This window comes from Hypanus sabinus, chromosome 10, assembly GCF_030144855.1.
Source record: "Hypanus sabinus isolate sHypSab1 chromosome 10, sHypSab1.hap1, whole genome shotgun sequence".
In the NCBI taxonomy this organism is placed as follows: Eukaryota; Metazoa; Chordata; class Chondrichthyes; order Myliobatiformes; family Dasyatidae; genus Hypanus; species Hypanus sabinus.
The window spans coordinates 145,302,650-145,546,442 of record NC_082715.1 but is presented as its reverse complement, the minus strand read 5'-3'; the positions used below and the strand labels follow the sequence as shown (position 1 = coordinate 145,546,442).

Genomic DNA, 243,793 nt, shown 5'->3' with positions numbered 1-243,793 from the left:
GCTCCATTGTTAGTTGATACCGAAATCACTGAGAAGGAAAATCGGGCGATGTGTGTAACCCGCGCTTGATCTGCACCGAACAATTTCCGCCGTCTCCGGAGCCAATCTATTTCTTCGTTCATTTCCAGTTTACCTCACACTTTCCTTTCATAAATCCTTACATTTCCAAAGGGCTGATTCTTGCAATAATCGTCTCACTGCTCGCGGTATCTCTTGATCTGTTTGTTTTTCCTTGTTGTTTATCCGTTTTTAATTCCTTGCAAGTACGTTCACCTGATTGGCTCGGTATGCCTGCTCGGTCTCTCTGATTGGACTACCCCGAGGCCGCCTTTGCACCTGATTGATTATGCATCTAGCCATTTACAGTCCCGTTGATTGGCTTACAGGTCGAAATTCACGCTACGATTGGCTGAACAAGGCTATGTCATACGCCTGATTGGTTCCTTGCGCACTGAATTGTGCACTCTGTCTAAATCATGTACGTGATTGGTTCCGTGCCTTCCCGTGCTGCATGCAATTGGCTCTCTGACTGCGCTGGGTACCAGTTTTCACTCTGTCAGTAATCCTGGCTGTCTCGGTGAATCAAGCTCCGTGTTCTCCGGTCTTGGAGGGATTTAAATCTGCCACAATGGTCAGCAACGTCAGATTTAAAAGCCGAATGCTGAAATCGGGTAAGTTCCGTTTATTTCCGCAAAAGTAACCCGATTAGCACTTGGCAGAGGTCTCCTCTGTTGCTGAATGAACCTTTCCATTCACTGCCTCTCCTTTCTCTGCCCGCTGCCGATGGGCGTCGCTGGGATACTGAACCTGCCGTATTTCAACGACCGGCGCCGCTTCCCCCGATGCGCTCGCTGCTCCTGCGGTATCCAGAGGAGAAGGAGGTAGGTCTCATACTGCCCAGTTCTCTTTCCTCAATGCCATCGAGCCGGCTTCGAGCTCCGGCGCTTTTACTGTGCGTCTTCTTTCCGGGTACAGTGGCAATTTTCACATTGTATTGGCGTCCCGGTCAATGAATCTAAATGCTCTCAGGATCCCTGTTCCGGGTTCAACCCCAGCAACACCCGGCACGGTTGCGCGCTGTGGACCACCTTCACTCCCCTTGTTATTTTTTCCCCAAGCTCATCCAATTAAAAAAAAAATCTTTGTGCAGAGACTTGCAAAGCAAATGAGGCCAGACAAGCGCCTGGAACCGGCCCGACAAGCATCAGATTGCGGTCAAGAATGAGGGCTGGGAATGGAGCCGGGATGAGTTGAATATGCGGGATCTAGTGGGAGCCACCTCACGCCAATTCCACCTCTGTTATTCCGCTTGTTCAACGCCTGTCTGAGAGATACCATAATTTGGCTGCCGTTTGAGGCAATTCCTTCTGAATTATCTTGTACTGTATTCCCCAGTGAGAGGCAGGTTGGTGTGCGAATGAGGCTTACTATAACAGACATAAAGGGATTTGGCTTGAAATCATTCGCCCAAGCACCAAGGAGGGTTTGTCCTTCAGGGTTCAGGCGTCTTCATTCTCTCCTACTCTGCCCCCATTTGTTAGTCTATTGGTACAGAATTATGTTGTTATTCCAATCTCCAGCACGTTTGAGGTTAAGATTTAATTGTTTCTATTTGGAACCCTACCTTTGAACCAAGACACGGGAAGGTGGTTATAGTGACGTGGGGGTGGGTGCCGGGTTTGGAATCGTGATACCTGAAGGATACTTCTTCCTATTTATTTAGCTATGGAAAGACTGATAAGCAAACCTCATTACTGAGTGGGAAGGCCTGTGCTGAGTATCCTACCTCCTTTTCATTGTAATTGGAGAAGGCAGATTGAGAGGATGTTTGGGTCAATCATACAGCCCAGGGTAGTGGACTGAATGGCTGAGGTGTGTTTGTTCCTGCCTCATTGTTACCAGCAGGTCATAGTCAGTGATATTTGTGTCGAAAATTAAAGAGCGTAGTTTAGGATAAGGAGTAAGAGGAGATTTGAATAAAGATCAGGTTTATTATTACTGACATGTTGTGAAATTTGTTGTTTTACAGCAGCAGTATAGTGCAATGCATCAAATACAATGAGAAATGTACAGTGTAGTGACCTTATTGAGTACCTCCTATGTCTAATAAAGTGGCCACAGAGTGTATGTTCCTGGTCTTTTGCTGCTGTAGGCCATCCCCTTCACGTGTGTTCAGAGATGCTCTTCATACCACTGTTGTAACACGTGGTCACCTTCCTCTCAGCTTTAACCAGTCCCTCCATTCTCCTCTCATTAACGAGGCATTTTCACCCACAAAACTGCCACCCACTGGATATTTTTTTTGAAGTTTTAACACCATTTTCTGTAAACTCTGGAGACTGTTAAGTGTGAAAATTCCAGATCAGCAGATTCTAAGATACTCAAGCCACCCTGTCTGACACCAACAATCATTCCATTGTTGACATCACTTGGATCACATTTCGTCCCTATTCTGATGTTGGGTCTGAATTACAACTGAACCTCTTGAGCATGTCTGTATGATTTTATGCACTGAGTTGCTGCCACATGATTGACTAATTAGGTACTCACATTAACAAACAGGTGTACAGCTGTACCTAATAAAATGGCCACTGAGTGTATATATAACAAATAAAAAAGTAGTGCAAAAACAGAGCAGGAATAGTGAGGTAGAGTGCAGGGGTTCAATATCCATTCAGAAAATTGATGGTGGAGGGGAAGAAGCTGTTTCTAAAACATTAAGTGTGTGTCTTCATGTTCCTAGACCTCCTCTCTGGTGGCAGTAATGAGAAGGGATCATGACCTGGGAGGTGGGGTTCTTAATGATGATCTTTTGAAGATTTCTTTGATATTTGGGAGGTCCATGATAGAGCTGGCCGAATTTCCAGCCATCTGCAGCTTTTTCCGATCCTGTGCAGTGGCCCCTCCTTACCAGATGGTGATAGGACGAGTTAGAAATTTTACATCCTATGGCATTGCCTGAGTTGGCTGTGGAGGCAGATGCTCTCACGGGATTTTAAATGACCTGAAAAGCACTTGAGTTGCCACAACCCTGAAGGCTCTGGACCAATTGCCAGTAAAATGGTATTACTGTGGATAGCTGATGATTGGCATGGATTTGATGGGCCAAAGGGCCTATTTCTGTCCTGAATGGTACTGACTTTTTAATTTCACATTAATATTAAACTAATAAAAGGAATCACGTAAAAAGGTTGGATGATTAGATTAGAAATTATAGAACCGTATTTAAAATACAAGGGAATATGTATAAATGAATTCAAAGACAATAAAACTCCTACTCCAGAAGGATTTGATAATGTACATTTTAAAAGGATCTAGGAAGGAGACAGGAAAAACAGTGTAACATATTATAATCTAAATATTGTTAGGAAATGGTGTCAACAGGCAGATATACAGTAATAATAGTGGAATTAATTGGTCATCATAATGTCTGTTTTCAAGAAGAGGGATGGAATTCTCTGATGAACCACAGACCAACCAGATTAATGTTTTATTTATTTAATTGTAGGATGTAGTTATTGCTGACCAGGCTAATTTTGATGTGCATGCTAAATTACCCTTGAACTGAGTGGTATAATTGCCATTCTGAATCTGGAATCACAATAGGTTGGACTAGGGAAGGATGGCAGATCGCCCCTTCCTGAAGGCCTTCTGCAAGCCAAGTGTGTTTTATGTGGAATCTGATTAATTATGAGAAAATAATGGAACACTAATAAAAACTCTAGAAACCAGAAGTATAATGATATATATTCAACATGGATTTCAATAGCATTACTAGATAACAGAGAGAATAATGCAATAGATTTAATATACCTGAATTTCCAAAGGGTCTCTGAAAAGAAAAGGCTTTGTAGATTAATAAGAAAAGAGCATATGGACATTAAAAACATAGTAAAATGAATATTTATTTACCTTTAAAACAGAAAGGAGAAATTAAGGATAATAGGTTACTCTTCAACTTGATGAAAGATGGCTTCCCATAAAGATCGTTGCAGAAATGGCATTTATTCACAATTTTTTTTTTAACCTTGGTAAGATGGTAAATTGGCAAATTGAACAGAATGGCAAATCTATTTTTTTAAAAGAAGTGGTGGGTACAGCCCAGTTCATTACTGGAAAAGCCCTCTCCACTATTGAACACGTCTAAAAGGAGAGCTGCCACAAGAAAGCTGCATCCATCATCAAGGGCCCCACCATCCAGGCCACCATCTCTTCTCACTATTGCCATCAGGGAGGAGATGCAGGAGCCTTCGGTTTCACACAACCAGGTTCTGGAACAGTTATTCCCTTTGATCATCAGGCTGCTAAACCAGTGTGCATAACTTCACTCACTTCAACACTAAATTGATTTCACAACCTGTGGACACTTCCAAGGATGCTACAACTCATGTTCTCAGTATTAGCAGGGTGGCATGATAGTGTAGCAGTTAGCACAATGCTTTACAGCACCAACACCGTATGAGATTCCTTCGGGTGCTCTGGTTTTCTCTCAAATCCTAAAGATTAACAATATGTTAATTGGTCACATGAGTGTAATTAGGCAGAGTGGGCTCACTGGGCCAGAAGGGTCTTTTATCGTGCTGTATCTCTAAATAAAAATTTTAAAAATTGTTTATTTACTTATATATCTAGTTATTATTTGCTATTTAAATTTTTGCACCGTTTGTTTTCTTTTGCATATTTGTCAGTCTTTATACGTGTGTTTTTCATTGATTCTGTTGTATTACTTTTTTCTACTGTGAATGCCTGCAAGAAAATGAATCTCAAGGAATGTGGTATTTACATACTTTAATAATAAATTTATTCTGAACTTCCATTTAATATTGACACATGTACCAAGACACAGTGAAAAATGTGCATTCCATTCATATAGATGAATTCATTATGCCGGTTCATTGAGGTAGTACAAGATAAAACAATACCACAGTGCCAGAGTTACAACTACAGAGGAAGTGCAAGCTTCAATAGTCTATCTTGTCATTCAAGGGAACAATTCAATAATCTTCTGTTAGTGAGGTGGAAGATGTCCTTGATATCTGGTACACATTTCTAGGTATTTTTATCTTCTGCCTAATGCGAGGGGGTAGAACAGAGAATGTCTGGAGTGGGATGGGTCTTTGATTATGTTGGCTGACTTGCCAAGCCAGCAAGAAGTATAGACAGAGTCCTTGGAGTGGAGGCTAGTTTCTGTGATGTGCTGAATTATGTATGTTCTTCAACTCTAGATTAAAACCACTATTTGGGAATGACACACAATCTGGTTAGATTTCTATCAGTAAGGACAGAATTTTTCGACTGTGGGATGAATCCGGAGCACCTATGCAGTAAAGGGCAGAATGTACAAACTATTTATAGATGGCGTCGGATTTGAACTCCAAACCGTGGAACGCCACGAGCTGTAACAGTGTCACACTAATTGTTACTCCATCAAGATTCTCAGGATCAATTTCCTAGGAAGTCATCATGGAACAGGTCTCAAATGGAAGAGGTCACACATTTCTATGTGGATCAATCAAGGTCAAAATCTGAGTCTTCTGTAATGTATCACACACAAAATGCTGGAGTAACTCGGTGGGTGAGGCAGCATCAATGGAGAGGAATTAACAGCTGACATTTTGGATTGAGACTTTTCATCGGGGCTGGAAAGAAAGGGGGAAGAAACCAGGATAAGGAAGTGGGGGAGAAGCGAAGGAGTAGAAGCTGGAAGGTGATAGGTGAAGCCAAATGAGGGGAGAGGTAGGTGGCTGGGGAGGGTGGATGAAGTTAGAAGCTGGGAGGTGATGAGTGGAAAAGGGCTGAAGAGGGAGGAATCTGATAGCAGAGGAGAGTGGACCATGGCGATAAAGGGAACGAGGAGGGGCACTAAGGGGAGATGCTAGTCCGGTGAGTAGAAGAGAGAGTTAAGAAGAGAACCAGAATGGTGAATGGAAAAACGGGGGGGGGGGGGGGGGAAGAAGGAGGGCAAATGATTGGAATTTGAAAAATTCCATCCACACTGTCCATTTGGAAGGTGCCCAGATGGAATATAAGGTACTCCTCCTCCCACCTGAGAGTGGCCTCATTGTGGTAGTAAAGGAGGCCGTGGACCAACGTGTCCGATGGGGAACGGACAGTGGAATTAAAATGGTCAGCCACCAGGAAATCCTGATTGCTGCAGATTGAGTGAAGGTGCTCGACAAACCAGACTCCAGTCTATGTCAGGTCTCACCAAACTAGAGGAAGCTGCACCGGACTGGATATAGTAGATGAACTTTATGTTACTTCTGTAATGAATGGCTTAACACATGATCCATCAAAGTCTTTCCACCAGTGGCAAGATATGTTTGGCAAGCCAAATAGAGGACAAAATTAGCAACATTGAGTTTTCCTTTCTAGAATCTATAAATGCTAGTCCATGTGCTGGGACAAGAAGTATTAAACATAAGGAGACAATATAGGAGCTAAGTGGAATCTGGGTGGATCCTGGTTGTGTTGGAATTTATTTATTTATTTGTAGGATGTTGACATCAGGAGCAGTTAGCTTTAAACGTCCATCCTTAATTTCACTGTCCTTATAAAATTTCTAATTGCATATTCTCAACCCACTGCTCCTACTGTGGTGAAGGCACTGCTACTATTCTGTTGCAAAGGTCTCTGGATATTGATCTAAAGGAGATTAGTAGAATGGTGATACATTTCCAAGTCACCACGATTTAGGCCTTGCAGGAGAAAATGCAAGTAGCTTTGCTCCTTTGCACTCGGTGCTAAACATAATGGAGGTTGCAGAGTTGGTAAGTGCCTTCAAAAAAGTTCTGGAAATTGAATACGGAGGTTGCGAATACTGTGGTCATGCTGTAGAGGTAATGGAGGAGGGGAACATTTAGTGTTTTTGATCAAGTACCTGTTTTGGAGGATGTTGAATTTCATTATTAATCACCGATACAAGGATTTCTTTTTTGACAATGGGTGGTGGTATTAGAAGGTCGGGAGGCGAAATGTTCACAGAACATTATTGAGTTTCTAAACCATTCCTGCTGCCAACATATTTACGTGGTTGTCTCATTTAAGCTTTTCAGATTCAGATGTAGATTTATTTATCACATGTAAATCGATTTATACAGTAAAATGCATCATTTGTGTCACCATAGCTTGGCTGGGGGCAACCCGCAAGTTTCACTGCACATTCTGGCACCAATGCAGCATGCCTGCAATATCCCACAGAACAACACAGGCAGCAGCAGCAGCAAACAAACACTTTCCCATTCCTCCCAAACACCTAAGCAGTACTCCAGTCCCAGAGAGTCTGCCTCTGGGCTTCTAGTTTCTTATCACAGACATCGGGCCTCCAACTTCAGACTTGACCTCAGCACACCGGTTATCTCTGGTCAATGGTTATTTCCGTGATGCTTTTGGTTGGAAACTCAGTAATAGTAATACTGCTGGATGTCACTGTATGGCAGTTGGACCTTCTATTGCCAGAGACGGTTACTGTCTGTCACTAGTGTAATCCGAGCTCCTTACTTACCCATGAATGAATGCTACACATTTGCTCCATGGACACCTCCGTACACTGGTTGTTGTGAATGAAGCTGGACTTCGTCAGATCATCGGGAAGATGCCACTGATGAAGTAACTGAAGATGTTGGACTGTTGATATCCGGGGTGCAGTTGTGGGCCCATCAGAGAGCTTCATCACCAATCACTACAACCATCTGCCTTTGTACTCAGTTTAACAATGGAGAGTTTTCCCTTGATCTCCATTCACTGTAATTTTACAGAAATTCCCCATTGCTGTATCAATTAAAAGCAGCTGCCCTTTAATTCACATTCAGCCCAAAGCTGTAATGAGGTCTGGAGCTGAACAATCAAGGTGAAATTAATTGCACCATTGCTGACTCCTTCTGTCACTTTGCTAATGACGTGCAGTTAATTGACCATCGGTAATTAGCAAGACTGGACTTTGTGGGCAAACAAGCCTGGGAAATATTCTGTATGATTGGGTGGATGCCAGCATTGTAATTGTAGTGGTATAACTTGGCTGGAGATATATCTATCCCTGAAATATATCAGCAGCCAGAATCTCATTGACTTGCAAAGGCTTTGATCTGTCCAGTGCTTCCAGCTGTTCCTTGAGTGAATTGGAATCAGCTGAGTTCAACAGATTTCATTGGTGTGAACCTTAAAAAGAGTCTTGGATAGATCATATACTGACCTGGGAAAGATCATTTGCTACAGTTTGAAATGAATTAGTCCCTGCCTGCTGGGCAGTGCCATTGCTGAGGAGGGATCTCTCCATCACCAATCGTCAATGTGGCAGGACAAGGTGATCCTGGAGGTGTCCAGCCCTATTCATAGCATGCAACTCTGATTGGTGAGCAAACTGTGCATATTTTCACCAGGTTGACGTCTCACTGGAATGTTCTTCTATTAGGTTTGTTTGCCTGCCTTCGTACTGACAGTAGAATAAAGAGTGGGCCAGCCCATGGCATCCAGATTCTGGTAGAATACACTTCTTCGGCAGCTGATGTCCTTGAGAGAACAAAGAACATTACAGCACTATACAGACCTTTGGACCATGATCTTGTGTTGACCTATTAACATACCATAAGATCAATCTATCCCTTTTGTCCTACATAACTTTCCATTTTTCTTCCATCCTATCATTATATTTCTATCATTGTATGTAAATGTTGTCTGTATACTGGTCTGGTCATCTTTGCCCTAATGATCATACTTCACAGTACAGCCAACAAAAGATAAATTGAGCTGAGTGGGAAATTGAGCAAAGTGAGTGGTGCCAATCACAGTGAGCACATAGTAAATGGAAATTAATGAACTGCAGATGCTGAAAGTCTGAAACAAATTTTGGAAATACACAGTGGGTTAGACAGCATCCCACTCTCACAGAGGGTGCTGTACCTGAAGCATTGACTCAGTTTCCCTTCCCATCAGTATCATTGCCTGAACAGCATTTTCTACTTTGCTGTAGTGAGAATGCAGCATCGATAACTTCCAAACCAGCAGAGGAGAGCCACTAAACCCACCCTGGCCCAAGGCGTGCTCCTTTCTGTAACTTCCTCGGGGATTGTGCTTTTTCCCTGTCTAAGAAGATTTAGCAGAGAAGAATTAGCATGAAACTCTGTGGAATATCAATGCCACAAATGCTGTGATTTGGATGTCACCCAGGAACAGGCTAGTGCTTTAAATTAGTCAGAGTCTGAACATATGAACAGATCAGTAGGGCTGAATAACCTGTTTTACTGCTGCGAGTTTCACAAAATCTACCATGACAAAGAGAAGCAGCTGGAATATTGGCCAAACAGCCTGCAAGATCCGGATTCTCTAAATGCCATTCAGCAAATTCACCCAAAGTGACTTCAACAAAACAAACTGAAATGATTGAAATAAAATTGGTAAACCAGAAATGAAGAAAACAAAAGGTTAGATCCAATGTCAAACCAATTTCCTCTGAGCTGTGGACCTTAGACAATAAGAAATAGGTAATTCGATTCATTGAGTTTACTCTGCTATTCAATCAATATAATTTTCCTTTCAAGCTTCTTCTCCTATCCAATTGATCCATGCCGACCAGTATTTCCATGGAAGTGAATCCCATTTTCCTGTGTTTGGCCCACATTTCCTATTGAGTACCTTCTAAATCAGGGGCTCCCAACCTTTTTAACACCATTGACCGATATCATTAAGCAAGGGGTCTGTGGACCCCAGGTTGGGAACCCCTGCTTTAAATGTTATCAGATCACCTGACACAACCACTTCCTCCGAACTGGATGGATACAAATGGAACCTATTACAGTCCTAGTCCATTGGCTGGCATGGACAGACAATGGAGCAAGCTTGTGTGTTCTGCCTCATCGAAGAAATCAGACAGGTCAAGAAAATCAAAAAGGAATACTTTAACTTTAGCCGCAGCCACTTAGCATTTCTTTTGTGATTTTGATAAGTGTAGGAGTGAAAACCTGACTGTAAGTTTTAAAAAGGGAGTTCCAGGAAAGACTAAATGAATTTTGGGGGCTGTAGCTCATTCAGAATCTTAAAGACGAAAGGATGTTTTTGTGCAATGGAGTAATGATGGCAGATTTGAAAAAAATTGCTTCAGACAGGAGATTTGCCAATGCTATGGCAAACAAGATTGCCATGAAGGGAGGTTTGATGGACAGCAGTTGAGTAGGAACAAAGCTGAGGGAATACAGAATGGCTCTCAGGGACAGATTGAACTTGGAAGAGTGAGTTGAGCAGAGGGAACCAACAGAATATATATGGGACAGTGTAATTAAAACAGAACATGTGAAGTGTTCCCTGAAAAGAGGCAAGACAGACAAAATGCTGGGGGAACTCAGGCAGCATCCATGGAAATAAATAAACAGTCCACATTTCGGGCTGAGACCCTTCTTCAGGACTGGAAAGGAAGGGAGAAAATGCCAGAATAAAAAGGTGGGGTGAGGGGAAGGAGGCTAGGTGCAGCTGGGTGGGTGGGGAAGGTAAAGGGCTGGAGAAGAAGGAATCTGATTGGAGAGGAGAGTGGACTATAGAAGAACGGGAAGTAGGAGGGGAGCTGGGGGAAAGTGATAGGCAAGTGAGAAGAGGTAAAAGGCCAGAGTGGGGAATAGAGGAAGAAGAGAGGGGGAGGGGAAAATTGCTGGAAGGAGAAATCGATATTCATACCTTCAGGTTGGAGGCTACCCAGACAGAATATCAAGTATTGCTCCTCTACCCTGAAAGTGGCCTCATCTTGGCACAAGTGGAGGCCATGGACTGACATGTTGGAACAGGAATGGGAATGGAAATTTACAATGTTCACTGGGATGTTCAGCATTTTGCAGATGGAGTGGAGGTGCTTGATCTGCCATTAAAATTTCAAAATGGTTTGAAATAAAAAAACCCTCAAAATTAAACTATCGGGCAAAATCAGGGGATGTCAAGATCATAGATGGCCTATTGGATATGAAAAGACAAAAAGACATCACATTCTGTGATTCAAAAGTCACCAAATGTATGTCACAAACATGAGGCACAGTTAAATGTGACCCGCATTACTAATCCTAAAGATTAGCTTTATTTGTCACATGTACATTGAAACGTTGGAACTCACAGTGAAATATGTTTTTTGCATCAATGACCAACACAGTCTGAGGATTGTCCTGCGGGCAGCCTACAAGTGTCTCACACTTCAGATGTTCACAACTCACTGGCTCTAACTGTAACTCTTTGTAACATGGTAGGAAACTAGAACTCCCAGAGGAATCCTATGTGGTCACGGGAAAAGCATTCAAACTCCTTACAGAGAGCGGCAAGAGTCAAACTCTGATTGGTAATCACTGGTGCTGTAAAGTGATTGCGCTAATCGCAGGACATTTCAAATATTTTCTATTAAAGCGTAGAGAGTGTTTAAGTGAGAGTGACCAACCCAATCTGGATTTTAGACAAATGAAATGAAAACAGCTAACATAGAAAGGCAAATCAGGCAGAAATGCCAAAGGGTGCACACCCAATACTGAGGTTTGCCAGTGTCACAATACTGGGACTGAGCTTTTACTCAATAGATAGCGGAGAGGCCAGAGTTTCTTTCAGTATCATTGCTAACCATTTCCCAATGTGATTTTAATGTGAATCTATCTACAACAGCAAAAACTAATGAGTTGTAGGAGTCTGGATATTAATAGAATCAAAGGTTATGGGGTTAGTACAGGAAAGTGGAGCTGAGGTAATAGACCAGCTTTGATCTTTACTGAATTACAGATCGAGTAAAAGGGGTCCAATGCTTCTGATTTTTATTATCTTACTTAATTCCAGATCACTTTAACATTTTGAAATTTATAGCATGTGTGTGTAAGTGTGTATGGTCTACACATTATTCTCTGACCATGAGGATTTCCTTTGGGTGCTTCAGTTTCCTCCCATGTCTCTTGGACATGAGGGCATGTGGATTGGTAGGCTAACTGATTGATTTAACTTGCCCCTAGTGTGTAGGCAATTGGGAGAATCTACAGGGAGCTGATGGCAATGTGGGGAAATAAAGTGGGACTGGTATAAATAGGTACTTGATGATCAATTTGGACTCAGTTGGGAAGATGGGCCTGTTTACATGAAAATTTGAAATTTCTGTGTGTGACTTTAAAGGTACATGGTTGATTACAGATAGTATGGAAATGAAAAGCAAATGGTGATAAACTGCATCTTAATACAGTAGGAATATCAAATTTCAAAGAAAATTTATTAACAAAGTATGTATGTCACCATGTACTACCTTGAGATTCAATTTCTTGCAGGCATTTGCAATAGATACACAATAGAATCAATGAAAAACTACATACAACCATGAATGGACAAACAACCAATATGTAAAAGAAGACAAACTGTGGAAATACGAAATAATAATAATAAATACATCAGTATTACATAATATTGAGAGCTTAGGATGCAGAGTCCTTGAAGTGAGGACTATGGAGTGAGTCCATTGGTTGTGCAATCAGGTCAGTGTTCATGGTTTAGCAGGGAAGAGTTGGAGGCATTTGGTTTGTAATAGTGTAACTAGAGATTATAAATTGCCCATATAAGTCTCAGTGCTTGCTTGGCACCTCTGCATTATGCTGAGGAGCCCACCGAAGAGCAATATTATCAAACCAAATATGGAAAAGAAAACGTAATAAATAGTTCCTTAATAAAAAGATTAAAGATTAATTTAAGCAAAGATAGTAAATCCTTTATTGAAATGTTATGGTACCAATTAAAGTGAGACAAAAGCTGGTACAACCCACACTAATGTCCCATTGGTTCAATGCCAATGTGCAGGCCAGCCAATAACAGGACTCCAAGGTACAGAAACAGCCAATGGTAGGACCGTCCATGGGGAGGTGCTGTTCAACAGTGATGCAGGAATAGTACAATGTGGTGTTGGGCAGCATGGTAGCATAGCAGTTAGCCCAAAGCTTTACAGTACCCGCTGTAAAACTGATGGGATTTCAACTCCCACCACCTTTGTACTAAGATCAAAGATGAATTTAAGCAAAGATAGTAAATCCTTTATTGAAATGTTATGGTGCCAATCAAAGTGAGACAAAAGCTGGTACAACCCACACTAATGTCCCATTGGTTCAATGCCAATGTGCATTGAACTGTAATACTACTCCTTAGTACACATTACGGAGTTTCTATATTCTCCCCATGACCACATGTGTTTCTTCTGGATGCTCTGGTTTCCTCCTGGATTCCAAAGGGTTAAGGTTGGTGAGCTGTTGGCACACTCTGTTGGGGCCAGAAGCATGGCAACACTTGCAGGCTGCCCCCAGCACATACCCCGACTGAGCTCGTCATTGACACAAAATGATGCATTTCTCTCTGTGTTGTGATATACACACAACAATTAAACTAATCGTAAAATCTTATCTAGCAATACCATGGTTAGCACTGGTCAGCTCATGCAGGGTACTAATGGAACAATGGGACCGAAGTTAGTGGAAAATGCATTAACAACATCAAACGTTACAGCACCCTACTTGCCTTTGCCCCACCATGTTATGACAACCTAACTTACTCTAAGATCAATTTAACTCTGCTTTCCCATAGAGTCTTCCATTTCCTATCATCCATATCATTTCCATCATCAGAGTGTTTTTTAAATGCTCCTAATGTATCTGCTTCTACCCCCACCCTGACAGGGTGTTCCATGCACCTACCATTCTCTCTGTAAAAAACTTGCCTCTGATATCCCTCTGTACTTTTCTCCAATTGCCTTAAAATTATGCTTCCTTGTATTAGCCATCTCTGCTCTGGGGAAAAAATTCTCTGTCTATCCACTCAATCTGTGCCTCTAATCATCTTGTACACCTCTACCAAGTCTCCTCTCAGCCTCCTTCACTGCAAAGGATTGTTCATTGTACACTGTTGGCTTTTTACACGGGCCAATTAACCCACCGGCCTGTGTGCATGCCTTTCGGATGAAGGAAGAAAGTGAAGCACCTGCTCAGAGGGAGAATGTACAGACACCAGCAGGCATAAGGATTTACTGACGCTACAAGGTGCCAACTCTATTAGTTGCTCCACTGTGCCTTCCTGGGCTGCATCTACATAAGCAGTGACTGGTACAGTGCTTTGCCTTTCATCTTGTTAGTGAGTGCTAAACATCTGAGATTAGCATATGCCTGTAATATTTCTGATGAACTACCCATAATTATTAGTATTAATTATACGCTTTGTCATCAACCATGGCATCACAGTGAGGCAGATGATGGAGAGTCTGCCTCAGAACAGAGGTTCAAGTCTAACGTCTCCTGCTGTATGTGTGGAGTTCACACATTCTCCCTGCAACCACTTGTGTTTCTTCCAGATATTTCACATCCTGAAGACGTGTGGATTAATTGCCTTTGGTATTCAGAGGAATAATAGACTAGGGAGAACTGAATGGGATTAATGGGAATAGGTCCTTGGTGGTTAGCATGGACTAAATGGGCCAAAGGACCTTTATCTGTGTAACTCCATTACTAGTTAAGCTGGTGCTCAGTCCAACTTGAATTAATATCAGTTACAGCTATTTTGCCCTGTTGTCATTAGCCTTTGCTACACTAATGTATTCACGACAATAAAGCTCGACTTTTGATGTAGTATTAACTTCATCTGTTTTGATGTCGGTCAGTATCTGAACACTGCATTCCTTGGTGTTATTGTTGCTTGGTAACATGACATTAATGCCTGGCCACCCATTTCCTCCAGGCTACCCACTTTGATTTGTGGTATTTTCCCCTCCCAGACTTTAATCAGATATGAGATATATGGCTGAAGCGAAGGATGATTAATTATGTTTGGTTGAAAGGGATTGGGACTGAGTTCAATTTACTGTTTAAATGAGAGAGAAGATTATTTATCGGAAGAGGAAAATATAAATCGAGTTATTTCAGTTCATTCTAAAGAGATGTTGTTTAAAAATCAAGAAGATCAGAGACAGAAGAAAACAGTTAAATGCCAGAATTCTGTGACATTAGCATGCTGCTCCAAAAATAGTATGTTTGATGCCTATTTACAATTTATTACTGAAGAGAAAAGAACCTTCAGTGTTAAATTACATCCCTGGCCAAAATGTGGAGCCGCCCATTAATTTTCTATTATCTATCCCATAAGGAATAGTGGATGGTATCTCAATGAACAGTGGAAACTGTTCCCAAACTTACAATGATTTAATTTAGGATTTGTATTTGTCTCATTAAAACTATAGTGTCGGTTCCCATTCATTTGAGGGTACCAGTTTAGGACTGCAAGTACTAAGTCAGTTTCAGACCCAGTTTATAAAAAGATAAGAAGAAAGTGGTATATTCTCCAGACAATCATTAACCTTCTGGACAGTAATAAGGAACAAATAATCTTCTCAGCCAACCATTTGTATCTTTAAGCAGCATTCTCTCATGTTGATCTGTAATACTAGTGGGAGTACTGACTGACTTCTTAATTTTTTAAATTGAGGAATGTAAGTGTTATCACCCCTCTGGCTGCCCCAGCTGATGTTAACACAAACCAAGAAAAATTCTTCAAATCTGCACTCCTTCAAATCAGTACAGGACACAAGACCTGAATCATTGACTGTTTATTACGCTGCATAAATGCTACCTGACCCACTGGGTTCCTCCAGCATTTTGTGTGTTCCTTTAAATTAGTATGTTACATGCTGGATAAACTGGTTGATTTATACTAATCTTCAAAGTGTTATAGAGTCATAGAGAAGTACAGTACAGAAACAGGCCCAGCTAGTCCATGCTGAAACCATTTAAACTTCTTACTGCCATTGATCTGCACCAGGACCATAGCCCTCCACATCCCTGCCATCCACGTATCTATCTAACTTCTCTTAAATGTTGAAATCGAACTCGCACGAACCACTTGTGCTGGCAGCTCATTCTACACTCATACTACCCTCTGAGTGAAGAAGTTTCCCCTCATGTTCCCCTTAAGCTTCTCACCTTTCAACCTTAACCCATGACCTCTGGCTGTAGTCCCACCCAACCTCAGTGGAAAAAATCTGCTTGCATTTACCCTATCTATACCCCTCATAATTTTGTATACCTCTATCAAATCTCCTCACAATCTTCTATGTTCTAAAGAATACGGTTCTAACCTATTCAATCTTTCCTTTTAATTCAGATCCTGCAGACCCGGCAGCATCCTTGTAAATCTTATCTGCACTCTTTCACAAGTTTACATTTTCCCTTTGTTCTACCACACTCCTCCTATCCTGGTTGGTCCTACCGAAATGCAAAACCTTGCACTTGCCGACATTAAATTCCACCTGCAATTTTTCAGCCCATTTTTCCAGCTGGTCCAGATCCATCTGCAAGGCATGATATCCTTCCTCGCTGTCCCCTACACCCCCAATCTTGGTATCATCTGCAAATTTGCTAATTCAGTTAACCACATTATCATCCAGATCAGTGATATAAATGACAAACAACAATGGACCCAGTACTGATACCCAGCAGCACACTACTAGTCACAGGCTTCCAGTCAGAGAGGCAAACCTCTTCTCCCACTCTCTGGCTTCTCCCACAAAGCTAAAGTCTAATCCAATTTATTACTTCATCTTGAATGCTGAGCAACTGAACCTTCTTGGCCAACCTTCCATGCGGGACCTTGTCAAATGCCTTACTAAAGTCCATTTAGACAACATCCACTGCCTTGCCTTCATCCACTTTCCTGGTAACTTCCTTGAAAAACTCTATAAATTGGTTAGACATGACCCACCACACTCAAAACCATGTTGACTATCCTTAATCAGTCCATGTCCATCTAAGTACTTATACACTACACACAGTCCCTTAGAATAGCTTTCCCACACTGAAGTCAGACTCACTGGCTTATAATCTCCTGGTTTCTGTTTAGAGCCTTTTAAAAGAATGGAACAATATTCGCTATCCACCAATCCTCTGGTACCTTTCCTGTTGCTTAGGGTCTGCGGGAACATCTTGTCCGATTTATCTACACTGATTTGCCTCAGTGTAGCAAATACTTCTCTGTAATCTGTACAGGGTCCATGAAGTTGATGCCACTTTCCCTCACTTCTATAGACTCTGTGTACATCTCTCGAGTAAATACAGATGCAAAGAATGAATGCATTTTAGATCTACTTTGGCTCCACACATGGATTACCATTCTGGTCTTTCAGAGGATTAATTTTGTCCTTTGCAATACTTTTGCTCTTCATATCCCTGTAGAATCCCTTAAGATTCTCTTTCACACTGTCTGATAGAGCAATTCATGCCTTCTTTTTGCCTTCCTGATTTGTTTCTAAGTGTTCTTTTATAGACAATAGACACCATTTTGAGATCATGGCTGATCAATTGCTTTTCTTGTACTCAATAAGCACCTCATTTGTTCCTTCTTGCCTATATCTGCTATGCACCTCCTTTTTTCTCTTAACCAGGGCCTCAAAATCTCTTGAAAACCAAGATTCCCTACACTCATTATCTTTACCTTTTATTCTGACAGTCACATACCAACTTTGTACTCTCAAAATTTAGTTTTTGAAGGCCTCCCACTTTCCAAGTACACCTTTGCCAGAAAACAGCCTGTCCCAATCCACACTTGTCAGATCATTTCTAATACCATCAAAATTGGCCTTTCTCCAATTTAGAATCTCAATCCATGGACCAGACCTATCTCTTTGCATCTTTACTTTGAAACTATTGGCATTGTGGTCACTGGATGCAAAGTTTTCCCCTACTTCTGTCACCTAATAGTAAATTCAGTATTGCACGCTCTCTTATTGGGACTCCTACATACTAATGAAGGAAAATTTCCTGAACACATTTGACAAAATCTATCCCATTAAGTCCTTTTGACTTGATGGGATAGATGTAACTATGAAAATGGACAAGTGACAGCCAGTGGATGTAGTGTACCTGGACTTCCAGAAAGCTTTTGTTAAAGTCCCACATAGGAGATTAGTGGGCAAAATTAGGGCACATGGTATTGGGGGCAGAGTACTGACATGGATTGAAAATTGGTTGGCTGACAGGAAACAAAGAGTAGTGATTAACAGGTCCCTTTTGGAATGGCAGGCTGTGACCAGTGGGGTACCGCAAGGTTTGGTGCTGGGACTGCAGCTGTTTACAATATACATTAATGATTTAGATGAAGGGATTAAAAGTAACATTAGCAAATTTGCTGATGATAAAGCTGGGTGGCAGTGTGAAATGTTAGGAGGATGTTATGAGAATGCAGGGTGACTTGGACAGGTTGACCGAGTGGGCAAATGTATGGCAGATGCAGTTTAATGTGGATAAATGTGAGTTTATCCACTTTGGTGGCAAGAACAGGAAGGCAGATTACTATCTAAATGGAGTCAAGTTAGGAAAAGGGGAAGTACAATGAGAACTAGATGTTCTTGTACATCAGTCAATGAAAGCAAGCATGCAGGTACAGCAGGCAGTGAAGAAAGCTAATGGCATGCTGGCTTTTATAACAAGAGGAACTGAGTATAGGAGTAAAGAGGTCCTTCTGCAGCTGTACAGGGCCCTGGTGAGACCCCACCTGGAGTATTGTGTGCAGTTTTGGTCTCCAAATTTGAGGAAGGACATTCTTGCTATTAAGGGAGTGCAGCGTAGGTTCACAAGGTTAATTCCTGGGATGGTGGGACTGTCATATGTTGAAAGATTGCAGCGACTGGGCTTGTATACACTGGAATTTAGAAGGATGAGAGGGGATCTGATTGAAACATATAAGATTATTAAGGAATTGGACACGCTGGAGGCAGGAAGCATGTTCCCGCTGATGGGTGAGTCCAGAACTAGAGGCCACAGTTTAAGAATAAGGGGTAGGCCATTTAGAACAGAGATGCGGAAAAACTTTTTCACCCAGAGAGTGGTGGATATGTGGAATGCTCTGCCCCAGAAGGCAGTGGAGGCCAAGTCTCTGGATGCATTCAAGAGAGAGTTAGATAGAGCTCTTATAGATAGCGGGGTCAAGGGATATGGGGAGAGGGCAGGAACAGGGTACTGATTGTGTATGATCAGCCATGATCACAGTGAATGGCAGTGCTGGCTAGAAGGGCCGAAAGGCCTACTCCTGCACCTACTGTCTATTGTCTATTTACTGTATAGGATTCCCAGTCAATACATGGAAAATTAAAATCACCTACTATAACTTCTTGCAATAGTCTGTAATCTCTTTACAAACTTGTTCCTCTAAATACCGAGGAGTATTGGGTGGTCTGCAATATAGCCCTATTAATATGGTGATACCTTTCTTATTTCTCAGTGCCACCCATAAAGCCTCACTAGTCGAGTTCTGCAGTGTGTCCTGACGGAGCACTGCCATAACATTTTCCCTGACTAGTAATGTCACCCTTCCTCCTTTAATTCCTCCTGCTTTGTCATGTCTAAAACAATGGAACCCCATAATATTGAGCTGCCAGTTCTGCCCCTCCTGCAATCAAGTCTCACTAAGGGTTATGATGTCATAATTCCAGGTGTTGATCCATGTCCTGAACTCATCTGCCTTTCCTACAATACTTATTGCATTGAAACATACACAACTCAGGACTCAGTCCCACCATGCTCAGCCTATAGATTTCTGACTTTGTCTGAGATCTTACCAACATCTGCCTCCACTCGCTGTTCTTGCACTCTGGTTCCCACCCCTGCTACTCTAGTTTAACACCCACCATGCAGTAAGAGCAAACCTTCCTGCCAGGATATTAGTCCCCCTCCAGTTCAGTGCAAACAGTCCCTTCTGTACAGGTCCCACTTTCCCTGGAAGAGAGCCCAATGATCCAAAAACTTATGCCCACCCTCCTACACCAACTCCTTAGCCATGTGTTAAACTGTATAATCTTCCTAGTTCTGGCCTCACTATCACATGGTACGGGTAGCATTCCTGATATCACAACCCTGGAGATCCTGCCCTTTAACTTAGACTCCCTGAACTCCCTATGTAGAACCTTGTCACTCGTCCTACCCTTGTCGTCAGTACCTGTGTGGACCATGAATTCTGGCTGTTCACCCTCCCACTTAAGAATACTAAGGGCTTGATCTGAGATGTCCTGGCACCTGGGAGGCATCATATCATCCAGGAATCTCATTCTCACCCACAGAACCCCCTGTTCATTCCCCTAATGAATCCCCCAACACCACAGTGCGTCTCTTTTCCTCCCACCTTCCTTTCTGAGTCAACAAACCAGACTCAGTACCAGATACCTGACTAGGGTCTCTTTCCTGTATGAGTTCAACAACACCCCCCCCCCCAGAAAAAAGCATCTAAAGTGATATACCTGTTATTGAAGGGGATGGCCGCATGGTACTCTGCACTGGCTCCTTGACCCCTTTTCCATTCCTGTCACCCAGTTTCCTGTGTCCTGCATCTTGGGTCTAACCACCTCACTATATATATTTATCTATCACCCCTTCAGCCTCCCAAATGATCCAGAATGCATTCAGTTCCAGCTCCAACTCCGTAACGTGGATTGTTAGAAGCTGCGGCTGGATGCACTTCTTGCAAGTGTAGTCGTTAGGGACACTGGAGGTCTCCTTGTTTTCCCATTGTCCCGCAAGAGGAGCATTCCACTAACCTGCCTGGCATCTCTACTGTCCTAGCTGAGCAGATATAAAGGAGGGAAGAATAAAAAACCTAGAGCTTTTCTTTGCTTTCTCTGACTGAAGCCTCAAAGAGCTAAAACCTCAAGATCCCCACTCTGACTCTGCCCATTCAGATGATGTCTGCTGCGCTTGTCCCGCCTTCCTTTAATATTCTCTTGCTAATCAATCTCAAACGCAGATTGGTCACTGGTCAAAGCTCTATTCCTCTGCCATGACCTGCTGCTCCCATCTCATGGCTCTGAGTATTCATATTGTGAAACTCACATGGATATTGTCCCCACCATTCTATTAACAATTCCCAGAATTTGCCAGTATAATGCATGAGCATTTGATTTTTCACAATATGTAGAGTCAAACTGAAATTAAGAAACAAACATTAAGACTAATTGACCCCTCAATTGATCTGGCAAATACAGTATGTCACTATATAACTTAATACTCTGTCTCAACAAAACTCTGTTGGAGTCAGCCTTCAATGCCTTGTGACTCAGCATAGCAATCCTTTTGAAGAAAGACCACTGAGTTTCTACTACTGTATGAAAATGTTTCATATAATTTTTCTTGTGGCTCTGGAGGTACTTGGATTTTGATCAAATAAATGCAGTAAAACTCCAATAACTTGGCATCCTCTGAACTTTGGTAGCTCTGGACTAGCAGGTTTTCTAGGGCTTTGCATGGCATTCCTATTAATACTCAAATATCCTCTCATTTCACACTTTAGCGTACAGTATTGCATAGCAGCATTATACATTTTATCAGTGAATCTGGTCTAGGGTAAAGCAGGTGGGAAATATGGAAACACCTCTGACCTCAATTCCAGCCATAATCTGATCTCCATTTGTGACCCCTGTTGTCGGATCCTAACACCAGCTTCATATACACTTGGTCCACTATGCTGTATTTGGACACCAGATCTGGCCATTGAACCCACTTGCACACTGAAACACTGCCACTCACTTCCCAAACTAAGGAGCCAGATGCTGAACCATTATGATTTCCAAACAGCTGGAGCCTTATTATCAAAGTCTTACTGAAATTAATCTGATGAAGACAAAGTTGCTTTTATTCTGCTGGTTTCTTCTCCTGCTGGAACCTTTAGGTCTGCTGGAAATGCCAGAGGACTGGTGAGGAGTCCAGATGACTTGAGCATTTTGTGCTGATTAGAAAAACAGATGCCACAATTTGCAAATGAGCAGAAATGATTATACATGAAAACGAAACAGTAGAAGGTCTTATTGAAACTTAAAAATGACATCCATCATGTGACCCCATTATTGAATATAGACTGTCAATAATCTGCAGGTCTGACTGCAAAGGGGAACGGAAAGACAGAGGTAGGTGTATCACTTGAAGTCATGTTGCATGGAAGCATTAATGTGAGGTCAGTGGAAATGCACTTTGCATTGAGATGCCACCTGCAATGCATCTGATGCATCAGGGTGGGCAGGGCTGAATGCAGTCACAAAACCGCAAATGCTGAGATGAGAGTCTCCCGTTCAGCTAGGTTGCTTAGCAACACCACTTCATCAGGAGGTTACCTGCTTATTGTGATTTGGCAACAAATCCGCAACAGAATATTACAGAGACTTCTAGATGCCTTACAGCATCACGTTTTCCTCTCCTAATTTTCAGTACCTCCAAGCTGACATTCAAGGCCGCAGATTGCAGCTATTTTTTGTTGTTTTTTTACAATGCTCCTCTTGTGAATGTGGGTCTATTACTGTGCTGGGAGGGGCATGCGGTGGAGTTTTATCCCATTCTCGGACTCGTGGTCATATGAAGGAACAGACACAGCACATCAGCGTTGGCCATCATACGCCCTCGAATCCTACACAGATTCCACATCCCCCACAGACTTTTCCATTCATCACTCACACATCTTTTGATGGGTGGGGGGTGGGGGAGGGAGGGGCCACCTGATTGCAGAAAAGAACATCTGGAAACTCCTCAGAGGCAGCACCTGTGAGGGAGTGAACCCAAGTCAACAGAGCTGTACCACCGACCCAGCATTGTGCCTCCCGTTCTCACTTCATGCCTACTTAGTGATCAAGCCCATAACCCCAGGCTTAATGGTTTGGAGGGCACTGAAGGGAACCAAAGCCACTCATGAGAGCATCCGCCTGTCAATTGGAAAGACAACAGTCTGGGTGATGTTGTTGTACACCGGATGAGTGATAATAAAACCCATGGTAATCTTTATCAGAGTAATCAAGGCTCACAATTAATTAGAAAGTCAGTATTTTATGCAGCTCGGGCAACACTACGTGGATGGGAGGGATACGGAGGTCTATCGTTCAATTAGGGGTCGAAGGGACTAGGTAGAATGATGGTTCAGCACAGACTCGATGGGCCAAACGGCCTGTTGTAATGCCGCAGCGCTCTATAACTCTACTATATAACCTTCTGAATCTTGTCAACTTTACTTGGCATAGGAGGCTTTGCTTACGTCTTGGCTGCCGTACTGGCCATGAAATAATGGCACAGGCATGATCGACAAAAAAAAACACAACATTCGTGGATGCCGAAAAACGTAACAAAAATCCCTATTGTACCGAGGGGGAGAGAGAGAAAAAGGAATTTCGGATATGGTTACCAGAGGAAGGTGGAAACAAAAAGAAACAACGGGGTTAGCTGCAAAGACAGGGAGGACTTGACAAAGATCACAGCTATCGAGTGTGTGTAGGGGGAGGTGCAGCGGGAGCTGATAGTCTCAAGCCGTTTTACCCCCTCTCGGCTTTGTTTGTTCCGTGCCTGGGTAAATACAGCGGAGCGCTTTCCCTTCGCATTGTCTCCGGCAGCGCTGGCTGCTGTAAATGTCGCAGTTTCAAGCTGAAGCTCCCCCCGGCCGGAATCCGAAATTACTGAATGGGCGGACCCTTTGGAAGTCCCGCAGCTGGCAGGCTTCAATCTGTGGAAACATTCAGTGCACCATTGCACGTCGGTTTGCCTTTGCGGCACGCTGCCATGGGACCACTGACTTTCAGAACCGAGGCATAACCTCATCTCCAAGACACCCCGTCGCGGCAGGGCAAGGATTTTCCGTACCAGCTGGGAAATACCCCCTTCTGACTAACGGACCAATCGAATAACCCGCGTTGTATGATTGCTTTGACTGACAGCCACTAAGTAAATTAGCTGATGAAACTGAGCCAGACTTTCGCAGCTGGAAGTTCCCGGACTCGGCGCCGTATTCTTGACTACTGCAACCCTGGTCACTGGGAGAGGTGGGACGGCTTGTGGTTACCATACCTGCTTTATGACTCTTAAGACCCTTTCGGAGCCATAAAGCAGGGAATGGCCCTTGAGGACATGCTAGCCATCAAGCACCCACTTACACGATTCAAAGTTTAAAGTAAGATTTGTTATCAGTGTACATATATGGCTTTATCTGTGATAGACTGGACCGTAAATATTACTTTCTGTAGGATTTTCCGTTCGAGGGCGTTGGTGTTTCCATATCAAGCAGTGAAGCAAGCCGCCAATATATTCCACCTCACATTTATAGAAGTTCGTCAAAGTTTTAGCCGTCGTGCCGAATCTTTGCAAAATAAGTAGGGCTCTGTCGTCGTTTCCCTTGTAATTGCACTTAAGTGCTGGGCCCAGGACAGATCCTCTGAAATGATAACACCTAGGAATTTCGAAGTAAATTTATTAAAGTACATTATATAACCATTTACAACCTCGAGATTAATTTTCTTGTGGGCATACTCAATAAATATATAGAATAATAACTAACAGAGTCAATGAAAGACTGCATAGACTTGGACTTTCTACCAATGTGCAAAAGACAACAAACTGTGCAAATACAAAAAGAAAAAAAATAATAAAGAAATAAGGAATAAAACTGAGAAGAAGAGAAGAAGAATCATTGGAAGTGAGCCCATTAGATTGAGTTCCTAAACGTGCTGGTGTGAGTCCTGAGGCTTCTTCCTGATGGCAGCAGTGAGAAGAGTGTTGGGGGTGCCTCACGATAGAAGCTGGTTCCCTGTGTCAACGCTTTGTGTAGATGTGCTCAATGGTGGTGAGCACTTCACCCATGACGGACTAAGGCCCTTCTCACCATTGAGCACATCTACATGAAACATTACTTAAAGTTTAATGTTGCTGACCCTCTCCACCTCTGATCCCCCGATGAGGATTGGCTCATGGACCTCTGGTGTCCTCCTCCTGGAGTCAATAGTCAACTGCTTGGTCTTGCTGACATTGAGTGAGAGGCTGTTGTTGTGGGACCTCTCATCCAGATTTTTAATCTCCCTTATGATTTGTCACCACCTTTGATTTATACTGCTACACCGATTTTCTTTTATTCTCCTGCACATTTCTAACAAGCCCACCCCTACAGCTTTCTTGCTCACGTGCAGAATCTGCGAGGATTTACACAAATCGCAGATTAGTTTTAATGTTTACTCCCATTTACTCTCCCCAAATTTAACTACTCACTTGCACATTAGGGATAATTTACAGGACCCAATTGATTTACCAAACTGCAAAGCCTTGGGACCAACCACAGCACCTGAGCTCAGGATTGCACCTGGCTTTGTGAGGCAGCAGCTGCACAGTTGTGCTGCCCTGCGTGTCTGACTGGTTCATCTCCCTAATCATGCAGAGAAAGCAGAACCCTGAAAGGAGAAGGAAACTTTCCTTTAATACCCCAATTCTCATCCTCTTTGAATCCCTCCGAGATGTGCCTGTCTCTCCTTCCACCAGATGGAAGAGTGCTGGCATCTTGAGTAGCCTCAACCCTTTCCCCCACATGGCTGTCCAAACATCCGAATGAAATAGAAATGTGATCTAAGTGACTTTGAGCGTTGTTGGTGCCAGACGGGTATCTTAGAAATGGTGTTCTGGATTTTCATGCACAACTGTCTCTGGAGTTTACAGAGAGTGGTGTGAAAGGCAAAAACAAAAACCCAGTGAGTGGCATTTCTTTGAGTGAAAGCCAATTGTTAATGAGAGAGGTCAGGGGGGAATGGCCAGATTGTTCAGTTTGTTTCAAGCTGACAGTAAAGTGACAGTCACTCAAATATCCACACGTTACAACAGTGGGGGTGAAGAAGAGCATCTCTGAATTCACAACGTGTTGAAGTGGATGGGCTACAGCCCTAGAAGACCATGAACATACACTCAGTTTATTAGGTAGAGAAGGTCCCCAATAAAGTGACCACTGAGTGAGTGTATGTCATGAAATTTGTTGTCTTTTGGCAGTATAGCTCAAGTCAAGAGCATTTGTTAGTCGTTTCTGTCAGAGGGTAGGCAGCATCTTGGCTTTAACAGCTCACCTGAAAGGCAGTCTTGGGCTTTTGGACTCAAGAGTCTGGAAGGGGACTTGATCTCACTGTCTTCTGTCTCTGAGACAAAAATGGATTCACAAAGCTTAGTGATAAGGTCATGGAGCACAGAAGCAGGCCCCACAGCCACTGACCATTAAGTATTTTACCTTCCCCCCCCCCCCCCCCCACCGCTTCATTTCAGATTCTACCACTCATCAGGGGCAATTTACAGCAGCCAGTTGCCCTAACAGTCTGCACATCTTTGCAATGTGTGAGGAAACAGGCATTTCAGAAAGATAACCGTGCAATCATAGGTAGACTCCACATGGACAACACTCAATGTCAGCATTGCTGGAGCTATAGATCAGCTTTCGATCAATACTTGGATTTGCAACTTCATGGCTATTACAGAGGCTGTCGCAATAGGAGGAGCGGCTGCCGGATTTTCCAAGGTTTAGGTATTTCATAAGGGACAGGGAGAGAGGTAAAAGGCGGGAGAACAGCATTGCTAATCAGGGATAACGTCAGCTGCAAAATGGGCGGATGTCATGGAGGGATTGTCTGTTGAGTCAATGTGGGTGGAAGTCAAAACTAGGAAGGCAGCAGTCACTCTACTGGGAATATTATCTACATCCCCCAATAGCAACAGAGTGGGTAGGGAGCAGACCTGGAGGCGGTGTTTGGAAAGGTGCATCGGTGACTTCAACTTCCCTAATATTGACTGGCACTGCCTTACTGCAAAAGATTTAGATTGGACAGAATCTGTTAGGTGTGAATCCTTCACACCTATGAAAACACCTATGTTTCCATATCTGAAACAATATGTGGACAGGCCAACTAGGGAGAGGCCATATGCATCTAGTACTAGGCAATGGACCTGGTCCAGTGGCAGATATGTTGGTGGGAGAGCATTTTAGAGACAGTGACCATAACTCCCTGATCTTTACCATACCCTTGGACAGGGATAGAAGCTGATGGTATGGGAAAGTAGACCATAAGACATTGGAGCAGATCTAGGACATTCAGCCCATTGAGTCCATTTTGCCATTCAATCATGACTGATCCTCTTTTTCCTCCTCAGCCTCACTCCCATCTTCTCCCCATAGCCCTTGATGCCATGTCCATTCAAAAACCTTTTGAGCTCTGTTTTAAATACACCCAGTGACCTGGCCTCCACAGCTGCCTGTGGTAATAAATTCCTTGAATTCACCACTTTCTGGCTAAAGAACTTTCTCCGCATCTCAGCCTCCATCCTGAGGCTGTGCCCTCTTGTCCTAGACTCCCCCAGCATGAGAAACATCCTTTCCACATCTGCTCTGTCTAGGCCTTTTAACATTTGAAAGGTTTCAATAAGATCTCCCCTCATCCTTCTAAATTCCAGTGAGTACAAACCCAAAGCCTCTGCATCACATCTCTGCTCTTGTACTGTAGATATCTTGAAATGAATGCTAACATTGCATTTGCCTTCCTCGCCAGTGACTCTATCTGCAAGTTAACCTTTACAGTGTTCTGCACAAGGACTCACAAGTCCCTTTGCATCTCAGATTTTTGGATTTTCTCCAATTTTAGAAACTGGTTTGTACATTTATCTCTACTACCAAAGTGCATGACCATGCATTTTCCAACATTGTATTTATTTGCCACTCTCTTGATAGATAGATAGATACTTTATTCATCCCCAAGGGGAAATTCAACATTTTTCTAGTGTCCCATACACTTATTGTAGCAAAACTAATTACATACAGTATTTAACTCAGTATAAATATGATATGCATCTAAAATCACCCTCCTAAAAAGCATTAATAAATAGTTTTTAAAAAGTTCTTAAATAGTTTACTAAAGTGCATTGAGTGGTAACTTAAGCTCAGTCCTAACCCCGGCACTTAACATCTCTTGCCCATTCTCCTAAATCCTTCTGCCCATTCTCTGTCTAAGTCCTTCTGCAGCTCACCTGTTTTCTCAACACTACCTGCCCCTCCACCAATCCTTGTAACATCTGCAACCTTGGCAACAAAACCATCTATTCCATCATCTAAATAATTGATGTACAGCATAAAAAGAAGTGGTCCCAACACCAAACCCTGCGGAACACCACTAGTCCCTGGCAGCCAACCAGAAAAGAATCCTTTTATTCCCACTTGCTGCCTATTATCAATCATCTAATGCTGTAACCATGCCAGTAACTTTCCTGTAATACCATGGGTTTTTAACTTGGTAAGCAGCCTCATGCATGGCACCTTGTCAAAGGCCTTCTGAAAGTCTAAATATGCGACATCCACTGCATCTATCATATGTGTAATCTCCTCAAAGAATTCCAACAGGTTTGTCAGGCAAGATTTTCCATTAAGGAAACCATGCTGACTTTGTCTTACCTTGTCCTGTGTACCAATGACTTCATCCTTAACTACTAAATTCAATATCTTCCCAACCACTGAGGTCAGGCTAACTGGTCTGTAATTTCCTTTTGGCTGTCTTTCTCCTTTCTTAAAGAATGGAATGATATTTGCAATTTTCCAGCCCTCTGGCACCATGCCAGAGTCCAATGATTTTTGAAGGGTCATTACTACTGCCGCCACAATCTCTACCGCTATTTCTTTCAGAACCTAAACATGCAGTTCATCTAGTCTGGGTGACTTATGTGTCCTTAGGTCTTTCAGCTTTTTGAGCACCTTCTCCCTTATAATAGTAACTGCACTCACTTCTCTTCCCTCGCACCCTTCAACATCTGGCACATTGCTAGTGTCTTCCACAGTGAAGACTGATGCAAAGTACTCATTTAGTTCATCTGCCATCTCCTTGGCCAATGTTATCATTTCTCCAGCCTCATTTTCTAGCGGTCCTATATCCACTCTCATCTCTCTTTTATTTTTTACATTCTTGATAAAGCTTTTGCTAGCCACTTTGATATTGTTTGTGAGTTTGCTTTCATGTTTCATCTTCTCCCTCCTGATGATTCTTTTTGTTGCTCTCTGTAGGGTTTTTTAAAATTCTCTATCTTCCCACTAACTTTTGCTTTGTTGTATGCCCTCTCTTTTGCTTTTACGTTGTCAGCCACAGTTGCACTGTTTTGCCATTTGAGTATTTCTTCATTTTTGGAACACATTTATCCTGCACCATCCTCATTTTCCCCCAAAACTCACACCATTGCTGCTCTGCTGTCATCCCTGTCAGCATTTTCTTCCAATTTTCTGTGGTCGACTCCTCTCTCATACCACTGTAATTTCTTTTACTCCACTAAAATACTGCTATGTCAGACTTTACTTTCTCCCTGTCAAATTTCAAGTTGAACTAAATGATATTGTGATCACTGTCTCCTAATGGTTCTTCTACCTTAAGCTCCCTAATCACCTCCACTTCATTGCATAACACCCAATCCAGTAAACCTCATAGACTCAGTGATAAACTGCTCTAAAAAGCCATCTCGTAGGCATTTAACAAATTCACTCCCTTTGGATCCATTTCCAATCTGATCTTCCTAATTGACATGCCTGTTGAAATCTGCCATAACTTTCATAACATTGCGCTTTTGACATGTCTTTTGTATTTCCTGTTGTAATCTGTGGTCCACATCCCAGCTACTATTGGGAGGCCTGTATATATTTGCTTTCATGGTCCTTTTACCCTTGCAGTTGCTTAACTCAACCCACAAATATTCAACATCTTCGATCCTATGTCTCCCCCTATTTAATTGGGGAAGGGTGAGTTATGATGGAACTTGCAGGAACTTGGGAGCAGAAATTGGGAACTGATGTGCTTGAGGAAATGTATAACATATATGTGGAAGTTGTTTTGGGAGCATTTGCATGGGGTTCTGGATAGGTTTGCCCCATTGAGGCTGGAAAAGGTTGATAAGGTTGACAAGAGAACTGGAACATCTAGTCAAGATGGCGGCACGACGAAGCTTGCAGCGACCACTCCGGAACTGATTATCTGTTATTTGTGAAGTGGGGTGCCGTGTGCAATTATAATCGATTGAAAATGGACGTGGAAGCACGGAGAAACATCGGGGAATTCCAGGAAGACTTCCTTCGTTGCTGCTGCTGCTGTGAGATCCGGGACTCTGCTGGGAAGAACAGGCCCCCAGTCCTCGGGATTGCATTGCCGATGGCCGTTGGCGGGGCCGTCTTAATACACTCGGCAGAGGGTGGAGCTTGGAGAAACTGTGCCGGAGGGGATGGTCGTCGGCTCAGAGGTTCGACGGACTCAGGTCGCTTTCGGTGTGTGCTGCGTCTGTGAGGCTGGTTTCGACGGAGCTTCCATTGTGTGCTGCGTCTGCGAGGCTGAGTCGGGTGGCGTCTTGGAACTCCATAGTGGGGGTATTCCCTTCTGCTGCCGGCGTGGGATGGCGAGTCTGTCAGGACCCTGGGGACTTGTGGAAACTGTGGTGATTTCTTTTGAACTTACAGTCCTTTAACATCTTTGGACTATTTTTACTGTGCCCATAGTCTGTTTTTTTAAATCAATTATGCTATTGTTTGCACTATTGTTACTATATGTTATAATTATGTGGTTTTGTGCAGATCTTGTAGCTTTAGTTTTTGGTCTTGTTTTTGTCTAGTGGATTTGGAGCTCTTTTCCAGGGAACGCGCTAGACGGTAGCGCGATATTAATACGCAACAGCCTCTCCAGACTCTGGATTGGGGATTGCCAAACATTATGTGGATTTTCTAGTGTAGTCTGTTTTGTCATATGTTTTTGTGATATCATTCTGCGGTTTCTAAATGACAATAAACTGAATCTGAAGAGGAATAAAGGAGCATATTCAAGGTTTAGCAAGCGCAGGTCAGGCAGGGTTCGAGAGCTAGAAGGGGACATGAGAAGGCCTTGTGGAGTAGGATTAAGAATAACACCAAGGCCTGGACATGTACAGGAAGACCAGGAAGATGACTAGATTCAGATAAAATAGGATATGTCTTGAGTTGAAGAAGATGGGGAATGTCCTTAATGAATGCTTTGCTTCAGTATACACCAGGGAGAGAACCTTGATGAAAATGCGAAGTCAGCGTAGAACAGGCGGATATGCTGGAAAGTGCTGACATTAAGAAAGAAGATGTGCTGGATCTTTTGAAAAACATCAGGATTTAACCCAGTTTACCATGGAAGAGAGGGAAGAGATTGCTGTGCCTTCAGTGATGGTCTTTGTGTCCTCACTGGTCACAGGAGTAGTACCAGTAAATTGGAAGTTGACAATGTTTTGATTTACAAACAAGAGAAAATCTCCAGATGCTGGAAATCCAAGCAACACACACAAAGTGCTGGAGGAACTCAGCAGGCCAGGCAGCATCTACGGGAGAAAGTACCGTCGACATTTTGGGTTGATTGTACTTTCTTCCGTAGATGCTACCTGGCCTGCAGTGTTCCTCCAACATTTTGTGTGTGAGTCTCTTTATTGTTTTGTTTTGAGATACAGCATGGAACAGGCCCTTCCGGCCCAATGAGCTGCATCACCCAGCAACCCAACTATTTAACCCTAGGCTAATCACAGGACAATTTACAATGACCAATTAACCCGCTAACTGGTAAGTTTTTAAAATGCAGGAGGAAATAGCAACACCCAGAGTAAACCCATGCACTCACTTCTTACAATGGTGTCTGAATTGAACTTCAAACTCCAATGCCCTGAGGTGTAGTAGCATCGCGCTAACCACTACACTATCCTACTCCTTTGTTCAAGAAATTTATTGGGGATAATCCTGGGAATTATAAACTTGTGTTTTGCAACAGTGCTGGACAAGCTATTCGAGTGGATTCTTAGAGACAGGGTTTACAAGTATTTGGAGAAGTGTAGTCTGATTAGGGATCATTAGTATGGCTTTGTAAGGGACAGGTCATGATTCACGAGCCTGATTGAATTCTTTGAGAAAGTAACAAAACAAATTGATGAAGGTAGGGCGGTGGATGTGACGTATATAAAGTGCTAAACAAGGTCCCCATGGTGGGCTCATTTAGAAAGTCAGGAGACATGGGATCCAGAGAATCTTGGCCATGTGTATTCAGAATTGGCTTGCCAACAGAAGGCAGAGGGTAGTTGTTGATAGAGCATATTCTGCCTAGAGGTCTATTATTAGTGATGTACCACAGGAATCTGTTCTGAGACTTGCTCTTTGTGATTTTTACAAATGACTTGGATGAAGAAGTGGAAAGGTGCACTAGTTAGTTTGCAGATGACACAAAGGTCAGTGGTGTTGTGGATAACGTAGAAGGTTGTCCTAGGTTACAGTGGGACATTGGCAAGACTCAGAGCTGGGCTGAGACATGACAGATGGAGTTCAATCTGGAGAACTGTGAGATGATACACTTCAGAAGTTTGTACTTGAAGGCAGAGTATAAGATTATTGACAGTTTTTAGTAGTGTGGAGGAATAGAGGGACCTAAGGGTCCACTTCCATAGATCCCTCAAAGTTACCGTGCAAGTTGGTAGGGTGATTAAAATGGTATGTTAGCCTCCATTAGTCAGGAGATTGAGTTTAAGAGCCATGAGGTGATGTTGCAGATCTATAAAACCCTAGTTCTAGTTCTAGTTCTAGTTCAGTTCTGGTTGCCTCCTTAGAGGAAGGATGTGGAAACTTTAGAGGGAGTTCAGAGGAGATTTATCAGGATGCTGTCTGGATTAGAGATAATATCTTATGAGGAAAGGTTGAGGGAGCTAGTGTTTTTCTCTTTGAAGTGAAGGAGGATGAGACGTGACTTGATAGAGGTCTATAAGATGATAAGAGGCATGGATTGAGTGGATAACCAGTACCTTTTTTCCAGGGTGACATGGCTAATATGAGAGGCATAATTTTAAGTTGATTGGAGTATATGGGGGAAGTCACAGGGAGGACTTTTACAGAGGGCAGTAAGTATGTGGAACATGCTACCAGTGTGGTGATAGAGACAGGCACATCAGAGACAATTAAAAGACTCCTAGATAGACATCAATTTATCTTTCAGCTAGGTGCCTATGTGGGAGGGAAGAATTAGATTGATCTTGGAGTAGTTTGAAAGGTCGCACAATATGGTGGGTTGGAGTATCTGTGATGTACTGTTCTGTGTTCTCTGTTATAATGTGCACATCTCGATAACTATTTCTGGCAGCTGATTGAAGTACACCACACCCTTTGCATGAAGAAGCATCCCTTGATGCCTCTCTTAAATCTCTCACTTTTGACCATGAATCTATGCACTCTTGTTTTTAGCTCTCTTTCCTGGGAAAGAGACTTGAAAAAAAGATAACTTCTATATTGTAAGGAATTTAAAAAATAATTATGTTTGCTGATTACAAATCACCCAGGAGCAATATCTTGCTTTTAGGCACTGTATAAAGGAAATGGATGTTGTAATATGTGTGGTTGGTTTAATGGGTCCATCTCTCCATGGTTATCAGAAACTTTCCTCTAACTACAACCACCCCCAAACTCAAACCATCCCTGCTGACCGATCCCAACCCCTCAGCTGCTTCTTTGTAATATAATCAACGTGATAAAGAGATCCAAACAAATTCTGCCTGAGCTCAGTGGGTTATATTTTTAGCTCTGACTCAGAAGGCAGAGAGATCATCCCCTCTCTGGAAGTTTAAGCACCAAAGTTCAGGCTGACATTTCAGTATTCATGGAGTTCTGTGGTTGAGAGCGATGCTGCCTTTTAGAGGTCTTATTAAACTAGGCAGGTACAAGTGGTTAAACCTTGCATAAGTCATCACAAGTGCCTTGGACAATGTTTGTTCCCCACTCAACACAGCAAAAAAGGATTATCTGAATTTTTTACTTTGACAATAGACAATAGACAGTAGCTGCAGGAGTAGACCCTTCGGCCCTTCTAGCTAGCACCGCCATTCACTGTGATCGTGGCTGATCATACACAATCAGTACCCTGTTCCTGCCCTCTCCCCATATCCCTTGACCCCGCTATCTATAAGAGCTCTACCTAACTATCTCTATCTATTGCAGTTAGTGGAAGCTGTAGTCTCCTTCCATGTGTTTGTGCACTCAGAAATTCCTTGTTCGTTACAAATTCTTAGCCTTATAATAGCCACTTCAGGGTAGAAAAGGTGCATACGTTTAAGGTAATTGGAGGAAAGCATAGAGGGACTGTCAGAGTTAAGTTTTTTACACAGAGAGTGGTAGGTGTGTGTATTTAGAGCATTACAATACAATGCTGGCCTTTTAATCCATTCTAAGACCAACCTAATCCTCTCTCCTACAGTGCCCTCCAGTTTTCTAACATCCATGTGCCCATCTAAGAGTTTCTTAAATTCCCTGAATGACTCTGCTTCTACCTCCACACTGGCAGGGCGTTCCATGTACCCACCACTCTCTGTGTTAAGTGCTTGCTGTGTGCTGAGCAGGAGATTCATCTCTGCCCCATGTTATTTTGTCGTATGCTGCCTTGCCAGTGCTTTGCTCTATGCATAGGCATTGAAGGTGCATGGAAATATTTTGCTATGTTAAAGGCAGTATATGAATAGAAATTGTGCACATATTTAATACTCAGGCTCTGTGCAATCTCATAAGAAGGTGAAAACGGAAGGAGAAATCAGCCATTCAGCCTTCAAGAGGCACAGGAGACTGCAGATGCTGGAACCTGGATACTGTTTAATTAGATACAAACAAAAGCAAGCCATCCAGGATTGGCTTCAGTGGAAGAGTATTGCTAAGCTTAAAGTTTGGTTGGACCACATGGAATATTATGTGCAGTTCTGGTCATGATGTTTATAAGGGACCAAGGAAGATTTAAAAGAAATGTGAATTTGTACCCGTAGGTCTTTTTTCTCTTGAAAAGCAAGAAGAGGAAGGTGATATAATTGGGATCCTTGAATTACGAAGGACTTTGGCTATATAAGCACAGAGATACATTTTCCACTTATGGAGAAACCAACAGTAGATACCATCAATATGAGATTAAAATAGGAAATTCAGGAGAAATATCTTGAGTGTGAGAGATGGGTTTGAATGCAGATCCACAGCTGCTGATTTAGATCAGTGGACACCAGAATACAGTATTCACTGGTTGGGCTGGATTGCATATTCCTCAGATGGTAATTTTAATTGGGGCAGCTGCAAATTTGGGACAACACTTAAAGAACAAAAACTAATCGAGAAGCTAACTGGGATTCTTTTTTTTAAATTTGGGATGCTATGCTGCTTAATTGGGACAGGAGACCATTGCCAGACTATTTCTTACTAGTGTTGCATGCACTTGTATGGCTGTTAGGCACTATACTGTACTTGGAGAGAACTGTCTTTAAATAGCATCAGTTGTATGGATTTGCATTCAAAAAGCAATGATTTTTGTCACTGATAGTTTGTGTGACACTATGCAGTAAGACAATTCTGAACTGCTTTGCTCACTGTGGTTTCAAGCATTCAGGTTTTGAGATGCTGGAAATGTCTGGGAGTGAAAATGAAATGATTTCACTACTTCAGCTAGTTATGAACTATGAAGCATTTGAAGGTATCAACAATTATCTTGAATGTTACAATGAAAATGAAGATCTGGAAGATGCAATTTATTGAAAGCATTGAATGAAGGACATCCATTATTTGCACTAAGTGTCTGTGCTGATTTTATTCACTTACAGTCAATCAAAACAGCATGGCAGTGTGCACTGGATCAATTCCTCTGTTGTTAACTATTATGAACTAAAACAGTTTAATAGTACTGTTGGTGTTCTACTTTGTTCTGTATTTCATTTAAACACATGATTCGTTACTCAGTTGAATGGTACTTTGTTTTCTTCTATATGCTCCATAAAACTTTGGCTAGTTGGGGCAGTTGCTTAATTGGACCAAAATGTACTGGTCCTGATGCAAATCAATTAACCAGAATCCACTATATTTATAATATTAACAGATGTTAAAGTCAAGTTTTAGTTTTCCCTCAGATTTCCACTTCCAGTTTTTCACTTTTTCACAGTTGTCTGTGGGACAGTACAGTGAGGTAGCTCTGTATGTTAACAGTAGACGAAGGGTAATCTGCTAGGAGGGAGATGGAGACCAAGTGTTTGTGACAACTTCACCTGGATGACTGTTTGACTCAAGAATTATATACACACAGGTAAAGGCAGACAATTTCTTGACTTCCGAACGGACGGAGTCACCCACCAGCGAAACGAGGAGGAATCTGGCCTGCAGCAGTACAGCATGGGTGAGGCTGGGCTGCCCAAAGGGCAAAGCATGGCACAGGGCTAAATGTCTAAAGATAGAATGTTTTATGCAAGCAGCATGGTGAAAGCAGGAGATTACTTTTCACAATGGCTGATAAACCTGTTTGACTTGATGGGAGGGTGTGGAGAAGGTTTCATCAGAGATACTTGCTTTGGAAATTGTGTAACAATGTTCTGTGTCTGAGACAATTAGTTCAAATTGCGCATGTTTTACCTGTTACTATTTAAAATGTTCTCTGATTTGGAACATCTCATTTAAAAGGGATCTGTTCAATGATCAGTAAATGAAACGCCTGGAACAGTTAGTTGAAGTCACTGAAACTCTACCTTGAGCTCATTGCCATCACTAATACCAGTGTCGGAAAAGGGCCTGTGACATCATGAAGGATCCCACCCACCCTGCTCCTGGACTGTTTGTCCCACTTCCATCAGCTAGGAGACTACATAGCTCCCACACCAAGACCAACAAACTCAAAAATAGTTACTTTCCTCAAGCAGTAAGGCTGATCAACACCTCCACCCACAAGCCCAGCCCACCACTATTTTATCACTTTCTGTCAAAGTCACCTTGTGTAGAGACACCCCTGTACCTAGTGTTACTTTATGGACTTTTAATCAAGCTATGTATATAAACTGTCTTATGTATTTATATTTATTGTGCTTTTTAATTATTGCATTCCTTATTGTGTTTTTTTCTGTGCTGCATCGGATCAGGAGTAACAATAATTCCGTTCTCCTTTACACATGTGCACTGGAAATGACATAATACGATCTTGATATCTTAAACTTAGTGATATGCTTAATCTTGGAGGAATCCATTCTGTTCAGGATTGAGAGCTTTCTCCAGGATTTATTGTCATCCTTTTCCCAATGCCAAACTTGACCTGGCCCATCCCTTCCCGGATTGCAGTACACTCACAATTTAATTTGTGACCTACCTTGGGTGGGTGCCACTGGAATGTCAGGGATTGGGTGGGGCTAAGGAAATTTAAGGGAAAGCTTAGATTGACCCCTTTGCATTAAAGTTCTGAATCAGGTTTATTATCACTGACACATGTGAAATTTGCTGTTTTGTAGTTGTACAATACATAAAATATACTATAAATTACAATAAGGAATATGCCGTATAATTGAAGATGTATTGAAGTTGTGTTCATGGGATCATTGATCATTCAGAAATCTGATGGCAGAGGGAAAGAGCTGTTCCTAAAATGTGAAGTGTGTGTACCCAGCACCCCCCCCCCCCCACATGTAGTAATGAGAAGAGGGCATGTTGAAGGTGATGAGGGTCCTTAATGGTGGATGTTGCATTTTTGAAGCATCACCTTTTGAAGATTTCCTCAGTTATGGGGAGGCTAGTGTCCATGGGGTGTTACATTGTGTGTTGGCAGTGAGGTTTGAAGCTAGGTGCTTTCACTTTCTGAAATGAAGCCCGGTGGTGATAACTAGGACAATAAATTGGTAGATTGAGAAACATGCCACCCATAGAGATCTTTTCATTGAGGTCGTAGATGGGAAAACAATAACAGGTTGTAGAATAAAGTGCTACAGTATGGAGAAAGTGCAGTAAAGGTAGACAATAAGATGCAGGATCATGATGAGGTTGATTGCGAGGTCTTATCATACTAGGGCACCATTCAATAGCTTTACAACAGTGGGGTAGAAGCTGTCCTTGAGCCTGGTGATACAGCTTTCATGTTTCTGCATCTTCTGCTCACTAAGTGGGGTGGGGAGTGTGGGGAGGAGTAAATGTTGGCTGCTTTACGGAGGCACTGAGAAGAGCCCATGGTAGGGAGGCTGTTACGTCCACACCTCTGTAGTTTGTTTGTGGTTGCAGACTCATAACAGTGCCATAACAAGGTTTAATGCATCAGGATAGGATGATTTCTATGGTGCCCCTGTAAAAATGATTAAGAGTTGATGGGGACACACTAGAAGTAGAGGCTGTGGTGTACTTTCCTGTCATTGGAGGGTTGGAGTACACGGTCACAGTTGAAGTGAAGGATAGAAAGTGGGTGGTCTGTGTTGCATGTGGTGTGGAAGAATATGAGAAAAAATTGAGTTGATAATACCAAATAATCTTGCTAAGAAAGAAAACAGTGACCAGTTTTCTTGAAACATTTGTAAAGAAGATCAAAGTAACGGATATGCAAAGTTCTTCAGGCACTGTAAAACTGACACGAAACCAGAGAATACTGCAGGAACCCTAGAGATCAGGCAGCATCGTGGGGTAGTAAAAAGTGTAAACATTTGTCAGAACCAGGAAAAGTTAGAAATCAAACCTTTGGGTGAGACGAGAACTCGAGATTATAATTTCTGGATGAAACGTGAAATATTTAAGAGGGTCCAGAGGAGAGCTTCTTTACTCTAAGGGTGGTGAGAGTGTGCAATGAGTTGTCAGCGGGAGTAGTGGACATGGGATCGATTTGAACATTTAAGAACAAATTGGATGAGTACATAGATAAGAGAGATAGGGAGTGCTATGTTCCATGTTGTGGGTCAATGAGACTATGCAGAATAACAGTTCTGCAAGGACCGGATAAGCTGATGGGGTTGTGTCTGGCTGGCAGTGCTCAGAAATGCTTTGCATTGCAGGGAAGGCGGTTAGATGGAGACTACAAAGTCTCTGATAATATGGAGACCAAGAGAATCTGAATGGTACGGGTGGTGTTGATGCTGACTGTTGGGGGGTTGACTGAAGGTTAGTTTATTACAGCTGGTGGTCTGGTGGGCATATAGGGAGAGATGACAAAAACAGGAAAAGGAGTGGAAAAGAGTGTTGGGATTGTGAGATAACAAATTCTGGAAGTTTGAAATAGAGAAGAGTACTAGAAATATTCAGCAAGCTGAGTCAGCATCTGAGAGCACGGGAACAGAATAACTGTTGCGTGTTGATGACCGTTTAGCAGTTCTGAAAACAAATGGAAGGTTTAAGTAGCGAAGATTGTGATAATGGATATTTAGCTCCAGAATTCAAAGGTCTACAGGATGTTTGTGTGTTAGTTGTAACAATCATAGCCTTAAACACCTCCACGGAAGCCTGTATCACCAAGCACTCAGAACACCTGGGCTGGACACAGAAATGTGCAATGGCTGCACTGGTGACTTCTGTGCAAGGCATGAAGGAGCAGTTCTCATCTCAGAATGTACCCTCTTTCCCCAATAGCCCCCTCACACTGGGTTAGACTTCTGAAACAGGTTATGAATCTGGTGTCATCAATCAAGATCAGCAATGGGCATTGGCTAGAAATTCAATTGGTCAGAACCCTTTACTTTGGCATTATGTAATTCTAAAATCAATTCTTGTTTCTATGAGTGACATGCAATAACCCATTTGAAAACTGCAAGGAATCAGCTGCACACCATTGCTGGATACTCCTTTGGAAACCTTGTCATCCTGGACCCTCACACTGTTAGAGTGAGGACTATTCACAATAAAGTTTCTCATTCACTAGCATATTTATAGCCGGTCTAATCAAACGGTCTAATCATCTTCTCTTCCCATAGGTCTTCATCTTTCTCCTCCTATCAGTAGCCTCACTGTGAGCTTTGATCACCTACATCGTCACCACTCATTTCTTCCCTGTGCATCCACTCCCCCCAACTTAAGGCACAGGCCCCAGTACCTTTTGACCAACTGTAGTACAGCACTCCCAATCATTCTCTGAGGTGAGAATGCATCTTGAGGCTCCATTGCAACCACAACCACCCCCACCCCACAATAACTGCACACTAGAGCAATGTGGTTTCTTAACCACATGTGGTGAGCTTAAAAGCAACAGTTTAGGTTGGAATCATAGATGTAATGTTGGAAACAGGCACTTGGGCCTACTGTGTTTGTGATTACCTTTAGTATCTCATTCACCCTAATCCAGCATCAATCTTACCTGATTCTCCCCACACTCCTGTTAAAGTTCAAAGTAAATTTATTATCAAAGTTAGTATATGTCAACATATACAGCCCTGAGATTCATTTTCTTGTGGGCATATTCAATAGATTTATAGAATAATAACCATAACGGAATCAATGAAAGATTGCCCAACTTGGGAATTTAACCAGCGTGCAGAAGGCAACAAACTACGTAAATGCAAAAAGACAGAAATAATAGTAATAAATAAATAAGCAATAAATATTGAGAACATGAGATGAAGAGCCCATGAAAGTGAAGCCATTGGTTGTGGGAACATTTTAATGATTTGGGGCAAGTGAAGTTATTCCCTTTGATTCAAGAGCCAGATGGTTGAGGGGTAGTAACTGTTGCTGAACCTGGTGGTGTGAGTCCTGAGGCTCCTGTTCCTCCTTCATGATGGTAGTAGTGAGAAGAGTGCATATCATGGATGGTGGATGCTGCTTTCTTAAGAAAGCATTTTATGTCGATGTGCTAAATGATGGGGAGGGCTTTACCCATGATGGACTGGGCTGTATCCCCTACATCTTTTAGGGATTCCTGTGCAGGGGCCTTGGTGTTTCCATACCAGGCTGTGAGGCAGCTAGACAATATGCTTTATACATCTATAAAAGTTTGTCAAAGTTTTATATGTGATGCTGAATCTTTGCAAACTCCTAAGGAAGTAGAGGCCCTGCCGTGCTTTCTATGTAGTTGCACTTATGTGCTGGGACCAGGGCAGGTGCTCTGAAATGCTAACACAGAGGAATTTAAAATTGCTGACCCTTTCCACCTCTGATCCTCCAAGGAGGACTCATGGACCTCAGGTTTCCTTCTCTTGAAGATAATAATCAACTCTTTGATCTTGCTGATATTGAATAAGAGGTTGTTGTTGTGGCACTGCTCTGCCAGATTTTCAATCTTCCCCCTAGATTTTGATTCATCACCACCTTTGATTTGGCCTATGACAGTGGTGTCATCAACAAACTTAAATATAACATTGGAGCTGTGCTTAGCCACAGTCATAAGTGTTAAGTGAGTAGAGCAGGGGGCTAAGCACACAGCCTTCAAGTGCACCTCCACTGATGAAGATCATGGAGATGTTGTTGCAAATCCAAACTGACTGGGGTCTGCAGTTGAGGATCTAATTGCATAAAGAGGAATTGAGGCCAAGGTCTTGGAGCTTATTGATCAGTTTTGAGTAAGGATGATGGTACTGAATGCCAAGCTGTAGACAATAAAGAGCATCCTGATGTATGCCTCTTTGCTGTCCAGATGTCCCAGGGTTGAGCGAAGAGCCAATGAGGTGGCATCTGCTGTGGACCTATTGCTCCGGTAGGGAAATTTGAGAGGATCCAAGTCACTTCTCAGGCAGGAGTTGATATGTTTCATCCCCAACCTCTCAAAACGCACCGTCACTGTTGTGTTAGTGGTCTTGGCTGATGGTCACTGAGACAGGTCATTATGCTTTTTTTGGGTACTGGTAAAATTGAAGCCTGCATGAAGCAGGTGGGTAGCTCAGACTGCTGAAGCGAGAGGTTCGAGAGAGCACTCGAGCCAGTTGATCAGCACAGATCTTTAGTACTTGGCCAGGTACCCCATCTGTGCCGGATGTTTGTCATGGGTTCATCCTCCTGAAGGCTGCTTACACATTGGCCTCTGAGACTGAAATCATAGAATCATTGGGGGATTTGCGAGTTTGTGACAGCTCCTCCATGCTTTGATGGTCAAAGCAAGCACAGAGGCATTGAGCTCATCTGGAAGTGAAGCCCTGCTGTCGCCTATGTCACTCGATTAAACTTTATAAGAGGTGATAGTATTCAAAGTCCTACCACAACTGTCGAGCAATCTTCGTTGATTTAAGTTTAGTTTGAAATTGCCAATTCATGCATGAGATGGCTTTCCGGAGGTCGTACTTGGACCTCTTGTAACTTTCTTGGTCACCAGACCTGAATGTCTCTTTGGCTCTCAGCAGGTTTTGGATTTCATAGCTCATTCAGGGATGCTGATTGGGGAAGCCAGAATGATGTTGTGAGGACACACTCATCTACAACTGTTCTAATAAAACTTATTACAACCACGGTGTATTTATTCAGATCCACAGATGAGTCATTGAACATGGCCCAGTCCACTGATTGGAAGGAATCCCTGAGTCGCTCCTCTGCCTCCTGCAACCAACGCTTTGTTGTCCTAATCTCTGGAGTATTGTTCTTTAATCTCTACCTGTATGTAGGTAGAAGACAGCCCAGTCTCGAGATGCAGTCTGGGCATGGAATGGTAGGCATTCCTTATCCTAGTATAACAGTGGTCTAGTGTGTTGGGACCTCTGCTGCTACAAGTTATATGCTGATGGTAACTGGGCAGGGTTTTCTTCAAACAAGCCTGGTTAAAGTCCCCGACTATGATTTGAAATGCGTTAGAGATAGACTGGTTCTTGTTTGGAGACACCTTCATGCAGTATCTCAAGCTCATGATTATGGTTGGCCATTGAGGGTATATAAGCTGTGGTCAGGATTATGGAGAACTCTGCAGGTAAATAGAACGGACAGCATTTGACGGTTAGGTGTTCAAGGTCAGGAGAACATGAATTCAACAAAACCACCACATCACAGCACCATTGGGAGCTTATGATGAAACACACACCTCCACCTTTTGCCTTTTCCAAATCAGCATTTCAGTCCGTTTGGTAAATTGAGAAGCATTCCAGTGTGACCGTTGTATCTAGCATCCTGGAAGACATCCAAGTTTCACTTGAGTGTACTTTCGCTAACAAGATGATTGGGCAGTTTTCCAGGGAAGGTGGGACCTGTTCTGGCAGGACGGTTTACATCTGAACTGGAGGGAGACAAATATTCTTGCAGGTAGGTTTGCTAGAGAGGCTCCAGTGGATTTAAACTAGATATGAGGGGGGAGGCGAACCAAAATGTAGGAACAGATGGATGGGAGAAGGAAGAAAAAGAAGACTTTTTACTGTTCTTTGTACTGTTAGAGATAAACAAAGAGGAAGAGGTGGAGAATTTCTTAAATTCTTTTATTTTAATGCCAGGAGCAATGTAAGAAAGGTGGATGAGCTTAGAGCATGGATTGATACCTGGAAATATGATGTTGTAGCTATTAGTGAAACATGGTTGCAGGAGGAGTGTGATTGGCAACTAAATATTCCTGGATTTCATTGCTTCAGGTGTGATAGAATCGGAGGGACAAGAAGGGGAGGTATTGCGTTGCTTGTCAGAGAAAATATTACAGTCGTATTCTGGCAGGGTAGATTAGAGGGCTTGTCTAGGGAGGCTATTTGGATGGAACTGAGGAATGGGAAAGGTGTAGTAACACTTATAGGGGTGTATTATAGACCAACTAATGGGGAGTGAGAATTGGAGGAGCAAATTTGCAAGGAGATAGCAGATATTTGTAGTAAGCATAGGGTTGCGATTGTGGGAGATTTTAATTTTCCACACATAGACTGGGAAGCCCATACTGTAAAAGGGATGGATGGTTTGGAGTTTGTAAAATGTGTGCAGGATAGTTTTTTGCAGCAATACATAGAGGTACCGGCTAGAGAAGGGGCAGTGTTGGATCTTCTGTTAGGGAATGAAATAGGTAAGAAATGGAGGTATGTGTTGGGGAGCACTTCGGGTCCAGTGATCACAATGCCATTAGTTTCAATATAATTATGGAGAAGGATAGGATCGGACCCAGGGTTGAGAGTTTTGATTGGAGAAATGCTAACTTTGAGGAGATGCGAAAGGATTTAGAAGGAGTGGATTGGGACAATTTGTTTTATGGGAAGGATGTAATAGAGAAATGGAGGCCATTTAAAGGTGGAATTTTGAGGGTACAGAATCTTTATGTTCCTGTTAGGTTGAAAGGAAAGGTTAAAAGTTTGAGAGAGCCATGGTTTTCAAGGGATATTGGAAACTTGGTTAGGAAAAAGAAAGATATCTACAACAAATATAGGCAGCATGGAGTAAATGAGGTGCTCGAGGAATATAAAGAATGTAAGAAGAATCTTAAGAAAGAAATTAGAAAAGCTAAAAGAAGATACGAGGTTGCTTTGGCCAGTAAAGTGAAAATAGATCCAAAAGGTTTCTACAGTTATATTAATAGCAAAAGGATAGTGAGGGATAAAATTGGTGTCTTAGAGAATCAGACTGGACAGCTACGTGTGGAGCCGAAAGAGATGGGGGAGATTTTGAAAAATTTATTTTCTTCAGTATTCACTAAGGAGAAGGATATTCAATTGTGTAAGGAAAGGGAAACAAATAGGGAAGTTATGGAAACTATGGCGATTAAAGACGAGGAAGTACTGGCACTTTTAAGGAATATAAAAGTGGATAAATCTCTGGATCCTGACAGGATATTTCCTAGGACCTTGAGGGAATTTAGTGTAGAAATAGCAGGGGCTCTGACAGAAATATTTCAAATGTCATTAGAAATGGGGATGGTGCCGGAGGATTGGCGTATTGCTCATGTGGTTCCATTGTTTAAAAAGGGTTCTAAGAGTAAACCTGTCAGTTTGACGTCAGTGGTGGGTAAACTAATGGAAAGTATTCTTAGAGATGGTATATATAATTATCTGGATAGACAGGGTCTGATTAGGAACAGTTAGCATGGATTTGTGCGTGGAAGGTCATGTTTGACAAATCTTATTGAATTTTTTGAGGAGGTTACGAGGAAAGTTGACGAGGGTAAAGCAGTGGATGTTGTCTATATGGATTTCAGTAGGGCCTTTGACAAGGTTCCGCACGGAAGGTTAGTTAGGAAGGTTCAATCATTAAGTATTAATATTGAAGTAGTAAAATGGATTCAACAGTGGCTGGATAGGAGATGCCAGAGAGTAGTGGTGGATAACTGTTTGTCAGGTTGGAGGCCGGTGACTAGTGGTGTGCCTCAGGGATCTGTACTGGGTCCAATGTTGTTTGTCATATACATTAATGATCTGGATGATGGGGTGGTAAATTAGATTAGTAAGTATGCAGATGATACTAAGGTAGGTGGTGTTGTGGATAATGAAGTTGGTTTTCAAAGCTTGCAGAGAGATTTAGACCAGTTAGAAGAATGGGCTGAATGATGGCGGATGGAGTTTAATGCTGATAAGTGTGAGGTACTACATGTTGGTAGGAATAATTCAAATAGGACATACATGGTAAATGGTAGGGCATTGAAGAATGCAGTAGAACAGAGTGATCTAGGAATAATGGTGCATAGTGCCCTGAAGGTGGAATCTCATGTGGATAGGGTGGTGAAGAAAGCTTTTCATATGCTGGCCTTTATAAATCAGAGCATTGAGTATAGGAGTTGGGATGTAATGTTAAAATTGTACAAGGCATTGGTAAGGCCAAATTTGGAGTATTGTGTACAGTTCTGGTCACCAAATTATAGGAAAGATGTCAACAAAATAGAGAGAATGGAGAAGATTTACTAGAATGTTACCTGGGTTTCAGCACCCAAGGTACAGGGAAAGGTTGAACAAGTTAGGTCTTTATTCTTTGGAGCGTAGAAGGTTGCGGGGGACTTGATAGAGGTATTTAAAATTATGAGGGGGATAGATAGTGTTGACATAGATAGGCTTTTTGCATTGAGAGTAGGGGAGATTCAAACAAGAGGACAAGAGTTGAGAGTTAGGGGGCAAAAGTTTAGGGGTAACATGAGGGGGAACTTCTTTAATCAGTGAGTGGTAGCTGCGTGGAATGAACTTCCAGTAGAAGTGGTAGAGGCAGGTTCGGTATTGTCATTTAAAGTAAAATTGGATAGGTATATGGACAGGAAAGGAATGGAGGGTTATGGGCTGAATGCAGATCGGTGGGACTAGGTGAGAGAAGCATTCGGCACGGACTAGAAGGGCCGAGTTGGCCTGTTACCATGCTGTAATTGTTATATGGTTATATGGTTATAAGATGCTGGGTAGAGGGGACCTCATCCCTCTGCATTTCAGCCAGGCTCGGAGTCCCCCCTCCCCCCTCCTGCCTCACTTCCGGCCATGGCGGTGAACCTTTCTCCACTTCATGGTGCTGTACCTGCCTGGTCCGCCGAGACCTTCAGATGATTGTGAAATCTGCAAATCATTAAGTTGATTTAAAACTATGTTGCTTAGAGGGAAATTACATGCTACAGATTGCCATGAGAGTAATTTGAAAGAGGTATATTTAAAAGTATATTTAGAAGTATTGTCCGCAGCCCACACAATGTCACTGTGGTTCCCTGGCACCATCTTTAATGACAAACTCTCTGCAGATTCCACCACTCACCTACAGACTGGCGGACAACTTACAGTGGCCAATTAACCAACCACTCTCCACGTCTTTGGGATGTTGGAGGGAACAGGAGCAGCGGGAGGAAACTTGTGTAGTCATAAGCAAACTCTACATATATTAGCACCATCTGTCTGTATCGAATCCAGCTTGATGTGGCTGAGAGACGGCAGGTCTGCCAGTGGCAACATGTGTTTGTCGGTGAAGATGTTACAAGGCTGCCAGGCAAATGGCCCCGTGTCTGAGAGCTCTGTGACTAGGCCCTTGGAGCTTCCTTGCAGTTGTCCTGCTCCTGGGATCACTAACACAGTACCATAACAGTTCGTGCCACTCTTTGCAGTGCCAGCAATTAGGGTTTAATTCCTGCTACCATGTGCAAGGAGTTTGTATGCTCTCCCCATGACCATGCGGGTGCCCTGGTTTCCTCCCAGATTCCAAAGTTGTTCAGGTCAGTAAGCTGTGGGCATGCTATGTTGGCACTGGAAGTGTGGTGACACTTGCGGGCTGCCCCCAGCACATCCTTAGACTGTGTTGGTTATTGACACAAACAACATATTTGACTGTATGTTTTGATGTACATGTGACAAATAAAGCTAATCTTTAGTCATAGAATTATAGAAATCTACGGCCCTTCAGCTCACAATGTTGTGCTGTCCATGTAACCTATTCTAGAAACTGCCTAGAATTTCCCCACCGCATAGCCCTCTATTTTTCTACGCTCCAATTACCTATCCAGGATTCTCTTAAAAGACCCTATTGTATCCACCTCCACTACTGTCAATGGCAGTGCATTCCACGCACCCACCACTCTCTGTGTAAAAAAAAACACCTCTGACATCCCCCTTGAACCTACTTCCTAGCATCTTAAAACCGTGCCCCCTCATGTTAGCCATTTCAGCCCTGGGAAAAAGCCTCTGACTATTCACACGATCAATGCCTCTCGTCATCTTGTACACCTCTATCAGGTCACCTCTCATCCTCCATCGCTCCAAGGAGAAAAGGCCGAGTTCACTCAGTAACCAGCAGGGAGGAAATTAAATAGAACAGAGTAGTGAACTGAAAATGATGGAGGGGAATTGAAGAAATGTTTTTGTTTCTGTTCAGAAAGTATCTGTTACAGGAGGCAGTGTAAGGGATTTGCTTGATTCATTAAATCTAAAAAGATACTTAAATAATCAGGCATCATTAGTAGGTCAACACTTCCCCAACATCCACCATTTCTGTTAAGAATTTCAGTTATTGTGTGTCATAGTGCTGGCTCTTTGACTCCTAAGCATTTTGGACATCAGATTAGCCAACAGTTAACTGGTTCTATCTTTAATGAGCTGAAGAGCAGGGTAGAATAGAATTGAACGAGTAGACAGTATTCATTAGATGACACATCCTGTGGTTTCCGACAGTGTGATCATTCACTGCGCTGGATTATTCTGTTTCATTCTGCCATGCATTCAAGGACTTGCATTGCATGCCTGATCATGTCATCAGAAATATGCATCGACAACAATCTGTCTGGAGCAGATGGGTTGATGTGGGAATTAATTCTGCAGTTGTCTGATGCTTGGTTACACACGTTTAATTAATGGGGCTTGTCATGTGCTAATTCAATTAGTCCACTAATTTAATTTGTCTGCTGGTTTGATGGGTGTGGACACTCATGTTCAGGTTTTGCGGGAGTGCATGCATGAGGGCTTTACTTGTGCAGACGTGTGCATTTTAGTGGGTTTGGATGGTTGCGAATGTATCTTTTTTTTAGTTTTAAGTGACCTCAAGCAGGAGTTGAAGACATCTGTGTTCTCAGAGTGGGCTGAGTCATCGCATCTGACCTGGACCACAGTTATGAGCAGGTTTTCAGCACAGTGCTGGGACTGTACGTGGGAGCACTTGGGCTCTGCCTTTCTGCCTGGATGCTTGTGACCACAGCAGAAGTCTGCAGCGTCCACCTTTGCAGCTCGTTGCTGGATCAGTGAGGCTTCCCAGGCGCAAACGTCGACCCAGGGTTCCAGTAGCTAAAGGGGGATGAGTGAGCAGATGGCCGTGGGCTTGACGGAGGTGAACACACAGGGTATGGAGTGGCACTGGGTACAGTGGAGGCTGTCTGGAGATAGCAGTGGGTGCAGTGAAGGTGGCAGATAGAGCAGAGGTTACAGGGTGGGAGATGGAGGGCCAGATGCAGCAGAGATGGGTACAGTTGGAAGGGTAGAGATGAATTAGGCAATATCTATCATTAAGGACCCCCACCATCCAAGAAATGTCCCCTTCTCATTACTACCATCAGGGAGGAGGTACAGGAGCCTGGGGACACACACTCAACAGTTTAGTAATTGTTTCTTCCCCTCTGCTATCAGATTTCTGAATGTTTCATGAACACTACCTCACTCTCTTTTTGCACTATTTATTTATTTTTTTAATATACAGTGGATTCTGGTTAATTGGGCCATTGGTTAATTGGGGCAGCCACTTATATGGGACAACCTTTAAAGAACAATAACTAATTGAGAAAATGGCTGGGATTCCCTTTGCTTTTCTGGGACACTATAGCACTTGAATTAGGACAGGAGACAGTTGCCGAATGGTTTCCAACTAGCGTCAGTCGTGTGCCTTTGTGTGACTGTTGCATACTGCACTGTGCTCAGAGTGAGCAGTTTGTAAATAGTGTGAGCTGTGCGTTTTTAATCAAAATGTGATGAGTTTTGTCACTGATAGTTGGGGAGAAATAAGCAGCAAGACAATTCCAAACTCTTTTGCTCACTGCGGTTTCAAGCATTGTCTCAGAGGTGCCAGAAATGGCAGGGAGTGTAAATGAAATGATTTCACTACTTCAAGAAGTTAGGAATTAGGAAGTATTTGAAGGTATCAACAATCATCTTGAATTTTACAATGAAAATGAAGATTCGGAGGATGCCAAACATGAGAAAATCTGCAGAAGCTGGAATTCCAAGCAACACAGACAAAATGCTAGAGGAACTCATCAGGGAAGGCAGCATCTCTGGAAAAAAGTACAGTTGACGTTTCAGGTCAAGACCCTTCATTTGGAAGATGCAATTGTCGAAAGCATTGAATGATGGCTGTCCATTATCTGCACTGGTTTTGTTCATTTATGGTTAATCAAGGAACATGGCAGCATACACTGGGTCAATTGCTCCATCTAGGAACTAATACACAGTTTATGGTACTGTAGAGGTATTAGTAGTGGTCTCAGTTGTTCTGCGCTTCATTGTAAATATGAACGTCTTACTTAGTTAGATGGTAGATTCACAACATACGTCTGTGATAATAAACCTGGCTCAGGTTCTGGAGGGAGCAGTGGAGTGGAGCTGGGAGTTAGAGCTGCAGTTCATCGAGAAGAGGACTGGAGATAGAAGAACGCCAGCTAACTGTTCTCCTACTGTCTGTCGGGATGGCTGTTTCCACTCCACATCTGGGTGGCGGCTGATGAATCCGATGTGGGACCTGCAGGTCAGTGGAGGGGGAAGAGGTTGGTGGGGAGGTTGGGTAGTTGGTGTTGTGGTGTGGTCTGCTCTCCATTTAAGCTGTGCCTGTGGGATGCTGCTAACAGCTGCCCTGCATGGGATTCGTAACTCATTATCAGGGATCTTGGTCCAGGACAGGACATGGACGATGATGGAATTAAAGCAGTTAGCAGAAAGTGATGAGAGCATGAGAAGGGTTTTAAAACTTCAAGAAGTTTTTAGAGCTGGCATGCATGTTCTGAAGTGGTGAGAAAGCAGGCTCAATCCTGCCCTCACCAGCATCTCCTCCATTTCCTGCACAACTGCCCTCACTCCCACTGTCAAAACAGGGATAGGGTTCCTCTTATCTATCATCCCATGAGCCTCCATACCAGCACATCATTCTCCATAACGACCGTCATCTCCAACGTGACCTTACCACTAGGCACATCTTTCTCCTTCCACCCAGTTTTCTGCAGGGATCACTCTCTACATGACTCCCTTGTCTACTTGCCCCTCCCCACTGATTTCTCTCCTTTAAGTAGGATAAGTATGATACCTGCCCCTTCTCCTCCCTTACCACCGTTCAGGGCTCCAAACAGATCTTCCAGGTGAGGCAACCCTTCCCCTGTGAAACTGTCAGGGTCATCGGTTGTAGCCGGTGCTCCCAGTGCAATCTCCTTTACATCAGTGAGATCCGACAGGGATTGGTGGACCGCTTTGTTGATCCCCATCACTCCATCTGCTGCAAGAGGCAGGATCTCCTGGTGGCCACCCGTTTCAATTCTGCTTTCCATTCATTCCAACATGTCTATCTAAGGCCTCTTTTCCTGCCATGATTAGGCCTACCTCGGGTTGAAAGAGCAACAATTCATGTTCTGTCTGTGTAGCCCCCAACCTGATGGTGTCAACATCCATTTCTCCAAGTTGCTGTAATTTCTCCCCACTCCCTCCTTCTCTCTTTCCTTCCCCATTGTGATAACCTCTCACCCATTCTTTTCTCCTCAGCTGCCTGATACCTTTTTCTGGTTCCCCTCCTGTTCCTTCGTGGTCCATTGCCCTTTCCTATTAGATCCTTCCATCTTCAGCCCTTTAACTCTTCCACTAATCACTATCACAGCACTCTACCCTACGCAACTGGATTCCCCCCACCTGACCTCTCCTATCACCAGCCAGTTTGCACTCGTCCCACTCTCCCCACCTTCTTAATCTGACTTCTGCCCCCTTCCTTTCAACTCTTGATGAAGGGTCCCAGCTCCAAACGTCGACTGTTTGTTCCCTTTTATAGGTGCTGCTTGACTTGCCGAGTTCCTCCGGCATTTAGTGTGTGTTGCTAAAGGACATCTTCTATTCTGTGTTATTAGACTCTTGAACAGACGTATTGTGTGATAAGATAGACTCCTGACCTCACAGTCTACCTCGTTATGAATTTGTACTTTGCTGTTTACCTGCACTGTACTTTCTCTGTAGCCTTTGTACTTTTTATTTTTATTTTTACTTCTTATTTTTTGCTCAATGCACTCTGCAGTGATTTCAGATTCAGTTTATTGTCATTTATAAACCACAAATACAATGCAGTTAAAAATGAGACAACGTTCTCCGGAATGATATCACGAAAAAGCACAAAACAGACCACACAAGAAAAAACACATAACGTTTGATAATCCCCAATCCAGAGTCCGGAGAGGCTGCTGCATATCGATACCGCGCTACTGTCTTAGCACATTCCCCGGAAAGGAACTACAAACCCATCAGACAAAACTAAAGCTACTAGACCTACACAAAACCAGATAGTTACATATAGTTATAGTTAACATATAGTTTCAACAGTGCAGACAATACCATAATTGATAAAAGACTAACGGACAGAGACCACATAATTATAACACATAGTTTCAACAGTGCAAAGCAATACTGTAATCTGATAAAGAGCAGTCCATGTCACGGTTTAAAAGAAAGTCTCAAAGTCCCGACAACCCATCATCTCACGCAGACAGTAGAAGGAAGAAAAACTCTTCCTGCCATGAAACTCCAGCGCCGCAGCTTGCCGATACAGCACTCTGGGAGCCCCGACCACAGCCAACTCCGAGTCCGTCCGAAAACTTCGAGCCTCCAACCAGCCCTTCTACACCGAGCAACATCTCTGCTGAACGCTTCGACCCCGGCACCAGCTGCCAAGCAACAGGCAAAGCCGAGGATTCGGGGCCTTCCTCCTGGAGATTTTCCCGATTGCTCAGTAGCAGCGGCAGCGAAACAGGCATTTCAAAAGTTTCACCAGATGCTCCTCTGTGCTTCACACGTCCATCTCCATCCAATCAGGATTGTACACGGCATCCTACGTGACAGATTACAGATATTCATTACGGATATTGTTTTAAAAAGGAAAAGGAAATTCAGGCCTTGGAACTGTCTGTGTAGTGTTTTCATAGAGCTGGCAGGATCATGATGGGATGAATGGCCTGCCGGCTTCAGTGTGATGCTGTACCAACATCAGGCACGTGACAGCTGATAACTTGGCATCCCGAAGAATGAGCCAGTGTCTGCCTGACTGCAATTGACACAATTCTCTAAATGTTATTGCAGTCCATGGTTATCCCAGTCCACATTCTCAGCTGATCAGCAGAGGGGGTGGGGAAGGGGACGGCTGCTAGGTGGCCTGGCTACTGCCAAGCTCAGACAGTGGTGTCCTCTGTCATTGGGGAGAAGTGCCCGCAGGGGCCAGCAGCCTTGGCTGCAGTTGCAAGGGGTCATACCCACACTGAATCGCTGCCAGGCTGCTGGACAAATTGGTTTACAGGACCTTTCAGTCCAGCTTTCAACAGGAAGGGAGCAGAGAGCTTAGTTTACAGCAGGGGACAACTAAGGAGAAAGAAGCTATCGCCAAACAGTCAGAAACACATTTAAACTCCACAGGTCGGAGTTTTTAAACTCGGCCTCCTGAGAAGCAATGGTGTTACCGTCTCATCAGGCGAAAGCAGCAGAGGGGATTCGACTCCTCCAGTTCTCCGCTGTCACAGTGAGGCTCCTGGCAGAGGAGGCGGCCTGGGATGTGGCTGGTCCGTCCTGTGTTTCTGAAACTCTCGTACCACGTGCAGATGCCGTAACTGTGGTGTGCTGCTGGGGTAGCGGACTGGAGGGTGTACGATGCAGGGGATTAATGGAGGGCTGAGCATGCTCTTGACATTGGGTGATACGTATGATCTGCGTGGTAGTCCTGATGATGTATATGTTTTGGAAAGTTCCGTGTGGCAGGTACTAATATGTCATGAGAGGTGATATAGAATGGGGTCTATACAGATTGGGAGTATGTGGTGCATGGAAGATTGCAGGGAATGTAGGAGCTGTGGTCTAGTATGTGTGAGAGTGATGTGGAATGGGTTAGTAATGCAGTGTATGGTGGTTTGTGCCTAGTATACGAAGATGGGTGATATTGTGCATGAGAGATATGGAGCATGAACAGTGAGTGTGGGGTGTGACGGTGTGGGTGAGCAGGACAATGCAAAGTGTGGTACTGCTTTGGGTCCGGGACATGACAGGGTGGGGTTTGCAGTAAGTGAGACAGAGTAGGTAAGGTGGAATTATACCCTGTGTAAGTGTCTGTAGGATTCAATGTATGTGTGAGGGGCTGGTATGGTGTGTTTACAGGAGTGAGGGATTGGTAATGGGGTGTGTGGGACCTGAGGGTGGGGAATGGACTTAGGAGTGGGGTCTTTGATGCTGTATGTGTGAGTGTGAAATACAAGGGCTGGTTGTACAATATGTAACCATATCACCTCTCCCATATCTTCTTTGCCAAGAACCACAGAGGAGTGATAAACCCAGGATATTGTAGATAACTCAGCACAAAGACTCCAGAGCCCAGGAAAAAGGCCACAGTCACAGAGTTGTACCATATGGAAAAAGGACCTTCGAACCAACTTGAGCATGCCTGCAAAGTTACCTATCTCAGCTGGCCCCATTTGCCTGCATTTGGCCCATATCCCTCTAATCAAGGGTGCCCAACCTCTTTAGTGGCATAGGCTCTGACCATTAACCAAAGGATCTGTGGACCCTAGGTTGGGAACCCCAACTCTAAACTTACTGTCCATACACCTGTCCAAATGTCTTTTAAATATTACAGTTGTTCCTGCCTCTGCCACTTCAAGAAGCCCATTCCACACACTGACCATGCTACGTACTTGTGGAAAAACTTGTGTCTCATGTCCCCTTTAAATATTTTCCCTTTAACCTTAAATCAATTCCTCTAGTTTTAGACTCCTCTCCCTGGAAAAGAGACTGAATATTCACTCTGCTGATGCCTGTCATGATTTGTATGTACCTCTTAGGTCAGGGAGGAGACTGCTCAAATACACTGCTCTTGTGTTCAGTGCTTAGTCTGGAGGGGGTGCAAAACTGGGACTGGAGACTGTGGTGTGTGTAATTCTTACCCATTGAGAAAATGTATAACCCCTCTGCCCCATTCACTCCTCAACACCATGCCCACCAAAAGGTTTTATAGTAACAAATTTGAAGTCAACAAACACCTACACATACACACACACTGATACAGACAGACAGACAGACACATACATATAGATAATCGAAAAGAATTTCACAGCAAACAGAGCTCTGCTGAAATATAGTCTTTGTCACAATGTTTGTTATGAGCTAGCCATGTTCTACAGTGTAAGGTCCCCAATCAGCAAAGAAATAAAAGGGTATTTATTGAAAGATAGTTGTCAGCCAAGATAAAATGAATGTATTCTGTATTCTAAAGGACAACAGAAACATTTAAGGATGTGGATGAGAGAATTTTTGTGCATTTGTTGTTAAGGATGCCAATGTTTGTTTAAGTGGCACGGTGGAGATCTGATACAGATTCAGATTTGTTTATCAGGTGTACATGGAAATATACAGTGAAAAGTGAAATTTGAGTGAACAACCAAGGATGTGCTGGGGGCAGCGCACCACACATTCTGGTGCCAACATAGCATGCCCACAATGCTTGGCAGATGGGTGGGAAGCAGGTGTGATGAGTAGGAGTGTGGGAGGATGTTAGGAGCAGGATGGTGAGATAAAAATAATTCAGAAATTTGCTGTAGATGGAAAGTCCTAGGAAAACAGCACATGAGACATTAGTAGGGCAGTCTCTGATTGTAATATGCTTAAAATCACCTTAGAAAATGTAAAAAGGCAATCAAGGAGATGATTCCAGATATCAGGAAATAAAGTTGTGAGGGAAGATTGTTATCCTTGAAAAGGAAAAGACTTGGAAGTGACTTATTGATTTCTTGAAAAGGGATCAGAAAATTGGTCCAGATAAATTTTCAGGGCGATTCACTTAAATACCAAGGGTGACAAGTTTAAATATTAAAGGTTGTTACGTACCCCGTAACTGGGTCACTTACCAGCAAAGATAGAGAGGTCCGTTGAAGTCTGATGGTACTATTTTTAACAGTGTTTATTGATAAAAAAACACAAAAATAACATCGATGCAAACATACAGATAATATACGTCATCAATACTAAATCTAAAAGCGTGGGTATAATAATAATCAATAAGAAATAGCTCTATCGTTGTCTAGGGGATAACGTATTGTCCGATGGAAATATAAAAGTCACTCAAGTTCATTCAAGCTGCAGCTTTTAGTTGGAAAGACTGAGGTTTAACTTGCCCATTCCTTTTATGATGTCAATCCTTCGAGAGTCGTTGGGGACCGATTTCCCCTTTGTTGTTAGCTAAAGCCGGGCTTCCGTGGTAAAGGCCCACCGATTCCGAGGCAAATGGAAAAGGACGCACGTGGGCTTTTCCACTGGCTTTCGCTATTACGCTGTTACAGGAGTTCTAGCATTTCTTCTGGTGCGTCTGAAGGGGCTGTTCCCCAGACCCTCTTTTATCCCCACTCACGGGGTCTCAGATGTCAATCAGGTTGGGATGATGCAATCCCTCCACCAAGCCCCCTCGGTTCATTGCCTGGGGGCTTCGATGAATAGTACAGTACTCAATCCACAATTCCGTCTCCAAGAGATAATGGCTGTTAACCATGGCTTTGTCTCTCGGAGGCCCAGGACACATTCCAAACATTGAGGAATCTGCGTGTCTCTCTCTCATTTCCTCGGTCTCCTGACCCGAATCAATAGCGATCCTGCGATTCTCAAAAAGGAGGGGGCCACGGGTGTAACAAGGTCAAGGCATCCAATAGGTGTTTTTACTCAAAAGAATTTTGGAACATTTAAAGAGGAAAGTATGATAAAAAGTTTAAATGCCTATTACACATCAATTGGGACATGTCTGGCCACTCAGGGTAAGTTAGGATTCTGGTCAGAAGGGAAGGATGTGCCAGCAGTGTATCTCTGCCCCTCTCCTTCAGTCCCTCTCTCTCCAGTAAGAAAAACAATAAGAACACACATAGATGTTGGAAATCTGAAACTAAAACAAAAAAAAAGGCTAAAATGTTCAGCAGTCAGTTCGCATCTGTGGAAGAGAAACAGCATTGACATTTTCAGACAGACTATTGGAACTGGGAAGGAGAGAAAAGTTTAAAGTTTTCCATCCTCTCTGCAACTTTAAATTGATTATCCCTCTGGATCCCAGGCACTGATCCGTACAGAGTACCCCGCTGCTCACTGCCTGACAACTGGAGCAAGGCCTGTTTATTTCTACTTTCTCTTTCCTACTTGTCAACTACAGTATCTCACAGTCCAAGCCAGTATTATCACCCTCAGTCCCACATGCTTTAATATTGCACACTAACCTCTTAAATGGGACTTTAGCAAAGGCCTACTGCAAATCCAAATACAATATGTCTACTGGTTCCTCAGTATTTATTGATCTAACTGCATGTTCAGAAAACTCCAGTTGCTTTGTTAAATCTGTTTTACGTTTCATAAACTCACATTGAGTGTGGGTTTATGAATGTGGACCTGTTAATCCCATCCATATCTTCTGTTGTTGCATCTGAACCTTGGCTATTATATTTTTTTTCACACTGTATAACTGCAAGAAGCTTCAGTTTAATCAATAGTGCAAGAATTACAAATATAACCTTTTCTTCCCTCGTTCCAGTACATGTTTCCCTGCATGTGCAGCACCACCTCAGTTAAAGAAAATTCTCAAACTAATTTTCCAATGATCTATGGAGTCATCTTCCTTACCTGTGGGCCTTCCTCACTTCACTTTTGGTGGCCCAGTTCTTAGCTACCGAGGCCCCAGTCTCTGGAATTATCTCCCTTGACCCCTCTGTCAACCTTTGGTAAAGCTCACCTTTTAACCAAGCTTTTGGTCACTTCATATCTCCCTATCTGACAGTATCAGGCTCTGTTTGATTGTTCCCCTGTGAATTCTTCAGGGCATTTTAACCTGTTGCACATAAATTATATGTGGTTGGTGTTCTGTGCAATTGTGAACACTGATATTATAGATGGTACTCTCATGATTTATGGTGCAGGTTGAAAGAGCTAATTGTCATGAGCCCAAATTCCAACCTGGAACATTGCAAACATAAAGTTAATAAATCTGGTAATGTCTGTGGGCAGGAATGGTTGGAAATTTTGCTGGAACATCAGCAAAATTAAGTGACTTCCCCTGTGGGTGTTCTGTTCTGTTCGAGGTGCCTTACATGTGGAACGTACTGTTTTATATAGTAGAATGCTGATGAACCACCTAGTACACTGGAAACTGAATCTGATGCCTGGTTGTCGCTCTGTTGCAGTTTCACTGCAGCTAATTCATTAATTGCTGTGGCAGTGGGCTCCTTGATCTGTGTTGGGGGGACATAGGACCTGATCAGCGGCGGGGGGAGGGGTGGAGTGAGATGGTGTGGGTGTATGAACATACTACATTACAGCCCAGTACGGGCCCTTCAGTCCACAAAGTTGTGCCAACCTTTTAACCTACTCTGAGATCAATCTAACCCCTCCTACATATTCCTCCATATTCCTATCATCTATGTGCCTATCTAAGAGTTTCATAAATGCCCCTAATCTATGTCTCAACTGTCTCTCCTGACAGGACTTTCCACATATGCACCACTCTCTGTGTAAATGACTTAACTCTGACATTCCCCCCCACCATACTTTACTCTAATCATCTTAACATTATGCCCCCTTCGTATTATTGTGGTTGGAATTCAGCCTGACCCTTTTCACTGGCTGGTTAGAGGCCACGGGGAAGGCAGGTTGACAGTGCCAATGTGCTTTGGGCATGGGACGTTTGTTTGTTTGGGCGTGGGAAGTGTTCGTTGTAGCGGATCAGAGAGGCAGGGGTTTCATTTTCAAATCCTATGCTGCCAGGTGTTGAAATTGAATTCAATAAATCATGTTACTTATGTGACCAGAGAGTCAGAGAGTCCTGGCGGACTGCTGTAAGAATGACATGGTTTACCCAATATCTGGTGAATTTCAACTGCAAATATTGTCAAACTGCTACCGAATTTTCAGTTTTCAACAAGGTCACAGTGATAGACCTGTAACAGAGATGAATATTTATTCAACACACATCACAGAGCACATCTATTCTGTGTTATTATTTTAACATGTTATTTCATTCACTTGCCTGGATCTGTTGATTTTTGCCAGCTATAGTTTAAAGACTCTTAGCTTACTTCCTGTCTGCAAATTCTGCCATTACTCATCAGTTATCAAGATTCTGTTCTAATCATAACCAAAGGGAATTCTCTGCTAATTTTGATACTGCACACATGACAGCATATGGAACATTGAACTGCATTCTCCTCCAACAATATCCCGATCCTCATTGGAGCATTTCCCCCTCATTGACAATCCACCTCACAAAAATATGGTTGCAGTTATTAAAAGTCAATTATCCCATTGCTGGTGGAGCTTCAGGGCCACCTATCTTCAGCAGCATCAGTGAACTTCCTTCACAAGGTCAAAAGTGGGAATGTGCAACCTCAGCAAACAGTGTTTGATTCTATTCACAGCCCCTCAGTGAATAACGTGGTCTGAGCCTGGCTACAGCAGTGCCAGGAGTTAGATTCAAAGGGTTACACAGCATGGAAACAGCCCTCCCAATGCCATTGCAGGCAAAGGGCACTAGCTCAGGGAGACATCTTGGTTGATAATGGAAACTTGCCCATGTCAACAAAGATATCCCCTTGAACTTGTCTCATTTGCTTGCCTTGGTCCTGTTTTCCATTCATGAACCTGTACAAATGTCTTTTAAACATTATAATTGTACCTGCCTAAACCACTTCCTCTGGCATCACCTTTTCACCCTGTGAGAAAACAAATTCTCAGTTCCCCTTTGAATCTTTCCCCTCTCACTTAAGCTGTCAGGTCTCCACCCAGCTAACAGGAGTCACCTGCCACTTGTTTCAAAGGCATCACCTCCAGCCAATTTAAACCCAGCTCCCATCCACAGTCCTTTGTTTGCTCGTTACAGATTACAGCTCGTTACTGATTACAGCCTTAATCAGTTGTTCCTAGTGTTCAGTTATCCTTGTTACCTGTGAGTTTGATCTGTTCTCTCTTGTTTTTTTGCCCCTTGTGGCTTGTTATTTTGCAGTTGATTATTAAAGTTAATGCTCGCCGCTAAATTGTATCCACTGCTATGTTTTTGGATCAATCCTCCTCTACATTCCCTGACATCAACCAATGCCCTCTAGTTTTAGATTTCCCTACCTTTGGGGGGAAAAAGACTGTGACCTTCCATTTCATCTATGCTACTTTCAATTTTTTAAGCCTCTATAAGATAACCCTTCAATATCCCAGCCTATCCAGTATCTCCTCATAACTCCAGTCCCAGCAACATCCTTGTGAATCTCTGTTCTGAACCCTCTCCAGCCCAAGTACATATCTCCAAAGTATGGTGACCAAAGCTACACACAAGATTCCAGGTGTGATCTGCACATCCTGTGACATGATGTCCCAGCTTTTGTACTTGATTCCCTGCCTAATGAAGGCAAGCATGCCATTAACCTTCTTTGCCACTCTGTCTACCCGTGACTCTGCTTAGAGTGAACTATATACTTGTATCCATGTTCGACAGCAAGCCCAAGGGCTCTGTTTGTCACTGTGTATGTCCTGTCCTGACTAAACTTCCCAAAACATAGCGCTTTGCACATTAATTAAAAGATATTTATCATTCCTTTGCCAATTTTTACTGTTCATTTAGATGCCTTTGTTATCTTAGGCAACTTTCCTCAACTGTCCACTACACATCACCCTATCTTTCTTCTCATCCAAAATGTTAATAGAAATGACAAAGCAACAGGAGGTCTAACTCCAATCCCTATGGCACACCACTAGGCATGGTCCACCAGTCTTAAAAAAAACACTTAATTCTTCCATTCAGGCAGTTTTGTGTCCAATTGGCTGGATCACCCTAAATCCCATATAATCTCATCTTCCAAACCAAGCTACCATACCGACCCTGTAAGAGACCTAGATAAAATCCATGTCAACAATGTCTGCAGACCCATCCTCATTAATAATCTTGGTCATCTCTTCTAAAAATGCAGTCAAATTCCCGAGACATCATTTCCCATGCACAAAGCTATGCAGATTATCCCTTATCAATTCTTGCCTTTCCACATGCAGATTAATCCTGTCTCTCGGAATCTACTGACGTTAGGCCTGCAGTTCTGTGCCTTGTCCTTCTTAAACAGACCTGGAGCATAATCATTCATGCAGTAATAAGTGGCAAGAAAAATTCCCATAATGGAAGTGACAGGCTTCTACCATCTTGTACAAGACAGGGTCTGACTACCTACCAATTTACTGGCTTTATGATCACTCAATCTCCTTTCATCATCACCCTTGAGGTCATCGTTAACCAGGAAGTCATCTAAATTGGTCACAGAAATACTGTGGGTGAATGATCTTTTCAGAAGCTCCGTAGCCTGACTCGGTTCCTGACATACCTAAGCCATTCCAGCATCAAGAAGGCATGGCAGGAGAATGATGAAATAGCCCCATTTTCTGGATAAGTACAGCTCCAACAACGAGTGGGACCCTCAATTGGCATACCATTCACCATTTGGGCTAATGTCAGCAATTGGATTATTGTCAACAGTTTTAGGGCCCATGTCTCAGAAAGGATGTATTGTCATTGGAGAGAGTCCCGAGGAGGCTCACGAGGATGATTCTGGGAAAGAAGGGATTAACATATGAGGAGCATTTGGCAGCTTTGGGCCTGTACTCACTGGAACTTAGAAGAATGGGGAAGGGGTGGTTCTCATTGAAACCTACTGAATGTTGAAGCGACTAGATAAGGTGGGTGTGGAGAAGATGTTTTCTGTGATGGGGGTGTCTGGAACTAAAGGACACAGCCTTAAAATTTAGAACAGAAGTAAGGAGGAATTTTTTTTGGCTAGAGAGTAGTGAATCTGTGGAATGCTCTGCCACAGACTGCGGTGGAGGTGAAGTCCAGGGGTATATTTAAAGTGGAAGTTGGTAGTTTTCTGATTGGTTGGGGCATCAAAGGCTATGGTGAGAAGACAGGTGTATGGGGTTGAGTGGGATCTGGGATCAGATGTGATGGAATGGCAGGGCATACTTGATGGGCTGATTGGCCTAATTCTGCTCCTATGTCTTACGGTCTTATGGGGCATCCATTCCCTTCATGGCACCAGGAGAACACAAAGCCAGAGGAAGCAGTGGAATGCATGCACCACCTCACAAACTACCCCATATGTACCACCCACCCAATCTGTTGAAAAATTGGCCTCGTCAGTCACCTCAGAACGTATAAAATAGGAATGGAAGCAGGTCATCCTCGATCCATAGGGACTGCTTAAGATAAACTAGTTACATTAAAAGTGAATACCCAAATTCTAGAGTCAGTTTTGTTAAATTGGTAATTAGTGAAAATAATCTTAATAAATTAACAGATTACTCTGTTGGAGTAGGCAGTTGTAGGTGGGTTATGAATCTTTCAATAATAAGCCCACCTGGGAGTTGGCAACTGGTGTCAGAAAGGCTCTGGTTCACAATATCCAAAGTGGGTAACTGGAGATGATGAGTAAGCGAGGACGCAAGGTTATAAGAATCCAGGAGCAGAAGTATATCGGCAGTCCCTCAGTTCTGATCTGATATTCAGTGTGATCACAATTAACCCACCTCAGGCCTCATTTCCTCTTTTGTCCTTACTCCATAGCCCTCATTTCCTGAATCATTTATTTATCTCCATTTTAAAGACTTCCAATGAGTTGGCCTCCATAACACTCTAGAGTAGTGAATTCCAGAGATTCACCCCACACCGCAGGAAGAAATTTCCATGGACATTGGTTGTAAATGGCTACCTCCATATCTCAGAACTATCTCCCCTAGTTCACCACTCTCACACTAGGGAAAATATCTTGATATTTACACTGGCATACCTTTTAAAAACATTTCAATAAGTTCACCATTCATTCTTCAAAGAGTACAGACACAACCTACTTAGCTTCTCTTGAGCAGCACACATAAAATGCTGGAGGTCAGGCAGCATCTATGGAGAGTAATAAATAGTCAATGTTTCAGGATGAGACCCTTCATCAGGATGAGGGAATGTCCCAGGTATTTGGGACAAGGAGTCAGGTTGTACGTAGGATGCTAGGAGCCAAAATGGATTGGAATGAAAAGGTGCATTGAGGTGTAGGTGACATTGTACACAGTCACTGACATCAAGCGTTCAGTAGCAGCCAGCAGATGGGAAGCTAAATCTTATATTGATGTTTATTGCAAGAGCATCTGAAAGCAGGAGCGAGGATGTCTTCCTGCACCTTTCTGGTCTATTGGTGAGACTCCATTGTCAATTTTGTGTGCTTTTTGGCCTTCTGTTCTGAGGAAGGATTTTCTTATGATGAAAGTGGTGTGACAATGGTATACTGAACTACTGTGATTCCAGGAAGAGCAGGACTGAGAGGGTGGGTTGGTCACTGGAGTTTAGACAAATGAGAAAGGATGATATAGAATCCTATAAAATTCTAACCAGACGAGATGGAGATGGCTGGGAGTCCCAAAGCAGCAGGCTGAAGATATGTGTTTAACTATCTAGAACTGAGCTCCAGAGAGATTTTACCCAGAGTTGCTGAACCTGTGAAATTATCTACAAATTATTAAATATGTTCATGAAGGATTTAGCATTTTTTTCATGTCAAGGAGTTCAAAAATCGGGAGAACGGGAGGAAACAAGACAAATATGTGAATGATCAGCCACGATTGTGTTGAATGGAGAAGTAGATCTGAAACAACAAATGATCTACAATGGTCTCCACTTACTATAGTTCCACGTTTGTTTCTGTTTTACAAGAGACATTTTGCCTTTAGTTATAGAAAAATAATCTGATGAATTTATCTTTAAACAAACCTTCCCAAAAGTTGCAGATACATTTTGGAAAACTGAAAGAAGGTGCCTTCTTTGATGGAAGAAATTTATTTGTTATTTTTCCCAGGAAAGAGCTCGTCTTCTCTAACATGATACATTACAGAAAGGAATGAGAAAAAGTGAATCTCTCTGTGAATATGGCAGCAAACAATTCAAGTGTAGGATTATTTAGACGATGCCCATCCTTTCATTGTATCCCAGCCCTGCATGCTGAATCCAGATATCCAGGTGCCCTTCCCCATACCATTCTCAAATGAATGTTTCTTGGCCAATGGTGACAGGTACAACATTATGGCCAGAGACACCCAGTGAAGCTGCTGAACCCATTCATGAGGTATCAGATGCAACACAGTAATTGTGCTACACTGTCACAGAAATTCACTTGTTTTGACACTCAAGAAGTTATTATATTTTCATCTATAATGGATGGAATGATTTTCTTTTTCCTTGGACTCACAGCTCCACTGAGTAAGGATTTGTATTTTCCATACAGTTGAAAAGAATTTGGCTTATCCTTACTCTGATAGCAATTATCTATTACTTAAGTCCCTTGTAATTTTGTTAAAACTAAGTCAAGTGCTCTCTCAGGCTCCTTCACTGCAGCGAAAAGAATCTCAGTCTATCCAGTCAGTACTCACGATAGAAGTTGTGGTGAACTACATATACCTGTGTGGACACGCCCCCCCCCCCCCCCCCCCCCCGTTGACTGCTCCTGTGGCTCCTCCCACAGACCCCGGTATAAAGGCGATTGGAGCCACAGACCCTTCCTCAGTCTCTGGGATGTTGTGTGGTGATCACTTGCTGCTTGTGCTTTCTTCCAGCCAATAAAAGCCTACCTTAACCCATGTCTCAGAGTTATTGATGGTGCATCAGAAGTGTATCCCATTGTCACGAGTACAGGCGGTATTGAATGCAACTGAAGGAGAAAAGCAATAAAGGCAGGGTGGCCATATTATAATAAGTTTGTCTTGAGCAAATTACCACAGGAGAAGGAGTAGTAGTCTTTCCCTGTGGAAGTACGTTAGCTCCGTTGTCATATATTCTTGTAACAACTGCTTTACTAATGTTGTAATTCTTATAAAAGTTGATGTAGTCCTGTAACAACTACACTCCACAGCCACTTTATTAGGTACCTTCCGTACCAAATGAAGTAGCCACTAAGTGGCTGTTTCAGTTTATGGTCTCTTGCTACTGTAGCCCATCCATTTCAAGGTTTGACATGTTGGGCATTCAGAGGTACGTTTCTGCACACCACTGTTGTAACACGTGGTTATCTGAGTAACTGTTACTTTCCTGTCAGCTTGGATCAGCCTGGCCATTCTCCTCTGATCTCTTTCATTAACAAGCTGTTTTTACTCACAGAGCTGTTGCACGCTAGAAGTTCTTTTGTTTGTTTTTCACTCCATCCTCTCTGTCATCTCTAGAGTCCATTTTGTGTGAAAATCCCAGGAGATCGGCAATTTCTGAGAGACTCAAACCAACTTGTCTAGCACCGGCAATCATTCTACAGTCATAGATCACATTTCTTTGTCATTCTGATGTTTGGTCTGAACAACAACTGAACCTCTTGACCATGTCTACATACTTACATGCATTGAGTTGCTGCCACATGATTGGCTGATTAGATATTTGCATGGGTGTACCTAATAAAGTGACCACTAACTGTCTATCTCCAGCTTTGGTCAGGAAAATGGAAGTAGATACCTTCCTTGGCTTTGATGCTGTTTTATAACTTATTTAACCATCTCGCTCAGGAATGGCACACTCACATCTCAATGGGGAGACCAGAGATTCAGGCTGCATTTTAGAGGCCTGAACACATAATCCAGCTGGAGACCAAGTATAGTACTGTCATGCTGCAGCTGCCAGGATCAGATTCAATGATGAACCATCTCCTTACCTTCCCATTCTGATCAATGCTCAGGACGCAATAGAGTATTTCGACAAGCAGACCAATACCAGTACTGGAACCAACATTGTTCAATCTTCAGTACTGTGCAAAAGTCTTAGGTACATATATATTGCTAGGGTCCCTAAGACGATCGCACAGAACTTTATTTGTCAATGTGGAGCAGAGAGCCAGTTTGTAAATCTGCCAGGGGCAAAAGATGTTTGGAATGGCAAGGGTGGAGAACCAAGGGAGGGGTGTGGGACATGTGGCAGAGAAAATGTGCCAGGGGAGAGGGGGTGTGGAGAGGGTGCAGACACACCCAGCTCTGAGACACCAGGCAAGCTAATTTGATTTCAAACGGTTTGTTTATTGATCATTACAGAATGTCTCTCTGATGCTTCCTGCTTCCTGCTCCCTCCCCTCTTCTTTACTTTTTTCCCAACCATGAATCCACCCCCCCCACCTCTTCTCACTCTCAGTCCACAGTAGATCCCCATATAAGAATCAGGTTCATCATCACTCACGTGTCATGAATTTTTTTTTCTGCGTGGCAGCTGTACAGTTCAATATATAAAATTACTACAGTACTGTGCAAAAGTCTCAGTCACCCTAGCTAAATATTTACATCCATACCTAAGACTTTTACACAGTACTACAGGTTGTTCACTGCTTGAGGGAACTTGCTGTCTCCAAAACCTCTGTCATGATTCCGACATCACAACATTATCCATTGGTTGTGAAGCACCTAAGGTTATGAAAAACCCCAGGACAAATGTGTTTCTTCATTCACCACACTGCTGTGCAATTACTAGAGTTGGGTATGACGTTCTCTTCAGGGGTTGTATTTTAGTGGGTCCTCAGGAGGCTGTAGGATCCATGGGTTCTGGTGCAGTGTGGGCAAGAGTAGGTGCTGGCTGTTGATAGTAGTTGGGTCCTGTGGTTGTTCAATCTCCCCTTTTGCAGCTGCCACAGCCACAGTGTTCTCATTACCATGCTGTATCCCCGTGCCAGACAACAGGATTTGAATTATTCAGTGACTGAAACACTGGACTGGATGGAGAGTGACACAGGGGGAGTGTTCATCAGCACAAGCATCCCTTGGGAAGATTGGGATGGGGGAGAAAGCGTTTTCGCCATTGTCAGAAGTATTTCTATATTATGTTCCAACATAAAGAACCTTTGCTGCTCTGCCTCAGAGTTTGAAACTGAAACGATATTCTGCTAATTAATTATTCCTGAAAGTTTAAAATAATTACTTAGTTTTCCTTTCCTTTTTGTTGTTTAGTTCTGTTTCAATAATGCAATCTGATTTCCTTGCCCACTATACTTGTTTTTAAATCCCATTGACAGGGATAGACTATTGCTTGGTTGGATGTATTATCCACAAAAACTGCTGAACATGTGGTACTCAGACAGCAGTCTGCTGTCCAAAATATCTAAGCAGGAGTGTGAAGAAAATTAATCTAGCAGATGTAATCACCCTGTGGCAACACATTCTGCGCCACGAGTTTGGAGACCTGGTGTTACAGAAGATGCAAAGGCTTGTGTAACAGAAGTGGATGTGGCAAGGCGGTCTCTCAGGAGCTACACTATCCTGTGGCTTCCTCTTGTGGAAGTGACTGGACACTGCAACCTAATGCAATCCTTTTTTTCTGGGATGAATGGGAATACTAACACTTTATTACTTTATAATGCATTTCTGTTGACACTTGGGAGTTGAAATTGGTATCTAAAAGTTCAAAGTAAATTTATTATCAAAGTATATTTCACCATATACAACTCTTGACATTAATTTTCGTGTGCGCATTCACAGTAAATCCTTGGAATACAACAGAATTAATGAAAGACAGCATCCAACAAGACAGACAAACCACAATGTGCAAAGGACAGCAAACTACAAATATGAAATAGAAAAAAATCAATAAATAAGCAATCAATATTAAGAAAATGAGATGAGTCCATGAAAGTGAGTCTGTAGTTTGTGAGAACAATTCAGTGATGGGGTGAGTGAAGTTGAATGAAGTTATCCCCACTGATTGTTGAATGGTTATACTTGTGGTGCTGGTCATGAGGCTCCTGTACCACCTCAGCAGCAGTGAGAAGAGAGCATGGCCTGGATGGTGGGGTTCCTTAATGATGGATGCTGCTTTCCTGTGACAACATTCTGTGTAGATGTGCTCAACGGTAGGGCGGGCTTTGCCTAGTGGCAGGCTGGGTGTATCCTCTGCTTTTTGTAGGATTTTCAGTTGAAGGGCATTGGTGCTTCTATACCAGGTTATGATGCAATCAGTCAACAAACTGTCCATGACACATCCATAGAAGTTTGTCAAAGTTTTAGATGTCATCCCAAATCTTCACAAACTTCTAAGGAAGTGGAGGTGCTGTTGTGCTTCCTTCCTAATTGCACTTATGTGTTTGGTCCATGGCAGATTCTCAGAAATTACAACACTGAGGAATTTAAAATTGCTGACCCTCTCCACCTCTGAACCCCTGATGAGGACTGGTTCATGGACCTCTGGTGTCCTCCGCCTAAAGTCAATAAACAGCTCCTTGGTCTTGCTGACAATGTGTGAGAGATTGTTGTCATGGCACCACTCAGCCAGGTTGTCACCCTCCCTCCTATATGAATCACCACCACTGATTCGGCCATTGACAGTGGTGTCATCAACAGTTACACGTGGCATTGAAGCTGTGCTTAGCCTCACAATCCGAAGTATAAAATGAGTAGTAGAGAGGGCAAAGCCCACAGCTTTGTGGTGCACCTGTGCTGACTGAGATTGTGGGGGAGATATTGTTGCCGATCTGAACTGACTGGGGTCTGCAAGTGAGGAAATCAAGGATCCAGTTGTACAAGTGGGGTATTGAGGCCAAGGTCTTGAAGCTTGTAGATTAGTTTTGAGGGAATGATATTATGAATGCAGAGCTGTGGTTGATGAAGAGCATTCTGTGTCTGCTATCCAGGTTTCCCAGGGTATGAAATGGCATCTGCTGTGGACCTGTTCTGCTGGTAGGCAAATTGGAATTGGATCCAAATTGCTTTTCAGACAGGAGTTGATGTTTCATCACCATCTTCCGAAAGCACTTCATCACAATGGATCTAAATGCTACTGGATGATAGCCATTAAGGCAGGTTACCACGTTCTTTTTAGGCGTTGGTATAAATGAAGCTATTGTGAAGCATCTGGGTACCTCAGACTGCCAAAGAGAGAGGTTAAAGACTTCAGTGAACACTCTAGACAACTGATCAGCTATCTGGGTTGGATGCTTTTTGTGGGTTCATCCTCCTGAAGGCTGCTCTCACTTTGACCTCAGAGTCTGATGTCACAGGTTCATTGGGTACTGTGGGAGTTCAAAAGATTCCTCCTTGTTTTGACTGTCAAAGCAAGAATAGAAGGCATTGAACTCATCTTGGAGTGAAGCCTTGTTGTCATCTATGTTGCCTCACTTTGTAAGAGGTGATAGCATTCAAGCCCTGCCACAGCTGTTGAGCAGCCTCCAGTGTCTCATGTTTGGTCAGGAGTTGCCACTTTTCATGAGTGAAGGCTGTCTGGGGATCATACCTGGACCTCATTTATCTCACTTGGTTGCCTGACCTGAGTGTCACTGATCTGGCCCTCAGCAGACTGCGAATCTCATGGTTCATCCAGGGTTCCTGGTTAAGGAATGATTCTGGAGGGGGTCTCACAGCTTCACAACTACTTTATGAAGTCTGTGCCAACTGTGGTGAATTCATTCAGATCCTCTGATGAGTCCTTGAACGGGGCCCAGTCCACTGACTCGAAGCAATCTTGTAGCCGCTTCTCTGACACCTCTTTGTTGTCCAAGTGATCAGATTTCCTGAAATACAGTCGAGGCATGGAATGGTAGGCATTCCTGATCGTACTATAGCAGTGGTCTAGTGTGTTGGGAACCTTGTTGCTGTATATAATATACTGATGATAATTGGTATTTTATACGTAGCTCAGCTGATTTCCTGCAGTGTTGACTTCAAAGGAAGACCTGAATGGCTACTACTTGAAACGTATTGAGGATTTGACAGATTGTTCAGAAAGACTGGGTAAATTCTTGATTGATACATCGTTATTGGGTGAACGGTACTAAATCAGCAGGACACTACAAATTGTAGCATTGGTGGAATATGTATCCCCTGAAGCAATAACAATAGGCTTTCATTTCCTTCTAATCCAGACTGCCTTGATTTAAAGCTCTCATCAAACTCTGCATGGTCTCATGGCCTTGGTACTTCCTACCTCCCTAAACCACAACTTCTCTAATCCACTTCTCCAAGAATGCCTTATTACAATTATGTCCACCTGACCATCATCAACTTTTTTTCCCTTCTGATATCAGCAACCTCCTGCTATCTGAGACCGAAGACCTCGAACTACCCCCCCCCCATCACTAACAGGGCAGCATGTGAATGTTAGGGTGGCATAGTAGCATTAAAGGTGCCATTGTAGTGTTAAGGGCTGTACGGTAGTGTTAAAGGTGACACTGTAGTGTTAAGGGTCATATGGTGTCTTTAAGGGCCGTTCAGTAATGTTAAGGGTGACATCGTAGTGTTAAGGGCCATACGGTAGCATTAAAATCAAGTAAGGAGGGGGCATGGAGGGATGAGGATGTCCTTGTCAACTTGCTCCTGGGGCTGGTGAAAACAGCCATCCTTGGGTCTTGGAAATGAGTGGCGGGAATATCTGCTCGGGTAGACTGCCTGTCTATGGGGTATGTTTGTGCCTGGGTAAATATTGAGAAGGAACATGCGACCTTAGAGGTGTTCCGGGACCGTTCGGCTCTGCAGGGGGTAATTGCCATCACTGACAGAGATGGAAACATTTTAGTTTAATGCGTTTTGTCTATTTGTAGTGAAGTAATTGTGTTAGTCACTGTTTTGTATATACAGTATAATACTGAATTTGTAATAAAGATATTTTGTATATAAAAAAAATGGTATTGTTAAGAATAACACAGTGGTGTTAAGGGTGGCACGGTAATGGTAAGGATGACACGATAACTTTAAGGGTGACACCATAAGACCATAAGATACAGGAGCAGAATTAGGCCATTTGGCCCATCAAGTCTGCTCCGCCATTTCATCATTGCTGATCCAATTTTCATTTTTGCCCCTATCCCCTGCCTTCTCCCCATATGCCTTCATACCCTGACCAATCAAGAATCTATTAACCTGCCTTAAATATACATAAAGACTTGGCCTCCACAGCTGCCTGTGGCAAAGAATTCCACAGATTCACCACTCTCTGGCTAAAGAAATTCCTCCTCATTTCCATTCTAAAAGGATGCATCTGTATTCTGAGGCTATGTCTTCTGGTCTTAGACTTTCCCAGCATAGGAAGCATCCTCTCCACATTCTCTCTATCAAGGCCTTTCACCATTCAATAGGTTTCAATGAGGTCACCCCTCATTCTTCTGAATTCTACTGAATACAGGCCCTGAGATATCAAATGCTCCTCACATGACCAGCCATTCCATTCTGGATTCATTTTCGTGAAACTCCTTTGAACCCTCTCCAGTTTCAGCACATCCTTTCTAAGATAAGAGGCCCAAAACTGTTCACAATACTCCAAGTGAGGCCTCACCAGTGCTTTATAGTCTCAACATTACATCCTTGCTTTTATATTCTAATCCTCTTGAAATTAATGCTAACATCACATTTGCCTTCCTCACCACAAACCCAACCTGCAAATTAACTTTTAGGGAATCCTGTATAAATGACTGTCAAGTTCCTTTGCACCTCATTTGTTTTTGTATTTTCTCTCCATTTAGAAAATAGTCTACCCTTTCATTTCTTCTACCAAAGTGCATGACCATACACTTCCTTGCACTGTATTCTATTTGCCAATTCTTTTCCCTTTCTCTTAATCTGTTTAAGTCCTTCTGTAGCCTCTCTACTTCCTCAGAACTACCTGCCCCTATCTGCAAACTTTTCAATAAAGACATCAATTCCATCGTCTAAATCATTGACAGATAATGTAAAATTAATCAGTCCCAGCACAGACTCCTATGGAACACCACGAGGCACTGGCAGCCAACCTGGCTCCCTTTATTCCCATACTTTGCCTCCTGCCAATCAGACACTGCTTTATCCATGCTAGGATTTTTCCTGTAGTTTGTTAAACAGCCTCGTGTGTGGCACCTTGTCAAAGGCCCTCCAAGTACACTGGCTCTCCGTTGTCTATCCTGCTTGTTATTTCTTCAAAGAATTTTAACAGATTTATCAGGCAAGATTTTCCCTAGAGGAAACCAAGCTGACTACGGTCTATTTTATCATGTACCATTATCACATTAGTGTTATTTGAGGCACAGTGGTGTCAAGGGTGGGATGGTAGTGTCAAGGGTGGGACGGTAGTGTTAAGGGTAACACTGTAGTGTTAAGGGTGGGATGATAGTGTCAAAGGTGGGACGGTAGTGTCAAGGGTGGGATGGTAGTGTCAAGGGTGGGATGGTAGTGTCAAGGGTGGGACGGTAGTGTTAAGGGTAACACTGTAGTGTTAAGGGTGGGATGATAGTGTCAAAGGTGGGACGGTAGTGTTAAGGGTGGGATGGTAGTGTCAAGGGTGGGACGGTAGTGTTAAGGGTGACACTGTAGTGTTAAGGGTGGGATGGTAGTGTCAAAGGTGGGACGGTAGTGCTAAGGGTGACACTGTAGTGTTAAGGGTGGGACGATAGTGTCAAGGGTGGGACAGTTGTATTAAGGGTGACACTGTAGTGTTAAGGATGGGACAGTAGTGTCAAGGGTGACACGGTAGTGTCAAGGGTAGGATGGTAGTGTTAAGGGTGACACTCTAGTGTTAAGGGTGGCTTAGTGGTTACTGCATCACTTTACAGTGCCAGCTGTTAGATCGGGGTTTGTCTGTAAAGAGTTCGTACGTCCTTGCTGTGATTATACATGCTTCCATATTGTCAAGACATATGGTTAGGGTTTCTGAGTTGTGTCCATTCTTTCCTTGCAGCAGAAGCATGGTAACAGATACAGGAAACCCAACACGATTCGACTTGATGCGAATGATGCTTTTCACTATGTGATTCTATGTTTCGATGTACACGTGACACATGTAACCCCCTGGGTCGCCTCAGGCTCGCTCAGCTCGTTCCGTCTAGGGGGAGCAGCCTTCGGCCCCGCCAAACTGGGTAATCAGCTGGTGTGGATGCTGTGTGATGTCCCCGCCTCGCCCACAAACAGACAGTACACCATATGCAATTAAATGAGTACGATTTATAAAGGTTACTATAACTAAGTGATTAATAACGATACAGTATATATGAAGAGAAAATTAAAGAAAAGGCGCCAAACTTATCAAAGTCCAAACCACTTCGTGCACAGCCATTGGAGCTCAATTACTGAAGTCTTCTGGCCACCATTCGATCCCCTCCGAACTCCTCGACTCGCAGCTCAGGACCCTCCAAACTCCTCGACTTTCCAAACAGCTCAAGACCCTCCGAGTGGTCAACCAAGCACATCTAGCTTCATCCCCCCCTCCGTCCTTGGAGAATCTCCCAGCCTCGGACCCCCCTTTGGGGTCTGATCCTCGCCCAGCTTAGAGCATTGCGTCCTCTCTCTCGACCCCCTCGCGTCGATCTGCCCAAAAGCCCGTCAACAAAAGCTTACAGACTCAGAAGAAAGAACATTAATCCCCATTTGGTTTACAAAGGAATACCATTCTCGTTATCAGTAAATTAGCATTCCTGCTAGTTAACAAAAAGAAGAAACTCTCTTTACACACATAAAGTTAATCGTTAAACTTTATCTTTTATCTTTAACCTGTTTCCTCCATTAAGTCCCTGCTATAAACTTAGCTTATCCTATTTATGAGTTGAGGTCAGATTTTGTTCCATTATTTTTAAAAACGAGTTCACTTTTCCAGAAATGGGCATCACCGCCAAGACCAGTGTACCATGCCCATCCCTGGTTCTTCTTGGGAACGTGGTGATATATTGCCTCCTTAGACTGCTGAAGTCCTTCCAGTGAAGGTTCTCCCACAATGCTGTTAAATAGGAACATGCAGGATTTAGTTCCAGTGACGATGAAAGATCAGTGATGCGTTTACCATTCAAGATGGTGTGCCATTTGGTGGGGGTGCTCACACACACTTGCTGTTCTTGCTCTTTTTTGTCATATCCAGTAAAGGCTGTCAAAGTGGCATGGGAGAGTAACCACGGCAGATTTTGTACTATTAAGCCCCTCAGCACTGGTGACAGGGGGAATGAATGCTTTTGAGGGTTGATTGGGTACCTGTGGTGAACTGTGTGCCTGTCGGGACGCGCCCCTGCTGGCTGCTCCTGTGGCTCCTCCCACAGGCCCCTGTGTGGGGGAGATCTGCGGCCTGGTGCTCGGCCTCAGTCTCCGGGACCTTGTGTGGTGGGCGCTCGCTCCTGGTTCCTTCTTCCAGTCGGTGGAAGCCGATATCTCGCCTTACGTCTCAGTGTGAGTTATTGATGGTGCATCAGTACCACTCAAATTAGCTACTCAGTACTGGATGATGTTGAACTTCCTAAAGGGTTGGAGCTGCACTGAATGTATGAATTGTGTAAATGAGTGATGGATGGACAGTATGGAGATACTGGGCTGAATGGCCTATTTCCATGGTAGGTCTCCATGACTCTAAAATACTGAACATGCCCCATCCAGCCTTTCTGCATTTGTTGTTTTTTTTCCCATTTTGTTGCATTTAGTAATGTCTTGTACCCATGACAATGACAGTGAGTAGTGACTGGATAGGCAAAGTTTGTTTTCCTTGCTGTGAAGGAGCCTAAGAGGGCACCTGACAGAATTACAAGGGACACAGATAACAGTGGATGCTGAGAAACATTTCGCCATAGCAGAATTATCTAAAACCAGAGGACATATGTTTCAGGTGAGGGTTAGGGGAGTCTGAGGAGAGCTGAGGAAACTCTTCAAGCTGAGAGTGGTTGCATTGTGGAGCTTTGCTTGAGAAGGCAGTGGAAGCAGGTAATCTCACAACCTTCAAAAAATACTTTGATGATCACTGTCCCAGCTTCGATCCCACTGTTATCAGACTCGTGAGTTGACTTCTCGTACAATAAGATGGAGTCTTGAGCTCACAAGCTACCTCTTTATGATCTTGCTCTTTATCGTTTAGTAGCACTGCACTGTTGATTTTACACTCTTTTCTGCGTTATTATTGTCTTATTCTAGCTCAGTGCACTGTGTATGAACAGCAAGACAAGCTCTTCACGGCACCTTGGTGATGCACCATCAATAACTCACACTGAGACGTAAGGCGAGATATCGGCTTTTATTGACTGGAAGAAGGAACCAGGAGTGAGTGTCTATCATACAATGTCCTGGAGACTGAGGCCGAGCGTCAGGCCTCAGATCTCCTTTATACAGGGGCCTGTGGGAGGAGCCACAGGAGCAGTCAGCAGGGGCGTGTCCAGACAGGCACATAGTTCACCACACTTGGTAACTTAGACAATAATAAACAATACCAATACTTGAATTGCTAAGGCACAGAAGGCTATAGATCAAGTGAATGGGATTATTATAGTTGGATTTTGATGGCCAGAGTGGGCCAAAAAGCCTATTTCTGTGCTCTATGAATATCCATCACTATTCTTTCTCGTTGACCCTTTCTCTTAAGCCTCTCATTGTCTTTTTTGATGGTTTGCTTCTCTAAATAACTTTTGCTTTGCTCCTCCTTTGCTATCTTCTTCTTCTCTTTTGCTTCTTAATTACATAGCTCTCCCCCTCTTTCGTTTTCTTTCTCCCCTGTCCATTTTAAGCTCACAGCTGACAGTATTTTCTTTGGCCCCAGCCTCGTGTGATATCAGAGTTTGGCAGTGGTGAACTCTCATTCAGAAGCAGTACACAGGGGCCCTACACAACAAGGCTGAATAACCTGTATTTATAGTAACAGGATGCCTGACAAAGCTTCCCAGATGCAGTGAGTCTGGGATCAGGGCCCAGCCTGGGAGGTGGACTGTGAGGCTGGGAGGAGAAAATGTCAGCAGAAATGAGAGGCATGGAGTTTCGCACCTCAGTGTGAATGAACAATTAACTCCTTTATCATAGAGTCTTCAATTCAAACTTTTTTTGGCTACATTTATCAGCTTCCAAATGCAAATTCTAGGTAGAAGTGTTAACACTAATGGAAGGAGAGAGCCAAGGCATGTTCTACAATTAAAGGAAATCCAACAACTGCAGATAATCTGAAATAAAAACAATAAAATATGCAGGAAACACCCAGCAGGAAAAGTAGCAGCTGTGGAAAAAGAAACAGTTTATGTTTCTGTGGTGAACTATGTGCCTGTCGGGACACGCCCCCCCCAGCTGACTGCTCCTGTGGCTCCTCCCACAGGCCCCTGTATAAAGGAGATCTGAGGCCTGACGCTCGGCCTCAGTCTCCAGGACATTGTATGATAGACACTCACTCCTGGTTCCTTCTTCCAGTCAATAAAAGCCGATATCTCGCCTTACGTCTCGGTGTGAGTTATGGTGCATCAGTTTCAGATCACGACGCTTCTTGTCAGGTACAATTGTCTGATTTTCAGCATGATGAGAAGACTAGTACACTTCTCCCTGGTATGCATCATGAGGTATGCTATAACCTTTCTACAGTGCTACTGGCTTGGTCTCACTATGCTGTTTGAGATTTAATTTGTCACTGTTATTGATTCAAATACCTTTTATTGTTAGCAGTTTGGTCTCACTTCAATGTTTGTTCAGTAGTCTTTGAAACTGGCACATTAGTGCAGCTTGCCCTCTAGATTCAGATCAATTTATTTATCATGTGCACATTGAAACATGCAGTGAAATGCATTGTTTGCATTTACAACCAAAACACCCAAGGATGTGCTGGGGCAGCACACAAGTGTGGCCACACATTCCAGTGCCAAAATAGCGTATCTGTGCATTCAGCAGAACAACACTGAACAGAACAAAACCAAACACAAGCAACAAAATGATAGCAGCAAAACAAGCCCTGTTCCTCCATCCTGTCCACCCGCAAACAACAAACCCTTCCAACCCCAGTCTTCCATCCTCCAGCCTCCAGTGCACTCGGATTTGCAGTCATCCAGATTTAACAATGGCACTTTGAAATTAACTATCCCTCGTGGAATACAGACAACCTCAGAAATGGTCGCCCAATCCAACTGGTAGATTGACAAGTGGAAAATGTTCCAAACCAGGCATGCATCAGTAAGTGCTTTCTGAATCTGTCAAGCAGGAAAAAAAGTTGAATAAATCTTTGCGGATGAAACTTCATTGAAGGAGAAAAAATATTTAATCCTTCCAAAAGATGTTTCTCCTGAAATTCTCTGCACAAAGTAAACTTCATAGACAGAAAAGAGATATTTTTCATGGAGTTTGCATTAGTTCTGCAGGCCTCCAAATGAAGGTAGAGCGGAAAGACTGAGAGGTGGACATTTTGTGAATTTCTAGGTTCAATTCTAAGGACATTAGCTTGCTGGAGCTCCTGGATGGACAGCTAAACCTGTAACAAAAAGTTCCAACATCATGGAGATAGGTTCCCATTGTAACTTACTTTGACTTTCATTTTAAGGCCAGAGAACCCTTTCTGGTCCTGAAGAGGTGCCAGAAAGAGAAAGAAGCCCAAAGAAATACACACAAAATGCCAGAGGAACTCAACATGTCAGGCGGCATTTATGGAGAGGAATAAACAGTTGACATTCCTGGCTGAGACCCTCATCCCAAGTCCTGATGAAGGATGTCAGGCCGGAAGTGTTAACTGTTTATTCCCCTTCATAGGCGCTGCCTGACCTGCTGAGTTCCTCCAGCACTTTGTGTGTGTTACTCTGGATTTCCAGCATCTGCAGAATCTCTTGTGTTTAAGAAGCCCTAAGAGACAAGTTTTGTGTTTATCATAAAACAGAAGTAAAATGCTGCAGAAACTGGAAATTAAAGCAATGACAGATTGTCTTCCTGCAGGGGTTCTCCCTGCACACATGTTGTTCCCCTTCATTTTGACTTCTCAGACAATCCATTGGAATCAAGGTGACTTTTTTCCACTCATGTTGTGTGGGTTCTGAGGTAGCTGATGTGGCCAGTATGGGAAATGCAGATGTGGGTCAGGTGATGGAGTGGGAAAAGAGTATTTTGTGAGGTGATGCCATCTTCCACTGTTTACAACCGGGCTTCTATGAGCTTCCAATGCAATGCCTTCAATTCCTCAACTGAGTATTTGAAACATTTTCTATATTGATTTCAAACTTCTACTAGTCAACAATGTCTCAGTTGAAAGACCTCTTGCCACTGAGTGGGAATGTTCTGTGTTCTTTCAAGAGGCGTCACACAGAACCAAGGCTGACATCATCAGCGCTTTAGTTAAATATTAAGCAGAGGTTTTCTCAAGGGAATCTAGCAGATCTTCTCTATGGACAGTGGTGAGCTTTGAATATTGTTGGCTCTCTCAGGGACATTGACCATTTGGTATTTTCTCTGGGAGCTGCCCTGTAAATCAGCAAAATCTATTTCTCCTAATGTTTGTGCCCTGGCTAAAACATCACAGAAGGTTTGGAATTGAAGTGTAAACCAGCCTCAACTCACTTAAATATCTGGTGTTTTTAAAGGTGGAATAGCCATTTTCATGTATTTTTGTAGTAGAAATACTGGTGCCTGATTAAGATGGAACAACAAGTTTCACACCTGATTAAGGTGGAACAGCTCATGTGATGTCAGGTTAAGGTAGAGCAGGTAGTCTGTTGTCTGAAAGGCTAATTTGGTACATTACTATTCTGCTGTGGTATACTTAAAGTCTCTATCATTGTGGCTCCAGGGTTGTGGCAAGAATGGCTGGATGTATTCTGGGCTTGGGTCATGGGACAAGTAGAGTTGCATTCTTAAAGGTTGGTTTCAAAGGAACTTCCAGTATGGAAAATTCCCTCTTTCTATGGGAAGTTTGCATCTTATGAAGTTTATTTTTCTTCTACTGTTTTCAAAAGAAATCAAGGGAAACACTAAAAATTGCCTTGGAAAGGGTGGCCTGGGATGGGAGAAGAGGGAGGAATCGCCTTCTGCTTCATACTAGGGCAGGATAGGGACTGTCAACCAGCAACAATCCGAGGCATGATGCATCATCCCTATACTGAATGATTAATATCATTGGGACTAGGCAGAAAAATAGATTGGCATGGACTAGATGGGCCAAAGGTCCTGTTCCTGTGCTGTGGTGCTCTATGACTCTGTTACTGAATAGCTGTGGCAGTTTTGTCCTATTGGGGTGGAGAAGCCAGTGTTTTTATGTTTGTTGTTCACATCCCAGTGATTCAGTGATAGAAAGCCCCACAGTGGATTAGGTAAAGCTTAGGATGTCAGCCCCATTAATGAAAGTCTGTAGCTACTGAAAAACCACCAGTGCACAGTAAGCTCCCTGTGGAATGGTACCCACAGCCAGGGCAAGGATCCAGGATGGAGGAATAGTTTAGATTGGGCAGCCAAGAGTTCTGTTGGGGAAAAAATAGTCTAGCCATTTATATTAGGGATGGGCACAATATGTTGCCCTTGACTGCACTATCCTGATCCATGGAAAATAAAACATAATGAACTCCTGAAGTCCAATTCATTGTTTCACATTCAAGCTACAGTAATGCTCAGGACAGCTCCAATTACAATGGCCTGTCACCTTGGCCAATCTAAACTTAGTTGGTGGATTTTTTAGGACTATGATTTTATTTTTTCAATTCAACTCAATTCCTTTTAGAGGTATTTTGTTTGTCATGTTTCCAGACTTCTCCAATGCAAAGTTTGTCTGGAAAAGTGTGGTGGTTTTACTCTATGAGTGCAGCCATTTATTAATTTTCAAACTAAAGCAATTCCTTCAGAGAAATATATTTGGCATTTTGGAAGTGATTCCAGACATCTGAAGTCTTCCAGCTTCAAAAACCAGCCATCCATCTTAGTGAGAACACCATTAAACTGAATGTGTAGCTACCTGGTCAAACTATCATCATTGTAAACTCTGGAGACCACAGTCTCTCTCCAAATGCCCTTACCAGTCTGGAGTCTTGTTTCTCATTTTGAAATAGCAGCCATTGCTTACACGAGGGAGTGACTGAAAAATGAAAATGTTTTCATGACATTATCAGAGCGACCATAGCAATTTCCAAGTTGCACTCACACTTCTGTACTTGGAGTGATGATGCTTATGATTATCTGGCCAGCTTTCCATTCTTTGAACTTTTGCTCACTCAAAATATCCTTGCCCCCCCCCACCCAACCCTCTTCCCCATCACGCCCAAGCATGCCGATCTATGCAGGATCCAAGATCCAGCAGCCTGTTTGGAGAATGAAATGGATTGTGGCATGATTATTGTAAATGGGTAGTTAACAGTAGGTACAGACACGGTGAGACAATCTGAATCAGGTTTATTATCACTGGCACGTGTCATGAAATTTGTTAACTTAGCAGCAGCAGTTCAATGCAATACATGATATAGAAGACTGTTGTAAATGGGCAGTTAATGGTAGGTCAGACATGGTGAGACAAATGACTTCTTTCTGTGCTATGATTCAAAGAACACCTCGTTTTTAATTTTCTCACTCTAGAACTGAAATTCCTCCATGACTTACTGACTCCACTTCCCGGAATCCCAGTCTTCTGTGAGCTTTACATTCTGCCAATTCCACCTTCTTCATCAGCACCAAGTTTTTGTTGCTTTACCATTGGCAGCTGTAGTTTTGGCCTCCTCGACCACAGCCTCTGTTTTATCTTTCCAAACCTTCCAGCCTATCTTTATCCACTAAAATCCTGCTTGACACCCATCCCAACACCATGTCCAACCTTTCGAAGATCAATTTTAATGCTTCCCCACCGGCTTGGGGTCACCCTAAGTTTCATTCTACACCAGCAACGGCCCTGTGCTGGTAGTGTTTGTGCATATCATTTGATGTAGAGCACCAGTGGTGAGATCTGGTCAGCATCACTGTGGAGTTTGCTATATGAGAAATTGCAGACAACTGCCCGTGGCCCATATTTAGAGCCCGCTGATCAACTGGCAGTGACATTACACAGCCGACACAACACTGGTGTGTCAAAGACACAAGTATGTGCGGAAGAAAAATGGTTCAACTTGAGATGCTGGCTTCAACACCGAAATGAAGATCTGCACAAGGTTAAGCTTAATCCATGTTTACTTTAGCCACTTGTTGGATTATGGTGTAGGTTTGTTATTTTCCTTGTACTCCGCTTGTAGGTTTTCTTTCCTGTACTTGCTTGTATTTTGATATAATCACCTATATAAGATGTAATTATTCAATGAATTTTCCAGCAGTTATGGTACATCTGCTTCTATATTTTTCTAGAAACTTCATTTTCTGTAACAGGGGTTACACCACCTGAATCTGGCTCTTTTATAGGTTAATTGTTATCATTAGAGTTCTGTTATCTTTGGCCTGGATATGGGATAGCCACAACTGCTTTTTATTCTTTGTTGCACTGTGAACACTCACACTCTGAGTAAATATAAGACAGAGGCATAAATGCTTTGATATTGTGAGAGTCAATGGATGTACAATTAGTGAAAAGAAGAAGCACTGCCAGATCTTACTGAATGGCAAGCTGTAACGAGGGGCTGAATTGTCTTCTATTCCTTATGTTATTCTTTTTGGGGGATGCACACCCGAATATTCTGCTACTTCCTTTGTTGCCACAGTGCTCTCATGTCTCATTTCTAGACACCTCATATCTAGAAATACATCACACATACATTCACAACACTTCACATACACTCAATCTCCTCAACTACTTTCAATTTCCTGGCCCTGATCACCTCATTTTCACCATGAATGTCCAGTCCCTTTGCAGTTCTATTCCCCATCAAGAAGGCCTTAAAGCTCTCTGCTTCTTTTTGGACAACAGACTCAACCAGTTCCCCTCTATCACCACCCTCCTCTGTCTGGCAGAAGTGACCCTCACACTCAGCAATTTCTCTTAGGGTTCCTCCTACTTTCTCCAGACTGAAGGAGTAGCCATGGGCACCAGCATATACCACAGCTATACGTGGAACAGTCCATGTTGCATGCCTTCCCTTCCCTGGGTAATGCTTCCCAACTCTTCCTGCACTACACTGGTGACTGCATTGGTGCTGCTTCATGCATTTATGTTGAGCTCATCAATTTCATTAACTTTGTCTCCAACTTCCGCCCTGTCCTTAAATTCACCTGGTCTATTTCTGACACCTCTCTCCCCTTTCTCAGTCTCTGCCTCCATCTCTGGAGACAAAGTGTCAACCAATATATTTTATAAACCTACTGCCTCTCACTGCAATCTGACTATACTGCTTCCCACTTTGTTTTCTGTAAAAATGCTATTCCCTTTTCTAAGTTCCATAATCTTTGCCACATTTGTTCTCTGAATGAGGCTTTCCTTCCCAGGACATCAGAGATATCCTACTTCTTCAATCTTCAAAGAATGGGGGTTCCCCTCTTCCACCATTGATGCTGCCCTCACCTGCATCTCATCTATTTCCTAAACAGCTGCCTTCACCCCAACTTCCTGATGCCTTAGCAGGGATAGAGTTCCCCTTGTCCTCATCTACCTCTGCATGGGCCTTTGCATCCAGTTCCTCATTCTCCATGTTCAACAGGATTCTGCCATGAAACATATCTTACCTCCCTCCTTCCACTCTTTGCTTTCCACAGGAATTCCACTCTCTGCTTTCCCTCTGAGATTCCCTTGTCCATTCATCCTTTCCCAATCTTAAGACTATAAGAAATAGGAACAGAATTGGTGAGACCCAATGTAGAAGGGTGCAATGCTTTGTTGAACATCTTCACTCCATCTGCAAAAACTAGGATCTCCTGGTAGCCAACCAATTCTCATTCCAATTCTCATACCCATCCTCTACCACCATGATGAGAACACTCTCAGGATGAAGGAGCAAAACCTCATATTCCGTCTGAGTAGCTTCCAACCCAGTAGCATGAACATTGATTTCTCCAACTTCTGGTAATTTTTCTCCCATTCTATTACCTCTTCTTCATTTATCCAGTCTGCCTCTACCCCATTACCTCTTCTCTTCTCCTCAACTGCCTATCACCTTCCATTGGTGCCCTGCCTCTTTCCCTTTCTCCCATGGTCCAATTTCCTCTCCTATCAGATTTCTTTTCCTTTTCCACCTATCACCTCCCTTCTTCACACTTACCTCACACACTCACCCAGCCTTACCTATCACCTATCCTTCCCCTCCCCAGCTTCTTATTCTGGCTTCTTCCCCCTTCCTTTCCAGCATTGATAAAGGGTCTTGGCCCAAAATGTCGACTGTTTATTCATTTCTATAGATGCTGCCTGACCTGCTGAGTTCCTCCAGCATTTTGTGTGTGTTGCTCTGGATTTCCAGGATCTGCAGAATCTCTTGTGTTTATAAAATGTATTCCTTTCTTTCAGTGCCCCCCAAAAAGATATAAGTCCATAAGACCTGGGAGCAGAATTAAGCCATTTGATCCATCAAATCTGCTTTGGCATTTGATAATGTCTGATTTATTATCCCTCTTAGCCCCATTCTCCTGCATTTTCCCCATAAATTTTGATGCCCTTACTAATCAAGAACCTATCAGCCTCTGCTTTAGATATCCTCAATAACTTGGAATCCTTTAGCAGCTCATTTAAACGGAAGAAGTTGATGGAAATGTTATTTTTCTCTCCCAGAACTGTGGCAACATCTATGTGTAAATGAACGGAACTGGGGGTGAAAGAGTTAATATGTTTGCCCGCAGAGGCTGCACAGTACTTTTGAGAAGCTGCTGCTGATTGGGTTAATCCCACAGTGCCAGGCTGAAGTGGATGAATGAGTTAATTCCCCCGCTGGAAAGGATTGTCCCAAAATTTACTGCAATTGGGAGGGATTGTGAGGGGAGTAGAGGCAAACTCACGGGCAATTATTTGATTCAAATTCCGTTAGTTTTCAGCTGAAGTGACTTCTGTGAATAATATTTCCTGCCATTGAGATCAAGTTGTGATTGTTGGGAGTCATTCTTTTTCCTGAGTTTTCTGATTAATGAGAGAGACTTAAAATAAGTATTGGATACCACATCCCGTCAGAATCCCACATTTCAGAACCCTTGGATCTCAGATTTAAGGAAATCTGTGTGGACGAGGTCTGTGGCTGTCACCCCACCCCCGCTCCCGATGAATGCATAAAGCAGGAAATTCCAGGTCTCTTTTCCTTAGTCCAGCCTTTTCCTTGTACCGTTCATTTGCGATTAGCACAGGAGAGCTTCACCAGAGACTGCTGGTGGGGTGGGGGTGGGGGGTGAAGTGGGAGGTCACCCTGCAGGTCAGGAGAGATCTAATATCTGGCATGGATACCATCATCATCCAGAAGCGACTGGTGGAACGACTCCTCTCTCCCCGGAGCGGATCTGAAAGGTGTCAGCGTACACGGCTGAAGGTACAGTGAAATTTGGGACAGTTTACAGCACAGGAGCAGAAGGTGTTCACCGTGCAGTGGAACTTGGCAGGAGAAAGGTGTTGGGGGGTGGGGGAGGCTTCACTTTGCTTTCAGTGTGACTCATTGGGAATTAAGGCACAGTTGCTTCAGCTGAACCACAGATTCTGATGACAGATACTCTGACAGAACATGACGTTCAGTAACCCTTTGAATACATTCAGTGACACTGGGTGTTACGGAGATCCCTTAGATCAGTGGCACTGGATATAAGTAAGAGTCCCAGGGTCCATTCTGTCAGTGACGTCATTCAGGCCATGCTTTTTTCCCCGCTCCTGCCATCAGGAGGTACAGCTCAAACTATTTCTTATCTGAGTTTGGAAAAAATTAGCACTATTTTTTTTCTTATATATATATATATGAAATTTAATAAAAAGATTGAAAAAGAAAGAAAAGAAGAAAAGGAGGTACAGGAGCTTTAGGTGTAACACCACCAGGTTCAGGAACAGTTCTTACCCTCATTCTCCTGAACCAGCATGGTTAACTTCACTCACTTCAATACTGAACTAACTCCACAACCTATAGACTCACTGTCAATATCTCTACAACTCATGAACTCAGTATTATTTATTATTTAATATCAGTGTTAAGTTTATTTTTGTATTTTCACAGATTGTCTTCTTTTGCACGTTGGAGGTTTGCTAGTCTTTGTCGAACTTTCTCATTGATTCTGTTGTATTTCATTGTTTTACTATAAATGGCTGCAAAGAAAATGGGTCTCAGGGTGGGATATTATGACATATGCAATAATAAATTTAATTTGAACACTGAACTGGGTGGGTGTTACTGAGGAACCTGGGGTTCCTCAAGTCAGTGAGACTGGGTGTTCACACTGAGGACCCCTGGAGACCCTTCAGGGTGGTCTAACTGAGAGATTGCTCTGATCAGATCTGTGACTATTGATGACCTGTAACTGTTGAGTACTTGTTGAGTGTTTGTGTCAGATGCTGTTACCTAAAGTTTTCTTCAGTTATACCATTCAGGACGCACTACAATGTTTCTGTTTCGCAAAAATTCTTTCCTCTCCCACTAGTTGCTCATCCACAAGCTGAGCTCATTGTGTTCAGGGCACAGTTATAAAAGTGAGAAGTTGCAGAACCCTGTGAAAAGTTTGACATTCCTTTGCAGTTTGTCTTCTGCTCTGCATCAGCCTTATTCATAATATTGAACTTGTGTGTGGAGTCACTTGTGAGCTGTGTCTGACCAGTGCCATGGTGTCAAAGAATGTAGGTGGGAAGGTACTGAACCAAGGGGGGACAAAATGGAGTTGAGACTTGTGGTCATGAGTTCAGAGAGGCAGGAGCAGGCAGAAACAATGAGCCTACCCAGTGGATCTTGAGAAGGAGCGAGAAAAACGGCCTGTATGGGATGAAGGAATAATGATGTTGGTGGCAGTGGATGGGACATCTCCAGAGTTGATGGTGTGGGACACAGTGGGGCGATGGTCCTGAGTGGGATCATTTTCAAGCGTTAAGTAAGAGGAGGTGTCTGAGAGTTGCTGCCTGGCTTTGGCAAGTGTCGCCCTGCAACAATAGCCTTGGAATTCCCTCATTTCATCTGTATAGTACTTTGAACCTCTATTTCCTCAAGGCATTCATTCCACAAAGGTGCAGGTAGTACAGCTGCTGCTTAGTCAGCTTCGGTAACCTGAATTCAGTCTTGACCTGAGTGTTGGATGTGTGGAGTTTGCATGCTGCCCTGAACACATGGGTTTCCCCCCAATATCCCAAGAAATCTATTTCAATGGGTTAAATTGGCCCTGGTGTAGGTGAGGGGTAGATCTTGGGGTGGTTGGTGAGGTGTGGAACTTGTGGCATCTGAACGCACAGAAGGCAGAGTGTGCAGGGAGGCTCGTGTGGATGAAGCCAAGGTCACTGGCTGCAAATCTTGGCAGAGTGCAGCTTGCTCTGTCACTTAGCTCCTCCCCTGATTTTGGTTCCAGGAATATTCCAGAATGTCCATTTTTTTTTGTAGTTATTTCTTCTGGTATGGAATGCACCAGATGGGAGTCGTTCAACAGCAACTTTTAAAAGCCAATTGAATATGTGTTCCAGAAGAGGAATTCTGCAGGTCCCTGAGATTTGAGTGGTGATGTTGTTTAACCAACACTTCTAAACAGATGCCATTGACACACAAGGCAAATTTCTCCTTGTGAAGTCTGTCCTATTTTATTTGAGGGGTAACAAAAAATGTGAGTACTGCTAAGGCTCTTTTTGTACCCTAACCCCCCATCCCACCACATTGTTCCATGCTGGGAGACACTCAACACAAATGGTCTGGAAAGTAATCACTGTATGTGCAGGCAGGGATTGGCTCCTCTTGTGTGTATATAAATGGTATTGTTTGGAGAATTTTGAGGTAGTGCCCTTGGCTGACCTCATGAATATGCGGATTTGTGAATAGCAAGACAATAGATAATGTCGACTGTGAGTCTTGTACTATGGTGGCTTCATAAATCGGGGCATTGAGTTCAGGTGTTGGGATGTTGAAGTTGTGTGAGACTTTGGTGAGGCCAGATTTGGAGTATTGTGTGCAGTTCTGGTCACCTACCTACAGGATGGTGGGGTGGAGATACATCTCTACCAAAGGAGGTGTAAGGCACTCCTTCCCTCCATTAGCCTGCAGGTCACCCATGGGCAAGGTGTAACATCTGTTTAGCCCCCAGATCAGGGTCATGTGGAGCCATGGGAGCAGGTGGTGGATGGTTGATTGAACGTCTGGTGCATATCACAAGTCCTGGTTATGTGACCACTGACACCAGGCAGAAAATCTTTGCAGAGTATTGATAATTGCTGGGGTCACCCGTCTCGTAAAGGTACTGCTCAGAAGAAGGCAATGGCAAACTACTTCTCTAGAAAAAATTGCCAATTACAATCATGGCCATGGACCATGATCACCCACATCATACAAAACAGCACATAATTCAGATTCAGTTTATTTGTCATTTAGAAACCACAAATGCAATGCAGTTAAATGAATATAGGAAAGATACCAATAAGAATGAAAGAGTGCAGGGAAATATATAAGGGTGTTCCTGGTTCATGAGGACCTGAGTTATTGGGAAAGGTTGAATAGGTTTGGGCGTGGGAGGCTGAGGGGAAATCTTATAGTGCTATACAAAATTAATGGTATAGATAGGGTGACTACTTGCAGGTTTTTTTCCTCTCAGGTTGGGTGAGACTAGAGGTAGAGGTCATAGGTTTAGGGTGAAAGGTGAAATACATATTTCAGGGGGAATCTGAGGGCAAACTTCTTCACTCAAAGAGTGCTGCGAGTGTGGAACAATTTGCTGGCAGGAGTGATAGATGCAAGTTCAATTGTAATGTTGAAGAGAAGCTCAGCTAGGTGCTTAGATAAGAGGGGTTTGGAGAGCTGTGGTCTGTTGCAAATAGATGGGACTAGGCAAAAGACCAGGTCAGCACAGGCTAGGTGGGCTGAAAGGCCTTTTCCATGCTGTAGTACTTGATGACTCTATGACTGTAACCTGTGGGGATTGTACACTGAATATTCACTTAAACTGCAATGACAATTAAGCTGGTTGTGGTTCTTCACAAACCTGTGAGGTTGCTGAGGAGGTTAATGGGATCTTTCACGTTATTATCTTTAAAACACACTTTAAAGCACATCACTTCAGTTATGCCTGTGACCTTTATTTGAATAATGGCAGACATTACCTCCCTTTTGCACTCAGCAAGATCACATAAACAGCACATCGTTTCAAATTCTATGCAGGATACAGTGATCTCTCAGCCTAAGGGGCCAATGGCTGTGCTTATGGCTCCCCGTATCTGTGTGTTCTGATGCACCTTGCTCCCTTGTGTGGCCATCAGATACTCCCTAAAAGTGGTTGGTGAATTCAACTCCCCCATCAGTGCCAAGTCCCACATTCAAGAGAAACAGGTCTCTGATTCAAGCTATTTATCTTGAATTTATTGGTGGCTATCAAATAGTTAAGCCTTTAGTTGAGGATGCCACCACAGGGCAAAAGTTACTTTCTATGCTTACGTATAGAAAACCTCTTCAGAAAAGTCACCAATCAGCTTTCTCTTTTTCCAGTTCTGGGGAGTAATCCTTCCAAATTTATTTGGGAAAATTATCTGGAAAGTTTGTACTTGCTTTAAAAGTGATCCATATATATGTATATTGCTGGGAGTGAGGTTCCCTGACTTAGTAATTCCACTGGTGGAGGGATTTTTACCTCATGGGTGTTTCTGTACCAAGTTTTGACTTGATACCTTTATAGTTTAATAGAACGTAATGCCAAGTACTAACATGGCTTCAAATCCAAGCACATACTTTTGTAAGTAGGTATGTTTTCAGGAGGTAACATTGAAATGGTTTGAAGATAACCAAGGATTAGCTATTAGCTACTGTAGGGGGTCTGACTCAGTACTCTAAGTAACTCCAAGCTGCTTGGCCACAGCTAGATGAAGAAAATACACCATGGGTCATAGTTCATGGTATTATCAAAAATAAACTTCTCCAATACTTCATGGGTTATGGATTGATTTATTTCATGTTAGACATACTTTAGACTCTTTTCCCTTCAAACCAGGATCGAAGTTCAAAGAAATTTTTTTATCAAAGTATGTATACATTACCCTTGAGATTCATTTCCTTGCAGGCATACACAGGAAAAAAATACAACATACGTAACGTACTTCAACCTCACGCACCCCCCCCATGCACACGCAGCAATGAAAGCATCAACCCTCCCCCTCCCTTTCCCCCCACCTGCCTCAGCAAAAGTGTCAGTCCATCAGCACCTGCCATGTAAGCAACAGCAAAGCCCGCAAAGAGACCATGATCTTTCAAAAAATTCACTGTCGACCCCAACACTTCAACATCCCACAGGTTGTCTCAGTCGCTAACGAGGGAGAGAGAGGTTTCACTCCTGCCACAGTGACAGGGGCGGCCAAGAGCTCACTGATTCGATATTACAGTCTGCAGCGTTTCCTATTTTGATAGCAGTGTATACTGCTGACTCGATGTTCCAACCTTCCACAATGCCTCAAGTAGTGACAGCTACAAGAAATCAGGTTGTACACAGGGCCACACCACAAAGGTGCACGTCTTTCAGGCTGCTCCTGAAGAAAATTGAAAACACTAGACTGCACAGCTAGCTCCAGACAGGATACTCTCCACTGTGCATCTACAGAAGTTTGTCAAAGTTTTTGGTGACATGCTGAATCTATGCAAACTTCTAAGAAAGTAGAAGTGCATGGATGGCTTACTTGTGATGACACTAGCTGGTCCCAGGAGAAGTGGTTGAATATGTTGTCCCTAAGGAATTTAAAGCTACTGAAGCTCTTCATCTCTATTTCCTGAATGAGGACTGGCTCATGGACCTCCAGCTTTTTCCTCCTGTCATCAATAATCATCTCTTTGGTTTTGGTGATGTTGTGAGAGGTTGCTGTTGTTGAAGCACCCAACCGGGTTTTCACTTTCCCTCTTTGGAGGCTCATTTGTAATAACCTTTGATTTGGCCAACAAAAGTGGCATCATGAGAAATTTAAATATAGTTTCAGCTGTCCCTGGCCACACAATCATAAGTATAAAGAGAGTATAGCAGGGACTAAGCACACAGCCCTGCAGTACAGCTATGTGATAGTGAGTGAGGAGGAGATTTTTCCAATTGAAATTCACTGGGATCCACTAGCGAGGAAATTGAGGATCCAGTTGCACATGGAGAATTTGAGGCCTAGGTCTTGGAGCTTATTGATTAGCTTTGAGGGGATGATAGTGTTGAATGCTGAGCTATAGTCAATGAAGAGCGTTCTTACATTGGCATCATCACCGCCCAGCTGTTCCAGAGCTAAATGAAGTGCCAATTAAATGGCATCTGCGGCTGAGCTGTTGTGATGGTAGGCAAATTCAGGTCACTCTTCAGGCAGGAGTTGATGCGCTTCATAACCAATCTCTCAAAACTCTTCATCATGGTGGATAAGAGAAAGAATGGAGAGAGAATGGAAAGGAGGTAGGGATGAGGAACCCACATTTTATGGGGTTGCTCTATTTAATGAGCAGTTAACTGCTCCATTCTCACAAAATGCTTCTTTTCCTTAATGATTTTGCTATCTGCAAACCTACTGCCATACCTACACAACCATCGAAGTATATGTGCCGGAAAAGTCCTAAATGGAATAACTCAAGAACAGGGGTCACCCAATGGACACTATGACTAGGACTCTGTAGCCAATGGTAAGCACTGATGTTTAGCTGCTAGTAATTTCAAAACACTGGCTACACCATGATCCTCCCTGTGGGAACCTGCGGGAACTGTTGATGAGGAACACATGGGAAAAGAAGTTCACCCAGAACAAAACCCACACAGACTGTGAAACTTATTTTGCAGGCTTATTAGGCTTTAGTACATTCTTGTCTGTTGCAGTATCAGAGGTGAAGTCTTATGTGCATGATATTGAACTGCAGGAAATTCTGATGATTCCTTGACCCAATGCAGAAAATAATAGCAAGATTGACAGACTCCCCCCCCCCCATTGTTCTTCCTTCAACAGAAAGAAGAATAAACATCTGTCATTTGCATGATGTTTGTGAGTTAGTGGCGTGTAAGAGGGCCAAATAACAACAGTGCACCATAACAACATGGCCTATCTAACCACGGTGACAATGCCTCAAAGTAATCTGTAGTGTATTAGGTGCTCTGGGGCATTTTATGTTCTCTTCCGCCCTATCTGAATTTGCACATGTTGGTTCCACTGTTCTCAACATCTATCACTTACAGCAGAAGAACTGTGGGAAGGAAGTTCTGGTGTTCTCTGCTGTGGTCATCATTATGTTGATAATTCACTTATCTGTCATTCCCACTTATCAGGCTGCCTCTTGATGTCTTGTCATTTCAGCTGGTTAATGAGCCGTGCTACCCATCACTGGCCTAATGACTGAGCATATGTAGGATTGCATATACTTCATAACATATCCCATAAACAATGAGACCAATACAATACTCTGCCTTGAAAATACATCACTATTCCTTTACTGTCCTTGATTCTACACCCTGGAACTCCCTCACCAAAAATATTGTGAGTGTATCTTCACCAAAACGGTTGAGAAGGTTTCATGAAGATCAGGCAATAAGTATTGGCTTTTGTTGGTAACTGTTCATAAAATAAAAATGATCGAAGTTAAGGTGAATACAACCTATCCTGGACTTCCATCCTCTTTCAGGTTGACTCTCCCTTCTGCAACTGTTTGAAATACTATCTCTCTTTTTTCCTTCACACAGCTGCCGGCTGACCTGTTGAGTGTTTCCTCAATTCTCTGCTTCCATCTCCTCAGTGACTACTCCATCACTAGCTTCCCTACAATCCATTCATTGCCTTCCCAACACCCACTAATTCTTTCCTGACTGCCTGATTATCTTGTCTCACTCAGGATATCTTTACTGCCATAAATACTGTCATCCTGCCAGTTCTACTGCTAGAATCCTCAGTGCTCCCCAATCCTTCCTAACCCAATCTTTCCCCAACTCTCAGACGTCCTCTATGTTCCTTGGTCCTTTCGACCTTCATCCCCTACTGCTCTCTAATCTGGAAGGCATTCTGTAACCCCACCCTCTCTATATATCCCCATTCCTCTCAGCTCTCTAAATCCTCTCCCAATCTTCTCTCCAATTCCAGCATCCTGTTTGGCCAATACCCTGCCCTCCCCAATCACCTCCCTCTGTCCCAGCCTGAAGCCCAACTGCAGGAGTTTGCATGAAGTGTTTAACTAAGAAGACAACAAACTGCAATAAAAAAGAAATAATAATAATAATAATCATAAATAAATAAATGAGCAAAAAATAACAAGAACATGAGATGAAGTGTCCTTGAAAGTGAGTCCATAGGTTGTGGGAACAGTTTAGTGATGGGGCGTGTGAAGTTATCCCTACTGATTCAAAAACCTGGTGGTTGAGGGGGAATAACTGTTTCTGAACCTGATAGTGTAGGTCCTGAGGCTCCCTTACCTCCTTCCTGATAGCAGCAGTGAGAAGAGAGCACGGCCTGGGTGGTGGGAGTCCTTGAAGTTGGGTGCTGCTTTCCGAATCTTCACGACCTTCTATGCAGAGGTGCTGGCATGTTTTCTTCATAGTGGAACTTACATCCTTGACCTAAGACAGATCCTCTGAAATAACACCAATGAAGTTAAAGTTGCTGACCCTTCCCACCACTGATCTGATGAGAACTGGTTCATGGACCTCTGGTGTCTTCCTCCTGAAGCCAGTAATCAGTCAGTGGAACCACTCAGTCAGAGTTTCAGTCTCCCTCCTTTAGCTGATTCATCACCACCTTTGATTCAGCCAATAGTGGAATTGTCAACAAACATAAATATGGTATTGGAGCTGTGCTTAACCTCACAGTCATAAGTACAAAGCGAGTAGAGCAGGGGGCTAAGCACACGGTCTTGTGGTGCACCTGTGCTGGCTGAGATTGTTGTTGCTAATCTGAATTAATTGTGGTCTGCAAGTGGAGGAAAACGATGCCTAGGACTTGAAGCTTATTGATTAGTTTTGATGGGATGTTAGCATTGAATGCCAAGCTGTAGTCAATGAAGTGCAGCTTGAGGAATGCATCCGAATCATTCTGTTACAGTGAAAGTGAGGCGCAGGTAGACAAATAAAGTACCAGGGCCAAGACAAGATGGATTGATAGATCAAGAGTTCATCTTTGCCAAGTGAAGGAAGATTGAGAGATCAAAATTTCATCTTCAGATTCAACAAAAAGTGATGTTGTCATCTGGAATTTTCAGCTGATGAAACCAAGTTGTGACTGCAACAAAGTCACAAAAAACCCCCTCCATTTTCAGGCAGTCGTTTTATTGATTGATTGAGAAGTAGTGCTGAGTTGGCCCCTCCGGCCCTGCAAGCCATGGCAAATCAGCAATGCCCCAGCTTAATGCTAGCCTCATCAGGGACAAGTTATAATGATTCTACCTGCCTGGTATGTCTTTGGGCTGTGGGAGGAAACCAGAGCACCCAGAGGAAACCCTTGTGGTCACAGGGAGAACGTACAAACTCCTTACAGGCAGCAGCGGGAATTGAACCCAGGTCACCTGTATTGTACAGCATTGTGCTAACCACTATGCTACCATGCTGCCCACTTTATGCACCTCATGCAAGGAGAATATGTGTTGGGATCTCCAGTCTACTATTCATAAATTGTGTGCATTTCTTTGTAATGGAGTAAGCAGGTACGAGGTACTCTTCTTGGCCCTTGTTGTGTGATCCCCAGGTATTGCCTCATTTAAATCTGTGTTCTGCTTGTTTCAGGATGTGGAAAAAGAATATGTGGGATTCGCCACGCTTCCCAACCAAGTCCATCGCAAATCGGTGAAGAAAGGATTTGACTTCACATTAATGGTTGCAGGTACGAATGCCAACTGCTAACATTCTTTAAAACCCATCACACAGAATAATGATGAATAGTATAACAAGATGAAATTCTGACATGCAAAATTGCAGTGGTGATTGGTTGTATAGTGCTTTAGATTTCTCTGAGTTTGTGAAAGGCAATTCATGAATGTCATTTTTCCTTTGGTTTGTTGAAAGTGGCATATCTTTGTGAAAGGTGAGATGTTCATTGATAAGCAAAGGAAAACTGTCAAAATCCATTGTAACGTTCTCCTTCGGGTGTAACGAACGCCGAATTTAACGTCCGGATAAACCACAGCCAATGCAAACCAGATCGCAGTAAGATTAACCATTTACTGTTCACTCTTCACATTAACATATGGTGAAAACTGTTGATAAAACAATACAAGATTGATACAGTATTTGTTCCTTCCTTAATATCACATTTCAAGTATAAATACTTGCAAAGGTGACTATAACTACATTACACTAAGGTGCAGTATACAGGGAGAGTTTACCTGCTCCATTGACTACTTTAAATACACTTCCATGCAAACTATCCGCGACTCTTTAACTAACGAAAGCATAAACATTATCTACCGTCGTTACTTCTAACAGGATCGGCATTAACATCTTAGTTAATATATCGATTATCTATTAACTTACAGCGTTGCTCTCACTGTGATTTCTCATGCCTGCAAACTAACTTCTGCTCAGGTGAGCCTCGTGGAAAGCCCCCACCCTCGCGCTAATTTCAAACCGGTGTTTTCCCACAAGACGCGGCGAAACCGGATGTGACGTCATCGCATGCCGATATATTTTACATGCAATGAATATACTTTAAACACTTCTAATTCTAACTAGAAAATACTATTGAATGAATTACTAAGCGAAAATATTATAAACTAAATAACTGTCGTAAAGACAGCACATCCATTCTCTCCTGCCTGCTGCAAGGTGTGGCACATGCTTAACAATAGGCCATTAATCATTGCTGCTTGGGCAAAACATTGAGAAGCTGGTAGTTCTTCTACATTGTCAGTTTAATCAGAAATGGAAGTTGTTTGGGAGTGTGCATACTTGTGGGATGTACAAGTTGCAAAAAAGTATATATAATTGTAGAGCTATGAGGCAAATGACAAATTCTAAACATTTCAAATTGTTATTATTTTCATGGGTTTTCTAAAAAAATGTCTCACTCCTACTGTTTCCAAAATTGATTACATTTCATAGAGTCATAATTGGAAGAAGGAAGCCTTAGTCTATACTGTCTCTCTGTAGAGCACTCCAGTACATCCCATTCCCTTCAATCCATTCACTACCTGGCAGAATTTTTCTACAAGTAAGTATTTAATTTCCTTTCTAAATTGTTACGGAACTCATCTTCCATCTCAAGCAGTAGGTACCAATGATCAATATTTACTGTGTTTAAGAACGAATTCCTCATAGACTCCTATAATTTTTGCAGAAAACCTTAACTCTGTATTCCTAATCCATGTACCATTAGTTGATACAGTGCTGCTAGAATGTTTGTGAGCCCTGTAGAATTTTCTGGTTAAATATGACCTAAAACGTGATCAATTCTTCACATAAGGCCTAAAACTAGATAAAGAAAAGCCAATTAAATAAACAACACATAAAAACATTATACTTGCTCATTTATTTATTTATTGAGAAAAATGATCCAATATTACATGTATTTGTTGGAAAAACCTTGTGAACCTCTGGGTTTCACAGGAACCTTCTACAGAAGTTATTTGGAGTAATGTGTTCCATTCAGAAAGATGAGATTGGAGGTGTGGGTTGTAGAGGTGCCCAACTCAATAAAAAGGACACACAAAGTCAGGTTACTGACAGGACCTGTTCTTCTCAAGAAAGATCTGTTCATGGGCACCATGTCTCAATCAAAACAACTTTCAGACGACCTTAGAAGAATTGTAAAGCTGGGAAATGCTACAAAAGCATTTCTAAAGTTCATCAGTCCACAGTAAGAGAAATTGTCTACAAATGGAGGAAACTCAGTTCTGTTGTGACTCTCTCTAAGAGAGGGCATCGTGCAGAGATCACACCAAGAGGGCAATGTGCAATGCTGAAGGAGGTGAAAAAGAAAACAAGGGTAATAGTAAACGACCTGCAGAGATCTCCAGAGCTTGCTAAAATCTCTGTTCATGTGTCCACTATGAGAAAAACACTTCATAGAAGAACACCATGCTCTCCAAAAAAAAACAAAACCATTGCTGCATATCTCCAGTTTGCAAAAGACCACCTGGATGTTCTGCAATGTTTCTGGGACAATGTCCTGTGGACAGATGAGACAGAAGTTGAACTTTCTGGCAGAAATGCAGATTGCTATGTTTGGGGAGAAAAAGGGCACTGCACACCAACACCAAAACCTCATCCCACCTGTGAAGCATGGTGGAAGGAGCATCATGGTTTGGGGCTGCTTTGCTGCCTCAGGCCTTGGACAGCTTGCAATGGTTGAGGGAACAATTAATTCAAAATTGTAGTAAGACATCTTACAGAAGAATGTCAGGGTAGCGGTCCATCACCTGAAGCTTAATAGGAATTGGATTATGCAGGAAGAGAATAATCTGAAAGACATGGGTAAGTCAACAACAGAATGGTTTAAAAAGAAGAAAATTTGTGTTTTGGAATGGCCGAGTCAGGGTCCTGATCTTAGCCCTATAGAAATGTTGTGAAAGGACTTGAAACAATCAGTTCATGTAAGGAAGCCACTTACATCCCAGAGATGAAGCAGTTTTGTCAGGAGGAATGATCTAAAGCTTCTCCAAGCTGATGGGCAGGACTGATAACAGCTATTGAATATGTTTGGTTGCAGATATTGTTCTATAAGGGAGCTACAGCAGTTACTGAAAGCAAAGGTTCACATACTTTTTCCAACAAGTACATGTAATATTGGATATTTTTTCTCAATAAATAAATGTGTTTGCTTTTCAAAGGCTTTCCCTCACCATTCTGATATGTTCCTGTTCCATATCTTTCATTTTTATACAACAAGCCTTATGTGTCATACATGGTATACACTGCATTTCCTTCATCAAAGTACTTCTTTCATCATTAAAGCCATCACTTAAGTTAATCAAAACTATCTTAGCTTTCAGAATTTATGAGGAGAAGGCCGGAGAATGGATTCGAGAGGTATAAAAATCAGCCAGACTTGATAGGCCCAATGGCCTAATTCTACTCCTATGCCTTATGGTCTTATGGTTCGAGGATTCCATCTGCTTCATAAAAACCTGGTTATATGCAATCTCAGTTCCTGCCTCTCTTAAAAGTTGTACCTTTTAGTGTGTACTACCTTTCCTCACTGTTCTTAATATCAATCAGTTGTTAATTTTATCTACCATGTAACTAAGGAAGTGAACGATGGGATCTGACAGTAAAATAATGAGTTTTGGGCAGACTGGTGCATGATTGGAAGTATAAGTTTGCCATTTGAAAGTTTTATTTATGAAATTTAGCTCTCTAAACACACATTGTCTAAATTAAGTTTTGCTTTCCCCGCAGGAGAGTCAGGGCTGGGGAAATCCACGTTGGTCAAGAGCTTGTTCCTTACAGATCTTTACAAAGACAGAAAGCTCCTCAATGCTGAAGGTAAGAACCAAAGGGGTCGACAGCAATGGTAATGCAGTTAATGGTGCTGGGGGAGTTCAGCTCAAGGAACGAGGTAGATTTTATCCTGCTATTTGGGCTAATTGCTGGGAATTGGGAACATTGTTGTAGGGGATTCAGTAGTTGTTGCCATAGTGAATGCTTTCCACTGTGAGCTGCTACTGGGTGGTAGAAGTGGTGGTGACCTGTGCTGGATGTTTGATTTGTTCCTACTCATCCCGCAATTGACAAGGTGGCCATTAAAGAGACTTGGACGTCACAAGGGCAGGAATGCTACTGGAAGTTCAGGGGTTTAAATGTTTCTAAAGGTACAGGGAGAGATTTTGTTAGTTGTGTCCTGGAAGGACTTCTGACACAATATGTAGACAGGCCAATTAGTGGAGAGACCATACTGGATCTTGTGCTAGGCAATGAGGGAATGACAATGGGTTTGAGAGGGAATAATAAATTTGCCATGGTTGAATGAGGGAGCAGAATCGATAGGCTAATTCTGCCCCATAACTTATGGAGTTAATATTAAAGGGGTAAGCAAACTCAACCAACGTCTATAATTCTCGAAAATTGTCTAATGCATAAACCAGATGGAGCTTTGGATGAGTAGGGAGATGCGATGTATTTATTATACTCAATCCTCACATTTTCCTCATCTTTACTTCACAGAGAGAATCAACCAAACAGTGGAGATTACAAAGCACACAGTAGACATTGAAGAGAAAGGTGTCAAACTAAAGCTGACAATAGTTGATACTCCTGGATTTGGAGATGCAGTGAATAACATCCAAAGGTAATCCTATGCTTTGCCATTGATGAACTTCACACAACTGTTATGGGAATATAGAATTCTGTTCCCAAGGAGCAGTTGACAGAAAATTGCAAAACTCAGATTGGTGGATTATTTTCCTTTAACTGGTACACTAAGTGCCAAATTAGGTTACGATAATGAATTTTCCAGGAATGAGTTGAATCATGCATGAAGTACAACCAGCTGACTAGCCAACATCTGTTGTTCTGTAAAGGAATAATGTCTATAGTTGGATTCAAGCCAAAAGATTTGCACGTATGGTTAAGCTTTATTGAAGGATAAATCTGGACTCACACCATATCAGTCTTTTTGGTGGTAAAATTGGGAAGCACCAACAATTGTCAATATTACCTGAGAAACTGATATTATCAGTGGCATTTCTGCCTGGGCATAGTAGAAGAACTAAAGTAACTCTCAGAGAGTGTACCTTTTGTACTCTTATCTACTCCAGTCAAAGAAAGTCATTGAAAATGGTGTTAATGTGAGTCATTTATGAACAAGATGAGCTTGGTTATGGGGAAAGGGCAGGAAAATGAGATCATCCATGGATGGAGAGTAGGGACAACTGGCTGAAGAGAAGAACAATGAGGAAGGATCTCATAGAGACAAAATTCTTAGGATATTTTTTAGATACATTAAGAGAGTCGGGATAAAAAGCAAATGTAAGAAAATGATGTGAGATAAAAGACCAACCAAGATTGTTTTGCTTTTGTTGCTGTGTTGCTTGTTGTTCTGCTGAGCATTAAGGGCATACTATGTTGGTGCTAGAATGTGTGGCAACGCCTGCGGGCTGCGGGCTGCCCCCAGCACATCCCTGCTGTGTATTGATTTTTGATGCAAGCTGCACATTTCACTATATTTTTCAATGTATGCATGGAGAATAAATCAGAATCTGAACTTTTTCCTGTTTCCACATAGATAATCAAATAATATTATTGTGTGAACATATCCCAAAAATGTCAAACTATTTTCCTTACTTGTGAGTATTGAATGCTTTCCAAGCTGCAGGGTGTGGTGATGGATTAATAGTTCTGTGAGCACCACTGAATTTTCCAATCGTACGCAGATTTACTAAACTAGGCCTCAGTGCTAAGGTCAGGATTTCAAGAAGAAGGATGTCTTGCAGCTATATTGTATATATAGAACATTTTATTTAGAATGTCCACATGGAATCAGAGCAGTGAAAGTTGCTCTGTTCTCCTGTCTGGAATACATCAACACCTCAGCCCCTCTGCCATGTGGGCAAGGAAATGAGAGCTTTCACTTGCTGAATAATAATTTAACCCTTTATTGTCTGGCAGTACTGTAAAACCTGTGGCTACTCTCAGCTGCTCATTTTATCTGTGTAATGTGATACCAACACTTACTTCACTCACTTACAGGTACCGTGTATATTGCAGTGCAAAATATGCAGTCAAAATAAGCATTTATTTAAGAAATTTTAAAATTGTTCGCATTTTATCAAGATCTGCATCTCATTGAATATATCTGTTCTTTCAAAACACACTTAAAATTAGAGTCTAAATCCAGATTCCCCAGATTGTGCCACTCAGCTACACAGAGGACAGTTTACACTGACTAATTAATCTGCCAGTCTGAATGCTGTAGCGTGTTGGGGGGTGGGGAACTGGCGCACGCAGAGAAAATCCGTGTGGTCAAAGGGTGAAGGTGCATAACTCATGCAAAGAGCACCAGAGGCCAGGATTGAACCGTAGTGTCTGGGATTGTCAGGCTGTAGCTAAACCAACTGCATCCCTCCGCTGTGACTAATGGGATGAGTGGATCCCATCTGTTCTCTTAGGTGGACGCAGAGGATCCCAGGACACTATGGTCCGAGTGCTGAAGAATGGGAATGGTGTGGATGGCTAGCATGGACAGTGGGCTGAATGGTCTGTTTCTCTGTGGGTCAATGACAGTTTCACAGAAAAGCAGACAAGTTATTGTCAGACATGTGATAAATGTTTATTAATTGATCAACAGTAGGAAATATGGTTATTATTAGTCTCCTGTTTATATTAAGAATACTTTCCACCAAATAGGCTGCTATTTAGTATAAGTGATGAGTCTAATCTTTCAACTAAAGCCATTAGAAGATACAAAGGGGCCCCAGTGTCATACAGTGAAACAACAACAGATGTTCTCCTGTTTTAGAGATGCACAACTGATAAAGCTTGAACAATAATAAAGACAAATAATACTTTAAAATGTATATTTTTATTCATAATACCAAGCACACACCACTGGTACTGACAGGGTACGGAAACCTTCAATGGTGATGCTGCAAGCATTTCTCAAAGGCCATGTTGTAGGATGTCTCAGGGACATGTACGACAATGAATTGAAATTTTGAGCCAGGCTAGACAGGTGCCAAATATTCCAATTTGTAGTTACTGTGCTAACATCGATCATAATCCGGATGCATAGTCAGATTATGATGACTGTACAGAGCACCCAACTAATTCCTGGGCCAAAGAGCTAGAGAGAGACAGGCTGAGAGGAGTATGAGTAAGATGGAGATTAGTGCATGATGTGGCTTTGGCAGGAGATGACGAGGAGTGTCATGTGGATATGATGAGCCTGCAACAAACCTCGTTGAAAGGACCTTCACTTTCTGTGCTCTGTTTCATAGGCTTCTGTGTCAGAGAGGTTGAACAATAACAAACACTGTTGAAAATGGTATCAACTGCATTGCTGCCTTGTCCCCACACTTCCAGAGGTTGTAAATCAGTCTCTAATGGATGAAGACCAAGCAAATTCAATTGCTGCTTTTGTCAAAGTCGTGAGCCCACATTCCATTTGACCTCATTCTCTTCTTTTGTGACAGCTGGAAGCCTATAGCGGACTACATTGACCAACAGTTTGAGCAGTATTTCCGAGATGAGAGTGGCCTAAACCGGAAGAACATTCAGGATAACCGTGTCCACTGCTGCCTGTATTTTATCTCTCCCTATGGACACGGGTAAGAGGGTTCAAGTTCAGTTTATTGTCATTCAACTGTACGTATGTATGCGGCCAAATGAAGCAATGTTCTTCCAGTCTAAAGTGCACAACACAGTACATATAACTCACACACACAATACATAAAATAATATTACCACTAGTAAATTAATAATCAGGTGCATTTATGATTCAAGTTGAAAAGTAAACAGTATAATACCACTGCTGCTGCATGCATGATGTGACCTGGGTGGTGGCGGGGAGTTCAGTAGTCTCATATCTTGGGGGAAGAAGCTGTTTCCCATCCTAAAGGTTCTTAACCTAATGCTACAGTACTTCTTGCTTGATGGTGGGTGTTTCAAAAAGAGTTTGTTGGACAGATGAGGGAGATCATTGACAATGCTAAGGGCCCTACATATGCAGCACTCCTGATAAATATCTCTGATGGATGAAAGAGAAACTCTGATGATCCAAATACTAATACTAATTTTGTGTGATTGTGTTCTGCTGTTCACCAAGTTTGTGGGGGGGGGGTACTGGTGTTAACAATATTGTGGGGTCATCGGAGAGGCAAATGTGAGAAGAGTGGTCTGAACTTTGAAAAGATATTGAAGTAATCAAGGAAACAATGAGTTTCTACAGTGTATTCAGAGTAGGTTCCTGCACTAGAGCCAATTGGGAAGAAAGGCATGCAAAGTTTAATCATGTGTAATAAGCAACATTACTTAACAGCCTAATATTGTGTAAACATTTACCCAATAGTTGAGTTCAGAGTTGTGTTTGCAAGAGAAAATTGTGACACAGCAACTACAACGTTAGAATTTGGGTAAGGCTGTGCTAACAATTTGTGGCAGGAAAATGTCACACCAAACTGATTGGATTTGCTGATGGGTAAAATGTATCTGTGGAGCAGACTTGATGGACTGAATATCCTATTCTGCTCTTATATCTTATGGTCTATTCAAAGGTCAAACATTGTCCAAAAAACAAATATTGAGTCTTGGAAGGAGTTTACTAGAACAAAATCTAAATTCCAAAGGTTAAAGGGGGAGGGGTGGCATTACTAGACAGGGAAAATGTCATGGCAGTGCTCAGTCAGGACAGACTGGAGAACTCATGTAGTGAGGCTTTATGGGTTGAACTGAGGAATAAGAAAGGTATGATCATGTTAATGGGGCTATATTATAGACTACACAATAGTCTGCAGGATTTAGAGGAACAAATTTGTAGAAAGATTGCTGACTGTTGTAAGAAATATAAAGTTGTGATTAGGAGGTGATTTTAACTTTCCACATATTGACTGGGACTCTCATGCTGTTAAAGGACTAGATGGGACAGAGTTTGTCATGTGTTCAGAAAAGTATCCTTAATCAGTACATAGAAGTCCAAAAGAGAGAGTATACAATACTTGATCTCTTATTAGGAATGAGACAGGGCAGATTGTGCAGAGGAACTCTCTGCACCTAGTGATCATAATGCCATTAGTTTCAATCTCGTTACAGAAAAGGAAAGGTCTAATCCTTGGGTTGAAATTCTGAATTGGAGAAAGGCCAAATTTAATGATATCAGAAAGGATCCAGCAGGTATGGATTGTGGGACAGGCTGTTTTCTGGCAAAGGTGCTTTTGGTAAGTAGGAGGCCTTCAAAGGTGAAAATTTGAGAGCACATGGCTTATATGTGCCTGTCAGAATAAGAAGTAAAGATAACAGGTTTAGGAAACCTTGGTTTTCAAGAGATATTGAGGCCCTGGTTAAGAATAAAAAAGGAGGTGCATAGCAGAGAGAAAGAAAGGAATCAGGAGGACTAAAATAAGGCATAGAAAAAGTATGCTATTATTCCTCTGGAAATAAAAATTATTCCTCTGGAAGATCAGAGTGGCAATCCATGCGTGGAGCTAAAAGAGATGGGGAAGATCTGAAATGGATTTTTTGCATCTGTATTTACTCAGGTGGCAGATACAGAGTCTATAGCAGTGCAAAGCCGCAGGGAGGTCATGGGCCCTATACAGATTACAGAGGAGGAGGTGTTTGCAGTCTTGAGGCAAATTAGGATGGATAAATCACCAGGGCCTGACAATGTGTTCCTGTGGGAGGCAAGTACATTTAAATCATCCTTTTCGACAGGTGAGGTGCCAGAGGACTGGAGAATACCTAATGTTGTTCTGCTGTTTAAGAAAGGCTCTAAGAATAAACTAGGAAAATATAGGCTGGTGAGCCTGACGTCAGTGGTGGATAAGTTACTGGAAGATATTCTAAGGAACCGGATATATGAGTATCTGGATAGATAGGGATAAATAAACTGGACTGGTCAAAGAACACTGAGGCTGTCTACAAGAAGGGTCAGAGCCGTCTCTATTTCCTGAGGAGACTGAGGTCTTTTAACATCTGCCGGACGATGCTGAGGATGTTCTACGAGTCTGTGGTGGCCAGTGCTATCATGTTTGCTGTTGTGTGCTGGGGCAGCAGGCTGAGGGTAGCAGACACCAACAAAATCAACAAATTCATTCGTAAGGCCAGTGATGTTGTGGGGGTGGAACTGGACTCTCTGACAGTGGTGTCTGAAAAGAGGATGCTGTCCAAGTTGCATGCCATCTTGTACAATGACTCCCATCCACTTCATAACGTACTGGTTAAGCGCAGGAGTACATTCAGCCAGAGACTCATTCCACCGAGATGTAACACTGAGCATCATAGGAAGTCATTCCTGCCTGTGGCCATTAAACTTTACAACTCCTCCCTTGGAGTGTCAGACACCCTCAGCCAATAGGCTGGTCCTCGACTTATTTTTCCACTTGGCATGATTAACTTATTATTATTTAATTATTTATGGTTTTATATTGCTATATTTCTTCACTATTCTTGGTGGTGCGGCTGTAATGAAACCCAATTTCCCTCAGGATCAATAAAGTATGTCTGATTGATTAGGGATAGTCAGCATGGCTTAGTGAGTAGTCATTCAGGTCTGACCAATCTTAATAGATTTTTCCGAAGATGTTACCAGGAAGGCAGTGGCTGTTGTCTACATGGACTTCAGCAAGGCATTTGACAAAGTTCCGCATAGTCAGGAAGGTTCAGTCATGTGGCATTCAAGAGGAGGTAGTAAGTTGGATTAGAGATAGACTTTGTGGGAGAAGCCTGAGAATGGTAGTAGATGGTTGCCTCTCTAACTGGAAGCCAGGGAATTGTGGAGTGCCGCAAGGATCGGTGCTGGGTCTGTTGTTACTTGTCATCTCTATCAATGAACTGGATGATAATGTGGTCAACTGGATCAGCAAATTTGTGGATGACACCAAAAGTGGAGATGTAGTGGACAACGAGGAAGACTTGTTATCAAAGCGTGCAGAAGGATTGGGACCAGATGGAAAAATGGGCTGAAAGGTGGCAGATGGAATTTAATGCAGACAAGTGCGAGGTGTTGCACTTTGGGAGGACCAACTGGGGTAGATCTTACACACTGAACAATAATGAGGAATGTGGTGGACCAAAGGGATCTGAGAATATAGCTCCATAATTCATTGAAAGTAGCATCACAGGTAGATAGGATCATAAAGAAATCTTTTGGCACATTGCCCTTTGTAGATCAAGGTACTGAGTACAGGAATTGCGATGTTATGTTGAAGTTGTATAATATGTTGATGAGGTCTAATTTGGAGTACTGTGTGCAGCTTTGGTCACCTACCAACAAGAAAGATGAAAATAAAGTTGAAAGAGTGCAGAGAAAATTTACAAGAATGTTGCTGGGTCTGGAGGACATGAGTTATAAGGAAAGATTGAATAGAATAGAAAGTTATTCCCTTGAATGTAGAAGGATGAGGGGAGATTTGATAGAGGTAACAAAATTATGAGGTGTATAGATAAAGTAAATGCAAACAGGCTTTTTCCACTGAGGTTGGTGAGACTATAACTAGAGGTCATGGGTTGAGGGTGAAAGGTGAAATGATTAAGTGGAACATGAGGGGAAACTTCTTCACTCAGAGGGTGGTGAGAGTGTGGAACGCAAGTAGTGGATGAAGTTCTGATTCAATGTTTAAGAGAAATTTGGATGGGTACATGAATGTGAGGGATATGTGGGGCTATGGTGCAGGCCAATGGGAGTAGGCAGTTTAAATTGTTCAGCATGAACTAGATGGGATAAAGGGCCTGTTTTTCTGCTGTAGTTTTCTATGATGTTATGACTAGTTTAGAGGTTGAGAAAGGATTTGATGGGTTTTTAGCATGTGACATGAAACTGATGGGGCAAATAGAGATACTAGGAGACTGCAGATGCTTGAATCTGGATCTAAAGAGAAAGCTGCTGGAGGAATTCAATGAATGAGGAAGCATCTGTGGCAGCTGACATTTTGAGTTGAGACATTTCATCTGGCCTTTCATTGCTGATGGGAGTTTGAGAATCAGGAGTTCGGGGTGTAAAGATTAGAGGTAGGTTCTTCAGAAATAAAATTGGATGACTTCTCCTTAGAAAGGGTTGGTAGTTTACTGGAACTTACTTTTTCTAAAGTGATTATTGATAAATTCAGTTTCCAATCACAGATTGATTACCTTTTGTTAATTAAGCCATGTGGATAAGATAAGTATATCTATTTAGGTCACAGGTTATTTGGTGAAGCAAATTCAAAGGACTATTCCCATTCTTAAGTTCCATTGGATGGGAAATGCCTGGAGCTGTTGTTAATTTAGGGATTGATCCTGACAATAGACAATAGACAATAGGTGCAGAAGTAGACCATTCGGCCCCTCGAGTCTGCACCGCCATTCTGAGATCATGGCTGATCATTCACTATCAATACCCAGTCCCTGCCTTGTCCCCATATCCCTTGATTCCCCTATCCATCAGATATCTATCTAGCTCCTTCTTGAAAGCATCCAGAGAATTGGCCTCCACCGTCTTCCGAGGCAGTGCATTCCACACCTCCACAACTCTCTGGGAGAAGAAGTTCTTCCTCAACTCTGTTTTAAATAACTGACCTCTTATTCTCAATCCATGCCCTCTGGTACTGGACTCTCCCAACATCTGGAACATATTTCCTGCCTCAATCCTATCAAATCCTTTAATTATCTTAAACGTTTCAATCAGATCCCCTCTCAATCTCCTCAATTCCAGTGTGTACAAGCCCAATCTCTCCAATCTCTCTGCATAAGACAGCCCTGCCATCCCAGGAATCAACCTAGTGAATCTACGCCGCACTTCCTCAATTGCCAGAATGTCCTTCCTCAAACATGGAGACCAAAACTGTACACAATATTCCAGGTGTGGTCTCACCAGGGCCCTGCAAAAGGACATCCTTGCCCTTGTACTCAATTCCCCTTGTAATGAAGGCCAACATTCCATTTGCCCTCTTCACTGCCTGTTGCACTTGCTCATTCACCTTCATCGACTGATGAACTAGGACTCCTAGGTCTCTTTGCATTTCTCCCTTACCTAACTCTACACCATTCAGACAATACTCTGCCCTCTTGTTCCTGCTTCCAAAGTGGATAACTTCACATTTATTCACATTGAATGACATCTGACAAGTATCTGCCCACTCACCCAGCCTATCCAAGTCTCCCTGTATTCTCCTAATGTCCTCTTCACATGTCACACTGCCACCCAGTTTAGTATCGTCAGCAAACTTGCTGATATAGTTTTCAATGCCTTCATCTAAATCGTTGACATAAATCGTAAAGAGCTGTGGTCCCAATACAGAGCCCTGTGGTACCCCACTAGTCACCTCCAGCCAGTCCGAGAAACACCCATTCACTGCTACCCTTTGCTTTCTATCTGCCAACCAGTTTTCTATCCATGTTGAAACCCTGCCCCCAATGCCATGAGCTCTGATTTTACTCACCATTCTCCTATGTGGCACCTTATCGAATGCCTTCTGAAAATCTAGGTACACTACATCAACTGGCTTACCCTCGTCTAACATCCCTGTACACCCTCAAAAAACTCCAACAAATTAGTCAAGCATGATTTGCCCTTGGTAAATCCATGCTGGCTCGGCCTAATTCTATTACTGCCATCAAGATGTGCCACTATTTCGTCCTTAATAATGGACTCAAGCATCTTCCCCACGACTGACGTTAGGCTGTTCTCTGTTCTCTCCTTCCTTCCCTTCAGGAACTGATCCTGAATCTAAGGAACATTGGAAAATGATTATCAATGCATCCGCAATTTCCTGAGCCACCTCTTTTAGAACCCTCGGATGCAGACTATCTGGACCCGGGGATTTATTAGCCTTCAGTCCTACCAGTCTACTCATCACAGCTTCTTTCCTAATGTCAATCTGTCTCAATTCCTCTGATATCTTATGACCCTGGCCCACCCATACATCTGGGAGATTGCTTGTGTCCTCCCTGGTGAAGACAGATCTAAATCAAGGACAGAATTAACTTGAATATTGGAGACTGTGTATCTGTAGGATTCTGCTGAATTTGTTTATTGTGATTGAATGCACGTGTCTCATGGTTGTGATGGTAATAGGTTTTTGTTGAACTTTCTGCATCTGATCTTTAGTTCTTTGAGATTTTAGAGTCTTTAATTTGCTTGAGATTTGTATTAGAGATGGTCCACCTATGTGAGCACATTTTATGTCCACGTTGTGGGTTTGGACAAGGGTTGGTGTTCTCTGATAAATTTATTCTGTTTTATCTTTGGGGGAGGGCAAGTTTACAGAGTTTGGATGTTGGACTCATTTTACAATGGTGGGGTGGTTCATGGGTCTAGTTAGGTCTGGTTGATGTTTGAGACAAACTTTCAATACATTGGCAGAGAAATCAGTGGTCCTCACAGCAGAAAGACACAAGAAGTTTAGTTTGGATACCTTTACGTGGGCCCTGGAAGAATAGGATTGCTCCTTAAAGCAAAGCAGTCGTCATGCACTGAAACTGGGAAGTGGTCACATCACCACTACTCCATGTTTAGTCTTGCAGATCAGCTTTACCCATTGTGAATTTAATATTTATCTGGTGTGTTTGGTCCATGGACATGATCTGTCTTTCTCTGCAGGGAGGGATAATCTTCCCATCCTTGGTGTAATTTATTCCATCTCTTGTGCACAGGCTGCGGCCACTGGACACAGAGTTTATGAAGGCGTTACATCAGAAAGTGAATATTGTACCAGTGATTGCTAAAGCAGACTCGCTTACCCCCATCGAGGTGAAGAAACTCAAAGAGAGGGTGAGAAGAGTCATTTATAATATAACAGTGTCTCAATGATAAAGAAGAACGTAAAATTCAGCTCCCACATGCTGAAAACACACCCTCCATATTACTATTATTACATCCAGGGAAGTATGACACATTATGGCCAGTGAACTGTGGCATTCACAGCCTAAATTGTTTGTCAATCACAGGTTAAAAATATCATCTGTTCTTACATTTACAACATTGACCTCTACACAATAAATGTGGGAAAATTCTCTACATGTGTCCTTGTTCACTAAAAGCTGAACAGACTCAATCGGTCCAATTACGAACCAATCAGTATTTTTTCAGTCATCTGCAAAGAAATAGTAAGTATCATTAACAACAGTGTCAAGCTACACATACAAACCTAGGGTTTACCAACATCCACATTCTTCCGCCCCTGCATTCATTACCTGGAAATCTCCACTTATTTTTTATGAATCTCTTTGTGGATTCCCCAGCCACTGACCCACCTAGCTGCTCAGTCTAGCATCTCTGCAATCCCCTTTGTGGTTAGTACTTCTAGTTTACCAGATTCTGATACATAGTTGTAAGCTTGTTCCTCACCCTGAACCCATACCCACACATGGTGTCAGGGACTTCATCCTCCATGAAAAGCAGAAGTTGCTGGAAATGCTCAGCAGCTCAGGCTACATCTATTGAGAAAGTAACAGAATTAACAAAATCACGTGGAAAGTTCCAACAAAGGGTCCTTGATTTTAAACATTAACTCTGTTTCTCTTCCCATGGATACAGCCTGGCCTGTTGAGTATTTCCAGCATTTACTGTCTTTTATTTCTGCTTTCCAGCGTCTCCAGTTTTTTTGACTTTTTGATTTTTTGATCCATCATGCTGAATGAGTCAGGGATTCTTGTTCTATATTCCCAATCTTTTTCCATTTTGTCCCGTTTTGATCAACATACTTGAACGACCACTCTGATCACTTCTTTGCTTAATTCTCTATTTTTGTCCTGACTCCTAATCACCGTCTGTCATTCTTGAAATTCATTGTCTCGTTACGTCAAACATCCTTGTTGTAATTGTTAGTTCCCAGGCAGTTCTATTTCTCTATTAACTTCATTATGTTTTTCCCTGTTCCAATGTAGATCAGAGATGAAATTGACCAATATGGAATTAAAATATATCAATTTCCAGAGTGTGACTCAGATGAAGATGATGAGTTTAAAAAGCAAGATAAAGAACTAAAGGTAAGATGAAATTCCAAGAGTGGGAGATGTAAGAAAAAGGAAGGTGGCAGAAAAGGAGGTCCTTTTAGAAAGAATCAGGATATAGATGCAGGTCTTGGGGAAGGGATATGTTGCAACAAAGAATATGCTAGAGGATTATGGGGGTGTGAGCAGCATCAGAGGAGAGAAAGTAATTGTTGACATTCTGGGTCAAAATAACAGTTCCTTCTCCTCACCCACAGGCACTGATGCTTCTCAACATGCTGAGTTCCTCCAGGAGATTGTTTGTTGCTCCGGATTCCAGCAGCTACAGGCTTTTGTGTCTTGCACGGGAATGTTGCAATGAGTAGTGCTACAGCAGAGCTAACTCCAGCCCTAATAGAAGAGCTCTGATTCAAGTCTTGTCTGGAGAAAGGGAGGTTTCCCAATTCAGTCTTCCCAGAGCTAAATAGGACCTCAGTCCCATCCTTCATTAGATTTGCTTGGGCCCATGATGGAAACTAATGTTAGGGTCTTGCCATAATCCACAAGGATTACAGCATTGCAAGGAATTTACCAAATTAGGAAGGACATTTGTTTCTTTTACTTATCTGTTGAAAAACAGATAATTGAGCTGACTGTTATTGGTAGAAGTAAAGTTCTGTGAGAAATTCTATAATTATAGCCCAGATTGACAATAAACCCAGGAATATCTTCCTTGACTTCCTCCCTGTTCTAGCTATATTTATTAATTGATACCATATTAGGAGAAATTAGGACAAGTCAGTCCATGGAGTAAGACTTTATTATACTGGTGCTGGTCCTATATCATGATAATATCTTCCAGTAGGGACTTCTACTGCACTTCATTCACCTTTCATTTTTATCATTTGTATTTAATGCAATATCCTGCATCTTCTTGATTACAGGAGAGTATTCCATTTGCAGTTATTGGCAGCAATACAGTGGTGGAGGCTCGAGGTCAGAGGGTCCGTGGGCGACTGTATCCTTGGGGCATTGTAGAAGGTGAGCAGGCTCTGGGAGCAGAAGGAGAGCCAGTCTAACCCTAGCCCTGGTCCTGGTCCAAAGTGGCTAGGAGATGTTGACATTTAAATCATTGACAGCAGGAGCAAATGCCCTACTTTCTCCTTAAGTAGAATTTTGTGCAAACATAATGTCTGTTCTGACACTTAAAAAAAATATAGATGACAAAATAATGGAGAGTAAATGTAAAATAAAGGGCATTTTTTAGTGGATCTGGTACCATTATCTGTAAGAAAATTGCCTGATACTGAACAAAGATCAAAAAATTATAGTATCTCACATTAATTCCCACTCATTTTACTTTAGTTAAGGCAACATTCTGGATAGAACCATAGAGCCATAGAACACTACAGTGCCAAACCATGTTTCTGCCCAGTCCCACTGACCTGCAGTGGGACCAAATCCCTCCATGCACCTCACATCTTGTCCAAGTTTTTCTTAAATGTTAAAAGCATTTACTACTTCATCTGGCAGCTTATTCCACACTCCCACCACCTTTTGTGTGAAGAAGCCCCCCTCCCCATGTTCACTTTAAACTTTTCCCCCTTCACCCTTAACACATGTCCTCTGGTTTTTTTTCTCCCCTGGTCTCAATGGAAAAAGCCTGTTTGCATTCACTCTATCTTTACCCCTCATAATTTTATATACCTTTATCAAGTCTTTCCCCATTCTGCTACGCTCCAGGGAATAAAGTCCTAACCTATTCAACCTTTCTCTGTACCTCAGTTTCTCAAGTCCCGGCAACATCCTTGTAAACCTTCTCTGCACTCTTTCAACCTTATTAATATCCTTCCTGTAATTTGGTGACTGAAACTGCACACAATACTCTAAATTCAGCCTCACCAATGCCTTATACAACCTCACCATAACATTCCAACTCTTATACTCAATACTTTGATTTATAAAGGCCAATGTACCAAAAGGTCTTTTTATGACCCTATCTACCTGTGACACCACTTTTAGTGAATTTTGTATCTGTATTCCCAGATCCCTCTGTTCTACTGCACTCCTCAGTGCCCTACCATTTACCTTGTATGTTCTACCTTGGTTTGTTCTTCCAAAGTGCAATACCTCACTGTATTGAACTTCATCTGCCATTTTTCCAGCTGGTCCAATTCCCTCTCAAACTTTGAAAACCTTCCTCACTGTCCACTACAGCTCCAACCTTTGTATCATCAGCAGATTTGCTGATCTAATTTACCACATTATCATCCAGATCATTGATATAGATGACAAATAACAATGGACCCAGCACTGATCCCTGTGGCACACCACTAGTCGAGGCCTCCACTCAGAGAAGCAATCGTCCACTACCACTCTCTGACTTCTCCCATTGAGCCAATGTCTAATCCAATTTACTACCTCACTATATATACCCAGTGACTGAATCTTCCTAACTAATCTCCCATACGGATGTTAGTATCAGTAACCATTATACAAATTTGCTTGGAAAAGGTACAAAGCATTCACTTTACTGGTAATCAATAATCCAAGCCCATGTGTGGATGAAAACAGGGTTGAACTACAGCTACTATTCCCATGGATACCATATAAACGATTGCACATTAGGATCGACATATTGGGTAACTAAAGGATTGATCTGCCTTGGAGAACTACAGTGTAACTTGACAGCAGCTGTTAGGGCACAAGAGGGAAAATATCAAAGAAAAGCAACAAAATCAGTTCACCATGGCAGATATAATATTTGCTGTACCTCACAAAATAGGAACAGATAAAAAAGGGGCATGTATACAGTATATTGATCTAATGACATCAATATCCAAATCTGGGGCGTGGAGGGAATGATAACAGATGGAAGAGGTACTGACAAGAACTCCTACAGTTGAATTTAGTTCCCATTTGTATCATTCAGAGGCAAAGTTTGGATTTATTGGGTAGTGTATAGTGCCTATAAAAAGTACACATCCCACCTTAGAAGTGTTCATGTTTTATTGTTTTACAACATTGAATCACAGTGGATTTGATTTGGCTTTTTTCTGCACTGATCAACAGAAAAGACTATGTCAAAATGAAAACAAGTTTCTACAAATTGGTCTTAATTTATTACAATTATTGAACAAAATACCTGGCTGCATAATTACTCACTTCCTTCAAGACAGTGTTTAGTAGATGCACCTTTGGCAGCAATTACTGCCTTGACTTTGTGTGGCTAGGTCGCCATCACTTTGCATATCTGCAATTCTTCCCCATTCTCTTTACAAAACCACCCAAGCTGTCAGATTGCATGGGGATCATGACTAAACAGCCTATTTCACATCCAGCCACAAATTCTCAATTGGATTGAGGTCTGGACTCTGACTTGGCCACTCCAGGACATTAACTTTGTTGTATTTAAGCCATTCCTGTGTAGCTTTGGCTCTATGCTTGGGGCCATTGTCTTGCTGGAAAACAGATTTTCTCCCTAGTCACAGTTCTCTTGCAGACTGCATCAGGTTTCCCTCCTGCAATCCCTCCTACATTCATTTTCCCCTCTACCTTCACAAGCTTTCCTGACCCTGCTGCAGTGAAGCATCCCCACATCATGATGCAGCCAGCACTATGCTTCATATTAGGGATGGTGTGTTTTAGATGATGTGCAATGTTTTGATAACACCAAACATAGTATTTAGTCTGATGGTCAGAAGCTCAATTTTGGTTGGAGCAGGCCGTAGAACCATCTTCCAGCTGACTTCAGACTCTCCCATGTACCTCTGGCAAACTCGCTGAGATTTCATGTGAGTTTTTTTTTCCCCAACAGAGGCTTTCTCTTTGCCACTCTCCCATAAAGTTGTGACTTGTAAAACACCCTGGGCAACAGTTGTATGTGCAGTCTCTCCCATCTCAGCAACTAAAACTTGTAACTCCTCCAGAGTTGTCAAAGGTCTCTTGGTGGCTTCCCTCACTAGACCTCTTCTTGCACAGTCACTCAGTTTTTGAGGACGGCCTGCTCTAAGCAGATTTACAGCTGTGCCATATTCTTTCCATTTCTTGATGATTGACTTAACTGTTCTCCAAAGGATCTTCAGTGACTTGGAAATTTTCTGCTATCCATCTCCTGACTTGTGCTTTTCAATAACCTTTTCTTGGAGTTGCTCAGAGTGTTTTGTTTGTGTCCATGGTGTAGTTTTTGCCAGGATACTGACTCACCAGCAGCTGGAGCTTCCAGACACAGGTGTATTTTTATTCCAATCAACCCTGACTGCACACAGGAGATCCCTATTTAACTAATTATGTCACTTGTGAAACCAATTGGCTGTATCAGTGATGATCTGGTGTGTCATAATAAAAGGGGTAAATACTTATGCAATCAATTATATTGTATTTTATATTTGTAATTAATTTAGATCAGTTTGTAGAGATCTGTATTCACTTTGACATGAAAGAGTCTTTTTCTATTGATCGGTGTCAAGAAAAGCCAAATTAACTCCATTGTGATTCAATGTAGTAAAACAATACAACATGGAAACTTCCAAGGGGTGGGGGGGGGGGGGGTGAATCCTTTGCAAAGGCACTGTAGTTCAAGGAATTGCAGCTAGATGTGCATGAAATTGAGCTGGCTAGGTTAAAGATCAAAGTATAATTTTCACCTTGGACACACAATGCAAATTGCACCCAAACCTGCATCCATTCAGAGAAATGTTATTATTTAATCTTCCAGTTACACAGATATCACAAAATGCAAAAACTGCCGTGAAGCAATGATATTGTGCAGTGTTTTAAATGCTAATTAATTATTACTTTTGAATTGATATTTATATTTTGCAAAGCATATTCCTTGAAATGTTTAAATATCTCAATAGTACTGTTAGATAACTACTGCTGAGCATGGGCTTATCAGACTCAGGAGTCGGACACATTTTAGCACAGTGTCAATGCAACATTCATGATAAAGTAATTCTAAGTTATGACTCTCATGAAAAAAGTTTTAGATGATTTGCAATTTGAAGAGAAACAGTGGTTAATTACACAGCATGATTGTTCAAGTTGGCCTTTCAGTACCATAGTTCCCTTATAAGTTAGTTTAACTGTTGGACCTTAAGAATATAAAAAGTGGAAGCTGGTGCAGGCCTTTTGACTTCTCATGCCGACTCGACTATTCAGTGTCAGCATGTCAAAAGTATAACTGCTGATACTTCGGGGTTACCTTTTATCTTCCACCAGTCAGAAGCAACCTAATATAGTAGCAACGTCTAAAATCTGACATGTGAAATGCTAAAAATGAAATTCACTATACAAAATAAAAGACAATTTATGTTGAAGGGCAAATAGCTCATCAATGATGACCATTTCCAGAGTCATTGGTGGGATTGTCTACCAGGCATTTCATAACATTGAATAATTTTTGCTGGGTTTTGGCTTCGTTCAGCATTATGCTGCCTCGGAGGCAGCTCCGATAATGTTCGAGCTCCACTTTGCCAGCAGGGCTTGAACCATATTTCGGCTGACATGCGTTTAAGTATTTTAGTCCAGTATGTGGGTTAGCTTTCCTTGCACTCATTATTGAGTGAAAACCCATAAAGCTCTCCCCTATGGCTTTGTAAAGAGATAGAAAATGTGTTCCTGCTGCATTAATCAGCTTGCAGATCCTCCTATTACTTGATCTGAGTGTAAAACTAATTGAAAACCTATCATTTGGTTAGCAGTAGAGAATAATATTGGGTTTCTTGTTTATGTTACCTACAGTGGAGAACCAGGCACACTGTGACTTTGTCAAACTGCGGAACATGCTGATACGAACACATATGCAAGACCTGAAGGATGTGACCTGGGACATACACTATGAGAACTTCAGAGCTAGATGCATCCAGGAAATGACCAGGTTTTTGTTTCATTCTCTCTTGCATTCATCTTCCCATCTGGAAACTAACTCTGTCAGGGAACTAAGGTTTGTCCTTTTGATTGATGCTACTGCAGGAACAGTGGTCTCTTTTCCACTAGTGACAGCCTGGCTCAAAGGTGCTTCCCTTCCTCCACCATCAACTCTGCTTTCAAATGCATCTCTTCCATTTCACGCACATCTGCTCTCACCCTATCTGCCCACCACTCCACTCAGGATAGGGTTCCCCTTGTCCTCACCTACCACCCCACCAGCCTCTGGGTCCAACATATAATTCTCCCTAACTTCTGCCACCTCCAACAGGATCCCACTACCAGGCACATCTTTCCCTCCCCCACTTCCTGCTTTCTGCAGGGATTGCTCCCTATGCGACTCCCTTGTCCACTTGTCCCCCCATCCATTTCCACCGATCTTGTTCCTGGCACTTATCCTTGTAAACGGAACAAGTGCTACACCTGCCCTTACACTTCCTCCCTCACCACCATTCAGGGCCCCAGACAGTCCTGCCAGGTCAGGTGACACTTCACCTGTGAGTCAGTTGGTGTGGTATACTGCGTCCGGTGCTCCTGGTGTGGCCTTTTATATATTGGTGAGACCCGACGCAGACTGGGAGACCGTTTCATTGAACACTTACGCTCTGTCCACTGGAGAAAGCAGGATCTCCCAGTGGCCACACATTTTAATTCCATTTCCCATTCTGATATGTCTATCCATGGCCTCCTCTACTGTCGAGATGAAGCCACAGTCAGGTTGGAGGAACAACACCTTATATTCTGTCTGGGTAGCCTCCAACCTGATGGCAGGAAAACTGATTTCTCTAACTTCATTAATGCCCCTCCTCCTCTTCTTACCCCATCCATGATTTATTTATTCCCCCCCTTTTATGCTCTCTCTGCCTATCACTCTTTGCATGTTCTCTGTCTCCCTCTGGTGCTCCCCTCCCCCTTCCTTTCTCCCTAGGCCTCCTGACCCATGATCCTTTCCCTTCTCCAGCTCTGTATCCCTTTTGCCAATCACCTTTCCAGCTCTCAGCTTCACCCCAACCCCTCCTATCTTCTCCTATCATTTTGGATTCCCCCCCCCCCACTTTCAAATCTCTTACTATCTTTCCTTTCAGTTAGTCCTGACGAAGGGTCTCGGCCCGAAACGTCAACAGTGCTTCTTCCCATAGATGCTGCCTGGCCTGCTGTGTTCCATCAGCATTTTGTGTGTATAGCCTGGTTCTTGTGCTGGCTTTCTGTCTTGAAGTGAAATACAATGGATTACAGTTAAATGAGACTTATGGGCCCAGTATATTTTGGCTCAATTAAGCAGCAGCCCCATTAGCTGAAGTTTCAAAGTTAAAAAGGTATAGAAAAGAAAAATGAGTAACAAATTGTGTACTCAAATGAAATGTAGAATCAATTAGAACACTACCAATACTACTGAAGTATTATAAAATTTATTATTTCCTAATACTTATTAATGGAGGAATTCATCCACATTGCATTCTTTTGACTGTAAATGAACTGCACAGCCACCTTGTGCAGATAACAGACTGCCTTCACATAACGCTGTTGATGATTGCATTCTCCAAATCTTCATTATCATTGTAACATTTGAGATGATTGTCAAATCTTGAAATTCTTCATAGTTTCTAACATTACTGACATCTCTAAGCCCAAATGCTTGAAACCGCAATGAGCAAAATAATTCTGAATTGTCTTACTGCTTATTTCTCATTGACTATCAGCCACAAAGATCACTGCTATTTGAACATGAACACACACAACTGCTGCTATTTAAAAACTGTTCACTTGAAACATGGCGTTGTGTTGGTGTGTGTAACGGCCATGCAAGGGCACAGGACTAATGCTAGCTAGAAGCTGTTGGGTAATAGTTTTCTGCCCCAATGAAGTGGCATAGTGTCCCAAGTAAATGAAGGAAATCCTGGTTATTTTCTCAATTAGTGAATGTTCTTTGAGAGTTGTCCTAAATAAGCAGCTGCCCCTTTTCAGCATGGCCCAATTAAGTTTAATCCATAGTAAGTACAAATGCTGACATTTGATGCATTTTGTTAGTCTTATCATTTGCCTTAGTACATGGGCAGTGACCCAAGTGCAACTCTTCATAATTTGTTACATTCCTACTTTAACTTCACTAAGCATTGACAAGAGCAAAGGGAAAACCTGCACTATATTTCACATTTTAATTGAAAATATATCAAATTATATTTTGCATGGATGAGATGCCATAGATACTGCATCAGCCACATCATGTGGCTCATGCCTTAAACAGACATGTGGTTTTTCATCAAAAATAACATTTTTAGGCATTGAGCGGGTCGAATTTCCAGTAATGTCTATATCAGTCAATTAACTCATTTCCTTGAATTTCCACCAGTCGTTTGCAGAGAAGTTCAGAGAACTTCTTGTAAGAACTCCTCTCATGGTTTCCCAGATAATTGAAAAGATCAAAGAGAGGCCCTGAAGTTCTTTTGCAATATGGGTGGGATATTCGCAGGGGATCAATACAAGCCTTCATGTTGATGTTTAACTGTTGACACTTTTTTTCTGGGAGTTTCATTTACTTCCTATTGATGTAATGAAAGTGTGGACTTCAAAGATCAGAGAATTTTCTGTTATTTCCAGTGAGACATAATAAAGTTAAAAATCTAGCAAATAAAAACCACTGAGTTTTCCTTACTTTCACTTATACAGTAAATTGACCCAGGAAAACCGAGCAGAAAGTCCTCTCCCCATACTACCAGTGCCAACTCCAGATGCAGAGACAGAGAAATTGATCAAAATGAAGGATGAAGAGGTGAGTGTCCGACATGCAAAGTCCAGATCATGTAGCTGAACAGTCTGTGGAAGTGTGAGGTCTATTACTAGCGGCCATCTGTGTGAGTGGGCTCATCAAGAATGACTGTGAGCAGTATTTAATTTTGTTTGTAATAGAGATGGCAGGAAGTACTCATTTGTTAATTAATCCAGATGAGACTTTTCCATGAGTATCATGATTATGGATTCACCAACAATGGGCAGTACCATTCAAATGGGAATGGTGGTGAAATTTTTTTCCTTCTCAGCATGAATTCATCCCCAGCGCTCCTGAGTAGTGGGGACTTATAATGACTATTTGTCTGACCATAGGAAACTGCTGTTTCTACTTTCTGCTGGAAATGATCCTTTCCCATTATAGAATATAAGTTTGATTTTGGTATTGCTATCATATTTGATTTGGTATAGATATTGGTTTGTTATTGTCACATGTACTGCAATACAGTGAAAAGCTTTTGGTCATGTGCCATCCAGACAGATCAATTGAATCATCAAGCTATATACAACTTGGTTTAGGCTGTACTTGGAATATGTGTTCAGTTCTGGTCACCCCATTACAGAAAGGATGAGGAGACTTTGGAGAAGATTCAGAAATGGGTCACCAGGATGCTGCCTGGATTAGAGGGTATTAGCTATTCTCAAGGATAGAAATGTTGAGTGCAGGAGGGCATAGTTTTAAGGTGAGAGGGGGAAAGTTTAAAGGACTATCACAGGAAGAGTGATAAGAGTCTGGAATGTAATGCTGAAGTGGTGGTGGAACCAGATGACAGTGGTCAGGTCAACGTTGTGGCCAAACGACTGCACAAATGCTGGTTGAGGTTTTTAAATAGGCACATGAAAATGAAGAATATGGAAGGAAATGGATCATGTGCAGGCAAAAGAGATTAGTTAACTTTGGTCTCATACTCGGCATCACCATCATAGGCTGAAGGGATGTAATTCACTATGACCGATGTTCAAAATTCCCTGCTTAGTGCTGGCTGCAGGACAGTGCTGTAAAGTTTCCAGAACTTGACACAAATGCAGAAGTCCCCAGATCAATGGGTGAGCTCCACCAGCCATTTTCCCTAGCATCCTGTCCTCTGTTGACTCTGAGATCTCACATCATTTGCAGAGGGGGCACATGGAAATCTGCTCAGAGATCAGGTGTAGATCACATTTGTTCTATATTCTAAAAGGTAGAAGTCAGACAGATTTGATAATATCAGGTTGATACAGATACCAACTTTAAAGTTTGAGTAGCAAGTAAAATATTACTCTTTGCTCTCTGACTTGTCGACAGAACCAAGTTGTGTCTAGGGAACCTGCATGTCATAGATAAGAGATAATTCCTCATATCATCATCCAGTCTTCATAGAAAGTAAATATAATTTAAGGGTTAGATTGATCTTGGAGTAGGTTAAAATGCTGGCACTACATCATGGGCAGAAGAGCCTGTACTGTACTGTGCTGTAGTATGCTTATATAACATGCATTTATATCTACTCAGCTGTCTTGGATGTTTCATTTTCTTACTGTCACTGTTCTCAAACTCTAGGCTCTCATTATCCCAGTGTAAGGATTGTGTGGATGCTGAACTAGAGTCAATGATGGAGGAAGTATTACTCCAGTTTGTTACTAATGTGCAGCAGTCCCCAGTGCAGCTCATTAATTGTACCTTCCTTTCTGCAGCTCCGGCGAATGCAGGAAATGTTGCAAAGAATGCAGCAGCAAATGCAAGACCAGTGATTGATGGACTGAAACTGAGCAAAGAACAAACACTCACCATTTCAGCCAAATCCGATGGGAATGAGGAAGGTGACACCAGGCACAGGGCAAGCCCTGGGGGAAATGCACTGTACAGAATGTGTCATGCGTTTCCTGCTATACTCTAGAGACAGCTTAAGGGTCACCTAGTGTCTGACCTACCCTGTATGGTGCCACCATATAATTTACATATCCTGCTTGTTTGTTTGGGTTTGTATTTAATATCTTGTCAGTACAATTTAAGAACATTCAGAGGCATATCTACGTCAGAATGCTTATGTGGAAAATACTCTTTACTAATAAATGTTTTCAAATGTGTCTCACTTCAGGCAGTGGGCTTTTATTAAAGGCAAGGGGCACATGAGCAGTGATCATTTGGTACACGTTGATAAACTCAGAGAAAGGACAAAGATTATAGCTTGCATTTTTCTCTGCCATTTGCCCAAGGTTCTACCTGGTTTACAACAGGAGACTGGAAAAACTCGTGGACACTCCAGGACCAAATTGCTCTGATCAGCCTGGAAGCCTGCCCTTCAACTTCATCATTAGAAAATAAAAATTTTAATTCCATGTCATTTACCAGCACCATCCCATATCCCTTGGTCCTTTAAGGTCTGAGAAATGAGCAAGCTTGATAATGAGAACTTTTGATTTGTCTTCTATCGTACATAATACCATAAGACATATGAGCAGAATTAGACTATTTGGCCCATCAGGTCTGTTTTACCATTCCATTCTGGCTGGATTATTATCCCCCTCAACCCTGTTCACCTGCCTTCTCCCCGTGACCTTTGACACCCTTACTAATCAAGGACATATCAACCTCTAATTTAAAAATACCAAATGACTTGGCATCCACAGCCATGTGTAAGGAATTCCACAGATCACCATCTTCTGATTAAAGAAATTCCTCTTCATCTCTGTTCTAAGGGGATGTGCCTTTATTCTGAGATGGTGCTCTCTGGTCCCAGACACCCCACCATAGCAAACATCCTCTCCCTATCCACTTTATCTAGCCCTTTCAATATTCAATAGTTTTCATTGAAATACCCCCTCATTCTTCTAAACTCTAGCAAATATGGATGCAGGGCAATCAAACATGCCTCATTTGTTAACCCTTTCATTGCTGCATCATTTTCATAAACCTCCTCTGGTTCCTCTCCAGTATCAGCACATTTTAGATAAGGGGCCCAAAACTATTCGCAATACACCAAATCAGACTGACCGATTCTTTACAAAACCTCAGCCTTACATCTTTGTTTTTATATTCTCGTCCTCTCAAAATGAAGGCCAACATTGTATCTGTCTTTTCTTTAAACACCCATTCAACATGAAAGTTAACGTTTAGGGAATACTGCACAAGGACTCCCCAGTCCCTTTTCACCTCTGATTTCTTCCAGTTCAGAAAATAGTCTAGGCCTTTATTCCAGCTATCAAAGTGTATGACCATATATTTCCCTTCACTATATTCTATCTGCCACTTCTTTGCTCATTCTCCTAATCTGTCCAAGTCCTTCAGCAAACTCCCTGCGCCTCCACTTAACATTTTGTACAAAGATTCTCGCAGAAACTTTTTGTGTCATGTCAAAAGAATGATCGATTCTTGGCTCTTTTTCATGGCTTCTGACTTCTGAAACATTTATTCAAACAAATCCAATTGACACTTCAAAAGACGCAAAATTGTTGGCTGTACATATAATAAATCTTTGTCCCTATCTTTGTCCTTGTGGTGCATTGGGCAGCAACCTAGCTGTTGCTTTAGCATTTGTTTGTGTTGTATGAGGCTGAGTTGCAAGCTCAACTCTCAACCCAGCATGGATGGAAAGTGTGCAAGGAGCCAGCCAGAACTGAACCAGATACAATTCACATCGAAGTCCTGTGAGGATGCCAGTACACACTGGCCAGCCTAGACAATAAATATAGTGCAGTTAATACATTTTATCCAACTTCAGAGATTCAATTCAATTTATTTCAATGAGGCAAAATGTCAGAGCAGAGTCTTACTTGTACACATTGCTGTTTCACACATCTAGCACATGTAATAATCCAAATATCTACACAAATATTGTTCCAATTCCAGAAGCCTTCTTCAGGTGGAAGTGGTTAAAAATGTCAGTTTGTGCCATTTCCTGAGTGCCTTGGAGAAAGGTTTGCATACATTCACTGGAATTGTGAGAGCATTGAAATATGAAACAGATCCCAGTATGAATGGCCTTCTCTTGTTCCTCTGTTTATACCAAGAATGGTTAAAAAGGAAAAGAAATTTCATACACTTAACGTATTTCAGATGCACATCCAATGAAACACTTTTAAGGTTGCGCTGTTGTACTGTAGGAAAACACAACAGGTATCACGTGGCCGCTCATAAAGCAAAGAGATTAACGCCCTATGTTTTAACACAGTGATTCTGCTGAGGTCTAAAGGTTGTGCTGAACAGCAGGAAAATTCCCTGTCCTTTGGATCTTCTATGCCCATTTTCAGGAGGAAATTCTGTTTTGAATTTTAAGCTTTTCTCAGTTTATACATTTTGTGTATTTTGATTCTACAGTTAAAGACTGGGTTGATGTGTTCAGAGGCTGAAGATTTTGATGCTCCTGGAGTCAAACTGATTTCAGCTTCAGTTTTTCTGTAACCAATTAGTATCTGTATATTTGTAACGGCATTCTTCTTTTGTAACGTGATGCTGATTTTGCTGTAGATTTCAAAAGAAGGTGTATTGTAGTAAGTCCAATCAAGTTCTAATTTGGAACAGTTTGGCACAGTGTGCCTACCAGTGGTATCTTTGAGGTATTTCTAAACAAGCCAAGACTCTGGATTGACTCTGATGAGCAGTTCAATTGATATAACATTATATAAATAGTAATGCAAAAGATGATAAACAAATATGTTAATATTGATTCAAAAATGGCATTCTTCACTCAGTGAAGAGCATTAGTCATTGTCCAAAAGGTTTCCTGTGTTTTTTAAATTTATTTCATCTTTTGCTGACAGGGTGTGATTCTGAAGGTGCTCTGCATTATAAGCCCCACAGAGACAATGTACGTAACTTTACTTTCATTATTTAATATGGATTCAATACATTTCTAAAAGGACTACTGGACCATCTAGAAAAATTAGAATCTTGATTTTATTTAGCATAGGAATTCCAAATGCATTGTCAACCATTATGTTGTTTATCAATAGTTTTCACTATAAGGCTTCACAAAAGGTGTAGACTTGTATTTGATTAAATGGATTGAGATTTTATTCCCAACTGTAACCCCTTGCTTCTGTGTTTAAAATGCTGTCCTTTTCTAGTAATTGATGTGTTTTAAGGACAGCAAGGAAAGTGACAACTGCTGTCAGGCTTTGCAAAGTTTTAAAATCTATAAGAAACACTTGCTTGTCACGTCAAGCTCCAGGAGGGTGACGAGATAAAATGGGTGAAAAAAACTGCCAACTCATCCATGCTGCTGCATTGTCTGGCTGTCCTCGTGCATTCAGCATTCAGCTTTTGCACTTAAGTCACTTTTGAAATAAAGGGAAAAGAATATGTGCCAAGTATGTTGCAGATGAGGAGAAAAATGAAGGAACTGACTGTTTCAATAGGGAAAAAACAGAATTGCTGCAAGAGCTAAAACAACAAGAAAAGAAATAAGAGCAATTGTTGTTTTAATGTTAATTTTCAGACTTTGGTTTTGATAAGAAGTTAAGCAGAGGGGACTGAAATGAGTCAGAATCCCAGGCAATATACAAATATATCAAAAATCATTTTCTAATTTAGCATCGGCAAAGGAGGCAAGTTCAAAGAAAGATCCATGCTGTATTAAGAATATAACAAAGCAAGACATTAGAACTTAGTGATAAAAGAATGTTGACTTCAGGAAACAACTTTATCACTCTACCCCGAATGCATGAGATTTGCATTACAATTTGGAATTTTGCAATTCTTTTTGCATTCACATTAAAAAAATCCTTGAGGAGATTGAACGTTTATAATTCAAAACATGTACATAAAAATATAATACATATGCAGTAGTGTAGTCAGTATTAACAACTTTCCTATAGTTAGTTTTGGCAAGGATTAAATGAAACACTATTAATTCCTTCTGAATCTCCAGAAAAATACTGTATCTTTAGAAAGTGGGTGAAAACAAAAAGTGAGTATGTTTATAGTTCAATAAAGCACGGCTGGTCCCGAGTGATTTTTACAAACATATATGAGAATAGAATCATCTATAATATATGAAATGATACTTTATAAGTATTTCTACTTACTGAGAGGTTTTAGTTTATCTATAGCTGTGTGATGCTTGGAGAAAAACATTCACTGCAATGGAAACTGCCAAAATTGCCAACTCAGCTGCTTGGGAGATTTCCTTGTGGTTTTGGAGGATCTCTGTTTTCCCAGAAGATTGGGAGGATTCCTGTAGAATGCCTTCAGATAGTCAGAGTCATGGAGACAGAACACTGAAATGATCTCTTTGACCTGATGACAATTAAGCACTATTCCCACTGTAACATCTTATTCTCCCCACTTTTGCAACAACTCCTACCACTCATCTACGCGCTAGTGCAATTTGCAAAACTCAAGTAACCTACCTCTCTGCAAATGTTTGAGAGTGGGAGCAAACCAGAGCACCTGGAGGAGCCCACAGTCAGGGAGAACATGCAAGCTCCGTGCAGATGGCATCTGAGATTGGTACTGAACCCAGGTCACCAGAGCTGTGATCAGCAGCTCCGCCATTGTGCCACCCAATGAATGTCTAAGGAAACTGAGTAAATGAGCAAGATGCATAGTAACTGACATCAAATAAGTATTCAATGATGATCTCCCTCTCTCTCGCTGTTGAACTCCATTGAAGAACATTTGGCTGAGTTCAATGACTTTACTAATGTACAGTACAAAGCTTGCCTTGCAGATCAATTCATTGCATGATGAATTAAGATGGTACAAGGTAAAACAAGAACAATGCAGAATAGTGTAACACCTGCAGTGAAATTATTAGTGCATATAGACAATAAGGTGCAAGGTCATAACAAGGTCGATGGTGAGGCCAAGTCCATCTTATTGAACTAGGGAATCATTCAATAGTCTTATAGCAGTGGGACAGAAGTTGTCCATGAACCTGGCTTATGTATCTTCTGCCCGATAGGAGAGCTCTAAGGTTGGTGGATTTTTTGATTATGTTGGCAGCTTTATTGAGGTAGCAAAAAGTATAGACAAAGTCCATGGAGGGGAGGCTGCCTTTTGTGATATGTTGAGCTGTGTTGACAAGCACATGTTAAGTTTATTTCCCCACTTAATGCCGCAAAGAGGTTGGTGAGCTTTACTTATCATGGTTGGACCAGTTCAGTCTATGGTGATGTTCACTCCCAGGAACTTCAAGCTTTCAACTCTCAGCATCAGCAGCATTGATGTAGACAGGAGTATGTGGTTTCAGGTGCATTGGAGGCTCTTGGGGTGGATGGTGAAATACCAGTCCCCTCCTGTTCAAAATGTTATAGAAAAATATGTTTTGCTCATGAGTAAGGGATGTGCTGTTGTCAGTGATGCTCTCCAACTTTGTTTCATAGTCCATTATAGCATGCCACAGATGATGGATGGTCTGGGAGTAATTTTGGATAAGTATCATCTCCTAGGGTCTCTGAAAGCTCTGTGGAGGTTGTATAGATAATAGACAATAGGTGCAGAAGTAGACCATTCGGCCCCTTGAGTAAGGTATCTCAATGTCTTGAAAAGGTCAGGGTCACCTGATTTGAATGCTGAAGTCCTACCCTTCAGTAGGGAGTGGATATCCCAGGTCAATCTAGTTTTCTGGTTTGGGGACACCCATGTTATGCTCTTGTGCCACACAGCTCTCAACACACTTGCTGATAATGTTTGTGCAGGTGGAGATATATTCGTTTGGGCTGACAGCTGAGTCTAAACATTAACCAGTCTATTGGCTTCACGTAGAAGTTCATCTGTTTCCTCAGATCAGCATTGTATGATTTTCTGTATTGGATTCACCCGTCTCAGCTGCTGTTTGTTTGCAGGGAGTAGGATCTCAGCTTGGTAGTCTGATTTACCAAAGAGTGGATAAAGGAGTGGGGTGGGGGTTGGCATGGGATGGTGGAGTTTGACTTGGTAGGCATCTTTGATGGTTGTATAGCAACCATCAAGGGGTGTTTGTGATCCTGGTGGACAGGAGAGGTGCTGGTTTCCTTAACACACTTTTGAAGTTGCCCTGGTTGAAATCACCTGCAATGATGAAGATGGCCCCATGCTATTCTGCTTCAAGGCTGTTAACCACAGAGTATAGTTGAGCATAGGCTGCACATTCATGTGGAGTAGGCAGTAATAGTGAAGGTGGGCAGGTTAGCTGAAGTGAACTCCATTGTAAGGTAGTAAGGGCTAGATATTCAAATCTGGGTAAGCAAACGTTCTCCAGAACTGTAATGTCTGAGCACCATGAGATGGTGATTAAGAAGGCAACAACCCCCCCACAGCCTCTAACTTTGCCAGAGAACACCAAATGAATTGTGATTTGGTTTGTACCACACAGTTAAGTGTGCCACATTTCTGTGAAACAGAGCACACAGCAGTCGCTCAGGTCTCTTTTGGTAGGTCAGTCTTGTTCACCAAGTTTGTTTGAGGCTAGAAAGGGGGTATTGAACCCACGCTGTTTTGTTTTTTCCCTGCAGGCCAGCCCTCTTACCACACTTCTGAGGTTAGTGTCTGCATGTGGTAGGTCCTGGAAAACCTGAGGTGGAGTCTCATGGACTGCAATGCTAATAATTGCTGAAGGACAGACCTAGAAGACCTGGAGTGGATTCCTTTGGAATGGAAGGCAAGTTGTTGTTCCCATACTGGTCTTAGGGGTCTTGAAGATGAATGGGTTTCCCTGGCTGGTGAGTGGGGATTTAGGGGAATCTTGGACCAGGGTGTTCCCTAGGGCAAGGCTTCAGATTGGAGAGGCATCGGCATCGAACCTCAGCTTCAGGTGTTCCCGCAGGCCAGGCCAGGCCACGCATTGGGTCGGGCCTCATGCCCCGGCATGCTTTGGGTGGCAGTAGTATCAGTAATACTAACATTTTTCAGGGAACATAAGAATTAAATTGATTTGGTGCAAGATCTGTGAAAACATTACATTAATGGAGAGCAAATAAAAATGGAGTTGGAAATAATGGTCCAACTTCATTTTATTTTAAGTACGGTGCACAGGTAGACACCAGTGTGATGATGTATGCCATTCACATCCTTCGTACATATAACCATAATGAATTATTTAAACAACAAAGGTTGCTTAATCAAACAATATATTTACCATATTATTCAAATATTACTGATATATTAAATACACAACACTCCCTGCTTAGCTATAAACTCCAACTCAATATAACATGCTTCACAACTTATATACCCATGGTATATATAATACAGCTGCTATAAAGACACACACAGCAGAGTAAATTTTAAATTGTCCCATTCAGGCTAAAAGATTTAATTAGTAAACACAAAGTACACTGCAGATGCTGTGGTCAAATCAAGATGTACAAAAAAGCTGGATGAACTGGACATATGGAGCAATGGATGCTGCCCGACCTGCTGAGTTCATCCAGCTTTTTTGTATGTCTTAAAGATTTAATTGCTGTAGAAGATTTCTTACTCTTGTGGGATAAAGGTTTTCCGGACACTCTGCTTGGCAGGGGAGATTTGTGGCTGCGAAAACAATCTCAGGTCCAGGGGCCTTCTCCGTAGTGGTTGCAGGAATTAGCTTTTAAGCCTGCCTGAAGTGGTTCTGACAGCTCTGGACACCTTTCTTCTCCTTTTCTCAGCTTTTCTTTCTGGATCTATTTTAATCCTTGCTTACCTCTTGGTCCCAGTTTCTTTCTCTTCCTTTATCCTCCTCTTGATCCCTTTAGCGGCTGACCTTCCTTTCCTTACCCTTGGTTCTCTCACGATTCCTTTCATAGTCTCACTTATGGTCTTTCTCTCTATCTCTTCTCTCCTTTTCAACTTCCTGTCTTTCTTTCTCTCTACTTTTCTTCTTCTAGTTTGTTGTGATTATCTCTGTATTCACTAATTTCTCATGAAATTAGGCCCCATTTACCCACTTCCATTTCTACTGCACTTATTTCATACTTCTCTTTCTTTTCCCTTTTCTTCTTTCTAGGATGTCCATCTTGATCTTGGGAAGGTGCATTTAGTTCACTGGAATATTCACTGGAATTAACCCTTCTGATCTGATCTCTCCTCTCGGTTTCCTCATTCACAACATCTTGTGATGAATCCTTTGTTTTCAGATCTCCATTGACTCCTTTCTGTTTGGTCTTCCAAACTGGTCTTTGGTCTTTGCATCTAATTTTACAAGCAGGTTTTTGTTTCTCACATGAATTTCATGCAATAACCTTTATCCACTCAGAGCAGATTATGGTTCTTCTTACTTACAAAAACTGGATGTTTGCAACTTTCCTAAAGCTCCTTGAACTCTCTTCCAGCTTAAAACCAAGCCACATATCACAAGCAACTGCCTGATTAACATATCAGAAGCTTTCTCTAATATGTTGTAGTCAGACCACTGCTTTAATCATATTTGTGAATCTGCTGAGCAGCTTGGCCCTTCCTTGGTCCAATATGCTTTCCAATCAGAGGCACAGAGGTTGGCAACAACATCTGTTTGCCCTCTGTTGGGCATGGAGACTGTTTTGGCATCATCCAGAACCGTTCTTAATTCACTTTCAGTTGATTCTATTACAGAGGACGTGGCATGCAAATGGTGGATGGATTCCAATCAAGTTGTAGCTGTTGACCCCACGATGCTGGCCCTCCTGTTTTAATCACATACACTTTGGCTTATTGGTTGTTTTATCTCATCGTTTCAGGAATTATCTTTTCTCAAGAATAAGTTCTTAGTTGGATATCTGCAGGCTTCAGTTCTGTATCTTTGAAAGGCCATTCAAATTAATTTTGTGGAATGACTGAAACAGCTGATCCAGTGTCCAATTCCAATTAAATTAATTTGCTGTTCACTTCTGGTGTAAGTCATTTTGCTTGTCTGTTGTTACTTCTCACTCTGTAAATCGAAAGTTGACTCAGTCTTGTGTTACTCCCATCGTTATCAGATTTTTCATAAACAGAATGCAAATTAGTGCTCTTTTTGAAGCTGTAACTTGACTTTTTAGCTTTTTCTCTTGCATGTACATTCTATTTATTTTTGTCTGCCTGGCATGCTCTTTGGATGTGACCTCCTTTGTTGCATTTTCTGCAAGTGTCACCTTTAAATCTGCATTGGTCTAGTGCATGTGAGCCCCTGCCACATCAGAACACAATTTATTCAGCCAGGCAGGCCTCAATCCAGACGTTGCAACTTTGTTCATGTTCACTTTCATTCCTGACTGCAAATCTATTGCATCTTTGTCTGCTATTTCCATTGATACAGCAATTTCAACTGCTCTTTTAAATGTACATTTTGCTTCAGTTAGGAGCTGTTTTTGAATGCTTTCTTGTAAGATTCCATGAATTAAACAATCTCTTAGTGCATCATGAAGCCCATCACTGGACTGACAATGCTCAGTCAACTTTTTCAATTTAGCCATATACGCTGTAATGGACTCCCTTTCCTTTAGATTTCACTTATGAAACCTCAAGTGTTCTGCAATCAACAATAGCTTTGGTTCTAAATGTTCAAAGGTTCATTTAATATCAGAGAATTGTATACAATATACATCCGGACATGCTTTTTCTTCACAATCATCCACAAAAACAGAGGAGTGCCCCAAAGAATGAATGACAGTTAAATGTTAGACCCCCGAAGTCCCCCTCCCAGCTACCTCTTCCTATGAGTAAACGGCAGCAAGCAGCGATCCCGCCTTCCCCACCAGTAAAACTAAAGCGCACCTGCTACCAGCACTCAAGCATCAGCAAAGCAAAAGCAAAGACACAGACTTGCAGTTACCCCAAAGACTACATTGTTCACTCGATATTTCGACATGCTGCAGGCTCGCTCTCTCCTAATAAGGGAGAAAGAGGTGACTCCATTTTCCAATGAGCGGGGAGAAATAACAAACAACTCGGTGGTTTATGATGTTTAAAGTCTGTTGCGTTGCTTTTTCTGAGCTCTGCGCCTGGAGATTGCAAGGATCCCGGGTCACATCCTCACAGTAGATGTTCCGACTCCCCAATGACACATGGATCTCCTGTGGTGACGTCGACCCTTGATTCACCCAGCTCCAGGTCCTCGAGATCCTAGGCTTAATCCGTGCTGAAATCTGTGGCTGAGACTTTGGCATGCTGAATAGTGGCTGATTGTGAAACCCCATGAGCAGGTCTCATTCCTGCAAAGAACCGAAGTCAGAGTGTGACTCCAGGTTAGGGTCTTCAAAGGAACCCTGAAAGGGAAAAATAAAGATATTAAAGATGGAAATAGGACTGTTTTTGAAGATGCAAGCAAAGGAGTCGCCATTGGGTGCCATAACTATATAGCTCCACCCCCTCAATTGTTCCTGCATTACTTTCAAGATATCAGCAAAGTTCATTTTGGCTGGTTTGGTTGGAGCAGGCAAACTTCTGAACAAATGATATGCCTTTAAATTTGATACACTCAGCCAAATTGGTGCTCACTTCTCATCAGCTGTTTCAGTTTCTTGAAAATGCTGTTCAATTTGCTCAGTAGGCAAAATCCAGTTACCTCATATGCAATCGTGCGAGTCAATCTTTGCGATCCAGCCAACCATTTTTGTGTTTTGTTAACATTTATGATAATTATCATGCAGTACTCATAGCTTATGACCCCATGAATTCATTCATTTTCTGGTTTTCTCTTGCGAAGAAAGTGTGCTGCACTTTTAAAAACTTGAACATATCGCTGTGCTTCAACACACAGGTAGTTGACTTGGGTTAGTTTAAAACTTCTATGTTACAGCTGTCATGTTTTGTAACTCCAAGACATAAATTTAATTGAAAGCAAAAACAAGGAGCTGGGAATATGGTCTAAATTTGTTTTAACTTTCAGCATAAATGAGCTGGTGTGGTGACGTATGCCACTCACATACTTTGTACATATAATCATAATGAATTACTTAAGCAACAAAGAATGCTTAATCAAACAAGTATTACTGATACAGTACATACACAACAATATGTAATTTGTAAATCTACAAATATCAACACTGGTTAAATTCTGCTTCTCATATCTGGCTGCAACTTAGACTTAAACTTATCCTGACTATTACAAAGCATAAAATACAGATATCTTGTTTGTTTTGAATAGTTAAAAATATATGGCAAGTGTCCTCCAGTTTATAGGGTGATACTTTCTTGTAATTGTGCAGTTATCTCCCCAGTAACCATGCATCCTTTGCTTTTCTCCAATCTATCTTGTCCTCTCTTAAGAATATCAAGAGATTCTGCCTCCACCATTTACTTTACTTTATTGTCACCAAACAATTGATACTAGAGCGTACAATCATCACAGTGATATTTGATTCTGTGCTTTGTGCTCCCTGAAGTACAAATCGAAGTAAATATAATAAAAATTTAAATTATAAATCATAATTTGAAAATAGAAAAGGGAAAGTAAGGTAGTGCAAGTAAGGTACGGCCCAGATCTGGGTCAGGATCCATTCAGCAGTCTTATCACAGTTGGAAAGAAGCTGTTCCCAAATCTGGTCGTATGAATCTTCAATCTCCTGAACCTTCTCCCTGAGGGAAGAGGGACAGAAAAATGTGTTGGCTGGGTGGGTCATGTCCTTGATTATCCTGGCAGCACTGCTCTGACAGCGTGCAGTGTAGAATGAGTCCAAGGATGGAAGATTGGTTTGTGTGATGTGCTGGGATATGTTCATGATCTTCTGCAGCTTCTTACGGTCCTAGACAGGACAATTTCCATACCAGGTTGTGATGCACCCTAGAAGAACGCTTTCTACGGTGCATCTATAAAAATTAGTGAGGGTTTTAGGGGACAGGCCAAATTTCTTCAGCTTTCTCAGGAAGTAAAGGCACTGGTGGGCCTTCTTGTCAACAACCAATTCCTTCATCTTGCTGACGTTGAGGGATAGGTTATTATCTTTGCACCATGCCACCAGGTTCTTAATTTCCTCTCTGTACTCCGACTCATCATTACCCAAGATTACTACAATTGTGGTGTCATCAGCAAACTTATATATTAAGTTCGATGGAATCTTGGCTACGCAATCATGGGTGTACAGTGAGTACAGCAGGGGGCTGAGTGCACAGCCTTGTGGGGCACTGGTGCTCAGAGTGATTGTAGAGGAGAGCTTGTCCCCTACCTTTACAGCCTGGGTCCTGTCTGTGAGGAAGTTGAAGATCCAGCTGCAGATCTGAGTGCTAAAACCCAGGTTCCAGAGCTTAGGAATCAGTTTATTTGGAATGATAGTATTAAAGGCAGAGCTGTAGTCGATGAAAAGGAGCCTCATTTTATGTGTATGAGAATTTCTAAGATTCCAAACTCTCTGAAAGAATAAAAATTACCTCATTTCTGACCTAAATGAACAACCCTTTATCAGAATCAGTGAATACTGGTTCTAGATTTCCCACGAGGATACATTCAAGAATCAAGATTTAAGATTGTTTAATGCCATTTCCAGAACAGAAGTGTAAAGAGGAACAAAATAGTTATCACTTCAGATCTGATGCAGCACAAAAAAATCTCAGTCAGAGAAAGCAACACACACAAAATGCTGGAGGAACTCAGCAGGCCAGACAGCATCCTCCAGCATTTTGTGTGTGTTGCTTGGACTTCCAGCATCTGCAGAAATTCCTCTTGTTTGTGACAGTAATGTAAACAACAGAATAATGTCTAGAAAATAAATATGTATATATAAGATAGCTTATATACATAGATTGATTGTATGTCCATAAAGTGACAGAAATGCCTGTACATAAGGTAACTGACAGGAAATGGTAAAGTATTGGTGTTGGGTGGCTTCATTTCCACATCCACCATAACCCCCCGGGTTCTTACATGTTTCAATTGCCCCCATCACACTTTTCAACTCTAGCTGATATAAGCCTCAATTTCCTCATAATATAGCCTTTCATTCTAGGTTTTAGTACAAGTAAACCTGGTTCCAATGTTAACACCCTTAACTGAGTAGACCAATACTATGCAGTCTACTCCAGTCAAGATATTACAAATGTCCCAAATAAATGACACACAATCTCTCCAGGTAGCGGTTCATTTTCATCACAAATACAAATGATATATTTGCCAGCTTCCCTAAGTATTTGTACTAGTCTTTAGTGACTTGTGTAAGAAGGGAATTTTATAGTTTGGGGTTTATAAGGGTGAAGGTGTGACCATTGTTGAAGATAGCTTTGGAACATTTGGTAACAGTTCCAACATTGTGATTACAAATCTTACCCCAGAGAACCGCACATTGAAACTATTCAGATGCATTCATATGAATATCATATACAATAGAGTAAACTTTTGTTACTTTTACATGCATGTATTCTTAAAATAAAGATGACCATCTACCATGGATGGTCCCTAGGCCTGCCATGAATGGAGGGGGATTGGGCATGTGGTTTGCAACCCTCTACCGTAAATACCCAGAGCTAAAGAAACAGCGATATAAGCTCCAAAGATCTCATCCCTGAGAGAAGAAAGATCTTCAAAGCTGGGCTACTCCTGAGAATAACTTGAAAAACTGGGTCAGGTCAAAGGGCTCTGGCAAGCTGCTGTTGGCAGCCTATGCCCCAGTAGGGTTGATGCATTTAACTAATTACTAACCATTTGTCTTGACAATCACTTGTTGCATCTGTATGTGTGCTTTCACTGATTTGTGTACAAGTACAGTTAGGTCCTTCTCATTTTTGCATTATTTAAAACTGCTGTGTGCTTCTGTTTTGTACCCCAGGCTGTATGACCTCATATTTATTGGGATGACATACTAACCACTGTACTCTTGCACAATCATTCACCTTGTCCGTATCCTCACCAAATCTTCTTGGATTCATAAAAACAGTCTGCCTCCACAAAATCATTCAGAATCTTCCCTAATCAGAAGCCCCAGATGAACCATGAGATCTGCAACCTGCTGATGGGCAAATCAGAGGCATTCAAGTCTAGTGACCAAGAAAGTTACAAGTGGTCCAGGTACGATCTCCAGAAAGGCATCCTATGGATGAAATAGCAATTCTAGACTAAACTTCAATCAGTGAAGGATACTCAACAGATGTGGCAGGGCTTAAATGCTATCACCTCTTATAAAGTGAAATCAAGTGACATAGGTGACAAAGAGGCTTCGCTTCCAGATGAGCTCAATGCCTTCTGTGATCGCTTTGACCATCAAAATATGGAGGAACCATCATGAACTCTCAAGGCCCCTGATGATCCTGTGATTTCAGTCTCTGAAGCTGACATACCTGGCGTGTAAACCCATGAAAAGCATCCGGTCCAGATGGGGCACCTGGCCAATGGCTAAAGGTCTCTGCTGATCAACTGCCTGGAGTGTTCACTGAGATCTTTAACCTCTCACCTTTGCAGTCTGAGGTACCAACCTGCTTCAAGCAGGCTTCAATTATACCGTGCCTAAGAAGAAAGTGTAACCTGCCTCAATGACTATCATCCAGTGGCACTTAGATCCACAATGATGAAGTGTTTGGAGAAGTTGGTGATGAAACATATCAATACCTGCCTGAGAAATGATTTGATTCCACTCTAATTTGCCTACCAGCACAATAGGTCCACAGCAAATGCCATCTCATTGGCTCTTCACACAACCCTGCGACACATGGACTGCAAAGATGCGTATATCAGGATGCACTTTATCAATGACAGCTTGGTATTCAATACCACCATCCCCTCAAAGCTAATCAATAAGCTTCAAGTTTTTGGCCTCAATACTTCCTTGTGTAATTGAATCCTCAATTTCTTCACTTGCAGACCCCAGTCACTTCGAATTGGCAACAACATCGCCTCCACAATCTCCATTACACAGGTGCACCACAAGGCTGTATGCTTAGCTCCTTGTTCTATTTGCTTTACACTCATGAATGTATGGCTAAGCACATCTCCAGGTTTGCTGATGACACCACTGTCATAGGCTGAATCAAAGGTGGTGATGAATCAGCATATAGGAGGGATATTAAAAATATAGCTGAGTGGTGCCACAATAGCCTAATACTCAACGTCAGGAAGACCAAGGAGCAAATTAGTGGCTTCAGGAGGAGGAATCAGATGTCCCTGAGCCAGTCTTCATCGGAGGATAAGAGATCAGCAACTTTAAATTCCTCAGTACTATCATTTCAGAGAAGCACTTGGGGCCAACATGTACGTGCATTTATGAAGAAAGAACAGTAGCACCTCTACCTCCTTAGGAATTTGCAAATAATTAGCATGGCATCTAAAACTTTGACAAATTTTTATAGATGTGTGCTGGAGAGTATATTGACTGTGTGCATCACAGCCTGGTAGGGAAACAATGATACGCTTGAATAGAAAATCCTACAAAAGTTAATGGATAAGGTAGTGGTAAAACCCATCCCACCAGTGAGCACATCTACTTGAAGCACTGTTGCAGGAAAGTGGCATCCATTGTCAGGGACACCCACCACCTACATCATACTTTCTTCTCATTGTTGCCTTTAGGAACAAGGTAGTGGGGCCTCAGGACACACACCACCAGGCTCACAAAGAGGTATTACTCCTCAAACATCAGGGTGTTTAACAAAAGGGGATAACTTCATTCAACTTCACTTGCCCCATCACTGAAATGTTCCCACAATCTATGGACTAAATTCCAAGGACTCTTCTTCTCATATTCTTGATATTTATTGCTTATTTGCTTATCATTATTATTCCTTTATTTTTGCATTTGCACAGTTTGTTGTCTTTTGCATACTGCTTGAATGCCAAGTTGGTGCAGTCTTTCGTTGATTCTACTATGGTTATTATTCTATTATGGACTTATTGAGAAAATTAATCTAAGGGTTTTATATGGTAATGTACGTGTACTTTTATAATAAATTTACCATGATGTTTGAGATTAGAAACAACAATGGGCTCAGCACCAATCCCGATGACACACTACTGGTCACAATCCTCAATTCAGAGAGGCAACCATCTGCTACTACTCTCTAGCTTTTCTGTGAAGGAATGTCTAATCCAATTTACTCCTTCATGCTGAATGCCAAGCAGTTGAACTTCTTTACCTACTTCCCAAGTGGGACCTTGTCAAACTCCTTGCTAAAATCCATGTAGGCAACATCCGTTGCCTTGCCTTCTTCATCTTTCCTGGTAACTTCCTTGAAAAACTCTGTGAGTTTGGTTAGGCACAATCTACCATGTTGACTATCCTTAAAAAGTCCCTGTCTATCCAAATATCTGGTCTCTTAGAATACCTTCCAATAACTTACCCTCTAATAATGTCAGGCTCATCAGCCTATAGTATCCCAGCATATTCTTTGAGCCTTTCTTAAGCAACAGACCAATATCAGCTACCATCAAATCCTCTGTCATCTCACCTATTGTTAAGTGTTTTTAGAATTTTTAAAATTTAAATATTTCTGTCTGGGCTCCTGAAATTTCTGCACTAGCCTTCCACAAGGTCCAAGGGTGCACATTGCTAGGTCCTGGAGATTTAATCACCCTAATTTGCCTCAAGACATCAAACACTCCTCTACTGTTATCTGTATATAGTCCATAACCTCACTGCTGTTTTGTCTTTGTGCCTGCCTCTCAAGTAAATGCAGATGGAAAAATTATTTAAGATGTCCCCCATCTCTTTTGGCTCCATGATGGATGATCACACTTATCTTCAAGAGGGCCAAATTTGTCCCCTGCTATCATTTTGCCCTTAATATATCTGTAAAAGCCCTTGGGATTGTCCTTCACCTTGGCTGCTAGAGCAAACTCTTGCTTTCCTTTAGCCCTTCTAGTTTCCTTTGTAAGTATTCTCTGCATTTTTTGTACTCAAGTACCTCATCTGTTTCTTCCTGCCTATTCTGCAACACAGCTCCTCTGCATAACCAGGGCCTCAATATCTCTTGATAAACAAGGTATCCGAAACCAGTTGTCCTTGGCTTTTATTCTGACAGGAAGATACAAAATTCCTTCTCCAAAAATTTCACTTTTGAATGCCTGCCACTTACCAAGTACACCTTTGCCAGAAAACAACCCCAAACCACATTTGTCAAGTCCTTGCTCTGCAGCGGCTCCTCCTGTATTCTGTGATATGGATCTTTTGATCCTTGGGATTAATCAGCTTTGAGCTAGTCAATACTGACCTTCTGTTCCATACTGTTCCTAGACTCTAGTAGGATTTCTGTGTATTCTGTGAGGACAGACTTTTTTTAAAAAAACTTTCTCTGTCAAAAAGGTGCTTTCCTGGCATATATGATGAATAAACTCTTCTTGGGCTTCCAGGTGGGTACAGATATCTATTTTAACCGATGCTTCAATGACAAACTCTGCTATCTTCATCAGGGATCAGAACCTATCATTTCTTATCCCTCATTATTCCTCATGTGTCTGTCTGGAAGGGACCCATATTTGCTGTCACTCATCTTCACATGCTTATAAAACCTTTTACTGTCTGTTCTCAATGTTATCAGCTTATTTTCGTTTTCTGTCTTGCTTCTGTTCATTTCTCTGGTCAACTTTTGCTGAGTTCCAAAATACTTCCATTCCCCTGGGTGAATCCTATTTCTGGGTACTTCATCAGCCTCTTCCTTTAATGTTATCTTCATGTTCTCTTGGAGGAATCATTCCACACAGGAATATTTTCCTTTTGTTTTTTGTTTGGTATCATTTTGCAATTGATTAACTATTTCTTTAAATGTTATCTTTCCCTGTTCTCTACAAAACCTCACAGCATTTTCCTAAACAAGTGCAATGAATCCCCCCCCCCCCCATATCTTCATTAATCCTTTTAATAAAATTTAAAACTCCACGTTTGGATTGAAATACAGTACATTACTTTCAAATTCAGTGTGAATTCTACCAGGTTATGGTCACTCTTTCGTAAAGATCTTTTTGCAATAGTAAACTCTTTCATTGCACTAAACAAAATATACCTTGTTATAGTTTAGCAAGCGTATATTATGAGAAATGAATGATAATAAAAAACTTACACTCAGGTATTGCACATGACAATGTTCACCCCAGTGGATCTCATAAAGAGTTTCTTTACAAACATGTTTGGAAAGATGTTGCATGGATGAGGCTCAGCTGTTCCCTATCAAATCCTTCAGCTAATATTACAGACTTGAGCATTCATCTAGAAAGACAGGCTCAGGAGAGATGAGGGCAAGGAGGAAATTTAAGCTGACAAGGGAGGTATTAACCCTCAAAATTTATCTGTTATCCCATGAAATCTCATTGTGTTAAATTGTGTACAGACAAGAACTTTTCTTCCTACTTTCCACATCCACCTTTGCTCATGAGATGGAACAGTATTTTTTCAAGTTGAATATCTTTTGGAAGATGCAGTAATGCTCACAAGGTCTCAATGTGCTCTCGATGGGGGAATCTTCAAAATCTATTAACAGAAGTATACCAGTTTGTGGCAGTGGCTGAGTTCCGAAGAATAAACCTAAGGAGCTGATCATTGACTAATACTGATTGACTAAATTCGTGTTTTATGTAAGATTGCAGACAACTTACATTATTGTATAATGTGCAAAGGACCATTGCATTGACCGCGGAGGAGAGGTTCTGAGTTGGATCTGTTAATTTCTGTTCGAAGACCCATGCCGATCCCCGGGTATTCAAACGTATGTTGTCTTCCGGTCAGAGGGTGGAATTGTCGGGAATGGCCTTCACGCCACGAGATATTTTAGTGACAGCTCGTGATGCTCTGAATTATTATTGGAACAAACAAAGCTTTTAATTTCCAATGACCGAGCTGATAAGCTGTAAATTGCTACCATGGATGGAGCCTGATTGGCTTTGGTGACTTTGTGCCGTCGAACACGATACAGGGTGGGGCTGTAAAGCAACGAGCTGTTTACGGCTACTTCGGTCGCTTTATCAACCAGAGCAGAGTGTCCTCTCTGTGATCGACGTGACTTTCTAACTAGCTCACTCAAAACCAAAAGGGAAGAGAGTTTTTGAATCATTTGAAATATGTACACATGTACCGGTGTTTAATCTCGTTTTCATTTAGCCGTTGTAAAACAGATTTTTCAGGAGGACGCGAGGAAAGACACTGAAAGGTAATTTGAATATTGTTACGAATAATGTTCGGAAAATTTAAGCTGTAGCTTTTGAATAATTTTAATCAATCTACGTGTTTGTCTTTTATTGTTTAATGTACAATTTTAATTTCCAGTGATGCTTAAGGTGAAAGGGGAAAACATGTTTCACTAATATGCTGGAGTTCTATGAAGAGGCAACTAAAATTTATGATAACAATAGAGCGGATGATATTGTTTATTTGGACTTTCAGAAGCTTTTTGACAAGGTACCCGACAAGTGGTTAATAATCAAATTACAGGGGTTAGGGATTCAGAGTAAGGTGTGCAAATGAGCGTAGAATTGGCTCAAAAACAGGAAACAACGAGTTAAGGTGAGAGGATCATTTTCACACTTGCAAGATGTTAAAAGTGGGGTTTCGCAGGATTCACCGTTGGGGCCATTGCTGTTTTTAATTTACATTAACGATTTGGATAGGCACATAACAAATAAACTAGTAAAGTTTGCAGATGACAGAAAATTAAGGGATCGGGCTGATAACATCTAGGCAGCAGAATCAAATGTTAGATCTAAACAAAATACAGACGTGGGCAGATACATGGCTGATGAAATTTAATGTACGTAAATGTAAACTATTACCAATAGGAAATATTAGATATAACTATACATTGAGGGTCTTGAGTTATAAAGTGCACTGTGTGAGAAGGGCTTGAACATCCTGGTAGACCCATCCCTATCAACATCTAGACAGTGCACAGAAGCGATTAGGAAGGCTAATAGAATGTTGGGCTCCATAATGCGCTCGGTTGGAGTTCATGATTAGAGACGTTCTTCTTAAGCTGTATAATGCGTTTGAGGCCACACCTTGAGTACTGTGTACAATTTTCGTCTCTTTATTTTGTGAGGGATGTATTGTTCAGAGAAGGGCGACTCGACTCATTCCAGGTCTGTAGTGTATGAACTATGAAGAAAGATTGAAACAATTGAATGTCTTTTGTCTAAGTAGACGTGGAAAGAGAGAAGACATGATAGAAGTGATTTAATCCATTAAGGTGGACGCCAGCAGCTACATCAAAATTATCCATCAAGAATAACACAGGGCCACAATGGAAAACTGATTAAAAGTACTAATATCAGGAAACATTTCTTTACAGAGCGAGTTGTGGACACATGGAACAAATTATCTAGTTGTGTAGATGACAGCAGAACCTGAGAGACTTTCAAACCTAAACTCGATAGTTATTTCAACACATTATGTGAACAGGAATTTGGCAAGTTTGTTGTGACGAATGGCCTGTTCTTGCCAAAACCTTTGTAATGTTCTAATTAAGAACTATGCTGCCTGTTCTATCCGATTATCGTCACAGTTGTGACGCCACATTGCTCCATCCGCACAAAAAACAGGGATTTCTGGAGCCCAGTTCGACTTTCCCATTCTCATTCCGACATGCTAGTCTATGGCCTCCTCTACTGCCACGAAGAGGCCACACTCAGGTTGGAGGAGCAACTCCTTATATTCCCTCTGGGTAGCCTCCAACCTGAAGGCATGAACATTGATTTCTCGAACTTCCGGTAATTGCCCCCTCCTCGCTCGCCTCCTTCAGCATTCCCCATTCCTGTTTCCCTCTCTCACCAATCTCCTTACCTGCCCATCACCTCCTTCTGGTGCTCCTTTCCTTTTTTCCAGGCTCTTCTGTTCTCTCCTATTAGATTCCTCCTTCTCCAGCCCTTCACCATCAACTTCCCAGCTCTTTACTTCACCCCTCCCCCATTCCCGGTACCACCTATCACTTGCCACCTTGTACGTCTTCCTCCCTTCCCCCGCCGCCTTAGTGTGACTACTCCCCCCTTCCTTTCCAGTCCTGATGAAGGGTTTCGGCCTGAAACGTCGGCTGTACTATTTTCCAAAAAAAAAAAATCCATAGATGCTGCCTGGTCTGCTGATTTCATCCAGCATTTTGTGTGTGTTGCTTGGATTTCCAACATATGCACATTTTCTCTTGTCTGTGATTAGACTATTACACTGTGAAGACTCTTCCAGGGAGGCCTCTCCTGAAGAAATTAACTTCTTCCCTTCGACGGAAGTTCAGTGAAACCCTCTCTCACTGCTCCCTCTCTATGATTCCCTATCGCCTACTAACTTGTATTTACACCCCTCTCCTAACCTTCTTGCTCTGACCTCATTTTTTTTTCTCCAGCCCTGATGAATGGTCTTTCTCCGAAACGTCGACTGTACCCTTTTCCATCGATGCTGCCTGACCTGCTGAGTTCTTCTGGCATTTGTGTGTATTGCTTTGCATTTTCAGCATCTGCAGATTTTCTTGTGCTTGTGACCAAAAGGAATTGTTGCATTGTAGTAAACAGCGCCCAGACGGAATGTTGAAGCAATTTTTGAATGTGTGCTTGGGAACTGTTACATGTGTCCGATAGCTTCTATACGACTCCGGCAGAACCACATATTCATTTCTCAGGGGAGACGTGCCAGGATCTCGCTCAAATCAATTGTAGCAGTCAGACCGGTGGTGCTGTGGCCGGCTCTGAGGCTCAACAGGGAAGGGTAAAGTCAGTTGTGCGGTAGTTATTGGGGGTCTTGATAATTAGGGGGACAGAGAGGAGATTCTGTGGGCGCAAACGAGATAGCAAGATGCTGTGCTGCTTCCCGGGTGCTAGGGTCCAGGATGTATCGAAGCGGCTGCAGGATATTCTCAGGCGGGAGGGTGAACAGCTAGAGGTCGTAGTGGACATTGGCGCCAATTACATATGCAGAAAAAGGGAAGAGCACGTTGTACGCAGCGAGTATTTAGCGTTAAGAAAGAAGCTGAAGAGAATGACCTGCAAGGTAGTAAATTCCGGATTACTCCCCGTGCCACAGTCCAGTGCAGGTAAGAATGGGGTTACAGCACGGAAGAATGGGTGGCTGAGGAGATGGTGCAGGGGACAGGGTTTCAAGTTGTTGGACCATTGGAACCTTTTCTGGGGAAGGAGTAACCCGCACAAAAGGGAAGGGTTGCATCTGAACTGGAGGGGAACCAATATCCTGGCCGGGAGGTTTACCGATGTTACTCGGGAGGGTTTAAACTAGTTTTGAAGAACCCCCTGGTCAGTAGGTGAAAGAACAGACCGGAAGGTAAATAACAGGAAAATATTGAAAGGCAGAATCGAAATAACAGGTATGAAAGGTGGGATAGTTTGAAGTGTGTATACTTTAATGCTAGGGGTATTATAGATAAGGGTGATGAACGGAGCATGGATCAGCACCTGGAATACGATTTTGTAGCCATTACTGAAACTTGGTTGAGAGAGGGGCAGTAATGGGTGCTTAATGTACCAGGTTTTCGACATTTTAGAAAAGATAGTGGTGGGGGGGGGGTGGAGGGAGTTGCATTACTAATCAGATCGTGTCTTATCAACTTGATTGAGTTTTTTGACAAGCTGACGAGAGAGATTGATGAGGGTAGGGCAGTGGATGTTGTCTACATGGATTTTAGTAAGGTGTTTGACAAGGTCCCTCATGGGAGGCTAATCCAAAAGATGAGGATGCATGAGCTGCATGGCGAATTGGCTGTTTGGATTCAGAATTCGAGCTGGAGGTCTGTAATTAGAGGTGTTCTGCAGGGATCTGTGCTGGGACCTCTGCTGTTTGTGATGTGTATGAGGGACCGGGATGAAAATTTAGATTGGTGGGTTAGTGAATTTGCGGATGATACCAAGACTGGTGGAATTGTGGATAGCGTGAAAGACTGCTAGATAATACAGTGCAATATAGATCATTTGCAAGCATGGGCAGAGAAATGGCAGATGGAGTTTAACCCAGATAAATGTGAGGTGATGCAGCTTGGTAGGTCAAATGCAAGGGGACAGTACACTGTTAAGGGCAAAATTCTTCAGTGTTGTTGAGCAAAGAGATCTTGGGATCCACGTTCATAGCTTCTTGAAAGGGCTGCACGAGTTTGAAAATTGGCTTACAGAATTCTTGCTTATTTTAATAGAAGCATTGAGTTCAAAAATCCGGAGCTTATCTTGCAACTTTGTGAAACTCTGGTTGGGCCACTTTTGGAGTACTGCATGCAGTTCTGGTTGCCCCACTATAGGAAGGATGTTGAGATTTTGGAGTGGGTGCAGAAGAGATTTACCGGGATGCTGCTTAGTTTAAAGGGCATGTGCTATTACAAGAAGCAGAATAAACTTGGATAGTTTTCTCTGGAGCGCCAGAGACTGAGGGGAGATCGGATAGAAGTTTATAAGATTATGCGAGGCACAGATAGAGTATTTGTTTCCAAGGGTTTCATGCCAGAGGGCATGCATTGAATGGGACGGGGGTAGGTTCAAGGGGCATGCAAGGGGTAAGTACTCAGAATCATGGATACCTGGAATGCACTGCCTGATATGGTGGTAGAGGCAAGTACATTAGAGGCGGTTGGATAGGCATGTGGATGTAAGGAAGATGGAGGGATATGGACATATTGTAGGCAGGAGGGATTCATGTTTGGGTATTTTTGATTTGCTCTTTAGCTGGTTCGGCACAACATTGGGGGCCGAATGGCCTGCATGTACTGTACTGGTCGATGTTTAAATGAGGCGTCTATAGCTCCGCAAAATCCTTACGCGTTTACCCGTGTTCACAAGGGGAGAAATCCCAAAGCGACGGAACAAGATATGTACGCAATTACAGAATACAATTCAGGAGGGATAAGTTATGGGGCAATATTCTGTCTAATTAAAAAAAAAACAGAACCGATTTTTATCGATTTTCATCGACTGTGTAAAGGCGGCTGGCTGAGTAATTTCTCCCCCTTGTAGCCTTCCGTTCCCTGGTTTTCTACGTGTTTGCCCGCATGTCAGTGTAAAGAGGAGGTCCCAAACAGAGTCTCCAAGTAAGTGTTCACCTTTGTCTTGACCCTACGCCCTTCTTTTTTTTCCAGCCGGCGATTTTTAAGGAAGGAATTTGACCAGCTTTCGATATATTTGATTTAATACCTTACATCATTTTGAGAACAAAACGTTCCAACCTTTCTTATGCATTCATTTGAAAAATCGATAGCTTGGAACTTATTGGTTTCCAGGGAGAGGTAGAGTAAGGCTAAATATAAATTGAACAGGAAGTCCCTCTCCAGATGAGTTTCGTAGCAGAGTAACGAAGAAACGATACTTCATATCCCTCGCCGCACTGATCGGCCAGAAACGCTGCTGCTCTAGTTCAGCGGGCAATTCAGTTCCAGCCTCTGTGAACCAGTAGTGCTCTTAACACTACACCCCGCCTCCCATAGTAAAGAGTGAGATAACTTTCCGAGGAAGTATCAACTGGCAGCAAACACACACGAAATGCTGGTGGAAGAAGTACAGTCGACGTTTCGGGCCCAGACTCTTCGTCAGGACTAATTGAAAGAAGAGATACTAAGAGATTTGAAAATGGGAGGGGGACGGGAGACCCGAAATGATAGAAGACAGATGTGGGGGAGGAATGAAGCTAAGAGCTGGAAAGTTGATTGGCAAAAGGGATACAGAGCTGGAGAAGAGAAAGGATCATGGGACGGGAGGCCTGGGGAGAAAGAAAGGGGGAGGGGAGCACCAGAGAGAGATGGAGAACAGGCAAGGAGTGACTGTGAGAGGGGCAGAGATAGAAAAGAAATAAAGGGGGAAAATAATAAACAAACAAGAGTAAGTAAGTAAGTAAATAAATAAATAAACAAACAGACAAATAAATAAATAGATCAATAAGAGATGGGTTAAGAAGGGGAGGGGGCATAAACGAAAGTTAGAGAAATTTATGTTCATGCCATCAGGTTGGAGGCTACCCAGACGGAATAAAAGGTGTTGTTCCTCCAAGCTGAGTGTGGCTTCATCTTGACAGTAGAGGAGGACATGGATAGGTATATCAGAATGGGAATTGGACATGGAATTAAAATGTGTGGCCACTGGGAGATCCTGCTTTCTCTGGCGGACAGAGCGTAGGTGTTCAGTGAAACGGTCTCCCAGTCTGCGTCGGGTCTCGCCAATATATACTAGCAGGCCACACTGGGAGCACCAGATGCAGTCAAGATGAAGCTACACTTAGGTTGGAGGAACAACACTTTATATTCCGTCTGGGTAGCCTCCAACCTGATGGCATGAACATTGATTTCTCTAACTTCCGTTAATGCCCTTCCTCCTTCTCCCTTTCTCACCCCATCCCTTGTTTATCTATCTATCTATCTATTATTCTCCCCCCTTTTTCTTTTCTCTCTCTGTCCCTCTCACAATAACTCCTTGCCTGCTCTTCAGCTCCCTCTGGTGCTACCCTCCCCCTTTCTTTCTCCCTGGGCCTCTCGTCCCATGATCCTTTCCCTTCTCCAGCTATGTATCCCTTTTGCCAATCAACTTTCCAGCTCTTAGCTTCATCCCCGCCCCTCCTGTCTTCTCCCATCATTTCGGATCGCCCCCTCCCACTTTCAAATCTCTTAGTATCTCTTCTTTCAGTTAGTCCTGACGAAGGGTCTCGGCCCGAAACGTCGACTGTACTTCTTCCTATAGATGCTGCTTGGCCTGCTGTGTTCCACCAGCATTTTGTGTGTGTTGCTTGAATTTCCAGCATCTGCAGATTTCCTTGTATAAACTGGCAGCACCTAGTTTATGATTGAACCATTGGAGCCTGGAAGACCCAATAAGTTTGATGGATAGCAACTCTGTTGATGAGTCCATGGGGAATTGAATTCAGGATTTAACTCCCGTATGTTAACTTATTCTTCAAATGATGTTGATTTGAAACCGTGTATAAACCACAGGATTTGGGATACAGGACTTCCCACGACTCTTCCATGATCTCTAAATAAATTCGTGGACAATCAAGTGCACTGAATTGTGTTTACCACTGAAATACATATTAGCAACAGTAGTAGATAGATCCCTCAATCTTTAAAACCTGCCCCACCATTCAGCATAACCACGGCGGATCTGCCTTAGCTTTTAACCCTTCCTCGGTGCTCAATCGCCATAACCTTTAATTTCCTGACCTTTTCAAAACGTATCTCTGCTCCCGCCTACCTAAAGACCTCCAATGATGTATCTTCCAATATTCCAGAGATTCGCAACACTCTTCGAAGAAATTTCTATCCGCCTCGGTTTTAAATGACCACTTCATTTGTTGTATTGATATCCCTTCGTTCAGACTCTTTCACTAGCAGAAACACCTCAGTATCTATCTAGCCATACACTTTAGAGTTTATGTTTTAGTTCTTCTAATTGAAAAGCGTACAGATCCAGTTTCTTTAGTCTGTTAGGATAGGGTAGTCCTCTCACTCCAAGTCTCTACAGATGCTACTTCAAAGATAACTGGCGACAAACGAGTCAACAATCCAATTGAAAAGAAGTGAAACGGGTTTCTTTATGTGCACCGTAGAAGCTAGATTGGGTCCAGTTTAACACTTCATCTGAAAAGTGGAATCTCTGACAGTGTAGCATTCACACTGTAGCGCAGTGAGCGATTATCATAGGCGCCAGCATGCAGTCAAATCCCGTCAGTACTACTGCTGTGATAGCCCAGAGATTTCCCAGACCTCGCACTAAATCTACCAGTCCTATACCTAAGTTTGAAATACACTTGAAACGGTTAAGCGCTCAATTCGATATCTGCCTACAAAACAAGAATGCTGGGGAGGAACTCACTGGGTGATACAGCATCGTAGGAGTGAAATGGACCGTCGACAACCTTCATCTGAAAGAGGAGTCATTGCAGTATAAAGAGGTGAAGGGAAGGGGCCGATCAAGAGTTAGCAAGCAACTGGTCGATCCAGGTGAGGAAGGGTGATAGGCCGATGGAGAGGGGAATTCAAAGAGGCTGGGAGGCGCTAGGTGAAGTCAACAAAGAGCTGCGAATGATGCAGTCTGACAAGAAAGAAAGGAGAGCATGAAACGAAGTAAGGGAGGTGGTAAGAACAGAAGGGAAACCCAGTAGGAGGAGGAGGGCAGATGGAGTGTGTGGAGGAGGGGAAGGAAACTGCATGATAGGGAGTGGGGTGGGAGTAGATGTCGCGGGAACTGTGTACACGAGGGGTGAGAAAAGGGATGGAGGGGGCGCAGTTTACCTGAAATTGCTCCACACTTAAACATCTGCAGTCCCATGTATTCCCACGAGTGATTCTACCGGATCCTGATGCGGGCATTTATCACCAACAGCGGCTCTACCTATCCTTGCTTAATTTCTAGGGCAACTTATATTCCGTTTTCCCCTCCTCAGGTTATTACGATGAGATGGCAAGAAACGGTCCTTGTATTTCTTTCCATGCTTCCGGTACCGGTTTTCCAGTGCCCGGAAATGTGCAGCTGCTTCGGGACGTTTGTGGACTGCAGCGGCCAGGAACTGGATATCAGCACGATTCCCAAGCACTTTCTGGGCACCATCACCGAAATCAAACTGAGCAACAACAAGCTCTCTGCCATCCCCAACGGCCTCTTCGACTCTCTGCTTCACCTCAGGTCTGTGTCGTTGGACAATAACCCATGGGCTTGCAATTGTGATATTTTATACTTGAGATCTTGGCTTCTTAAACAAGAAGATCGTTCCCAGTATAAGCATTTAACATGTTCCTCGCCAGCTGAGCTTCAGAACAGGCGGATATTGTATCTAACCGAGGATGAAGTCATCTCCGCGTGCAATGACTGGTACTGTGACGTTGTTCTGATATGTCAGATCGCACTGTTCATCTTCATCGTCATCCAAGCCATTCTTCTGATATTTGTTATTATCTATCTGAGGAGATTTGAGACTCTTTCGGAAGAAGCTATTCGATCGACAAAATAAAACCCTGTCCATTCGGGCTAGCATTGACCATTTATCTGATGCCCACTCATGTTCCAGTATTTGATGGAACTCCCGCACGTTCCCTGTCTGTGTTCTTCAATAGCGCCACGAAAAAAGTAGACTCTTGTTTTATTCCGCTGATGCTGAAATACCGCGTTGCCATTCTACAATATTCCGCGTTGCTATCCTTTGATCTCTTTCCAGGAAACTCCTGCGGAAATTTTAAACGTATGTCGGCATAGATATTAGAGCCTGGAATTGTGGCAGTCTCTGGTGTTGTCATTGAAAATTTTTAATTGATTGATATTGAGAAAAGTTTCCCTGTAAAATTATGTAATCCTCACAAAATATTTAGGACTACTTTCTTTCAATCACTCCATGGTTAAGGAGGGGTTGAGCAGAAATCGGGACGATTGGTACAAAATGCATCAAGATACAGTTTTGAAATTACAAATGGTCAATCTGCACAAGAAAGAATTGTCGATGACTCTCTAAGCAACGCTCTATTGTGGGAATGAATGTTATTGACAAAACTGCTAAAGCAATGTTAAAGAATAACATTTTCTGTCGAAGCAGATTTAATACTGATATTTCTTAAGGCTATGTTAATTCTGCAGATTGAAGTTTATCTACAGTATCGAAATATACACTGTAATCTTGGACAACTCTTACTTTTCTGTGTTTAAGTCAATCTCAATACAGAAATCACGATGTAAGAAGAAAATGCTGTAAATTCTCAGTAGGCCTGGAAAGATCTATGGAGAGTAACCGAAGTTTGATTGAAGTAATGGACTTGACCAGTTATCCCTCTTTCGCTCTTCAGGTGTTACCTGGCCCATAGAATGTTTGTAACTTTTGTTTTAGTTCAGATATCCAACATCTGAATTATTTTGATTTTGTACTTAAACATGAAATTGTACATCTATTGACCTAGATTCAATTATTCAAGATCAATACATCATTTTGTAATAACTGTATCATTTAATATGGAAATACTGTAGCCTGAGGAAATTGATTAAGGTTGTTTTAAATTTACCATGAAAGTGAGATACCAGTAAACTGAACATTATACAAATCAACCCCATTAGTCAAGATTCGCTTTTATTTCTTATATAGTATATTAGAGGAAGTCGGCTTGTGTCCTTCTAGCTAAAATCAGCTCTGGCAACACTGGCGACCAAATTCCCTAGTGAGGCAGATCTTTCATGTTCCTGAACACCTTACAAAGTCATTATTATAAGTTTTGTTGAATCGCTCCGGGCATAGCAGAATAGGGATACCGTCGTCACTAGTTCCTTTTCTTTTCAGAAATTTAGAAACGTCTTAACAATTCAATTTTTTCCATTAATCTTTTAAACAAATATAATCTTGCTCCATTTTTTAGTTAATTCGGTGATTCGCTCACTATTTTAATGAAAACTGCTCCACAGCGTCTCTGCTGGCTAGAGAAGGATAATCTCTTTCAATGCGACTCCTATCGGCGGTTATTCGAAACTATTTTTCGTTGTCTTTAGCTTCCGTATTAAACTCACTTACCAAATGTAAAGATTCTGTAACTAACTCAAAACACTCGGTTCAAATCAGCTCAGAATTCAGCGTAATTGAACTCTCCTTATTCCTGGCCGGAGAAGAAAGAAGGAAGGTTAGTTGATTCAACGATACTTTTTTTGTAGTTGCGCCCGGAGCTAAGGTCAGTCACTGGTACATAATATTTCCTGGTAGGAGTTATTTCCTCGTATCCGGGTTAAGAACGCCGACTTCTTGACACCTATACATAAGATCGAGCTGCATTAATGTAATACAATGGTCTGACTGACTGACGTATACGTACATTCATCCATACGAAAAGCAGAACTAGCCTGCTCTCTGTCCAATAGCTCTTTCTTATCAGTCTTATGTATTTCAACGTCATTCTTTACAATACTTGGAGGTCTACTAACATATCGAATGGATTTTTTTTGGATGTATTTTTCAACTTATGGGCAAAATCGACTAACAACTATCTGTAAGAATGAAACCTGTTCATTACCCGGGCGCGGCCTGTAAAGGGAAGATGAAGCCCTTAAGTAACAACTTGATCGGACACCTTCACCTTAATACGCAGTTAACTGAACTCATCATAGCAGTGCCTATATCTACATTGAAATATCTATTATTGCTTAGTGTGTTTTGTTAAATCTACAACCGTTTGTACATCACCAGATTCCATTCTGAGCATAGCTTTCCCTATACATACCTCTCTTCCTCACATTTCCAATCACCACAGTCATTCATTTTCTGATGTCACGCTTTCTCTTGCGACTTAAATTGTCTCATTTAAGTTATGCCAATGCTCCGTGTCTCCTTTCTTTTCTCCATAACAGGGAAAGAGAACGTTATGTGAATATGAAGTGAGCGGCATATGACTGATCATTTTATAATGATAACCCATAAATATTCTTCTTTTAGCAGTTTTATCTACCACAACACCTTCTCCTATCCGGTGAAATGGGATATTGATAGTCGGAGCGGCACTGTAGCGTAATGGTTAGTACAATGCTCCACAGTACAGGTGACACGGGTTAAATTCCCGCCGCTGCCTGTAATGAGTTTGTATGTTCTCCTTGTGACTGCGTAGGTTTCCCCTGGGTGCTCTGGTTTTCCCGCACAATCCAGACTCGTACCGGTTGTTTGGACGTGGGTAGGGTTAATAGGTAAATTGTCTTGTGTCTAGTTTAGGATTAAATCGGGAGATTGCCGGACAGTGCAGCCTTCGCCTTCAATACGCAATATCAACAAACAATGTCTCTCAATAAACAATAAATAAAGAGTAAGGTGGTGTGTACACCTAACAGTACAGACAGACAAGAAAAACGGAGTCAAAAGAAATAAAGAACAGATCATCAAAAATGCTAGAAAATTAAATATACAGTAGGAGAAACAGACAGCGTCATCAGAATGAGCCGAGAAATGTATGTGAAGCCAGGGGAAATTCTCTGATGGAGAGAAGATAGTGAAGATAAGTGGCAGGACCTGAGTTTAGTCCACAGGATTAACTCTGAGCTGGCAGAATCTGGTGAAGCCAATATGTACGATGTAACATATCCAACAATCCTGAGTGAGGAAAACAACCTTGTTTGCAGACATAAATACTTATAGTGTTCTATATTCTAACGTTGAAACACTTAATATTCTCGAGATACGTGTTGTTCCTTGAGTCTGCGCTGGTTCATATTGTAACAGTGCTTCTGACTTGCCGGGAAATCAAATATGGAAGCATTCTAACAAAGAATTGCACACATACTGTTTGTGTTGTTGGAACGTATTTCAGACCTAGTGGTAGACGGAGTGAACGTTTATGGTGGAGCAGTTGTTCCAATAAAGTCTTTAAAAATATACTTGAATGGCGCCATGCTTCGTAAGTGTTGTTAGAACGGTATCCATCCAATTAACGTATCGTTAATTCCATGCACAAAAGTCCCCAGAGTTTACAGGGAATGCTGCGAGAAAGAGCAACAACAACAACAACAACAACAACAGCACCATAATGCAGTGAGCGGTAGTTCAGTGGATGAAAACGCCTTGTGAATGAAAGAGGTCAGAGTCGAATGGCCAGACTGGTTCAGCTTGTAGGGGCCAATCATTGCAACAGTGCTGTGCAGAAGAGAACCTCTGACTGCATAATATATCGAATCTTGAAATGGATAAACTACAGGTGACACGAACATACACTTAATGGGCACTTTATTCAGTACAGGAGGTACCTATTGAAGTGGCCAATGAGTGTATATTGTATATTATATGCAGACCGACTCCCTTTTGTTAGAAATTGACTCTGGCATTAGTGATTTTTCGGGGAACAATAACTTTATTCCTGTCTAGTTCTCACAAAACGCACCATGAGTTGTTTCGATTTTTGAGGAGTCTTAGAATTAAGTACCTTGCAGTGAACATTTCCGAATATATGATGGAGTGGGTTTACTTATGCAGTAAATTTGGCTGGATCAGAAGCTACTGCGATGCTGTTCCGTAAATGAGATGATTGACGTCCAACCCACAATCCATCCACACGTGAGGCACCCAGGATAGCCAGTGGTTTGGTGCGCCCAGAGTTGATCAGTCCAATACTTTCTTCCATAACCCTCTCATCCCGAGTACAAGCAACCTTCCCCTCCCTCTGCTAAATTCACGTGAACGTAACTCCCACACCCGGAGCATTAATGACCATTGCAGTTATTCCCCAAATTAAAATTATTCCTAATCCCTTCCAAGTGAAGGAGGATAAAACAATGCAGTGAAAATCATTGGTTGCTATCATATTCAGATGCAAACGGGCCGAATAACTTCCTGCTCAAAAGAAAGAACTAAGGTATGATGTGCCCAGGGTAAAGCCAAATATGATTCTGGGCTTGCTCCGAGAAGGAGATCTTTTATCGGACTATCCAATCGTTTAATTCGTCAGTTGAACTTACATGCACTCATTGCTACCGAGGAAACGGTTGTACAATGTTTCATCAAACTGCGCGAGAAGAAAAAATATTGATCTTTCAATATTCACTCTCTTTCGGGAAACCAGATAGTTCACCAGCATGAATGTTTACTGAGCCAGAAAAACATCTGATTTTGTTTTACGTCTTCCCATGGATAAAATGGATTGTATAACCTAATATACAAATATACTTTTCTGAATTACTGACTTTGATCGCATTGAAAGAAAGGGCTATCTTATTATGTAATTGATGCTATCATTGTTATTTGATGTATTAATAGCTCTTCAGATTACTATGCAAAAGGAATTCTGTATATAGTCAATTGCATTTAATTTCATTGTATTCCCCAATTTTATTCAACGCTTATAGTATATATGCTGTACATTCGTACGTTAATATGAAACGGATGATTGAACCAGCAACAAATGAAACATGAATCCTTTTGTCCCAGTTTTTGTATTTTTTTCACTAGCAATCAGTGACAATACTAGGCAGCCAGTTGATTCATTTCATATCAGGTTATGGGGCTTGGATGGTGTGTATGTGTGTGTGTGAGAGAGAGAGAGAGAGAGGGAGAGAGAGAGAGAGAGAGAGAGAGAGAGAGAGAGAGAGAGAGAGAGAGAGAGAGAGAGAGAGAGAGAGAGAGAGAGAGAGAGACAGAGAGAGAGAGAGAGACAGAGAGAGTGGGAGGAGTGCTTGCTGAATTATGAGAACATTACTGCTTCACTGTTGCACAATATCAGAGCTGCTGGTTTGACTTAAAACATGTTAACTTAGGTTATGGCAAAGTACTCTATATCCTCACCCACAGGTCTTCTTCCTTTGCCTAACTGTTCTATCTTAAGTCTATATAGAAATTAAATTTCTCCGTGATTATTGTCGTGTTCTTTGTTTACATGCATGTGGCATGTGGCTACGTTAAGTGTGACTGGATACTGCTACAATATGCTTTTTGCCTTAATTATCTTTCATGGCAATCCGAATTTCTACTTCACTTCCCTTTATAAACATACATATAAACATAAAATGAACATAGACCATGCTTCCTTAAGACTGAACGCTGCTCAGCCTCCTACTTCCTGAGCTTCACGTTTCCTATATCCAAGTTCCAGTGCACATTGTCTACAGCAGTGTCTCAGTAATAGCTGTCAGAACATGCTTGTTTCTTTATATTTGATCTCTTAGTTCACCCACTTTGCGTTCAGTGCTACGTGCTTTCTCATACACAATTCTTTTGTTTACTTTTTTTACATATGTAGTCTGCCTTCGACACAAAACGATCAACGTGTTGCCTCTTAAATAGTCTAGTAAGCTTCAGCAGTTTGCTACAAGCGCAGAAACGTAAAAGAAAATGATATATTCTGCATTGGTGAGGTTACACTCTTGAAACAATTTAAAACCAAAATCACATTCTCGACAACCAAATGTTACGTACCCCGTAACTGGATGTCAGACCAGCAAAGACAGAAGTATCCGTTGGAGTCTGGTGGTACTATATTCAAAAGTGTTTATTAGTAAAATAAGGAAAACAATACCAATAATGCAAATATACATATAAACAAGTGAGCAGTAATAAACCTAAAAGTGTAGGAATAATAATAAGCAATAATAAACAAACTCTATCGATGTCTAGGGGTAAATGAATTGTCATAGAAAAGTATAAAGTTCAGTTCAGTTCATGCGTGCTGAGGTAATTATGGTTGTTGGGTTGTAATCGTTGGAGAGAGAGAGAGAGAGAGAGAGAGAGAGAGAGAGAGAGAGAGAGAGAGAGAGAGAGAGAGAGAGAGAGAGAGAGAGAGAGAGAGAGAGAGAGAGAGAGAGAGAGAGAGAGAGAGAGAGAGAGAGATTAAGCAGCTGCAGTCAGCAAACCTTCCTATTGCCTTTTGATTCCGTTGCACCGTTGTTGTGGTGGTCATTCAGCTATGACCCCTCCGTTCTTCAGCTAGATTTGTGGTGGACTCGTCACTCTGGCACGAGTGGACACACACACAAATCCCCATCAGCCCTGCTGTAACACTGCGAGTTTTACTGACCGATCTCCTAGTTCGGACTCTGAAGCCCCCCACCTTTCCTGTGGGTTCCAACACTCAATCAGTGTCCACTGGTGTGTCTGAAGAGTGTCTCTCCAGACCTGTCTTTTTATCCCCACTCACGGGGTCTCAGCCATCCATCAACTCTAAATGACTGTGTCCATCAAATCAGGCCACTCCTGCTATCTCCTGAGGAATGTTAACGAGCAAAGTAGTAGAAGGTAAATAATCCTTGTAGAAGTCATAATACAGTAAATCAACAGTCCCTCTCCCCCTCTTATCTGTAGGAAATGTTCTTGCCTGGGCTTTATCTCTCTCTCAATAGTAGCATAACAACAACAATAGTTCATAGTTCTCGGGGAGGGGGGTTGGGAATGGTTAACTCTGCACCCCATTGTCCATCAGGTCTGTTCATCACTCATAACATAAACAAATGTCTCATAAAGATCCAGAGATTTGTCTGCCTGCAATCAGCAGTCAGTATTTGTCCTACAGACTAATCAAGCAAAATTAGTCGCTGTAACAGACGTATACTCAAAATTGCCTCTAATGTTCTTACAGCTGTGTGGACCAACCATTGCTCTGGGCAGGAGATTTTCACATCGTTTGAAAACAACGCGGCACTTTAAAAGATGATTTTGAAAGCTTATTTACCAAAAACTTAAGAATATTGATTTTTTACATGAAATAAACACAAACCATAGCTCCCAAACTATGTCATGTAGTCGAAACAATGGACAGGTACAACTACAAAAGTGAAAAATTTTGACTGGATGGTACCTGCATTCAGGGTGTCTGCAGTTTATTAACATTAAACTACCGACGTCCATTCTGTGTTTTTTGTTACAATTTTTGACTGTGTTGTAACTTGAAACACTGACAATATAAATACACTGATGCTCTAAAATGTTTCAAGATAAAGGCTGTGTTCCATTATCACTTAGAAAATTTATTTATTAACATATACTTAACTACAGAGTATTTCGCAATAATATTAACATAGATTTCAAGATTATATTAGCATAATTTCAAAGTAATATTAACATAATATAGAAGAAAATTCCAGCTGCATGGCACCAAAGGATATGTGCGCAGGAGCATTTCAGTTACTGTGCCGCTACACACCTGTGCAGCTTAGAGGGACTAGTGCTTATACTTGTGAACAAATAATCGAATTTCACGCATTTGTTTTTGCTTTTTCATAGGATTTTTCATAGAATTGTCTTCCTCCAAAAATTCCAAACCGGCTGTGAAAGGATATGTACTGAGCATGGAGCTGGTAACCCCATCCAATTAAGTTCTAGAGCTACTGAATCGCCAATAGAAGCTCCAAAGACCTCATCCCTGAGAGAGGAAGCATCTTTGACTAGATGAGCTGAACTTGGGGACAACTTGATTCTGCCCTAGAATGGAGGACTCTGGCGAGCTGCTGATCTTTGTCCCCGGGGGTGGGGGTGATTGGCTTAAATCAGTATATAAGTAAAAGCCCCCAAAGCACCTTCAAAATGTATTACCAGGTGTCCATGGAAAGAAAATGCTAACCCAGAGACACCAAACACAATTTACGTGTTTGCTAAAACAATATAACGGAATGTAAGTGATGAGTACTCTTCAGCCATGTACTTGTTGGACACTAGTGATGATCGACAATAGACAATAAACAATAGGTGGAGAAGTAGACCATTCAGCCCCTCGAGCCTGCACCGCCATTCTGAGATCATGGCTGATCATTTACTATCAATACCCGGTTCCTGCCTTGTCCCCATATCCCTTGATTCCCCTATCCATAAGATACCTATCTAGCTCCTTCTTGAGAGCATCCAGAGAATTGGCCTCCACTGCCTTCCGAGGCAGTGCATTCCAGACCGCCACAACTCTCTGGGAGAAGAAGTTTTTCCTTAACTCTGTCCTAAATGACCTACCCCTTATTCTCAAACCATTCCCTCTGGTACTGGACTCTCCCAGCATCTGGAAGATATTTCCTGCCTCTATCTTGTCCAATCCCTTAATAATCTTATATGTTGCAATCAGATCCCCTCGCAATCTCCTTAATTCCAGCGTGTACAAGCCCAATCTCTCTAACCTCTCTGCGTAAGACAGTCCGGACATCCCAGGAATTAACCTTGTGAATCTACGCTGCACTTCCTCTACAGCCAGGATGTCCTTCCTTAACCCTGGAGACCAAAACTGTACACAATACTCCAGGTGTGGTCACACCAGGGCCCTGTACAAATGGAAAAGGATTTCCTTGCTCTTGTACTCAGTTCCCTCTGTAATAAAGGCTAACATTTCATTAGCCTTCTTCACTGCCTGCTGCACTTGCTCATTCACCTTCAGTGACTGATGAACAAGGACTCCTAGATCTCTTTGTATTTCTCCCTTACCTAACTCTACACCGTTCAGATAATAATCTGATGTGCTGCACTGTTATGAAATATTTGCTGCATATTTGCTGTGAATTGGCAACCGTTAATTTTGTTAAAAAGGGTGACCTGTAGTTCAGGTAGAGAAACTTTCTTTCAGGGGATTTGATATGCTATGACGTGAAGCAAAAATGCCTGAACTATTTCCCGTATTTCTTGCGTGAAGTACAACGAATTTTGGAAGTATAAGATAGAAAGCAAGAAAATAAATGGAACAAGAAATCAGAAATTGGAGATAATAATGATGATTGTGCTACCGAAGTTCAATTTGGCATACAATAGAAAGTAGATTGAGAACCATTGTGGTTGCAGAGGTAACAAATATCACAACCAAGGGACCTCATTAACGAGTTGCCGGATTGCGACATGGTAGGCAACTAATACATTGAATGGGAGGAACACTCTGTCAGAAATTCAGGATGTGATGTAGGAGAGACGTCAGGAGCATGATTAAACATCTTCATCGCAGAATGAAAATTGCACAGTCTTTCTCTCTCTCTCTCACGAGATCCCGAAAATCAGTAACTTGACCTCAGTAATTTCAATTAATTCCATAAAATACCAGATCCCATATTAACTTTGAAGTAATAGCCTTGTTTCTTCTTCCTTTCTTTTATTTATCTTTTGTACACTTTACACTTTCTACAAACAATCCGAAGCAGATTTAAAATGATAAATATATTTTCTTTCTTCTTTACCTCTGGATAAATTGTTTGATACTTTAACATTTAACATTAGAACAAAGGACCCTACGGAAAATCCTGGCACTCCTGACCAGAGTGGACAGAGGAGCACGTTTAGCAATAGACTAGACAACTGCACTTCTCCAAAGAACGCTATATGAGCTCATTCTTAACTTCAGCCACTAGGCTCTTATAGCCGAGGAAGTGATGACCCACTCCTGTTAGGCTGTGGTAACTAATTTTTACTCTTTCTAATTCTCCATGTATTTATATCTGTAAATTTGTAATAGTACTGTGACTGTCATTTCCTTTGGGAACAATAAAGTATCTATCTGTGCATCTGTCAATCTATCTATTTTTTGTGTTGGCATTTCACCACAAGTTCAAAATGATCTGATTCAGTTTTATATTTCTGCTTGTAATGTACCATATTGTATAAAATAATGTTTATGCACTGATAGAATTTAATGTGCTATGGAATGAGGTGTTTCTTGTGAATCATGAACACTGGCTTTGACCGAATATGTACAATGGATCATTTTCCCTGTATTTTATATGTAATTATATAAACACGCCATATTCGACATTAATATATTCCTTATTTTGATATGTTAAGGGAAGTCTGTTTATCATTACTTGTATTTAATTTATATTCATTTCCTTTACTTCTAGACCAACTTACAAGGGCATTTGTTCCTTAATAGAATATGACACATAACACACACAAAATGCTGGAGGAGCTCAGCAGATCAAGCAGCATCTATGAAAAGGAATAAGGAGTCGATGTTAAGAATAAAATGAGGTAATTAATAGATCAGGACTCCTGATGAAGGGTCTCGGCCCAAAACATCGACGCCTTGTTCCTTTCCATAGATGCTGCCTGACCTCTTGGATTCCTACAGCGTCTTGCATGTTTCCTCCTCTTCTGCTGTCTCTCTTGTGGTTGCGGTAGGGCACGTGATGTTCAAATATACCAGTCTTCTCATTTCCAGTGTTAGGAACCCCGTAACTGGGTCACTTACCAGCAAAGATAGAGAGGTCTGTTGAAGTCTGATGGTACTATTTTTTATTTATTAGTAAAAATACACAAAAATAATATCAATGCAAACATACAGATAATATACGTCGTCAATACTAAATCTAAAAGTGCGGATATAATAATAATAATCAATAAGAAATAGCTCTGTCGTTGTCTAGGGGATAAATGTATTGTCCGATGGAAATATAAAATATATTTATAAAATATGAAATATAAAAGTCACTCAGTTTATTCAGGCTGCAGCCTTTGGTTGGAGTCAAGAGAAAGATTTTTAGAAACTTGCCAACTTTTCCTTTTTATGATTTCGATGCTTTGGGAGTCCCGTTGGGGGTGGCCGTTCACTTGTGGCCTCTCCTTTAGCTAAAGCCGTTCTTCCTAGGCAAGGGAAAAGGACGCACGCGAGCCCCTCCCCCCCCCCCCCAAATATGGTCAAATATGATATATAGCATAAATAGAATATAGTATTAATGGGAAGACTCTTGGAAGTGTGGAAGATCAGAGGGATCTTAGGGTCCGAGTCCATAGGACACTCAAAGCTGCGACGCAGGTTGACTCTGTGGTTAAGAAGGCATACAACGCATTGGCCTTCATCAATTGTGGGATAGAGTTTAAGAGCCGAGAGGTAATGTTGCAGCTATATAGGACCCTGGTCAGACCCCACTTGGAGTATTGTGCTCAATTCTGGTCGCCTGAATACAGGAAGGACGTGGAAACCATAGAAAGGGTGCAGAGGAGATTTACAAGAATGTTGCCTGGATTGGGGAGCATGACATATGGAATACGTTGAGTGAACTCGACCTTTTCTCCTTGGAGCGAAGGAAGATGAGAAGTGACCTGATAGAGGTGTTCAAGTTAATGAGAGGCATTAATCGTGTGGATAGTCAGAGGATTTTCCCCAGGGATGAAATGGCTAGCACGAGTGTGCATAGGTTTAAGGTGCTTGGAAGTAGGTACAGAGGAGAAGGCGGGGGTAAATTTTTTACTCAGAGAGTGGTGAGTGCGTGGAATGGGCTGCCGGCGGCGGTGGTGGAGGCGGGTACGATAGGGTATTTTAAGAGACTCCTGGATGGCTACATAGAAAAATAGAGGGCTATGGGTAAAGCCTAGGTAGTTCTAAGGTAGGGACACGTTCAGCACAGTGTCAAAGTAAGCGAGAAACCTCTGAAAATAAGTTTGCAGTATTGATATCAAATGAAAAGAAAATACTTATTGTATTATTGTTTATTGTATTGTTTCCTTATCTGTCTGAGAATGTGACTAACAGCCGCAGGATATCACAGCACTAACTGTGGGGCTGCGAATCGCTATCAAATCTCGGAAGTGTTATATTGGGAATTAAAGCGACTTGATTTAAATATATTATATTTGAACTGTACATATTTATCCCGAAAATTAATTTCAGTGATGCTTTCTCGGCCGGGGATAACAACTCTAGAGACAATGTCAACTCAGGCTTACAGAATCCTACAGCCCAGAGGATATTAATCTCGTACTTTGAGGTCGGGTGCAACCTGACTTACATTCTGAACTTGTGTACTTCGCCCGGCTACCGGGCGTCCTGCTTGCTTTTCTCTTTCAGGCGAAACACAAACACATTCTCTGAAACACCTGATTAATCAAAGATAAATTCTTAATAATTCTAAATGGTTTATAGGCATCAAGCAAGGACAACTAATTCGATTGTGGCATTCCACCGCATTATACGTCCCACATGAACACAGTGGAACAGAACTTTGGGCCCTGCCACGTAAGAAGATGGTAATATAGCATGGCATAAATTTGTACAAAGAGATCGCTTTTTAGAAATTTCTAGTAGATATCCCGAGGCGGAGAGATTTAAGAAGCAGGTTGTACATTTTCTGACTTACACACCAGAAAGCAGTGGCGCCCCCGGCAAAGCATCAAAACTGCCAAAATTAGCATCAGATCAAGGCCTAAAATTAGAGAGATTAGTGAGATGATGGAAAAGAGTGTTACCTTAACGAGAAGGTCGAGAATTTAAATGGAGGCATTACTGAACGGGTAGTAAGTACAGGTCTGCAGGACAGATGAATCGGTGGCGGGATTGTGAACAGTACACGAGTAGTAAGACATGAGTAGCCAAGCTCTGGTTACTTTAAAGGTATGAGACATGGAATGATGGAGGCGCAAGGCAAACGTGGAAATAAACTGGGCAATAGTATCGAGGCGGAATAGAGGGATCAGAAGTGGAGAGAGTAAGCAGCTTCAAGTTCCTGGGTGTCAAGGTCTCTGAGGACCTAATCTGGTCTCAACATATTGATGTAATTATAAAGAAGACAAGACAGCGGCTATACTTTATCAGAAGTTTGAAGCGATTTGGCATGTCAACAAATACACTCAAAAACTTCTATAGTTGTACCGTGGAGAGCATTCTGACAGGCTGCATCACTGTCAGGTATGGAGGTGCTACTGCACAGGACCAAAAGAAACTGCAGAAGGTTGTAAATCTAGTCAGCTCCATCTTGGGCACTAGCCTACAAAGTACCCAGGATATCCTTAGGGAGAAGTGTCTCAGAAAGGCAGCGTCGATTATTAAAGACCTTCGGTATCCAGGGCATGCACTTTTCTCACTGTTATCATCAGGTAGGAGGTACAGAAGCCTGAAGGCACACACTCAGCGATTCAGGAACAGCTTCTACCCCTCTACCATCCGATTCCTAAATGGACTTTGAAGCTTTGGACACAACCCCACTTCTTTTAAGAACAGTATTTCTGTTTTTGCACATTTTAAATAATCTATTCAATATACATAATTGACTTACTTGTTTATTTATTATTATGTTTTATTTTATTTTATTTATTATTATTATTTTTCACTCTCTGCTAGATTATGTATTGCATTGAACTGCTGCTGCGAAGTTAACAAATTTCAAGACACATGCCTGATTCTGTTCTGTTCTTTTTGTATGTCGTAAAGGGTTCAATTCTACTCCTATTTCACTTCATCTGCTGTCGGATCTATCAACCAGGCATTTGCCAGTTCTAGCCTTGAGCCCCCTTCCTTCACTCCCCACTTTGAACGAGAAATCCTCGCAGTTGCGATTACCACTGAAAAATGGCTCCTGCAGCTTCTTCGCAGTTTTACTCCCTTACTTATCTGAGGAACACGTTGCGTTCGAGTATCTTTTAAAGTCGCATGAAACAAACAGCTAATTATTATATAAATCTGGTTTATGGAAGAGAATTTTTTTCACTCAAACCGATCTTTGTCAGTACTTAAAGAATTAGTTAAATTTTCACCCCGGAAGTTGTAAAGATTAAGGGATAAATTAACGATCATTTGGTAACTGGATGTTTAAGAAAAACTGTGTACTATATTGTCTTTTCTAAAGGAGTCGATAAATGGCAACTTTAACTCTATAAATACTATAAATACTGCGGCTTGTTTGCGGCCGCAGAAACGTCTATGTAAGGGGAGTAGATAGGCGTTTCTGCGGCCGCAAACAAGACTCCAGGATGATATGTAGCCTCCCTGGTGCAAGGGTCAAGGATGTTTTGCAGGACATTCTGGAGTGGGAGGGTGAACAGCTAGTGGTCGTACCAACAAGGTACCGACGATATATGTAGAAAACGGGATGAGGTCCTACAAGGGGAGTTAGAAGATAAACTAGAAAGTAGTACCACAAAGGTAATAATCTCTGGATTACTACCAGTGACACGTCCTAGTCAGAATAGAAATAGGAGGATATTTCAGATGAATACGTGGCTTGAAAAATGGTGCAAGGGGAAGGGATTCAAATTTCTGGGGCATTGGAACCAGTTCTGGGGGAGGTGGGACCGGTACAAACAGGACAGTCCGCACCTGGGCTGGACTGGAATCAATGTCCTAGGGGGAGCGTTTGCTACTGCTGTTCAGGAGTCTTTAAACTAATGTGGCAGGGGGATGGGAACAAGAGCAGAGAGACAGAGGGGTGTAAAATGAGAGTAGAAGCAAAAAGTAGTAGGTGAAAAGTAAAAGTGGCAGGCAGGCAAATCCAGGGCAAAAATCAAAAGGGCCGCTTTTCAACATAATTGTATAAGGGCTAAGAGTGTTGTAAAAACAAGTCTGAAGGCTTTGTGTGCCCATGCAAGGAGCATTCGTAACAAGGTGGATGAATTGAATGTGCAGATAGTTATTGATGAATATGATATAGTTGTGATCACAGAGACCATCCAGGGTGACCAAGGATGGGAGCTCAACATCCAGGGATATTCAATATTCAGGGGGGTAGTCAGGAAAGAAAAGGAGGTGGGGTAGCGTTGCTGGTTAGAGAGGAGATTAACGCAATAGAAAGGAAGGACATTAGCCTGGAGGATGTGCAATCGATATGGGTAGAGCTGCATAACACTAAGGGGCAGAAAACGCCGGTGGAAGTTGTGTACAGGCCACCTAACAGCAGCAGTGAGGTTGGGGATGGCATTAAAAAAGAAATTAGAAACGCGTGCAATAAAGGAACAGGAGTTATAATGGGTGACTTCAATCTACATATAGATTGGGTGAATCAAATTGGTAAGGGTGCTGAGGAAGAGGATTTCTTGGAATGTATGCGGGATGGTTTTCTGAACCAACATGTCGAGGAGCCAACTGGAGAGCAGGCCATTCTAGACTGGGTATTGAGCAATGAGGAAGGGTTAGTTAGCAATCTTGTCGTGCGAGGCCCCTTGGGTAAGAGTGACCATAATATGGTGGAGTTCTTCATTAAGATGGAGAGTGACATAGTTAATTCAGAAACAAAGGTTCTGAACTTAAAGAAGGGTAACTTTGAAGGTATGAGACGTGAATTAGCTAAGATAGACTGGCAAATGATACTTAAAAGGTTGACGGTGGATATGCAATGGCAAGCATTTAAAGATCATACGGATGAACAATTGTTCATTCCAGTTTGGCAAAAGAATAAACCAGGAAAGGTAGTGCGCCCGTGCCTGACAAGGGAAATTAGGGATAGTATCAATTCCAAAGAAGAACCATCAAATTAGCCAGAAAAAAGCGGCACACCAGAGGACAGGGAGAAATTCAGAGTCCAGCAGAAAAAGACAAAGGGCTTAATTAGGAAAGGGGAAAAGATTATGAGAGAAAGCTGGCAGGGAACATAAAAACTGACTGTAAAAGCCTTTATAGATATGTGAAAAGAAAAAAGATTGGGTAAGACAAATGTAGGCCCCTTACAGTCAGAAACAGGTGAATCGATCATGGGGAACAAGGACATGGCAGACCAATTGAATAACTACTTTGCTTCTGTCTTCACTAAGGAGGACATAAATAATCTTCCAGAAATAGTAGGGGACTGAGGTTCTAGTGAGATGGAGGAACTGAGGGAAATACATGCTAGTAGGGAAGTGGTGTTAGGTAAATTGAAGGGATTAAAGGCAGATAAATCCCCAGGGCCAGATGGTCTGCATCCCAGAGTGCGTAAGGAAGTAGCCCAAGGAATTGTAGATGCATTAGTGATAATTTTTCAAAGCTGTCTAGATTCTGGATTAGTTCCTGAGGATTGGAGGGTGGCTAATGTAACCCCACTTTTTAAGAAAGGAGCAAGAGAGAAACCGGGGAATTATAGGCCTGTTAGCCTGACATCGGTGGTGGTGAAAATGCTAGAGTCAGTTATGAAAGGTGTGATAACAGCACTTTTGGAAAACGGTGAAATCATCCGACAAAGTCAGCATGGATTTGTGAAATGAAAATCATGTCTGCCGAATCTTATAAAATTTTTTTTGAGGATTTAAGTAGTAGAGTGGATAGGGGAGAGCCAGTGGATGTGGTATATTTGGATTTTCAAAAGGCTTTTGACAAGGTCCCATACAGTAGATTAGTGTGCAAACTTAAAGCACACGCCATTGGGATATGGTATTGATAAGGATAGAGAATTGGTTGGCAGACAGGAAGCACAAAGTGGGAGTAAACGGGACCTTTTCAGAATGGCAGGTAGTGATTAGTGGGGAACCGCAAGGCTCAATGCTGGGACCCCAGTTGTTTACAATATATATTAATGATTTTGAAGAGGGAATTAAATGCTGCATCTCCAAGTTTGCGGATGACACAAAGCTGGGTGACTATGTTAGCTGTGAGGAGGATGCTAAGAAGATGCAGGGTGACTTGGGTAGGTTAGGTGAGTGGGCAAATTCATGGCAGATGCAATTGAATGTAGATAAATGTGAGGTTATCCACTTTGGTGGGAATAACAGGAAAACAGAATATTATCTGAATGGCGGCCGATTAGGAAAAGGAGAGCATCAACGAGACCTGTGCGTCATTGTACACCGGTCATTGAAAATGGGCATGCAGGTATAGCCGGTGGTGAAAAAGGCGAATGGTATGATGGCATTCATAGCAACAGGATTCGAGTACAGGAGCACGGAGGTTCTACGGCAGTTGTACAAGGCCTTGGTGAGACTGCATCTGGATATTGTGTGCAGTTTTGGTCCCCTAATCTGAGGAAAGACATTCTTGCCATAGAGCGAGTACAAAGAAGGTTCACCTGATTGATTTCTGGGATGGCAGGACTTTCATATGAAGAAAGACTGGATCGACTAGGCTTGTACTCGCTGGAATTTAGAAGATTGAGGGGGGATTTTATTGAAACGTATAAAATTCTAAAGGGATTGGGCAGGCTAGATGCAGGAAGATTGTTTCCGATGTTGGGGAAGTCCAGAACGAGGGGTCACAGTTTAAGGATAAAGAGGAGGCTTTTTAGGACCGAGATGAGGAAAAACCTCTTCACACAGAGAGTGGTGAATTTGTGGAATTCTCTGCCACAGGAAACAGTTGAGGCCAATTCATTGGCTATATCTAAGAGGGAGTTAGATATGGCCCTTGTGGCTAAAGGGATCAGGGGTATGGAGAGAAAGCAGGTACAGGGTTCTAAGTTGGATGATCAGCCATGATCATACTGAATGGCGGTGCAGGCTCGAAGGGCTGAGTGGCCTACTCCTGCACCTATTTTCTATGTTCCTATGTTTCCGTGTAGATGTAATTTGGTTTCTTTTCCGAAGGTAAATCTACTATTGCCTCACATACCACAGCAATAATCAGCGGCGTCTTCCCATTGCATGTTGGCAATGGTTAAATGCATCTGATTCCTCGATGAGTCCACTCTCTAATGTATGTGGGTGTGCGGCCACGCGGTAACTGAAATGCTCATGTGCACATAGTTTTTGTTGCTGCATAGCTGAAATGTACTTTTATTAAATGTTAACATAATTTGAAAAAACGCTAATATGATTTTGAAATCTCTGTTAATATATTTGTAAAATGTGAGACAAATGTGAGCACGAGCTACCATGAGGAAAAGCTCAGCGACGAGTCGAGGGGCCATGATCGACTACGTTTCTCGCCGATTAAGGTGTCGAAATAGATTGAAACAACGAGGCAAATGCAGAGGAGAGCGAGCGGTTCGTGTCGCTGTCGTCGGTGGAGCCGTTGGGTCCCGCTGCTCTCGGAGGTGTTATCGAAATTCTGATATTTATGGATTAGACTGTAGTTGAAACTAAGTGTAGTTCACATTGGCTTCTTTCAATTCTATGTTTTTTTTTCAGGTGTTCTCGCCCATTCTTTCTTGTTGCGGATTGGGGGGGGGGGGGGTGGCTGTGGGTTTGGGTGAAATGCTAGTTTTTGTGCGAGGGTGAGCTTGGGGTTGCGAGTTTTGTTTCTTATTCTTCTCGTGCGGGGGAGAGGCGTTAATTGATATCTTTCTCTCAACTACTTACATGGTTTTCTGTAGTCTATGGCTATCTGGAAAAGAGACACATTTCAGAATTGTATTTTGCTTCGATAATAAAACGAACTCTTGAACCTTTGAACCTTTTTAACCTTTGAAATGCGGAACTCTGCAATTGATTGTGTTAACGGATATACTCTATAATTTTCTAAATAATAAGCATATCACAACCTTTACATCTTACAGCTTCGAAGTATTTATGTTGTTAGTGTTTCAAGTTATAACACTTACAAATTGTAACAATAAATACAGATTAGAAGTCAGTAGCTGATTGTTACCATCTAGTCAAAACATTCAATTTTTATCACAGTGCATGTCTGTTGTTTTGACTGGCCAAGATTGTTTACTTGATTTGTGAGTTGTGATTTAGATTTGTTTGATATGAAAAATTCTATATTCTGACTTATTTTGGTAAGTGATCCTCCAAAAAACCACAATCTAATAATAATTATTTAAATTTAAAATATTAGAACAAGTAAGGTTCGTTTCTATACAATAGTTGCATGACCGATTAGTTTATTAAATATAGAAACATATAAAAACTACAGCACAATACAGGCCCTTCGGCCCACAATGCTGCGCCGAAAAAGCACTTACTTTAGAAATTACCGAGGGTTACCCATGGCCCTCTATTTTTCTAATCTCCAAGTACATGTCCAGGAGTCTCTTAAAAGACCCTATCGTATCCGCCTCCACCAACGTCGCCGGCAGCCCATTCCACGCACTCAACACTCTGCCTAAAAAACTTACCCCTGACCTGCTTCGAAGAACTTAAAATTATGCCTTCTCATGCTAGCCATTTCAGCCCTCGGAAAAAGCCTCTGACTATCCACACGATCAATGCCTCTCATCATCTTATACACATCTATCAGGTTACCTCTCATCCTCCGCCGCTCCAAAGAGAAAAGGCCAAGTTCACTCAACCTATTCTCATAAGGCATGCTCCCCAATCCAGGCAACATCCTTGTAAATCTCCTCTGCACCCTTTCTATAGTTTCCACATCCTTCCTATAATGAGGTGACCAGAACTGAGCACGGTACTCCAAGTTGGATCTGACCCGGGTCCTATTTAGCTGTACATTACCTCTCGGCTCTTAAACTCGATCCCATGATTGATGAAGGCCAAATGCATCTTATGCTTTCTTAACCAGAGAGTCAACCTGCAGAGCAGGTTATAATTTATAAAATTATAAATTTTAGACTTACCTTGCATTTTTTTCAAATAATAGTAATAATGATAACGTTTTAGTATTCTCATATAATAATTATTACCGTTTTTAGTATCCAAAGGATGTCGAAAAAGGAAAGCAGAGGAAGAGTTTAATGCTTTGAAGAACAGAGCTTGTACAAAATTTAAGGTAGAATGGCTCTGGGAAATCATAGGTGCTGAGCAACCGGCTTCACCTTTAAAAAAATGGCGCTATCTTTACATATCAAGACACTAGCGATGTACGCACCATTTGTGCAGAAGCGAAAGTTGGAGACTATTTCAGTACTGAAAAAATGGGAATCATGGAAGTTAAATTACATAAAATGATATCTTAACCAGAGGATTCATGTAGATGCAGTTACCAAGTTACGCAACCCGATGAAATGTGGAATTTTGCACTTGTTAACTGAAACTCCAAAAGAGTATGAAACAAAATCCACGAAGAAATCTAATTCTGATTTCGTCAATGGTAATGATAACATTTTCTTAGCAATTAAAATTAATGTTTCCATGGATTCCTAGCAAATAATTGGCAGGAAGAATTATGCGTTTGTATTTGTTCTGTGCATTAGCTTTGTGCTTCAGAAACTGATAGTGGAAGAATTGAGGATATCTGCTTTCCGTACACTAACTGCTGACGAACGGATAGACATTTCTGTACATAAAATGTTAATCTTGTATTTTAACTTTCGACCGAAAGTAAAACTTCTCTAAAACTGTATTTGTCGGTGTTTTGCAAGTAACCCATGCGGCAGTACCACTATTGTTGAAGCAAGGAACGCATTTTATATCAGCAATAATGTTGATAGTCAAATGGTGGTTATGCTTACGTCAGACAGGGCAGTTGTTATGGTTGGGAAGAACAATGGCGTGGCAGCATTTCTTCGACGAGAAATACAGCATCTGGATGAGCAACATTTGCGTCGCACACAGAGAACTGGGATGAGACAACGCATGGAAAAGAGTATGCAGGAAATAGAAGCAAAACCACGAACACCACCGAAGGATCTGTTCGTCTGATGTATTGCTCTATGTTCTGTTCTATGTTACAAATCCCCTCCTTACCGCCGACGGGGGAATCAACAATAGAATGTTTCCGCAGTTCTGCACAAAATGCTGAAGACCCCAAATCAGTGGCCGAGTTTCACCAGCCATCTCCCCCTCCCTCTCGCGCCCTGTCCACCACTGACGCCGAGATTGCGAAACATTTACACATGATCGGAGATCAGGATTCGCCGGCACGTTCTCCCGAGAACAACGAAGAGCGCTAAAGTACAGCAACTTGCATTTTATCAGAAGTGTCTGTTTTTCTTTTAGTGTTTCCAATTGATGAGGATTGTGTCGATTTTAGGATTGAAGTTTCTTTTTTTAAAGTTGTCTCACATTAATCTAATTTACCAGTTGACTGATTGCTAAAGACTTTTAGAGATATCAACAGAGTTCTGACAGAGGGCGAAGCCGGGAGCATGCTTTGGCATCTGTCTCATGTTTCTTGTACGTCGGGATTGCTGTTGCTCATTCACGTAACCATGTTTCGTTGTCCGCCGTCATGTTGCCGCTGATGCCCCAGTCTGAGTCGACTGAACGTGGGAAATGGAAAGTCAATGGGATTGAAATTACATGCGCTAGCGTTGCAGCAGGCTGTATTCAAGAAAATCTAGCCTCTTTTGGCTTTGTTGGACCCATTCGTTGTAAATGAAATACAATGCGAAGGCTGAGGGGTCTCAGCACTCAAGGCGTGGGCTTCGAGGATTGTCTTCCCCTCGGTTCCCACAATCCATGTGAGGTTGAAGCGATGCAACATTTCCCCCTACCGGCGCAGAGACATATGACAAACGTGAAAAAAAGGAGAAAAGACATTGGAGCACAATTAGGCTATTCGGCCCATAGAGTCTACCCCGCTTCATAGTCCATTGTGCTGAAGGAAATAATATGAGAACTCTTCATTGACATGTGACAGAAAAGTAAAGGTAGGAGTAGATATAAGTCGCTCTCAATTTGTTTGCTTCACCATTTAAAAGCATCCTGCCTGACTGAATTCGAAACTTTATTTCGTATTCCTGCCTAAACTCTTTTGGTTTCTAATGATCTTCCTCTGCCTTAAATATATTCCAAGACTCGATTCCCAGTGCCTTCTGTGAAAGGACTCCAAATACGTCAGCGTATCACGTGCTAACGCGTTGTTTTAAAACAAGAAAACATTGCTCCCGTGGTTTATGAGACAACTATTTTATTTTGGGCGAGGAAATCGCTAAGATTGTAAAACGTTTAATCGGTTTGAGGCAAAGAACGACCTTGCATCAATTTGGAAAGCCATTATGTAAAAAGAAAGATAATAACATTTATTTGCCTTTTTGTTCTTGGAGGAAGTGACCTCATCCCCGATCCGTATTATTTACCTCTGTGATTCGTCCAAGAACGCCACTATTGCAGGACGAATCGCAGACGGCGATGAGCTAGCGCAGAGCAGCGACATAGGACATCTATTTGACCACGGCCGCAAACAAGTTCTTGCTCAATGTTAGTAAAAATAAGGAACTGATTATTGACTTCAGAATGGGGAAGTAGGGCGTTCACCTGCCAGTTGACATTCGTGGATCGGCGGGAGAGAGAATCAAAATCTTTAAATTAGTCATTACGTATCGATGCCGGAAAGGCGTGCCTGTATCTTTACTTTCTCGGAAGGTTAAGGAGCTTCGGGGTGTCACCGAATGGGAAGAGTGATGAGGAGAACTTCGACAAGTGTATTGTTCAAACTATCCTGACTCGTTGCATCTGCTCTGACACTGCAATTCTCTGATACTGTGCATTTAAGAAGCCGGAAGGAGCGATCTCAGCCCAATACATCAGGACACATCCTTCCTCAGTGACGGAGGATTCTATGATATATGCTATCTTTAGGAGGCACTGCCTCAAGAAGGCAACATCTGTCATCAAAGCTCCTCACCATTAAGCCAATGATAACAAATCCAACGTAGTTCAGACTATAGTCCTGATGATCGTTTCATTTAATGAATTTAAATCGAACCCATAAGACCTGATGATTCTCTACCCATATTTGGAACTTACCTATAAGCCTCACAATTTTACCAGTCCTGGTGTCATCCTCGATCTTGCTCATCCACCCAACTGCATTTTTATCCAAGTCACGGATATATGTCACAACCAAGAAGTTCGAGCACTGACATTTGGTCACGGAGCACCAGTCAGCAAAAACAGCCTTCTACCCTAACTCTGTCTTCCATGGGCAAAGCCATTTCCAAACAGAAATATATAATGCACATGGGATCGCATCTATCTTTATCTTCTCAATCAAGCTACCACGAGGGACCTTTCCAGATGCTTTATTAATATTCATATAGATAATTCTCACTGCATTACCTCATTAAGCACCGTTGTCACCTCCTCAAAAACTCCAATCAAGTTTGTAAGACAGTATCAGCTCACACAACGTCGTGCTGACTGTCCCTAAGCACAGAAATTATATCCAGAAATATTCTCTCCGATAGCATCGTTACAGCAAACAGGGTGCTCGTCTATAATTACTTGAAACATTCCTATTTCTATTTTGCAGAAAAGTATAATATTTGCTACTTTCTTGTCCCCCAGGACCTCACTTAAATCGTCGGCATTGAGAACACTTGTCAATATGCCAAAACATTTGCCATCAGATTCTGCGGATTTATCCACCTTAATGCTTTTCAGAAGACCCTGCACTACTTCCCCCGGAATCTCAAAATGTCACGGCACATTCGCATGCCCTATACTGCCTTCAATATCCTCCAAGTCCTTCTCCTCGGCAAATACCGACTCCAAGTACTAATTTAGCACATTCATAGATCCCTCAAAAATCACGGTGCAAGTTAATAGGATTGTTAAGAAGGCATATGGCCTTCATTAGTCGGGCATTGAATTCAAAGGCCACAAGGTAATGTTGGATTTCTATAAAATTCCGGTTAGACTACACTTTCATTATTGTATTTGATTCTGGTCATTATAGGAAGGACATGGAAGCTGCAGAGAGGGTTTAGATGAGATTTACCATGAGGCCGCTTGGATTAGAGAGCATGGCTTATCAGAGTAGGTTGAGCGAGCTCGGGCTTTTTTTCTTAAGACGAAGGAGATTGAAAGACGCCATGACAGGACTGCAAGATAAAATACATAGTGGATAACCAGCGCCTTTTCTGTAGGGCGGTATTGACTTATACCAGAGGGGATGATCAGAACGAAGTATGGAAGGATGTCAGAGCTAAGTTCTTTACACAGAGAGTGCTGGAATGCCCTGCCAGTGTGGTGGTAGAGGCAAATATATTAGGGATATTTAAGCAACTCTTAGGCAATGGATGAAAGAAAACTGGAGGGCTCTGTGGGAGGGAATGGTTAGATTGAACTTGGATTAGGTTAAAATGTGGGCGCACATCGTGGGCCAAAAGGCCCGTGCTATGTTTAACGTTTCTGTGTGCTCCTTACTATAATACTAATTGCGTCCATCCACCAACTTCTCTGTATAAATCACCTCCCTGTTATTCGGACAGCTAAATATGGAAGCTGATCCACAGCGTATTGTTAATAACGATATTCCTGTCATTCATCTCCAACATTTATTTTTGGATCGGCTGCTATTTGTCTAAGCATAAGATAAATGACTACCATTTCAATAAATAACTTAAAAGACACGTTTCAGGAGGATGAGAATACGAATTGTAGTCACGTCTTTCTAACTGGTTTTCCAAGTGCCTTTATCTCGATAATAAAATATTATGAAAATGCCAGCATTCCTCGATATTGTTACTGGGAGAATTCAATCTACCCGCACAAGCTGTTTTTGCATTCCCCCGCTATTCCACTTCGTGACTCTCCAAGTGTCCAGCAATGGAAATGGAACGTTCGGCACTCTTTGACTTTGCCCGGCGCAGAATTCCAAAGCTCACTTGCTTCAATGGGGATGGTGAAGATGCAAGAAAGAAGGAAGGGATATATACATTATATTTTGTCTATTCGTGTTTATTTTCTTTTTTAATTGTTTAAGTATTTAGTTACTGTTTAATATGATATTGTAACTGTTAAACATATTTAAGGATTTTAAACATGACCGAATAACAGAGAAATTCTGTAATGTTGAATAAATGTTTCTAAAATTTGATAGTTTGAGGTGAGCCATGTCCTTTGACAAAAACTTCAAGTGCATTTCAATGGGCGGACCGTATTTTGGTCATTTCATCGACCTATTACAAAACTGAAAGTTCTGCCAGACGAACTGTAACTGTCCACCTGCCGTGCAGCAATTGAAATGCTCCCGCGCACTGCAATTTGTGGCGCGAAACTGCAATAGTCTTTGGCATAATTGTCTTTGAAGCACTGTGCAGGTTTCAAGACCTGTAGGAATTTCCTGGTCGGAGGAATGGTTGGTCCATGCAGCTGTGAAAAAAACACATGGCTCCCTTTATTCAGAGAAAGGAATATCAGCGGGCCGCAGTCCAGAGCGATTGATGAAGAGTTCGTGACTTTATTTTCTGTTTTAATGAACCATGTATGGATTTCAATAATTAATTGCAAACTTGCTTTATTAATCTTTTCTTATCGAGGTAAAGTCACCTGTAAAGCCAATTAAAAAGACGTGACTACAATCCGTATTCTCATCCTCCTGAAACTTAACTATTAAGTTATTTATTGGAACGGAAGACATTTATCTTATGGTTAGGATTTCGTTTTCTCAGACCTACCTACTATGGCCACTGTGTTCTACACTTCATGCTTAATCTATCATTACATAAATTCTACAAACTGATGTACAAATGTCGCTGCGCTATCTTCGCCGCTTCACTGTTGTGAAGCCCGAAATAGCTTTAGATTATTTAGATTAACCACCGTCAGACTGTATTGACGAGAGATGCTTTGGACTACCATTTCCTATGTTTGTTAGGTATCGTAAGCCGAAATCACCTCGAACGACACCTGTAGTTCTGAAGCACACTTGAGCAAGAATTTCATTATTTTGAACTCTAATAAGTGCTACTCTGCTCGGCGCCGCTGCTGACACAGGGTACAGAAGCCCTTGTCTCCCTGAATATGACCAGCTGTAGAAAAACCATTTCCATACAACACTAAAATTGGAAATCGAATATGCCTCGAATATGTTCGAGTAAAGGCAGTATCACGATTTCTTTTACTATGTATGTAAATTTCGCTGACAAGTAATTACACCACTTGTCTTGAAGTAGCCATAGTGAATATGGTTTCTTCAGGAGGAAAATAAACCCAATAATTAGCACAACGTTGAAGAGACGTTGTCTATTTTATTTAATCGAATGCCAAATCTTGATCATCTTCTCTATCTATGCAAACTTTTGAAAAATAATGCTCTTGTCGGACATATCGAACAAGGCAAAACGACACAGTAGATCGGGTACAGTTTAATTACTTTGGGATAGCATTACATTGATGATGTTAATTTCAGAACGAATGCAATTTAAGAATGCACAGCAGGACGCAATGCATGTTTTCTCCCGGTTGAAAAATGTGTCAGCGACAATCTAAAATTTAACATCTGTACATGAAATTCATTTGTTTTATTTTAAAGAAACAGCGTCTAAGCATATTGTATTACATACAGCTGGATCGCGCGATGCTTGTTTGAAATGGTGTTGCCTGAGTCTCGTGTTTAACCACGCAGGAGTAAAGCTCGTGTGAGTTCCAGTCTGAGGCTGGCAGAGTCAGGTAACTGCTCGCACTGAACGTGTTGTCGGCGTCCTGCTGGATCCGGCTGGTCTCAACGCCATTCCTTCTCGTACTGCCGTCCACAGTCCACTCGATATTCACAGCGGCCGGATTAAACCCGCTCACTAAACACACCAGGGTGGCGGTGCCCTGTCCCCGAATTTCTTCCGCAGACGGTCGGAGTACGGATAGGGCGGGTTTTCGCGGACCTGTAAGTAGAAAGAAGTGCAGGGAAATGAATTATTAATTGATATAAATTGGAATCAACTTTGTTTTTTTTCAACGATTTTACAACCATAAAAGTGAGAACGCATGAGAACCCGATCACAACTGTATTTCGTTAATGCATTTTGATCTTCAACAAACGCATCAAAGCCAATTCATGATGAACATCAGAAATAGCTACAAAGTAACGAAAGGGTTTTTCATAACAGCAAAATTCAAAGTGATAAAATAAGAAATTTTGATGGAATGGCAAAAGAAAATCCAACTGGAGAGGCTTCTGAACAATCGCTGACAGAACCCCTCTAATCGTGAAAGACTCTCCAATATACATAAGACATACTTCATATATCCCATGATACGTCGATCCAATCTGATGTAACTATGTCATAATTAATATCGAGACAGATTATTGGCATGTTCCATGGTGTTAAAATCGTAAAGACATGAATAATAGAACCAGATAACCAGTCTCAGAGGTCTATGAAGTCCAAACGATGTGGATGGTTGGATCAAGGTTTTTATAACCATTTCTTTTCATTAATTTGAAAAGTTGAACCCATTCACACAATAAGATATCAAGACTACAGAACAGAATTTACAAAGAAATGGTTTTACGGTAGTATCTCGTAGGAAAACGCGGCGACAAGTCAGAAAAGCTAAGGAGCGATTTTCTAGTGTTTCAGACCTCAGAGTTGTTATTCACGGATGAATCACTCAGTACGGGAATGATCAGGTATCCAAAAATTAGATACTCAGTGGCCTGCGGGATTGGGGGGTTTGAAATGTAAACAAAACAGGTGGGCCGAGTGATAATTTCATATCAAAGCTGAGACATTTACACTGAGACGTTGCAGAAGATCAGACACACTGGTGAGGCCGAGGTGGGCTCTGGGGTGGCGTCGTGCTGAAGACAATTGGGTAGAAGTGAGAACTGAGCACCAGAATCTTGATGACTTCAGGTTAATAGGTATAGAACAAGAGGAGCTGAAGTCACGTGAAAAGATCAAATTGAGCAAACAAAGATCGAAATTAGGCATAAATGGACATTAAACATAAGTGATAGTAGTTGCTATGACGAAGGAGAAGGAGCTTGGGAGGCTGAAAGATCTGAAGTTAGATAAGTCACCAAACTAGATGGACTACACTCCAGAATTCTGAAGGCAGATCTTTCAGGAATGGGCCCATGGGTCAGGAGGACTGGAAAATCACAAATATTACTCCACACTCTGAGAAGAGAGGGACGCAAAAGGCAGGAGATTATGGGCCAGTCACTCTGACATCAGTCAATTTCCTAGTAAACATACCAATGTTTAATCGAAATTTAGGGATATTGAGATTGCTAGAATCCATTAGTAAGGACGAAATTTCCTGGTACTTAGTGGCATACGATAAAATAAACCGTGATCAGCATGGCTCCCTTTAGGGGAAATTTAGTTGACAGATCTGTTGAGATTCTCTGAGAAAATATCAAGCAGGATAGAGAAATAAGAGTCAGTGGATGTTATATGGATATTCAGAAGACCATTGATAAAGTGTCACACATCAGGCTGATTAACACGATAAGAGCATAAACTATCACAGGCATAGACGGAGCATTGGCTGACTGGCAAGAGAAAAGCGTGAGGATAATCTTTTCTGGTTGGCTACCGGTGACTAGTGGTGTTCTGCAAGGATCGGTGTTGAGTCTGCTACGTTTCATGCTGGAAGTTAATGAGCTGAACGACGGGATTTATGGATTTGTGGCCAGGTTTGCGGATGATGCAATGACACGTGGAGGAGTAGACAGTGTTGAGGCAGTAGGAGTCTGCAGAATGATCTTGACGGATCAGGTGAATGGGCAAAGAAGTGACAGATGGAGTACAGTGTAGGAAATTGCATGACCGTGGAGAATGGTAGAAGGAATAAAGGTACAGTCTTCTCCTAAACGGAGACCGAATTCAGAAGTCAGAGGTGCAATTAGATTTGGAAGTCATCCTGCAGGATTCCCAAAATGTTAACTTGCAGGCAAAAGCAAGGTTAGTATTCATTTCGATATGAGTAGAATATAAAAGCAAGGATGTAATGCTAAGGTTTTAAAAGGCAATTGCCAGAGCAGATTTAGAGTATTGTGAGCAGTTTTGGGCCACTATCAAAGAAAGGATGTGCTGACATTGGAGAGGGACATAAGCAGGTTTACAGGAAAGATGCCGACAATGAAAGAGGTAAAGTATAAGGATCATTTGATGGCCCTGGGCCTGTACACGCTGGATTTCAGAAGAAAGGTGGCGGGGTGGGGTGGTGCGGGGGGAGGATGAAGTCTCATTTTAACCTACCGAATACTGAAAGAGCTAGATGGAGTTGAAGTGGGAGGATGTTCTCTATAGTGCGAAAGGCTAGTCCTGAAAGAAAATCCTTTGAATATAGGGACAACCCTTTAGAAAAGAAAAAAACGAGGATTTGATTTATCCATAAAGTGGTGAATCTGTAGAATATATTTCCAAAGGAGGCTGTAGAGACTGTCTTTGGGTATACTTAAAACGGAGTTTTATAGTGTCTTGATTACTAACGGCATCAAAGGTTATGGGGAGATGTCAGGAGAATGAGCTTGGGAGAAAATATACCAGCGATGATCAAATGAAGGAACAGACTCGTGAGGTCGAATTCCCTAATTCTGTTCCTAGGTTTTACCGTCTGAAGGAAATATAAGTTCTCTATTGCAATTCGGTAGCATGCACAGCTCGGCTCTTGTCCCCATTAAGCTTCAGGTTCAGGATAAAGTTTATTGGCAGTCAACTGTATACATGTATACAGTGAAACATAACAACGTTTTAGGAGACCAAGGTGCACAACACAATACACACAAATTAAAGTAATATTAGCAGAAATAAATTCTTAAAAAATAACAAAATATATTCCAGACGATTGGCATCCAGATCCTTTATACAAGAACTTGGGGGCTCGAAACACGACTTCACATCGGTTGTCTAATGCAAAACGTCACTTTTGCGAATATATTTTAATACTTCTGTTCCCTGAGAAACTTTTAAGAAACACTTGCTAATAGCACGAAGCATCTATTCACGAAGCTATTTTAAAAATGTCATGGCAATGAACTCAGGTTGTTTTGAAGATACTTTTCAGCTAAATTAAGTAAACCTACCAAGCAAACAGGATGCATATGCGCTAGTTTTCTGCCCGCGGTATTTTAAAGATACAATGAGGAGCGTCTTGTAAACCGGATCGAAGCGGCAGGATTGATAATATTATTCCAAGTGTCGAACGAAAAAAAAACAAAATCAAAAGGTGATTTGACCCCCACAAATATTTACTTACTGTTGAATTTCAGTTTGGTTCCTCTCCCAAATGTGAATATGCTACCATCCCAGACACCACAGTAATAATCGGCGGCATCCTGCCGTTGCACGTTGGTGATGGTTAAATGCATTTGGTTGCTCGATGAGACTGTGGAACCGGTGAATCGATCTGGAATTCCCGATCCTCTCGTGGAGCTTCCATAGCACACAAAAACTGGGGCGCTGCCGGGTTTCTGCATGTACCAGTTCGTGTCGTAGCTGCCGATGCTGCCCCCTGACATGGTACAAGTGATTTTCACGGTTCTACCCAGAGTCGCTGATACGGACGGAGACTGAGTCAAAGTCATCTCCGCGTTTGCAGCTGGGGAAAGTAACAAATAATTATTTAAAACCCTTAAGTAAAAAGACAACATAAAGGACAGTATAAAGGATTAAGTATTCTACTTACTGAACAAACAGGTCACAAACGCGGAAAGAACCAGGACCCATTCAGCCATGGTGAAGCTAACTGAAAGGAAAGATAGTTAGTCCTGACGAAGGGTCTCGGTCTGAAACGTCGGCAGTGCTTCTCCCTATAGATGCTGCCTGGCCTGCTGCGTTCCAGCAGCATTTTGTGTGTGTTGCTTGAATTTCCAACATCTGCAGATTTCCTCGTATTAAACCAAATAGAGTTGCACATAGAGCTGAGCACATCACGGAAGCCAACTCCTCTCCATGGATTTTGTGTACACTGTCGCTGCCTCGGCAAAGCAGCCAATATAAGCAAAGACCTCGTCCATCACGGACATTCTATCTCCTCCCCCATCCCATCGGGCAGAAGATCCAAAGGCCTTAAAGGCACATACAATCAGGCTCAAAGACAGCGTCTGTCTTGGTGTTATGTGACCACTTAATGTTTCCCTACTGCGATCAGATAGACCCTTGACCTCACATTCTATGTCGTTATGCCCTTGCACCTTTCTGCCTAACTGTACTGTACTTACTCTGTAACTGTAACACTTTTTTCTGCTCGCGTGTTCTGTCTCAATGCACTGATGAACTGATCTGCATGAATGACTTGCAAGACAATTTGTTCTCTGCACCTCGGTGCATGTAACAATTAAGCAATTTGAAAATTTAACAATTTACTGATTCACAGGTTCACTGTCACTGACATTTGCCATATTTCCACACAGCCCCAAACTCTCTCCTCCACATACAATTTCAACGGGGGTATATAAACCATCAATGTATCAAAATGGGGAGAAGCGGCTGAAGTACTGTAAGTTTGAGGTTGCCATAGGCGGGAATAGCTCAGGGGAAAGAGCTGCATCTGAACAGAAATACGAAGCGACTAATTGATAACAGGCGAACAGAAAGACGAGTTTACAACGAATTGATTATTGCGAGTAAACAGAAATGTTATAAGGAAAGCTGAGAAGGAATTTGAGTCGAGTCTCTGAGGCGTATCCACTTGTTATTTACCAAATATAACTCGGAAATTCACCCTCATGTTTCTGCTATTCTGCACCCTCGTCTCGGAAGTGGAAAGTATCGTCAATATAATCCACAGAATATCGTGTTAAACTGTTCGGGTAAAAGCTTTCCCGTGTTACATGTTATACGCTGATAACGTCAATGTAAAACGCCTTGATGATTATTTGCCTCAAATCATTTAAATTGTTGGCTGCACGGATGAGCTGAAGCGCCTGTGATGGTGGACAGACGAAGCAACTGTTTAGCGTTTCACTCAGGGAGGCGGGAACGAAGGGAGTTCTGTAGTGAAACATGATACTTGGAATATCGATGGAAAATGTTTCAGATTTTCAGCGGAAGTTTCTCCTTTGCAGTGTTTCAGTGAGACTCAATAATACGCCGTTGGTCTTAGGCTGATTTATTTCGGTTTTTCTGTGAAGTTGAGACGGGGAGGTTTGCTAAGCCTACTGGGGAGAGTTTGAACTATTGTTGTTGTGGGGTGGGAACCGAACTGAAGAGGCTGGGGAAGAGGAGGTTATCTCACAAATAGAGAAAGCTTGTAGACAGTGCCAGAGGGAGGTTAGACAGGTGATAGAGAAGGGAAGCGCTCAGACCGAAGGCTTGAGATGTGTCTATTTTAATACAAGGAGTGTTGTGAACAAAGCGGATGAGCTTAGAGCGCGGATCAGTCCTTGCAGATATGATGTAGTGGCCATCTTGGATGGCTCAGGGACAGGATTGGTTACTTCAAGTGCCGAATGTTTCAGCAAGGACAGTGAGGGAGGCAAAAGAGGTAGGTGCGTGGCACTGATGATCAGAGATAGTGTCACAGCTGCAGAAAAGGTGGACGCCATGGAGGGATTGTCTACGGAGTCTCTGTGGGTGGACGTTAGGAACAGAAAGGGGTCAATAACTTTACAGGTCATGTTTATAGGCCGCCTAATAGTAATAGGGATAGCGAGGAGCAGATAGGGAAACAGATCCTGAGAAGGAGTAATAATAACAGAGTTGTCTTGATGGGAGATTTTTAATTTACCAAATATTGATTGGCATCTCCCTAGAGCGAGGGGTTTAGATGGGGTGGAGTTTGTTCTGTGTGTTCAGGAAGGTTTCTTGACACAGTATGTAGATAGGCCTAGAAGAGGAGAGGCTATACTTGATTTGGTTTTGGCAAATTAACCTGGTCAGGTGTCAGATCGCTCAGTGGGAGAGCATTTTGGAGATAGTGATCATACTTCTATTTCCTTTACAATAGCATTGGAGAGAGATAGGAACAGACACGTTAGAATAGCGTTTAATTGGTGTAAGGGAATTATGAGGCTATAAGGCAGGAAATGGGAGGCTTGAATTGGAAACTGTTGTTCTCAGGGAAATGTACGGAAGAAATGTGGCAAATATCCAGGGGATATTTGTGTAGAGCTCTATGTAGGTATGTTTCAATGAGACAGGGAAGTTATGGTAGGGTACAGGAACCGTGGTGTACAAAGCCTGTAATAAATCTAGTCAAGAAAAGAAAAGCTTACAAGTTTCAGAGAGCTAGGTAAACTTCGAGATCTAGAAGATTATAAGGCTACTAGAAAAGAGCTTAAGATGGAAATTAGGAGAGCCAGAAGGGTCCATGAGAAAGCCTTGGTGGCAGAATTAAGGAAAACCCCAAGGCATTCTACAAATATGTGAAGAGCAAGATGTGAAAGAATAGAAACTATCAAATGTGACAGTGGGAAAGTGTGTTTGGAACCGGAGGTACTTAATGAATAATTTACTTCAATATTCACTATGGAAAAGGATCTTAGTGATTGTAGTGATGACTTGCAGCGGACTGAAAAGCTTGAGCAGGTAGCTATTAAGAAAGAGGATGTGCTGGAGGTTTTGGAAAGCATCAAGTTGGATAAGACGCCGGGACCGGACGTAATGTACCCCAGACTACGGTGGGAGGCGAAGGAGGAGACTGCTGAGCCTCTGGCGATGATCTTTGCATCATCAACGGGGACGGGAGAGGTTTCGGAGGATTGCAGGGTTGCGAATGTTGTTCCTTTATTCAAGAAAGGGAGTAAAGATAGCCCAGGATATTGTAGACCAGTGAGTCTTACCCCAGTGGTTGGTAAGTTGGTGGAGAAGATCCTGAGAGGCAAGTGCTGTGGATAGTGGGGAGGGCTGTCAGAGGTTACAGCGGGACATAAATAGGATGAAAACCTAGGCTGAGAAGTAGCAGATGGAGTTCAACCCAGATAAGTGTGAAGTGCTTCATTTTGGTAGGTCAAATATGATGGCAGAATATAGTACTAATGATAAGACTCTTGGCAGTGTGGAGGATCAGAGGGATCCTGGGGTCCGAGTCCATAGGACTCTCAAAGCAGCTGCACAGGTGGTCTCTGTGGTTAGGAAGGCATATGGTGTATTGGCATTCATCAATCGTTGAATTGAATTGACGAGCCAAGAGGTAATGTTGCAGCTACATAGGACTCTATTCAGACCCCACTTGGAGTACTGTGCTCAGTTCTGGTCTCCTCACTACAGGAAGGATGTGGAAGCCATAGAAAGGGTGCAGAGGAGATTTACAAGGATGCTGCCAGGATTGGGGAGCATGACTTATGAGAATAGATTGAGTGAACTCAGCCTTTTCTCCTTGGAGCGACGAAGGATGACAGGTGACCTGATAGAGGTGTATAAGATGATGCGAGGCATTGATCATGTGGATAGTCAGAGGCTTTTTCCCAGGACTGAAATTGTTGCTACAAGTGGACCGACGTTTAAGGTGCTGAGCAGTAGTACAGAGGAGATGTTAGGGGTAAGTTTTTTACTCAGAAAGTGGTGAGTAGGAGGAATGGGCTGCCGGCAACTGTGGTTAAGGCGGATACGATAGGGTCTTCGAATAAACTTTTAGATAGGTACATGGAGCTTAGTAAGATATAGGGTTATCGGTAAGCCTAGTAATTTCTAAGGTATAAACGTGTTCGACACAACTTTGTTGGGCGAAGGGACTGCATTGTGCTGTAGTTTTTCTATGTTTCTATGCAAATTTTATTTAAAACATAGACAGCAGGAAAGGATTCCAAGTCCAAAGCTAAATGTCTGTTGCAATAATTATCGCCCATGTTCTCTCGGTAATATTTCCCGATATTTGCATGATGTCAGTTTGAAAAAGATAATATTCATTCTGGAGTAATGACTCCAATGAACCAAGTTTGGGAAATTGATGCAGAGCACAGTCGCTGTTATTCTATGAGTTTAGGGTCCGGTTCTTTCTTTCTCACAAGCAAGTATAGGTATCAAGTGATGCAACAGTTCCACCTTCTGGCGTAAATGACACACGAACCAATATAATGTTACATTCACTATGTCCTACACTGTAGACACCTGAATATAGAGGCCATTTGCGGTTTTGAATGGTCAGTTCTCTTGACGCAAGTATAGAATCACGTGGCATTGAGGGCGACTAGGGCCAGGAATCAAACGGATCTTCATGAAAGTAAAACCTGTTTGTTCAGTAATATCCTTCTGACACGTCACTCTTAGGATACGAAGTAGGCCCCTCGGCCGCACTGCCTGGTCCTCCGATAAATAAAATTGCGACTGAATCCAATGGAATCTCCGCCTCTAATTCCTTCTTAGTGTCCTTTGGTTGGTGCAAGAACACATTATTCTAAAATATTCCAAAATATTTAACGAGCACCTCGCACCCCATTCGTTTAGTTTGAAGTATAATTCCCAGTAATCATGAACGTGCAATTATGGCAAACAACCTTTGTTTCGTCGGATGCACATTGCCCTAATATCTTGCCAGGATTCATCTAGCACAGGAGAATTTTGCTTTATTATATTTCAGACCACCTCTTCGTCTCCGTGCCCTGAAAATAGGCCATCCACCTTCATTTCTTTGTGTTCAGCATTCACTATGAATGAATCCTTGTGCATTTTCTCATCTTCCCGTCCTTCCTGAATGTGACGTTAACTTTGACATTCTAGTCACAATCCAAATAGTCCAGCTGGCATACCTCGGTAGTATCTGTCGGTCGATGCTTATTCACTTTCAGCGAGCTGCTGTTTGTGAAATGTTCTATACTCTTTCATATACAGTCAGTGGTCATTTTATTCGGGTGTAAGAGAATGATACGAAAGCAAACAAAAAAAAGTTAAAGAGCGAGCACTAAGGAGAATGGCCAAACTGGATGAAGCCGACAGGAAGCCGACAGTAGCTCAATTAACCACGCGTTACACCAGTTCTGTGCAGAAGAGCAGCTCTCAACGCACAACACGTCGTACCTCGAAGTGAATAAGCTGTAGGAGGAGAAGACCACGAACATAAACTCATGAGTCACTTTATTGGGTGAAAATCTCAGGGAACCCACAATTTCTAAGATACTCAGCCACCCCGTTTGGCACAAACACTCATTCCACGTTCAAAATTATTTAGATCACTTTTCATCCACATTCGGATGCTTGGTCCGAACAACAGCTGCTGCTATTTTCTACATGTTCATTAAGCTGCTGCTATATGACTGACTGATTAGATATTTGCATTAAGGAACCTGCAGGCGTACCTAATAAAGTGACCACTAATGCTAGCTCTTTGGATTTTTTTTTAAGACAACGCTTCATTAAGGATTTAATGAAGGTTATTGTGTGGCGCGGTCCAATCAGACGTATGAAAGAATGTAGATTGTGCATTACTGGTATGGACAGAGGTTACAAGATAACAGATCAACGAATTGGAGGCTTGTCACATCACATAGTAGCCAATTAGTACAACCAATAGTGGAAGCATCGACACGGACTAGAAGGGCCGAGCTGGCCTGTTTCCGTGCTGTAATTGTGGCAGCTGGAGTCCAACCCAGATAAATGTGAAGTGGTTCATTTTCTTAGGTCAAATATGATGGCAGAATATAGTATTGATGTTAATACTTTTGGCAGTGTGAAGGATCAGAGGGATCCTGGGATCCGAGTTCAAAGGATGCTCAAAGCAGTTGCTCATGCCGTGGAGTTCTTTGAAACTTCTATGATTTCCAGACTGTAAGCTTTCGAAAACACCTACTAATTCCACCTCTCATCTATGCACTCTGTCATCTGACCAACTTTCATTGCAGTTCCATTGGCATGGTGATTGGACGCCTCTCTATTTTGGCTATTCGTTAAGAAAGATTTTCTCCTTTTATCATTTAATCTTTATTCTTTTCCCTGTGACTTTTCATGGATAGTTAAATGTCAAAATGGAAGCACTTGTCATCATAGCGCAATGCTGGCAGGGAAGAAAAATGCCAATTGATTCTGAATGAAGTGTGGAAAATTATTTGCATCGTATGATATTATGTTGCCCGTTTTAATTAAACAAGAATGAAGATTTTCTTACTTTCCTGAGAGATAACGACAAGATTGTTTTGGTAAGTACATAAACAAAACAAAAGACAGACATAGCTCTAAACATTCCATTTAAGGTGATATTAGTATGAATTTGCAGCAATGAGAGTAATGCCGAAGCGAGAAGAGAAGACGAACGCTCGGGTTAAAACTGTCGAATGATGGTGCATACTTTGAGTAAGGCGATAAAGGATTCCCGCCTAACAACGGATGTTATGAGTTCTTCGCCCCCGTGCAGGAAGTCTTAGAGCATTGGGCACCAAATTTTCTAAATAACCTTTATTTGTGAATAGTGCTCTTAAAGGGACTCGTTAAAGCCTTGCGTTTTCTGTTTAAACTTATTAAAGTTTATTTTGATTGACATGGGGTTTTCGGGTACGGTAATTATTTAAGCAGTCTTCCGATTATTAATTTCGTTGGCCCTAGCTTTTAGAATGTTAGTTCTCTCGTTGTCGCTTTACCGAGCCGCCGATTGTCAGTTGGAACTCTTATGAATAAAGCAAGATCGCTGACTCCATTTGGCAGCCTGTCTTTTCTCGGCACTTGCGTTCAGTCTGCACGGTGACTAAAAAAACGCAGCGATATAAGGGTCCAGTGGAACTTGTAAAGCGGCGTCCGGAGTTCCTTCGGTTTCCGACTGTCTCGAGCCTTCATTCCGAGTTTATGGAGACCACATTCCGAGTCCACGTTCAGAGCTTGCCGAGACCACATTAAAGGCTTTTATCAAGAATTTTAGTGTTGTTAAAGGTTCCTGGGCCTGCCATGGCCCTCCAGGCGTCCGAGGACTATTCTATTTTGCCGAGTTTTATTCTATATTCCCCAGATTTATTTCATGTTTCCCAAATTTATTCAATGTCTATCTCGAGATGACCAGTCCTGTCTCGGGATCCCCAAGAGTATCTCAAGTTCCTCAGGTCTGTCTCCAGTTTATCAGGTCTATCTCGAGACGACCAACCTTGTTGGAAGATGAATCGCCAGTCTCGGATTCCCCAGGTCTGTCTGCCTTGTGTTACTCCCGGGTTCCCCAGGTCGTCAGGTGCCGGAAGGTATTGTCATGAGCCCTTCGAGCTGCAGAACCTCGGACTACAAGGTTTATGAAGCATACGTATTGTTATTAAGGACTACTAGATTCTAGTCAAGTCCCATAACTCTGATGAACTCCAGTAGATAGAATTCGAACCTATACACAGTTTCTCCTAGGATACCGAACCACCAACGAAATCGTTCTTGTAAGCTTCCTCTGAACTTCTAACACATTTAGATAATTTTTAAGTAAGAAGAATTCAGTACACAGTCCACATTTGGTTCTTTATTGCCCTGTCACATGAAGCATAACACCCCCAAATTTTGCACATAATTCCCTTAACATGATCCCAGCCTTTTTAGTTACTTGCACCTGAATAATAGCATTTTGTGAGTTACATACTACCGTGATCTAAATGCCCGTACCCCTCTTCAACTTGGAAGGTTACAATCTCCAAATTGTTGGAAAATATGCTGTTGAAGCATTTTTCATGCCAGCTCAGTCACTCTATTTCCCTCTTTTCTTCTTTTTCCTCTTTTTGCTTTGCCGTATTTTAGGTCACCCACTAGATCATCAATATCCCTCCGGAGCCTTTTGACTTTCTCTTCACAATGTAATTACCTATTTTTGTCATCAGCGAAGTGGAAGGACCTGAATTGTTTCACAGATTGTGAGATATATCATTCCAGAGACTCGCCCTTTAATGTCTGAACTTCATTTTTTGTCAGTCAATCAATTTTCTATCCATGACAACATTTTATCACTTATTATTCTGCCCTCGTTCAAGGCAGATTCAAATACTGATTGAAATTCCTTCGACTTCTAACAAGTGCGTTCAACGAATTAATGAATATACAAGAGATTATATGATGGTCCATCCGATGAAGACAGGTAATGGCTCAGCAGCGCCGAAACGATTAATCAACATCAGCTGTGACCGAATAATTAGCCAATTAAATCTAGTAATAGCAATCTAGATCAGGGAAGATATTACACCTCTACCATAAAGGTTTATTTTCCACGTTAGCCATTGATGTGACTCTTATCAATGTTTCAGCACAGGAGTGCACGGAAATGACATGTCTGAAGAAGTTACAACAGGAGAATCCTCATCTGCTAAAACGTAGAGATACTGCGCATTCCAAGACTCTTAATCAAACTACGGTCTGTATCTCTGTGAAACATTTAACGCGCACCCGTGTTGCTCGAAAATCAAGAAAGGTATTGGAAAACCACGAGGTAAAGAACGATGATAACATGTATTTGCCTTTTTATTCTTGGAGGAACCATTCGCATTCCCGATCCAAAATATGGCTATCACAAAGGCAGGAAAAGCTGATGTTCCCACAGTGATGTTCCGACGTCACTGTGGGTGGAATTCAGAAATAGGAAGGGTTGTAGTCACTCTAATGAGTCCTTACGAAGGGTCTCGGCCCGAAACGTTGACTGCTCATTTCAACGGATGTTGCCCGACCTGCTGAGTTCATCCAGCTTGTTTGTATGTGTTGCTTTGACCACAGCATCTGCAGTGTACTTTTTGTGTACTCTAATGGGAGTATTGTACAGCGCACACCTCTCAACAGGAACATCGTAGAGTAGGTCGGCAGGTCGATTTTGGAAAGCTGCAAAAACATGTATTTCCCTAATAATGATTGGCATAGCTTATATGCAAAAGAATTTAGAGAGAGCAGAATTTGTTAGGTCTGTTAGTGAAGGATTTTTGAATATGTGAACAGGCAAACTAGAAGAGAGGCCTTACTGGATCTAGTGCTAGACAATGGAAGAGGCCAGGTGTCAGATTGCTCGTGGGTGATCACAACTCTCTAATTTACCAATCCCTGGGAGAGGGATAAGAGTAGATGGTTTTGAAGGAGAGGGAATTATGATGCTATAATACATAAGCTTGTGAGCAGAAATTGGGAATTAATGTTATCAGGGAAATGAACAAGGAAATTTGAATGTTGTGTAGGGAACACTAGTGGGGTTCTGGGTAGCATCTTCCAGTAGAACATGGATGGTAGGGAGAAGGAAGCATGGTTGACAAGAGATGTGAAGCATCCCACCCAGAGGATAAAAGAAGTTCACTAAAGGTTTTTGAAAGAAAGATTAGACAGCACTCTTGAGTGTTACGAAGCAGCCAGGATGGAGCTGAATAATGAATTTAAGAGAGCTAGAAGAGAGGAATGAGAAGAGCTTGGCGAGTATGATTAAGGAAATCCCCAAGACGTTCTACACGTAGGTGAAGAACAGAAGGATGACTAGAGTGAGTAAAGAAAAGGAACTATGTGCTTGGAGTCGGAGGAAGTAGCAGAGTTCCTTAATGAATTAATGTCTTCAGGGTTGACCACTGAGAGGGACCTTGACTTATGTGTGGCCAGCCTAAAACAGGCTGACATGCTAGAACATGTGACGTAAAGAAATAAGATATTTTCGGAGTTTTGAAAAAACGACATAATGCTCCGGGGCCGAATGGGGCATTCCCTGGTTACTACGGGAAGCGAGGGAAGAGTATGTTCCCTCTTGGTGATAATCTTTTCGCTGTTAATATACACAGGAGGAGTAGCAGAAGGTTGGAGGGTCTCAAATATTGTTATTTTGTTTTAGAAATGGATTAGGGATAATCCTGGGAATTATAGACCGGAGCTTCATGTCAGTGGTGGTGAAACTTTGGAACTGATTCTTAAAGGCAGAATTTATGTGCATTTGCAGAAGCATAATCTGATTACATTCAGTACAACTTTTTGAGGGGCAGTTCCTGTCTCACGAACCTGATTGACTTTTTCGAGAAAGTTACTATAGAAGTTAAGAAAAGTAGAGGGGTGTATATGACGTACATATCATGTTTGGTGTTGTGTGCTGGGACGGCAGGCTGAGGGTAGCAGACACCAACAGAATCAACAAACTCGTTCGTAAAACCAGTGAAGTTCGGGGGGGGGGCGGTGGAACAGGACTCTCTGACGGTGGTGTCTGAAAAGAGGATGCTGTCTAAGTTGCATGCCATCTTGGACAATGTCTCCCATCCACTCCATAATGTAGTGGTTAGGCACAGGAGTACATTCAGCCAGAGACACATTCCACCGAGATGCAACACTGAGCGTCATAGGAAGTTATTCCTGACTGTGGCCATCAAACTTTACAACTCCTCCCTCGGAATGTCAGACACCCCGAGCCAATAGGCTGGTACTGGACTTATTTCCACTTGGCATAATTTATTTATTATTATTTAATTATTTATGATTTTATATTGTTATATTTCTACACTATTCTTGGTTGGTGCGACTGTAACGAAATCCAATTTCCCTCGGGATCAATAAATTATGTCTGTCTGTCTGTCAGACGTCTGTACATGGATGTTAGTAAGGTGTTCCTATATTGTGTGCTGCTTTGGACGCCTTCCTACTTTCAGCGAAGATGTCAACAAAATTGAAAGAGTACCGAGGAAATTTATAAGGATGATTTCATGACCTGAGGACCTAAGTTATGTGGAAATTTTGAAGAGGTTGGCAGTTTCTTACTTGGAGCATAGGAGAATGAGTGGAGATTGGATAGAGATATACAAAATGATGTGAGGAATAGATAGGGTAAATGTAAGCAGGCTTTTCACACTCGGGTTGGGTGCGACTAGAATTAAAGGTCACGAGCTGAGGGTGAAAGGTGAAATGTTTAGGGGGAACGTGAGGAGGAGCTTCTTCGCAGAGAGTAGAGAGAGTGTGGAATGAGATGCCATTGGAAGTATTTCAAGCGATTCGAGTTCAATACTTAATATGTTTTTAATATTAAAAGAATATGGAAGGGAGGGGTATGGAGAGCTATGATCCAAGGACAGGGCGATGGGACAGTTGACACAAAGCTGTTGGTGCTGTGGTTAAGATTGTTGTAGTTTACAATGGGATCATTGATGGGATGCGTAGCTGGCCTGTCAAGTATCAGATGGCTTTCAATGCAGAAGAATGTGAAATAATGGTCTTTGGAAGAGTGGAATCAAAGGCGCAGTACACGGTTAAAGAGAAGATTCTTAGCAGTGTAGAGGACAAAGAGTTCCTGGGGTCCACTCACATAGATCCCTCAAAAATAGCGTCGCATGTCAATAGGGTTGTTCAGAAGGCATTTTGCCTGCATTAGTCGAGGGATCGAGTTCAGGGGCCGCCGGCTAATGTTGTATTTCCATAAAATTCTGGTTAGACCACACCTACATTGTTGTGTTTGATTCTGGTCAGAATAGCAAGGACGTGGAAGCTGTAGGGAGGGTTTAGAGGAGATTTACCATAATGCTGCTTGGATTAGAGAACATGTCTTATCAGGATAGGTTTAGAGAGCTAGGGCTTTTGGCTTTGGAATGAAGCCGGTTGAAAGACGACCTGACAGGGATGCATAAGAAAAGAGGAGTAGATAGAATGGATAGCCAATGGCTTTTACCTAGGGTGACAGCGGTATATTCGAGAGGGCAGACCTTTAAACTGATTGGACGAAAATATAGAGGGTGTCAGATGTATATTCTTTACACAGAGTGGTATGTTCGTGGAAAGCTTTGCCAGTGTGGTGGTAGAGGCAAATATATATCAGGGACATTTAGGAAGCTCTGAGGCCAATGGATGAATAAAAAACTGCAGGGCTCTGTGGAAGGGAATGGTTGGATTGATCTTGGATTAGGTTAAAATGTGGGCAAAAGATCGTGGGTCAAAAGGTCTATGCTATGGTTAACGTTTTTGTATACGCATTTTAATCATACTAACCGCGATCATTCATATCTTTCGCTGTATAGTTTGAAGTGAGCCACGCCCTTTGCCAAAATATCCCAGCGCAGTTCTGGTCATTTTATCGTCCTGTCACAACACTGAATGCTCTGCCACACCAAGTACAACCTCGCACCTGCCGCGCAGTAACTGGAATGTCCCTGCGGACACGGACTTTATGGTTCGATACCGGAATTTACTTTTATATAATGTGATTTTAAAGTACTGCGCAGTTTTCAGGACGTGTAGAAATGTCCTGCTCAGAGCAATGGTTGGTCTGAGCAGCTGTAAAGTTACAGGGAACTCCACAGGCCTTCCATACTCAGAGAAGGCTAGTTCAACGGCCTCAGTCCAGAGTGACTGATGAGGACCACGTGATATTAATGTCCCCGTTTCAATAACCCATGTATGAATTTCAATGATTAGTTGCAAACTTGCTCTTGCTATTCTTTTCTTATCGAGATAAAACAACTTGTATAACCTGTTAGAAAGATGTGAGTACAATGGATATTCTCATTCGCCTGAAAATGATCTTTTACGTTATATATTGAACATATTTATCTTATGTTTAGGATACCGTTCTCTCGACCTCTATACTAGGGCCACGGTGTTCTACATTACACACAGAAAGCTATCATCATATATATTGTACAAACTAATGTACAAATGTCGGTGCGATATCTTCAGTGCTTCACTGTTTTGAATCCCGAAAAAGCTTTAGATAATCAACCACCGTCTAACTGTATTTACTAGAAATGCTTTGGACTACCATTTGCAATGTTTGTTAGGTGTCGTAAGCCCAAATCACCTCAAATGAAACCTGTAGTTCTGAAGGACACTTGAGCAAGAATTTCGTTAGTTTGAACTCTAATAAGTGCTATTCTGCTCTGCGCCGCTGCTTACACAGGGTACAGAAGCCCTTGTCTCCCGAATATGACGAAGTGTAGAAAAACCATTTCCATGGAGAATACAATGTTAAAACTGGAAATCGAATATGCCTACGATGTTCAAATAACGGCAGTATCAGTATTTCTTTTACTATGTATGTAAATTTCGCTGACAAGTAATTACACCACTTGTCCTGATGTAGTCACAGTGATTATGGTTTCTTCGGGAGGAAAACCTACCCAATAGCGACGTTGTCTATTTTATTTCATCGAATGTCAAAGTTTGATCATCTTCACTATCTATGCAAAGTTTTGAAAAATAATGCTTTTGTCGGACAAAAACGCCACAGTAGATTGGGTACATTTTAATTACTTCGGGATAAAATTACATGGATGATATTTATTTCAGACCGAATGCTATTTAAGAACGTCCACCAGGACGCAATGCCTGTTTTCTCCCGGTTGCGAAATGTGTCAGCTACAATCAAAAATTTAACATCTGTACATGAAATTCGTTTGTTTTATTTTAAAGAAACAGCCTCTAAACATATTGTATTACATACAGCTGGATCGCGCGATGTTTGTTTGAAATGGGGTTGCCTGAGTCTCGTGTTTAACCACGCAGGAGTAACGCTCGTGTGAGTTCCAGTCTGAGGCTGGCAGAGTCAGGTAACTGCTCGTACTGAACGTGTTGTCGGCGTCCTGCTGGATCCGGCTGGTCTCAACGCCATTCCTTCTCGTACTGCCGTCCACAGTCCACTCGATATTCACAGCGGCCGGATTAAACCCGCTCACTAAACACACCAGGGTGGCGGTGCCCTGTCCCCGAATTTCTTCCGCAGACGGTCGGAGTACGGATACGGCGGGTTTTCGCGGACCTGTAGATAGAAAGAAGTGCAGGGAAATGAATTATTAATTGATATAAATAGGAATCAAACTTTCGTGACAGATTATTGGCATGTTCCATGATGTTATACTCGTAAGGACATGAATCACAGAACCAATAAGAAACCCTGAAAGAGATATGGCAAAGCGCGTGGCAAAACTCCGAAATGTCGTCGCAGCTATTCACGTAAAAAGCGAGATGAAGCAATGGATTTGATTGACATACTGTGTCTTTGTCTCTCCTCGGAGATGCCGCGATTCGCCGCAGTAAAGGAGGGATTGTGAATGGCTGAAAATCATGGAAGTATTTTAATGTGAATAAATAATACCAGTTAAGGTTTTATACTTGGATTTTCTAGTTTTTAGTCCCTCAATTAACTCCTAAAGTGTTGTTTGGACCAAGGTGATAGACACTGAAGAAAAGCCCGAAAACAACTCTCAGATGTCTATGAAATCCAGAAGATGTGGATATCTGGGTCATTGTTTTTATAATCAGTTTTTCCATTAATTTGAAAAGTTGAACCCATCCACACAATAGGATATCAAAACTACAAAACAGAATTTATAAAGAAATCGTTTTACAGTGGTACCCCGGAGGAAAACGCAGCGACAAGGCAAAAAGCTAAAGAGCGATTTTCCAGAGTTTCTGACCTCAGAGTTGTTATTCATGGCGAGATCACTTAGTACGGTAATGATCAGGTATCCAAAAGTTAGACACTCAATGGCCCGCGGGGCTGGAGAGTTCGAAATGTAAACAAAACAGGTGGGCTGATTGATAATTTGTTATCAAAGCTGAGACATTTACACTGAGACGGCGCAGAAGGTCAAACACACTGGTAAGGCCGAGGTGGGCTTTGGGGCGGCGTCTTGCTGAAGGGAAATTGGATAGAAGTTAGAACGGAGCACCAGAATCTTGATGACTTCAGGTTAATAGGTATAGAACAAGAGGAGCTGAAGTAACGTGAAAAGATCTAGTTGAGGGAAACAAATATCGAAATTAAGCATTAATGGAAATTAAACATAAGTGATAGTAGTTGCTATGACGAAGGAGAAGGAGCTTGGGAGGCTGAAAGATCTGAAGTTAGATAAGTCGACGAACTAGATGGACTACAGGATTCTGAAGGGGGTAGCTGGATAGATTAAAGAGGCATTAGTAACGATCTTTCAAGAATGGTCCAATGGGTCCGCAGGACTGGAAACTCACAAATATTACTCCACATTCGGAGAAGAAATGGTCGCAAAATGCAGGATATTATGGGCCAGTTAGCCTGACGTCAGTTAATTTCCTAGTAAACATGCTCATGTTTAATCGAAATTTTAATATATTGAGTTTGCTAGAATCCATTAGTAAGGACGAAATTTCTAGGTACTTGGCGGCATATCATAAAACCAGCCGTAATCAGCATGGTTCCCTTAAGGGGTAATTTAGTTGACAAATCTGTTGAGATTCCTTGAGAAAATACCAGGCAGGATAGACAAATAAGAGTCAGTGGATGTTATTGACTTGGATTTTCTGAAGACCATTGACAAAGTGTCACACATCAGGCTGCTTAACACGATAAGAGCATAAACTATCACAGGCATAGACGGATCATTGGCTGACTGGCAGGAGAAAAGCGTAAGGATAATCTGTTCTGGTTGGCTACCGGTGACTAGTGGTGTTCTGCAAGGATTGGTGTTGAGTCTGCTACGTTTCAGGCTGGAAGTTAATGATCTGAACAACGGGATTTATGGATTTGTGGCCAGGTTTGCGGATGATGCAAAGACGTGTGGAGGAGTAGACAATGTTGAGGCAGTAGGAATCCGCTGAATGATCTTGACGGATCAGGTGAATGGGCATAGATGTGACAGATGGAGAACACTGTAGGAAATTGTATGGTCATGGAGAATGGTAGAAGGAATAAAGGTACAGACTTCTAAACGGAGATCGAATTAAGAAGTCGGAGGAGCAAGGAGACATGGAAGTCATCCTGCAGGTACACCTGTCCCTTGGGCAATTCCTAGGAAACTCTCGCTAACAGCATGAATACCAAGCATAGTATTTATTTCGAGATGAGCAGAATATCAAAGCAAAGATTTAATGCTAATGTTTTAAAAGGCAATAGCCAGAGCAGATTTAGAGTATTGTGAGCAGTTTTGGACCACATATCAAAGAAAGGATGTGCTGGCATTGGAGAGGGACCAGAGGAGGTTTACAGGAAAGATCCCGACAATGAAAGAGTGAAAGTATTAGGAGCATTTGATGGCCCTGGGCCTGTACACGCTGGATTTCAGAAGAATGGTGGGGGTTGGGTTGGCGGGGGGGGGGTGTGGAGGATGAAGTCTCATTTTAACCTACCGAATACTGAAAGAGCTAGATTGAGTGGAAGTGGGAGGATGCCCCCTTTAGTGCGAGAGGGTAGACCTGAGAGAAAATCCTTTGAATACAAGGATAGCCCTTTAGAACTGACATGAGGAGAATTTGATTTATCCGTAAAGTGGTGAATCTGTAGAATGTATTCCCAAAGGATGCTGTGGAGACCAAGTCTTTGGGTATATTTTAAACTGAGTTTTATAGTCTCTTGATTAGCAACGACGTCAAAGGCTATGGAGAGAAGTCAGGAGAATGATCTTGAGAGAAAAATATACCAGCGATGATCAAATGACGTAGCAGATTAATGGGGTCGAATTCCCTAATACTGTTCCTATATTTTACCGTCTTAAGGAAATAAAAGTTCTCTATCGCAATTCGGTAAGATTCACAGCTCGGCTCTGGTCCCCATTAAGCTTCAAGTTCAGGATAAATTGTATCGTCAGTCAACTGTTTACATGTACACGGTCAAACATAGCAACGTTTTAGGAGACCAAGGTGCACAACACAATACACACAAAATAAAGTAATATTAGCAGAAATAAATTTTAAGAAACTAACAAAATATATTCCAGCCGATTGGCATTCAGATCATTTATACAATAATTTGTGGGCTCTAAACACGACTTCACCTCGGTTGTCTAATGCAAAACCTCACTGTTGTGAATATATTTTAATGCATCTGTTCCCTGGGACACTTTTAAGAAACACTCGCTAACAGCACGAAGCATCTATTCACGAAGCTATTTTAAAAATGTCATGGCAATGAACTCAGGTTGTTTTGCAGATACTTTTCTGCTAAATTAAGTAACCCTACCAAGCAAACAGGATGCATATGTGCTAGTTTTCTGCTTGCGGTATTGTAAAAATACAATGAGAGGCGGACTGTAAATCAGATCGAAGCATCAGGATTGATAATATTATTCCAAGGTTCAAACGAAGTAAAAACACAAACGAAAACAAAAGGTGATTAGACCCCAACAAATATTCACTTACTGTTGAAATTCAGTTTGGTTCCTCTCCCAAAGGTGAATGGGGAGGTGCTACTATATATGACACCACAGTAATAATCGGCGGCGTCCTCCCTTTGAGCGTTGGTGATGGTTAAATGCATTTGGTTGTTCGATGAGTCCATGGAACCGGTGAATCGATCTGGAATTCCCGATCCTCTCGTGGAGCTGTCATACAACACAAAAACTGGGGCGCTGCCTGGTTTCTGCATGTACCAGCTCCTGTAGTAGCTGCCGATGCTGCCCCCTGACATGGTACAAGTGATTTTCACGGTTCTACCCGGAGTCGCCGATACGGACGGAGACTGAGGAGTCAAAGTCACCTCCGCGTTTGCAGCTGGGGAAAGTAACAAATAACTATTTAAAACCCTTAAGTAAAAACTCGACATAAAGGACAGTATAAAGGAGTAAATATTCTACTTACTGAACAAACAGGACACAAACGCCGCAAGTACCAGGACCCATTCAGCCATGGTGAAGCTGATAAGAAGACTTAGAAGTCAAAGGCTTTCGGACACAAGTCCTGTTCAGGGCTTTCGAAGCTGCTCCTTAAGAACTGTGAAAGACTGCAAAGTCACTGAAATATATATACATGCAGATCTCTACTCAGGAATGAATTGGATCATGATTTCAGGAAATGGGCGGGGCAACTATGTAAACGATGCTGAGATCGGGAGTGTTGAGAAATTCAAGTTCAGTGGAGAGGACGTCACCAACAACCTATCCTGGTCCACTACGTAGATGTCACGGCAAAGAGCGCTCATTGGCGCTCTCTCGTTGACTCTCAGCAATTTTTATCGATGAATTGTGTCTGGACGCATCACGGCTGGGTATGGTGTCTGCTCTGCTGGTAATTGAAATAAACTAAAGAGAGTTGCTCTATGCTCTATGCTAGAGCTCAGCACATCACGGAAGCCAACTCCCCTCCATGTATTCTGTGTATACTGTCGTTGTCTCGGCAAAACAGCCTATATAGGCAAAGACCTTATCCATCACTGACATTGCCTCTCCTCCCCCATCCCATCGGGCAGAAGATCCAAAAGCTTTAAAGGCACATACCACCATGCTCAAAGACAGCGTTTGTCTCGTTGTTACGTGACCACTAAATGTTTCCCTACTGCGATCAGATAGACTCTTGACCTCACATTCTATGTCGTTATGCCCTTGCACCTTACTGCCTACCTGTACTGCACTTTCCCTGTAACTGTAACACCTTATTCTGCTCGCCTGTGCTATCTCAATACACTGATGAACTGATCGGTATGAAGGGCCTGCGAAACTGTTTGTTCTCTGCACCTCGGTACATGTGACAACATTTAAGCAATTTGAAAATTTACCAATTTATGACCTATTCACTGTCACTGACGTTTGCACATTTCCACGCAGCCCCAAAGTAGAACTCGGAAATTCATCCTCATGTTTCATCAATATAATGCACAGAATAATGTGTTAAACTGCTGAGGTAAAAGCTTTCCCGTTATACACTTTTGACGTCGATGTAAAACGCCTTTCCGTTTAATTGCCACAATGCATTTAAAGTGTTGTCTGCACCGATGAGCTGAAGCGCCTGTGATGGTGGACAGACGATGCAACTGTTTAGCGTTTCACTCAGGGTGGCGGGAATGAAGGGAGTACTGTAGTGAAACATGATACTTGGAATATCGACGGAAAATGTTTCAGAATTTCAGTGGAAGTTTCTCCTTTGCAGTGTTTCAGTGAGACTCAATAATACGCCCCTTATCTTAGGTCGATTTATTTGTGTTCTTTTTGTAATTCAATTTTTTTTTATTATTTATTCTTAGTTTACAAAGCTGCACAGCATATCATAGAGCAGATACAGTACAGCATATTTATACAGACATTCCATGACAGAAAAACATATAAAATTACGAAACAGAAAAAAACTTCTAATGTAAGTTTAAATTAACAGACAACCGAAATTGATCCTACGCATCTTGCACTTTTCCCTCACTGTTAGTTCTTCCCAACATGAGTTCATATGATGCAATCTTAACCCTTTCCTCAGTCCATTCCCTCAGAGTGGGACATCTGGTTTTTTTCCAGTTTTGCAATATAATTATTGCAGCTGTGATGAAATCCAGCTTTAAAATAGTAAACTTGTCATGGTTTACATTAGGTATCATTCTCCGATCACCCAGGAGACAAAGCCGTGGGCAGAAGGGCAGTGTGGAACCCGACCAAATCCCCAACAAATCAAGAACTTTACACCAACATGGAGGAACCATGGAACACTCCCAAATCATATGAAAACATGTGCCCACCTCATTTTTACATTTCCAGCATAAACGATTATCAACAATCCCCATTTTGTAGAGTTTAGTTGGTGTCCAATAATATCTGTGTACTCTCTTATACTGAATAAATTTCCCTCTCGCTTCCCTAATATGTCTACCCACATTTGATAAAATATTTGACCACTCATTATCTTCAATATAACTTCCAAGATCCTTCTACCATACTGCTTTAAGATTGTTACACGGGTCACCCACAGAGTGCCTGAACATTTAATATAACACTGATGCTTTATGAACTTCCTGTGGTAGTGTACGGTATTCAGTTAAAGGGTTACTTTGTGGGTCACCATTGTTGAATATGCTACTAACGCAATGTCTTATTTGTAAATACTTCCAGAAATTCCCTTTATCTACAAAGTTATATTTCCTCTGCAAATCCACATACGACATAAAAATCCCAATCTCACTGAGACCACCTACTGTATTTACACCTTTAATCTTCCGTTCCTTCCAGTACACCATTCTTTTCCCAATGCGTTTCACAGGGGCATTCCAGAGCGAGGAGTATAACTGATTTAAATGTGACATTTTTACAAGATTCATGAATAGTGCTCCACACACCCCTTGAGTGAAATAGTATAGGATTTAGATTAGTGTTGTTTTCCACATGTTGTGAGAGAATGTTAAGGGGAGAATGCGGTGCAGCCAAGCTCCGTTCTATAACTACACAATCTAAATCAACATCTGCCCTGTCCCAATGTTTAGCTAACTTGATCATTTCAAAGGATAATTTATATGCCCTGACGTCTGGTAGACAGAGCCCACCCATGTCACTGGACATACACATCTTACTCATTTTAATTCTGGGCTTCTTCTTATCCTATAGAAAGTCAATAATAATTTTGTTGTATTGCTTGTCGATCAAATCTGAAATATTTAAAGGAAGCAGCATAGAAAGATAGTTAAACTGAGGTGCTCTGACCATTTTAACTACATTGACTTTATCTCAGAGTGACAGTCGCAGAACACCCCACTTAGCCAGATTATTTCTTAACCTACTCAATAATGGATCAGAATTTAAAGTAATTACTTCATCCAAATTCTGATTGTGTTTGACCCCTTGATACATCATTCCAACTGGCACCCATCTAAAATTAAACTGAGATACTGAATTTGAATAACACAATTTTGACATTGGCACAGCCTCAGATTTATAACCAGACACTTCAGAATATAATTAAATTGTTTTCATTAGTGGGCGTAAGGAATAAGGAGAGTAACTAATCAGTAATAAAATATCGTCAGCATACTGCATCAACTTATGTTCCTTTCTGCCCCCCTTCATGCCTCTAATATCTGGATCTGCTCTAATCACGACCTCCAAAGGTTCCAAAAACATCGTAAATAACAGTGGGGAGAGGGGGCAGCCTTGGAGTGTACCCCGTGAACTGTTGAATAATGGGGATATGATACCATTTGTAATTACTGCAGCTTTTGTGTTTTTATACAAAATTGTAATCCATGATTAAAGACAGAGTCAAACCCAAAGAATGACAAGGCCGTGGTTAAAAATCTCCACTCAACCCTGTGAAAGGCCTTTTCAACGTCCAGGGAGATGGCAGTAACTGGGATACTACTTGGGGAGTACAGCCATGTTAAGTGCAGAAATTTTACATTGTCAGTTGGGGATCTGCCTTTAATGAAGCCAACCTGGTCAGAGTTAATTATAGATGGTAAAACTTTCTCTAATCGCGAAGCCAGTATTTTAGTCAGTATCTTACAGTCCACATTAATTAAGCTTTTAGGCCTGTAATTGGAAGGGTCTATTGCATCCCTGTCTTTTTCTGGGATCAACGAATTAATGCTTCATTAAATGTATTAGGTAAAGATTCCAAATTAAATGCTTCTGAATAGATTTTTGTTAGAATAGGAGCCAATATGTCCAGAAATTTCTTATAATATTCAACTGGGAAGCCATCCATACCTGGAGATTTCTCCACTTTCATAGCTGCAATGGCCCGTCCGACGTCATCGTCAGTAATTGGGGCATCCAAGGACTCAGCTTGTTGTGGGGATGATGTAGCCAATTTTATGTTAGCGATAAACTGATTCAGCTCCTCCTGGTCATGATTAAACGGTGATGCATATCGATGTTCATAGAACTGTGGAAAGACTTCGCTTATTTCTTCAGATGATGACACTAATGTGTCCCCTTTCTTATTCACAGGTATAAGACTATTCGTCTTCTGCTGCTTTAAATATCGTGCCAGCAGCTTACCAGCTTTGTCACCACCTTCATAGAAACTTGTTTTTAATCTAAATAATGCATATTCTGCTTCTTTGTTATATATGTTATTTAGCTGGAATTTCAAATTGCTCAGATCTTTTTAGAAGTCATCGGTATTTTGTCTTGATAAGACCTTTTCCAATGTGGTTGTTTCTGCCTCCAGATGTTTTATCTACTGCAAATGCTGCGCTTTCGAACAACTAAACAACCAACATAACCTCAAAACATAGCGATAATATATTCCTGCCAGATTAACTAACAAATAAAAGCAAATAGGCAGGATAAACTCTGCAAAGAAACGGAAAAAAACAGACACACGAGATAGTCAGCGAAGTACCGTGCCAGCTAGTAAGCCTCGCACTAATCAGACCGCTTTAACCAGCTCCCCACCCATCCTGTTGTACCTAAAATGTTGTCTCCACCTATTACTGTCTCTTAGTCAGTGCCAGCGCCGCACTTTTCCTGAGTGAATTTCACTGCTTCTGCAGCAGTAGTAAAGAACGTGTTCTTTCCTTTCCACGTGAATCGGAGAACTGCTGCATAAGCGAGTGTACACGTCACGTTGACTCTTCGCAGCATTTTCCGAGCCGTAGTAAATGCGCTCCGTTTCTCAGCCAATTCTCTGGACATATCCGGAAAGAAGGAGACTTTGTATCCCTCCCACTCAACTCCTCTTTTTGCTATGGCCGCTTGCACCACTTTCTCTCTGGCTGAAGAGCGCAAGAATCGTATTAAGACCAACCTGGGGGGAGGGGGGCGATCCTCGCCCGACCTCGGAGCCGGGACCCGGTGCGCCCTCTCAATCTCAAGTTCTGCTTTCAGTTCGATGCCTAATCACTCCGACATGATTCTTTGCACACACTTAATCAGACCGCCCGTTTCCGCACCCTCCTTTAGACCGACTAGCCTGGCGTTGTTCCGTCCGCTCCTGTTCTCAAGCTCCTCGACACGGTTCCACAGCAGGTCCAAGCGTTTATTATTCTGCTCGCCAGCACCCACCAGCTGCACAGTGGTGTCCTCCACGCTGGAGAGGCGACCTCGTCTTCCGTCAGCCTCTCTTGAATGGCATTGACAGAGTTCTTCAACTCCGTTGTCGTTTCTTAAATTGGAGATAAATCAGTAGCCACCCCGAGCAGAATGGAACTTATACCACTAACCTCAACCAGTAAATTCTCCATGTTGGAGCCTCAGTCCGTCTGTGTCGTTAGCGTTTCTTGATCTTTGGAATGCGGGCCCTGACTTGTAGCCACGTGACTCGCTGTAGCGCTCTTCGAAGTTCTTGGCATCGTCCCAAATTATCTCGCAAAGTTGTTATTTTTCAGTAAAAAAACAAACAATTTGAACTCTCGATAAGCTGTATCCGAATAAGGCGGGATAAATATGCTCTAATTGATAGAATTTTATGTTGGGTCGTCGGAGCTCCATTAACATGCAGCCATCTTGCCCGGCACCCACGTGACGTCCATCTTATTTGTGTTTTTCTATGAATCCTGGATATGATATGAATTCTATGAATAAGTATCCTGGAGGGGAGGTTTGCTAAGGCTACTGGGGAGATTTTAAACTAGGATTTTTGGGGGTGGGGTGGGAACCGAACTGAAGAGACTTGGGAAGAGGAGATTGGATCACAAATAGAGAAAGCTTGTACACAGTGCAAGAGAGAGGATAGGCAGGTGACAGATAAGGGACGCGCTCAGACCGAAGGCTTGAGTTGTGTCTATTTTAATGCAAGGAGTGTTGTGAACAAAGCGGATTAGTACTTGGAGATATGATGTGTTGGCATTTACAGAGACTTGGATGTCTCAGGGACAGGATTGGTTATTTCAAGTGCCGGGTTTTAGATGTTTCAGAAAGGACAGGGAGGGAGGCAGAAGAGGTGTAGGCTGTTGATCAGAGATAGTGTCACAGGTGCAGAATAGGTGGGCAGCATAGAGGGATTTTCTATGCAGTCTCTGTGGGTGGAGGTTAGGAACCGGAAGGGTTCAATAACTTAACTGGGTTTTTTTTATTGGCCGCCCAATAGTAACAGGAATATCGAGGAGCAGATAAGGAAACAGATTCTGGAAAGGTGTAATAATTACAGAGATGTCGTGATGGGAGATTTTAATTTTACAAATATCGATTGGCATCTCCCTCGAGCGAGGGGCTGAGATGGGGTGAAGTTTGTTAGGTTTGTTCAGAATGGTTTCTTGACACAGTATGTAGATAAGCCTACAAGAGGAGAGGCTGTACTTGGTTTGGTATGGGAAATGAACCTGGTCAGGTGTCAGATCTCTCAGCGGGAGAGCATTTTGGAGATAGTGATCATAATTCTATCTTCTTTACAATAGCATTGGACAGAGATAGGACCAGACAAGTTAGAAAATATTTATTTGGTGTAAGGGGAATTATGAGGCTATCAGGGAAGAAATTGGAGACTTAAATTGGAAACAGATGTTCTCAGGGACAAGTACAGAAGAAATGCAGCAAATCTTCAGGGGATATATGTGTTGAGCTCTGTACAGGTGCGTTACAATGAGACAGGGAACTTACGGTAGAGTACAGGAACCGTGGTGTGCAGAGGCTGAAATAAATCTATTCAAGAAGAAAGGAAAACTTACAAAAGGTTCAGTGAGCTAGGTAATGTTAGAGATGTGGAAGATTGTAAGGCTACTAGGAAGGAGCTTAAGAAGGGAATTAGGAGAGATAGAAAGGGCGATGACTAGGTCTTGGCGGGCAGTATTAAGGAAACCCCCAAGGCATTCTACAAGTATGTGACGAGAAAGAGGATTTGATGTGAAAGAATAGGACCTATCAGATATGACTGTGGGGAAGTGTGTATGGAACTGGAGGAAATAACAAAGGAACTTAATGAATACTTTACTTCAGTATTCACTATGGAAACGGTTCTTAGTGATTGTAGTGATGACTTGCAGCGAACCGAAAAGCTTGAGCGTGTAGATATTAAGAAAGAGGATGTACTGGAGCTTTTGGAAAGCATCAAGTTGGATAAGTCGCCCGGTCCGGACGAAATATACACCATGCTACTGTAGGAGGTGAGGGAGAAGATTGCTTAGCCTCTGGCGATGATTTTTGCATCATCAATGGGGAAGGGGGAGGTTCTGTAGGAATGGAGGTTTGCGGATGTTGTTCCTTTATTGAAGAAAGGGAGTTCCGATAGCCATGGAAATTACGGGCCATTGAGTCTTAACTCAGTGATTAATAAGCTGATTGTGAACATACGGAGAGACAGGATTTATGAACATTTTGAGAGATATAATATCATTAGTAGTAGTTAGCATGTCTTCGTCAAGGGCAGGTCGTGTCTTATGATCCTGATCGAATTTTTTTTGAGTATGTGACTAAACGCATTGATGAATGAAGAGCAGCAGATATAGTGAAAATGGATTTCAGCAAGGCATTTGATAAGGTACCCCATGCAAGGGTTATAGAGAAAGTAAAGCCGCATGTGATCGAAGGGGACATCACTTTGTGGATCCAGGACTGGCTTGCCCACGGAAGGCAAAGGGTGGTTGTAGACGGGTAATATTCTGCATGGATGTCGGTTAACAGTGGAGTGCCTCAAGGATCTATTCTGGGACACTTACACTTCGTGATCTTTATAAATGACCAGGATGAGGAAACGGAGGGATAGTTTAGGAAGTTTGCTGATGACACAGAAGTTGGAGGTGTTGTGGAAAGTGTGGAGAATTGTCAGAGGTTACACCGGGACATTGATAGTATGCAAAACTGGACTGCGAAGCGGCTGATGGAGTTCTATCCAGATAGGTGTGAAGTGGTTCAGTTTGGTAGGTCAAATGTGATGACTGAATATAATATTAACGGTAAGACTCTTGGCAGTGTGAAGGATCAGAGGGAACCTGGGGTCCGAGTCCAAAGGACGCTCAGAGCAGTTGCTCATGTCGTAGAATTCTTTGAGACTTCTATGAGTTACAGACTGTAAGCTTCTGAAAACATCTACTAATTCCGCCTCTCCTCTGTGCACTCTGTCATCTGATCAACTTTCATTGGAGTTCCATTGGCATGGTGATTGGACGCCTCTGTATTTTGTCTATTCGTTAAGAAAAATTTTCTCCTTTTATCATTTATTCTTTATACTTTTCTCTGTGATTTTTCATGGACAGTTATCAGTAAGATTGGAAGTTCTTGTCACCATAAGCGAACGTTGGGAGGGAAGAAAATTCCTAACTAATTGCCAGTGAAATGTGGAAAATTATTTGCATTGTAAGGGTAAGAGGTAAAATTCGATGATAACATGTATTTGTCTTTTTATTCTTGTAGGAAACGATCTCGTTCCCGATCCAAAATATAAAACAAAATATGGTTGTCACAAAGGCAGGAAAAGCTGCTGAATGTTCCTATGTTCAGATAACTCGAAAAGGGTCAGGGAGGGAGGTAATAGAGATGGAGGAGTGGTATTGCCAATCAGGGATAGTATCGCAGATACAGAAAGTGAGGAAGTCGTGGAGAGATCGTTTATTGAGTCTCCGTGGGTGGAATTCAGAAATAGGAGGGGTTGCAGTCTATCTGATGGGAGTACTGTACAGCGCACACCACCAACAGGAACATCGAGGAGTAGGTCGGCAGGTCGATTTTGGAAAGCTGCTGAAACACGCACTTCCCTAATAATGATTCCATTAGCTTACATGCAAAAGATTTAAACAGGGCAGAGTTTGTTAGGTCTGTTAATGAAGGATTCCTGAATATGTGGACAGGCCAACTAGAAGAGAGGCCTTACTGGTACTAGTGCTAGCCAATGGAACAGGCCAGGTGTCAGATTGCTCCTCCCTAATCACATTCACGACTCCCTAATTTACCATACACTTGGAGAGGGACAAGAGCAGATTGTTTTGCAGGAGAGGAAATTATGATGCTATAATACATGAGCTTGTGAGTAGAAATTGGGAATTAGTTTTATCAGGGAAATGAACAAGGAAATGTGGAAGTTGTGAAGCGAACAATAATGGGTTTCTGGGTAGGGTTCTCCCAGTTGAACATGGATGTTTGGGAGAAGGAAGCATGGTTGGCAAGAGATGCGAAGCATCCCACCTAGAGGAAAGAAGAATTCCAATAACAAGTTTTGAAGGAAATATCAGACAGAACTCTTGAGTGTTACGAAGCAGCCAGGAAGGAGCTGACTAATGAACTTAAGAGAGCTAGAAGGAGGAATGAGAAGAGCTTGGCGAGTATGATTAAGGAAATCCCCAAGACGTTCTACACGTAGGTGAAGAACAGAAGGATGACTAGAGTGAGTAAAAGAAGAGGAACCATGTGCCTGGTGTCAGAGGAGGTAGGGGAGTTCCTTAATGAATAATGTTCTTCAGTATTCACCTCTGAGAAGGACCCTGACTTGTGTGTGGACAGCACAAACGGCATTATACGTTAAGAAGTAGGATATTGTCGAACTTTTGAAAAAAGTCAAAAGGCCCCGAGGCCGAATGGTGTACACCCTGGTTAGTACGGGAAACGACGGCAGAGAATGCTCCCTCTTGGTGATAATCTTTGCGCCCTGATTGGACACAGGAGGAGTAGCAGAAGACTGGAGGGTCTCAAATGTTATTATTTTGTTGAAGAAAGGGATTACGTACTTACTTATTTTCTTACTCTACTTTGTTGTCAGCAAACAATTGATACTAGAGCATACAATCATCACAGTGATACTTGACTCTGCACTTCGCGCTCTCTGGAGTACATTCGAAGTAAATATAATAAAAAAAATTAAATTATCAATCAAAATTATAAAATAGAGAAGGGAAAGTAAGGTAGTGCAAAAAGAAACCGAGAGACAGGGATAATCCTGGGAATTATAGACCAGAGCTACATGTCAGTGGTGGACAAACTTTGGAAGTGATTCTTAAAGGCAGAGTTTTTGAGCATTTGGAGAAGAATAGTATGATTACATAGAGTACAGCTAACTGGGGGGCAGTTCATTTCTCACAAACCTGATTGACTTTTTCGAGAAAGTGACTAAAGAAGTTGATAAAAGTAGAGCGGTGTATACGACGTAACTTGTGATGTAACTTGTGTGGAAAGATTGAAGAGGTTAGCGCTTTCTTCCTTGGAGCATAGGAGAATGAGGGGAGATTGGATAGAGATATGCAAAATGATGTGGAGAATAGATAGTGTAAATGTAAGCAGGCTTTTTACACCAGGGTTGGATGAGACTAGAATTAAAGGTCATGGTCTGCGGGTGAAAGGTGAAATGTTTAGGGCGAACATGAAGACGAACTTCATCTCAGAGAGTAGTGAGAGTGTGGAACGAGTTGCCAGTGGAAGTAGAGCATGTGGTATAAGTTCAATTTTTAAAATAAGTGTTAAATATTATGAGAATATGGATGGGAGTGGTACGGAGAGGTATGGTCTATGTACAGGGCAATGGGATAGTTGACGCAAGTCTGTTGGTGCTGTGGATAAGATTGTCGTAGTTTCCAACGGGATCGTTGATGGGATGCGTAGCTGGGCTGTTATGTATCAGATGGTTTACAATGCGGAAGAATGTGAAATAATGGACTTTGGAAGAGCGAAATCAAAGACAGAATATAAGGTTAAGGAGAAGATTCTTAGTAGTGTAGAGGACAAAGGGATCCTGGGGTCCACTCGCATAGATCTCTCAATAATTGCCGCTCGTCAATAAGGTTATTTAGAAGGCATTTAGCCTGCATTAGTCGAGGGATCGAGTTCAAGGCTAATGTTGTATTTCCATACAATTCTGTTTAGACTACACAGACATTGTTGTGTTTGATTCTGGTCGGAATAGGAAGGACGTGGAAGCTGTAGCGAGGGTTTAGAGGAGGTTTACAAGGGTACAAGAGGAATGTACAAGGGTATACGTGCTATCGTAGGGACAGAAATGTGGTCAGAGGGGGTGGGGTGGCCCTGTTGGTGAGGAATGAGATTCAGTCCTTTGCAAGGGGGGACATAGGGTCAGGAGAAGTAGAGTCTGTGTGGATAGAACTGAGGAACAGTAAGGGCAAAAGGTCCCAAAAGGCTGTTGTCTATAGGCCACCAAACAGTAGCATGAATATTGGGTGCAAATTGAATAGGGAGTTAACATTGGCATGTGGCAAAGGTAATGTCACAGTAGTTATGGGGGAATTTCAACATGCAGGTGAACTGGGAGGATCAGGTTGGTGCTGGACCACAGGATAGGGAGTTTGTAGAGTGCCTGCGGGATGCATTCTTGGAACAGCTTGTATGAGAACCGACCAGGGACAAGACTATTCTGGATTTAGTGTTATGTAATGAACAGGATTTGATAAGCGATCTTGCAGTAAAGGAGCCATTAGGAGGTAGTGATCATAATATGAGAAGTTTTTATCTGCAATTTGAGAAGGACAAGGGCAGATCGGAGGTGTCAGTGTTGCAGATGAACAGTGGAAACGATGGAGCCAATGAGGGAGAAGCTGGCCGAAGGTGACTGGACGGATAGCCTAGCAGAAAAGACAGTGGAACAGCAATGGCAGGTATTCTTGGGAATAATGCACAAGGTGCAAAATCAGTTCATCCCCCAGAGAAGGAAAGATTCAAAGGGGGGAAAGGGGCCACAGTGGTTGACAAAGGAAGTCAGAGATTGCATAGCATTAAAAAAGGAAATATGACAGAGCTAAGGTGAGTGGGAGGACAGATGATTGGGAAGTTTTTAAGGAACAACAGAACTTAACTAAAAAGACAATACGGGGAGAAAAAATGAGGTACGAACGCAAGCTATCCAGGAATATAAAGGAAGGTAGCAAAAGCTTTTTTAGGTATGTGAAGAGAAAGAAGATAGTTAAGGACAATGTTGGACCCTTGAAGAATGAATTGGGTGAAATTGTTATGGGAAACAGAGAAATGGCAGAAGAATTTAATGAGTACTTCAGATCTGTTTTCATTAAGGAAGACACAAGCAATCTCCCAGATGTATGGATGGGCCAAGGACATAAGGTAACAGAGGAAATGAAACAGATTGACATTAGGATGGAAACGGTGATGAGTAGACTGATGGGACTGAAGGCTGACAAATCCCCAGGTCCAGATGGTCTGCACCCTAGGGTACTAATTGAGGTGGCCCTGGAAATTGCGGATGCATTGGTAATCATTTTCCAATGTCCCTTAGATTCAGGATCAGTTCCTGAAGATTGGAGAATGGCTAATGTTATCCCACTTTTTAAGAAAGGAGGGAGGGAGTAAACGGAGAACTATCGACCTGTCAGCCTGAGATCGGTGGTGGGGAAGATGCTAGAGTCCATTATTAAGGATGAAATAGTGGCATATCTAGATAACAGTGATAGGACTGGGCCGAGCTAGCATGGATATACCAAGGGTAAATCATGCTTGACTAATCTGTTGGAGTTTTTCGACGATGTAACCAGGAAGTTAGACGGGGGAGATCCAGTGGATGTAGTGTACCTCGATTTTCAGAAGGCATTTGATAAGGTCCCACATAGGAGATTGGTGGGTAAAATCAAAGCTCAGGGCATTGGGGGGGGGAAGACATTGACATGGATAGAAAACTGGTTGGCAGATAGAAAGCAAAGGGTAGCGGTGAATGGGTGTTACTCGGAATGGCAGGTGGTGACTAGTGGGGTGCCACAGGGCTCGTTATTAGGACCACAGCTGTTTACAATTTACGTTAACGATTTGGATGAAGGCATAGAAAATAACATCAGCAAATTTGCTGATGATACTAAGCTGGGTGGCAGTGTGACATGTGATGAGGATGTTAGGAGAATTCCGGGTGACTTGGATAGGCGGGGTGAATGGGCAGATACTTGGCAGATGGCGTTTAATGTGAATAAGTGTGAGGTTATCCACTTTGGGATTAAGAACAGGAAGGCAGATTTTTATCTGAACGGTGTAGGGTTGGGTAGGAGAAATACAAAGAGATCTCGGAGTCCTTGTTCATCAGTCACTGAAGGTGAATGAGCAAGTGCAGCAGGCAGTGAAGAAGGCTAATGGAATGTTGGCCTTTATTACAAAGGGAATTGAGTACAAGAGCAAAGAAATCCTCTTGCATTTGTACAGAGCCCTGGTGAGACCACACCTGGAGTATTGTGTACAGTTTTGTGTACAGTTAAGGAAGGACATCCTGGCTGTAGAGGAAGTGCAGCGTAGATTCACGAGGTTAATTCCTGGGATGTCTGGACTGTCTTACGCCGAGAGGTTAGAGAGACTGGGTTGTACACGCTGGAATTAATGAGATTGAGAGGGGATCTGATTGAAACATATAAGATTATTAAGGGATTGGACAAGATAGAGACAGGAAATATGTTCCAGATGCTGGGAGAGTCCAGTACCAGAGGGCATGGCTTGAGAATAAGGGGTAGGTCATTTAGGGCACAGTTAAGGAAAAACTTCTTCTCCCGCTGCTGACAAAGGATACAGAAGCCCGTGTCTCCCTGAATATGACCAGCTGTAGTAAAACCATTTCCATGAAGAATACAATGCTAAAATTGGAAATTGAATTTACGCACGATGTTCAAATAAAGGCGGTATCAGGATTTCTTTTATTATGTATGTAAATTTCGCTGACAAGTAATTACACCACTTGTTCTGATGTAGCCATAGTGAATATGATTTCTTCAGGAAGAAAATATACCCAAGTACTAGCACAATGTCTATTTTGTCTATTTTATTTCATGGATGGCCAAAGTTTGATCACGTTCACTATCTACGCAAACGTTTGAAAAATGATGCTCTTGTCGGTAATATTGATCAAGGCAAAAACGCCACAGGAGATGGCATAGATTTTAATTACTTCGGGATAAAATTACATGGACGATATGAATTTCAGAACGAATGCTGTTTAAGAACGTCCACCAGGACGCAATGCCTGTTTTCTCCCGGTTGAAAAATGTGTCAGCGACAATCGCAAATTTAACATCTGTAGCTGAAATTCGTTTGTTTTATTTTAAAGAAACAGCCTCTAAACATGTTGTATTACATACAGCTGGATCACGCGATTTTTGTTTGATATGGGGTTGCCTGAGTCTCATGTTTATCCACGCAGGAGTAACGCTCGTGTGAGTTCCAGTCTGAGGCTGGCAGAGTCAGGTAACTGCTCGCACTGAACGTGTTGTCGGCGTCCTGCTGGATCCGGCTGGTCTCAACGCCATTCCTTCTCGTACTGCCGTCCACAGTCCACTCGATATTCACAGCGGCCGGATTAAACCCGCTCACTAAACACACCAGTGTGGCGGTGCCCTGTCCCCAAATTTCTTCCGCAGATGGTCGGAGGACGGATACGGCGGGTTTTCGCGGACCTGTAAATAGAAAGAAGTGCAGGGAGATGAGTTATTAATTGATATAAATTAGAATCAAACTTTGTCTTTTTTCAATTATTTTAGAACCATAAAGGTCAGAACGCATGAGAACCCGGGCACAACTGAATCTCATTAATGTGTTTTGATCTTCCACAAATGCATCAAAGGCAAATATATCATGAACACTAGAAATAGCTACAAAGTAAAGGAAAAAGAGGGTTTTTCATAATAGCAAAATTCAAAGCAAGAAAATAACAAATTTTGATAGACTGGCAAAAGAAAATCCGACTGGAGAAGCTTCGCTGACAGAAACCTCTATTCGTGAAATACTCTCTAATATACGTAAGATATACTTTATATATCCCATGGTACGCCGATCCAATCTGATGTAACTATACATAGTTAACATCGTGACAGATTATTGCCATGGTCCATGGTGTTAAATCGTAAAGACTTTAATCATAGAACCAATAAGAAACCCGGAAAGGGATATGGCAAAGCGCGTGGCAAAACTCCGAAATGTCGTCGCAGCTATTTACGTAAAAAGGAAGAGATATGGCGGTGGATTTGATTGACATACTGTGTCTTTGTCTCTCCTCGGAGATTGCGCGATTCGCCGCAGTAAAGGAGGGAATGTGATTGGCTAAAAATCATGGAACTATTGTAATGGGAATAAAAAATACCATTTATAGTTTTCTACCTGGATTTTTTAGTTTTTAGTCTCACAATTAATTCCGAAAGGGTTGTTTGGACCGGGGTGATACACACTGAAGGAAAACCCGTTAACAACTGTCAGAGGTCTATGAAATCCAGAAGATGTGGACATCTGAGTCAATGTATTCATAATGATTTTTTTTCAATGATTTGAAAAGTTGAACCCATTCACACAATAAGATATCAAGACTACAGAACAAAATTTACAAAGAAATCGTTTTACGGTAGTATCTCGGAGGAAAACGCGGCGGAAAGTCAGAAATGCTAAGGAGCGATTTTCCAGTGTTTCAGACCTCAGAGTTGTTATTCAAGGAAAAATCACTTACTACAGTAATGAGCAGGTATACAAAAATTAGATACCCAGTGTCCTGCGGGTTTGGAGAGATTGAAATGTAAACAAAACAGGTGGGCTGAGTGATAATTTGTTATCAAAGCTGAGACATTTACACTGAGACGGCGCAGAAGGTCAAACACACTGGAGAGGCCTAGGTGGGCTTTGGGGTGGCATCTTGCTGAAGGCAAATTGGGTAGAAGTTTGAACGGAGCACCAGAATCTTGATGACTTCCGGTTAATAGGTATAGAACAAGAGGAGCGCAAGTCACGTGAAAAGATCAAGTTGAGAAAAGAAAACTCGAAATTAGGCCTAAATGGAAGTTAAACCTAAGTGATAGTAGTTGCTATGACGAGCGAGAAGGAGCTTGGGAGGCTGAAAGATCTGAAGTTAGATAAGTCGACAAACTAGATGGACCACACTCCAGAATTCTGAAGGCGGTAATTGGATAGATTAGAGAGGCATTAGTAACGATCTTTCAAGAATGGGCCAATGGGTCCGCTGGACAAGAAAATCACAAATATTACTCCACACTCTCAGAAGAGAGGGACGCAAAATGCAGGAAATTATGGGACAGTTAGTCTGACGTCAATCAGTTTCTTAGTAAACATATCGATGTTTAATCGAAATTTAAACACATTGAGATTGCTAGAATCCATTAGTAAGGAGGAAATTTCTAGGTGGCATCCGATAAAATAAGCCGTGATCAGCATGGTTCCCTTAAGGGGAAATTTAATTATTAAATCTGCTGAGATTCCTTGAGAAAATACCAGGCAGGATATACAAATACGAATCAGTGGATGTTATTGACTTGGATTTTCAGAAGACCATTGACAAAGTGTCACACATCAGGCTGCTTAACACGATAAGAGCATAAGCTATCACAGGCATAGACGGAGCATTTGCTGACCGGCAGGAGAAAAGCATGAGGATAATCTGTTCTGGTTGGCTACCGGTAACTAGTGGTGTTCTGCAAGGATCGGTGTTGAGTCTGCTACGTTTCAGGCTGGAAGTTAATGATCTGAACGACGGGATTTACGGATTTGTGGACACGTTTGCGGATGATGCAAAGACAGGTGGAGGAGTAGGCAGTGTTGAGGCAGTAGGAGTCCGCAGAATGATCCTGACGGATCAGGTGAATGGGCAAAGAAGTGACAGATGGAGTACAGTGTAGGAAATTGCATGGCCGTGGACTATGGTAGAAGGAATAAAGGTACAGTCTTCTCCTAACCGGAGACCGAATTCAGAAATCGGAGGTGCAAGGAGACTCGGAAGTCATCCTGCAGGATTCCCAAAATGTTAACTTGCAGGCAAAAGCAAAGTTAGTATTCATTTCGAGATGAGTAGAATATAAAAGCAAGGATGTAATGCTAAGGTTTTAAAAGGCAATAGCCAGAGCAGATTTAGAGTATAGTGTGCAGTTCTGGACCACATATCAAAGAAAGGATGTGCTGACAAAAGCAGGCTTACAGGAAAGATGCCGACAATGAAAGAGTTAAAGTATACGGAGCATTTGATGGCCCTGGGCTTGTGCACGCTGGATTTCAGAAGAATGATTGGGGCGGGGAGGGGGGGTGGGTAGAGGTAGAGGATGAAGTCTCATTAACCTACCGAATACTTCTATTTATTTATTTGTTAATTAATTTTTAAGAAGAATTACATAAACTGAAGAGAATATTAGAATAGTGAAAAATTAACTCTCCCCCCTTAGATCCCTATCGAATACTGAAAGAGCTAGACTGAGTGCAAGTGGGAGGATGCTTCCTATATTCCGAGAGGCCAGACCCGAAAGAAAATCCTTTGAATATACGGACAGCACTTTAGAACAGAGATAGGGAGGATTTGATTTATCCGTAAAGTGGTGAATCTGTAGAATTTAGTCCCAAAGGAGGCTGTGGATACCAAGCCTTTGGGTTTACTTAAAACGGAGTTTTATAGTCTCTTGATTTGCAAACGGCATCAAAGGTTATGGGGAGAAGTCAGGAGAATGAGCTTGGGAGAAAATATACCAGCGACGATCAAACGATGGAGCAGACTCGTGGGGTCGTATTCCCTAATTCTGTTCCTCTGTTTTACCGCCTGAAGGAAATAGAAGTTCCCTATTGCAATTCGGTAACATGCAGAGCTCGGCTCTTGTCCATATTAAGCTTCCGGTTCAGGACAAAGTTTATTGTCAGTCAACTGAATACATGGATACGGTCAAACGTAACAACGTTTTAGGAGACCAAGGTGCACAACATAATACACACAAAGTAAAGTAAAATTAGCAGCAATTTATATTTTTTTAAAATAATAAAATATATTCCAGACGTTTGGCATTCAGATCCTTTAACTAAACACGACCTCACATCGGTTGTCTAGTGTAAGTCCAAACTGTTGGGAATATATTTTAATGCATCTGTTCCCTGGGAACCTTTTAAGAAACACTTGCTAACGGCACGAAGCATCAATTCACGAAGCTATTTTAAAAATGTTATGGCAATGAACTGAAGTTGTTTTGAAGATAGTTTTCAGCTAAATTTAGTAACCCTACCAAACAAACAGGATGCATACGCGCTAGATTTCTGCCTGCCATATTGTAAAGTTACAATGAGAAACGTCCTGTAAGCCGGGTCGAAGCATCAGGATTGATAATATTATTCCAAGGTTCAAACGAATAAAAAAACAAACAAAATCAAACGGTGATTAGACCCCAACAAATATTTACTTTCAATTGAAATTCAGTTTGGTTCCTCTCCGAAAGGTGAATATGTCCGTGCTAACATCCCCAGACACCACAGTAATAATCGACGGCGTCCTCCCACTGCACGTTGGTGATGGATAAATGTATTTGGTTGCTCGATGACTCTACGGAACCGGTGAATCGATCTGGAATTCCCGATCCTGTTGTGGAGCTTCCATGCAACACAAAAACTGGGGCGCCGCCGGGTTTCGCATGAACCAGCTCGTGTAGTAGCTGTCGATGCTACCCCCCTGACATGGTACAACTGATTTTCACAGTTCTACCCGGAGTCGCTGATACGGACGGAGACTGAGTCAAAGTCATCTCTGCGTTTGCAGCTGGAGAAAGTAACAAATAATTATTTTAAACCCTTAAGTACCAACACAACATAAAGGACAGTATAAAGGTTGAAGTATTCTACCTAATGAGCAAACAGGACGCAAACGCGGAAAGAACCAGGACCCATTTAGCCATGGTGAAGCTGATAAGAATCAGAAGTCAAAGGCTTTCGGACACAAGTCCTGTTCAGGGCTTTCGAAGCTGCTCCTTAAGAACTGTGGAAGACTGCAAAGCCACTGAAATATATATTGATGCAGATCTCTACTCACGAATGAATTGGGTCTTGGTTTCAGGAAATGGCGGGGCAACTATGTAAACGATGCTGGGTTCGGGAGGGTTGAGAAATTCAAGTTCAGTGGAGGGGACGTCACCAACAACCTATCCTGGCCCAACCACGTAGATGTCACGGCAAAGAGCGCTCACAAGCGCTCTAACTTTGACTTCAGCAATTTTTATCGATGAATTCCGTCTGGATGCATCACGGCTGGGCATGGTGTCTGCTCTGCTGGTAATTAAAATAAACTAAAGAGAGTTGCGCATAGAGCTCAGCACATCACGGAAGGCAACTCCTCTCCATGGATTCTGTGTACACTTTTGCTGCCTCGGCAAATCAGCCAATATAGGCAAAGACGTCAACCATCACGGACATTCTCTCTCCTCCCCCATCCGATCAGGCAGAAGATCCAAAACCCTTAAAGGCACATACCACCAGGCTCAAGGACAGCGTCTGTCTCGGTGTTATGTGATCACTGAATGTTTCCCTACTGTGATCAGACAGACTCTTGGCCTGACAATCTACGTCGATATGCCCTTACACCTTACCGCCTACCTGTACTGCACTTCCCTGTAACTGTAACACTTTATTCTGCTCGCTTGTGCTATCTCAATGCACTGATAAACTGATCTGCATGAATGACCTGCAAAACAGTTTGTTCTCTGCACCTCGGTACATGTGACAACATTTAAGCAATTTGAAAATTTACCAACTTATGACCGATTCACAGGTTCACTGTCACTGACATTTGCTCAATTCCACACAGCCCTAAACTACACCCCCCACATACAAATGCATAGGGGACGCATAAACCAACAGTGTATCAAAATGGGAAGAAGCGACTGAAGTACTGTGGGCTTGAGTTTGCCATGGGCGGAAATAGGTCCGGGGAGAATTGCTGCATCTTACCAGAAATACGAAGCGATTAATGGACAACAGGCGAACAGAAAGACTAGCTTACAACGAATTGATTATTGCGAGAATACAGAAATGTTATAAGGAAAGCTGAGAAGGAAAGTATCATCAGTAAAATCCACAGAATATCGTGTTAAACTGTTCGGGTAAAAGCTTTCCTGTGTTACATGTTATACGCTTATAACGTCAACGTAGGACGCCTTGTTGATTAACTGCCACAATGCATTTAATGTGTTGGCTGCACAGATGAGCTGAAATGCCTGTGATGATGGACAGACAATGCAACTGTTTAGCGTTTCACTGAGGGTGGCGGGAACGAAGGGAGTGCCATAGTGGAATACGATACTTGGAAAATCGATTGAAAAAGTTTCCGATTTTCAGCGGAAGTTTCTCCACTTGAGCATATAGATTTTAAGAAAGAGGATGTTCTGGAGCTTTTGGAAAGCATCAACTTGTACAAGTTGCCGGGACCGGACAAAATGTACCACAGGCTACTGTAGGAGGCAAGGGAAGAAATTGCTTTGCCTCTGGTGATGAATTTCTCATCATCAATCGGGAAAGGGGAAGTTCAGGAGGACAGGCGGTTTGCGGATGTTGTTAGGTTATTGACGAAAAGGAGAAGTGACAGACCAGGAAATTATAGACCAGCGAGTCTTACATCAGTGCTTGGTAAGATGTTGGAGAAAAGCCCTAGTGGCAGGATTTTTGATGTATAATATGATTAGGAGTAGTCGGCACGCCTTTCTAAAGGCCAGGTGCTGCCTTACGAGTCTGATTGAATTCTTTTTGAGGATGTGACTAAACGCATTGATGAAGGAAGATCAGTAGATGTAGTGTATATGGATTTCAGCAAGACATTTGATAAGGTACCCTTTGCAAGGCTTATAGAGAAAGTAAGGAAGCATGGGATCCATGGGGACACTACTTTGTGGATCTAGAACTGGCTTGCCCACAGAAGGTAAAGTACGGTTGTAAACGGGACATATTCTGCATGGAGGACGGTCATGGAGGATCTGTTCTGGGACCCTTACTCTTCGTGATTTTTGTAAATAATTTGGATGAAGTGGAGGGATGGGTTAGTAAGTTTGCAGATGACATAAATGTTGGAGGTGCTGTGGATAGTGTGGAGGATTGTCAGAGATTACCGAGAGACATTGATAGGATGCAAAACGGAGCTGAGAAGTGGCAGATGGAGTTCAACCCAGATAAGTGAAAAGTGGTTATTTTGGTAGGTCAAATAGGATGGCAGCATATCGTATTAATGTTATAACTCTTGGCAGTGTGGAGCATCAGAGGGATTTTGGGGTCCGAGTCCATAGGATACTCAAAGTAGCTGTGTAGGTTGACTCTGTGGTTAAGAAGGCGGATGGTATATTGGCCTTCATCAGTCGTGGAATTGCATTTATGAGCCGAGCGGTATGTTGCAGATATATTGGACCCTGGTCAGGCCCGATTTGGAGTACTGTGCTCAGTTCTGGTCGCCTCACTACAGAAAGGATGTGGAAGCCATTGAAAGGGTGCAGAGTAGATTTACTAGGGTGTTGCCTGGATTGGGGAGCAACCTTATAAGAATAGGTTGAGTGAACTCGGCCTTTTCTCCTTGGAGCGAAGGACGATGAGAGGTGATCTGATAGAGGTGCACAAGATGATGAGAGGCATTGACCATGTGGATAGTCAGAGTCTTTTTCCCAGGGCTGAAAAGGTTGCCAGAAGAGGACACATGTTTAAGGTTGCTGGGGAGTAGGAACAGACGTGATGTCAGGGGTACGATTTTTACTCAGAGTGGTGAGTACGTGGAATGGGCTGCCGGCAATGGTGGTGGAGGCGGATACGATGGGGTCTTTTAAGAATGTTCTAGATAGGTACATGGAGCTTAGCAAAATAGAGGGCTATAGGTAAGCCTAGCAATTTGTAATGTAGGGACGTGTGCGGCACAACTTTGTGGGCCGAAGGGCCTGTATTGTGCTGTAGGTTTTCTAAGTTTCTATGTTTCTATGTAAATTTTGTTTAAAACACAGAGAGCTGTGAAGGATTGCATTAGCATATCCTGTCGAATGTTCGCCATTACACGGAAATTATCCTACAAACTCGAGCGCCAAATGTCAGTTGCAGCAATTATCGCCCGAGTTCTCTCGGTAATATTTCCCGATGTTTGCATGATATCAGTTTGAAAAAGATAACATTCATTCTGGAGTAATGACTCCAATGAATACATTTTGGGTAATTGATGCAGAGCGCAGTCGCTGCTATATTATGTGTTCAGGGCCCGGTTCTTCCATTCTCTGAAGCAAATATGGGTATCAAGTGATGCAACATTTCCACCTACTGACGTAAATGACGAACCAATATAATGTGACATTCACAATGTGCTACACTGTGGACACTTGAATATGGAGATTATTTGAGGTTTTGAATTGCCATTTCTCTTGATGCAGATATGGAATCACATGGCATTGAGGGAGACTGGGGCCAGGAATCAAATGGATCTTCATGAAAATAAAAACTTCTTGTTCAGTAATATCCGCCTGACACGTCACATTTAGGATACGAAGTAGGCCCCTCGGCCCTCCTGCCTGATACTCTGATAAATAAAAATGCAGCTGATTCCAAAGGAATCTCCGCCTCTAATCGCTTCTTAGTGTCCTTTGGGTGGTGCGAGAACACGTCATTCGAAAATAGCCCAAAATATTTAACGAGCACCTCACAGACCTTGACCCAATTTTTTAGTTTGAAGTATAATTCCAAATAATCATGAAGGTGCAATTACGTTAAACAGCCATTGTTTCGTTGGATGCAGGTTGCCCTAATACCTTGCCAGGATTCATATACCACAGGAGAATTTTGTTTTATTGTTTTTCAGACCACTTCTTCCTCTCCGTGCCCTGAAAATTGGCAATTCATCATCATTTCTTTGTGTTAAACATTCATTATCAACGAATCCTTGAGCATTTTATCATCTTCCTGACCTTCCTGAATGCGACGTTACCTTTAACATTCTTGTCCCAATCCAAATAGTCCAGCAGGCAAGCCTCTGTAATATCTGTCCGTCCATGCTTATTTACCTGGATTTCCGCTTTCAGCTGGCTGCTTTCTGTGAAATGTCCTGTGCTCTTTCATATACAGTCAGTGGTAATTTTATTTGAGGTTAAGAGAATGATACAAAAGCAAATTAAAAAAAAAATAAAATAATTAATGAGCGAGCTCAAGGGAGAATGGCCAAACTGGTTGAAGCCGACAGAAAAGCGACAGTAGCTCAATTAACCACGCGTTACACCAGGTCTGTGCAGAAGAGCATTTCTGAACGCACAATACGTCGAACCTCGAAGTGAATAAGCTGTAGGAGGAGAGGACCACGAACATAAACTCACGAGGCACATTATTGTATGAAAATCGCACGAGACTCGCAATTTCTAAGATACTCAAGGCATCCCGTCTGGAACAAACATTCATACCACGCTCAAAATAATTTAGATCACATTTCTTCCACATTCGGATGTTTGGTCTGAACAACAGCTGCTGCTCTTGTCTGCATGTTCATTAACTTGCTGCTTTATGACTGACTGATTAGATATCTGCATGAAGGAACCGATGTGCAGGCGTACCTAATAAAGTGACCACTAATGCTTGTTCTTTAGCGTTTTCAAGACAAGGCTTGGTTATTGTGCAGCGAGGTCCAATTAGACCTATGAAAGAATGTAGGTTGAGCATTACTGGTATGGACAGAGGTTACAAGGTAACAGATCAACGACTTGGAGGCTTGCCACATGGTAGCCAATTAATACAACCAATAGGAGGAGGTGATTGCATTTCCAAATGTCTGCAAAACGGAATTACAATTATATAGCTCTTTTGTGCCTCTTGCGATTCCTAAATCACATAAACCAGACCTTAGCGATTCATCTCACTTCCTCTGTTGATTTGTAGGGTATGGTACGCTTTTCACAAACAGGTGATAATATTGTTGGCATTTCTTTTAAAAGTCCCTATACGAAACAAAACCAAAAATAGATATGGAGAAATTGTTCTGGATAAGAAAGACTTAAAAGAACTGTAACCGGAGCCATTTCAGTAGTAGTTTGGAATAATATATACCTGAAACAGTTGCAGGCTTTGGTTCCGTGGATTGACAAGCAGAACATCGTTTAGCTACAGCAATCAACCAAGTATTTGTCTACTCTGAGGTTATGGAATGTTAGGGCACCAGATGAGATGTACCCCAGGCTACTGCGAGAGGGGAGCAAGGAGATTGCTGAGACTCTGGCGATGATCTTTGCATCCTCAACGGGGACGGGAGGTCTTCCGGAGGATTGAGGGTTTGCAAATGTTGTTTCTTTATTCAAGAAAGGGAGTAAATGTAGCCCAGGAAATTATATACTAGTGACTCTTACCTCAGTGGTTGGTAAGTTGATGGAGAAGATCCTGACAGGCAGGATTTATAAACATTTGGAGAGGCATCGCATGATTAGGAGTAGTCAGCATGGCTTTGTGAAGGGAAGGTCGTACCTTACGAGCTTGATTGGATCTGTTGAGGATGTGACTAAAAACACTGATTAAGGAAGAACAGTAGATGTAGTGTATATGGATTTCAGCAAGGCATTTGATAAGGTACCCCATACAAGGCCTATTGAGAAAGTAATGAGGCATGGGATCCAAGGGCACATTGCTTTGTGGATCCAGAACTGGCTTGCCACAGAAGACAAAGATTGGTTGTAAACGGGTCATATTCTGCATGGAGGTCGGCTACCTGTGGGGTGCCTCAGGGATCTGTTCTGGGACTCTTACTTTTCGTGAGTTTCTGACATGTCACACTTAGGATACGAAGTAGGCCCCTCGGCCTCATGTCTGATCTTCCGATAAATAGAATTGCGACTGAATCCAATGGAATCTCCGCCTCTAATTCCTTCTTAGTGTCCTTTGGTTGGCGCAAGAACACGTTATTCTAAAATATTCCAAAATATTTAACGAGCACCTCACACCCCATTCGTTTAGCTTGAAGTATAATTCCCAGTAATCATGAACGTGCAATTGTGGCAAACAACCTTTGTTTTGTCGGATGCACATTGCCTTAATATCTTGCCAGGATTCATCTAGCACAGGAGAATTTTGCTTTATTATTTTTCAGACCACCTGTTCGTCTCCGTGCCCTGAAAATAGGCCATCCATCTTCATTTCTTTGTGTTCAGCATTCAGTATGAATGAATCCTTGTGCATTTTCTCAACTTCCCGTTCGTCAGAGCATCTCTGAACGCACAACACGGCGTACCTCGAAGTGAATAAGCTGTAGGAGGAGAAGACCACGAACATAAACTCATGAGGCACTTTATTGCGTGAAAATCTCAAGGAACCCACAATTTCTAAGATACTCAGCCGCAAACACTCATTCCACGTTCAAAATAATTTAGATCACTTTTCATCCACATTCGGATGTTTGGTCCGCACAACACCTGCTGCTATTGTCTGCATGTTCATTAAGCTGCTGCTATATGACTGACTGATTAGATATTTGCATTAAGGAACCTGCAGGCGTACCTAATAAAGTGACCACTAATGCTAGCTCTTTGGATTTTTTAAGACAACGCTTGGTTATTGTGTGGCGCGGTCCAATCAGACGTATGAAAGAATGTAGATTGTGCATCACTGGTATGGACAGAGGTTACAAGATAACAGATCAACGAATTGGAGGCCTGTCACATCACATAGTAGACACATCGGCAAGGACTAGAAGGGCCGAGGTGGCCTGTTTCCGTGCTGTAATTGTGGCAGCTGGGGTCCAACCCAGATAAATGTGAGGTGGTTCATTTTCTTAGGTCAAATATGATGGCAGAATATAGTATTAATGTTAATACTTTTGACAGTGTGAAGGATCAGAGGGATCCTGGGGTCCGAGTTCAAAGGATGCTCAAAGCAGTTGCCCATGCCGTGGAGTTCTTTGAGACTTCTATGATTTCCAGACTGTAAGCTTTTGAAAACACCTACTAATTCCACCTGTCATCTGACCAACTTTCATTGCAGTTCCATTGGCATGGTGATTGGACGCCTCTCTATTTTGGCTATTCGTTAAGAAAGATTTTCTCCTTTTATCATTTAATCTTTATTCTTTTCCCCGTGACTTTTCATGGATAGTTAAATGTCAAAATGGAAGCACTTGTCATCATAGCGCAATGCTGGCAGGGAAGAAAAATGCTAACTGATTCTGAATGAAGTGTGGAAAATTATTTGCATCGTATGATATTATGTTGCCCGTTTTAATTAAACAAGAATGAAGATTTTCTGACTTTCCTGAGAGATAACGTCTAGATTGTTTTGGTAAGTACATAAACAAAACAAAAGACAGACATAGCTCTAAACATTCCACTTAAGGTGATATTAGTATGAATTTGCAGCAATGAGAGTAATGCCGAAGCGAGAAGAGAAGACGAACGCTCGGTTTAAAACTGTCGAATGATGGTGCATACTTTGAGTAAGGCGATAAAGGATTCCCGCCTAACAACGGATGTTATAAGTTCTTCGCTCCCGTGCAAGAAGACTTAGAGCATTGGGCACTAGATTTTCTAAATAGCCTTTATTTGTGAATAGTTCTCTTAACGAGACTCGTTAAAACCTTGCGTTTTCTGTTTAAACTTATTAAAGTTTATTTTGATTGACATGGGGTTTTGGGATACGGTAATTATTTAAGCAGTCTTCCAATTAATAATTTATCTGGCCCTAGCTTTCAGAATGTTAGTTCTCTCGTTGTCGCTTTACCGAGCCGCCGATTGTCAGTTGGAACTCTTATGAATAAAGCAAGATCGCTGACTCCATTTGGCAGCCTGTCTTTTCTCGGCACTTGCGTTCAGACTGCACGGTGACTAAAAAAACGCAGCGATATAAGGGTCCAATGGAACTTGTAAAGCGGCGTCCGGAGTTCCTTCGGTTTCCGACTGTCTCGAGCCTTCATTCCGAGTTTATGGAGACCAAATTCCGAGTCCACGTTCAGAGCTTGCCGAGACCACATTAAAGGCTTTTATCAAGAATTTTAGTGTTGTTAAAGGTTCCCGGGCCTGCCATGGCCCTCCAGGCTTCCGAGGACTATTCTATTTTGCCGAGTTTTATTCTATATTCCCCAGATTTATTTCATGTTGCCCAAATTTATTCAATGTCTATCTCGAGATGACCAGTCCTGTCTCGGGATCCCCAAGAGTATCTCAAGTTCCTCAGGTCTGTCTCCAGTTTATCAGGTCTATCTCGAGACGACCAACCTTGTTGGAAGATGAATCGCCAGTCTCGGATTCCCCAGGTCTGTCTGTCTCGTGTTACTCCCGGGTTCCCTAGGTCGTCAGGTGCCGGAAGGTATTGTCATGAGCCCTTCGAGCTGCAGAACCTCGGACTACAAGGTTTATGAAGCATACGTATTGTTATTAAGGACTACTAGATTTCAGTCAAGTCCCATAACTCTGATGAACTCCAGTAGATAGAATTCGAACTTATACACAGTTTCTCCTAGGATACCGAACCACCAACGAAATCGTTCTTGTAAGCTTCCTCTGAACTTCTAACACATTTAGATAATTTTTAAGTAAGAAGAATTCAGTACACAGTCCACATTTGGTTCTTTATTGCCCTGTCACATGAAGCATAACACCCCCAAATTTTGCACATAATTCCCTTAACATGATCCCAGCCTTTTTAGTTACTTGCACCTGAATAATAGGATTTTTTGAGTTACATAATACCGTGATCTAAATGCCCGTACCCCTCTTCAACTTGGAAGGTTACAATCTCCAAATGTTTGGAAAATATGCTGTTGAAGCATTTTTCATGCCAGCTCAGTCACTCTATTTCCCTCTTTTCTTCTTTTTCCTCTTTTTGCTTTGCCGTATTTTAGGTCACCCACTAGATCATCAATATCCCTCAGGAGCCTTTTGACTTTCTCTTCACAATGTAATTACCTATTTGTGTTTTTGTCATCAGCGAAGTGGAAGGACCTGAATTGTTTCACAGATTGTGAGATATATCATTCCAGAGACTCGGCCTTTAATGTCTGAACTTCATTTGTTGTCAGTCAATCAATTTTCTATCCATGACAACATTTTATCACTTGTTATTCTGCCCTCGTTCAAGGCAGATTCAAATACTGATTGAAATTCCTTCGACTTCTAACAAGTGCGTTCAACGAATTAATGAATATACAAGAGATTATATGATGGTCCATCCGATGAAGACAGGTAATGGCTCAGCAGCGCCGAAACGATTAATCAACATCTGCTGTGACCGAATAATTAGCCAATTAAATCTAGTAATAGCAATCTAGATCAGGGAAGATATTACACCTCTACCATAAAGGTTTATTTTCCACGTTAGCCATTGATGTGACTCTTATCAATGTTTCAGCACAGGAGTGCACGGAAATGACATGTCTGAAGAAGTTACAACAGGAGAATCCTCATCTGCTAAAACGTAGAGATACTGCGCATTCCAAGACTCTTAATCAAACTACGGTCTGTATCTCTATGAAACATTTAACGCGCACCCGTGTTGCTCGAAAATCAAGAAAGGTATTGGAAAACCACGAGGTAAAGAACGATGATAACATGTATTTGCCTTTTTATTCTTGGAGGAACCATTCGCATTCCCGATCCAAAATATGGCTATCACAAAGGCAGGAAAAGCTGATGTTCCCACAGTGATGTTCCCACGTCACTGTGGGTGGAATTCAGAAATAGGAAGGGTTGTAGTCACTCTAATGAGTCCTTACGAAGGGTCTCGGCCCGAAACGTTGACTGCTCATTTCAACGGATGTTGCCCGACCTGCTGAGTTCATCCAGCTTGTTTGTATGTGTTGCTTTGACCACAGCATCTGCAGTGTACTTTTTGTGTACTCTAATGGGAGTATTGTACAGCGCACACCTCTCAACAGGAACATCGTAGAGTAGGTCGGCAGGTCGATTTTGGAAAGCTGCAAAAACATGTATTTCCCTAATAATGATTGGCATAGCTTATATGCAAAAGAATTTAGAGAGAGCAGAATTTTTTAGGTCTGTTAGTGAAGGATTTTTGAATATGTGAACAGGCAAACTAGAAGAGAGGCCTTACTGGATCTAGTGCTAGCCAATGGAAGAGGCCAGGTGTCAGATTGCTCGTGGGTGATCACAACTCTCTAATTTACCAATCCCTGGGAGAGGGATAAGAGCAGATGGTTTTGAAGGAGAGGGAATTATGATGCTATAATACATAAGCTTGTGAGCAGAAATTGGGAATTAATGTTATCAGGGAAATGAACAAGGAAATGTGAATGTTGTGTAGGGAACACTAGTGGGGTTCTGGGTAGCATCTTCCAGTAGAACATGGATGGTAGGGAGAAGGAAGCATGGTTGACAAGAGATGTGAAGCATCCCACCCAGAGGATAAAAGAAGTTCACTAAAGGTTTTTGAAAGAAAGATTAGACAGCACTCTTGAGTGTTACGAAGCAGCCAGGATGGAGCTGAATAATGAATTTAAGACAGCTAGAAGAGAGGAATGAGAAGAGCTTAGCGAGTATGATTAAGGAAATCCCCAAGACGTTCTACACGTAGGTGAAGAACAGAAGGATGACTAGAGTGAGAAAAGAAAAGGAACTATGTGCTTGGAGTCGGAGGAAGTAGCAGAGTTCCTTAATGAATTAATGTCTTCAGGGTTCACCACTGAGAGGGACCTTGACTTATGTGTGGCCAGCCTAAAACAGGCTGACATGCTAGAACATGTGACGTATAGAAGTAGGATATTGTCGGACTTTTGAAAAAACGACATAATGCTCCGGGGCCGAATGGGGCATTCCCTGGTTACTACGGGAAGCGAGGGAAGAGTATGTTCCCTCTTGGTGATAATCTTTTCGCTGTTAATATAAGCAGGAGGAGTAGCAGAAGGTTGGAGGGTCTCAAATATTATTATTTTGTTTTAGAAATGGATTAGGGATAATCCTGGGAATTATAGACCGGAGCTTCATGTCAGTGGTGGTGAAACTTTGGAACTGATTCTTAAAGGCAGAATTTATGTGCATTTGCAGAAGCATAATCTGATTACATTCAGTACAACTTTTTGAGGGGCATTTCCTGTCTCACGAACCTGATTGACTTTTTCGAGAAAGTTACTATAGAAGTTAAGAAAAGTAGAGGGGTGTATATGACGTACATATCATGTTTGGTGTTGTGTGCTGGGACGGCAGGCTGAGGGTAGCAGACACCAACAGAATCAACAAACTCGTTCGTAAGGCCAGTGAAGTTCGGGGGGGGGGGGCAGTGGAACAGGACTCTCTGACGGTGGTGTCTGAAAAGAGGATGCTGTCTAAGTTGCATGCCATCTTGGACAATGTCTCCCATCCACTCCATAATGTAGTGGTTAGGCACAGGAGTACATTCAGCCAGAGACACATTCCACCGAGATGCAACACTGAGCGTCATAGGAAGTTATTCCTGACTGTGGCCATCAAACTTTACAACTCCTGCCTCGGAATGTCAGACACCCCGAGCCAATAGGCTGGTACTGGACTTATTTCCACTTGGCATAATTTATTTATTATTATTTAATTATTTATGATTTTATATTGTTATATTTCTACACTATTCTTGGTTGGTGCGACTGTAACGAAATCCAATTTCCCTCGGGATCAATAAATTATGTCTGTCTGTCTGTCAGACGTCTGTACATGGATGTTAGTAAGGCGTTCCTATATTGTGTGCTGCTCTGGACGCCGTCCTACTTTCAGCGAAGATGTCAACAAAATTGAAAGAGTACCGAGGAAATTTATAAGGATGATTTCATGACCTGAGGACCTAAGTTATGTGGAAATGTTGAAGAGGTTGGCAGTTTCTTACTTGGAGCATAGGAGAATGAGTGGAGATTGGATAGAGATATACAAAATGATGTGAGGAATAGATAGGGTAAATGTAAGCAGGCTTTTCACACTCGGGTTGGGTGAGACTAAAATTAAAGGTCACGAGCTGAGGGTGAAAGGTGAAATGTTTAGGGGGAACGTGAGGAGGAGCCCCTTCGCAGAGAGTAGAGAGAGTGTGGAATGAGATGCCATTGGAAGTATTTCAAGCGATTCGAGTTCAATACTTAATATGTTTTTAAATATCAAAAGAATATGGAAGGGAGGGGTATGGAGAGCTATGATCCAAGGACAGGGCGATGGGACAGTTGACACAAAGCTGTTGGTGCTGTGGTTAAGATTGTTGTAGTTTACAATGGGATCATTGATGGGATGCGTAGCTGGCCTGTCAAGTATCAGATGGCTTTCAATGCAGAAGAATGTGAAATAATGGTCTTTGGAAGAGTGGAATCAAAGGCGCAGTGCACGGTTAAAGAGAAGGTTCTTAGCAGTGTAGAGGACAAAGAGTTCCTGGGGTCCACTCACATAGATCCCTCAAAAATAGCGTCGCATGTCAATAGGGTTGTTCAGAAGGCATTTTGCCTGCATTAGTCGAGGGATCGAGTTCAGGGGCCGCCGGCTAATGTTGTATTTCCATAAAATTCTGGTTAGACCACACCTACATTGTTGTGTTTGATTCTGGTCAGAATAGCAAGGACGTGGAAGCTGTAGGGAGGGTTTAGAGGAGATTTACCATGATGCTGCTTGGATTAGAGAACATGTCTTATCAGGATAGGTTTAGAGAGCTAGGGCTTTTGGCTTTGGAATGAAGCCGGTTGAAAGACGACCTGACAGGGATGCATAAGAAAAGAGGAGTAGATAGAATGGATAGCCAGTGGCTTTTTCCTAGGGTGACAGCGGTATATTCGAGAGGGCAGACCTTTAAACTGATTGGACGAAAATATAGAGGGTGTCAGATGTATATTCTTTACACAGAGTGGTATGTTCGTGGAAAGCTTTGCCAGTGTGGTGGTGGAGGCAAATATATATCAGGGACATTTAGAAAGCTCTGAGGCCAATGGATGAATAAAAAAAACTGCAGGGCTCTGTGGAAGGGAATGGTTGGATTGATCTTGGTTTAGGTTAAAATGTGGGCAAAAGATCGTGGGTCAAAAGGTCTATGCTATGGTTAACGTTTTTGTATACGCATTTTAATCATACTAACCGCGATCATTCATATCTTTCGCTGTATAGTTTGAAGTGAGCCACGCCCTTTGCCAAAATATCCCAGCGCAGTTCTGGTCATTTTATCGTCCTATCACAACACTGAATGCTTTGCCACACCAAGTACAACCTCGCACCTGCCGCGCAGTAACTGGAATGTCTCCGTGGACTCAGACTTTATGGTGGGATACTGGAATTTACTTTTATATAATGTGATTTTAAAGAACTGCGCAGTTTACAGCCCGTGTAAAACTGTCCTGCTGAGAGCAATCATTGGTCTGTGCAGCTGTAAAGTTACAGGGAACTCCTTAGGCCTTCCATACTCAGAGAAGGCAAGTTCAACGGCCTCAGTACAGAGTGACTGATGAAGACCACGTGATATTAATGTCCCCGTTTCAATAACCCATCTATGAATTTCAATGATTAGTTGCAAACTTGCTCTGGCTATTCTTTTCTTATCGAGATAAAGCAACTTATATAACCAATTAGAAAGACGTGAATACAATCCGTATTCTCATTCGTCTGAAAATGATCTTTTACGTTATATATTGAACATATTTATCTTATGTTTAGGATACCGTTCTCTCGACCTCTATACTAGGGCCACGGTGTTCTACATTACACACAGAAAGCTATCATCATATATATTGTACAAACTAATGTACAAATGTCGGTGCGATATCTTCAGTGCTTCACTGTTTTGAATCCCGAAATAGCTTTAGGTAGTCAACCACCGTCTAACTGTATTTACTAGAAATGCTTTGGACTACCATTTTCAATGTTTGTTAGGTATCGGAAGCCCAAATCACCTCAAATGAAGCCTGTAGTTCTGAAGGACACTTGAGAAAGAATTTCGTTAGTTTGAACTCTAATAAGTGCTATTCTGCTCTGCGCTGCTGCTTACACAGGGTACAGAAGCCCTTGTCTCCCGAATATGACGAGCTGTAGAAAAACCTTTTCCATGAAGAATACAATGTTAAAACTGGAAATCGAATATGCCTACGATGTTCAAATAACGGCAGTATCAGTATTTCTTTTACTTTGTATGTAAATTTCGCTGACAAGTAATTACACCACTTGTCCTGATGTAGTCACAGTGATTATGGTTTCTTCGGGAGGAAAACCTACCCAATAGCGACGTTGTCTATTTTATTTCATCGAATGTCAAAGTTTGATCATCTTCACTATCTATGCAAAGTTTGAAAAATAATGCTTTTGTCGGACAAAAACGCCACAGTAGATTGGGTAGATTTTAATTACTTCGGGATAAAATTACATGGATGATATTTATTTCAGAACGAATGCTATTTAAGAACGTCCAGTCGGACGCAATGTCTGTTTTCTCCCGGTTGCGAAATGTGTCAGCTACAATCAAAAATTTAACATCTGTACATGAAATTCGTTTGTTTTATTTTAAAGAAACAGCCTCTAAACATATTGTATTACATACAGCTGGATCGCGCGATGTTTGTTTGAAATGGGGTTGCCTGAGTCTCGTGTTTAACCACGCAGGAGTAACGCTCGTGTGAGTTCCAGTCTGAGGCTGGCAGAGTCAGGTAACTGCTCGTACTGAACGTGTTGTCGGCGTCCTGCTGGATCCGGCTGGTCTCAACGCCATTCCTTCTCGTACTGCCGTCCACAGTCCACTCGATATTCACAGCGGCCGGATTAAACCCGCTCACTAAACACACCAGTGTGGCGGTGCCCTGTCCCCGAATTTCTTCCGCAGACGGTCGGAGTACGGATACGGCGGGTTTTCGCGGACCTGTAGATAGAAAGAAGTGCAGGGAAATGAATTATTAATTGATATAAATAGGAATCAAACTTTCGTGACAGATTATTGGCATGTTCCATGATGTTATACTCGTAAAGACATGAATCACAGAACCAATAAGAAACCCTGAAAGAGATATGGCAAAGCGCGTGGCAAAACTCCGAAATGTCGTCGCAGCTATTCACGTAAAAAGCGAGATGAAGCAATGGATTTGATTGACATACTGTGTCTTTGTCTCTCCTCGGAGATGCCGCGATTCGCCGCAGGAAAGGAGGGATTGTGAATGGCTGAAAATCATGGAAGTATTTTAATGGGAATAAATAATACCAGTTAAGGTTTTATACTTGGATTTTCTAGTTTTTAGTCCCTCAATTAACTCCTAAAGTGTTGTTTGGACCAAGGTGATAGACACTGAAGAAAAGCCCGAAAACAACTCTCAGAGGTCTATGAAATCCTGACGATGTGGATATCTGGGTCATTGTTTTTATAATCAGTTTTTCCATTAATTTGAAAAGTTGAACCCATTCACACAATAGGATATCAAAACTACAAAACAGAATTTATAAAGAAATCGTTTTACAGTGGTACCTCGTAGGAAAACGCAGCGACAAGGCAGAAAGCTAAAGAGCGATTTTCCAGAGTTTCTGACCTCAGAGTTGTTATTCATGGAAAGATCACTTAGTACGGTAATGATCAGGTATCCAAAAGTTAGACACTCAATGGCCCGCGGGGCTGGAGAGTTCGAAATGTAAACAAAACAGGTGGGCTGAGTGATAATTTGTTATCAAAGCTGAGACATTTACACTGAGACGGCGCAGAAGGTCAAACACACTGGTGAGGCCGAGGTGGGCTCTGGGGCGGCGTCTTGCTGAAGGGAAATTGTATAGAAGTTAGAACGGAGCACCAGAATCTTGATGACTTCAGGTTAATAGGTATAGAACAAGAGGAGCTGAAGTAACGTGAAAAGATCTAGTTGAGGAAGCAAAGATCGAAATTACGCATTAATGGAAATTAAACATAAGTGATAGTAGTTGCTATGACGAAGGAGAAGGAGCTTGGGAGGCTGAAAGATCTGAAGTTAGATAAGTCACCAAACTAGATGGACTACACTCCAGGACTCTGAAGGCGGTAGCTGGATAGATTAGAGAGGCATTAGTAACGATCTTTCAAGAATGGTCCAATGGGTCCGCAGGGCTGGAAACTCACAAATATTACTCCACATTCTGAGAAGAAATGGACGCAAAATGCAGGATATTATGGGCCAGTTAGCCTGACGTCAGTTAATTTCCTAGTAAACATGCTCATGTTTAATCGAAATTTAAATATATTGAGTTTGCTAGAATCCATTAGAAAGGACGAAATTTCTAGGTACTTGGTGGCATGCGATAAAATCAGCCGTGATCAGCATGGTTCCCTTAAGGGGTAATTTAGTTGACAAATCTGTTGAGATTCCTTGAGAAAATACCAGGCAGGATAGACAAATAAGAGTCAGTGGATGTTATTGACTTGGAATTTCTGAAGACCATTGACAAAGTGTCACACATCAGGCTGCTTAACACGATAAGAGCATAAACTATCACAGGCATAGACGGAGCATTGGCCGACTGGCAGGAAAAAAGCGTAGGATAATCTTTTCTGGTTGGCTACCGGTGACTAGTGGTGTTCTGCAATGGTCGGTGTTGAGTCTGCTACGTTTCATGCTGGAAGTTAATGATCTGAACGACAGGATTTATGGATTTGTTGCCAGGTTTGCGGATGATGCAAAGACAGGTGGAGGAGTAGACAGTGTTGAGGTAGTAGGAGTACGCAGAATGATCTTGATGGATCAGATGACTGGGCAAAGAAGTGACAGACGGAGTACACTGTCGGAAAATTGTATGGTCATGGACAATGGTAGAAGGAATAAAGGTACAGACCTCTTCTAAACGGAGATCGAATTAAGAAGTCGGAGGAGCAAGGAGACACGGAAGTCATCCTGCAGGTACACCTGTCCCTTGGGCAATTCCTAGGAAACACTCGCTAACAGCACGAATACCAAGCATAGTATTTATTTGGAGATGAGCAGAATATAAAAGCAAAGATTCAATGCTAAGGTTGTAAATGACAATAGCCAGATCAGATTTAGAGCATTGTGAGCAGTTTTGGACCACATATCAAAGAAAGGATGTGCTGGCATTGGAGAGGGACCAGAGGAAGTTTACAGGAAAGAATGCAACAATGAAAGAGTGAAAAGTATAAGGAGCATTTGATGGCCCTGGGCCTGTACACGCTGGATTTCAGAAGAATGGTGGGGGTTGGGTTGGGGGGGGGGGTGTGGAGGATGAAGTCTCATTTTAACCTACCGAATACTGAAAGAGTGGAAGTGGGAGGATGCCCCCTTTAGTGCAAGAGGGTAGACCTGAGAGAAAATCCTTTGAATACAAGGATAGCCCTTTAGAACTGACATGAGGAGAATTTGATTTATCCGTAAAGTGGTTAATCTGTAGAATTTATTCCCAAAGGATGCTGTGGAGACCAAGTCTTTGAGTATATTTTAAACTGAGTTTTATAGTTTCTTGATTAGCAACAACGTCAAAGGTTATGGAGAGAAGTCAGGAGAATGATCTTGAGAGAAAAATATACCAGCGATGATCAAATGACGTAGCAGATTCATGGGGTCGAATTCCCTAATACTGTTCCTATATTTTACCGTCTTAAGGAAATAAAAGTTCTCTATCGCAATTCGGTAACATTCACAGCTCTGCTCTGGTCCCCATTAAGCTTCAAGTTCAGGATAAATTGTATCGTCAGTCAACTGTTTACATGTACACGGTCAAACATAACAACGTTTTAGGAGACCAGGCTGCACAACACAATACACACAAAATAAAGTAATATTAGCAGAAATAAATTTTAAGAAACTACCAAAATATATTACAGCCGATTGGCATTCAGATCATTTATACAATAATTTGTGGGCTCTAAGCACGACTTCACCTCGGTTGTCTAATGAAAAACCTCACTGTTGTCAATATATTTTAATACATCTGTTCCCTGTGACACTTTTAAGAAACACTCGCTAACAGCACGAAACATCTATTCACGAAGCTATTTTAAAAATGTCATGGCAATGAACTCAGGTTGTTTTGCAGATACTTTTCTGCTAAATTAAGTAACCCTACCAAGCAAACAGGATGCATATGTGCTAGCTTTCTGCCTGCGGATTTGTAAAGATACAATGAGAGGCGGACTGTAAATCAGATCGAAGCATCAGGATTGATAATATTATTCCAAGGTTCAAACGAAGTAAAAACCCAAACGAAAACAAAAGGTGATTAGACTCCAACAAATATTCACTTACTGTTGAAATTCAGTTTGGTTCCTCCCCCAAAGGTGAATGCGTACGGGCTACTACCAGTCCGGACACCACAGTAATAATCGGCGGCGTCCTCCCTTTGAGCGTTGGTGATGGTTAAATGCATTTGGTTGTTCGATGAGTCCATGGAACCGGTGAATCGATCTGGAATTCCCGATCCTCTCGTGGAGCTGTCATACAACACAAAAACTGGGGCGCTGCCGGGTTTCTGCATGTACCAGCTCCTGTAGTAGCTGCCGATGCTGCCCCCTGACATGGTACAAGTGATTTTCACGGTTCTACCCGGAGTTGCCGATACGGACGGAGACTGAGGAGTCAAAGTCATCTCCGCGTTTGCAGCTGGTGAAAGTAACAAATAACTATTTAAAACCCTTAAGTAAAAAACACGACATAAAGGACTGTATAAAGGAGTAAGTATTCTACTTACTGAACAAACAGGACACAAACGCGGCAAGTACCAGGACCCTTTCAGCCATGGTGAAGCTGATAAGAATCAGAAGTCAAAGGCTATCGGACACAAGTCCTGTTCAGGGCTTTCGAAGCTGCTCCTTAAGAACTGTGAAAGACTGCAAAGTCACTGAAATATATATACATGCAGATCTCTACTCAGGAATGAATTGGATCATGATTTCAGGAAATGGGCGGGGCAGCTATGTAAACGATGCTGAGATCGGGAGGGTTGAGAAATTCAAGTTCAGTGGAGAGGACGTCACCAACAACCTATCCTGGTCCAACCACGTAGATGTCACGGCAAAGAGCGCTCACTGGCGCTCTAACTTTGACTCTCAGCAATTTTTATCGATGAATTGTGTCTGGATGCATCTTGGCTGGGTATGGTGTCTGCTCTGCTGGGAATTGAAATAAACTAAAGAGAGTTGCGCATAGAGCTCAGCACATCACGGAAGCCAACTCCCCTCCATGGATTCTGTATACACTGTGGCTGCCTCGGCAAAGCAGCCAATATAGGCAAAGACGTCAACCATTGCGGACATTCTCTCTCCTCCCCCATCCGATCAGGCAGAAGATCCAAAAGCTTTAAAGGCACTTACCACCAGGCTCAAAGACAGCGTCTGTCTCGGTGTTATGTGATCACTGAATGTTTCCCTACTGCGATCAGATAGACTCTTGACCTCACATTCTATGTCGTTATGCCCTTGCTCCTTACTGCCTAACTGTACTGCACTTTCTCTGTAACTGTAACACTTTATTCTGCTCGCTTGTGCTATCTCAATGCACTGATGAACTGATCGGCATGAATGGCCTGCGAAACAGTTTGTTCTCTGCACCTCGGTACACGTGACAACATTTAAGCAATTTGAAAATTTACCAATTTATGACCTATTCACTGTCACTGACGTTTGCACATTTCCACGCAGCCCCAAAGTATAACTCGGAAATTCATCCTCATGTTTCATCAATATAATGCACAGAATATTGTGTTAAACTGCTGAGGTAAAAGCCTTCCCATGATACATGTTGTACACTTTTGACGTCGATGTAAAACGCCTTTACGATTAATTGCCACAATGCATTTAAATTGTTGGCTGCACCGATGAGCTGAAGCGCCTGTGATGGTGGACAGACGAAGCAATTGTTTAGCGTTTCACTCAGGGTGGCGGGAACGAAGTGAGTACTGTAGTGAAACATGATACTTGGAATATCGATGGAAAATGTTTCAGATTTTCAGTGGAAGTTTCTCCTTTGCAGTGCTTCAGTGAGACTCAATAATACGCCCCTTATCTTAGGTCGATTTATTTGTGTTCTTTTTGCAATTCAAATTTTTATTATTATTTATTCTTAGTTTACAAAGCAGCACAGCATATTATAGAGCAGATACAGTACAGCATATTTATACAGACATTCCATGACAGAAAAACATATAAAATTACGAAACAGAAAAAAATCTTCTAATTTAAGTTTAAATTAACAGACAACCAAAATTGATCCTACGCATCTTGCACTTTTCCCTCACTGTTAGTTCTTCCCAACATGTGTTCATATGATGCAATCTTAACCCTTTCCTCAGTCCATTCCCTCACAGTGGGACATCTGTTTTTTTTCCAGTTTTGCAATATAATTCTTGCAGCTGTGATGAAACCCAGCTTTAAAATAGTAAACTTGTCATGGTTTACATTAGGTATCATTCTCCGATCACCCAGGAGACAAAGCCGTGGGCAGAAGGGCAGTGTGGAACCCGACCAAATCCCCAACAAATCAAGAAATTTACACCAACATGGACGAACCATGGAACATTCCCAAATCATGTGAAAATATGTGCCCACCTCATTTTTACATTTCCAGCATAAACAAATATCAACAATCCCCATTTTGTAGAGTTTAGTTGGTGTCCGATAATATCTGTGTACTATCTTATACTGAATAAATTTCCCTCTCGCTCCCCTAATAAGTCTACCCATATTTGATAAAAAATTTGACCACTCATTATCTTCAATATCACTTCCAAGATCCTTCTGCCATACTGCTTTAAGATTGTTACCCACAGAGTGCCTGAACATTTTATATAACACTGATGCTTTATGAACTTCCTGTGGTAGTGTAAGGTATTCAGTTAAAGGGTTACTTTGTGGGCCACCATTGTTGAATATGCTACTAACGCAATGTCTTATTTGTAAATACTTCCAGAAATTCCCTTTATCTACAAAGTTATATTTCCTCTGCAAATCCACATACGACATAAAAATCCCAATCTCACAGAGATCACCTACTGTATTCACACCTTTAATCTTCCATTCTTTCTAGTACACCATTCTTTTCCTAATGCGTTTCACAGGGTCATTCCAGAGCGAGGAGTATAACTGATTTAAATGTGACATTTTTACAGGATTCATGAATTGTACTCCACACACCCCTTGACTGAAATAGTATAGGATTTAGATTAGTGTTGTTTTCCACATGTTGTGAGAGAATGTTAAGGGGAGAATGTGGTGCAGCCAAGCTCCGTTCTATAACTATACAATCTAAATCAACATCTGCCCTGTCCCAAAGTTTAGCTAACTTGGTCATTTCAAAGGATAATTTATATGCCCTGACGTCTGGTAGACTGAGCCCACCCATGTCACTGGACATACACATCTTACTCATTTTAATTCTGGGCTTCTTCTTATCCTATAGAAAGTCAATAATAATTTTGTTGTATTGCTTGTCGATCAAATCTGAAATATTTAAAGGAAGCAGCATAGAAAGATAGTTAAACTGAGGTGCTCTGACCATTTTAACTACATTGACTTTATCTCAGAGTGACAGTCGCAGTACACCCCACTTAGCCAGATTATTTCTTATCCTACTCAATAATGGATCAGAATTTAAAGTAATTACTTCATCCAAATTCTGACTGAGTTTGACCACTAGATACATCATTCCGACTGGCACCCATCTAAAATTAAACTGAGATACTGAATTTGAATAACACAATTTTGACATTGGCATAGACTCAGATTTACTACAGTTGATTTTATAACCAGACACTTCAGAATATAATTAAATGGTTTTCATTAGTGGGCGTAAGGAATAAGGAGTGTAACTAATCAGTAATAAAATATCGTCAGCATATTGCATCAACTTATGCTCCTTTCCGCCCCCCTTCACCCCTCTAATATCTGGATCTGCTCTAATCACGACCTCCAAAGGTTCCACAAATATCGTAAATAACAGTGGGGAGAGGGGGCAGCCTTGGATTGTACCCCGTGAACTGTTGAAAAATGGGGATATGATACCATTTGTAATAACTGCAGCCTTTGTGTTTTTATACAAAATTCTAATCCATGATTAAAGACGGAGTCAAACCCAAAGAATGACAAGGCAGTGGTTAAAAATCTCCACTCAACCCTGTCAAAGGCCTTTTCAGCGTCCAGGGAGATGGCAGTAACTGGGATACTACTTGGGGAGTACAGCCATGTTAAGTGCAGTAATTGTAAATTGTCAGTTGGGGATGTGCCTTTAGTGAAGCCAACCTGGTCAGAGTTAATTATAAATGGTAATAATTTCTCTAATCGCGAAGCCAGTATTTTAGTCAGTATCTTACAGTCTACATTAATTAAGCTTTAAGGCCTGTATTTGGAAGCGTCTATTGCATCCCTGTCTTTTTTTTGGGATCAACGAATTAATGCTTCATTAAATGTATTCGGTAAAGATTCCAAATTAAATGCTTCTGAATAGATTTTTGTTAGAATAGGAGCCAATATGTCCAGAAATTTCTTATAATATTCAACTGGGAAGCCATCCATACCTGGTGATTTCTCCACTTTCATAGCTGCAATAGCCCGTCTGACCTCATCCTCAGTAATTGGGGCATCCAAGGACTCAGCTTGTCGTGGGGATGATGTAGGCAATTTTATGTTAGCGATAAACTGATTCAGCTCCTCCTGGTCATGATTAAACGGTGATGCATATAGATGTTCACAGAACTGTGGAAAGACTTCGCTTATTTCTTCAGATGATGACACTAATGTGTCCCCTTTCTTACTCACAGGTATAAGACTATTCGTCTTCTGCTGCTTTAAGTATCGTGCCAGCAGCTTACCAGCTTTGTCACCACCTTCATAGAAATTTGTTTTTAATCTAAATAATGCATATTCTGCTTCTTTGTTATATATGTTATTTCGCTGGAATTTCAAATTGCTCAGATCTTTTTAGAAGTCATCGGTATATTGTCTTGATAAGACCTTTTCCAATGTGGTTGTTTCTGCCTCCAGATGTTTTATCTACTGCAAATGCTGCGCTTTCGAACAACTAAACAACCAACATAACCCCAAAACATAGCGATAATATATTCCTGCCAGATTAACTAACAAATAAAAGCAAATAGGCAGGATAAACTCTGCAAAGAAACGGAAAAGAAACAGACACAAGAGATGGTCGGCGAAGTACCGTGCCAGCTAGTAATCCTCGCACTAATCAGACCGCTTTATCCAGCTCCCCACCCATCCTGTTGTACCTAAAAAGTTGTCTCCACCTATTACTGTCTCTTAGTCAGTGCCAGCGCTGCACTTTTCCTGAATGAATTTCACTGCTTCTGCAGCAGTAGTAAAGAACGTGTTCTTTCCTTTCCACGTGAATCGGAGAACTGCTGCATAAGCGAGTGTATACGTCACGTTGACTCTTCGCAGCATTTTCCGAGCAGTAGTAAATGCGCTCCGTTTCTCAGCCAATTCTCTGGACATATCCGGAAAGAAGGAGACTTTGCACCCCTCCCACAACTCCTCTTTTTGCTATGGCCGCTTGCACCACTTTCTCTCTGGCTGAAGAGCGCAAGAATCGTATTAAGACCAACCTGGGAGGGGGGGGGGGAAGGGGGCGATGCCTAATCCCTCCGACATGATTCTTTGCACACACTTAATCAGACCGCCCGTTTCCGCACCCTCCTTTAGACCGACCAGCCTGACGTTGCTCCGTCCGCTCCTGTTCTCATGCTCCTCGACACGGTTCCACAGCAGGTCCAAGCGTTTATTATTCTGCTCGCCAGCACCCACCAGTTGCACAGTGGTGTCTTTCACACTGGAGAGGCGACCCTCGGCTTCCGTCAGCCTCTCTTGAATGGCATTGACGGAGTTCTTCAACTCCGTTGTCGTTTCTTTAATTGTAGATAAATCAGTAGCCACCCCGAGCAGAATGGAACTTATACCACTAACCTCAACCAGTAAATTCTCCATGTTGGAGCCTCAGTCGGTCTGTGTTGTTAGCGTGCCTTGATCTTCGGATTGCGGGCCCTGACTTGTAGCCACGTGACTCGCTGTAGCGCTCTTCGAAGTTCTTGGCATCGTCCCGAATTATCTCGCAAAGTTGTTATTTTTCAGTAAAAAAACAAACAATTTGAACTCTCGAAAAGCTGTATCCGTATAAGGCGGGATAAATATGCTCTAATTGATAGAATTTTATGTTGGGTCGTCGGAGCTCCATTAACATGCAGCCATCTTGCCCGGCACCCACGTGACGTCCATCTTATTTGTGTTTTTCTATGAATCCTGGATATGATATGAATTCTATGAATAAGTATCCTGGAGGGGAGGTTTGCTAAGGCTACTGGGGAGATTTTAAACTAGGATTTTTGGGGGTGGGGTGGGAACCGAACTGAAGAGACTTGGGAAGAGGAGATTGGATCACAAATAGAGAAAGCTTGTACACAGTGCGAGAGAGAGGATAGGCAGGTGACAGATAAGGGACGCGCTCAGACCGAAGGCTTGAGTTGTGTCTATTTTAATGCAAGGAGTGTTGTGAACAAAGCGGATTAGTACTTGGAGATATGATGTGTTGGCAATTACAGAGACTTGGATGTCTCAGGGACAGGATTGGTTATTTCAAGTGCCGGGTTTTAGATGTTTCAGAAAGGACAGGGAGGGAGGCAGAAGAGGTGTAGGCTGTTGATCAGAGATAGTGTCACAGGTGCAGAATAGGTGGGCAGCATAGAGGGATTTTCTATGCAGTCTCTGTGGGTGGAGGTTAGGAACCGGAAGGGTTCAATAACTTAACTGGGTGTTTTTATTGACCGCCCAATAGTAACAGGACTATCGAGGAGCAGATAAGGAAACAGATTCTGGAAAGGTGTAATAATAACAGAGATGTCGTGATGGGAGATTTTAATTTTACAAATATCGATTGGCATCTCCCTCGAGCGAGGGGCTGAGATGGGGTGAAGTTTGTTAGGTTTGTTCAGAATGGTTTCTTGACACAGTATGTAGATAAGCCTACAAGAGGAGAGGCTGTACTTGGTTTGGTATGTGAAATGAACCTGGTCAGGTGTCAGATCTCTCAGCGGGAGAGCATTTTGGAGATAGTGATCATAATTCTATCTTCTTTACAATAGCATTGGACAGGGATAGGACCAGACAAGTTAGAAAATATTTAATTGGTGTAAGGGGAATTATGAGGCTATCAGGGAAGAAATTGGAGACTTAAATTGGAAACAGATGTTCTCAGGGACAAGTACAGAAGAAATGCAGCAAATCTTCAGGGGATATATGTGTTGAGCTCTGTACAGGTGCGTTACAATGAGACAGGGAACTTATGGTAGAGTACAGGAACCGTGGTGTGCAGAGGCTGAAATTAATCTATTCAAGAAGAAAGGAAAACTTACAAAAGGTTCAGTGAGCTAGGTAATGTTAGAGATCTGGAAGATTGTAAGGCTACTAGGAAGGAGCTTAAGAAGGGAATTAGGAGAGATAGAAAGGGCGATGACAAGGTCTTGGCGGGCAGTATTAAGGAAAACCCCAAGGCATTCTACAAGTATGTGACGAGAAAGAGGATTTGATGTGAAAGAATAGGACCTATCAGATATGACTGTGGGGAAGTGTGTATGGAACTGGAGGAAATAACAAAGGAACTTAATGAATACTTTACTTCAGTATTCACTATGGAAACGGTTCTTAGTGATTGTAGTGATGACTTGCAGCGAACAGAAAAGCTTGAGCGTGTAGATATTAAGAAAGAGGATGTACTGGAGCTTTTGGAAAGCATCAAGTTGGATAAGTCGCCGGTCCGGACGAAATATATACCATGCTACTGTAGGAGGTGATGGAGAAGATTGCTTAGCCTCTGGCGATGATTTTTGCATCATCAATGGGGAAGGGGGAGGTTCTGTAGGAATGGAGGTTTGCGGATGTTGTTCCTTTATTGAAGAAAGTGAGTTCCGATAGCCATGGAAATTACGGGCCATTGAGTCTTATCTCAGTGATTAATAAGCTGATTGTGAACATACGGAGAGACAGGATTTATGAACATTTTGAGAGATATAATATCATTAGTAGTAGTTAGCATGTCTTCGTCAAGGGCAGGTCGTGCCTTATGATCCTGATCGAATTTTTTTTGAGAATGTGACTAAACGCATTGATGAATGAAGAGCAGCAGATATAGTGAAAATGGATTTCAGCAAGGCGTTTGATAAGGTACCCCATGCAAGGGTTATAGAGAAAGTAAAGCCGCATGTGATCGAAGGGGACATCACTTTGTGGATCCAGGATTGGCTTGCCCACAGAAGGCAAAGGGTGGTTGTAGACGGGTAATATTCTGCACGGATGTCGGTTAACAGTGGAGTGCCTCAAGAATCTATTCTGGGACCCTTACTCTTCGTGATCTTTATAAATGACCAGGATGAGGAAACGGAGGGATAGTTTAGGAAATTTGCTGACGACACAGAAGTTGGAGGTGTTGTGGATAGTGTGGAGAATTGTCAGAGGTTACACCGGGACATTGATAGTATGCAAAACTGGACTGCGAAGCGGCTGATGGAGTTCTATCCAGATAGGTGTGAAGTGGTTCAGTTTGGTAGGTCAAATGTGATGACAGAATATAATATTAACGGTAAGACTCTTGGCAGTGTGAAGGATCAGAGGGAACCTGGGGTCCGAGTCCAAAGGACGCTCAGAGCAGTTGCTCATGTCGTAGAATTCTTTGAGACTTCTATGATTTACAGTCTGTAAGCTTCTGAAAACATCTACTAATTCCGCCTCTCCTCTGTGCACTCTGTCATCTGATCAACTTTCATTGGAGTTCCATTGGCATGGTGATTGGACGCCTCTGTATTTTGTCTATTCGTTAAGAAAAACTTTCTCCTTTTATCATTTATTCTTTATACTTTTCTCTGTGACTTTTCCTGGACAGTTATCAGTAAGATTGGAAGTTCTTGTCACCATAAGCGAACGTTGGGAGGGAAGAAAATTCCTAACTAATTGCCAGTGAAATGTGGAAAATTATTTGCATTGTAAGGGTAAGAGGTAAAATTCGATGATAACATGTATTTGTCTTTTTATTCTTGTAGGAAACGATCTCGTTCCCGATCCAAAATATAAACCAAAATATGGTTGTCACAAAGGCAGGAAAAGCTGCTGAATGTTCCTATGTTCAGATATCTCGAAAAGGGTCAGGGAGGGAGGTAATAGAGATGGAGGAGTGGTATTGCCAATCAGGGATAGTATCGCAGATACAGAAAGTGAGGAAGTCGTGGAGAGATCGTTTATTGAGTCTCCGTGGGTGGAATTCAGAAATAGGAGGGGTTGCAGTCTATCTGATGGGAGTACTGTACAGCGCACACCACCAACAGGAACATCGAGGAGTAGGTCGGCAGGTCGATTTTGGAAAGCTGCTAAAACACGCACTTCCCTAATAATGATTCCATTAGCTTACATGCAAAAGATTTAAACAGGGCAGAGTTTGTTAGGTCTGTTAATGAAGGATTCCTGAATATGTGGACAGGCCAACTAGAAGAGAGGCCTTACTGGTACTAGTGCTAGCCAATGGAACAGGCCAGGTGTCAAATTGCTCCTCCCTACTCACATTCACGACTCCCTAATTTACCATACACTTGGAGAGGGACAAGAGCAGATTGTTTTGAAGGAGAGGAAATTATGATGCTATAATACATGAGCTTGTGAGTAGAAATTGGGAATTAGTTTTATCAGGGAAATGAACAAGGAAATGTGGAAGTTGTGAAGCGAACACTAATGGGTTTCTGGGTAGGGTTCTCCCAGTTGAACATGGATGTTAGGGAGAAGGAAGCATGGTTGGCAAGAGATGCGAAGCATCCCACCTAGAGGAAAGAAGAATTCCAATAACAAGTTTTGAAGGAAATATCAGACAGAACTCTTGAGTGTTACGAAGCAGCCAGGAAGGAGCTGACTAATGAACTTAAGAGAGCTAGAAGGAGGAATGAGAAGAGCTTGGCGAGTATGATTAAGGAAATCCCCAAGACGTTCTACACGTAGGTGAAGAACAGAAGGATGACTAGAGTGAGTAAAAGAAGAGGAACCATGTGCCTGGTGTCAGAGGAGGTAGGGGAGTTCCTTAATGAATAATTTTCTTCAGTATTCACCTCTGAGAGGGACCGTGACGTGTGTGGACAGCATAAACAGCATAAAACGTTAAGAAGTAGGATATTGTCGAACTTTTGAAAAAAGACAAAAGGCCCCTAGGGCGAATGGTGTACACCATGGTTACTACGGGAAGCGAAGGCAGAGAATGTTCCCTCTTGGTGATAATCTTTGCGCCCTCATTGGACACAGGAGGAGTAGCAGAAGACTGGAGGGTCTCAAATGTTATTATTTTGTTGAAGAAAGGGATTACGTACTTACTTATTTTCTTACTCTACTTTGTGGTCAGCAAACAATTGATACTAGAGCATACAATCATCACAGTGATACTTGACTCTGCACTTCGCGCTCTCTGGAGTACAAATCGAAGTAAATATAATAAAAAAAATTAAATTATCAATCAAAATTATAAAATAGAGAAGGGAAAGTAAGGTAGTGCAAAAAGAAACCGAGAGACAGGGATAATCCTGGGAATTATAGACCAGAGCTACATGTCCGTGGTGGACAAACTTTGGAAGTGATTCTTAAAGGCAGAGTTTTTGAGCATTTGGAGAAGAATAGTCTGATTACACAGAGTACAGCTAACTGGGTGGCAGTTCATTTCTCACAAACCTGATTGACTTTTTCGAGAAAGTGACTAAAGAAGTTGATAAAAGTAGAGCGGTGTATACGACGTAACTTGTGATGTAACTTGTGTGGAAAGATTGAAGAGGTTAGCGCTTTCTTCCTTGGAGCATAGGAGAGTGAGGGGAGATTGGATAGAGATATGCAAAATGATGTGGAGAATAGATAGTGTAAATGTAAGCAGGCTTTTTACACCAGGGTTGGATGAAACTAGAATTAAAGGTCATGGGCTGAGGGTGAAAGGTGAAATGTTTAGGGCGAACATGAAGACGAACTTCATCTCAGAGAGTAGTGAGAGTGTGGAACGAGTTGCCAGTGGAAGTAGAGCATGTGGTATAAGTTCAATTTTTAAAATAAGTATTAAATATTATGAGAATATGGATGGGAGTGGTACGGAGAGATAAGGTCTATGTACAGGGCAATGGGATAGTTGACACAAGTCTGTTGGTGCTGTGGATAAGATTGTCGTAGTTTCCAACGAGATCGTTGATGGGATGCGTAGCTGGGCTGTTATGTATCAGATGGTTTTCAATGCGGAAGAATGTGAAATAATGGACTTTGGAAGAGCGAAATCAAAGACAGAATATAAGGTTAAGGAGAAGATTCTTAGTAGTGTAGAGGACAAAGGGATCCTGGGGTCCACTCGCATAGATCTCTCAATAATTGCCGCTCGTCAATAATGTTATTTAGAAGGCATTTAGCCTGCATTAGTCGAGGGATCGAGGTCAAGGCTAATGTTGTATTTCCATACAATTCTGTTTAGTCTACACAGACATTGTTGTGTTTGATTCTGGTCGGAATAGGAAGGACGTGGAAGCTGTAGCGAGGGTTTAGAGGAGGTTTACAAGGGTACAAGAGGAATGTACAAGGGTATACGTGCTATCGTAGGGACAGAAATGTGGTCAGAGGGGGTGGGGTGGCCCTGTTGGTGAGGAATGAGATTCAGTCCTTTGCAAGGGGGGACATAGGGTCAGGAGAAGTAGAGTCTGTGTGGATAGAACTGAGGAACAGTAAGGGCAAAAGGTCCCAAAAGGCTGTTGTCTATAGGCCACCAAACAGTTTTATGAATATTGGGTGCAAGTTGAATAGGGAGTTAACATTGGCATGTGGCAAAGGTAATGTCACAGTAGTTATGGGGGAATTTCAACATGCAGGTGAACTGGGAGTCTCAGGTTGGTGCTGGACCACAGGATAGGGAGTTTGTAGAGTGCCTACGGGATGCATTCTTGGAACAGCTTGTATGAGAACCGACCAGGGACAAGACTATTCTGGATTTAGTGTTATGTAATGAACAGGATTTGATAAGCGATCTTGCAGTAAAGGAGCCATTAGGAGGTAGTGATCATAATATGATAAGTTTTTATCTGCAATTTGAGAAGGACAAGGGCAGATCGGAGGTGTCAGTGTTGCAGATGAACAGTGGAAACTATGGAGCCAATGAGGGAGGAGCTGGCCAAAGTTGACTGGACGGATAGCCTAGCAGAAAAGACAGTGGAACAGCAATGGCAGGTATTCTTGGGAATAATGCACAAGGTGCAAAATTAGTTCATCGCCCAGAGAAGGAAGGATTCAAAGGGGGGAAAGGGGCCACAGTGGTTGACAAAGGAAGTCAGAGATTGCATAGCATTAAAAAAGGAAATATGACAGAGCTAAGGTGAGTGGGAGGACAGATGATTGGGAAGTTTTTAAGGAACAACAGAACTTAACTAAAAAGACAATACGGGGAGAAAAAATGAGGTACGAACGCAAGCTATCCAGGAATATAAAGGAAGGTAACAAAAGCTTTTTTAGGTATGTGGTATAAAGAAGATAGTTAAGGACAATGTTGGACCCTTGAAGAATGAATTGGGTGAAATTGTTATGGGAAACAGAGAAATGGCAGAAGAATTTAATGAGTACTTCAGATCTGTTTTCATCAAGGAAGACACAAGCAATCTCCCAGATGTATGGATGGGCCAAGGACATAAGGTAA

At 42.1% G+C, this 243,793-nt stretch overlaps 5 protein-coding genes and 1 pseudogene across 10 annotated transcripts; 2 read left to right on the top strand and 4 right to left on the bottom strand.

Annotated features, from left to right (window-relative positions):
• Window positions 1-821: 821 nt before the first annotated feature.
• Window positions 822-119,036, top strand: septin5a (septin 5a). 5 transcript variants are annotated; one of them, XM_059983180.1, is made up of 13 exons: window positions 822-881; window positions 35,879-35,968; window positions 83,087-83,155; window positions 92,484-92,580; window positions 96,093-96,179; window positions 96,858-96,981; window positions 99,824-99,958; window positions 106,977-107,094; window positions 108,210-108,311; window positions 109,199-109,295; window positions 113,997-114,132; window positions 116,850-116,952; window positions 118,644-119,036. In XM_059983180.1, exons 1-13 carry the CDS (start codon window positions 843-845, stop codon window positions 118,698-118,700), a joined length of 1,254 nt encoding a protein of 417 aa, XP_059839163.1. In that variant the 5' UTR covers window positions 822-842; the 3' UTR covers window positions 118,701-119,036. The 5 variants fall into 5 exon arrangements, with proteins under 5 accessions (XP_059839163.1, XP_059839164.1, XP_059839166.1 ...); XM_059983181.1 differs by lacking the exon at window positions 83,087-83,155; XM_059983183.1 differs by lacking the exons at window positions 35,879-35,968; window positions 83,087-83,155 and having other exon boundaries at window positions 828-881.
• Window positions 119,037-137,597: 18,561 nt separating this feature from the next.
• gp1bb (glycoprotein Ib platelet subunit beta) lies at window positions 137,598-147,691 on the top strand. Of its 2 annotated transcripts, XM_059983179.1 has the most exons (3): window positions 137,598-137,862; window positions 142,643-142,716; window positions 146,055-147,691. In XM_059983179.1, the coding sequence occupies exon 3, from the start codon at window positions 146,064-146,066 to the stop codon at window positions 146,616-146,618; it is 555 nt and encodes a 184-aa protein (XP_059839162.1). In that variant the 5' UTR covers window positions 137,598-137,862; window positions 142,643-142,716; window positions 146,055-146,063; the 3' UTR covers window positions 146,619-147,691. The 2 variants fall into 2 exon arrangements, with proteins under 2 accessions (XP_059839162.1, XP_059839160.1); XM_059983177.1 differs by lacking the exon at window positions 142,643-142,716 and having other exon boundaries at window positions 137,604-137,862.
• A 25,099-nt stretch (window positions 147,692-172,790) lies between these two features.
• Window positions 172,791-176,919, bottom strand: LOC132400380 (immunoglobulin lambda-1 light chain-like). The gene is made up of 3 exons (XM_059981325.1): window positions 176,871-176,919; window positions 176,442-176,783; window positions 172,791-173,113 (listed from the first exon to the last, which is right to left on the bottom strand). Exons 1-3 carry the CDS (start codon window positions 176,917-176,919, stop codon window positions 172,791-172,793), a joined length of 714 nt encoding a protein of 237 aa, XP_059837308.1.
• Window positions 176,920-190,378: 13,459 nt separating this feature from the next.
• On the bottom strand, window positions 190,379-194,673 carry LOC132401198 (immunoglobulin lambda-1 light chain-like). The gene is made up of 3 exons (XM_059983176.1): window positions 194,546-194,673; window positions 194,108-194,458; window positions 190,379-190,754 (listed from the first exon to the last, which is right to left on the bottom strand). The coding sequence occupies exons 1-3, from the start codon at window positions 194,592-194,594 to the stop codon at window positions 190,432-190,434; spliced, it is 723 nt and encodes a 240-aa protein (XP_059839159.1). The 5' UTR covers window positions 194,595-194,673; the 3' UTR covers window positions 190,379-190,431.
• Window positions 194,674-208,581: 13,908 nt separating this feature from the next.
• LOC132400379 (immunoglobulin lambda-1 light chain-like) lies at window positions 208,582-212,996 on the bottom strand (annotated as a pseudogene).
• A 14,486-nt stretch (window positions 212,997-227,482) lies between these two features.
• Window positions 227,483-231,931, bottom strand: LOC132401197 (immunoglobulin lambda-1 light chain-like). The gene is made up of 3 exons (XM_059983175.1): window positions 231,807-231,931; window positions 231,365-231,718; window positions 227,483-228,015 (listed from the first exon to the last, which is right to left on the bottom strand). The coding sequence occupies exons 1-3, from the start codon at window positions 231,853-231,855 to the stop codon at window positions 227,693-227,695; spliced, it is 726 nt and encodes a 241-aa protein (XP_059839158.1). The 5' UTR covers window positions 231,856-231,931; the 3' UTR covers window positions 227,483-227,692.
• Between the last annotated feature and the right edge of the window lie 11,862 nt (window positions 231,932-243,793).

What these genes read in the sequence shown, in the direction of transcription:
- septin5a (XM_059983180.1), top strand. Translation starts at nt 843, where the DNA reads ATGCGCTCGCTGCTCCTGCGGTATCCAGAGGAGAAGGAG. An exon ending in CTTCACATTAATGGTTGCAG is followed by an intron (nt 92,581 to 96,092) that starts GTACGAATGCCA and finishes CTTTCCCCGCAG; the next exon opens with GAGAGTCAGGGCTGGGGAAA. An exon ending in GCAGTGAATAACATCCAAAG is followed by an intron (nt 96,982 to 99,823) that starts GTAATCCTATGC and finishes CTTTTGTGACAG; the next exon opens with CTGGAAGCCTATAGCGGACT.
- gp1bb (XM_059983179.1), top strand. Translation starts at nt 146,064, where the DNA reads ATGAGATGGCAAGAAACGGTCCTTGTATTTCTTTCCATGCTTCCGGTA.
- LOC132400380 (XM_059981325.1), bottom strand. Translation starts at nt 176,919, where the DNA reads ATGGCTGAATGGGTCCTGGTTCTTTCCGCGTTTGTGACCTGTTTGTTC. An exon ending in GTTTGTGACCTGTTTGTTCA is followed by an intron (nt 176,784 to 176,870) that starts GTAAGTAGAATA and finishes TACTTTCCCCAG; the next exon opens with CTGCAAACGCGGAGATGACT. An exon ending in AACCAAACTGAAATTCAACA is followed by an intron (nt 173,114 to 176,441) that starts GTAAGTAAATAT and finishes TTCTACTTACAG; the next exon opens with GTCCGCGAAAACCCGCCCTA.
- LOC132401198 (XM_059983176.1), bottom strand. Translation starts at nt 194,594, where the DNA reads ATGGCTGAATGGGTCCTGGTACTTGCGGCGTTTGTGTCCTGTTTGTTC. An exon ending in GTTTGTGTCCTGTTTGTTCA is followed by an intron (nt 194,459 to 194,545) that starts GTAAGTAGAATA and finishes TACTTTCCCCAG; the next exon opens with CTGCAAACGCGGAGGTGACT. An exon ending in AACCAAACTGAATTTCAACA is followed by an intron (nt 190,755 to 194,107) that starts GTAAGTGAATAT and finishes TTCTATCTACAG; the next exon opens with GTCCGCGAAAACCCGCCGTA.
- LOC132401197 (XM_059983175.1), bottom strand. Translation starts at nt 231,855, where the DNA reads ATGGCTGAAAGGGTCCTGGTACTTGCCGCGTTTGTGTCCTGTTTGTTC. An exon ending in GTTTGTGTCCTGTTTGTTCA is followed by an intron (nt 231,719 to 231,806) that starts GTAAGTAGAATA and finishes TACTTTCACCAG; the next exon opens with CTGCAAACGCGGAGATGACT. An exon ending in AACCAAACTGAATTTCAACA is followed by an intron (nt 228,016 to 231,364) that starts GTAAGTGAATAT and finishes TTCTATCTACAG; the next exon opens with GTCCGCGAAAACCCGCCGTA.